The sequence below is a fragment of the Dipodomys merriami genome, unplaced genomic scaffold, assembly GCF_024711535.1.
Source record: "Dipodomys merriami isolate MVZ:Mamm:240054 unplaced genomic scaffold, mDipMer1.0.p SCAF_2, whole genome shotgun sequence".
NCBI classification, from domain to species: Eukaryota; Metazoa; Chordata; class Mammalia; order Rodentia; family Heteromyidae; genus Dipodomys; species Dipodomys merriami.
In genome coordinates, this window is record NW_027203381.1 from 5,074,979 (window position 1) to 5,363,336 (window position 288,358).

General features: G+C 38.3%; 2 protein-coding genes across 6 annotated transcripts; one reads left to right on the forward strand and one right to left on the reverse strand.

The window, feature by feature from the left end:
- Positions 1-6,966: 6,966 nt before the first annotated feature.
- On the reverse strand, positions 6,967-136,903 carry Ccdc102b (coiled-coil domain containing 102B). 4 transcript variants are annotated; one of them, XM_070028979.1, is made up of 6 exons: positions 136,820-136,903; positions 104,332-104,944; positions 102,422-102,615; positions 91,498-91,606; positions 61,851-62,065; positions 6,967-7,150 (listed from the first exon to the last, which is right to left on the reverse strand). In XM_070028979.1, exons 2-6 carry the CDS (start codon positions 104,932-104,934, stop codon positions 7,138-7,140), a joined length of 1,134 nt encoding a protein of 377 aa, XP_069885080.1. In that variant the 5' UTR covers positions 104,935-104,944; positions 136,820-136,903; the 3' UTR covers positions 6,967-7,137. The 4 variants fall into 4 exon arrangements, with proteins under 4 accessions (XP_069885080.1, XP_069885079.1, XP_069885081.1 ...); XM_070028978.1 differs by lacking the exon at positions 136,820-136,903 and adding an exon at positions 136,535-136,680; XM_070028980.1 differs by lacking the exons at positions 6,967-7,150; positions 136,820-136,903 and adding exons at positions 38,132-41,204; positions 136,535-136,680 and having other exon boundaries at positions 61,856-62,065.
- Positions 136,904-169,200: 32,297 nt separating this feature from the next.
- Positions 169,201-201,468, forward strand: Tmx3 (thioredoxin related transmembrane protein 3). 2 transcript variants are annotated; one of them, XM_070028983.1, is made up of 16 exons: positions 169,201-169,388; positions 170,025-170,079; positions 172,198-172,237; positions 174,198-174,321; positions 180,505-180,550; positions 181,802-181,882; positions 183,163-183,262; positions 183,852-183,929; positions 187,035-187,101; positions 190,047-190,145; positions 192,690-192,747; positions 192,940-192,993; positions 193,934-193,990; positions 194,832-194,961; positions 196,362-196,430; positions 198,139-201,468. In XM_070028983.1, the coding sequence occupies exons 1-16, from the start codon at positions 169,334-169,336 to the stop codon at positions 198,397-198,399; spliced, it is 1,374 nt and encodes a 457-aa protein (XP_069885084.1). In that variant the 5' UTR covers positions 169,201-169,333; the 3' UTR covers positions 198,400-201,468. The 2 variants fall into 2 exon arrangements, with proteins under 2 accessions (XP_069885084.1, XP_069885083.1); XM_070028982.1 differs by lacking the exons at positions 169,201-169,388; positions 170,025-170,079; positions 172,198-172,237; positions 180,505-180,550 and having other exon boundaries at positions 174,237-174,321.
- Positions 201,469-288,358: the final 86,890 nt, after the last annotated feature.

Genomic DNA, 288,358 nt, shown 5'->3' on the forward strand with positions numbered 1-288,358 from the left:
CTTTAATAAGTGTTAACATGCATTATTGATTATTATTTGATTATTATTTGTTTTATTTAACCATCATAGTGAACAAGTAAGATGTTTCTTTCTTGACTCTTTCATCTAGAATTGTACTGATTGCCTTGGTTAATAAATGATAGCTCAGTGAAGAAAATGGTGAACGTTGTAACGAAGTGCTAATATTAGAAATGTGTTATTGAAACTCAATAGCTAAAAAAACCCTTGCTTTGCCAAAAGCACAAAATTAAAGGGCAAATAACCTGAAGATGAACTTTTCCAACAACAAAATACAAATGTCTCACTGTGTATGAAAAGGTGCTCAACATGACTAATCATCAGATAAAAGCAAGTAAAACCTACAATGAACTGTCATCTAACACCAGTCACGAGTTAAAATAAAAAAGACCAGTTAATGTGTATTGGTGAGGATGCATTATTGTACCACTAATGGTACACTCTTGGAGCAATGTAAAAGAAAGGGTATACCAGTTACAAAAAATGCTATGGGGCACCTTGGACAATTTAAGGTAGAACCATCACATGACCTCACAACCCCCCTACTGGATAAACGTGGACCTCTGGAGCATTTGCAGTCTCTTCACAGTGCTATAGTATGTCCATTGTTGAATAAATGGATAGATAAATCAGACATCTACTATGACAATATATTACATGACAAATGAATGTTCAGAATATATTTACTAATGTGAAGGAGCATTATATATTTAATATTCGTAAGGGGCTAATATCCATCCTTTCAAAACAGGCCATCTGCCATCTGCAACACACGGGTGCACACAAAGAACACGCATTGTGTGACATCTGTCAGGAATATGACATGACCCCATTACGTGGGATCTCCAGCAGTCAATACCATAAAAGCAAAGATCTGTGGAGGGTAGGCAATAACAGGAAGGCAGTAGGAGATGTCACAGGTTTATTCATGTAGTGTGATGAGGATTCATACTTGGAATTTTATGGACTGAGTTTGCCATACTTTTGCATTGGTTTAGATCATTACTGATTTCTATCAGAGAGCGGTCCTCATTGCAACCATGTGATCTCTCACTGAGAATCAATAAGTTTGGTTAGATGGTATGTATTAAGAACACTAATTTTTCATATCCCTTAAATAACTCAACTTGAGAAATTTTTTAATGGAAGAAATCTATGTACTAATAGGACATTAAATAGACATGATAGTTTGTTAGTGAAAAGATCCAAATACTGTTCAATAAAAAGAAAATTTGGTTAAATAAATTTATATCCAAAGAAATGTCTATCTATCTACCTGTCTATCAATCTATCTATCTATCTATCTCTATCTATCTATCTATCTATCTATCTATCTATCTATCTATCTATCTATCTATCTATCTAGAGAAATACCAATTATGAGGACAAGAAAATAACATGAAAACTGTAGCAATCGTTATGGGAGATACAGGACTATTTCCAGAAATATTTACACTTGTATGTACAATTGGCTTAGCATTTGAAGTCCATACACCAAAAAATCTTAAGAGCAGTAGAGTGTTACTTGCTTTTATTTTCCCTTCTTCATGTAATATAATGTTGGCTTACAAAATTTAAAATATTGTTTGGTAAACGCTATCTCATTATTTTCTTTATTTTTTCTGACCTCACTTTTGTGTCTTGCTAATAATTAGGTAAGTTCATTGTTTCTTAGATACTAGAGATACACCAATGATTTCAGCTCATATTTAGTTTTCTATCTAGCAATTTTGTTTATTACATTATTATTTTTCCATTTACTAAAATGATAAGTTATTTGGAGACTTTAATGTTGGTATCAAAGTTAAATTTCATCATTATATAATGTAATATAAAGACCCCCCCAAACTTAAATTAAATGGTGACTAATGAACGTTTACTTTTAATAAGTATACATGAAGTTTGACTTTTTGTGTAAATTTACTTACAAAAAGCAATTAGCCCAAAAAGGAATTTTTAAATTTATTACTCCTTTAATCAGATCCTGAGTTTTCTCCTAAGGCACAAGGATGTTTATTCTTGCCAAAGTACAGAGGATTAATATTTCATTTGCACTTATTTAAAATCTGTTGACTTGTGGGAGTTGAAAACTCTGCATTTGGCAGTTCCAATTAAACACTAATTGCAATTTGAAGAATTTGCTACTATGAAGTTGAAAAGCTTGCAATGAAACAGAAATAATTATCTTTGCTTCTCAATGATAAGTTAAAGTATGGAATTGTTGACTGCTATGTAAAGAAAAAATTGTATTTCCTTTCTGAAATACAATTTTGGCTCTCAGTCATCTAAAACAGTGATGGTCTTTAATGGGAAAAAAATCCTGAAGACCCAAAAACTGCAATTAGATAATCCAGATTACACAACCAAGAACTGAGAGTGCTTTGGGAAAATCCTCTCTGATAATCAATTAACTGGGTCGGAAGCGCAAAGCTTTGAGATAGTTTGTGTGTTGAATATGTATTTCTAAGCATCTATTTAAAGGCTTTAAATGCGCAATACCCAAATGTTTCTTCTTAGGGAATTGTCAGCACTTAATAATTGTATTAGAAAGATGCACATATTTCAACTATCAAGTAGGTCATGAGATCAAGCTACTCATGGCAAGATGCATTTTCTTCTTGTAGTGAAGGGCAACAGCATTAGTGTGTGTAGGTGTGTGTACAACACACACACACACACACACACACATGCTCACATTCACATACACACCCCACCCTCTTGTTGACTGCCTATTTTCTTTTGTTCTTCACTAGAAATATTTACTCTTAAGAAGATATTTACTCTTAAATATTGCTCTTTTTTTGGGGGGGTCTTGGTCGTGGGGTCTGAACTCTGGGCCTGGGCGCTGTCCCTCAGCTCTTCAGCTCAAGGCTAGTGCTCTACCACTTGAGCCACAGCACCACTTCCAGCTTTTTCCTTTTTGCTTATGTGGTGCTGAAGAATCGAACCCAGGGCCTCAGGCATGCAAGGCAAGTGCTCTACCACTGAGCCACCTTCCCAGCCCCACTATTGCTCTTATATATAGGATTAAATAGTCCAAGCTGCAGGGCTGTTAATAGAGCATTGGTTGTAAATATGGAAGAACATGTGATCATGTCTGCATCACACATGTCTTCTCTTCCTCCAGAGATATGTGTAGTAAAAAGATAGGTCATTTACCAGAGTTACCTACAACCAAATAATACCACAATAAATATAGGCAAGAGATTCCAAATGATGTTTGTCCATAAGAAAGGGAAACAGGAAACCTCTGTGAAATCTAACTTGGCAGATGTTGCACTGCTCCTCGGGGGTGTCCTTGTATTTAGTAGTGCTTGCTGCATATAGCTGCCTAGAAAGCAGAATGTAATTTCCTTTTCTGTCTGTTTGGGATGCTGTTGATCTATGACAGCTATCCCAATGTATGGTATTTTCTATGGTCCTTAGTTTGGCCACTTATGAAGTCAATCACCATCATCATAATTATATCATCTTCATCATCCTCATCATTTATTATATAATGTACCCATACTTTAAGATGCCAATGGCATTATTCCCTTTCAGGTGTTAAAAGAATGTTGAACTAGCTCCGTTTTCATGGAAATCTAAAGAAGTAAAGAATTATTTTAAATTGTTAAGAAACAAATTTGCTTGGCCTGGCCTGAGTGTGCATTTGTCAGTATGATTTTCATCAAGAAGAAGTCTACTTCTGTTTAATTCCAGTAACTTCCACAGGTCGATATTCCATAGCACAATTCTTCTGGAGACATTTCACTGTCTCTAAGCTACTTGCAGTTACTTTGAATTATGAGATGTTCTGGTAGCAGCACAATCTTATTCTTCTCTTCCAGCAATATTTTGTTCAGCTTTTAGGATTTATAGGGAATGACCTTAATGGAGTCAGCAGCGCCTTACTTCTACTCAATGGCCATAGCACTGACTTGCAAGGACTTGCTACTGAGGTTCAACTTTTATTGGCCTTTGTTGTTCATATCTCTAGTATTATATTTTCTCATCTGAAAATGAAAACCAAATGTTTCTAATAGTCCTGAAAGTCACACAACTTGTTAAATGACTACATGATCTTATATATCTCTTTGAAAACTTTACAATGTTTTTTTTAAGTTCACCTTCCCGTGAGGTATTTGCTAGGTGCACCTGAAACAAACAAGAAATATTACTTCACATCTTTTCACCCAACATCCGAAGCTCTTTCTGTTTATCATCTGTCTTCCAGGATATTACAGGAAACAAATTAACCAAATGTTTCACCTTTCTATAAAGGAAGCTTCCAGCATTCCAGTCTCCAAAGCCCATTTAGAGACAGTCTCCTGTTTTCCTATATTATCTTAATGACCGTGTTATTCAGGTCCAACTAGGTTTTATTTTCCTTGGCAGTAATAAATACTTCCAATGTGTGAGCACCCTTCAACAACAAATACTGATCATTACCCACGTAGATTCCATCCTAAATCAGAAGTCTGCTCTCTGCCCTTCTCCTTCAGAGCTGTATTATAAAGCCACAACTGTCTGTTGGCTTCATTGGGAGAAGAGATGGACAGGGGCCTGCGGAAGCTCTATAGGCTCTAAAAGGCAGCTGATGTGCAAGGCCTCTCCTCAGCAGGGTGTGGTGACACACCGCTGGGCAAACAACACTGATATGTGAGGACTGCAGTCTTGAATAGACGACAAAGGAGTGTGACCGTCTTTGAGACCATAGCTCACCGGAAATCACTCAACCAGATTGTTGAGGCAGATCTTTGAGGATGAATAATTCATGAAACCACCTAGAAGATATCACCATTGCTTTGCCAAGGATGTAATTGTCAGCAATTTCTTAAGTCAATATAGGCAAACCAAGAAGTTTATTTGCACCCCACCTTGCCCTGCCAACTTCATAATGCCCCCATGATAAATTACAGGAATAATGGTGATGATTAAACCAACAAACAAAAATCCCTATAAACATGCTGGGGAACCTGCCGACCACATTCCTCTTCTGACTTGTTCTTCTATGCATGAATTTAATTCACTATACATATATCTTTAGAAATATTTCATAGTGAAAATACTGTGTGTGGGTTGTTTTTCTTTTTGTCTTAATTTCTTTCTTTCTTTCTTTCTTTCTTTCTTTCTTTCTTTCTTTCTTTCTTTCTTTCTTTTTTTCTTTCTTTTTCTTTCTTTTTTTTGTCGGTTGTGGGGCTTGAACTCTGGGCCTGGGTGCTGTCCCTCAGCTCTTCAGTTCAAGGCAAGCGGTCTACCGCTTGAGCCACAGCGCCATTGCCAGTTTTCTGGTGGCTTATTGGAGTTAAGAGTCTCATAGACTTTCTTGCCCAGGCTGGTTTTGAATCATGGTCCTCAGATCTCAGCCTCCTGAGTAGTTAGGATTACAGGCGTGAGCCACCAGCGCCAGGCTATTGTCTTATAACTGTTTGGCACTGACTGGCGACAGTCTTTCTGGTGGAGGATCTAGGACTGATGTCTCTAAGTCATGAGCAGAGGCCAGTGCAGGGACTGACACTATGAGGTTGTGGCTGGGTGAGGAGGGCCACGCAGTCAGGCTGATTTGGAAGACTATTCTGCAAAGGAAAATCTCTCCAGTGCTTGTGCATCTGAAATCCCACCACAGTTGCAAGTGCTCTGTCAGGAATCTGCATTGAGGTGTCTACCTGGAATATGTGGTAATCAGTTAAGAGATGACTTTACACAACAAAATGAGTGACCTACTGCCAAGTGTACTAGAAAGTATGGATCATAATATATAATCACAATGTATATCGTATTTCTCTGACACATGCTTAAATCTTGAAATTTAAGTAAAGTTTAATTGACAACAACCTGTACTGAAGCATGGAACCTATTACATATTACCTCTCACCTGCATGTTGTCTATGTAATCTGTTCAGGTTTGTATTGCAATTTTAAGGCTGATTTTAGTGATTCATTATACAGATCTGTGTGTGTGTGTGTGTGTGTGTGTGTATGTGTGTGTGTGTGCATGCATGCCAGTCCTGGGCTTGAACTCAAGGCCTGAGCACTATCCCTGAGCCTTTCCTTGCTCTAGGCTAACACTCCACCACTTGAGCCACAGCACCACTTCCAGCTTTTTCTGTGTATGTGGTATTGAGGAGTTGAACCCAGGGCTTCATGCATGCTGGGCAAGCGCTCTACCACTAAGCCACCTTCCCAGCCCCCAGTCCCCCTGTGCCCAGCTTAATAGAGGCTTTTATTTGATTACTTCCATGTACACTGTAAAGCGTTACTTGGCATGAGATCACTTGAGAGTCCCTCATCCTCCTTTTGTTCAAGCCCCAGTTCGAGTTCTTCCACGCGAAGTCTCAGTCCTTTCACTTTTGCTTCATTGTGATCTGCTCGGTTGTTTGCATGAGTCACTTCGGCTGCCTTTGCCTCCTATTGTCTGCTGAGTTTCTGGAAGGTGTGCTGAAGCTCTACCATTTCCTTCCAAAGGAAAACAAGAATCCCATTATTTATCATCTGCTCTGAGACAGTCAAGACAATGACAAGTTCTTTTTAAAAGGAGACAAGACTTTAGGAGGAAGGTAGCTGAATCACTCTTCATCTGGTAACCCATGGTTCTGTAATTAAATATTATGATTAGCTTTCCACTGCAAATGGAAGCTATATTCCTTTGTAGCTAAAATGGCAAAAATATAGTAAATTTTTAACGTTAGTTTTGTTCAGTCCATAACCCCACAGACATTCAGCACAACTCTAGTCCTTCAGTTTTGAGTTTAGTTTTTGAAGTTGGGTCTCCCTCAGTTACCCTGGCTGGCCCTGAGTGCATGACACTTCTGCCCTGATTCTCTGGAGTTACAGGCACGGCCATCAGGCCTCTCACAGTTCTTCTTGTTGTTGAATACAATTATCCAGTTTCAGCTCTGTAAAGAGGTATTTTTACAACTATTTTTACAAGTGAAGAATAAAATTTAATACAATAAGTGCCAGAGATCTTTCATCCACAGGGTCAGTAGAAGTACTCGGAGTTAGTAAGTTGGTAATGTCAATGCAACGCTGTGGTCCAAGGGCTCCCTGCTGGGTTTTCCTCAATTGCATAACCAGTCACATTGGAAATTCAAACCAACTTCTCAGTTCTTCTTCTCAGAAGACAATTTTCACGTGTCAAGTTCTAGGCCTTACCTTGTGACAAGGAAACACACAATAAGGAACACAATTCTATTATTTGCAATGATAATAGAAAATTTTGCAAAGATCTTTCTAGGTCTGTCAAGCAGAAGGGAATGAGTTTAGTGTACAAAATAAACTAGAGCTTAATGGAAGGCTTATAACAAGTCTACAAAGCCATGGTTGTTGCTCAGAATTACATATTTATAACAACTTAAATGTTTTGGGATTTCTAACAAAATTCTTCCTCAGTGCTTTGCTATTAGGCTTACAGAATGGAATTTAAATTGCTTTAGAACAAATCATATAAATAAAAACTGTGAGATGTAAAATAAAGAAGAGAAAGATGGAGGGATATAAGGCAGATAGGGAGATGAGAAAAGAAAAGGCATAAATTTGAATTATCATTTCTCAAATTGTGTCAATTTTAGAATTTATCTAAAAACACTTTGATGTGCAAGACAATTACTGAAAGAACTTTTTTTTCCAATATTCAGAATACTCAATATAACATTTTAAGTATTGAGGATGTAGCTCAGAGGTAGGAAGTTTGCCTCATACACATCAAGACCCATTGCTAGCAAAGAACAAACAAATCAATTAACTATTTATTAAAGCAACATTTAAATTTTTGCAGAGGGGAAATAGAAGGTTGAACTAGAATTTTTCAAATAATAAAAATAAAAATGCAGCATTAACATTGTATTTTATATGTCTATCATATAAATGGTTACAATTTATGAAATGACTCTTGAATGATAAAACCATTATATTATTCATTACCTATTAAAATCAACTGTACTTATTTTTTCAAGTTACAGAGTTAATTTGATAGACTAAAAATAGGATCTTTGAGGAAAATATTGAGAGACAGATGTCTGGGGGAGTATATTCTTTCTTACACATTTTTTATGGACAGGCTTCACTTGAAAGCAAAAGAGAGAAAGACTAGAAGACATTGGATGCAACAGAATCGAGAGCAGATGCATGGAGGAGGAGAGAGAGACACACAAACTCATAGAGGAACTCTTGGTAATTCTTGATGCATTGAGTATAGATGAAAAAGAGGAGAGCCAGTTAATGTAGTTTTGCCTAGACTGTGTACAGATCTCACATCTTAGTATAAAGAAAATTTGATTTTGGTAGGAAGGGAGCATGGGAATATCAACAAAACTTTTTGCAGGAGTGTGAAAGCCATAGTTTCTAAGAAACGTGACTCTCATTTTACTCAGATGGCAGAAACAGAGATGCTAGTGAAGAAGAGGAAATTACGACAGGGTTGATTCAGTTAATAGATTTCAGTTTGCAGCTAATATAGAAAGCATACAAAATATTTATCATACATAATAAAGAGTAGACTCGGAAGGCTGGTTTTCCTGGCAACTCAGTAATGTCATTGAACACTAGGATTACATTTCTCTACTGAGAACTCGAGTAGCCCAGGTTGTTATTTACAGATGTTTACTGTTGCTCCTTTAGAAGGTGATGATACACAAATATCACACACACACGCGCAATCCCTCCAGACCAAGTGAGCTCAGCTGATATCTAACATTTGAATGTTAATGAAAAGCTACTAAAGGAGGAGGAAAGTTTTAGAGGAAATTGCTTTAAGAATGAACAGCAGAATACAGGAATGCAAAGTGCATTGTAGAGGTTCTGGCACTTCAAGGGTATGTGTGTGTGTGTGTGTGTGTGTGTGTGTGTGTGTGTGTGTGTGTGTGTGTGTGTGTGTGTATGTGTGTGTGTGTGTGTGTATTATGAGAATATGTATGTATGTGTTATGTGTGCTGTGTGTGTGTTCACTTGTGTGTTGGCATGCTGGCTATATAATAAAAGAGGTTAACTCATGTCCAAATAAAATACTGTGTATGTATAGCGCTATATTCTGTAGCAATACATACCAGTACCTGGGCAGACATTGGCTAAGCAGCTGCTTTAAATATGAACATACTCAATAGTCATATGGATAAGCACTGTGCTTCAGTTATGAATAATCACTTACAAGTTTCCATTTTGACCTTTCAGATTTGATATTACAGGTTCTCAGTCTCTGCAAGTCGGCTCAGATATTAAATAGTACATGAGAGCAATCCAGTTCTCTTATTTATATCTCGATGTAATGGCTTTCTGACGTAATTGTCATGTTGTCTATAAAACAGCATTTTCCCAGTTATCATGAATAAGTGCTTCTGATATTACCAAATGGAATAGGGAAAAACAGAAAACTGCATTGAAAATGGCTCTGCCTTTGTTCAAGAGAAAGAGAGAGAGAGAGAAAGAGAAGATGGTGGAGGGAAGAAGACAAAGAAGCTTAGGCATTTGTTTACAATGTTCTGTGCCTAGTGGAATACTTATTAAGAATATATAACCTAAGTTCCCTATCAGAAGTGAAAATAAATGCAGTTCTAATCCCACAGTACACATTTAATCATTTCTTACCAGTACAACTCAAGCTATCTGTGATTGTAAAGATTTTTTTCTACTGTATGAAAGGTACAGATAGTAATATCTATCTCAAAGGGATATTGTGCTATTCTGCATGGTATGTATACATATATATACCATGTATGTATACATGGTATGTATGTATATATATATATGTATATGTATATATACATATGTATATGTATATACATATGTATATGTATATATACATATATATATATATATACATACCATGCAGAATAGCACACATTATGTGTGAGTGTGTGTGTGTTCAATATGTATACTATTTTCTTTTTTTAAATAAGCTTTTTATTGTGAGAATACTGTATAGAGGAGGGGTTACAGTTACATGAGCAAGGTAATGAGTACATTTCTTATCAAGCATTGTTGTCTCCTCCTTTGTTTTTCCCCTACCATCCCTTCCCTCCCACCTCCACAAATACACTCCCCCCACCCCACTCCCTGTCTAAACTGTGAAGTTTGTTTCTGACATAGCGTCTTGTACAACTCATTGTTGCAATGGGTGAACCTGCATTTTCAAATGTTTAGAGAATACCTATTACATAATAGCAATAACATAATGCTTTCTACAGACACATAGCTAATTACTATTATCATCCAAAGAATAAAACATCTAACTATGCTTTCATCATTGGATGCGAAGTCCCTTTGGTGGGGCTGAAAAGGAAGCATAATAAATAGAAATTCAATAGTAGTATATTCTTTGCTGAGTGAATAGGATTTCATTGCAAGCATTTCCCAGAGATCATGTACTATATCAAAAGAGCAAAACAAATGTTTCTAACCAATATAAGTCAGTCTGCTTGCTAAAGCCATTCAGAAAACCCATCTGAGAGCTAGGCACCAGTGGCCCATACCTGTAATCACAGCTACTACTCAGAGGCTTCAATCTGGAGGACTGCAGTCTGAGGCTAGCCTAGGTAAAGTAACTTCACTCAACTCCATCTCCAAAGTAACCAGAAAAAGCAGAGCTGGTGGCGTGGTTCATGTGGTAAAGCATCCATGTAGCAAGTAGAAGGGCTTGAGTTCAATGCTCAATAACATCAGAAAAAGACATTCAAAACCATCTGAATGTATACCTCATTCTCAGACACTGGGAGATGGCAAGTGAGAACCATCTGCTCTCTGCTTCGATGTTCCAGGCGTTATGGAGAGAGGCATGTGCATAAGTAGGTGTTCCAGGCATTATGGATGTGCATAAGTAGAAGGAACAGACTTTGACGGGCAGTGCTATATGAAATAGCTGAGCATTTGGAGGTAACACAAGATAGACATGAAAGACTGCAGAAGTCTGAGACTGTCCTTAACCATAAAATGTTTCCCAGAACCTGGCATCTTAAGTCAAAAGAATCTTTCCATCCCGCATCCCAAATATGGCCACAATATAGCCAAAATATCTTTAATGACCATGAAAAAGTTAGAGAAACAAGACTCAGAAAAAAGTTCAGGTTAATTTTTACAAATCTTAGAGAATAGCTCCATTTTACACAAATTATTTCAGGCAATACCCAAATAGCTACAAGCTATATTTAACATTTAACATATGTGTTTTATGTTATATGTCACATCTATACCAAACCTCTGTGTGTGTGTGTGTGTGTGTGTGTGTGTGAGCGTGCACTCAGGGAAAGCAGAGTGAATGCATGTGACAGCCATTTGATATTGGCCATCCAGTATGTTTTGGGACATGAACACAAACTCTATTTGCATGAGGTATACCTGGACATCACCATTGAACTCCTTATACATACATACATAATACATAATACATATATACATACATACATACCTCTACATACTATAATACAGCACAGGTCAATATATGCATATTTCTATATAGCACAGTTTATAAATAGGAAGTACAAGTATGCATCAATAAAGAATTGATAAAAACCACAAAGTCCTGGAATAGTTTGAATAAATGAATTTATATTTATATTCATATTTATCAGCATTCATACTTTAAAAAATCATTTTAGCATTAAAAGCAACTTGGAGAATTATATAAGTTCAGTCCTTTAAAATTTGCATAAAGTATTATACTGTTGTGAGTGCAAAGAGTTAAAAATATGGAAATGATATTCTCTTACCATATCTCTCCTTACAGGAACAAGAGAGAAGAATGAAATGAAAAAAGTTAGATATTTAGTTCTAATTAATGTGTCTTTCTTTAAAACATCAAGATCTCTGGGTTTAGTCTGGACATTGGATACTTAAAAGGTCTGTGTTATAATTTTATATGTTTCTAAGTTGTTGCAAAACTAAATACAACCCAAACAGGTAAATCAAAATTCTCTGCAAAGCTGTCTTCAACCTATTGCTCACAGGAAGCAGAGTCTGATCCAGGGCTGATTCTTGCCGATGTCTATTTCTATACACAAAAGGAAAAAAATCACCCTGGACTCTATTTCCAATGAAGTTTCAGAGAGGAAGAAAAGATGAATTTTCAGAGTCTAATCTTTCCATGGTCTCCTATTCCCAAGGCCCTATGATTGGTTCAAGCTAAGAGATTCTCATTTCTACCTCGCACCCTTTTCCCTTCAGCCCATCCTTCTTCACAATTCCTTCCCCCCACTCCTTCCTTCAGGAAGCAGCCAAAGTTTAAAACACAAACAGATACGCTTCCCCCATTTAAGGCCATCTAATAATTAAGGGCAAGTGCAGTGGTATGTGAACTTCTGATGGGTCTACAAAGTTTGCTAGGTCTGGTCCCTGACTCTGTCCTGTTTTCTTCATGGTCCCACTACTGGACTTCAGTCCAGGTGTAGACACAGCCTTGGCCTCTGGCAACTATACTTCCTTTACTTTGAGGTCAACCTCTGGCCTCTTTTCTTCCTGATTTTCTGTTTCTATTAGGACTTTTTCTCAAAGGCCTTTCCTTATTGAACAACCAATAAATGGATAAACAAGCAAAGAGCTAAGACACCATTAGATAATGTGTTATTTATCATCCATCAGTTGTATCATATAATGTATCTAGATCTTTAATATTATTGGCTGTGTTTATTACTTTTTTTAATTCTGCCACCTGTACTCCACAACCTAACAATATCCCTATTTTAAGTCAAAGAGATGCTGTCTGGTTGCTTGTTAGTGATGCAGTGTAAACTGACCAAACAAACACCAGAATAGGACCATGAGAGAATGGATAAGCCATAGGTCATGAGCCGGTTACAGGAGATGGTACAGCCATTCCTCACGGGCGGTTATGAGCTCGCCAGCCTGTGGATGTCAGCGCGCTCCTTCTGCTACATATAAACTCACGCCAGGCACCGATGCCTTGTGCCTGTAATCCTAGCTACTCAGGAGGTTCACATCTGAGGACTGTAGTTCGAAGCCAGTCTAGAAAGAAACGTGTGAGAGACTCTCATCTCCATTTAACAAGAAAAGGTTGGAACTGGAGGCAAGGTTCAAATGTTAGAGTGCCGGCTTTGAGCAAAAAAGCCGAGTAAGAGCAGGAGGATATGAGTTCAAGATAAAACCACGGGGAACCTGCACATGGCATAGTCTTTGTTTGTACAGAGAGCCAGGATAAAATTGGACGATGGGGTGCTAAAATGTGGTCTGGATGTGGAAGCCTCAGCCAGATGAAGCATGGATTACTTACATGTTTCAGAGACTATTCAGGAGTGACGTGAAGGACAAAAATCAACAAAGGCTGTCACTCTGGAAGGCCTCCAACGATACCCAAGCTCTAGGATGTCCACTGGACCAGAGACTGCTGGGCTGGTATGGAAGGTGACGCAGGAGTCATTGAACAAGTGCATCAGCAGGGCACATTCCCCAGCAGGAGAAGCAGAAATGGCCATCCTGGACAGAGGCTACCAAGAAAATCCTGCAGGTGACTGTGGCCTTCCCTAAACGCTCTATGTACACACTTGTCATTTGGATGGACAGAGAGATCTTGGCTAATGAACATTCATTGTCTGTCTGAATGAACCAATGAATGAGGCAGAGGAAGGTTTCATACCCTACTCGACTCGAAAAGTCTAAGCTCCTTCCCTACATGTTTAGTTTTGGGTGCTTAAATACATATCCACGGTCCTTACTGGTTATTTCCCTTACCAAATGAAGCAGGACAGAGAAAGAAAAAATAACAAGATATTGTATCTGGCCAACAGCAGCAACAACAACAAACCAAACTCCCAAAGAAAGAAAGAAAGAAAGAAAGAAAGAAAGAAAGAAAGAAAGAAAGAAAGAAAGAAAGAAAGAAAGAAAGAAAGACCTATACTCCAGTGTTAAATGCAGTTTAAACTGTGCAAAGAATAATTGTGCATCATATCCAGCCACGTGATACACACATATACATATTATATAATTACACATGCATTTCTATCAGTTGGCTTCTCATAGGTATATATGCATAGTAGGTTATGAGACACCTTTTCCTGATGTACACTATATAAAAATGCTTTTCAGTTTGTTCTCCATTAAACACATGATTTAATCTCAATGACATCTACTCTGTAACAGTAAGCAGTGCATTTTGATCAATTCTAAAATGTACTTACTTTGTGATTTGTAGAGATTTCTAAAGAGTTACAAATGACTTAATCATCCAGCTAAAATATAGCTACGCAACAAATACAAATTAGTGTTCATTAAGTATTTTACATCTCTTGACTACATACAAAAAGTGAGTTAAACCATTCATGTTTACTGCGGCCAATTGTGAACTGAGTCACAAGTCCCCCACGTCTCAGGCTGCAGGGGCAAAGGAAGTGAGCCAGTGCCTCACACATGATTTTCCTTGCCCTGTGTGCTTACATAAATAATACTGCACAACAAAGTCTCCAGCTTGTTCTCTGCCCACACTCAGTGCCCTGTAATTTAACACTGCCAAAAATCTTCAGAGAAAATCTTTCCTTGTTGTTGCTGAAAATGCTTAATTTTATTTTATAAATCAGGCTTTCATAAATTTCTAATGTATCTCTTTCCAGAAGAAAGTTGGCCCTGCACAGAGTAAACTCTCCTGATAAATGAAGCTACTGGTTTTGCTCATAATTCGCCAGCAATGAATACTTTACATAAAATAAGTGGACTTGTATGCTGAGTTTTACAGTACTAATGGCCACGCATCCCTACTTGCTTCTGGCATAAGAGAAAGAAGGGCCATCTGAGGAGACCATCAGAAGTTGTTAAAAAGACTGACACAGATAATAACATCTGAAGCAATCACAATGCTTAGTAGGAAGTAATCCAGAGGTCAAAACCAAGATAGAAAAAGAAAACTCACAAAAGAAAGAATACAGTATTCTATAAGCAAATACAGAACTAAACATATTGATGGGAAATATAATTTCATCTCATTTTTAGTGGAAAGGATAATTTACCAAGGCACCAACAGTTTTGAAATCTTTCTTTTATTAGGTAAAGTTATTCTAGGAAAATATCTATATAAGTACAAAAGGTGCCTGCTTAAAATGTTCACTTAACTTCATTTTTAATCGTAAAAATGTGGTCTTGTGATGATTGGGACCTTATTGAATAAACACAATTGAACTGACAACAACTATTTCCACGTGGAATAGTTTAAAGCCTTCTTGGATGTGTAAAGAACACACCCTAGTGTGAAAACTTTCCCTTCTGATTTCCTGTCTTCTAGCCAATATGCCAACTCTGAAAAAGTGTGGGGAAGCCCCATGGGAAGGGAGAGGAGGTCAGAGATGGGGAAAGAAAGGAAGGAAGCCATTGTGCCCTTCCTCCCTCCCAAGACAGACCGAAATGAAGAGCCACAGAAGCTTTGAACCAGAGGAGAGAGATTAGTGTCCAGTAATAACAGAAAGCAGCTCTGTGATTACTGTGCCTGGGTTTTAATCGGGGAAGGAGAACAGAAGTAGTTCACCGAATTGGTGTGGAAAAGATGTTTCCTGCTTCCCGCCCCATTTATGGCTTGTGTAACCAACCAAGCACTCTAAAATCAGACAATTTCTTCCCTCTGGGTTTTAGAATAAAGCCATTTATATTTCACTTAGTAGTTAATCTTCAGTGTGAAAGCATTATTAAGAGGGCAAAGAAAGCCCGAGATCTTTTTAGTCAAGAGCATCAGTCTTTTCCAAAGGCACTGTTAACCCCAATACGAGAAGCATCGAGAAGTGGAAAAGCTGGTAAACATAGGATGCTTTCACTAGAGAATTAGAGGAATGGAATAAAACAGATTGGTTTCCAAGAATGAGACCATGTCATGAGGTGAACATCCAGAGACCACTGCAGATAGTGAAGACCGGGTATGAGAGCAGGGAGGAGGGATCACCAACCGAGCAGAGGTGAGACCATGTCAGGATCTGAACCCAGAACTTGGTCACACATTGAGTCCTGCGGGAGGAAGCAAGCTTAACAAGTGCTATTAGTCATCATTTGTTGTTTTTGTTTCCCAGAAAACAATGGCCTCCGATGACTCCCAATTCAAGCTGCTTTTGATCTCTCCTTCCTTCCTGTTCCCCAAAGTAAAAAGTATGTTGACCCTTATGTAAGGCAAGAACTCATTGCTGTGGATATTTACAATAGAGCCCAAACTTATTTTCAATGATAGGATCATGAAGGTTTTGCTCATAATCTGATCGCTGATCCTGTATAGTCTTGTGCGTGTATTGTTTTCAGGTCCATGCATGCTTAGAATGCTTGTAAACAATGCCCCCTTCCTTGTTTAGAACTTCATTGGGTTAGATGGTAAGGAATACACCACTTTAATCAAGAACCTTGTCCACTTCTGCCCACTCTACTAGCTCTGGGCTTCCCTCCACTCTCTCACTCAGTTCTATACAATGTTCTCACAACTTGCTATGCTTCACTAAACAGGTGATTTGAATGGTTATCTTTATCCTTGTGCTCATTGGCTATCTGATTATTTTCTCTTAGCTCTATCCCCACCTGCATGTAATACGCATACACTGGGATACGTTGCAGGGAAGTCATTTCCCAGGGCTCCCTGCCAGTCAGCTTCTGAGAATCTACAGCATGTATGATTTACGAGATGAGTCATATTTGTAACATTTTTTGTCTGTGGTATTTCAAAAGCCTATAAAATGAGAATATGAATTGATGTGGAAATATTTGGAAATGATTTCATTCTGTCCCTTTGAATTCAAGATTTTCTATAACATTGTTTGATCAGCTAGTAAATATAGATTTCAAGAACCTCCAAAGCAGTCTCTCTCAAAATACCAAGAGGAACCATCATTTTTTATCTGAGCTCTTGCTTTGGGAACTAAATGTGAGAAGACCAGTGCACTATTACAGTCATCTTCTCAGCCTTCTTTGAATGATGAAACAATTTAGATATAAATGAGAAGGCTTACTCATTGTTTTAACCTTATTTGTTCTTCACAAATTCAGCTTATCTCTAGTACTTCCTAATTACATACTCAGTCATAGCATTAACTATAATTTCATTATCTGGATGGCTTCCCTATCAAAACTCAGTATCTATTATCTAATACAATCACTAAAAATATCTTACATGTTAATAGAATGGGTACATCCAGGTGACAGCATGGGAGTCAGGAAACATTTTTTACTGTAAAATAAGGAAATGAAAATAAGTATTTTAATGGGGAATATTTGAGTTGAAATTTTGTCTGTGCTGCTAATTCTAGAAGAGTAACATTGGAGGCTAAAGTTAGAAAGTTGAAATGAAACCAGAAATCCAAGTAGCTTAATTTACATAAAATTAACCACACCTCTATGCTATCAATCAACTAATCATATATATATATATATATGATTTTATATATATATATATATAATCACTTAGTTATTCATGACTACTTGTGCAACTACTATGTGGGTATTTACATGAATAACTAGTTATTCATGACTAGTTGCTCCACCGTCATTCATGACTAGCTATATATGTAATTAGTTATTCATCGCTAGTGGTACTGTATCGGAGAGTTCAGATCTCTGAATCAGCTATTTACACAAATAACCTTTAAGTCAGAATCCAGAAAGTGGGTGGTTTACTTAGGCTTTTGGAAGACTGTCATATGCTTGAGATACAATCCTTGTTAATGGTAGATCTAAATATCCTCCAGAGTCTGTAATCAAAAACAAAGGCACAGATTCTTTTTCTTATATTCTTAAGAAAATATTTTGATGCTACAGCCAATTAGTAATATACTTCATACAAATTACATGTTGCATATTTTGTTCTAAAATTTCCTGCATTATTTTCAATATGTCTTTAAATTTTCTGTTGCAGTAATTCACAACAATTAAAATATGGCAGGACTTTGGACACTGATTATAAGGAAAATGGTAGAGACAATTATTGAATATAAATATATAAAATGGACCATCATCCAGCATTTAAAAAGGAGAGAATCCTGTTATTCATTGAAATATATAAGCTTGCAAGATATATTAACATGAAATAAAGCAGGCACGTTAAGACAAATATAACCACAATTTAAAAATCTCAAACTCATAAAAGATGCAGTAAAATAAGTTTAGAGTGCATTGTAGTATGGTTAATAAGTTTCATACTATGCATCACACAAAATCTTCTAAGCTGAAAATATTTATTGCTGTTTTCTGTTTAGATGGTATGTTAACTATATAAGTACTTACAATTCTTATTCTAGAGCTACTGGCAGTCAAAATGATATTTGTGATTTGTTTACTGAGGATTGAATAAACATTTATTTTGTAATTTTAATGGCTTTTTGACCATTTTTGCTTTTACTTTCAAATAACTGAATCATTAGTGCTGTTTAGTTTGATTAAGGCCTCATGATATTTATACCGGTGATGACAAATACAAACACAAGAAAGAGTTCCTTCCGTTATGCAAACATACAGAGACACATGGGAGTGCAGGAACAGGTGTAAGTAAACGTAACTGATTTGCTAGAAGTCAACTTCTTCCTAAATTTCTTTTTTCAGACAACTGTCTTGAGTTGCTAAACTTACTCCTATTGCAATTTATTTTGTTATTCTTTGATTTAGGGATTATTTCCTAGTATCATGGATTTATTCCTTAACCAACCATATTCAAATCAGCTTCCTATCACCTCCCAAACAGATAAAACAAAATAACATATTATTGAACTTCAACCTTGCCAGTGTGAGGTGAATTTAACCTTAAAGCTAAAACTGTTCACTGACAAATTATCCTTGAAATGTATGCATGTGCAGAAAGTGCTGTTTCCTAATAAATACCTAGCGATGAGCTCTTTCCAGGATGTTCCTTAAATGAAGCATTTTTAAAAGTTATTATTTTGATCCTAAGTATGGAGAACTGATACTGTCTTGTTACATATGTAGTTGACTTAAAAAAAAAAAAACTCCAACCCATTCCATTACAGTCTTGTAAAATAATAAAATTTTAAAACATTTTTATGTGCCAGCAGCACGCTATCTTGTGAATTTTATGGGTTGTGTTCCTGGGAGAGGAAATGGCGGTCCAAGGTGCTCTACCCGCCCCCCCACACTGAGACACCGGGGTGCCAAGACACATATCCCTGAGCAAAGCTGTCCTCTTCTCTGTTGTTCACGTTGACTTGTTACTTGCCAAGAGTTCATTTCACTTTGGCAGACAGATAACAATTATAATGTCTGGAAGAGTTCATCTCTTCACCCAAATTACATATATCATACTTGGGATAATTTAATTATTCCTCAAGATCTCTCTCCAATTACTATACTCGTCTCATTATAGACAAAACGGTAAGCTACTGAAAATGGAAATTGAATTCTTTGGACACAGTCATAAGATGAAAACATTCATTTTAAAAACCATATTTAATGATACAAATCTTTGCGGTTTATGATGCTAACTGGAAAAATACAAATGCATCTTAGTACTTATACTTACCGAAGAGTTTCATATATAACTTTGGAAGACAATGATATGTGTGTGTGTGTGTATTTTATAAGATGACAAAACATGATATTAAAATGCTGCTGGACAATTTTACTAGGCTCTAACTCACCTCACAAATATTTTTTATTGGCTATTTCTATCAATATTTCTATTTTTTATAGCTATAAATGAAATCTCAGACAGAAAGATAAACCGTGTAAAAAACTATGTCCATCATTTGGAACCCAAAGTTGGAGACTATTTTATTGTTTCCATAAAATTAAAATATGATCACCTGGGTGTTCTCTAAAAAATAAAATCACTAAATAAGTTAAAAAAGTATACTAGAAAATAAAAATTGCATGGATATATAGCAAACTGAGAATTAGGTAACATCTATTTATGCATTTATGAGGGTGGTACTGTTATGTATTGCTTTATTTTTTTCTTAGAATATACAGTGATTCCATATAAGAAATTTCAACTTCAACTGTCTTGTTCATGGATATATCCCAATACCCAAAACATGACCTACAGTGTTCTACCACGTGAGCCAGGTCTCCGGCCCACAATGGAGTCTTGTGCTCTTCTGCCTTGCTGGCTTTGAGCCATGATTCTCCAGGTCTCAGCTTCCTGAGAAGCTAGGATTCCATGTGTGGGCTTTTGCTGCTCCTGTGTAAGGATACACACACACACACACACACACACACACACACACACACACACACACACACACACACACACACACACACACACACCATTTATTTATTTATTTATTTATTTACTTACTTATTTATTTTTGTTGGTCATGGGGCTTAAACTCTGGGCTTGGGTGCTGTCCCTCAGCTTTTCAGCTCAAGGCAAGTGTTCTACCACTTGAGCCACAGTGCCACTTCTGGTTTCTGGTGGTTAATTGAAGATAAGAGTCTCACAGACTTTCGTGCCTGGGCTGGCCTTGAACCATGATGCTCAGATCTCAGCCCCTTGAGTAGCTAGGATTACAGGCATGAACCACCAGTGTCCAGCAATAAGGATATATTTTAAGCATATTTATTCCCATTCTTTCATTTCCATGTTTCTAATTTTCATAAACTGATTCTGGGATTAAAAATATGCAAAGATGTTTTATAATGTAATTTAACATTTGGCATTTATATTTGTTTCAGTGTCTGGCATATTTGATGTTGGAAATAGCATGATTATCTCCCTAGACAATACAGAAAGAGGATATTAGTAATTGCTAGGATAATGTCATATTGAACAAAATTGCAAAAAGAATTTATTAAGCACCAGAAAGTATTACTGTCTTCCTGAAAATTCATTTAGCAATATGAATTATAACAGCAACGGGATAATAACAAAAGTGTTAATACAAAGAAATACTTATTAAACAATTTTGTCTTCAAATTATATTATGTCATTTAAAGCTGGGCTTGAAGTTGTGAGCTACAAATTCAATGTTCCATTTCTAGCTGTGGGTTCAGAGTAGACTTCTCACTGTGTGTGTGATGGAGTCTGAATTCAGGGCCCTATGCTCACTAGGAATGCTCCTCACATTTGGGTGACACATCAGCTTTTCTTTTCACCACTTTTGAGTTAAGGCCCCTCTTCCTGATTGGGCCGTACTTGGTCAGTAATCTATTTTATGCTTCCTGTTGTAGCTGAGATGCAGGAACATGCCACCCAGACCCTTCCACTGAGACATTTTCTTCTGAGGCTCACCCCAAATTGCAATCCTCTTAATTTCAGCAGCAAAGACAGCAGGCAAGTGCCATGGCTTCTGACATTTTCTTTGCTTGCTTGCTTGTTTTGTACTGATTGACTAATTGCTTGATACAGGGTTTTGTTGTGTGACCCAAGAACTCTCCATCCATGTACCTAACCCTGACAAGCGCGAAGATTGCCGGCGTTCGATGAGTCTAGCTTAACACAGATTTCTAGGCATAAGGAACGTGGAGTTCTCAGGTCATGTGTGAGTATGTGTTTGCGTGCAAGGCCTTAGCTTTCAGCATTGCCATGAAAGTTAATGCAAACAAAACGACTGCAAGACAATCTGCCTTCAATAGAAGTACAAATGGTAACCATCTGTAGCTATTCATATGCTGATTATATATTTCCATATATCCTTAATTCACAAGTACTTATGTATGTACATATATGCATACATACATGTCTGGTTGTACACCTATACACATATATGTGGATATACATAAAGTCAAATGGCAATTCTTTTCCAAAAGCAACTCAGTACATTAAAGACCATGCCCACATCCAGAGCAAATCTGGTGCTTAATGTGATGACAAAATAGCTATCAAATGTAATATAATTTGAAGTGAAAAAGAAGCATTTTAGCTGCATATGAAACCAAATTAAGAATAAAAATGATAAATCTTAAGTAAATTAGTAGGAAAGTGAATCCAGCAGTAGATTAAACGCATAACAAAACATGGCTAAGACTTGCTTTTTCTAACAGTGCGAAATGGTTTTCTATCAGCAAGTTAATCCTATAACTCAACCCAGAAATTGCCAAGGGGAAAGAGAAAAGATAATCTTAAATCATTTTAAGGTATGCTCAAGAGGTGTTCAATGAAAAAGTTTAAAATCTAAAAAGAATTCAATAAATTACCTGACACAGGACATTATATACACACCTGTGCCTAGGAGACCTATCACTGCCTTCCTTACTCACTAATTTATTTCCCGTTAAAGATATTTCTCGACAAATGATGACAGTCCCTAGTTTTTATTGTCTTTTTCCCAAATACATATTTGAGAAGTTTAAGCATTATCATGATTAAAAATATAGGAAGGAAATTATTTTTTCATGCAAAGACAAACAAGTTAACACCATTATAAACTGAAAACTTGGAAAACACATCAGATCCAATTTGGTTATTAGTTAAAAAAAATGAATACAGGGGGCTGAGAATGTGGCCTAGTGATAGAGGCTTGCCTATCCTGCATGAAGCCCTGGATTTTATTCCTCAGCACCACATAAACAGAAAAGGCCAGAAGTGGCACTGTGGCTCAAGTGGTAGAGTGATAGCCATGAGCAAATGAAGCTCAGGGACAGTGTCCAGGCCCTGAGTTTAAGTCCCAGGACTGGCAAAAAAATAAAATAAAATACAAGCAAATTAATAGCATTTAATACAGGTCAAAATTACCTAGAAGAGCTATGATACAAGGGAGGTTAATAATACTAGCTATTAATAGCAGCTAACATTCTTAACCTAATAATTATCTACCTAAGAGTAAACTGAGCAATAAATTAATAAATTTATAAATTGTACATAAGAACACATTTTTTAAAAGGGTCAGGAGATTAGAATGCTGTGTCATTACTACTTTTTTTTTTTTGGTTGGTCGTGGAGCTTGAACTCTGGGCCTGAGTGCTGTCCTTCATCTCTTCAGCTCAAGGCTAGTGCTCTACCACTTGAGCCACAGTGCCACTTCCAGTTTACTGATGGTTAATTGGAGATAAGAGTCTCACGAACTTTCCTGCCCACGCTGGCTTTGAACCATGATCCTCAGATCTCAGCCTCCTGAGTTAGCTAAGATTATAATTGTGAGCCACCTGTACCTGGCTCATTACTCCTTTTGAGAAGAGTAAACGTCAGTGATGTAAAAACCCAATCTCCAAATTAATTCACAAATCAATGTCATCTAAATCAAATGGACCATAATAGGACATTTTTAGAGCTTAAAACAATATTGTGGAAATATGAATGTAGAAAAGCACCAAGAATATTTTTAAATAATATACTACAAACCACAATTATGAATTAAAACATACTACAGCAAAAATATTTCAGCTTGTTGCAGTCATGAAAAGAATAGAGAAATAGGATTTTTCAAAAGGCAAGAATGCAGAAATATGCCTTCACAGTCACGATGATTTATGAGCTGGTTGTTTACTTATAATGACCCAAAGTAATGCAATTTTATTTGGTGACTGTTGGACAGTGCAATAAAATAAAATGTGATCAATCTTTAATCCAGTCATTGCAAAAGAAGGCCCTGGGAGATGTGAGAATTATGTGCATGTCATGTAGCCATCTCTGCTGTTGGAAATGGCCACCCAAACAAACATGAAGCAGAGACGAACTTAGTCCAAATTTGCAAGCTCTGTCCAGTAGAATAACTCACGGCACAATCCCAAGTCTAGTTTTTCTTTTGTTCTGTTGTTTTAAGAATATGCCTACTTTCCAAATTACTATCTCAATATTTCTAAGAGACCTCCTTTTGTAGTTCAAGATACTTTACACCCAGTAAAGAAAAAATAAGCAATAATACATTTTAAACCTACTTTGCAGCCTGAGTTGTGGACATTAATTTGACCACCTGTGTTTTCAGAAGACAACATAGATATTAAAGGGAAGGGATAGATGGAGGAAGAAAAAAAGACAAGGGAAAAGAAGAGAGAGACGAGGGATAAACCTACTTTTATCCATTACATGTTGACAGATCCAGCTATGTAATTAATAGGTAAGTGAGAAGAAGTGTGTACATTCAGTTTAGACATAAGACACATAAATTCATGACATGCCAAGTCATTCATAGCCACTAGGGGTAGTGCAAGAGGGCAGAGGACTGAACCTGAATAGCAAGACTATACTCATTCTTTGAGTGGCCTAGGGAGGTTTCTCTGCTCCAAAAGAAATTGACTGGTGGTATGCAAAACCTGAAGCTTAATGTTATCTTGTACTTTCTCTTACATAAGGAATCAAACTAGTTCTCAGATCATACTGCGTTCACAAAAGGTATAGCTAGGTTCAGAGGGGCATGGAACTAAGAATATGACTGATCTTGAAGTCTCATTGAAATGACTAGTCAACTAGACTAGTCAAATTTGAATCTAATGTTTTTCTAAACAAATGTGCTCATGTGAATATGTTGGGCTATTTTTGCTAGACAAATTGCTGGGACCAGGGCTAAGACTATAGACAGATTTGTGAAAGGAGACCAGTCAGAGGAGGACACATTGAGCTGAGAAGGAATCTGCAGTTTTTGTGCACAATAACAATTGCAGAAAAGACTGTGTGTGGAGAACAATTATACTTAATTTGACATATTTGTGGCACTCTTAGACATGCATACCCAGAAGCAAATGAGATACACAGACATTGGAACTGATCAAAATGAATCTGGTGGAAACTCTTTAAATGCAAATGTTGGTGAAAGGCAATTTCATATGACACATTATGATTTTAAAGGTTGTGCCTCACTAAAATTGATGTCTGATATTCAAAAATATGTGGCATTGTTTGTCTTTTGTATCTCTACGTTGACTGCAATCAGGTATTATATTTGACGTATTTTACATGCCCATGTGCTACACAAAATCACATTTCATTTCTTATTCCTTGGCCTCAAGTGTGAAGCTCACATTCTTTGTAAAACAACTTTCAATACAGCACCGCATTGTAGGAAGCAAGTATTAGCCTGGACACCTAATGCCAAGACTTTTTCTGGATGCCCATATACTTAATTTCTTACAATATCTTGTATTACATTCAGTAGTGTTCAAAAGGATCTAATATGCATGTAAAAATATGTTGATAAACTTATGAATTGTTAATTATCTGTAAAACAGTCTAGGCTATTAACTAATATAAAATCATTTGATTCTCCAAATAATCCTTATACTGTTGTATCATTATTTTACAGCTATGAAAGTCAGTGGTGACATTTGGAATAAGCAATTAGATAAAGTAGATTTTACATGGGTATCATTGAAGAATCAGATGAGACTATGTAAAGCTCTAAAGCATATCATTTTTCTAAACCTGCCATGAAATAGGAGAATCTGTTTCTTTCCTAACAAGGTATGGGCAAATCATTTTTAAAAGAATTATCTAAGTTAAATGTATGCAGATTTACACTGCCTCTAATTTATAAAAGTTCTTGCTCCTTGTATAATGAGTTATTTTATCTCAAAGAACTCTCTTGGTTATATGCTTTTTGTAACAAATAAGTGATATGTAGAGAACTTAAATGATAAATAAATAATTGCCCTTTACAGACGTTACTAATATCTGATTACTATGGAAATAGGCAGTCTATGATTTTCACAGAAAAAAATATGCTAAATACTTCTCATTTGCTGATATTGTTATAAAGCTCTCTCATAATGACAGCTTAAAAAGAAGCTGAACTTCTAATTCTCAAATTGCATATAAAAATAGCCATGGCTGATGGAATTTCATGATGTAGAAAATAATGCATATTATATATCATTTGCTCTTCCCACAAAAAATGCACACACATGTACATACATAAATATGTGTATGCATATAGTGTATATGTATACACACATATACAAAAATGTATTTACTTTTGGGCAACTAAATGATTTTGAAACCATGAATGCTTTCATCTCTAAAATTTTTATGATTACATAATTCTGAAGTTATTTTTTAAAACAATGGGATGGCCACTCAACAATAAGTGTGTTGTGACACAAATGAATCTCTCAACAAAAATATAGTCAGAGCTTAAAAATACTAAGAACAATTTTTGTCAACCTGTGAAGCTGGAGGAAAACGAAAACCTTGGAAATAGCACCAAAACAGAGAATTTTGTACTATACATTTTACTACTGATACTTTTGATGAATTGTTTCATAAGAACTATCTGGAAAACTATTTACTAGGCAAATAATAGGGGGAGATGCAGGCATTTAAATCAAGAACCAATGTTTCTATATTTAGAAAGTAAGATAGAAAAGGCAAACGAGATATAGAATACATAACGCCAGAGAGTAATGTTCCTTTGTAAAACTGGATTTCACAAAGTAACATTGATATCAATGCAGCTGTTATTGGTAGACATGAAAGAATTAAGTAACTTTTTCAGGTATGATACATTGGTGAGAATAAGCAGGGAAAGGGTGTGAACCTACACTGGATGAAGCTGGGCTTCAAAGTGAACCTTAAAGGTGTCCCCATGACCTGGCAGCGGGTGTATTTTGAGAGTGCAAGTGAAGATGACTGAGATGACAGTTGGCATTGTCCATTACACTAGAACAGTGTGCATATGCATAGTCTTTAAAGATGCATTAAAATATGCATAGTCTTTAAAGATGAATGCTGAAAATTTAGGTCTATAGGTTTTCCATTAATTATGATGAACTACAAGGAATGCAGAAACTGAGACCTTTGGGAGCTGGAACAATGGCTGTAGTTGTAAAGTACCAGATGCAGGACTAGAGAACACTTCCTGTCCCCGTGCAGAGTGAATTGCGATAGGTGGAATGCAGTGCAGGGAACGAATGCAAGGATCCATGACTAAAGGGTGGAATAACCAAGCAGTGCCTTAACAAATGAGGAGAATATTTTGATTCTTTATGTACTAGCAAATAGGGAATCATAAACTGACTCTGAGTAAAAGAAAATGATTGAAAACCTCCAGATTCAAATGCTAATGTGTAGTGCTCATTGGAAGCTCATAAATGACTGTATTACATATGCCTGAAGTATTGTTAAGAATACTTACAAGTTGTTTAGGGGATAATACAATCCACAGGGAAGTCAGAGAAATTTGACTTTTTTAAAAATCAATTTACTTGACTGTAAACTCCATGGAGCTAATGGCTTCTGATTTACTACTACAGCAACCCAGGCCCTAAATGCAAGTGCTCAATATGAAATGATTGGACCCTGGGTGGAGGAATACATGAATGAAAACCCAATCAAAATAAAACACATCAGAATTTCAATGTTGAATATAAGAAACACTGTAAAAATATATGAAATATTACTTTGTGTGTAAAGATTTCATTGTGTAATGACTGCGTTGAAAGCATGATCTAAGTGGTGCTGTGGCTCACAGTTAGTAGAGTGCTAGCTTTAAATAAAAGAAGTCAGGTACAGTGCCCAGGCCCTGAATTCAAGGCCCATCATCAACAAAAAAAAATTAAGGCAAAGAAAAGAAAAGAAGTCATAATCTATCTGGATATGAAAATAAAGAGTGAATGTTAACACATTAGTGAGGTGAAAACTCATTTCTTGGACAGCTAGAATCAGAGGGAGGGTTGTAGCAAGTAGGAGAGAGAAGACCCAGCATACACACTCATAAACTATCCACATAATGTATGGAGCTAAATCTAAAAAGGACCCCAGGGAATAAATGAAATGATGCATTATTTGCTTTGCAAATCTAAGGAAACTTTGCCTGTGACCTTCCAAAAAGAGATTAAGCTAAAAGCAAGTCTAACAACAGGATATGTGCTAAAACATATTAGAAAATATGACAAGTCTCAGAATGACATTTCTTAATAAGAATTTGGCTTCTTGTTGGCAAAGCGAGAGGTAATCTTCCAGAATGTTAACCATAAACATCTATTGAAATAAATGTTCAGTGCCTGGGATGTATCCTGCAAAAATAAAAATGATATCTGCAGTAAAATATTCAGACAGCCTATGCCTCATGAAATGTAAAGACAAAATAAACATAAAACTTATAGAGGGTAAGTACATTAAGGAGGTTAATTCTATGAAAATCTTTATAGTAGTTGAAGGTTAGCTATAACATTGAAAAACTCACGGTACAATAATATTTCTACCGAATTGCTAACTTCTGTGAACACTATAGGCAAGAACACTTTTATGAAAAATCTACAATGCAATTGATGAAGAAAATGTAAGAATGCAGAACACAGAAGATAAATTCTAAAGCCTCCTTATTCTTTTCAAATAACAATTTTGTTGGCAAAAGACCACGACTGTTTTATAGCTGCATTCTAATACTTTACACTAAGTGGGTTGCTGAATACTTCCTGTAAATTAAACCATATACTAAGAAAGTAATTTACACAGGAATATTCATAAAACAATTTACTGTAAACCCATTAAAGAAATTTAATGCTTTGTCTCATAATTAAAGAACTATGTGAACCATTTTTTAATATCTAAGTAAAAAAATAATTCATAGAATGCTATATCTTGTTTTGCTTGAAAATATAAGCTCAAATCTCCTAAATACATTTTCCCACCACTTTTGCAACAGTACTCTGGCATTTACATAAACAAAACAGTCTTCTGTGGGAAAAAAATCATTTCTTTCACACCTTAACATGTTCTTCTGAGAAAACAGAAATTTATTTTTGTCATGCTTGGCTACAAATACCAATTATTTTAACCTATAAATTACAAGTTATTTTATTCTAAGTTAAAATCTTAAAATAGTCTTGGTTTTGTAACCTGAATAAAACATGTATTTGTATAATACTTAATTCTATTTACAACTTTTCTGATAGAGCAATGACATGTTCACACTGCCATGGCTCCTCTCCGTGGGATAAACTTAGGGAAGGAATGGCGTATCACACCACCTGCTTCCGCTGCTGGAGAGCTCCACCACCCAGGCACAGGGTTAGAGGTGGCCAGGGTCAGGGCTGAGCTGAAAACCCAAAGTGAGAATAATTCCACCAGGGTCTTTGGCAGCAACTCAGAAATCTAATGCACATTTTACCCTGAAGATGTCTGAAATATTAAATGAGACTTATGAAAACATTTTATCCCCACTGAATAGAACCTTAAAATTAGAAAACACAATAATTAAATGTAATATCTATGATCTAGCATATTCAACTCTAGGTAAATGTGGGGAAGGAAGGATAGGAGTTTTCTACATAATTAGCCTATCAGAATCTGTATAGCCAATACAGGAAACAGAGAGCTAGAGCCATCACAAAAAATGGATTGAAGTTAATAATAAATAATAAAACAATAAAATTGGTAAAAACAAGTGCTTTAATAACTTTTAGTAATATGCAGATGGATTACATCAATTCCAGCTCTAAAATATTTCTCATTAAATTTAGACATTTGCATTCCGTTATTGTTGGCAGCACAAAACTTCTCAGTTTAGGAAAAACTTGCATATGCAGAATTCATCATTTTTTGCAATAACAGGATACTGTGAGTAATGTTACAGGCATCTAACTCCATTGTATGAGACGTAGAATTCACTTAGTATTATTTTTCCTATTTTCAAGTAAGAGATTAAGTGTAACTTACCAATAGAAGGAGAATATAAAATGGTTAGGTGTAATGTGTTAACAGAAAATAGAATAGATCTATCCAAGGATCAAAAATATATTAAGGGTCTCTACAATAAGAAAAATAATCCTGGGCTGGGAAGGCTCAGTGGTAGAGTGCCTGACTTGCATGCACGAGGCCCCGGGTTTGATTCCTCAGCACCACATAAAGCAGAAAAAGCTGGAAGTGGTGCTGTGGCTCTAGTGGTAGAGTGCTAGCCTTGAGCTGAAAGAGCTGAAGGACAGAGCCCAGGTCCAGAGTTCAGGCTCCACACAGGCAAAGAAGAAGGAGGAGGAGGAGGGTGGGGGAGGAGGAGGAGGAGGGGAAGAAAAGAAGAATGAAGATGATGAAAAAGAAGAAGATGAAGAAGAAGAAGAAGAAGAGGAGGAGAAGGAGGAGGAGGAGGAGGAGGAGGAGGAGGAGGAGGAGGAGGAGGAGGAGGAGGAGGAGGAGGAGGAGGAGGAGGAGGAGGAGGAGGAAGGAGAAGGGAGAAGAAGAAGAAGAAGAAGAAGAAGAAGAAGAAGAAGAAGAAGAAGAAGAAGAAGAAGAAGAAGAAGAAGAAGAAGAAGAAGAAGAGTCATCATCATCCTTCTCAGTGGAATTTAGTGATTTACCTTTGGTGTGATCAAAGACATTGACACTGAGTCCTATTGACAAATCTAAATTTTCATAGGAAAGAAGGAAGAGAGCGAGGGAGAGAGAATGGAAGGAAGGTTAGAAGGAAGGGAGGAAGGACGGAAGGAAATAAATATATTTTTCTCCTAGTGTATGTCAGCATTTATTTACCTCAGGTAGAGATACTGGAGTTTTCTATTATACAATAAGATGTCCTTAATATTTTGAAGAATATAGAATCTTTGATCAGTAATATTAAAATTTCTATAGATAAATTATAAAGCCTTTTTCTATTAGTGACATTTAGAAGTGCTGAGATTTTAAAATGTTTATCATAGTAGGTGGGATGGTACTAAATAATCAAAAACTGGTGAAGAAATTACATTTCTGGATTCGTTAATATATGTGAACTGCAATACCTCTGTATCATGTTTATGGGGACAAGCCAGTATTGTTATCTGTGTCCATTCTTCTCTCATCATGGCTTGGCTAAGAATGATTGGTTTTACTTAGAACCAAGTTAATTCAAGTTATTTTATTGTATTTAAGTATTTATTGTACTGTTGGGGCTCAAACTGTTTCCATGACTTTGCATCACAAGTCTTTATTTTATAAATAGGACTGTTAATATTAGCTCTATACGTTTATTGCAGATTCATATACACTAAAGTATATAATGTAAACAAAGTGCCTTACATAGAATATAGAAAACTAAGAGCTGCTATGCCTGGTTTTCCTGCTTCTTTGCCTTCCTTCCACCAAAATATTATGTTGCATCAGAATGTAAATTAGACTTTGAATGTAGCCCTTCTGACTACACAAATAATATGATTTGTATTTTCACTATTTTAAGCCAAAAATAAATATGAATGTTCCCTCTACTTGAAAGCAAAGCAGTCATACTCAATCATGTATGTTGTTGTGATTAACATAGTCACTGGATGGCTTTCAGTCTGAAATGGAGAAATGATAGCAGTCATATCTAGGTTTTAACAGGTGGTGAGATAAAACCACAGATCAATATTTCCTGTGTACTTCCTTATGTACTTTATAGTATAGAAACATAATGGGATTGCCAATGATGCAGCAATATAATTTTAAGTGACATATTAAAGAACTAAGTAATTCAATGAAAATCACTTGGACATTTTAATATCATGTAAATGGATTCAAATAAAGCCCCGAATTTATGATTTAATTTTAAAAAATCAGGTGTGTTTTTAAAGCACTGTAAAATCCCAAGGTTAATAATGAGAGCTATTCCCTGGAGAGAGATTTCTTTGGGTGTCATTAGTCCCCTTTCCTTCCACCTGGAATCATTAATCTCCTGAGGTAGCATTCATCAAAATCCTTCTGTTGGTTAATAGGGGATATGCCCATCCCCCTCCCCCACCCCCGTGTCTCTCTCCCACTAATCTTGGTGAAAGTAGATGCTAGATTCACTAAAGTGTGTGATGGAAAATGTCTGTTGCTGGATGATTGTGGGGATACAGCACTTTATGAAGCCAGAAATGATTTCTAGCAGCAAGTAGCTATGGTTGCAATGTTGCTTCCTCAAGGTATACATGGAGTTAAAAAGCAGCCAGGCTGCCACGAAGGCAGTGTGGGGAGCTACTTAGTGAATGTGCTCAAGGCATCAAGTCACCAGTGAAGGAGCTAAGAACCATCAATTAGGGAGTCAAATATCCTGACATTCCTCAATATCTTAGGTTATTTAAAGGAGAAGACTGACATGAAGGCTTATCATTAAGATTGACAATGCTTAACTCTAACCTAAATAGCCTTTGAGAGTTTTGGGATATTTTATCTATATAAAGGTAAACACAGCCTTGAATTTTATTTTCCCAATCCTTAAGAATTTTTTTTTTACACTCAGCTTTGTTTTCAGAATCATACTGAACATGAGATTCTCTTAATGAAATTTTAGGTGTACAGTGTCATTTTATTAACTAGAGGCAATGTTTACAGGATATCTTTAGAACTTCCATTAGTGAAACTTCATATCCACTAGCTACTAGCTTCCAATTTCCTCCACCCATTCCCCTTGATAACCACCATTAGTGGAATCATACAGCATTTGTATTTCTGTAACTGGATTACTTTGTATCTGTCCTCAAAGTTCGGTGATGATGTCACATGTTACAGACTTTACTTCTTTTAAAAAGACATATCCTAGTCCATTGTGTCCATAGCCCTTATTTTCATAATCCATACATGTATCAACAGATGTTGAAGTTGTTTCTACATCTTGACCTTTGTGAATGGTGCTGAAATAAACATGGCACTGCCAATGTTTTGGCATGATTTTGATTTTATTTCTTGATTATAAGTGAGTGTCATAAAATGAAGTTTCTTTCTCTTTAATTTTATTTTATTGTAAAGATGCTGTACAGAGGGGTTACAGTTACATGAGTAAGGCAATGCATATATTTCTTGTGGAGCATTGTTACCCCCTCCCTTGTTGTTCCCACTATCCCTTCCCTCCCCCACCTCCCTTACTCAGGGCTAGTCACATCCCGATTAAAAAGCTACAACGATTTGTACAATATGATACTGGCACAAAAACAGATTATTGAGCAATATAATGGAACAAAGAAGCCTGAAATAAATCTCATCAGCCCATCTTTTAAAGGAGAAAGGATGGTCTCTTCAGTAAGTGATATTGGAAAAACTGAATGTCCCCCAAAATAAGAAAGAAACCAAACCTTATCTCATACCACACACAAAACACAGCTTCATATGAACTTAATGCTTAAATTTACAACTCGAAACCATAAAACTCCTAGAAGACATTGCAGAGGTAAAGCTTTAAAACAGTCTTGGCAATGATTTCAGAATATGACACAAAACACAAAAGTAAAGCAAAAATAGATGAGTGAGACTACCATAAACTAAACCGTGCTGGCAAAGCAAAGAAAATAGACACCAGAGCAAAGAGATGACCTATAGAACTGGTGAAAATTTACAAATCATATACTTGATAAAGGATTAGTTTAAAAAATCATACTATAAGCATCAGTGACAATGCATTTTATCCACAAACTGCTTTGTTAAATAGCAACTCCTTTGTATATACTTAAAGATACAAAAAGAGAAGGGGAAGGAATGTCAGTATACAGAAGGGAAACGAGGGTTGGCTTGGGAAGGAGGGGGAGATGGTGAAAGGGGTAACGTTGATCAAGACACATTGTGCTTCCAAAGTGATTTGTTGACAGGTAACCCCTCTGTGCAGCTACTTAGAGGTAATAAAAATACAATTTCAAAAAGGAATTGGTAAAAGCCTAATAGATGTTCTCCAACAAACACAAAAATTGTCAACTATATATGGAAAAAACGATCAGAAAACACAGCAGTCACCATGCGGAGAAGTTACCCTACCGATATTAGCATTGCTATTCTCAAAAGAAGAACCACCAAGGTGACTGGTGTTGGAAAGATCTGAAATTGCAAGTACTGTCAAGAATCCCTCAACCACATGAGCAGCTTGAAGATTTGTAAGTTTTTATTTATCCCCTATGAGTGAAGTATGAATTGCTCTTATAACACATTCTTAATATCATGTAGTTTTATTTTTATTTTGTCACTGCCATAAAAATATGATCGGCTGAGGTTTAGTTTTCTGATACTTGTTTATTCACAAGTACTATGCTCCTGAGATTCCTCCATGCTGTATGACAATCTAGTTTCTGTCTACCGCTGAAAACTATTCCACTGTCTGTGTCACAAGTCTTTTATCATATTTTAGTTTCTATATTTTGCAATATCAAGTTCTTCTTAAAGTATAGCAAAGCATGAATTCGTGTTTTTCACATGTATTAGGAAAGCTTGTTGTCTAGAATTAGAACTGTTGCATCATAAGCAGAGAAAATTCAAACAAGTGAGAACAACAGTGCCTCCAAAGTATACCCACAACGTAACTCTTCAGCATTAATTAAAAATAAAATAGAACAGTTTCTGCTGGTACTCCTCTCGAAAGCAGATTTTAATTATGAAGCTTTGTGTTTTTGACACTTAATGAGAAAACCACTACTCACCTATTTGAGTGGGACATGAGGTCTCTTCTAACCCACTGTTACATTAACCGAACCTCACTTCAGCCACTCTCTTTACCACAGGCCCCCAGTTTTGGGTTATCTTCAGTTTGAGCAAACACTAAAGCATTGGGCAGGAGAAAGAGGGCAGATCCTTTCCCATTATTTGCTATTTTATCACAAGAATGCATCTACCCTACCGTCCATTTCTGCCATTGTTATCAATGATTTATTCAGAATTGTGAGGCACATGATTCCAAGTAATTTCTCTAAAACCTAAATCAAGCTATGAAGTATAGATTTTCAGTATACTGCAACTCATTTATATGATTGGTACCATTTTGGGAAGCCCAGATTTGTTGTGACTGACCTCATTTTAAAGGAAGGCATACAATTTACCATGCTTACTGTGACACAGTTTGCAAAAAATCACTTTGATTTGTCACTAAAGAAGCAGACATAAAAGTTAAGCTGTCTGCCTCCTAATCCACTTGGTATATATTACAGTAGCTTAACATAAAAGAATTTATTCTGTATAGGTTGGTGGTGCATGTAGTCCTTCAATTTCATGTAGATGAGAAACAAGATTGTTCCCATTCTGAACCTTGAAATGCACTTATCAGTGAAATTTAATTTCATCTGTGGTCTTTATAATTTATGTTTAAAGATTATATATGTCTATGGGTACTAATGGAAATAAAGTCAATAACAAGAATCAGTATCTTTCTTTGACTAGCAAACAATTCCAGTAAATTTTTTTTCTATTCATTTTGCATGAATAGAAAAAAATATGTGACAATTTTATATAGTAGAACCAAAAAGAAACCCAGATTTTGTTTTAAAGTATGTAATCTTCCCCAAATTGCTGACTAGAGTTAAAATCATCTTTGTTCCAAAACCATTTTATCCTTTATAAGCAAAAATACGCCATAAGTGAGGCATTCTTCTGAACAATAGATGAATAAAAACCACAGGCCTTCTTCCTATTCTAATTTCATGTCCCCAAATGGACTATGGATCCTGAGATAGCACCAAATTGTAGATCAACTGTCTTCCCTAACCATTTGTGTCAATTTGGCTTCTCATGTTTGTTTTTGTTGTTGTTCCTCTCTTTTCGTTTACCATTAAGCTATTTAATTTCTGCCCACCTCTTTTCCTTGCTCTAAGCACAACAGAACTTGCCTCTGCCTCAAAATCGTGGAGCTAACTTCTGTTTTTCCATCCCCACCTTACCAAATTAAACCCTTGTACCATGTTGCTTTCCATATGAAATGTTCCTGATACATTCACACTTCAGTAATACTTTAGTACTATTTTAATTAAAAAAAAATAGCTGCCCAAAGCAAGTTAAATCATGTCAGATTTCCTTTCTTGCAGAATGAGCAAAGTGAATTATGTTCAGACCTGAAGGAGGGCTCTTGCAGAGAAATGTCTGGAAACAAGAATCTGCCCACTGCTGGAGAGGAAATCACCCCCACAAACAGATCACAGTCAATGTCCTGAATTTTTAATAAGCAACAGGTACTGGTGGAAGGAACATAGAAGGGACCTGAAGATAGAGTTAGTCGTTCAGAGCCCATCCAAGCAAAGGAAAGTAACGGCTGCTCCTCCATTTCTTTCTTGTCAGCCAGCCAGCTCACACTGTGGACCCTGTGCGGGAGGAGTGGGAGTATTGCAAATGTAAGTTTCACCCCAAATACTACTTCAGCAATTCTAACACTCCACCACCTGCATCAGGAAATGCGTGTAATGGTTAAGGAGGTGAGTACGGGAGACCCATGGCGCATAAACTCCGTCTTTGCAGCCCACTTTCTCCAAAATTGTGGAAACGAGATTTTCCTAAGGTCACGGCAAAATCCATACTTGCTTCCACAAAGAAATTTTCTCCACTTCCTCACCCTCCTCATAGATATTTTTCTACAGGCATACAATGTACTCTGATCCAATTAACTCCTTTGATTGCTCTTTTTATGTGACCTTAATTTAAGATAAAGGTTCAGAATCAATTTGTCTTAACTTTACTTGAAGAGTGATGAAAATATAAGTCATCGCTCTCAACTCTTGTGTTAAGTATACTTTGTGCTACAGAATTTAGCACAATTGTATATTTTTTTGTAGCAAGTTGTGTGTATATGCATATTTAGGATGGAGAAGTGTTTCTATGTAAAGTCAGAGAATACATTCTGAAGACCTTTCACACTGTATGTGATTAGATGTGAATGTCAGAATTCACATGCATAAACAGAAAAAAACATGGTTCTATTTGCCTATTGAACCACAAATGAGCTTCAGCTTTATTTAAATATAGTCTCTTTTTTTTCTATTATTAAAGCTTGGAGATATGAAAAAATAATTCTCCTCCTCAAAAGGTACAGGATGATTAATAAGTAACCAAGAAACTTAAAATCAACTATGCCCCTGAGTCACAAATAAAGACTAACATGCTGAAAAAGAACAAAAGAGGAAAACAAATATGCTCACTCAATGTCTCAGAAGCAGAAAATGAAGTGAATCATTCAAGAAGACTAACAATTTGAAATGCCTTTACCCTGATGAGCAGTGCCCGTGGTTGTTTTAATATCTGTAAATTATGTTAAAGGTCTAGTGGCATCAGCTACAAACAGCAACTAAGTGCACCACTCCTCCGGGAGGAGCCTGACATAGAAGCCAGGGCCTGGGCCTGCTCTTCCGGGCATTAACGAGGACAGACTCCAGGCTCATGTTCCACAACATTGATGACAAATACCTTAAGGTTACATTGTAATCGCATGCTTCAGTAACCCAGGCTATTAAAATGGTTTCAATCCATTATCTACTGGAAACCAACAAGCTATAAAACCTTATGCTAACCTGCAAAGCAAAAGCAGATCAAATACAGCAGGTAGACAACTTTTACCTGTGGATGTTTTGATGTTGAAATTGAGATTGCTGGTCAGAAATGCCTTCTCTCTGTCAGAAATGAGGGTAGGGAAGTGGGTTTGTTTGAAAAGTTTCTGTTTGCTTGTAGTTAAGCAATCACGTCTTTCCCTTTGCATTTTATTTCACTGGCATATTTGAAATGGAATCTAAAAGGCAGACAAGCCATTGCCAGGTTTTAGATCAGTGGCTGCTGCATAGTTTTGTCTGAGAGGGAAGGAATCTTTACCACATTTCTCCATAGTGGATAGAAAATGGGTGACAATAAATCAATCATGGGTTTATCAGAATCATATAAACAAGGTGAAGGTGGTGTGTGTGTGTGTGTGTGTGTGTGTGTGTGTGTGTGTGTGTGTGTGTGTGTGCATGTGTGCATGTGTGCATTAAGGAGAGTGCACAACCATGACTAGAGGGACTCTGGGTATTTATAAATCTGAAGCTGGTGTAGGCAAAACTTTGTCCTTGGCCGTGCTGGTGACCTTCCTATGGCTTCTCTGAGGCAGAAGGGAGGAGCGAGGGAGCCACAGCGACCATGGGTGCCACTGGAGGATGATAGTCCTGGGACCATGGCCGTCACCTGGGAAGGACCTCAACTCAACCTCTCAATGCCCGAGAACATGCTGGTGCTGAGCCCACCGCCAAGGATTTCATTTTTCTTTTTACTATGATCTGAATGATTATGTTCCCTCCCCCAAATCTGCATGTCAAAGCCCAGTCACCCATGAAAAGGTGAGGCACTGGGGGTGGGGGAGCTGGACTGGCACTGTGCTGAGTGGTCAGTGAAGAAGTATGCCAGGAGTGACCGCCTATCTCCATGAAAACGAAGGTAAAACGACGGCTTCATCATGCCAAACTGGCCTCCACTGAACTCAAAGCATTACCGTTAGCAGTGAGCTGTGGCTCCTTGTCACTCACACACCCAAACCAAGAGCACACAGGAAACCATATTCGATCTAATAGATACATTTTAAAGAGGTACTTTTGAAATATTTTGATTATTTTACAAAACCATGTCTGAAAATAATTAGAATTACAAAATGAATATTTAAAGATGAATGTGTTCAAAAATAAAATTTAAAAATTAAAATGTTTAAGTTATTGATCCTTTGACCTTCGCGTTTTCTTCTCCCTATAACAATTATAATTGAATCCTTTCACTTTCCTTCCCTTTGTTGTCTAGTTTAAAGGGCATCTAATCCTAAGTAGAGGTTAACTTATGCTGTGTATATGTGTGATTACGTGTGTGTGCACATATGCATGTATATGTGCATGTGTGTGTAGAAAGAGAAACAGAGAGATGCTAGTTTCTAAGCACCATCCTCTCTGGTAAAGTTTGATTCAGTCTCATGCAGAAAAGCAAATGGCCTCTCCATGTGTCTAGCTTCCTTGGAAGGGACTTTCTTAAATGATCATCTAACCCAGTCAAATCAACAGTGTCTTGAAAGAAGTTTTATGGTGGGGAATTACATAATTCAGTAATTTGAGCTTTCTATTTCCTCATAAAATTTGTCCACTATATATTATATGCCAAAACATTATCTGAGTTGTAAAAATGTAATAAAATTACACACTGTGCTTTAATTCTAGCCCTTTACTTTTAAAAAGGTGAGACTATATAGTTAGTCACTGTTATAGAGGTTGTAAACACAGACCTCCTACAAAACTCCATATCCTAAATGAAATAACATTTAAGATGTTTCCTTGGTTTTTGAAAATAAAGAAAATCCAATGTAATGAGAAATGTGACAACTCTTAATGAGATCTCATTAACTTGTACATCACAGCGTCTTTTTTTGAGATTTTCCAAAGCAAATTTATATGTAATCAAAGAATTAGTAAGCGTTTCACATAATGGCCCATGAAATAACACTGGCTGTTTAAAACATGATTCCCCTACATGCAATACTAGTCATTAATGTACAGACACAGCCCATGCATAAATAATAGTTATCTGTGGGATACTTTTTTACTGCAGCAAACAAATAAAATACAAAATTGTATGCTTCCTATTATACTTGCAATGCAGAAAAAATAAAAACTAATTTCAAGTAAACTCCAAGTGACAGATGTTTCTGCTTATAGTTATTTAATAAATATTTTTTGAGGGAATGAGCAAAAATCTAAGACATGCTTATATCTTTACAGGAAAATCAAAATATTGTAAAATATGCTGCTTGGATATAGAACTTGCTGAAAAGTATAAAAGGTATCATCATTGCATTTCTTTAATTGTTATGTGACATCCATTTCTGACTATTTTATGTATTTTTCATTAATATATAAAGGATTATTTCCTGGGCCAGGCTGGGGTTAATATTTACCATCAGCTAAATAATTGGTTCAAACTTAGCTTGTTCTTTTTGTTTTAGTAGGTTACAGAGTTAAATCATTATTGCCATGATTTGCATGTGTTTGACTGTGTGTCCCAAAGTTTCATGCACTGGAAACTTATCACGACCAGTGTAATGGTGTTAAGATAGGATGGACCTATAAGAGGTGGAGTTTAGTGGAAGGTGATTGACAAGAGGTCAAGGAGGGTCACCCTTGGGAGGGATCAGGAGCTTTCCTCCAGGCTTGGGCTAGTTCTCTTGAGAGCAGGTAGGGACAGAAAGTGAAAACATTGTATGGGCTCAGCGCCCTCTGGATGAAGCCATTTCCCATGGGCTCTCACTACACTTGGTGGGGCATCGAGGCCTCCCAACATGTTAGGACTTCTCTTTGCAAAGTACTCAGCCTCAGGGGCTTGCTTGCACAGAAACTCAAAATCAGCTGAGACAATTAGCTTTAGGGGGAAGAAAAACCACAAAAGCCATGATTAGCGACTGGCCCTTATTGAAAAAAGATACTTGGTTTACCACAGAAATCCACAAACTGAATTTTTACACAATTTTCTGTGGTTGAAAAAAATGACTTCTTTAAAAAGTTTTCCAACAACTACCTTAAACAGAATACATTTTTTATTTTAAATGCACAAGAATATCCAAGTGATTTCCTACTACACTAAAATATTTAATCAAATTACTTCTTAGAGGATAAAGTCATGGTTGCCTGGTTACCCATTGAGGAAGTCGGTAGGTACAGAAGAAATCCGTTCCTTTGGTGACATAATATTTCTTCAATACTAAGAAGTCATAGGTGAAAAGACATTTATCTAGTAGCATATAAAGCATTCAATGCCTTGCTTTAAATAAATCCTAATTTCAGTGGTTAAACATATACATAGTTGTTCCAACAAACAATTCTTTCTTCAAAATATTTAGAAATAACATTCTTAAGAACTTCTGCTTGAATTGTTTTTGCATCTTCTGTTCTTTACCAAATTTTCCAATGAGAAATTAAGGGGTTTATAAAAGCTTCAATGGCTAGCCATGGTCCTCGTATTTATACAGCCATAGTGCAGAAATTCTGTTATAATTTGCACCTGACGTGCTTGTAATAAAGCCTGACACTATAAAATATAGCAAGGAAGTTTTCCAGTTGGCATTTATTTCCACTATTTCTTCATAGAATGTACTTAACCAATCTAAAGATTCTCCATTTTGAAAGTTATGCCTAGTACATATACTTATTGGCTAATCTGCCCAGTCTTTTTCAAGTTGACAAATGACTGTCCAGTGTCAACAGCCAGTAAAGTCCATTACTACCAGTTCAAATGATGTGAAGCTATTTCAATGTGCTTCTCAGAAAAAAATATAAATTTTACATTATTATGTTTAAAAGTAAGAATATTTTCTCAGGGGCTGGGAAGGTGGCTCATTGGTGGAGTGCTTGCCTTGCATGCATAAGGCCCTGGGTTCAATTTCTCAACACCACATAAACAGAAAAAGCCAGAAGTGGCACTGTGGCTCAAGTGGTAGAGTGCTAGCCTTGAGCTGAAGAGCTGGGGGACAGTGCCCCGGCCCAGAGTGCAGGCCCCACAACCAACAACAACAACAACAAAAATTCAACTGCTTAAGATAAAGATTCTAAATAGCAGATCAAATTAATTGATCTCTTTAAAATCTAATTTTAAATTGTGAACAAAGAATCCCAGAAGAAACATAAGAGCTTCTTTTTGTTAAATGCTTATGGGCAGATAACGTGAGGATGATTCAGATCGGTGTGGAGACTGGCCTTCCATCAGTGGGGTGAGAAGCCTGCATCTTCACCAACAGTGTTCGGTTCTTCTCCTTGCATCAGTTGTACAATTCCTTAGAAAAAAATTACAGACCAACAAAATGAGTAGCAGGAAGCTGTTATCTGAGGTGTGAAGGGGGAAGTCCGGAGGAAGGAGACAGACAAATTAAGAGAGGAAGTGGGAAGAAGGCAGTCATAATACTCAATGCATTTCCTATAAAACTAGGAAAGTTGCAGGGAGAGTTTGGGTTGGGAGGGATGGGGAAGAGGATGGATAGGTGACATCAATCAAGATATACTGTACTTAGAAACGGACATGTTCAATACTAAACCCTTTGTACCACTACTTAAAGAGAATAAAAGATCAGAAAGGGGGACTGAGAAAAACAAAAGCCTTTCCAGATAGGTTGTTAATAATGTGGAAAGACTATAAAGTTTCTCCAAGGGAGCTTCTCAATTTACTTCTGAGGAAATTAAAACCCAGAGTGGTTTAATGATCTGTATATTTCACAGTAAGGACAGGCCTACAAGCTAAGTTTTTTCCACTCATATATTGTATTTTACTTTCTTTTTCTTCTCAAATCTTATTACCTACAATCGATTCCCAAGCTAAGCACTTTTTGAATTGGATAGAAGAATACGATTCTAGGAATTTTTCCAGAAGATTGTGTTGTATAAAATGGAATAAAGCACAAATAAATGTTATCCTGAGGACCATACCAGAAGTAATTGAATGTATCAGGTTTCCATTTCAAGGTAGGTTGAACATTTTTATCCATAATCTGCTGCAACATAAGTCATCCAAACGCAAGATATTCTGAAAGTTCTGTCAGCTGCTAATTTCATTATCATAAAGTACGTTTCTTCATTCAAAATAGCATTGCTTGTCTACACAAATGTAGTTTAAAGAGCAACTTAAATAAGTTCAAAATGGTTAAGTTTAGTAATAAAAAATAGTATATAGGATAATTTATATTTAAATGTCAAAATAAGATAGTGTAAAAGAAAAGGCATAGCCCAGACTAAACTCACAGTAATACTGGTAGATTATCTAATGTGAGTGCTTATTAACAAAGAAATGCTTAAAAATTAAATGGACTCACAAATCTCCACAATTGGTCAAAAATCTGATGACTAGATCTGTGGAGCTGGGATGTGAGCTATCCTGGCAGTTTATTCAGCGATCCGTTCTTCAGCTTGGCAACTTGTTTAAAAAACACTTAGTAAATACAGAGGATAACTAAAGGGCAGAAGAATCATGGGGAGCAAGTCACAAAACCTGTGTGGTTTGTGTTCTACAGCACTGATCAGTGATTATAGTGTAGAGCAGCTAATTACGTAAGCTTACAGAACAACAGAGACAAGTGGCAAGACTTCAGCACAATAACAAATGTTCAAGGAAGCAAAAACACCCCTTCCTATGAATGACCATTACATATAGGATAACATGTATTGTATAATATGTACTGGCTGACAACGTTACTTTTCAAAAATATCCATGGTTATCTGTAAAAATAAACTGAGAAGAAGATGCCACTTGATGGCCACCTCTCCTTGCTAGATACAGAATGGGGATAAACTTTCCAGGCTCCCTTGTAGTTAGTATGGCCACATGGTCAGTGGTCCCAGTGGAAGTGTTTGCTGCCAGTTCTGTGCTTGTTCTTACAACCCTTCTTCGGGTGTCAGGAACAAGCAAAATCAAGTATTTCTAGTGCTGCCATCATTGCCTTCTCTAAGTACTTATTCAAAATTTTGTTTTAGAAATAGTTTTCATTAATACATATTACTCATAACAATGTGAGAGGTTTCATTGTGATATTTCTATACAAGCTTATAATGTAGCACTCTTAAGGTATTTTTAATCATATTTTAGACATTTTTTTCCAATCCTCCCTTGCCATTTTATTTTTAAACCATGGTTATAGAGAATATGCTATTTATGTCCTGTAATGATTTGGAGAATGACAGGCCATAATCATATCTACAATTGCCTTACTTGGTCTCCACCCTCAGTAAATAGTTTTCCCCTCTCAGATAATGCAGCCCGTGTGAGATTTTTGTGCCCTAGGAAATCACCCATGACAAAATAGGTTATATATATATATATATATATATATATATATATGTATACATATGTATAATGTATATATATACATATATATATATATATGTTTCCTGCAGACAAGCAGTGATTTATAGATGGTATTTGCCATGAAAAAATAGTGTTGACCACAAGGTCATCATGCTATAAGTTTATCCCCACAATCACAGAACTCTGCCCAAAATACAAATAAGCTTGAAGTGAAGAGAGACGGTAATGCATGGTATAACTATCTCCCCTTTTCTAAGACACGTTGTCTCATGATCCTCAGAGTTATCTCTATAACAAACCATGCTGCATTTTTTCACATTTTCAAAGGCCCACTCCTTCTTAAACTAAACACAAGTAAACACAGCAGTAAATATGCTCCACAGCCCAGTCTATTTTCCCCCAAACATCTCCAGATATTTACAAAAATGAAATAAAGATTAAATTCCTTATAATTCTCATCCAGTAGTTGGGAATATAAAAGGAGAAGAATTGTTTTTATTTTTGGCTAATCTGATGTAAAATAACATAATCAATTTACAATTTTAAATTAAACTATATCATAAAAAACCATATTGTAAGCCGGGCGCTGGTGGCTCACGCCTGTAATCCTAGCTACTCAGGAGGCTGAGATCTGAGGATCGCGGTTCAAAGCCAGCCCGGGCAAGAAAGACCATGAGACTCCTATCTCCAATAAACCACCAGAAAAACCGGAAGTGGCGCTGTAGCTCAAGTGGTAGAGCGCTCGCCTTGAGCTGAGGAGCTGAGGGACAGCGCCCAGGCCCAGAGTTCAAGCCCCACGACCGACAAAAAAAAAAACAAAACAAAAAAAAAAACCATATTGTACTTGACTGCAAATCCCACATTGATACATTTAATTATGTAATGAAATGGTGTCTATTATGTCTCTTTCATTTGACAACCAAATTAAATTAAAACTCTGTAACTATTTTTCCAAATATATGAGCAATTGATGAGTCAGATGAAATTTGTCAAATAGTAACCTCAATTTTTTTAATGAAAGAGAGGTATGGTGTATTTCTCCATTCATGTATTCTGTCTTCCTGGGTCGAGGAACACATGTTACACTTAATAGCCTATGCCAATTAAGGGACCAAAAAGTTGGAAAATGATTCTTTGACTTCTCAAAGAAGCAAACTTGATGAAAAATCTTTACAAGTACTCCATTATGATGAGGAGCACTATACCTCTCCAATCAATAAAATGTAAAATCTACCTTACAGTGTCTACACTATTGAAATGTGAAAAACTAAATGTGATGACCCCATTTTGAAGCAAGAGACGCAATGTAAAAGTCAAATAAAAGTAATTGGCGGTTCTCTAGTAGTTTAAATGGAAGATATTTTCTATCTACAAGTAAATAGTTTTCTTCTGTGAAGAAAATACAAGTGTGCATATATGTAGTAGCCATTGTGGTTTTACTGTTTCTGTTGGCATGGTTCCGCTCCTCTCTACTCGCTTTCCACTTCCTTCTTCCTCTCCTCCCTCCCTCCCCTCCTCTCTTCTCTTCCTCCCCCTGTCTTTTCTTACTGTCTTCCTGAAACAGGGATCCTTCTCTCCTGAGCACTGTCAGTGAGGGATTACAGGCATGCCTCAGAGTTCCCACATGGTGTAGTTTTCCCTACATCATATCTTATTCCTCTTTATTTTTAACCTTTCTTTTCGGATAACATTTCCTTAAATAGCTACAGGATCACTTATGGTTTTTTTAAACATTTAAAACACTTTTTAAAATGATGATTGCTGGTAACTTTTGAAGTAAACTTTTCAGTCAGTGTGATTATTTTTGATCTTCCTATCGACAGTCTTCTAACTGTAGCAAGAAGCTCACTTGCTAACATCATATAAACTAAAACAGGCATTTCCATAGAGCATAAAACCAATGCACGGCCTGAGACTCAAGCACGCTGGCCTCAACCCCATCTTTCCCCATCTTTCCATCTTAGTGCACACTGCACAGCCTTTGCCCATCCCCTTCCTATCATGGTGCTATTCACTGGATTAGCTGCCCTGTAATAATAGTTTTTAATAATTTAGCACATATTAATTATGAGCAGAATAAGTCAACAATTTTTGCCTGCAATAGTATACTTAAAACCAGAATTAAAGAATGGCTCATGTTCCACACTTGAATCATACGGTTGGTTTAGATTACAGATTTGCTCAGAAAGGTCTGCTTGATAAGCAAAGTTTAGTGCTAGGAATTTTCTGATGCTAGAGTAGGCATAGAAACAAAAATCCCAAATGAACACCTGATAGTGGAATGCCAGCTATTCAATTACACCTTTTATTTTTAGGATTATGTGGCAACTACCTCATTTCTTCTTAGACTAACAACTTTTATCCTTGAAGTGTTAAAGGCTAGACTCGGGGTGTGGCTTCATGGAACAGTGCTTGCTTCATGTGAACAAAGCATTGATTCAATACCCAACAATTTTCACATACATACACACACAAACACTTGTGGTGGTAGTGCTGGCCATTCCAAATATTACCTATTGCATATATGTATAATTAGATTCAATATGCATATGTGTGTACATATTTTATCTCAGTGAGTAGCCAAACCTTCATCTACTCCTCCTCTATTGATCTAACAAAGGCAGGACTCAAGAGAACTTTACCAAAGAAAAACCATTCTCTAAGAAACATTTGGAAGATGATACTGAGACACTTGACTTTTGAAATTTTCATTTGAAATGCCTAGACACTTGTTGAAAGTTTTAAAAATGGTGGGAGAGAGAGGACTGAAACAGCAACTTGAATGTGTTTCCCATTTTCCACTCAGCCCCCTGCTCTTGTGCCCTGCTCAGCAGGAAGCTAGCCCCGAGGCCAGCAGCAGCGGCCTCCAGAAAGCTCTTTTCTCTCAGTCAAGCGATGCAAGGGCAATCTGTTGGAAAACCCATGCTATTTATTGTTAAATGGAAAAAACTCCGTAGAAGGATGAAATTGTTCCATTTCAGGCAGAAATCTCTTTAGATCCCTTTTTCCATTCACTTGGTCAAAATCGAAGTTTTCAGTCTTCTGAGACACTGAAGGGTGAAATTAAGGCTTTGCTAGCTCTGATACCACACTGTGTGGAATGTCCCAGCCACAGGTTCTATGCACATGATGAAAACCTCTGCTCCAAGCCAATAGGACACCTACTGCAGTTTCAACATTCTATCAATGTCCTTTTAGTTATAAAGAATGTGTAGTAACAAGTAACATTTAATCCTGACAGTCTACTCACTGCGTGTTAATTAGTCATCTTACAGCTGTCTGATCTATTTCCCCACGCCACTGTCTAATCACATTTCTGTTCTGCCACATTGAAAAGAACATAGGGAAACCCACTAAAAACTTTAAAAGGAAGGAAGGAAATAGAGGAGGATTGAGAACGAGCATTGTAGAGGGGTGAATTTGATCAATGTGTGTTATTATGTGCATTTCACAAAGAGAATTTTATAGAATTAATATTTGCTAATAAACAAGACAATGATGGCTGAATCACATTGTAATAACTGGCCTTACTACACAATTACTTACCTTATTATTGTGTTACTTAAGTTTTAGAAATACCAAAAGTATCTAGAAGTAATATTCTGTAATAATATCTTCCATTTCTTGCCTTACATTGCAATCTGCCCTATTTCTTTCATATGTATTTAAATGTATATATATGTATAGATGTAACTATATATGTGTGTATATATACAGACACACACAAACTACTTCTTTTTTATTTTATTTTATTTTTTAATTTTTAATTTTTTTTTTGTCAGTCGTGGTGCCTGAACTCTGGGCCTGGGCGCTGTCCCTCAGCTCTTCAGCTCAAGGCTAGCACTCTACCACTTCAGCCACAGCGCCACTTCCAGCTTTTTTCTTTTTGCTTATGGGGTGCTGAGGAATCAAACCCAGGGCCTCATGCATGCAAGGCAAGCACTCTACCACTGAGCCACCTCCTCAGACCTTCTTTTTTATTTTTTAAAATTTTATTTTATTGTAAAGATGCTATACAGATGGGTTATAGTTACATGCATAAGGTAATGTGTACATTTCTTGTGGAACATTGTTACCTCCTCCTTTGTTATAGACACACAAACTACTTCTTAGTGTGATTGTGGAGAATTACTTCGCTATTTCCCAGGTAAGGAAAAGTCTTCCCATGATGACATCACACAGTCACAGGACAGGAAGTAAGAGAGGACACCACCATTCAGGATTCACTGTAAACTATACTTGGCAATTTCTGAGTGTTAATGATTAATGTGGTAATGAGTGATCTTACTTTATTTCATAAGATTTTATGAAACATTTCAATCAAGGATCTAGGACTCGATGTGGTTTAAGTGGGTAAAAAACCACACCTGTCTTAGCACAAATACACATCTAAAGATGAAGACCACTATCTTACACCACACAGAGTTAATTACACTTGACTCCGTTTACCTTAGAAGCCAGAATTTCTGAGTACTATAATAACCTATGTTTCAAAGCAAGTATAAAACCAGAAATTTTTACCGTATGAGTTTTATATGAACCATGCTATTGTGTGACATGCACAAATCTTTTAAGAATAAGCTAAAATTTTTATTTTCCCCATTCATTTGTACCTAATTTTTCCAAAAGATATACCAATTTTTTGACAAGATAGTCACTTATAAAATTTTACTTTGAGATAAATGCAGCCATGAATTTTCCTTGATGAAGATGTTTCAAGGAAAATAATAAACACAATAAATTTGAGCAATTTTGAAATGAACATGATTTCACAAATGAAATCCATCTTTAAATTGTACTCTTTATCAAAACCCATGAAAGTATTCATTATGTAACTAATTCTAGTAGCAATAAAAGCCATTTATGGAAGCAATGGCAGTAATAGTCACTGTAGGAATACTTAATAACAGCATTGGTACTCGTGCCTTTTGGTGCATGTGAAATAATACTCAAGACATCTTCTGATTTCAAATAAATTGAATAATTATATCTATTATAGTTGTTTCTGAAAGAGATTTTATATTCTATTTATCCCTTTTGTTGTCTCGGTGCTATGTGGTTACATAAGTAAGGTTATGAGTACATTTCTTGTCAAACTTGTTACCCCCACCCTCATTTTTCTCCTACTTTCCCTCTCCCCCAACCCTCCCAAGTTGTACAGATCATTTCCAACATTTTGTCTTATGAGTATCGCTGTGGCCTTGGTTCCCCCTTGTCCTTTGTCTCACTATTCTGTTGTTCCCCTTCCCCTCCGTAAGTATCCTGATACTGTACAGACCTTATAGGCTTTTGATCTCCTAAGCTCACTCATCTCTTCTGACACAAAGATGCAAGAGACACTATTAATGGCAGATGTGGTGACTAATATAAGACTGTAAATACTGAGATGATTCATGATTAAACAGTTTAAAATGCTTATATTTTATCCATGCAAATTATCTTACCAGTTCAAACTATAAGCCTTTTCTATACCTAGAATGTTTTAAATAATCTGAATTGACAAAGACATGGCGTGAAATTTTGCTCCACTATCTTTTTCACAGCCATCAGCTCCCCATCTGGATTTTCTTTTTATTCTGATTATAATTTTAACACTATTGTGTTGATTTACTTTATCTATTAGAAAAGACTGTACAATAGATTTATAAATTCAGTGTAGATCAACATATTTTTTCTTAAAAATATGTTTGTAAAAATAAGGAAATATCAAATAAGTCCTTGGCATTTTAATGTTCTTTAGAAATGTGTCAGGGCTCTTTTTATCAGGCTCTAGATAATATGCCACCAAAGATAACATAGGTGTGAGAACAGACCTGTATCTATATTCCAGATTTGATGTTCATCAGCAAGCTTTCTGTCAGGCAGAATGACCAGTGGTGTGTATGATTTTAAACAAGAGTATGTTCCCAGTTATGAGCTGCCTTTGAGTAATATCACATGAAATAGAAACAGGAAAAATACACCTTGTTATAACTTGGGAAAACACTGACACACAGTACATACTTATAAGAATAAGTATGAAGAGGGAACATGTTTTGTGGTAAAAGAAAAAAATCATATAGAAACTAAGATGAAGAAAGCTAAATCCAGGCTGGGAAGGTGGCTCAGTGGTAGATTGCTTGCCTAGCATGCATGAGGCACTGGGTTTGATTCCTCAGCACCACATAAACAGAAAAAGCTGGAAGTGGCGCTTTGGCTCAAGTGGTAAAGCACTAGCCTTGAGCTGAAGAGCTGAGAGACAGTGCCCAGGCCCAGAGTTCAAGCCCCATGACAAAAGAAAGAAAGGAAGAAAGAAAGGAAGGAAGGAAGGAAGGAAGGAAGGAAGGAAGGAAGGAAGGAAGGAAGAAAGAAAGAAAAAAAGAAAGAAAGAAAGAAAGAAAGAAAGAAAGAAATCCTACCAGTGTTTCATTTTCTCCTGTGGGCAAGGCCCCTCTCTCAGGAAGAGTGTGACAAAGGAAAGAAAATCAAGACGGCATGTCCTCTTTGGGGGTATGGGGTTTCCTAGCCCAGTTTATATTAGAATAATTTGGAAGAGGTTATTAAAAATGCTGCTCCCACCCCCACTGGCCAGACTGCTTTTCTCAGAAAGTCTGGGGAGATGCTTAGGAATATCTATGTATTTCTTAATAATCTCTTCAAGTAGTTTGAATGTGAAACAGGGGCCCAAAGCTAGTGGAGTGAAATATACTTTTTTCAGGAAAGCTGTGTATCCGGATAGGATTGGATGGCACAATGAAATCTTTACTTGTAGGATGACCAGAGAAATACAGGTGTGTGTGTGTGTGTGTGTGTGTGTGTGTGTGTGTGTGTGTGTGTGTATTTGTGTGTGTGTGTGAGTGTGTGTGTGTGTGTGTGGTTCAGAATAATGTGTGTTTTGATGAATCTTCTATGCTTCCTTTCTGTTTGTTTCCAAAAATCATGTCTGCAACCCAGCTGCAGCAGGCTCGGCTGGGAACCTATAGGGAATACACACCTTTGGGTGTGAGCATAGATGGTGCTGGTGTGAGTAGTGTTCTTCCCTTTAATATGTCCTAGATGAGTCTGCGACTCCAATACAGCTGGAAGGAGTCAAGTATTCAAGCAATGGTGCATGTAGGTGAAGTGGGTCATCTCAGTAAGGGTCCAACGTGAGCCTTCACCCACTAACTGGCCCAGCTCACATGGAGATGACCTGCGAATAAAGCACAGGGCCTGGCCACAGCCTCTCTAGGGAAGTTTTACTTCCAGCTGGAAAACCTGTGTGTCCTGGGTATCTCATGCTGCGTGTTTGCTGACATCAAGTGTGATGCTGTATAAGGAGGAGTGAGGGAAATGGAGAGCCCTGTTGCAGTGAAGAGAAAGAGTGGAAGCAGAGGCAGAAATGACGCTGTAGAAGAAGTTTTAAGACAAGTGTTAGTAAAATAGGCATAACGTCATCCTAGGAGAGCCTCTCGGATGGTGTTGGTATCAACTATGGCAACACCCATGGAACAAAGAAGTGAATCGGGGAGGTAGTTCTGCCATAAGCAGTAAGTTTTGCTTACTAAGGGGCCCACGCCTCTTGTGTAGTTGGTCAAGGAGAAGTGTTCTTTGGGGATCTGTGTATTCACGATCACGAATCCATCTACTGCCAATTCAGACTGGCCACAAGCGGGGTGCAAGCCGCCTGCGGTGGTAGGTACTCGTGTGGGACATTGTTTTCCAGGCGATGAAGGACAAGCTCGAGGAAATTCTGTTACCAAGGTCTCCTCTCACTTTAATTTCTGGCTTGCAGAAAGGCAATGGGATTCAAGGAATACTCCTCTACACTGTTCAATACAAACCTGTGTCTGCACCCAGCCTACCTATTGGATGGTATTCATTTATAGAAAGGAGAAGATTAAATTTCTTATCTTAGATGTTCCTGTTATTATGATTTCTTGTCTGCACTAACAGAAGGCTTGCCTATAAGATGCTGGCAGCTGTTTTCTTAGTAAATAACACTATTCGTATCATTCATAAAGTGTACTATAAAACAAAACAATAAAATTAGCTTATAGTCATGGACACTGTATCCTTTGAATATGTATTTTGTTAGAGATAATAAATATATTCACATGTATGTGTACCTTGCTTGTTGTATTCCACAAAAACTACACATTTTCAATGCATTTAGTGTACATATAAATAAACATTTTTTGGTCTGGAAAATTATTTTGGAGCTCTATAGAATATCAAGTAATTTCCTAGCTGATTGTTAAAATAGTATAGAATGGGAAGAAAAAATAGTGAGAGTGGTTTTCTGTGTATGGCTTTTAACTTAACAGGCTCCACTTTCCTTTTGGGGTAGAAAGCAGTATGGCCCAGACATGGAACACAGGGTTTTAAATCTTTTTGATCATTAACCTAACATATTGAGGACTTCTTTGTTACAAGCCATCTGCCTGGATAACAGAAATTGGAAGCCTCTGTCATGTCAGGTTTGAGCAAATCACAAAACCTCAATCACCGCTCTCATTCCTAACACTTGGGATAGGATCTCTCTTTCCCAGATACCAGTTTCCTCCATCTGAACTGCCATTTCCAGGAAGGAATCCGTGCCATGGTTTGTTAAGGATTAAACTCTAACCACACTATGTGGGGGCATGTCATTATGGATTTCCCTGCCTGCATATCCTCTACCTATACTGCACTCAGAACACACAGTAACTTGGCCATCTCAACATCTGTTCCAACTTCCTTTTGGGTGTTCCTCTGAGAAGGCTAAGTTTCATGTTCCCCTGAATCTCCTAGGGTAACAGCTCTAGAAATGATTGGCTCCTGAGAAGAGCAACACACTCAAGCAACATCTGGATGTGGAACTGCCTGAGGGGCGGTAAGGGAGGCAAAGATGGGTGAGGGAGCTAGCAAGACAGATTTACAGGTATCTCCTCACCCTTGTCATAGCTAGGGAGTAGTGACTGTGCAGCGAGCCCATGGAAGGAGGCTGTCTGGTCCTGGTAGCTTCCTGATTCCTGATTGGCATCAGTTGCTACTGGAAGTCGGGCTAGTTCTCACAGTGTGGTCCTGACTCATTTCTCCCAAATCATCCAATCCTTCACTTTATAGACTTCATATCTATGTTCCATGATCAACAGCAAAATTCTGAGGACTATCAAGTACATTTAAATGGTGTGTTATCCCTTGTTATTAATCCATTTTGCTTAAAGCAATAGGAAACTGATACATCCAAACTGCACAAATTCATTGGAAGCCAGCCTGGGCAGAGAAGTCTGTGAGACTCTTTTCTCCAATTAGCCAGCAAAAAAGCTAGAAGTGGAGGTGTGGCTCAAGTCATGAAATACCAGCCTTGAGTGGAAAAAAAGCCAAGCAAGCCTGAGCTCAAAGCCCTGAGTTCAAGTCCCAGTAATGTCAAAAAAATCCTCAAATAATTTTGTGGAGTAAAGGATTCTTTGAAAATTGTAAATCCAGAATTAATTTTCCCTCTGCTGTATATAGAGGCAAAGGTCATATACCATTTATGAAATTCTCATTAATACAGGTAAAAATCACACCAGGGAGCTGGGAATGTAGCTTAGTGGTGGAGTGCTTGTCTAGCATGCATGAAGCTCTGGGTTCCATTCCTCAGTACCACATACACAGAAAAAGCCAGAAGTGCTGCTGTGGCTAAAGTGGTAAAGTGCTAGCCTTGAAAAAACAGAAGCTCAGGGACAGTGCCCAGGCCCTGAGTTCAAGTTCCAAAACTGGCCAAAAAAAAATCACTCCAGGTATATCCACCTCAAACATGCCAATATACCATTTGTTTGGGAGTTACTGAATTCATTCTATCTGGCCTAAGGTATGATAACTAATTTTAACTGGCTTAAGTTGGTTTTGTAATACAGACTCAGTCCGTTCATTATTTGTTCACTTGCTGCTGAGCCCAATACCTGCCCCACCATGCTGTGGCCGAATTCTGACTCCTCCCTGCTCCCTCCAGACCCTAACAAGGACAATTCCATAAGGCCATCCCCAGCTTGGTGGCTCCCGTGCCAGACCTAAAATTCCAAGCGAAGGGTAGCAGATGGCCCATTTACTTTGTTTGTGATATCTAGTTATGTGTATGCAGAGGCTGTATAAAATGTCCTTGAAAATTTTTATTTGAAATTACCAATAACAAAAGTTATTCATCTCAATCACTGCCCCTTCCTAATGGCAGCCTCCTTTCTCTTTTTCTCTCTCTCTCCATCTCACACACACACACACACACACACACACACACACACACACACACACACACACAAACACTTTTATACGACAAAATAGAAATAACATGGTCATTTATGTTTATCACAAAGATCATTAGCATTAGAGTATATTTTAAGAACCCTGAAATTAACTTATTTTTAATCCAAATTTTGGTATGCACAAAACTCACCCAGGTGTATGTTTTTAAATGCATATTCCCTGGATCCCACATTACATGCCAAGTAATCCAAAACATTTACCTTATAAAGCACCCTCTCTGACACAAATAGAGCCAAATTCAAATTGAGTGATGTTATTGCAGGAGATAAGAACATCTAATGAAAGGTCAGACTCTGAGTTCAATTTTGTTTTCTCTACCATTTTGTTTTCTCTGTCATTCCATATGCACACAATGATAATTCCTGAATGATGGAAATGAACTGACTGTAAAACATGAATGTGATTTATAATTATTCTTTCTTCAACTTTTTTGACATCCTATTTGGTCTGCATAAGTGTTGATCCATTCTCATAATTGCCAAAAAGGGAACTATGTAATGAAAAATTAAATCAAAGTCAGTTAAAAGGCAAAGAAATGGTTTTTGCTCATTACTGATATATGGATGTTTTTTCTCCTTCTCCCATCCATAATTTAAAGAGAAACAGAGAGCCTTCCAAGTGCTAAATGGATTTAAACACCATTAAATTAAGCATAATGAAACAAGAGGGAAACAGAAAGTGATGGCCAGGAGCACAAAAATATGAAGTGAAAAATCTCTTAATTCTGTCAACAACCATATTAAAATTAACTGTGGGAATTAAAAAGAAATAAATCCAGCAAATGAAAAGAGTACATTTAGCAATATCAGAAGCCAGGAGCCATTTTCATGCAAAGAAACCAAAATTTCAAGGAAATATTACACTATCCCCATGAACCTAAATTAGTGCTATTTCTTTTAACTCAGTAGTTAAATTTGGAGAACATAAGAGGATTGGAAAACTTGGCAGCGGGAAGATATCTCAGCTTTTTATTTCATACTATTCTTTTAAAGGCATAGGAATCTAACATATATTTATTATAAAGAGTATTACTTTGCCAGAATGGCTCTAATATTAAACATAGACTCAGAATGGAAGCTTTTTTGTTTCATTTATTTATTACATATTATGTAAATGGCAAGTTCCACAGTTACCAGTTTCATTGCATAATAAAATAAACATAAAAAACAATAGATGAAATTAATATATATTGAAAGCATAACCAAGAGATTAGCAACACCTAGAGATGTTGAGTGAAAATAGTTACTCTGCATCGATTCTCTATCTTTAGATGGAGTCAGGTTTCTCCTTAGGGCTTCTTAAGGAAGATCTCTAGTCCTACACATACAGTGTTTGATTAACTAAGTCTGCAGTCAAAAAATATAATGAAGGGAAGTAATTATTTACTTCTCTTTTCTTGTGTATGATTACCCTCAGGCTCTGTGTTGAATACTTGCCAGCTCATGAGACTCTCCAGACTTTGGAAGGAACTCTAGGAAGAAAGAAGCAGCTCCTTCTCTATATTAACACGAGCTCCTCGCTGCCCTCTTTCTGCTTCCTGTCTACCATTAAGGAATGGTTCTCCTCTCCCACACACTCCTATCCTCTTGATGTTCATCATGGTTCTGAATTGGCTGAGCCAAAGACTGCACAGAAATTTCTGGAATCATGAGCCCCAAATCCATTCTTGTTTAAGTTGCTCTGTCTGGGATTTTGGTAGCAGCTGTATCAAATTAACTAATACAGAAATTTGATACCAATAATTGAGGTCAATGGTGTGACTAAACTGGACTGTGTGGTTTTGAGGCGTTTCAATTGGTTTGTGGGAGAAAATAAAAATTTTTGGAGATACAGGCTAAGGAAGCATTAGAATGCTATCAGCAGAGTTTAATGGTCATTTCTGGCAGTAGTTTAAAAGACCAGAATGGCTACAGGAATGTGAAGAGTGAAGGGCAAACTCTTGAAGATCAACAATGAACAAGGAAAATATTGGGAATTGAATTAGCAGCTTGTCATTTACTTCCTACCAAAGAACTTGCCTACATTTTGTCCATGCCCTGAGACTTTGTAGGAGGTTAAGTTTAAAGGAGATAGACTAATTTCATGGAGGGAATTTGAATTCAGGCTGTGGAGTTGATATTCATAGCTGCTTGTATCCAGGTTGTGAGAACCAGGAGGGAAAAAAAGAGAACAAAAATATTGAAAAGCTTGCAATTCAATTAGAAAAGACCATACAAACCTGCACAACCGAAGCCTGGCTTCTTTAGAAATTAATGCTATCAAAAAGAAACCAACAACTTTTTATCACAGTAATAGGAAAGATAGGGCATTTCAGTAATTGGCCCACTTATTACCAGCTCAGGGGAATGAAAACTAAACTGATTTGACTTTTCTTTGAGATGAGTGCTTCTGAAAAAATCTGCTTTCAAAAGGCAGCCTAGAAAAGTGTTTCTCCAAATTTCCTTTCACCTTGCTCAGCTATCCAGGCACTCAGAGACACTGCAGGAATGATCCAAATGACTTATCCTATGACGTATGGAGCTGACAGTAGACACTGCCATTGTCCATCTAATGTGAATTTTTCATGGAGAATCCCAGAATTTCCAGTCAAGGTACCAGCCACACAGATTTTAAAGGAAAGCCTGGGAGACAAGGCAATATGTGGCAGAGTGAGACAGAATCCCTGCAGGAAAGCTCTGAAGAGAAACCTAAATGTCACCCAAGGTGGCACCTCCAGCCTAGGAGAAAGGGAGTAGGCTGAAATGGTATGGACAAAGAAAGACCTATATTTGAGGTCATATTATGAATCCAGATTCCCCTGCTTCTAGCCATGGAACTACAGTATTTAATGTTTACCCAGCTTGGTTTCAGTCTAATTTGATCCAATCCTTACTTTCCATTCCCATGTTCTTCTTTTTTGGAATGAGAACGTTTATTCTGTGGCATTAAATCTTGGAAGAACATAGGCTGTTTTCTGACTTTTATGTGGACTCACTGTCAAGAGCTTTCCTTGAATATCAGAAGACATTGATTTAGATACTGGTGCAATATTGGCACTTTGGAGGCTCTTAGAGATGAACTAAATATATGTTGTGTCATCAGATCCTGTGAGCATTTGGGGGTCATTTGTAGGTTATGTCTCAAATGTTCAATATCCCCACAGATTCCTGTATGTAATACAGCTGGTGGCTTTATTTTAGGAGGTTCTGGAAACTTTGGGAGGTTGGGCAGGAGTGGAGCAGGTCCACAGATGCTGAGTAACTGTCTAAATCCAAGGAGTAACTTGCTTGCCCTGGATCTCTTTCTCTTTTTCTCTGTCTCTTTCTCTTTCTGTTCTGTCTCTGTCTCTTTGTCTTTCCTTCCTGTCTATCATTAAGTCAACCACAGATCAAGAAATGCATTGAAGAGTAAGTCCTACCTATTGAGCTTCAGGATTTTATGTTGTTTTCTACACTTATTTCAGGAGAGAAACTGGCTTTATCACCAGGTTCTTTTGTAAACATATTTTAATTCCCATGTGAGCATACTGCCTAACTTGTATTTTTCGTAAAATAAAACTTTTCTTAAGGTCAATTTTGTCTTGCAGTGATGTGGTAAGCTGCCAAATAATCAAGATTATTTTAAAATGATTTGTTCATACTTTTGTTTTATAATTAAAATTTACCTTCAGTGTGTGTAGAGTTGTTTTTGGTTTTTTGGAGGGGTGTATTTTCTTTGTTTTCTTTGGCTTTTAATGCAAGGCAGACATTCCTGTCATTTTACATGATTTCATACTGAGATTTTATATATAATTTATAAAATGTTTCCAAATAAAGAAAAAGAATCGATGGAGTATAGGACTTTAGATTTCTTTAAATTTCTATCACTACCACCCCCCATACACATTTCTTCTTAAGGTTCTTCTCTCTGATTTGTTTTTTAGTCACAGGAAAAAGTAAATAATGCGTTACATCTTTCATTATTGTTTTAAATCAACTCAAATAAATCAGTTGATAATCTTATGTCAATCCGATTCTAATAGGTATCAATAGGTATTAGTCCTGATATATACTAAATAATAAAATTTAACACATTAAAATAATAATTATATCATTAAATTTCATGGAATTCTAATGTTATCAAATTATTTGAAATATCTAAATTTTATCTTTGTTTTAATTGGATATGGTGTGCATGCCATTTTGTCTGATACATGGAGATGGCAAAGGGTAATATAAACCCTTAAGATCCCACAAACCTCTAACATTGCCTTGTTGACAGAGAAAAAGTGAAATATAAAAATGAAAGTCAAGAAATACCAAATTTAAAGCATTAAAATGGAAATAAAAATGCATAAATTTATTTATATATTTGACACATTTATGATGGTATGCCATATACTGCCACAGGGCCTAAGATTTAATACTGAAAGTTTTCTAAACAAAAACCAACATATTGAAGCCAACAGTACTAAATGCAATAAATATAATGGCATTTGTTGAATCTAGACCACTGTCAGTAACATAAATCGATTAAGAATTGACTTTGATGGCCTTTCAACTTTCAAATTAATTCATCATTTCCCTTAGACACAGCAATTACAGCCCTGTCACATTAACTTTCTGAAAGTGACCCACTGTGCGACCCGAATGAAAGGATGTGGTGGCCAATATGATTTAAGAAACAATCTTCTAAAGCACTTGCATCATGAGATGCATGTTGATTGGCTTATGGAACTTTACCAAAAAGAACTCTGACTACTGTTCCCACTAACTTTTATTTGAAACAAAAATTTGCAATGGAAAGAACAAAGACTATATATCAATAACAGAATTAAGGCATTATAAATGCCAGAAAATGTGTGCTACATTGAATAAAGCAAATCTGCATCTGCTCCATAGATCTCATATAAAATGATAACAGGAATTACTATTCTACTCTTCTGTATTATATTATAAAGCTTAGTATTTAGTCAATATTAGGTGTTTGTTCCCTCTTCGGTTGCAATGTTTCTCCCTTAGAGCAGACTCACTTCTCATTTTGTTCCTGCAATTGTCTCACTTCTTATTCTGTGTCCTTAAATCTCAGTGATGTGAACAGAGAAATGATCAGGAGGGTAAGAACGTTGAAGGATGTGGGACTGAGTCACTGCAAGACCTGAGGTTCTTTTATCTTTCCCTGAGCCTTGGGAAGATGACAGTTTCTTTAACTCCAGAATTAACCTTTCTTGAAACCCCCTTCGCCCTGTGTCCTCCCCTGTGGGTTGTATCTGTTCACACTGAGTTTCTAGAGTTTAGCTTCCTCTTCGAGGCATTTAGAGAAAAGCCATTCACCCTTCATCTTCCAATACTGTGACTCACACAGTGATTCATCAGTGTGGGCTTATTGCTTTCCACCCATCTCTTCACTTTTTTCTTTAAAATCCATTCCTTTCAGCGTGTGAAAGGAAGTGTGGGGTAAAAGTGCTGGGGCAGTGGACATCTGGCCATGTCACAGCTTTCCCTTCTCAATTGTTCTTGTGAAATGAAGCTTTTGGAATGGCTATACTGGAATGTGGTCAACAAATTGTGATTCGTTTTCCAAATTGAATTCCAGGCCTTTGTGCCTCTCATGGAGGGAGAATACTTTTATAGCATCAGCATTTTCAAAACTCAAGACAGACTTATATGGCCTAGGATATTCACAGTCTTAACATTTACAGAGAATGTTTGCTCATCTTTAGTCCAGAGTAGCATTCCCTGTAGGCGTATTTCTAACCTCATACGTGAGGGGTTATTATGAATGTGCATGAAGTAACTTACACGGTCACAGGAGATTGTGAAAAACTTTGAGATGCTTAAGAAAGATTCTTGGTGCTTGGATCTAACATATTCACTCGGGTAGAATTGTCTGAAAGTCCTATGACTTTCAGAATCTTTAAGCTATTTTGTATATCATTTGTATTTAACCTGTAGCAAAATGAGACTTGTTACCATAACCACAGGACAATTTCATCTGAAGGTAGTACAATTCAGTTTATGTGAATGACTAAAAAGCCAACTCTGCATTTACTAAGCACTTATATTACATCATTCCTTGGTCTTAGCTTCTAATACATACATCTCTATCTCCTTTGAACTGGCTGTAATGTTCTATGTAATGTTCTTCAATGAGGTATGAATTAAATAAAATACTTGGCATATTCATTTCATGTTTAGTGTCTTGATTTGCTATTTTAAAGTTTGCCTTTAAGGTATGTTAAATTAATTATGTTACATATGTTAATATGCGAGTGATATATATAAGTCATGAAATGAATATTCAAAATCAAGTCCGAAGTAGTATCTTTCATATCACTGTAATTTTAAGGTACTTAAATATATCCAGTTACCTAGATCTTATAAAAATGCTACAAATATTTCTTAATAAGAAGTACATAATTTTCTGGATATACTGAATGTTTGTAAAACATTCACACATATTAATTAAACCAATGTGAGTGTTCCTGTGCATTCATAAATACAAATAGATTCTAAAAAATGGTGGAAGATATATAAATTCATCAACAGAATATACTAATGGCTATGAAGTCAGAGTTTTAGACAGCTTCACTGTCTTCTTAAATCATATATTTTGATTTGCTGTTTTTATGAAGTGAATTCTAAAACATCTTTGCCATCATTTAAAATAAGGGTTCTATTCTGTCAAGATCTTCCATATTACCAGCAAAATTCTCCCATCCAGTCTCAGAATATGCTGAAATCATGGAATAGTTACACTCTTTCTACATACCATATTAAAATATCAACATTCTGATGTTGTGCAATGAAAACCAATGACAATAGTTTATGTTTTAACAATAGCACTGGTAGCTGTGCAACAGTAGCTCACACCTGTAATCACAGTTACACAAGAAGCTGAGAAATGAGGATCATGGTTTGAAGTCAGTCCAGGCAAGAACAACAACAACAAAAACAGTACTGCTGATAACTTTCAAATATAGACAATAAAAGGTTCTTGTTTTTTATCACTCATTCCAGAAGGACTAGGGTTGGATCTCAGGACCTCATATTTCCTCTGTTTGCTTACTGCTGATGCTCTACCACTTGAGTTATGCTGCTAGCCCTTCTCATGGACTTTTTCTGCTCTGGCTGGCTTCAAATTGTATCTTAGCCTCCTAAATTAGTAGTCTGGATTCAGGGGTGAACCACTTGGGGCCTGGCTGGTTATTTAATTTTTTTAATTATAAAGACTGATATACAAATACACATACTAATATGCATTGATATACAAATGTTGTTTAAAAAACCAACTACCAGGAAGACATTACTGGGAAAAAGATTACTCTTATAAATCATATTTTTGTTTTTATATTAATAATGTAATTTCAAATGGAGAATCACTTAATGTCATTAAAAGCAAATTTTTTATAACACTGTTGAAAAAAAATGCAAAACTCTATGAACTATCCTGTCTTGGTGTACTGGTAATTTAAAGAAGAAATGTATTGGTTTTGTGTGACAATGGAATCATTGCTGTCTATTATTATTTAGATGACATAAGTATCCCTTACACTTTGATACAACTCTGATTGACATGGTATGCTAATATAGGCATTCAAATTATCAGGACTTTTGAATCTTGATATTTTATGAGGTACCAAAGATTCTGACTTGCAACTACAGGAAAGTAATCATAAGATTTACAGAAATCACAAGATTGACAAAAATTTACAAAAAATCACAAGAGTTTGTCCAACCAACCAACCCCCCAAGAAGAAAACAAGCAATAACGGTTTTGAGATTGACACTAAAGGAACCAATGACTGGCCCACCTCTGGTCAATTTGTTTATGCAGAAAACACAAGTCCTTATTGTATTTTTTTCCAAATTACTGGAGAAACATATGTACTGAAATGAAAATCAATACCTTAGGAAATACTAAAAAAAAAACCACAATGGGAAACACTACACACACACACACACACACACACACACACACACACACACACACACACAAACACACACACACACACACACACACACACACACACACACTTCTTTCCTCCAATTTAGTTCAATTTAGTTTTTCTTCCTTGAAAGAAGACTTATCAGGTAAATTTGTTGGGGATGAGATTGGGAATGGGGAGATGAGGGAGGGCAGAGGTGTGAGTTGGACAAAGGATGTTGCATGATATGTGGACATGTCAGAATGAAGGACCCTTGTACAATTCATCGAACCTAACACAAAAAGATGGGGAAAATATGTGTCATGTTCCAATATTTCCACCCCAAGGATTTATCACACTGTTCTAGATGCGTGAACAACATTGACACTGAACAGAATGAGACAAAGAATACCCCAAAGGGAAATGCCCAGAGGTGGAGGCAGGCAGGCGAAGCAGCCAGCAGCATCTCATGTCCGGGACTAGGGGTGTGGGGAGCACCTTACCTTGGGCTGTCCTTGCAGGTCCATTTGTGATATCTTCGTAGCAGGGCCTTGGGTGTCTGTGCTCAGTCTGTTTTTCCTTTCGAGGAGCTCTTTCATTTCTTCCACCTGGATCTTCAACTTTCTGTTTTCTCTCTCCAGTCTTTGTTTTTCTGATTCAAGTATTTCTCTCTTGTCCCATTCCAAGGTGGTGTCAGCCTGCAGTCTCTCTAGCTAAATACCCAAAACACAAACGAACCATATGTAGCATTTGTAATTGCCGAAAGCCAGTAGGCCCCATGAAGAAATGCTGTCAGGGGACATTCCATACAGCTCTGGGCTCCAATGTATGCACCCTGCCAGCAAGCAATGACCGGGGTCATGAACCAGTGAATGAAAATAGGAAGGCCCTCTTACCATCACTGCCAGTCTTTTATTTAGAATAAGACATATTTTGTTCTAAATGAACCATGCTTCCCTCTGTACATTTTAAATATATGAACTTTTTGGGTGTTTCTAGGTTTTAATTCACCAGCGAGATTAAAAAATTTAAGATGCATGAGAAAAATCAATTTTGTTTTCATAGCAACATTAAAGCTGCATTTCAAGGTGTCTTTCCATCTGTAATTTACCTTCTTTTCAGAAGTAGGATATTTCCTTAAGTATAAGTCAGTCAAAGAGATCAATTGCTCAAATATGTCTGGAAACCAACATCCAACATGAACATTTGTCCAAATTCAAAAACAAATGTCAATGGCTATGGATCGATTATATAAGAGCTTTCAACTCACCTGACCTTTTACAGAAACTTCTTAGACATTTATGGAAGAGGAAAGAACTTCCCCAAGAGATCTGATAAAGGTCAAAAGATAAACTTAAGTGCGATTTGAAATTTAGTTTCCGATAATTACTTATGACCAGAATTCAAAATGACTTATAAGGAAAACTTTAAGTGGACCTCACCTCGAACCCTGTCTTTCCGGTTTCTCATGGATGTGGTCTTACCCCAGCTTTCCACCCCACCTGCATGTCCCCATCTCCCAACTCACAAAGTACACAAGGGGGGGGAGAAGGAAGGGGCTTTTGTCTTCTCGATTCTTCTCTGCCTTTGGGAGTTGTGAGATTGTCATAAAGGGCAAAGTTAGAATGACATCTAGGGTCTATGGATGTACTGTACATAAGGAAAAGTCTCTGTAAAAGCCAAGATATTAGACTGAGAAGAGGAAGAACAGAGCAACTACAGAAAAATGTAAGCATAGAATGTAAGCCCCAAGTATTCAGTACTACAGAGCAACATAAAAGACACTAGTAACCAAATGATGATGATGATGATGATGTTTGATGATGATGATGAGGGTGGTGGTGGTGATGATGATGGTGATAATGACAATGAATGTTTTGCCCTACTTGTCAAAAATGTAGGCTCTATGAAGCACACTATTTGAATATAAAAATCAAAATTGTTGCAGTCCTGTGGGATGAATAGACAGGTGTATCAATAAACAGTGCAATAGAACATGCATGCTACAGAATTCCTCTGACCAAGTAACACAGTTAGAACATACAGTGTGGCAGGTTTCAAACGCCATCCTTGGAGACACCATAAGCTATGTGAAATGCTCTGGAGTCTGAGAGGCTTTGTGGACGAGGCAAAACAAGGATGGATGCCTTCAGTTAGCGGAAGAGAAGCGTTGAGCATCTAAAACGACTCAAATATCTTAAGGTAGAAACATGCATTTTTTAAACGATTAAGAAATTTAAATCTCCTATCAGTAAGATTCAAATCAAGGTTTTTGGTTTCTGCTTCGTTTCTCTTTGTTTTTCTTTTCTTTTTTGTGTTGTGCTGGGGTTTGAACGCAGTCCCCTTGATTGCTAGGTAAGCCCTCTGTGCATTGATTATTTTTCGGAACGGGCTTTGTTTCCTGCCTGAGCATGAGCCTGGCACTGGCTACCTATTTTAGCTCCCAGTGTAGATGGGACAAGAATCAGCTACCTCTCACACAACCACTTAAGATGCTGTCTCTATTAAAGTTATTCTCTAAGGACTAAAGTTAAGGTAATAATGAAAACATAAAGAAAGAGAGAAGGAAGGCGATTGCTCCAAGTACTTATTTCCTATTAGCAATCAGAGCCCCAAATGACACTCAATGAGCCAAGCTTTCTTAAGTATTTATTTGCAAATTTGTGCTCATTGAATGAGATTTCCCAAGTGATCATCTTCAATAACAAGGAACCTGAAAACCATCAAACCTGTTATGTGTCACGGAATATTTCTGGGTAACAACTTTTTAGCATTCTTCTCTGTAAAATATGACTTGGATAACTGAAATTTTGAATCTAGTGTTTACTTATCTTATAATTCCCTTCTAATGTTTTCTTTAAAAAAATAAAGTGAGAGGTGAATACTCATGCCATTGAAAGTCAAGACATTACAGTTATGATAAATCAAATATTTATAATTTAATATACACAGAATGTAGTCTCAGCTGCTTATTATCACTAATATGCATTCTCTAGATTTAACCAATTTAAATTTCTGTGATTAGTTTTTTCTGGCATAAGGGATAGTACGGGGAAACAAAGGAGGAGGTAACAATGCTTGAAAAGTAATGTACTCATTTCCTTGCTCATGTAATTGTAATCCCTGTGTACGGTATTTTCACAATAAAAAAGTTATTAATATAAAAAACACTGCAGTTTTAAATTCTAGATACTGGTAATAAAACTAGACAGTGAACAGTTTACATTTTCTTCTTTCCAAATCTCTCACATGGGCTAAGTCCTTTGCTTTTCCACAGAGAATATTTTACATATTCTTTCTAACATGTTTTTCTAGTATGATGCATGCGAGTTCAAAGAGACAGAAAAGAAGTGTTCAATGCTATTACAAATAATTTATTAATGGGAGAAGTGAGGACAACCCTGCTTACTCTCAGCTCTTAGGATTTGGGGATTACTTTGAGAACCGGTAAGAAGGCACACAGTTAACACTGTTCAGAGACTTTGTGTGTCTTGAAATACTTATATTGTTACTTGCAATTGGATATGAGTTGAAATCTAAGACATATCACTTTCCTTCAAAATTTTGCTTGTCTACCTTCTTGCCAGCTACTCAAATAACACTCTTCCACCTTTTCCCACCTCCCATGTTCCACAGCTACCTTTTAGTTCTCATTCCAAACCCTCTGCAGATTTTGAAGTAGAGTGGAGGAAAATGTTGATGCTGAATTTCCCAAAGGTAAAGGGTTAATTTTCCATTGTGGTCTCTATTGAATATATGGAAATGCCATTTTGTTTGGAGTTTATCACATTAATAAGTGAGCTTTTTGACTGTATAGGGATGAAAAATCTAAAGACAAACATATACTTGAAATAATGGTTATATGTTAAATTTATTGAAGAGCTGAGTGGAATAAATTGATTGAACACATCATTCATTCATATAATTTCCTAAGTGTTACCATGGACCACTCTAGACACTACGGATGGAGCAGAAAGCAATCAATCATGCTCAATGCCATATTTCATGTGAAAAGAATAACAGGAGTTATTTTATCATCCGTTGTCACATGTCTCTGTCAGCCTTTGGGACTTAAAGAAAAAAGCAAATGAGAGAAATTAGACTTGCTTGGGAGAAAACTCACGTGGCTCAAGTCCCGGCAATAAAGACCGCTGAGTTCTCACCCTCTCCTCTCCCGTTGTCTGTCTCTGAGCTGCAGGGGCTGGATCTGGAGAATCTATGCGACAATCATTATCCTTCCTTCTTTACACAGCTACCCAAATGGCTTTAGGTCAACTGCCTAAAGCACCGCGTGCCACATCTGCCCTTGTAATGCAAATCACCATTGCTCTTTAGGATATCGTGATTATTTTAAAGCAGTAATATTTTCATTAGCAGACTTGGCACTGCAAGGGTATTTCAGTGGGCTCATGGCATGATCAAACTCACCCCTTGTAACGCTTCCCCGAATTCTCCCTGACCTCCCTTTGAAGGCAACTTCCGCGTTCTGTTCTCACATGAACATGACGCACTTGGACAAACTATTTGCCTGCGCCCTCACTGTTGGCATGTCCCTCCCATGCCTGACTGCCGCACCCAAAGGAATGGGTCTCCCTGTCTATTGTGTATTTACAGTGCATATTAATTGCACAGAAGGATTTTACCATGTGCTTCACACATACGCCTGCCCTCCTTTCCTTAGGTTGAGCCCCTCCATCTGTCCTGTTCCCTGTCTCCTCATCTCTTATTAGCAACAGCTTTGGTGAGCTTCCTCATGACATCTTCATAGAGATGAATTGTATTTTGATATGATTCATTTACCCTCCATCATTTCCTTTACCTCTCTGCTTCCTTCCTTCCTTCTCCAGGTCCCATACTTACCATACAGTATATAATATATAATATGTATGCATATATCTATATACATATAATACCTATTACTACATAAATATATAGGTGTATAAATGCACATATAGTAATATTGTTGGCTATGAAGTAACTTTTATTCCCTAATCTTTTTTTTTTTTGGTCAGTCCTAGACTGAAACTCAGGGCCTGGGCCTGAGCCTCTTTGTGCTCAAGGCTCACACTCTACCACATAAGCCACGGTGCCACTTCCAGCTTTTTCTGAATAGTTTGTTGGAAATGAGAGTCTCACGGACGTTTTGCCTGGGCTGGCTTCAAACCACAAAGCTCAGATCTGAGCCTCTTGAGTAGCTAGGATTACAGGCATGAGCCAGAGCTGCCTGGTTTATTCCTTTACTTTTTGACCTATATCTTTTGACCTACTTTTTTGCTTCTGTCTCTGCTCATCTCCAAGTGATTTAGCCCTCTCATTGATTGATAAAATTACTGGAAATAATAATTTATCACGTTTCTGATTGATTTCTACAGTAACTTGTAAAACAACTAGAATCACAGATTGAAATATGAACTCCAGAGAGTTTATGTTGCAAAACCACAACATAGGACAGAACTCTAGAACCTAAAATTATTGTTTTGAAGAAGAACAGATCAATACTGAAAATAAAAACCATTGCAGTGCATCACTGCTGAAAGACCCATGCTCCAATAGCACTGTGCTTATGAGGACAAAAACCAAATTCACCCAGTTTGTAAATTCATAAATGCAAAGAAGCAACTTAGTTAACAAAAGGTTTCACTGTTTAGACATTTAAAATACAGAATCATGCCTAACAGTAGTTGAAAGAAACATCGTACTCCATTGAAGAAACAATCCACTTCAATGGGAGTTGAGAGGACATGGAATTTCTTCACGTCATCCTAAAAAGGACTAATTATCTGAAAACAGCCCTTATCCTAATGATGTAATGGTCCAGTATTGCATTTGATATTTTTGTTTATTAACACATCACACTCACTTAGGCATCAGTGGCTCATGCCTATACTCCTAGCTACTCAAGAGATCTAAGGCCGGAGAGTTCAAAGCAAGGCCTGGCAGGAAAGTACATACTACTCTTACATCAACAAACCATCAAATAGCCTTGTGGAGCTCTAGCCTTTTGCCAAAAAGCAGCCACAGACCAGACATAACTACACACACACACACACACACACACACACACACACACACACACACACACACACACACACACACACTATCACATTTACCACTATGTATTACTGACTCTTTTCATCAGTTTGGTTGCTATAGCAGGACAGTATGGACTCAATAGCTTATAAGCAATGGGAACTTATTTTTTCCATGTCTGGAGAATCAGAAGACCAAGATGAATATTCTGGTAGATACTGTGTCTACTATTTTCCCAGGATTCTTAGCTGGTGGAGGAGATGAGCTGGCTCTTCAGGGCCTTCTACACAAGTATCCTAATCTCACCCAGCAAGGCTCTTCTCTTATGACCTATTCACTTCCCAAAGGCCCTGCCTCTTAACAACCTTCTGTTTGGGATCAGCATAACTGCATATGAATTCGGGAGGTGAAGGAACATGACTATTCAGATCATAGAGATGACTGGTGTGTTTTGAACACAGAAAACGTGGGAAAACAGTTAGCATATTTCACATTCCAAATTAGTATAGAAAGCTATGTCCTCTCATCATTTTCATTTTATTTCTCTTTCCACCTCATCAAGGATTAAGTAGAAGACTTGGATTTTACATTTCCCTCATATTCTAAATCAGTGTCAAGTTTTGAACATCAACTGTCTAACACATCTCATATAGAAAGTTTTTCTGCTCATATGAAATGGAGTAACTTCTTCAGTCGGATATCTGAGAAAATGAGTGTCACCCATTTTATTTCAATGCAGAACTATTTTGAAAGAAGTATGTTTCTCAAGGTAACTGATGTTTTCTGGGTTCATGATCATAGACTTTGACCTGCCCCTAATAAATGTAAATTTGAATTTATATTCATCCGATTTCAGTAAATGCAGCAGAAATGATAGACCTAGTCCTGGGTGAGTAGAATATTCAGACTTGCATTTGTCTAAATTGATAGGCTATGTATCTATCTGTGGTTTTGATTTGCAGTTTTTCCAGACTGTTGTTTTTCTCTAAAGATCAATCACACCAAATATACTTTTAAAGATTCTATTTCCTGAGTTTTGCCAATAAGTATTCAGAATGTTCAAATCCACACCACTTAAAGACTTCTGAAGCAACCTGCTCACAGTCCCCAACATCAGGCTTCAGAATCACACAACCATTTCTTACACATTCATAAACTTCTTGGTAATATGAATCTTGTTGCCACACTATGTAATATCAATACCAGTTAAAGGACACAGAGATTTAAATCAATTCAGATAAATATATCAACATCTAGAATGACTGTCTTAAAAAATAAAATTACAAATGACTCTGGATTTCTAATGGGCAAGATCCTTCCAATCAGAAATTAAAACTCTGCAGCAGGTCTCAGGTGTCTGATTGGATCAGCTCTCCTGACCTCATGTCATCAGTCATTTTGCTTCCACCACGAGATGAACTCTGTGTGACTACTGGGGATGAGAACTCAAGGCTCAGTGTGCTGAGGACACTCTCTCCACCATGGGGTGACGTCCACAGCCCGATGGTGTGTCCTGCTGAGTGCTGAGTGCCGAGAGGTCAGTTCTCTGGGCCATCTCAGCTCCTTACACCCTTGGATTGCTAGGCCCAGCCCTGAAAGTGCTACATAATAGTTCACCCTCCTCATCTGTCTTTCCCAGTACACACCCCTCACCTAGAGACTGTTTACCTGACTTCGCGAGTGCCCCGGAAGTGCAGGAAGGCCAGCAGAGAGGCTGCAGTTCCTCACACAAGAGCACTCCGTCTCAAGCGAGGTATCCTGGCAGTATGTAATTTTTCCAAAATCCTATATAATGGCCATTATTGCTCTCATTATTATGATTTTAGCCTGTTATCTCACACCGAGAAAGACATAAAAAGCTACCCAGAATAATCAGTAAGCAATGAAGCAGGTCCAGGCTCCACAATCTTATGCACCTCCAACCGCACTGGACATCAGATACAAAATACAGCCTAGTAGGAAGGAGCTCAGCCTTGTACAAATTTTCTTTTTTTTTTTTTTTTTTTTTGTCGGTCGTGGGGCTTGAACTCTGGGCCTGGGCGCTGTCCCTCAGCTCTTCAGCTCAAGGCGAGCGCTCTACCACTTGAGCTACAGCGCCACTTCCCTTGTACAAATTTTCTAAGAAAGAGAATGCTGGACAGAAATCCCCTCCTAACCAGCCTTTATTTTTTTCACTACGTTCAATCACTTTCCTAATTTGGGGATACATGTGCATCCAAAATCCATCCATAATCGCCTGTTACAACAAAAATTTGGGATTTTCCATTTTTAATGCACTACTACAATTTTCAGTGAAGTGTAAATAACTCAGCTCCTCCTATTATCTCTGAAAACAATAATTCCTCCTTTTTCTCTAAGACAGGGAAATCACTTTGAGTTTATAAGTCAGTGAAAATGTATTTGCTGGTAGTGAAAAGAGTAGAAAACAGGTGTTTCTAGAAATACCACCTGGCACACCTAAGAAATCCATTAAGTACAATAAAAATGGACTGTGTGGCAAGTCTGTGTTGCTTGGTGTCAGTGGCGGCTAATCCTTCCAGAACCTGGTCCTCAGGTCCCTGAAATGTCAGTGCTTCTTCTAAAACTGAACATATGAATCAGAAAGCCAATTAACTTTTAATAAGTGGTATTTACACACACTAAGTCTCGTATTCACTCCCAGGAGTGGTTGGGAGCCACACATTCCATCCTTATGGTGTTGAGATAGCTCAGCTCCATGATCAGCCAACTTAACATCATCCATAGCATTTTAAGTCACATGCCATTGCATCAGAAGCAGCACTCCCCTCCAGCAAAGCCTCTTAGAGAACTGGTCGACTATGTTTCCATGTGTACCATTCCCCTCATCTAATAGCTTACCAGCTCTTAACTCACAGATGACACTGTCTCTGCTATACTGAGATTCTCACTCTTGTTTTCCTCAACAGCTCTTCCATTGCATTTTCTTGTTTATCATGAAGAATATGCAACTAAATAAAAGCTTAAATTGTAATCTCATGATTTTTTTTTCTGTTCCAGAAAAATTCACATTACTCTCATTTTGCTTTAGGTCTAGGTTAAATCAAGTACTATGATACTATAGAGGAGAAAATACTGGTTGTCAGCAAATCTCCATGAATCCCAATTTATTGATTGCATTCAATGACTTTTTAAACAATGTATCAACTGACTTTTAAGCTAATCCAATTATTACCAATTTTTTAATCCTGGACTTAGAACCTTGGTATTTTTTATAATCCTATGTACATTTATTTGTCATAAAAGATAAATTGTAAGTTCCTAGTTTGTAAGAGAGACAGACCTGGGCAATAGAAAGTAATACACAATATTCAGCCTGCTAAAGTATGTGAAGAACATCTACAAAATATGTGCCAATAAATGGTTAAATTACTATATAAAGATTTATGAAAGTGGAAAAGTTCTCTACATATAAACAGTGATTATTTCCTCAAAGCTAATTTTGTAACTGGAAGTTCTCAGAAAAATCATAGAATTTGATCTATATAATATATGTATGACAAGTATGCAAAGTTACATAGCAACATTATATTTTAGTGGCTTACATTTCCTTACATTAGGTGGGCAAATGTTTTCATCATTATATTTATCATATATGATTTTAGGTAATCTTATGATACATCAGGATATAAAAGGCTAAGCTCATAATGTCTACTTAAAAAGCAAAGCGATATTATTTGTAAGATTATTGACATTAATTGTAATAACATTAAGCATGCTCCCATATCTTAATTTGAAGAAAATTCTTACTGAACTCACTCCTTAAGCACAAAACCAATACAAAATCTAGAGTTATGAAGGCAAAAGTCAGTAAGTGCTGGGTACTAGTGGCTCCAGCCTTTTTCCTCCTGATCTTTGAAAGCACTTGCTTCCTCCTTCATTCCGCATAGACAACAATATTGGATTTGTTAACTTCACTCTAGTATGCTATTCAGACAAATAACAAATAAACGCACCTTCTCCTTTACAACATATAATAAATCTATTAGATCTCTCCACTGTGGTTCCTAGCTCAAGGATTTTAACAGCTCTCAATCTCTTTGTTTCTACCTGTCACCCCATATCTTTGTCAAAACAGCATCCAAAAACAAGTGTTTTGACAATAAATTTGGGTCTTGTAATCTCTTAGCTCAAGTTCCTTTGGCTGCTTCCCAATCCACTCAGAACGTGAGTTCAAGTTCTTCTATCTGCTTGGTCCTGGGCCCTCTCTCCTACTCTGGGCCTTACTGCACTCCAGCTCCTCTTTCTTGGTCTCCTCTGAACCCTCCAGGTGCAGAAGAGAAAACCAGTTAAAAATAATACAATAGAGCCCAGCTAAAGCTGTGACAAGTATGTCAGAAAAAACTGATTAACAATGAGCCAACCACTCTTTCCTTTAAAAACTCAGTTATTTTTATTTTTGTAAAATTTTGACTCAGACTGAACTTTGATTTTGTCTCTTCTTTATATTTCGCTTTAGTTTAATGGTGCTATCACAATATATATTAGCAGCTGAAAATTGTAAAGTGGTATAATTACAGATGCTAAAGAGGATTAATCCTATAGAAGTTTGAATACCATCCTCCAGCGATATACCATATTAATTAAACTGAAAGAAGAGGAGGTACCTGAGGGTCAGTACTAGGACTCATGTTCTAACTTCACATCCTTTTACTTCATATTTCTTTAGTATATTCTCTAATAAGATGTTTTTCTGAGGTTACACTATAAAGTAATTTCAAAATTACTCTATAAACATCTTCTTTCTTGCTACAGTGTAAATGAGAAATTAAACTGGGCAACTTGCCCTTTTCTGTAACTTCAGAAATGTCTGGCATAATTTGCTTATAGATCATTAGCAACGTGATATGTAACAATATATTCTGCATTCAGATACGTTTGGCAAGGGAAAACATGAAATGTCTAAAACAAAATATATTATATAACATATAAATAAAAAGATTTCCTTATTTACTCAGGAAGAAAATTCACATCAAAGGGACACAAAAATATAACCTAATAGATCTTGTTTGCATTTTGCCTCTCAGTTCATCTGCCAATATGAAGTAAGAGGATTAGGTAATTAATGCAGACACTAAAGTTCTGTTCTCTGTGGAATAACGCGTGGAATATCTATGCCAATATTATTAACAAATACATACCATTATCCAATCTCCACTGAACACTAAATCCACCATTTCTTCCCTCTCAGTGATGCAGATTCCTTCATAGAAAAGTCAAAGCTAGGCATCCCAAACCTCTCCAATAGCTTATAACAAAGCTAACAGGTCTGCCTTTCATCTTGTTAAAGAGTTCAAATAACTCTCCTAACCATGAAAGGTTTTCCATTCCACTTGCTCTCGCTGAGATCCCAGTCATTCTAAGAATCATTCCTCTGTCTGAGTCAAGATGTGTGTGTGTGTGCGTGTGCGTGCACACACGTGTGTGTGGCTTGTAATTGTCAAAATTTGACTGCTCAATACTTTCCATTTATGTTGGTGCAGGGACTGTGAAAGGTACAAAGTAAGACCTCCTCTGCTCCAGTCCTCACTCTTCCTCCCTGGGGCCCCCAAAGCTCCCACACTGGCGTCTTTGCCAAGCCTCCTTCTCACTAGCCCTGGCATCTGCCTATCTGCTCTTCCACTGCACATTATTCTGCCTTCCTTATTCAAGTGCTTAGCAGAATTGTATGAGGTTCGGAGGATGCCCTTGGTATGAGATTGACGCATCTGAAGAAAGCTTTTCCTGCACCTTTCTTAGCTTTCTGTGCAGGGTCTACTGTTCTGTCTTCCTGATGCCAAGCCCTCTTAACCCTTAGTTACCCTAATCAGCGTCAACATAGCAACCAGACTGATGATCATTTTTCTTCAATCATTCAAAAATCATTTTCAATTGTGGTAAACCCCATTACATTTAGAACAAATTAGTCTAATACCCTACTAAAAATACCTTTCAAAATGACCAAGACAGAATCATAATAGTGCCTTTATGAACCCTGCTCCCAAGTTTCTCTTTCACGCCCAAGTGGAGCCATTTCTGAAACTGCAATCAAATTGACCCTGGCCAACACATCACCCAGACTTTGCTCTTTGACTTGGCATTGATGCACACTATTTTTTCTCTTGGTGTAAGAAGTGAGTATCAATGACAGCAGGATGGAAGAACTTTCTGAGCTCTAGTAGTAGTGCCTTATTCCCAAAGAAGACGAAAAATGACAGAAGTAAATGTGCATAAGAAAATGAGTGTTCAGGATTGGGAGAAGATCTTCACTAGCCATAAAACAGATGAGGGTCTCATATCTAAAATATACTTATAACTCAAAAAATTAAATCCCCAACAACAAATCCTCCAAGAAACAACCGCCTGATAAATAAGTGGGCTAAAGACTTAAAGAGAGACTTCTCTGAAGAGGAAATAAGAATGGCCAATAGACACATGAAGAAATGTTCAACTTCTCTAGCCATAAAATAAATGCAAGTCAAAACAACATTGAGATTCCACCTCACCCCATTTGGAATGGCTATAATCAAGAGATCAAATAACAACAGATGCTAGAGGGGATGTGACCAGAAGGGAACCCTACTGCATTTTTGGTGGGAGTGTAAACTTGCTCAACCACTTTGGAAAGCAGTATGGAGGTTTCTCAAAAGACTCCACATAGAGCTCCCCTATAACCCAGCAATCCCACTTTTGGGCATTTATCCCAATAATCACAAACAAGGCCATGCTAAAGCTACCAGAACAACTATGTTTATTGCAGCATTATTTACCAAAGCTAAGATATGGAACCAATCTAGATGCCCCTCAGTAGATGAATGAATCAAGAAAATGTGGTATATATACACAATGAATTCTATGCCTCCATCAGAAAGAATGACATTGCCCCATTTGTTAGGGAATGGAAAGACTTGGAAAAAATTATATTAAGTGAAGTAAGCCAGGCTCAAAGAAACAGGTTCCAGGGTTTCCCTTATCTTCAATAACTAGTATATCTCTAGGACAAGCAGAAAAGGCCAAAAGATATGTACATATGACCATTTAAGCTGTTGCTAAGTGAAATGAACTCCAAGATAGGGACACAAGAGGTTTTATCTTTGTTGCTGTTGTTTTTAATGCATTTATAATGTACTGTGTGATTTTTTTGTTTCTTTTGTATGTTCTTCCCCTATAGTATAATTCTTGTCATCACTGTATTTGAGGTTGGTGCCCTGCATCTTGTATATACATTTTTCTAATTTGGGGAGGGGAAGAAAACTAACAAAATGCTAATATAAATTGACAAGATGACCCATTGTATCAATGAGATGTACAAGACACTATGTTGAAAATGAAGTTTTCAACTCTGTGGTGGGGGAGGGAGGAGTTGGGGAGGTAATGAGGAAAATGATGGTAGGGAAAAAACCAAGGAGGGGGTAACAATGCTTGATAGGAAATTGACTCATTACCTTGCTCATGTAACTGGAACCCCTTTGTACAGTATCTTTACAATAAAAAAGATATAAAAAGAAATGAATGTTAACAGACATGAATGTATAACAAAAAGGTTAGTCCAAGTAATCTGAGTTAATGAGAAATGCACAGGCATTTGAGACTAGTATTTCACAGTGTAAATCATCACTCCAAATTTTAGACAAAGCTCTCGTAAATATCTTATCTAATTTCACCCTTTAACCTTAAATAGTCAGAAATACATATTCAGTAGATTGGGATCTTATTTCAGTCATCAGGAAAAAATACAACTGAAAAACATCTCAATTCTTTGTTCTTATATATGGTTTGTAGTTTTAAAATTTGTCTCAAAATATTTAATTTTGAAATAAAAATATCAGAAATGTACTCATTACCTTACTTATGTAACTGTAACTCCTTAGTACAGCACCTTTACTGTAAAATAAAATATAACAAAAAAATTTTTAAGTGAGAAAAAGAACACACTAATAGTTCCCTTGTTTAGAGCTGGAGAACTTGCTATACCTTTTCCTTGCTGTGTAAAATAAATAAATAAGTAAATTTGAAATACTGAGCTACTGAAGTCATTTTTTTATTTGTTTGTTTTGTGCTAGTAGTGCAGCTTAAACTTAGAGCCTGAGCAATATCTCCAGGCTTCTTTGCTCAAGACTGATGCTCTCCCACTTGAGCCACAGCTCCACTTCTGGCTTTTGTTTTTATTTATATTTTTCAGTCATTAAACAGAGATAATCCTAGGTTGTTTTTGAATTGTGATGCTCAGATCTCAGCCTTCTGAGTAGCTGGGATTATAGGCATGTTTGAGTTCGGGTGTTTGAGTTTAAACAGTAATAATTTTCTTGTTTCTTGATATTTAATTCTATATTATCCCTCTCAGATGATCATATTGTAGCATATTTTCTATTTGAAGTAGTTTTATTCTATTAAATGTAATGAACATTTATATAACATATATGCCTTAAGAGGCTCCAATATTAAGGTTTTTTAATTAATAGTTTTAATTATCATGGATTCATATTCACTTAAAAATAAGATGAACTTGTGCATATTTTGGTAGGTAATTATTAAATATAAATTAATTATTTATTGAAAATTCATTTTGTAATAAGATGGATGAATAGATATTTTTCAATTAATTTGTGTATCCATGGATGAAATTACTTATTGATAGAATGAGATAAGAAGTTTCTTCAGTTTTATTTATTCTTTAATTAATGTAAGCTCTGAAAAAGCTAACTTCATATGTTAAGTAGCTATGGAAACTCTTTTGTAATAGAGTCACTGAGTTATATTAATATACTTCTAACTACAAGGAAAAATGAGCTGAAATGCCAAAGATTTTTGTGACTCTTCAATTTTTTTAGCATCAAAATTTCTAATTATCTCTTCTCCTACTCTGGTAAAGTGCTTCTAAATAAACTCAGGGGCTGGAGATTCACATAATCTTAATTTGAAAAGTATATGAAAGGTCATATGGAAAAGATAAACTAATTTGCAATTTTCTGCCACAGGAAGAATCCTCTACAAGAGACAATATATGGAAGGTGAAATTCTGAAAATAGACAGCTATGTCATTATGCCTGTAGAGGATTGTAGAAAAACAGGGATGGTACTATGGTGACAATTATCCCATGTTGTTCCTAAAACCCCATTAAGAGCAGAATAACAAGATTAACAAAATGAAAATTCTATAGATGTCTATAAAAATCATGGACAGGCTTGACCTATGAATCTTAAGAGAAAAGTAAGTTAAGGTAATCTCTTACACTGGTAAAAATTGTAGAATATCAACACCTGTTGAAAGTGAAGGGAAACAAGGGGAGACCTGAAAACTGGACCTAAAACTTCCCTGACCCAGGGGTCAGGCCCAGGTGAGAAGAGCCGGAGATACTGGGAGAGGTCCGGGTGGGAAGCTGGAGAACCGTGTGACTCCTGCATACTCTCAGAAGCAAAATATCAAAAAACAAAAAAAGAACCCACAAAGCTTCCTTCAAAATCCTCCCTTACACTGACAGCAAAACGCTGACACTAGATGTCTCTCCAGAGGAGCCCAGCAAATCAGGCAGAGAAAGGGCGATCATGCAGACAGCGCCGAGGTGCGCTTCACAGGCTGGGCTTTGGGAAAGGGCAAGGCCATAATTTTGGAGACATAATATTAAGTATAGTGAACTCTAGAGGTGTGCAGCTATAAAATGTTTCTTGATCCTTTTTTATGATAAGTATAAAGGTTTATGGAACAAAGAAAATAAAAAAAGGATCACAGTTGAATCATATATTAGGCAAGTGTATAGAGAAGTAATAAATAATGTTGTTACCTGCAATAAAAACATGGTATTGAAAATGAAACATTCTAGAAATGCATTCTACCAGAGGAAAAGAGAAGAGCAAAAGTTTACGGTGTAATCTAAGAAAGATTGATAACATAATAATTAGTGTGAAAGCAGTAAGATGAAAACTAAGAAACATAGTAGTATGAGGGAAGAATCAGAAGTAACAGAAAAACAATTTTACCTTGCCACGTTTTATTTCTATGAAACCTAAAAAAACATGCAGGCAACATTAGAACCTCTAAATATATCTGTCAACTATTCAGAATCTTAGAGTAGTTTTCCTCAGCTGCCTTCCCTGTATTTTTTTTTTGTAATTTTTGGTACTCCTTATTTTGAAAATTAGAAAACTCCAAAAAAAAAAAAAAAAAAAAAGCAAAGGGAAAAAGAAAGTACAAATCACTCTAGGATAAACTAGGAGGAACCGAAAAAGAAAATAAATCTGACAGGGAATTCCTTAGAAGAACAGAAACAAAAACAAAACGTGAAAATCCAAAAGGTAACCAAGATAAAAAATTAAAATTGAGTTCAGAAAGGAGAAATCCAAGGATTCTAAGAGTCCTCTATTTCCGAGGTCTTTCCCCTGACACAGTAAAAAGAGCAATCATCTCGCCGGCCAAGGGCATGTGTGCACACAATGTATGGGATGTGGAAGCTTCCTCTCAGAATGTGGAACCCTTGAACAAATGTCCATGCCCGTTATAAAACAGAACACTCCCAGTGAATTTTGCCACACTGTAGAGTACACAAAGCATTAAAGATGACTGGGATTTTGTCTATTGTACTCGGTAGACAAGATGGACAGGCTTTTGTTCTCTAAAAATGGTTAACTTTTCTATTATACTAGGTAGACAAGATGGACAGGCTTTTGTTCTCTATGGTAACTTTTGAAAATTAGAAAGAATATTAATTATAACAGATTGAATCTCTTCCAGTAAGTTTACATCTATGGTGCAGCAAATGATTAAAAATATCAAAAATTTCCAGCTATAGAGAATGCATGACAGTGTTCGAGTTCATTCGTTTGTTACATGAGGAAGAAGGGGGGGGAAACTATTGAAAATCCTGAGCCTTGCAAATGAACTGAATAAAACACAGGAAGGTTTTTTTATTAAGTATTACAGTTGATAATAATTAGAAATAATTGAAATATTATACTGTTGCTACTCCTAATCAGTTATGATTCTAGGCAGTAAGTATCAGTCTGTTGATACCACACTTCTTCCCACTGGAATGAATACACAGGCATATAGAAGATTTGGTTCTCCCAATTTAATGATTCTAGGATATCAATGAACAGCAGGCCAGTGAAATATGAAGGCTGTAGCAATAGACAGGAAAAGTTAAATTCCTTAAAACAAATGATAAAAAAGAAAACTTTAAAGGCAGCCAGCACTGTAAGAAAGCCTCTCTCAATAGTCATGGTGGGTTAAGGGTTGTAGACAAAAATCTAGCGCAAACTGTGAGATTTCACATATACACCCTCGTGTGCAAACACATCCACAGTGACAGAAGGCAGTACATACCAGAGGACCCATTACAGGCAATGCAATGCGGATTCCATGTCTTCACAAGTATCATAAAACGTAATTTTCCAAAATCTTTCTGGAGGAGGAGGAGACTCTTAAAACCTGGTTAGATTTTTCTGCACTAGATGAGAGTGTTAATCAGACCATAAGCTGAGATATAAAAAAATAACAGACTAAGCATAAAAACATCAGTGGATAATGATATAGGTGCAAAGTTGTGTGTGTGTGTGTGTGTGTGTGTGTGTTTATTGCAGTGTTGCTCAGAGGGGCAAAAGGCTGAGGAGAGATAATGTGTATCATTAAGGAGATAATGAAACTGTGAGCCATCACACTGTGAAGCATTCAGTGGCCGTTAGAGACTTGCATCTGCACTGCACCAGTTGATTTAGTGTTTTGTCCATAAGGTGTTGGGAAAGCAACAAAAGTTATGGAAAAGCATGCATAATGTGCTCCAGGATATGAACATTACAACACTAGAGATGAATGTGTACACTGTAGTTGTCATTATTTATATGTACACAGGATCTCTATGCATATATGTACATAGTCATGCATATATATATATATATGGATTTGTATTTGAGCATAGAGGAAGATAATAAAGAACCTTGGAATAGAGATGAAGGAAGGATAAATAGAACATGGGGAGAATACAAATTAAATACCACATTAATATGTATAGCAATGTAGGTTAAATGCACACATTCATAGAAATTTTCTATGTTTATATGTGCATATAAAAAGAAAGATTTGCGCATTTTTGGAACATAAATGGAACAAAAGTAAAGAATAAGTTGTTTTTTAAATAAAGATATGAGGAGTCACCTCATGGCCAAGGTCAGATAGTTTTGCTCCCATCCTCGATACCTTGCTCGTGGCTCAGTGGACCTAGAAGTAAGCTGTTCTGTTTGCATACAAGAAAACTTTCCCCTTGTGCAGTGGGAAACTATTTACCTTGAATAAGAAAGATCCCAGTTTCTTAGTTTCTCAAGCCATCAACAGTAATATAGTACTTAAAAACTCAGAACGCATCTCCCACGTATTCACTCTTCAAAGTGAAACATGTCTCAAATATTCACATTAAACAGCGTTCCCCGAAAGGGCTCTTTATCTCCATAGTAAATATTTTCCTCAACTGTAGCTCCTGCAAACAAATCAATCATTATTGTAATCTTATGAAAATATCCCCAGGAAGGCACTTTCAAGTTTGTTTTGAAAGTGAGCGCACTTTACTGCGTACAGACTTTGAGACTTACAGAATATTATCTCTAAACACCCTCCTCTTCCCCCCCCCTCCAAAGCCTGGGGTATTTTCAGCTCATTAAAAATCTCATATCACCATATATCAAAGTTATTTGATAACAATAAGTTTCAGATTTTTGTTTGTAGATAAATAGATTTTTAAAGGATTAGCATTAAATTTAACTCATGATGCTGAAATTACACATAATTATGACAGTTTAAAACTAGGACAAGTCAAGCAGTCACATTTGAATATGTTTTATTGAAGTCAATGAGAGCGCCTAATTCCAACTTTTTCCAAATGGAAAAGACAGGGATACAATAGTCATAGTAAAAAGAATATCCTTCACCTCTTGGCATGGATTTAGATATCGAAATGTTTTCCTTTATTTCAGACTCCATTTCTCCCCAGCAAGATGCCACTGTGCTATAAATGTTACATCTAGTCCACGGTTTATCATGTAAGGAAAGTAATTTCAAAATATCTTCTTCTGGGCCAGGTGAGGTGTATCATAGCTGTCAGTCCCATCCTCAAGGGAGGTAGAAGTATGAGAATTATGATCTGAATGCAGCAAGACAAAAGCTAGACTCTGAACAAAGGGCTAAGGGTTTGGTGACTCAAAGGGTAGAGATCTTGCCTAGTGCTTGTGAGACCCTAAGTTCAAAACCAGCACCAAGATGTTCTGTCTTGCCCAAGACATGCATAACACACCTGAATATTAGTCTTTTTTTCTTGTAGGAGAATATTACCAAAACAAAGCTTTCAATTTAAGAATCAGCAGATTTAGATCCTTTATTAGGTCATGGAAGAAAAAGAGTCTAATATAGTAAATTGTAGGAACTTTAATGAAAACCTACAAAAAGAAGCCAGTCTATTATTTCATCATAGAATATGCCCAGAGCAGGCAAATCTCTAGCACAGAATTACTTAGTAGTCATCTAAAGCTATCGGTTGGAGAGAAATGATGAATGACTGGTAATGGATACCAGGTTTCTTTGGAACTATTGGAAATACTCTAAAGTTGATTATGCTCAAAGTTACACAACTCATAATATATATTAAAAAAACATTGAATTGTATAACTCAAATGAAGTAAATGGTATGCACTTCAATAAATCTGCTCAAATGGATAAAGAGCTGAGACTGTTTATTTTTTGTCAATGGGATTACTGCGGTTATCTTTTAATTACCAAACATCGCAAGGAGCTTGTTTGAAGTAGTCTCAGTCTGAAAGTGAATATCACTTTAACCTGTTAATCAAGCTTAAGGTACAAAAATATTTGGAAAGACTGAAAACCCAGTCATTTCTCCATGCATTTCCTAACACTGAAAAGGAGGTGACTGGGGGTTGGTATTTCCTATCACATATTTCTCAATATTTTGGTGCCTTAAAATTTGGTAATGTATTCTTGAACTCTCCAGAAGCACAGAACACCCTTAGAAGCTCAGGGACTAGACACTGGCCTGTGCCAATCTCTCCCAGAAATGAATAGCTGACTAAGTCACTTTTCCTCTTTGGGACTTGGTCTGTTTGAGTAAAGTATGCAGACATCCAGAATCAGCAAAAATAATAAAAAATGAAATAAATAACCTGTGTGTAGTGGGGACAGTCAAAATGATGATGAACATACATAGTTCAAAAATCAGCAATCCTGCTTTCTCCTCAACCTCTTGTCTTCCTGAACCTTCCAGACTTCGTTTCTCTTCCTGCTGAGCGCCTCCCCTGCAAACAGCTACTGTGTGGGCAGCCAGAGCCCTGGGTAGCAGAGGAGGCCGCTGGGTGAACAGTTGGTTGTTTCTACTTCAAGGGGGTGGCATTGTGCCACCTGTTGGCACGCGGAGAGGACAGCAAGGGACTGAGAGGGAACCACAGGCTATAGATTCTGTACATCCTGGTTTCCTTCCAATTAAGGACCAAGAAAAGTTTGAAAACCAAATATTTTCTTAGAATCAGACCAATAACAATTCAAAAGTGTTGGAAGCCTGACAAATACATAAAAACAAAAATCCCAGAAAAATAAAAATTTCAGAGTAAAACACCTCCTGGTATTTTTTTTCCCTTCCTGCTATTTTTAACTGCATGACATTCTGATCAACTTTTAGTTTAACAGTGGCTTTGTCATAACAGTTTCCACAGAGAAGTTTTAGTGTTTCTTCTAGAAAAGTTGGTCATTATTTTACAGACACAAAGGCTGATTTGTTACGTGGAGTAGTCACTCTACAGTGCACGCCTCATAAACACAGAGATCCAAAAGTTGTATTTGATGTAATATTTGCTTAAATGTGTGGCGCATTATAAAATACGGTGGAGAAAAGAGAATTCCCATATTGACTACAAACCAATGAGAAAGAAATACAACTCTGTACTACAGGAGATATAGTTATCTTCTACTCAAGTTTGACTTGGAAACATCACCTATCTCCACGAATCCTTCATGTGCAGAAGAAAAGGGTGTTGTAGGAACAGTCAGAGTGTCAGAACTAGAAAGTTAAACAATTATTGTCTCAAATATCTTATTCTGAAAACCGCACTAAAACATGAGACCTTCTTACCACATTTTCTAGGACTTATATCCAGGTCCCAGAAGGTCTTCAAGAAAGGATCCCCAAATATGAACTCTGCTTTCGCTTCACTGTAAATCTATCTCTACAGAGATTTGTAAATCAGATTAGTTCATTTCAAAGTAAAGAAATAATTCAACTATCCAATAACTTTATATTAATACAAACTCATTCTTTTACGGTGCAAATGAAATGATTTTTAAGTCAACCTATAAACATTATCTTAAGCAAATAATTGTATTTCAGAGTTGAAGTTACTAACCAGGTATGCAGCATTCCTTTCAGTGCCAATAATATCATAGACTAAAGAAAAAATACTAAAAAGAAGAAGAATTGTGTTAAGTAATGACTGTTTTCCTAAGTTTAGCATTTTAGACAGGGCTCTCCTGAGAAATAGAACCAATAGGATAGTATGTGTTTTGCTCTCTCTCTCTCTCTCTCTCTCTCTCTCTCTCTCTCTCTCTCTCTCTCTCTCTCTCTCTCTCTCTCTCTCTCTCTCTGTGTGTGTGTGTGTGTGTACATATAAAGCATTTACCAGCACACTTTGTGTTTGGGTTGTCTGTGATCCTGTCCATCTTTGTGATAGGGTCATTCATGGCAAAAGATCTCATTTGGGCATGCATAATAATGAGTTGCTTAATACAGATATCTGAGAAGCACCAGTAACCAATGAAATCAAAACCTCCAAGAGGGATGGGCGATGATGATAGAAATACATTTATATCTATCTGTATTTCTATTTATAATATTAAATGCTTTCATGATGAGTTTAGTCAGTTTTCCTAACAGTGTAACCTAGCAAGTATAACAGTGTAACTGAATGCAAGTATTTTACTGTTTTCCTAATATTCTGGTTATTCATATGGGAATCAGCCTACATGATTCCACCAGCATCTCATTTTGAACACTCTAAAAAATATTTGTCTAAACAATGGTTTATATCTTTCATTGGCTTTAATCACAACTTCAGTGTCATATTACAAAGGAAAATTACCTCATGTGACAATTATACTTTCTGAATGCGTTTCAAAGTGTGTCCTCTGTTTAAGACTATCAGCAATGTGTCTTCAAACCACTCAGAGATCCCGAGAGGAAAAAAAACATAATGCCTACTGAAAGAACTCCCCCTATGATTTTCCTAACTTCCATCGAAATTACAGATGCTACTTAGGATGCAGAGTGTCCAAAAGGTCTCATGGTACCTTCTCATCAGAGAAGGGACTTCCATATAATTTGCAACAATTTGGCCTGCTCTCCAGGGTGCAATCTAACATCCAAATGCTGCTCTGTAGGGGACAGCCAGGGATCAATGAAAGAATCTGAAGCAAAAACTCTACTCAGAAGGGTGTAAAAATGGAGGCCACACCCAGACAGACATAAAGGACTTGTGTCTCAAAATGCTGTTAACTGGAATGCTGAAACCACAAGTACATTCAAATGATCTAAGAAAAAAAGATTTTGTGCAAAAGGGGTGAATGCATTTTTGTGCCTATCTGATCATGTGGTTTCATATTATTTGTTGTCATCTGTTTTTCATTTCAATTTTGGGAGTATTTTTACTATTATCTCTTCTTACCTAAAGGAACCAAGATTTCTGTTAGTCACTGCCTGGATCATTTTCCTGACTCTTTGTGTGTCATTTAAATGACATTACTTAAGCACACACTAGTGAAATGGTAACTAGAAATGTTTTTTGTATTTTAGCTTTTACCAGTCCTCTGCAAAAATGCTTACTTCTGGTAACTTCCTAAGTGAATATTTTGCAAGTGATTATTATTTTCCAAAGGATGTATATGATTATAAAATGATTATAAAATAAACAAGCTTCGAGATTAAGATCACATAAGTTGAGTAAAAGGACATCTGTGTACATTAATTTCCATTTACAATTCTGCCTTCCTATGTACAACTTGTTTCCTCCAAGCTCCACACATTATTTACGCTCTATCTTAGAATACTTGCTGATCATTTAAAAAGTGAAAGAAGATGAAGATGAAATGAAAATTAGTATATGATTATATGAAAAGACTGGTCAATTTTAAGTTTGTAGTTTCTAATATTTCTACATCATGAAGAGAGAATTTCAAAACTGGGAAATATATGCTGCTACTTTCAATCTGATCTTCCACTTCGGTGTATATTAATAGCTTTGGTGACAGTATTTGGGGGAGAAGAGGAGAGATGGATAAGCCCTTGGGTTAAAGAAAGGAAAGCAGATGATCTGGCTAAGATTCCTTTCTGGTGGAACAACTAGTCCTGGAGCTCAAAAAACCAATACTAGTTATTAAAAGTTAGATTCTTCCCTATGAAATAATCTAAACAGAAAGAGCAGATACAGAAAAAGATAACAACCCCCCCCAAAAAAAACCCTCAGAAATTAGATGTATGAGTCAGGAACCAGTAATACAACCCACCACCTAGGATTAAAACAGAAGTATTTCATATATTATGAGCTCTCGTGGTGACAGGCAATTTAATTCCCTATAAAACTTGCTTAGAGACTTTTTCCTCCCTTTTTTGTTTAATTTATCTTACCATTATTTTCAAATTGCCAATTTATGTAGATTAAACATCAACTGCTTTTTAAAAATTTACTTTAAAGGTGATGTATGGAAGGGTTACAGTTATGTAAGTCAGGTGATGAGTACATTTCTTTTTGAGCAGTGCCACCCCTTCCCTTATTTTCTCCCAGTTTTTTCCCTCTGCCCCAAGTTTTATAGTTCATTTTCTACATAGTGTCTACTGAGTATCACTGGCTGCCTTTGTTCACCCTTTGTCCCACCATTTCTGTGCTTCCCCTTCCCCTTCCCAAATCAAGTAAACTCACATATAAGACAAATGATACAGAAATCAAAAACAATGACAACAGGAAAAAAAAGATTAAAGAAAAACCCTCTTGGGTTCATTTCTTGGAGTTCATTTCGATAAGCATCATTTTATATGATCCTATGCACATAGCTATTGAGCCCTCGTGATCCTCTCCTAAGAATATCCCTTTGGCCTCACTGTGCGAATGTGTAGAGTCCTGTTTCATTTCTCATGTCCAAGTGTATCTTTTTGCCTTTTACTACCTATTGGCTTTGCGTGTAGACTTATGGGCCCATTCTAATGATTACGGATGAGGGAAAGCAGGGGGCCTGTTTCTTTGGGTCTGGCTTACTTCCTTTAATATAACGTCGGCGGTTGGTTTCTGTCTTCTTACACAATTGGTTTATAATCTCCTTTGGTGTCTCTCTCTGTAACTAGAGCTTCCTGAGAGAGCCTGGGGTGTCCCGCTTCCATTCCCGCTGCCTTCCTCCTGAGCCTCGGTTTCTTTCTATTGCATGAAGGAACAATGTGTGAGTAGTCTTCCTAAACACATACCGGGATGTGTCCTTATAGCCCATCTTTCTCTTCCTCTTTTTGGTTCCAGGAATGAAATGGCGTCTGGCAGCCTGCGTTTCCTGGTGTTCTGGGGTTACCTGGCGGGGAGTGTGAGGGACCCACAAGCCGCTTAATTAATTCTGACTTAGGTGACCCCTCATTGCATTGTGTAAGAAGCTCTTAACACGCTTCACTTTGTTGCTCCCCAGTTCTGCGCTCTGATAGGGTGTTACCCGTGTTACTGCTTCTTCTAGGCCCTGCAGCAGCTTCTGTATCCGGGGAGGGAGCTGAACCGACCCGACCAGAGCCCGGCCGCTCATCCTGCTGCCCCAAACCCGGCCGGCTGAGCAGGGCCATGGGTTCAAAACCTGCCACACCCCGGCGCCAGCCCATGCTCAGGAAAGAGGCCCTGAGCCTGAGAGAGAAGTGCCGCGGGCTGGACACCAGCTGCCCATGGAGGGGGAGGAGGAGGAGGGTGGGGAAGAGGAGGAGGAGGAGGTGAGGAGGAGGAGGAGGTCGGGGAAGAGGAGGGTGGTGACGAAGAGGAAGACAAGGAAGAGGGAGGAGGGTGGGAAAGAGGAGGAGGAGGAGGTGAGGAGGAGGAGGAGGTCGGGGAGGAGGAGGAGGGTGGTGAGGAAGAGGAAGACAAGGAAGAGGGAGGAGGGAGGAGGAGGAGGAGGGTGGGAAGAGGAGGAGGAGGAGGTGAGGAGGAGGAGGAGGTCGGAGAGGAGGAGGAGGGTGGTGAGGAAGAGGAAGACAAGGAAGAGGGAGGAGGGAGGAGGAGGAGGAGGGTGGGAAGAGGAGGAGGAGGTGAGGAGGAGGAGGAGGTCGGGGAGGAGGAGGAGGGTGGTGAGGAAGAGGAAGACAAGGAAGAGGGAGGAGGGAGGAGGAGGAGGAGGGTGGTGAAGAAGAGGAAGAGAAGGATGAGGGAGGAGGAGGGAGGAGGAGGAGAAGGAGGAGGGTCGCTGCTGCAGTGAGCTTCCTGGGAGAAGGGGGCCTGGGGAACCCCAGCCATCCCTCCACAAACCTCCAGCCCGGTTCCTTCTCGGCTCCCCTCCCAGCGCCCACATGGTGTCTGGGCGAAGCTCCCATAGCAGGCAGTGGTGGGGAGGGAAGCCCCCCCAAGCCGCTGCCCCTCCCTGTCCCTGTCCCTCCCCCCCAGCCCCCACAGGGGCCGGCCCGCGTGGCTGCGCCCTGCTCACACTCAAGCTCCCCACGCGAGCAGCAGCGGAGGCCTCGTTTCTTGAAATCTTGAATGGCGATATTAACGAACACTGATGGATCGAGTATCACGCTCACTCCCACACAAACAACCTAGCTAAATGGTCATCGAGCATGCACTGGAGTGTGTTTCCCAGCATCTGTCACAATCAGCATCGCCACACTGATGAGCACTCTCCACGAGAGGGCCAAAGGGGAAAATAACGCACTCCACTGCAGAGCGTGGCCTTCACAATCCTACCCATAACTGGTGATCGTGTGTGTGTGTGTGTGTGTGTGTGTGTGTGTGTGCCCTGAGGCTTGAACACAGGACCAGGAAGCTAACTCTGAGCTTCTGTGCTCAAGGCTAGTGCTCTATCACTTGAGCCAAAAAGCTCTACTTCTGACTTTTGGGGGTAGATCAATGGAGTTTCATGGAGTTTCCTGCCCACACAGGATTTGAACTGCAATCCTCACATCCTCCTGTCTCCTGAGTAGCTAGGATTACAGGCATCAGCCACCAATCACCAGCTAGTAATCCTAATTTTTTCCCCAAATAAGAAAGGTATTTTTAATTGCATTTTTTAAATTGTGAAAATACCATACAGAAGGGTTACAATTACATGGGCAAGATAATGAGTACATTTCTTATCAAGCATTGTAGCCTCCTCCTCTGTTTCCCCTTCCCATCCCTTCCCTACTGTAATGGTATATGTGCGCATAAATATTCATAACTGAACATTATAAATTATTAACTATTAGATGTACTTTATGATCACAAAAAGAGGAGATTCCTTAATAAAAGGGTATTAGGTTAAAGCACAGAATTTTCAAGAAAAATAAAACTTGTTTTTAATTTTTCACCTTGAGATTAATTTTAAAATGTTTACAGCATTCTTGTCTATCTTAAAGAATCACTTCATTATGGAATAAAGCCATTTTTAAATGAGGAATTTTAGTTATTTGCAATCAATGATTCTTGCATGAATATTTGATTATTACCCTGAACTATGAGATTTCAGAGAAATAATCATTTCAGGTTAGCTGGAATTCACGGTCTAATTCTAAATCAATATGTACGGATTTATAAGACAAGAGCTGAATCAGTTCGAAATTCAATACAGAAGCAAGGTTTTGGATACAATCGCTTTTGCTCCTCACAGTCTTGGTCGGATTTTAGATACTTGTTTAGAGGATATAATTAAATTCTCACCTTTTTCTATTATTTAAAAGTCAGTGATTAAAAACCATTTCCCTCTCAAGTACTCTTGACTTTTCAATACATTTTTAAAATCTAGTCTAACGTGTGCATCTGTTTCCAGCTCTAACAAATATCAGTCTTTTCATCAGCAGTTCTGAATTCGCCACATATTTGCTGTTAATAACTTCAGGCACCTATCAAAGAATTCTCGTATTCAAATATTTATACGTGTAAATTGCTGCAGTAGAAGTGAGAGCTGTTGTCAGACGTTTCAGGAAGGGAGAGAGAAACACTAATATAAAGTTTTAATGATGCGAGAGACATTTTACGGGGTGTCAGTTAATTGTATTTCAGCTTTGAATATTTTACACTCTACAATGGCGTCTCTATATTCTTCTCTTGTAATCGACCATGAAAATAATCTATATGTGTATATGTGTATATGTGTATAAATGATTGCATGTGACTAAGTATTATTTAGTTATGAAAAATGTTAAAACTTTTGTCATATTTTATACGTTTTTAAGGATATAGGCATACATTTTGTTCAAAAAGATTGAAAATATTTTTTAACAATCCCTGTTAGGAAATGGAGAGGTATGTTTTGAACTCCACCTAAATAGTACAAATCATGTTTTTATAATTTTGTTTATAACTTTTCATCCATAAAATAAAAATTATGTGTTCATTTATCGTCATTCTTCAGTGTTGGAATTTATTTTGCTGAAACATACCATCAAAACCTTAAGTAGTTAAGCCAGGCACCAGTGGTTCATCCTTGTAATCCTAGCTACACAGGAGGCTGAGATCTGAGGATCACAGTTTGAAGCCAGCCAGCCTAAGCAGAAAAGTCCATGAGGCTCTTATATTAATTAAGCATGCACACACACACACACACACACACACACACACACACACACACACACACACACACACTAGAAGTGGAGCCATGGCTCAAGTAGTAGAATGCTAGCTTTGACAAAAATACCCAGGACAGCCCCTGAGTTCATGCCTTAGGATAGACACAAAAGAAAAAAAAAAAGCTTAAGCAATTGGAAACATTTGTGAACAATTTTAGATTTCTTCTATTCTGAAGTCTCTATCAACATCACATCTAGTGGAAACATCACACCTGAATTACTTTATAATATGTAGGGTCACCAGAGAGACCAACATTTTTCTGCCTTTATATGTTTATGTTCATCCGTTTAAATGTTTTCAGACTGTGACTAGTAAATCATAGTTCAACAGATACAGCACAGATTTTAATATATACTGTTGTGTAAACCAAGTGAAAACAGTAACTCTCTCTCAAGATGACTGTAAACTGTGGGGGAGGGCCATACAAAGCAACAAGAAATCATCTTATAAGTATGTTAGAAACAATCGCAAGAAAAACCATTTGAGTCCTTATCTTGGGGTTCATTTTGCCTTACATCAACTTATCTGACCGTTTCTGCTTGTCTCAGACATACACTAATGTTTTCACTGTATTTGATGTTGGTATAATTTGTGGAGGGGAAGGGATAAAACAAATTGTTTAAATAGGGATACATGTGGACCCATTGCAACAAGAGATGTACAAGATGTTATGTCGAAAAATGAACTTTACAACTTTGCAGCTTTGGCGGGGAGATGGGATAGTAAGGGGAAACAAAGGAGGAGGCAACAATGGTAATGTACGTATCTCCTTGCTCATGTAATTGTCACCTCTCTGTATGGTATTTTCACAATTAAAAAAATAATAACTGTAAAGTGCTTGAATAGAAAGGGTTCTGAAGCTCTGAATGCTATTATCAAGTCTGCACTGCCCACTAGTGGCTAGAGACAGGATGTGCAAGTTCATCTCTTTTTAAGTTAAATTAAAATATTAGCTTAAATATTAGCTCTGTTAGTTATATTTACAACACCCCACTATACAGAAACACACACACACACATTTGGAACATAACCTGGTTTGTAAAGAGAAAACTATCCTTACAATAAATGTTATCAGTGTTCATAGCAATTCTTCATGTTCAGTTAGATACCTATGCAATAATAAATGCTCTAAGTTCATTTGTGTGTTTTGCACACACATCTGCCAAGAATTCATCTAATGTATATAGCTTGTCATTATTTTTCTCTTTAAGTTATTTCCTATGCCTTGCGCATTCTCTGCTAAAATGCTTTACTACACAGAATAAGTACAGTTAATATGTCCTTAGTATTTAATTTTATTGCTACAGAAAACACGAATGTGGTACTTGTGTAAGTATACGTATCTTGCAGGGCTTCAATATATGCATCCATTGCACAGTGCTTAAATCATGTGACACCCATCTATAGCCTCCATTGATTGTTTCCTTCTGGTTAAACGGTCAAAATTGTGTCCTCTAGGTTTTAGAAATATGAAATAAATTACTGCAGTCACACTACTGTGGAAGAAATCGTCAGAACTTCCTGGTCCCGAGCAGCTGCGGGCTGAAACCCATCCATGCACCTGTCCTCCCCCTGCGTCCGTAGCCTAATATTCTCCACGTTCACCAGACCCACTTCTACATTCTCCATTTATGAATGGAGCTGGGGTGGGTGATATTTATCAGTGTATTTTGTACAATACTTGATCTTCCAGCCATGCTGTCACATGCCACAGTGTGTTTATTTTTATAATATTTAAATAAGTCACATCTGTAAATCCATGAAATCTGCCATATAGGAGAAATGACAACAGCATGTGCTTGATACGAACGAACCAAAATGCGAATATAGTAAGAATCCCAATGAACTTGATATACAGTAGTATTTTCAGACTGCTTCTTCAAAAATCAGGAAAGATATGTCCATAGATAGATGGACATATCAAGTAAAAGGAAATCAATCCATCCATCTCTTCCTAAGTGCCACGGATGGTTGACTAATGATGTCACACATTAACTGCGAATGGCTCTACGTACGCCAAACAGCATGTTGAGCACCACAGAAACACAGGATAGAATTTTTTTAAATTATAATTAACAAAACTACCTGCAAAAGACGGTGTCATCGGCAATAATATTTCTTATGGCCTAAAAATGACGCAATTAACTATTGACATAGGAGTTCCAAGATTTCTAAAGAGAATTCAGTTTTTTAAAGCTAGTCTTCATCTTACGTTTCCCTCACTCTGCCTCTTGCCTACGAGGCTAGCTGTCCATGAGAGATAGCCCTGGCTCTACTTTCTTTTGTAAGTCACATGTTCCCGTACCTCTTTCCCATGCGGCGCCTTTGATGTTTTCAGGTCTTCGTACCTCCGTTTCCATAGAGACAGGGCCGACTCCAGTCTTTCTATCTCCTTTTCCAAAGCTACACGCATTCTAAATCATTTAAAGTAGAAATATTAATTTTAATTTAGAAATACATCATATTTTCAATTTTTCTTATATTTGTGTATGATCATCATGAGACAAAACATTTCCCAGTCATTAAAATTATAAATATTGAATAAAACTTGCTTCAATCTGTTGTTCTGTTGATTAGCTGTATGGTAGATTAGACATGTTCAACTTAGCCTTGCAAATGTAGGTTTTCTGCCAGTTTCCTCCTGCTTATTCTGCACATTTTTTAACTTCCTCTCCTTGGTATTATTTCTATACAAAGAAGAATTTATGTTTTTAATTTCACATAGTATTTATCTGTCTTCATACTTTGGCTCTATGTGAATTAAGAATGCATTTATCCAAACGATCACAAAAAAATCTATACTAAAGCTACCAGCAGAACCATGTCTATTGCAGCATTATTCACCATAGCTAAGACATGAACAAACCCAGATGTCCCTCAGTAGATGACTAGATCAAGAAAATGTGATGTATATGTATATGTATATATGCATATATATAATGAAATGCTATGCCTCCATCAGAAAAAATGACACCACCCTATTTGTTAGAAAATGGAAAGACTTGGGAGTGAAGTGAAGTATTAAGTGAAGTAATCCAAGCTCAAAGAAACATAGGCTCCATGGTTTCCCTTATCTGCAAAAACTAGCATATATCTAGGACAAGCAGAAAAGCTCAAAAGCTATGTACATATGACCATATAAGATGACGCTAAGTGAAATGAATCCCAAGATAGGGACACAAGAGGTTTTATCTTTGTTGCTGTTGTTTTTAATGTATTTATAATGTACTATGTGATTTTTTGTTTCATTTGTACGTTCGTGCCCCATGGTACAACCCCTGTTTACATGTATTTGATTCCAGTGCTCTGCATCTTGAATATACATTTTTTCTAATTTGGGGAGGGGATGGGAAATAACAAAATGATGAAATAAGGTACAGGTTGACCCATTATAACAACGAGATGTACAAGACACTATGTTGAAAATGAACTTTACAACTTGGGAGGGGGAGGAAGAAGCTGGGGAGGTGGGAAGGGAAGGCATAGTAGGGGAAAAACAAAGGAGGGGGTAACAATGCTCGATAGGAAATGTACTCATTACCTTACTCATGTAACTGTAAGTGCTCTCTACAGTATCTTTACAATGAAACAATTAAAAAAAAGAATGATTCAATATGACACCGAATGTCAAGAAGCCCTTCTTGGTTTAAAGACATCAGTCACTTGAGCTGGGTGTGCTGGTTACATCGGTAATGCCAGTACTGAGAAGGCTGGGCAGGAGGACTCCGAGTGTGAGGTCAACACGGGCCACGTGGGGAGACCAGGCCTCAAAAACATCACTCATTTATGAGAGATGAAAATACATCTTTAAAAGTTATGTTAATAAACCAATTTCACTGGTTAAAATAATTTAATTTCCCACTTGTAAAAATAGGAGAAGAACTAGGAATAAAATATGTCCTTGAATAAATAAGCCATTGACTTTTCTTTATTTGCCCACATTATCTATTAAAGGGAGACACTGGAAATAACTGATTTATTAGTGATTGTCAAATACACTGACCTTGGCAATTGACATCTCCTTATCTATGCTGCAGATTCAATCATTGATTAAAAACTACTCGCTCTTTTCCCAGTTGAAACATAGACAGAGTGAGCTCCTTGTCCCTCAAGTCTAGTCTTGGACAAAGATTGTCAACAGATCTGATAAAAATGGAATTGTGAATGAATTGAACTCTTGGGCTCTGATTCTGTCTTCTAGGTAACTGTGACTTTTGTGGTTGTCAGCTTTGTAATTCCTAAAAGCCTGAGATGTATTGCAGTGATACTAAATGTCACTCAAATAAATCCTAAAATGGATTCATAGAGCTAGAACATGTAACCAGTATCAAAACTGAATGTCATCTCCATATTTATAAGAAATATGACTAATCCTAGTAGCAGAACTTTGAAGGAAACTCAGAATACTGTTAGGTTGTAAATATCAGCTTAATCTAATCATATAGATGAAGGACCTATTAAAGGGTCCTATGTTTGCATTTGCATGAATCACACCATGAAAAGGAAAGAAGATAGCTCTTACTAAATCATTAAATATATTAAACAAAATCAACAAACCTAACATTTCAATACAGACATTTAGATCTTACTGACAATGTTTACAAAAGCCAAGACTCCAAGTTGGCTACATGAGCCTAAGTTACTGGGATAAGCATAGCTATCCTGTTGATTCCTAAGCTATTAACAATGTTATAATTATTGTCTTCAGGAGCTGTGCTAAAATGCCAAGGAAAGGAAAGTACAGCAGGTACTCATCAAAGAAAGAGAACTATAGACCCATTTCTTTGATGAGCATTGATGCAAAACTTCTCAACAATATTTTGGCCAATTGACTCAACAATTCACCCAAAAACTCATACACCACGATCAAACAGGATTCATTTCAGGGATGCAAAGCTGGTTCAATATATGCAAATCAATTAATATAATTCATCACATCAACAACAGCAAGGATAAGAACCACATGGTTATCTGAATAGATGCAGAAAAAGCATTTGACAAGATCCAACACCCCTTTATGATGAAGGTTCTGGAAAAATTAGGAATTCAGGGAACATTCCTCAATACAATAAAAGGTGTATATGACAAACCTACAGCCAGCATAATACTTAATGGTGAAAAGCTAAAGCCATTTCCTCTAAACTCAGGAACGAGACAAGGATGTCCACTCTCTCCACTTCTCTTCAATCTAGTATTAGAATGCCTAGCTACAGTAATAAGACAAGATGCAAACATAAAGGGGATCCAAATAGGGAAAGATGAAGTAAAACTCTTCCTCTTTGCAGATGACATGATCTTGTATTTAAAGAATACCACGGACTCCACTCCCAAATTACTCAAACTGATTCAAAACTTTGGCAAAGTAGCAGAGTAAAAAATTAACCCTCAAAAATCAATGGCTTTTCTGTATGACAACAATGAGAAAAGCATGGCTGAAATAAGGAAAGCAACTCCATTTGTAATAGCCCCACAAAAAATAAAATACCTAGGAATTAACTTAACCAAAGAAGTGAAGGACCTCTATGATGAAAACTTTAAAAACCTGAAAAAGGAAATCAAAACAGAACTTAGAAAGTAGAAAAACCTCCCATGCTCCTGGATTGGAAGGATCAACATCATGAAAATGGCAATACTTCCCAAGGCTACCTACAAATTCAATGCGATACCTATCAATATTCCAACCTCATTCTTCAAGAAAATAGAAGAGGTGATCCAAAAATTCAAATGGAACAATAAAAGACCCTGACTAGCAAAAACGATCCTTAACAGAAAGAACACTGCTGGAGGAATATTAATACCAAATTTCAAACTCTACTACAAAGCCATAATAATCAAAACATCTTGGTACTGGCAGAAGAACAGACCTCAGGATCAATGGAATAGAATTGAAAATCCAGAAATGAACCTACAGACCTATAGCCATCTAATCTTCAATAAGGGAGCTAAAAAAATAGAATGGAAGGAAGACAGCCTCTTCAGTAAATGGTGCTGGCAAAATTGGTTAACTACTTGTAGAAAACTAAAGCTAGATCCTTATATATCACCCTGCACCAGAATCAACTCCAAATGGATCAAAGACCTCAGAGTCAAAGCAGACACTCTGAAAACATTACAGGATGGAATAGGAGAAACCCTAGGTCTCCTTGGCACAGGCCGAAATTTTCTTAATGGAGACCCAGAAACACAACAAATCAAAGAAAGGTTGGACAAATGGGATTGCATGAAGTTGCAGAGCTTCTGCATGGCAAAGGACATAGCTAGCAAGATCAATAGAAAGTCCACGGATTGGGAGAAGATCTTCTACAATGGTCAACGGTCTCCTATCTAAAATATACCTGGAACTCAAAAATTAAATCCCCCAACAACAAATTCTCAAAGAAACAACTGCCCGATAAATAAGTGGGCTGAAGACTTAAAGAGAAACTTCTCTGAAGAGGAAAGAAAGATGGCAAATAGACACATGAGGAAATGCTCAACCTATCTAGTTATAAAAGAAATGCAAATCAAAACAACATTGAGATACCACCTCACCCCAGTTAGAATGGCTATAATCAAGAACTCTAATAACAACAGATGCTGGAGGGGATGTGGACAGAAGGGAACCTTACTGCATTGTTGGTGGGAGTGTAAACTTGTTCAACCACTTTGGAAAGTAGTATGGAGGTTCCTCAAAAGACTCCACATAGAGCTCCCCTATGACCTAGCAATCCCACTTTTGGGCATTTACCCAAATGATCACAAACAAGACCATAAAGCTACCAGCACACCTATGTTTATTGCAGCATCAAGAAAATGTGGTATATATACACAATGGAATTCTATGCCTCAGAAAGAATGACATTGCCCCATTTGTTAGGAAATGGAAAGACTTAGAAATAAGCCAAGCCCAAAGAAACATAGATCCCATGGTTTCCCTTATTTGCAATAACTAGTATATGTATGAGGCAAGCAGAAATGGTCAGATAAGTTGAGGTTAGGTGAAATGAACCCCAAGATAAATATTTAAATGTTTTTTTCTTCCTTGCGATTGTTTCTAACATATTTATAAGATGATTTCTTTGTTGCTTTGTATGTCCCTCCCCCACGGTATAACCCCTGTTTTCACTGTATTTGAGTTGGTATAATTTGTGGAGGGAAGGGAAAAAACAAATCATTTAAATAGGGATTCAGGTGGACCCATTGCAACAATGAGATGTAGAAGACGTTATGTCGAAAACGAACTTTACAACTTTGGCAGGGGTTGGGGGGGGAGGGGAAGGGGATAGTGGGGAGGGGAGGGGGAGATGGGCAGGGATAGGAAGGGGAAACAAAGGAGGAGGCAACAATGCTTGATAAGAAATGTACTCATTACCTTGCTCATGTAATTGTAACCCCGCTGTATGGTATTTTCACAATTAAAAGAAAAGAAATAAATAGCAAACCACCAATAATAACAATTTTGTTAAATTAAGTTGTATATAATCTTGCATGTTGAATTTGCTGCAGGTTGGACATGTGAGTGCTTTTTATGTGTTGGAAGATAATGCAGATTAGAATATGCAAAAGACATAGCAAAGGTTACAATTAAGGTGAAATTAAGGTGAAAACATTAAAAATTACAATTGCCAATTGTAACTTGGCTAGAACACTTAAGGTAAATATTCTCACATTTGTGCTTTTCATTTTATTAAACTTATAAAAGCAGAATTTTGAAATATTTTGTCAGTAATGGACAAACTTTAAAAGCAAATGACATCTTAAATGAAGTAGACAAAGGGTTGAATTAACTACATTCATACAATAGATTGCACAAAGATGTATTTTTTCCTGAAGTTAATCTTGGAAATTACTTTATTCACAAATAGTATGATAGGAATATAATTGGAAATTATTTTACTCACCTATAGTGTAGTAGAAAAATTGTAATTGAATATTTCAAGATGTTTAATTTACAAATTCAAACTCACATTCACTGAGAAAAATGTATTTTGACATTTCACTTTAAGTCATCAAATGATAATGCAAGATTTTATATTAACTCCAACTTTTCAGAGTATGGTAGTTCACTTTAATAATCAACGGTTCACAGTTACTAAAGAATAATGTTTATCTTCAACAATGTTATAAAAATGACTGGAATAGCTATTCTTTGAGAGTTTATAACATTGTCATATAAAAATTTACTTCAGTGATACATTAATTGTAATCTAAATATATATCATAGTTAATTCATACCTAGCCCTAGAATCAAAAGCTAGCCCATGTCATAAGAATAATCTAATTTTATCAAAAAAATTAATCAAATAATGGTTATTTTTTCCTTTTTAAGGGAAATTAGTAACATTTCAAATCTAGTAGTCTTAAATATATATATATATATATACATCTTAAATAAAATATACATCTTAAATAAAAATAGCGGATGTATTGGTTCTTTAAAAATAATGCATTTTTCCCAGGGGTGGTGGCATATGACTACAGTCCCAGTACTCTTGTCGCTGAGGTTGCAGGATTTCAAGTCTGTGGCCAGATGGGGCTCCATAGGAAACCTTATCATCCTCACCCTAAATGTGAACATTTATTGGGTGAAAACTTTCTATGTGGTCATGAGTTTTTGGAGGCAGGAAATTCATAAGAATGTGTTCATGACATGAAGTGTACCCATTCTTCTTAGCATGGCCCAACTTTGTTTTAGCTGTGTATTTGTGTAAATAAATACCACAGACATTGCACATCTAACTTTATGCACCAGAGGGCACTCAATGAACCCATAAATTTCTACTTTAGTCAACTTACTCTTTTTCAGAGAGATTCTTCACAATTTTGTGTTTAAATTAATAATTAAAATACGTACTATGATGGTGCTATTTGAAGTAAAGGAGTACAAAGGAATACATCTTCTGAAAGATAGGACAGATGTCATGTACACCTTCTCTAAATGATCAAAATTAAGAAGAGGAAGTTGTGTGGAAATATGTCCTCAATTTGATGATTCAGTCTTTAAAAATTACATGACTAAAATATAGAAGTTTTCAGACTGTCCACATTCATTGAAAGATGTAATTATAATTCTGTTCAATATTTGATCCTTTTTTCTATTATGATCCTATGTTGCTTGGGAATAAAATTAATGTATCAAAAGATGACTATTCAAAATATTTCTTCAGGTGAAAGATCTTATAGCTGAGAATAGGTGCCAATCATTTTGAATTCTGTAAAATGTCTTTGAAAAATGTCTAACGAACATTTTCTGTAAGATGAATTGGTGTTAAAAAGGGCATCTCAACATTATAACTCACCATACATCTACACTTTATCTAAAGAATAAGCCATAAATCATCTAAATAATAAAGACAATGTATAACTAGTAGTTAAATGCTAACTATAAAAGGTTTTACAGATATCCATTTAGCAGGAAGCATACAGGTGCTGTTGTGATTGCATGCTTAAGTCTTCATAATCACATAGGTTCCTCATGGGAACCAAAGACATATATAACTAATTTAATTAGAAAAAAAAGATTTTTAAAGGTACTTTTAATCTTAAGGCTGAGAAGAGATGCAGCCATAGACAAGCCTACTGTCACAGGGAGCATTCTGCTCACTATCAGTCCTGTGGACAGCCAGCACATACGTTCAAATTAGAGGCCAGAGGAACTCTGGGAGCATGAGAGAAGGGAAGAGGGGACCCCGGCATGCAGAAATTCCAGTGTGAAGCCTAGGGGTCTTCCTGCGAGCATGGGGCCTGGCGGGGAGACAGCAGGCATCTTCGCTAGGAGGCAGAGAGGCAAGGGCTCCTGTGAATACAAGACACAGCCCTGCAGCGCCTACCCCAACTCCCCGGATGGCTGTCCCTTCTCTCCCCGCCACCCCCTTGGAGCAGCAGCTGGTATTGGTCAGGTGGCTACCTCTGAAGAGCCCTTTCCAGGCTGCCTGTCTGTGTACTCAGGAGAGCTGTGGTGGAGACTTGTGCTTATTTTTTTGTGTCCAGGGAATTGGCTCTCTCTCGAGGATGGTTCCATCTCACAGTATATAGTGGGCAGTGGAAAAGCAACCAAAGGTTTACTAAATACCCCATGAGTGACAGCAAATAAGTAAACTAGGCCTGACTGTCTATATTTAACCAGTTAAAACAGGAAAACACTTGGGTGGCTTTGCATACCTTATGCTTTATAATAGCTGATATATATATATATATATATATATATATATATATATGTAGGATATATATTTTTTCTTAAAAATCTATGTGTGTTAATCTTTGAGGTACTTTGGTTTGTCAGCTGTGTGTGTGTGTGTGTGTGTGTGTGTGTGTGTGTGTGTGTGTGTTGGGTTTTAAGGGTTGTAGTTGTTTGGAGATAGAGTCTCATCATACAGCCTAAGCTGTCCTTGAACTCACTATGTAGCCTGTGCTGGGTTCACATTAGCTATTGATTCTCCTCTCTCTGCCTTCCGAATGCCGAATAGGTGTGTTCAGCTAGCCTGGCTCATTTTTTTATTTGCTTTGCCTTCTCATGTTTGCCTTTAAATCTCATTAAACAAAATATTTAATCAAGCAGATCAGCATAATAAGCAAAGTATTTTATGTAGAAAGTAAATTAATCAAGTCGCACAGAAATGCAGCTTACATGACATACCATTGCATAAAGGATGTGAGTGTTCTCTGTACTGAATTGAAAACAAGTGCACATGTACCTACCTTGGTGAAATCAAGTCCATTGTTTCCTGACTTCAATCTAGATAGAGTGTCTGGGAAGGCTTGCATCCATTCAGGAGAAATATGCAAATTTTCAGGTCTACACAATACTGTAGTGTAGTAGTTGAGGAACTACTCAATGCTGGGCAATCACTCATGAAATCAAAAAAGCATTATGTGTAATAGAATAATTTTAGTTTACTTAATAAGGTAGTTCACATTAAATGTTGAAATCAATTTTCTGAGTTTTCTCAGCTGGTTCTTGGGAGCTAGTCAAGAGAATTTTTCCCACTGGATGGAAACACATAAAAACTTATATTCACATAATCTAGATGCAAGCCACCCACACTCTGAAATCCTAGAGGACAACTTGGAAAGATTCGACAGATTTATGGTACTGAACACTAGGTCCTAGGAGAACATTGTCTTGTGATAGTGAAGAAAGAAAATACTTCTTGGATGGAAGGAAAGACGGGAAGGGAAGACCTTGCTTGAGATTCATTGTACTCATAAACTTACTTGTGGAACTGTAACCCCTTTGTACAACCACTTACTCATAAAATTCATTGACATTTCTGGTGCCCTTCTAAGACAAGACGTTTAGATGACGAAGGCTTGGCTTTGCAGTATTCTTTTACCTGTTCATGGTATGTCTACTAAAATTTATGACATGCACAATTTATTACACTTGGGTTGAGTTGGGTCACTTATTACAAGAAGTAAACATATTGCGTGTAGATTTGTGCGTGCGTTATGGATGCAGAACATATGAATGTCATTAACACAGACAGGCGTCCAAAGAGGAACACTGAGCACACTGCTTCCACGACATCGTGAGTGGGTGTGAGAAAAGCTCATAAGCACTGAAAGTTAAAACCTTCAAACAAGAAAAATCCAGAGGTTCCAATTTCACTGAGGCTTCTACCTTGGTATGAAATTAACACCGGCCCAGCCCCAGAGCTAGCACTGGCCTCTTTGTCTGCTAATCCCTGTCTCCATCGGGAATGTCTGCTCCATGATGGAATAATTAAAATTCATTCTGTACAGAGTTGCTGGCATTGTCACCGGCTATTGTGAATAACGGCCGTGAAATCTGAAAAGGAGGTGCAGTGAGACCGAACACTTGCAGACAGAACTGCTTCAGTGTCAGATAAGAGCACTACAGAGAAAGGCTGGTTTGCTCATTTACGGCTCAGCCCGTTTAAGCAAGGGGCAGCTTGTCTTCTTTTCCTTGGATCCTTGCATGAGTGTGTTTTTCTCATTCTTTTCCTGGTCCCATTGGCTCTGGACAAAATATTTATTTTGAGATTGGACCGCATTTTACAGTGTGCCAATTGTTTCATACGATGCTCATGAGAAAAACAAAAGACAAAAAAAAAAACCCAAAACAAAAACAAAAACAGCCCAGCACTTAATTAACACCACCTAGCATGGAGAACCTCCCTCTCCCGGAGATGGAGCCAGGCTCTGAGAGACTGCCTCCTCAGACGGGGCCATGCTGTGACGGGGTCATTAAATAGCCACACGCTACCCTGTGGCACCTCTGGGGCTCCCACACACCCTTCTAGAAGGTTCTATCAGGAGGGGCCTCACAGTGAGCCATCAGCCCTGTGCGGGAGCAAGGCTTCAGATCTCCAGCTCCAAGCCTCCCATGCTAGTCCAGCCTCTGAGCCGACACCTGAGGCCACCCGCGAGGGGAGGGCTGCACTTCACACTCCGGAAAAGAGCACGGTGGCTGGCGGGTAAGGAAACGACGTATTACTAAATGCATTACTAAAAAAAAATCCTATCTCATATGTCCACAACCTTACTGTTTGTGCTGTAGAGATGTGTAGCTAATTTCTCCAGATTTATGAGCTTTGAACAAAATCAAATTAAATGTAAACTTCTAGCACACTTCAGTTTGTAAGTACCACTGGAGGCCAAGTTATTGCATTATGGCATTATTAGTCCCAATTCTCTCCAGAATTTAATACTGTAAGTACTGATACTTCATTTAAAATAATAAGGCATCTATCTTTCCTTTAAAGACTAAGAAAAAAATCACAGGAAATTCCTTGTTCAGATAAGCTATGAAATGCAAACATATTTTTCCTTCAGCCCAGAATTGTCATGAAAATTGTTCAAATATCAGTTCACACACACACACACACACACACACACACACACACACACACACACACACACACACACACACACACACACACACACACACACACACAAGCAGCATCCACATACCCGGGCTTCCACACAGGCAAAAACAGTCTGGTGTCATACAGCGATGTCACCACTAAGACAGACATTCATGTTTAATAATCACTTCGTCACAAGCATAGCACGTTCCCTTGCGACAGAAATAGGCAATGGGTAGCACGTCATTATCTTTGCTCAATACCTCACCTAACTGATTTATTCCTTGGTGTTATCATCCTGTTGGTTTCTATTTGTTGACTCATAGGATTCCAGTAATACTCTGAACGTTAGATAAGACACTGCACATCTTAGGGCTTTGAATTCCAGATGTGGACCTGGGAGAGAGAGTGACTGTCACTTACTCTCGCTCCTTCTGGAAGGCGTGTTGGAACGCAGCCAGGTGCCCCGGCAAAGCTGACACGTCAGTTCCTTTGGTCTCTGGAGGCGGATACTTTGCTGGCAGCGTGAGCCCAGGTGCCCTTCTAAATCTACCACTGCAATCTGGATCGGGGTTTGTCTCTTCATTTAACCTTAATGGATCATTAACAACAGCTTCCTGTAAAAAGAAACACACACACAAGAATTACTATTGTTTAACATTTAAGTCTCTTCTCAAAAGTCAAGGACAAAGCCTATGTTCAAAAGGAAGGAGATGCTGTCATTGCGCTGAATCTATATGGCAACAGCCCTGCTGTTCCCTAAGAGACGGAGAGATAGAATATGACCAAGCAGAACTGTATCTGTCAGATCTGTTCTGCAGTGTTCTGCTGTTATAATGAGCATATTGGCTTAATGATTTGCCTTAAATTCTGCCTCCCTCTTCTAATCACAGCAAAAAACAAAACAAAGTAAACCTTTGTGTAAACTTCAATATATTTAAAGTGATTAAAAATAAACTTATGAATCTTTACTACAGCTGATTTTGACACAAAAACTCCCTGGAGAGTTTCAAGTAAAGCAAAATGATTTTTATAAACATGTTTTTGTGGCAACAGGTAGAGAGAATTTTCAGGGTCTTGAACAGACCCATAGACTTGGTTATTGGATTTTTAGTTTATTAGTTCAATCTCAAGTAGAATCGAATGTGATATCTTAATAAATACAGATAGCAATTACTGCAATGTGTTACTAAAAAACAATCCTATGTCATATGTCCACAACTTTACTAAGTTTGTGCTGTAGAGATGTGTAGCTAATTTCTCCAGATTTATGAGCTTTGAACAAAATCAAATTAAATGTAAACTTCTAGCACACTTCAGTTTGTAAGTACCATTGGAGGCCAAGTTATTGCATTATTGCATTATTAGTCCCAATTCTCTCCAGAATTTAATACTGTAAGTACTGATACTTCATTTAAAATAATAAGGCATCTATCTTTCCTTTAAAGACTGAGAAAAAAATCACAGAAAATTCCATGTTCAGATAAGCTATGAAATGCAAACATATTTTTCCTTCAGCCCAGAGTTGTCATGAAAATTGTTCAAAATAAACAGCTGATTCAATTTTTTTCAACAGCCTATACTGATTTCCCTACAATCACAAAGAATTGTATTTATTCCCCCCTCCCAAACTTTAATTATTACCTACAATATGTGATTTATTCTTGATTTTATATATTCCAAATGAAACTTGAAGATTTTCCCAGAATGACACCTGCATAAATGTCTTAACTTCTACAGTATGGAGCTTACTGACATCAATAGAAAGAAATATTTTGTGAATTCCAGGCCTGTTGATTGTATCAGCTAGGCTTTCTCATCCCCAACACTGCGCTTGTATTTGCCTGTTGGCATAAAATGAATTTTGGTAATATAAACATTTCTCCGAATACATATACAGAGGTACTAGCAGCCTGAACTGTGAGCACAAAAAAAGTAAAAGGCCCAGTAAGTCAAAGTGATGTCACTATTATCTTTTCAGAGGTTCATTTAGAATAGAATTTCAATTTCATACATTTTGGAAAAGATTAAGAATTTCTATTGAGTTAAAAGCTGCAAGATATTAACTGATACTTTTAGAGAGGCAATTTCCCAGACAGGTAAAAACAGTGCCATACTGAGAGGTGGTATGTGCTTCCCAACTGTCCGGCTGGTCCACGGATGCTATGAGGGCTTGCCCAGCCAAGGTAAGGAGGTCGATACATGACAATTCATTGCTGGATTAGATATCAGAGTAAGATACTCAATACTGTGTCAGTTTTCCTTCTTCTTCATGGATACTCAATATATGCGCGCAGCACGTAATCTTCCAACTCAATGAGCATTTTTCTTACCTTACGATCTGTGTTTCTCTCTGCAGGAAACTGTCTTTTCTCCAAACATTGTCTCATAGATCCGCAGAGTTGTGAACTCCTTGGCGATGGCTCTCTATAGTCAGAAGACAGTTCTACAAAGCCAGCTGCATCCTGGTTCACTTTGGTGCCAGTGGCTTCCCTGGGAAGTGACAGGCTTTGCTTCTTTTTCAGGACACTCAATTCCTTCATTACCATGTCTAGTTTTAGTCTTAGTTGCCTTCCTTCCTCTTTGGCAAGGTTCCTTTCAACTCGAACTTTGCTCCATTTCTCTCTCCAATTGGCAGTGCAGTCTGACCACCAGCGCATGGTCTTTTCCATCTGGGCAGCTCTGGCCTTGACTTCTTCGAGTTCCCGCAGGCGAAGCTCTTCACAAATGTCCCACTTGGGGGAGGCCTGCGAGGGGCCACCGTGGGTTGGGGCAGCGTGGGGCTGTAGTTCGGAAAGAGGAAAGCAAGAACCTCCGGGGTTCTTGGGGGGCGATGCAGAAGCTTCCACATCGCAGCAGCGAGCTTTAGCTGAAGCCTGCTGCATCTGGAAGTCGTGTGCTTCCTCGATCAACCGATGAATGGCTTCTAAGTTCATCGTGATCTGCCTGAAGAAAGAACAGCAGCACACACTTGAATTTCCAAGAACAACAGGGCAAGATGTATACGCTGCAAGAACGGAGTTGTAAACAAGGCAACGTTTCAAGAGTGCCCATTCTCCTTCCCAATATAATTAAAAACACAAACGATCTTGTGCATTTGTAATTGTCCTCAAATAAACAAACCACTCGTGTCAAGTTCTGCCAGATACAAAAGAAAATATAACTCTTGGGGGTAGCATATGTAATGATTATTCATTTCAACAACTCCAATTCCACTCATAATATTTATTGTTATAGTTCATCACCAAATGCAAGGGCAGCTCAGTGTTCTTGCTACTCTCAAGCCAAAGTTTATGGAGGTTGAATGCACACTCTATGAATACAGGCAGATAGGACATTTCCTGTGCCAAAGGCTGAATTGAGAGATGCTCTACATCTCAAGGACGATTGACCCATTTCAAGGTGAGCAGATGACTTGGTTCTGACTGATGTGAGTGAAAACCTACTGTAAAAGAGGCCATTGAGATCAAAACTCTTTAACGTGCTTTCTTGCTGCATGAACAAGGAAAGGGTCTGGAAGGAACAAGTGTGACCCCCATTTTGTGCCGTCTGAAGTGAAGGAAAGGGTCTGGAAGGAACAGGTGTGATCCCCATCTTGTGCCGTCTGAAGTGGGGGACACAAAGGATGGATTTTGTGATTGCTTCACTGGAAGGCTACAATACAGACCTCTGGTTGCTTTGCTCTGTGTGAAGGGTTACCTGAATTTATATTAGCAATGATGGCTGAATTTTCTGTTCCTTGCAGAAGAAAAACCACAACTAATTAACTAATTGATGTATGAATTAATTACCATATTTAATATTATGATAAGCTTAGAAATGAAAAGATTAATCATAAGATGACTTATGATGAACTCTCAGCTAGATAAGAGGTTTATAGCAATATGAGGTTTATATAATCTTGGCCATTACAAAAATTTGCAAAGGAATTCATACTAATTTTTATATAAATTCCAAAACAAATAAATGTGTAAATGTATATGATTTCACACAGTATTTTATTCAATGTAGCTATGCAGCTACATTAAGAATACGGTATGTAGGAGAGTAGTCAAAAGGGTAGCATTAATCAAGGTATATTGTACTCACAAACTGACATGTTGAATTGAAACGCCTTTGTACAACTACCTAGGATAATAATCAAGACTATGACAAATTATACATTTTCTAGAAAAAAATTGCTCAAAACATGCAGGTTAGATTTCAAATTGATAAATTTCCATGTTTGTGTGAAATTAACCTAACTTTATTTTCAGGTACAGTTTCTGATATAAATAATCTTAGATATTTTATGTGCCTGACATTAATTCTCCTACCTTTCTACACTTGCTTTTATGTAGTTCCAGATTGTAAACTATGTCTTTATGATCCGTTGACTTAATCAACTGACTGGCTCTCATTATACCAACTAACTCACAAAACGTGTCTTTGCCATTAGGAAAAATAGTATATGGCATTTCTTAAAGACTATAATAGTAATGATACATAACTAAAAGAATTTATAATATACAAGTTGATTTGTATTAACTTTTAGTTATAGAGCTAAGACAGCTTAACAAGTGCTCTGAATGTCAAGATCATCCTTCTTTAGGCTCATGGCTGTCATTTTATTTGTTAATATTAGTATATGCCAACAACATTTGAATTAATGATATATAGGTCTAATTGTTCATTTCATTATCTGTAATTCAGAGGACACAGGTAATACCACTTGCCAATTTCTAAATAGTACTAAACCAAAACCAATATGAAGAAAACAAAAAATAAAGACACTTAATTCTATATTTTTTGGTTGGGATTCCAAAGTAAAGACAAAGAATTTTCAACATATTAAACTTACAATTATCTGTGCCATTTTTCAAATTAAATCAGTATCATAAAATTCCACTGTCTTTAAAATGTCTCATTAACTTTTCTAACACCAGTATTTTGAAGACTCTATAATTGGATTCAGGTGCATTGAGATCTTCCTACCAATTAAGGATATATTTTTTTTTCCCGCATCTGACTAAATAAAAATGAGCTAGGTTCAATTATTTAGTCCTTGAACTTGAATAGCATTTTCTGTTCTAAAGAGCTTTTTTTCCCCTAGCAAGGATACCGTGCTTGAAATGGTGGCACTTAGTATATGCACAGGTATTGTTAAAGCATTCCCTTTCTCCACGCAGGGAGCAGGCCTCCAGGATTGCAACGCCAGGCTTTCCATGCTAAGGAAGTACTTCAGCACAGTTGACTCTCTACATCCTCCTACTGTTTTCAGAATTACAAAGATGCTCATGATGGAAAGCCTTTGTGAATACTGTGGATTTGTTTTTAGCCAAATAGATAGAATTGTAAATATTCTGCAGTGAATATTTACTATTAATAAATTATAACTGATGCCAAACAAGAGCTTAGTTTATAAATCCCAAACTTTATCGTTTCTGATTTCAACTTGGTTTCTTTGTGCACAATCTTAGACAAATTATTGAACTATCTATGATTACTATAAAAACTGACAGAAATAGAATGGACTCCATAGCACTGAGTTCTTGTGACTATTATTTGGAAAATTTGTCACAGAAGTAACTCATATATGTATCACCTTGGACTACTGTTCCATTTAATTTTTGAAAAAGAAATGTGTTCTTAAAATTCCAGGAGGAAGGAGGTAGAGATAGGAATATTGTGATTTCAGACCAGATCAAGCAAAAGTAGTGAAATCCTATGGCAAAAGCAAACCAGATGTGCAGGTACACGCCTGCAGTTCCAGTTAGTCTGAAGGGACAGATAGGAAGATCTTGTTCAGGGGCTAGGCAGGGACAAGACTGTGAGACCCTACCTGAAAAACAAACAAAAAGCCAATTTAGGAGCCTGGTTCAAATGGTAGAGTGTATGACTACCAAGTGTGCAATGGTGAGTGCAATCAAATAGAAAAACAAGAACCAAAACAACAGAACACACCTGAAAAATGAGATCCACTATGCTCCGGAACTCATGTAAGATATTTTAAGGAAGTCAATAGCACCAAAATAACATTTTTAATTTTTAATACAGAAAGATATACTCTAGATTACTTTGAAATATATTTCCATTTTGGACATTTTAATGTAAAAACTGACATATACTACACAAAAATTAGACTGTTTAGGAGAGGAGGGAAGGGGAGGGGAGAGGAAGGGAGGGGAGGGGAGGGGAGGAGGAGGGTGGGGAGGGGAGGGGGAGGGTGGGGAGGGGCGGGGAGGTCACAGCAGGCTTTGATGTGATAGCAGGCTTTGGACATCTCTGCTGTTCTGGGACATTGCATAATACTCAACATGTATAACAAACAAACAATGACGATTTTTAACTAAGTATTTAAAAGAAACAATGCATTCTGATCCCCAACCTCTGTACTGTGAATTCTTTCCCAAGTGATGCTTTCTGTCACTTTCTGGAGAATGAAGTGAAGCAGAAAGAAGTATTTTGAGCAGGCACAGTATGATGGCAGAATAAAATAACCTGTAGGAGACACTCTAAAAGAAACTTTCGGATTTGCTTTTCTTAAGTCCAGGAGCATAAATACATACACAGGAATGATGACTAAAAATCATAAGCAATTACAGACTAGATGAATACAGACTTAAAATTAAATGCTAAGTAAATCATTGTAATGGCAGAAATGAGGCCACATGCTCACTAAGAACATAAGAGTAAGAACCTGTTTCTAATATTTACAAAAGGAAAACCTCATAATGTATTTTAAGATGACTAATGTGAAAGCACATATTATTTGAGTATAAAGGAAGAAAATCAGGCATTTGGGGGACTGTTTCGAAGAGAACAGGGACAGTAATGTGAATAGGGCAAGCGAAATCGCTTCACTGAGTGAGAAGGTACTTAACTGGGCTGAGGTTGAATGCTGTATTTCAAAAATAACTAAACTGTGTCAAATTATGTATAGAATCACAATTTATGCTTGTTCCTCCAAATGCAAGATTTTGTCATTACGTAGAAACAAAAAAAGGTTGCAAGAAACCGGTAGCTAGGCAAAACACAATAAGCTACACAGGGTCGTTTGCAATCCCGTTCTCTGCAGATAGAAGCAGAGAGCTCAAGATCCAGAGTCTGGAATAAATGGTAAGACCCTGTGTCGCAAACAAATTAGCATGATAATGAGGATAGTCACTAGAAGAAAAATAAAATAAATTTGAGTACGTTGTCCATTGTTTAAAGCTTATTTACTTCCCCAAATCACTGTAGTTTCAAACAATGATAAAAATAAATTGTTTAAAACATATGTACATGCATGCACACGTGCACACATACATATGTATATTTATATTGGCAAAAATTCAGGGTGATTTTATGGCTGGCATGATCTGATCAAGGAAAAGCTACCTTTATTTGAGGACGTGGCATGGATTGGTAAGAGCAGCAGCTCTGTCTTTCATTATTTTCCTGGTCTGTAATCTCCAGGAACCACCCGCAACGGGGGAGGCAATGTATCACTGCTCTAAATCAACAGGACAGCTGACCTTGAGCTGAGGGCTACAGTAAGAGCTCAGAAAATTTCTAAGAATGTTTCTTGAAAAGGCATAATTGTAAATATAGATTTATTTTTCAAAAATAAACTGCTCCTGAACAATTCTTCCATGTAGCACTATGATGCTACTGCCATTGTTGTTGATTTAAGGGAAAAAAACTGAATTTAAAAAAATATCACCTTAGAGGTCAGAGACCTATACCTCACCTCTTCGGAGCACGAATAATGCAGGAAAAGGGATCTAGGATGTAGAGCCCATTGTGTAACGTGCCCATGCACCATTTGTAATGAGTCCTACAGAAGTTAAATTCCTGTTTTCTGGAAGGCTGATCATCTTAGACTCTTTATAGTGCTTTGCCCACCAACCAAAATTAGGCTGAGATAATTTAAGATTTCTTGGTAGACATAGTTTGCAACCACTCTTATTTAGTATTTGAGATACCAAAAATGGTCAAGAACAATCTGATTTCTTTTTTTTATTTCAAGCCCCAAACCATACTTTTTTTTTATTGTGAAGAACAATCTAATTTCTGAAGGCATTCCTCATATTTCTCACCAGTGGACAAACACTGAAGCCTAAAAATATTTTATGAAAGTGTAGACACTTAAGTATATTTTTCCTAGTAATATATTTAAAATCTAGACCACTTATTACTCATTCGTATGGAAGTTTGACATTTATTGAATCTACATCATTTTTAAAATATTTATATTCACTTCAAGTTTCAGTGGACCAAACCACAAACAAAGCTTTCATATGTAATACAATACAAGTTAACAGCTCCACATAATAAGTTAAAAGGTTCCTTAAGACCATAAGCCAAAAATTGAAGTTAGAATTGACTGTACAGGAACTCCAAAGGCTCACAGTATCTTATTTTTCTTAAGCATAGCTTAGGCCTTGTTTGCAGGTGGCTGAAAGAAAGAGTGCTCATTATAATGGAAAAATACTGTCTAGGCCTAATAATATCAAATACTGCACCCCTTCCCAAAGTTGGACAGACAGTTCTGATTCTGGAATTTACCTCACTTCCTAAGCACTATCTTGTATGACCTGGTGAAGACTAATCAACAAAGATGAGAATAGAATTGTTTCCATAAATCCTACTTGACAAGAACTTAAGCGTAGAAACAAATGACTTGAATAACTGTTATTAATACATGACATGAGAATAGAGTCACTGTGAAATAATTAGTGTTGAAAGAGAAATTATGCTGCTCTCCAAAATTGGTCTTTTATTTTTTACTTGAAAGCTATACATTACAGATTTTTAAAACACTGAATTCATCAGTATTATCCAATATTTATGAGCATTTCAAGGTTCCAGTGATTAAATAGGCAACTTTCCTATACACTTATTAAACAGAATTCTTAAGCCATTTATCCTGTTCACACTTAGAGAACACACCCCACTAAGTCTGGACTTCTGCAGAGCCTCGCGCTGTGGAGAGGTGCTGCTCCTTGGTGCAGCACCGTTCAGTTCCATTTTCTCAAGCCATGCGATGGAATGCACACCGCTGCCAGCTCCTCCCTCAGCAAAGTCCTCCCAGGTTGAGCCGCGACGTTTGAAGGGTGCGGCCCAATGATCCTCATCGTTATCTTGTCATAAAAGTTTCCCCTTATAACAAAATCTATTCCTTATGCTTTTTCTCCAACAGAATATTCTTTGCCTTGATAATCCAAACTGGCTAATTATCCCAGATTAAAACACTAAGAGAAAGACATAGATTCAGAATCAAACATTTTGTGATATGTTGAAACATTTGTGCGCCACATCTGTGCATAGTTCATATTGGGTGTTCATCTGGAATTCCATTTTTCTATGTAAACAGTGATGACCACGTTGTTATCGCAGAGTAAAAATGGCCATTCAAAGCAGAGTAAAGGAATTATTTTAATACTCACCTTGCCAAAATTGTACCAAATGTAAATAGAGCATCTGAGAAAAGATAACTCTTTTTTTCTGAACAAATAAAAGGCCTGAAGGATGCTACATGCATCCTCCAAAGCTCCAGGATAAGGAACCCCAAACCAATTTTTCTAAAATTCCCTAAGGAGTTGTACAAAACAGTTACCCCTTGTAAAAAGATTGAGTAAACAAAAAGTTGAAAATTAGGGGCTGGGAAGATGGCTCAGTGGTAGAGCGCTTGCCTTGCATGCCTGAGGCCCTGGGTTCGATTCCTCAGCACCACATAAGCAAAAAGAAAAAAGCCGGAAGTGGCGCTGTGGCTCAAGTGGTAGAGTGCTAGCCTTGAGCTGAAGAGCTGAGGGACAGCGCCCAGGCCCAGACTTCAGGCCCCACGACCGGACCCCCCCCCCAAAAAAAAAACTTGAAAATAATATCTGACTTGTTTCTTCAATATCTTCTCTGAACCTTGTCTGTACAGAACCTATTTAACTTAAGAAGTAATAGTCCTGTCGGTAATTAAACACACTACGCGAGAGTCCAAAGTTTGTAGTAGCAAATTGCCACTAACTAATATCTTAGGCTGATACAAAGTTATCAACGCATAGCTCTGAAAGACCAGAAGTGTGCAGGAAGTATTACTAGGCTAAAATCACTAGGCTAAAAGCACAAGCCGACTTAGCTTGTCAAGCGTTTTGGGGGGAGTTTCCGTCTCCACCCGTTTCTGCTGTTCCAGGACCCCCCTCACGTTCTTCCACCCTCACCATTTAACCCAGCAATAGCAACACACTAAGAAGGTCTAAGAAGGATCTCTGCCAGGATAATCATCCCTTCTCAAAATGATTAACGTAATTACCTGTTACCCTACAATGTGATATATTCCAGTTTCTGCAGATGAGGGTGTGAACATATTTGAGGATCTTTATTCAGCTTCTTATGTAGGGGGAGCCAAAAGCTATTGGACTTTGAAAGCACATAACTATTAGTGCACACTCTAGTTTTGCTACCTGTCCAATCTTTGATCTCTAAAAAAAAAACCTTTATTAAAAGTTTCCCTGGATATAAAATGAAGACCCTAATGAATGTGTTTCTTTCAAGAACTTTGTGTGCAATGTTCATCTCCTTTAGAGAAAGGAGAGCTTCCACAGCAAAATCACTGCGCTAGCCGTTGGTTCTGCTTTTACTTCTCCTCATCATCCCCTCTTACCCCCCACCCCCCAGTTTCGCTGGAAGTCTGAGCACTTCTTTCCTGGGAAATTTTAGGTGTCAGAATTACAAATGAGCTCAGTACTATCCAACCAAATGTTCCTTTCATTCTCGCCAAACTTGACCTGGGTAATAGTCAGAATAATTGAAAATTCTTTCTTTCACACAGTTGTCTCAATGTCTCTTTTTGCCAGTCTGTTGATTGCTCCTTCCCTGTTCCTTCTTGGATTCCTTTGCTTCTCCTGCTCCTTATCCTCCACATGTCCACAGCGACTCCCAGTAGAATGATCTTTGACAACTCCTGCCAAGTTCATGCATTCAGAACACTGACTCACACACTGTTAGTGTGTTTTGGCCCGTTCCCTATCTGATGTGCTCCACAGAAATCTCTATGGCGCTGCTGGACACAAGCCTCTGAAAACTTATTTCTGTCCATGGTAAACATCAGGGACACCCACGGTGCCTCTGTCCATCCAACAGTTCAAGCCAAACCGCTAGCTTCGCGCTTCCTAAACCTCTTATTTCTCCCAATCACCTCCTACTCCTGCTGCACTGCCTCTATCCTGCGGAGAACTCCTCCAGCTCTCAACTACTGTTGAAATGCCTGCTAACACCACTCACCCATTCATATGGTACCTGAAGTAGCTTTTACAAAAATTAAATAAGCATGCACGCACACGCACACGCACACGCACACACACACACACACACACACACACACACACACACCACCACCACCACCACCACCATAATGGTAGCTATATAAAGCTGATAAATATGGTATCATATCTATCAGCTGAAAAGAAATGAACATTGTACAATTTGTGTATATGTTGAAGCATCAGGTTGTACGTTTTAAATATATACCACTATAGGCCAATGATACCTCAATAACAGTACTTTTAAAATGTAAATACATTGAAAGGAGAGATGAAAAATAATTATTTCCCTAATTTCTGTATGTCTAGTGTTGCAGAGGTTAAGAGCCAAAGAAGTATTTGTTAAATGCATAAACTAAATTTTATGAACAACTAATAAAAGTTCTAGGAAAAATATAAATACTTGCTGATCAGCTGCTATTTTTCATGTATTAGTTCCATAATAGCATAAACTATAAGTTAATACCATAAAGTATTAAGTGGTTTGATTATTGTATTAATATTCACAAAATATTTTAGATAGATTTTATTGCCCCATTAAATGAATAAAATCTCAGAGAAATAATTAACGTGTTCAAATCTCATAGCTAATAACAGGTGAGAGAGAATTAGGTAGGCTCTAACATTTAATCCACATATTTAACCCTATGAGGAAGAAAGATTTAAATCAAGCTTATATAGCCACAATCGTTGTGTTCTGTGATTTTACAAACCAAGAGTACATGCATAAGCATCATTTATGAAATGCTAAGTAAAGGTTCAGTTAATCTAAGTAAGGTGCAAGCAAAGGGAAACCAATAATTATTTCAGGCCCCTGAGATAGAATGCGGAGGTCCAGTCTTCATGGATGAGAAGGACTTCAGCATGTCAAACACTGAAACCGAGAAAGACTGAGACCATATAAACAAAGAACCACAGAAATAAAACGTTCAGCGATAATGACATTTTTCTATTGTTTTTCACTTTGTGGCGATGAGAATGAATATCGTGGTGGGGTTGGGGCAGGAACACATTCCTGCCTTCTCATATTATTGGTTTACTATTGCTATTGTAATAAACTTCTACTACCCCAGTGTCTAACAACAACATAAACTCATCATTTAGAATTTTGGACATCCAAAGTCTAAAATGGGACTGTAGGGTAGTCCAGAGGCTCCAGCACAAAATTTGTTTTCTTTCCCTTTTGCAACGTTTCCTGCAATGGCTTCCTGCAATGGCTTCTTGGCTAATGCTTTAAGTCAGTGCTTTACATCTTTGCTCCTCTCCAAGGTCACCTTGAAGGAAGTTTGGTGATTAGATCAGACCATCCCAGACAGCCTAAGAATCCAACACGATTCCCTGTACTGAGTAGTTACTTCTTCTTGATTTTAAAGTATAAACAAATATTATAATTTATTTGATAATCATTCACTATCCATTGCTTTGAAAAGAGTACCGTTGTCTGGAGGATATGCCAAATACAAGACTCGTTTGGCAAAGATTCATTCTCATTGCACTATCTGACCAGCTTCACAAGGATTTGATGTGGGGTGCGTCTTGCAGCTTTGGGCAAGATGTTTTGTTGAGCTTAGTATTACAGTGTTATTATCTGGTGTCCCTGCCTCCTACTCAGAAAATGTCCACACGTGTTTGAGTGTTGAGAGGCATGTTTTTGTTTGTTAGTTTGTTTGTTGTGTTTTGGTTGCAGGGGATGGGAGTCACCACCTGAGATAGAACTCAGGGCCTTCTTCTTGCTAATCTGATTATCTACCCTGGAGCTACAGTGGAGTCTGAAAGGAATGTTTCTTCTAGCCCACGCATTAGATACAGCTGTGAATGGCAGTGGTGTTTTCTTGAGTCAACAACTTTATTCATGGTAGAACAGCCCTTCTCTCCACTGATCCTCCCTGGCACCATTTTGAAAAGTCTTGGTTAGAAAGAAAAAGCCCAAGAGATGATGGAGGCAAGAAAGGTGGCCCCAGAGTATTTTAATTTTAGGAGGCATTGAAAGTTTGATGTAGAAAAAGAGAAAATACTAACAGAGTTTCAAGCATCAACCTAGAGATGTAAAAACCTTTCCTACTTACAAAGTACATTGATTTTAAAGCACTTGTGTATGTGTTGCATGATGCTTTTAACACTTCCACTAAGCAAGTGTGGTTTCCTCACAAATTTTTAGACCTTGATAAGTGGGATATATTCAGTGGATAGACATCTTCTAATGTTTAGAGCTATTGTTAGTGGCTAAACTGCTTCCACAGCAAATGTTCAGATTGAGTTTCAGTATCTAGACCAAGCACCACACACAATGTGAGGTCTTATTGACCTTCAAATTAGAGGGAGTGAGGGCCAAGGAGAGAAACTTAATTTCAACCACAAAACCATCCAGAAGGACACATAATTTTGCAATTTCCTTTATATCTTACAGAAAAGCCAGGTGAGTCAGGCAAAGAAGAAACAGAGAACCCATACAAATGGCAAGTGAGAGTCAATCTTGATATTCTCGAACTTCTTGAGTTCAGATCTCCATAAGCAAATCATTGCATTGCTTTTCAGAGAAACTGAGAATTGCAAAGAAACTGAGCAATTGAGTAATCATACTTTAAATTGCTGAACCAGCGACATAAAAAAGTACCATGCAAGCAAGTACTTAAATGTGTGTATGCATGTATGTATATATTTAAACACACATACATCCTATATGTAGAGAGATATTTTAATTGGATAGAGTATGATTTTATAATATTACCATTTAAGCACATTGAACTGCATGTTTTAGATAAGGATGAATGTGATTAGTATTTGGAGAAATAGTTCCACCACGTAAGTTACTTTAAATTCTGTGTTTATTATGACTATACAGGAGAAAATACCTTTAATATATTTGGATATAAATTTTAGTGTCTCATCAATGCTCAAAAAGTGTAATGTCACATACAGGGCTTGTATTTAAAAATATGTAGTAACTCAGAGATGATCAAGTTATCAATGATTTTATTTCATTACAAATTATGAACTAATAATTATTGAAATACCTTAAATTACTTTTACTTTCAAAGCATGTGTTTTAGTTAGCATGTTCCGTTATGATAGAAAATAATAAAACCAAGTTTGATGACACAGATATTTAGAAATGGTCAAATTGGTAAAGTAGATGAAAACACTGTGTTGGGAAGAGCCATTGGACATTTCCTCTTATTAAAAAGTAACTAGGGCTGGGAAGGTGGCTCAGTAGTAGAGCGCTTGCCTTGCATGCATGAGGCCCTGGGTTCGATTTCTCAGCACCACATAAGCAGAAAAAGCCAGAAGTGGCGCTGTGGCTCAAGTGGTAGAGCGCTAGCCTTGAGCTGAAGAGCTGAGGGACAGCGCCCAGGCCCAGAGCTCAGGCCCCATGACTGGCAAAAATAAATAAATAAATAAATAAATAAATAAATAAATAAATAAATAAATAAATAAATAATAACAAAAAATTTAAAAAAGTAACTAGAAGGAAGAAATGTCAATTAATTCCTGAGAATACCAACACTTTTTCTGTAAGAAAAATGTGTATACACCTAAAGAAGAAGGAAACGTATTGTTTCTAAGTTAACATAAACCTGAGCATCTTCAGGATTTACTTTGCTTTCACGGAGTAGTCTCCTATCTGGCATTAAGTTCAGAAAGTGAGGGAGTACTGATAAAGTTCAGTGTCTGCGCAATCTTGATGAATGTTGAAATCCAAACTGCAACATTTGGCTTGTGCCTTTCACTATCTTGCCAAAAGAGCCCATAAAGAAGAGGCCCAGGGAGAGTTCTTGGACATCAGCTACGAACGTGGATAGGAAACCCAAACACATTAAATTATGACCATGTAGATAGAATTTCCTTTAAATTACTTTTTATTTTAAACCTTAGGGGTAAAGATGGCAACAAACTGCACTTGAGGTTTATGTAACAAAATCTATTTAAAGAGTTCCATGGGAAATGTATCTACCCTGAAGGGAGATGAGATTTCCACTCTAATACTGAATACACTGCAGCCTCTGTCCTGTAATTTTTAAACACTTGTACATCCGATTAACATGCCAATCTTCACCATGTACACTTGAAATAATCATGAATGCAAATAATAGAGAATTGAGGTTTTCTCTGTTTTTGTTTGTTTTATTCTAGAGCAGGGAAAATTGAGTAATCAGAATAGCCAAAATAGGTAAGATATACATATATATATTTAAAAACAATTCTAGCACATTTTCACCAATTCTTTCATTATTATAACGCCACAATATTTTCCAAATAATGCTTTTGATTAGTAGTTAATCTTATAATGTATGGTTAGCAAGAATAAAATAAATTAGTAGATTTTTTGTTTGTTTCTTTTTGTTGGTCATGGGGCTTGAACTCTGGTCCTGGGCGCTATCCTACATCTCTTCAACTCAAGGCTAGAGTTCTACCACTTGAGCCACAGCCCCACTTCGGTTTTTTTGGTGGTTAATTGGAGATAAGAGTCTCATGGACTTTCCTGCCCAGGCTGGCTTTGAACCAAGATCCTCAGATCTCAGCCTCCTGAGTAGCTAGGATTACAGGCGTGAGTCATAGGCAGGATTATAGGCAGCAAATTAGTAGGTTTTTATGCTAAGGGCCTTATCAATCATTTTATTATTGCCCCCCAAAATCTTAGTTTTCATAATAAGACCAGGTATGGTGACACACAACACTAATTCTAGCATTGAATAGACTGAGGCAGGAAGATGGAGAGTTTCCGTCTACCTCTGACTATGTAGGAAGACCCTGTCTCAAAATGAATCAATAAATGAATCAATAAATACATATGGAATAAGCTTGCCAACTTATATTCAATAGCAATTTAACTAAGATATTGATGTAGCAAAAAAAATTTCATAGAGCATTTTCATGTGGCTAAGTTTCGTTTTGGTTTGGCTTATGACACAGGATCTTTCTATGTAGCCCAGGATGGCCTAGAACTATGTAGCCTCACCTGACTTCAATTCAATATCCTCCTACCTCAGCCTCCCTAGTGCTGAGCATACAAGCATGCATGACTATTCCCTGCTATAATGAGCTACTTTTTAAAATAGTTATAGTTTTACAAGATTTGCTTATTGAAGAGTAATCCTATTATAGTGTGTTTGACTTTAAATCCTTCAGTATACTCCTATCTGATATATGTAGTATAATTGTGAATGCATGGAAGTACATAAAATGTATATTCCTATGTGTCATGAACATTCAGAAGACAAAACATTAATACACAGCATAAAGACTTTAGTTAAATTTTAAATTGGGATATATTTGCATGCAAAAACACCCAGTAAATCCTGAACTATGGGGAAAATAAGTGAGAACAATCACAAAGACTCAAGATTTGGATAGCCATATTTTAAATACTACAAAGTAGTGATTTATAGCAGGTAAATAGAATGATACTATGCAAGATAAAATATAAATATGTTCTAATTCTTAAATTCCCATTCACACTAGGATATTTTACTGGGATAACTATGATGCAGTATGATTTGTGTACAGCTAGTGCTGTGGGTGTACATTTATGTACGTGCTTCCCATACAAGGTATGGAATTAAAGATCTGTCACGGGACTGAAATATGCTGCCTTCCCATCTTGGTCTGTGTAATAACATCTTGCTTCTTGGTCAGTACTCAGCTATGCTGGATTTGCTTCTGTTGTACTCTTGGTACAATTACATTGCAAGTCATAATTTATGCTAGAATAAGACTTAGGTTTGTCTGAATCAGAGTCTTGACTACGGCTGATTTATTACTGGTCATAAACCGTTGACATTCTTTTGGTTTCCTCTACTGTTTATTTATTTTGCATTTCATTTAGTTCTATTCTTATTGGTATTATTTCTTTCTGCTTTCCTGGGGTCTCTTTTACCATTCTTTTTTCTAGTTTCCAACCTAGCCTGGCCTCAAACTCACAAGACTCATGCCCTCGCCTCCTGAGTACTGTCGCTGCAGCCACGTTCCATTACCCAATTTTACTTCAACAATCACATATGGATTATAGAACCAAAGAGGAGAAATGTATTCAATCATATGTATATATTGTTGCCATATTGTTTTTCTTCACTGGTTTCCGATGCTGAGATGTTCTACAATTTTCTTTCTCCTGAAAGGACTTTCTCTGGCTAATTGTCAAGAAGAAATGATAGTACCTTTTCATTTTCTTCCCTCTGATATTTTATCTACCTTTCATTCCTGAAAGGTAGTTTTCCCAGCCATATAGTATTACATGATGTATATTTTCTTTCTCAAGGCCGGCGTTCTACCACTGGAGCCACACCTCCATTTCCTCCTTTTATTTTTTCATTCAGCTTTTAGCTTTCATGGCCCTAGGTGAAAATTTCACTATTGACAAAGTATGTCTATAATCCACATAGGTCTACCAAGAATCAAGAAACGTCAAGAAAAATCTTTAAACAGAAAAAAGTTAGAAGATGTCAAAAACAATATAAAGTTACAGAAATTGAGATAGAAATTTATAGGAACACAAAGAGGCATTAAACAGACTAATGGAGATCTATATATAGAGATCTCAGTGAAACTGACTAATGACAGTAGGAGATTTTTTATTTTTTTTCAATACTAATACCAGCTCGACTAGACCATTATAACCCTTCAGAACTAACTGCTACCTCACTACATGCAACAATAATCATCTCCAAATACAACAGTCCCCCCAAATAGATGAGAAAACAATAAAATGTTTTGAAGTTAAGGAAGTAAGCCCACTCCTAACATTGTAAAAGGCAGATTTTCCAAACAGGATAGCAAACATTAGCCACAAAATAAAGTATTTACAAATTAAACCATGTTTAACCCAGAATTTCCTATCCTTCATAAAATACCATCAACATAATTAAAATGCAGACAATAGCATGAAGGAGGTATCAGCCATGCGTATTTGTCAATGTGTATAAAAGTGTACACACAGGAGCACATTGAGGACTCAGAAAGTCACGAATCAACAAGAAGAGTTAGCAACACGATTTTTAAATAACATGCTACAGGCTTGAAAACGTATCTTGTAGAAGACAATACTCACAGTCAGTAACTCAACATGGAATTTTTATCATTAATTACTAATAAAAATGCAACAGAAAACTCTTGCTCACAGGACGATTATGGTAAGGTTTGTTGCATCTATGAATGAAGATAGTGAAACAATACTCACTGACAGTTGCTGAACAATGCGGGGTGGGGGGTTGGGTCCGGGAAAGGGTAAAGAGCATCAGTTTGATGAAGTCCCACATAAGCATGCGTGAAATGCCATGTGAACTCTGACAGAAATGTAAAACATTTGTCCTAATAGCGTGATGTCAACATATACACTGTCTATGAAGTAAAAAATAGGCCTATAAATTTTGCCATAGCCATGCAATAACAAGAACTGATCAACATTTGCTATAGACAAATTATTATCACAAACACAACACTAAATTTAAAACCAACTGCCACTGATAGTCAACATGCTCTCACTTATACTAAACCAAAAAAAGAAGGACAGAGCTAAATGCAGCGATCAGAAGTGTTTTCTTGGGAGAGTGTAGTCAGGTTGAGAAAGCTTGGAGGGGGTCTCTCAAACACTGGCAAGGGGCTAGTATTTGTATGAGTGACAGTTACATGCCTGTACACACAAAGAAGGTTCCCTGAGCTGTGCGTTGTTCACTTTATTTACAGTACAGGACACTAACAGCATTGTTCTCATCTTCAGATACCTAGAAAGCAGCCAATTGCCAGGTGTTGCTTTGGTAATTAACGTTGATGCATCTGTCCATAAGCTTCGGATTTCATCTTAACTAAGCTGTGGCCCCATCAAAACAGACATCAAGCTGGCAAGGGAGAGAAGATTCATTCTTGTGTGTGGGGATGGATGAAAAACTAGTCATTATTACTATTGGTATTCTAGCTGATTCCAATTTTAATTAAACCACTACTCACGTGCAAATTTCTAGATACTGCCAGGTACAATGGGACACACCTATAGATCCAACACTTGGGAAGCTGAGTCAGAAAGACTGAGAAATTGAGGCCAAGCCAAGGCTGTGCAGTGAATTTGAAACCAGACTGGGTTACATAGCTAGATCTGTCTTAATAAAACCAAAGAAAACAAAATATCTAGACATTTGTGCTTTATGAAATTGGTGATCATTGAAACAGTTACATTCATATTATCCAAATTTCACTAATGAACACATCCTCTTAAGGAAGATAAAAATGAATATGAGTACACAGATTACAGGTTTTCTCAGTTTCAAGACAGAATTTTTATCCAAATGTACACAATGTGATAACTTTTCCACAACAGCTCCATTCCCAGTTTTCATTCTCCTAAAGATTTATACAAATCTTTAAATAGATAAGCCCTAATATTTTCTGCTTCAAAATAATGGGAAACAAAAAGACAGAGATTCCTCAAATTGGGGAGGGAAAGAAACAAAGTATTATCACTTTTATCTTCTTTAAACAGGACACAGGAAGACATACTCAGTGTGGTCATTGTGCTACATCAATGACAAAATTTAAAATGGAAAAGGAAAAGCTGATACTTCAGGCAAAGGTTTAATTCCAATATTAAGTTCTTATTCATTGTATTTATGAAAGCCAAAATTACTTTTCAATTTCTAACCATTTTGGGGAACATTACATCCTCACTCCTCAGCCCCAAGTTTCCCACGGAGTTCCACTGTACAGAACCTACAAAACAAACCCATATTCAATTTTATTTTATGCTGTAAGATTATCTATACTATCTCCAGCCAAAATTGTTCTGATATAAATATAATTATGTGAATCAAGCTACTCATAAAAGTAACAATAAACTGAAATGGAAATATAAAAACATTTGCAATATTTTATATAGCATTTTTATTTTGTCTAAAATGCAACATATGATACCTAGTCTGACCATTTAGGACTCTTCTGGCTTTACACACTACCTACTTTCTCCCTGAATGCTAAGTAATAAAGCAGACTGTATTACTTTTATTGCTTCTTGTTTATCATAGCAAAAGTTAACTTGAACTTAATGTTTTGTGTCCTATTTTATTATACATTAAAACAGCCAAATATCTATTTTTTCACATTTTATGCTGCTTGTAGTCACTATGACTGCTTTTACAATAGTCAATAACCCTTCCAGAGAAATTGTCTACAACTTCTTTCATTTTCCCAAGATATGACAAGCAGATAGGAAGAAGGCCATAGTGAAAGGGAATCTGTGCCTTTTGAGCAGACATGAGGCCCGGAAGAAAGACCATTTTGCCCAGATTCTGCTTTAGCTACAAGACCAGTTCAGCTGTCGCATCAGGTTGCAGTGAGAATACAGAGTGTAAGGTGCGCTGACACCCAGGCAAAAGGCAGGCATTCGATAAAGAGCAGCTCGCACCACTCAGCTTCCCTTTATGGACATGACGAATTTGCAATTGAAACAAAAATGCAGAATATAAAGCTAACTTGCTCATTCATGAATACTAGTAGCCAAACTTCCACAAGAATAAAGCACTTTTGAGCGACTGTTTTATTTTCAACCCTTTTTGAGAAGAAAAAAAGGTTCTGATAAAATAGAACTAGGGGGAATGAGATCAGTTAAAATTTGAAAACAAAACATTTTAAAGATAAGACAAAGAACAGGATGTAGGAATGTAAACAATCCCACTCCCAATTATCTAAAGTTATGGAAATGATAAACTGAATGCAACAACTTGAACTGTTTTTCTTTGGCTCCTGTCCAAATAGAATGAACACTGCTCAAGGCAGCAGGGGCTGGCGCTTTCAGCATAGGATTCAAGCTCTGTCATAAACTCTTAAGTTACACCTGGATTTCATGAAGCAAAGAGCCTAGATTAAAATGGAGACCCATGCCTATTAATAATAATAATAAAAACCTTGTGAAAAGGAAGTTAGTGCTCAAGTTTAAAGACCAGACATATTCAATTTGTGTACAGGTGTGTGCAAAACTGTGCCTAACCATGGGGGAAAATGGCTTACCCCTAGTTTGTGTTTCCTGAGAACTTTGTTCCTATTTTCTCTGAGGTCCTATGTCCTGTTTCTTTATTTTATTCTGTACACTGCATAATGGTTTTAATGATCTGTTTTGATGACAGTAGAAACTGAAGTGATAAAGTTCTTAGGGATAGAAGTTGCATCTCACAGTTACTAGAACATAGAACATATTTGATTAATGGAGCCAGAGAAAACTAAAAACACAACGCAGTGGAAAAGGAGAAGATTTGCATAATCATGTAGTTAGGATTATGCATGCCCATTGAGAAAAACAAGTTAATCACATCCATTTCTAGTCCCTAGGCTAGCTGGGGATGAATATATTTCTGGCATGTGTATTTTGGAGGAAGTTATTGAAAGGACAAAATGAGAAGAGTAAATAGGAACTATTTAGTTACATCTGATACCTTAAGATGGGCATTCCAAAGGTTCCACTATAAATGAGGTATAAAGCTCAGAATTCGCCAAGTGCTTGTAGGCTGAGCCTGTCATTCTATCTTCTCAGCCATCTGAGATACCAAGGATCCCACGTAAAGATGATCAAGGAAGAAAAGTTGTCTATTCTCTCCAAAAGCAAAAGACAGGGGCTGGGAGCTTGGCTGGTGCCATGTAAAATATGGCTTTTGTTAAAGTACTGATGTAAACAAGTCAGCAAATAAACATCGCAGAGTCAAATATATCCCACATAAAATATCAGCATCCCCTGATTTAATCGTGCTTCAAAATACCACCACTACATTTCCTCTCACTGCCCAGGAGAAAGAAATCGTACTAGCAAATATGCCAGCCCATCAGAACTTCAGCACCAATGTAAACGTTTATCAGCAGCACAAAGGCAATTACCTAAATGTTTCTGAAGTATTAGCTTTCCTCATTGAAGTTAGTTTGTGACCTTTAAAATTACAAACACATTGCAGATTTATTTTTCTTTCCCAGATCCCTTTTATTTCAAATGAAGTATTTTGGGAAATATGTATTGTAGCTGTTGCTGTACAGTAAAATAATCCTGGGGCCATTTGTATTGTTTAAAATGCAAACTCACATTTATAGAATTTCTAAGCATTAAAAATCTGACCCTGTGATATACTCTTTGTTCCATTATTTGTTACTATGTCTTCCTTTAATTATTTTGGCAGATCATAAAGACAAAAAAGTCTATATCTAATCTTTGATCCGATTGTGTTTGAGCACAATACAATTATACATAATAACCTTAAAGCATGAGTATAGAAGACTAATGAGTCAAGAAGTGGCTTACCTTTCCTGCCAAAGTTCCATGGAGGAAGAATTATGTATCCAAATCCTCGCCTATTGTGTCTTAATGAATCCGGTCTATTCTACTTCAGATGGCTGATTCATTGATATGATCAAATAATAAAACCCATTAAAACTGTCAAAAGTTGTGGAGGGGCATAAGAGAGAGCAGTTGAGGGTGAATTTCATAAAGACACATTAGACGTATATGTGTGTGTATATGTACATGATATATACATCACTATTAAGTGCCTTTGTATCATTAATATGCATCAAAGAAAATGAAGTTCTGTAAATGGAATAAATATGTTTAATGATTATTTCTATCTAACAATGGCAAATGACTGTCTCTAAGAGAAACCCCCCCCCAAAAAAAGTGACTCATTTCATACTGGGTGTGATTGCACACACCTGTAATTCCAGAACTCAGGAGACTGAGGAACAAGGTTCTTAGTGATTCCCTGGACTTGATCACAGGTATGGAAAATATTCTGTTTCCTAGAAATAAAATGTATGTTCTGCTGTTTCAGGGAGTTTGGGGAACGATCTTCACATTTCTCAACCTATAGAAAATTAACTCTCTCAACCTCCACTGTTCCTACTAATAACATATATCCCGGTCCTATGCATTTGGAAAGGCAGATGTGAAACAGCATCCATTTTTATTCTGCTAGGTTTCACCCTGTAACAGCTAAGTCATTCCTAACTCCTTTCTATTGGAGCAGGACATGCTAATATAACATGTGGATGTCTAGGATTGTGGCACAATTAAAATGATATAATACTTTTACTGTACTGTCATACCCTTTTTCTGAGGTTTTTGACTCATTGAACACCAAATGCTTTTGATTACCAGTTCAATCTTTTGTTATTGTTGTTGTTGGTGGTCATGGGGCTTGAACTCAAGGCCTGGGCACTGGTTCTGAGCTCTTGTACTTAGGCTAGCACTCTACCACTTTGATAGCTACACCCAGTAATCACACAGAGCCACAATTTCTGAAAGACAGCATTTAGAAGTCATCAAAAGAAATCAATGAATAACTTGGTTAAAAAGTAAATTTAGTCACAAAATGTAACTTTTATCATTTGACATCCAACCTAGTGCTGGTGGCTCATGCCTGTGGACCTAAGCAGAAAAGTTCTCAGGTCTCTTTCCCCAAAACAACTAGCAAAAAGCTGAGTTGTGGGAGCCTGGCTCAAGTGGTAGAGCACCAGTCCAAACAAGGTAAGTATGAGACCCTGAGTTCAAACTCCAGTAGTGGTAGAAGTCATACATCCATCCATTCATTCATTCACAGCATGGAGGCTCAGTCCACCACAGAAGTGTGGGGAGAAGAGAGAAGGGAAAGTTGGGGATCATGAGGATTACGGTTCAAGGCTAGCATTGGCAAAAAGGTAGCAGGACCCCCTTTCAATCCTTAATCCAGCGTGGTGGCATGTACCTGTGATTCAACATATAGATATGGGAGGAGAGGATAAAGGTAGGGAAATCATAGTCCAGAATCCAAGAAAAAAAATCCAAGCTCTTTTTAATTCTTTGGCCCACTTATGAATGGGGTGGTTGTTTCTTTGGGTCTTTTTTTGGTTGTTGACCTTGTTGTTGCTAATGTACTGTATCTCGTTCTTTCCTTTAATTTCCTTTTTCTTTTTCCATTGGTTTATTCCTGGAAATCGCTGTCTTTGATTCCGGTGCCCTGCGCCTTGTATATACATTTAACTAATTTGGGGAAGGGGAGGGGAATAACAAAATGCGGAAACAAGGACACAGGATGACCCATTGCAACAACTCTACTCACAAGACACTATGCCGGAAATGAACTTTACTACTTGGGGCAGGGTGGATGGGGAGGGGAGTGGAGGAGGGAAGGGATAGTGGGAGGTAAACAAAGGAGTGGGTAACTATGTCCAACAAAAAATGTACTCATTACCTTACTCATGTAACTGTAACCCCTCTGTACAGCATCTTTACAATAAAATACATAAATCAATAAAAATCCAAGCTCCTACCTAGAAAATAATTGTAGCACAAACTAGATGAGGTATGTCTCAGGCGGTAGAATGTCTGTCTAGCAAACAAGAAGTCCTGAATTCAGTCACCAAAACCACAAAAATGACACTTCATAAAGTTGAATAAATGGTATTTGATATATTAATTTGGTTTGATTTTTAATCTGTTTTTAAATAAAATTATTTGAATATATTTCCCCTTAAAACAGATGCATTTTCCTAACAGAAGAGAGAAAAGCTTTTTTTCCTTCCTGTAAACTCGACCATAACTTACAACTCTCTGCTTCAACAATAAAAGATTAAACACTGGTCTGGGATGATAAAAATCCAACACTGAAGTATCGTTATTCCTATAAAGTTATAATCTCGTTCAGTGTTACTTGAAATTTGTATTTACTTTCAAAAAGGATGACTGGAAAAATACCCACAGTGGTGATAGAACTATGTCTCAACATGCTGAGTGCAATGACTCCAAACTCAGCCGGACATTCATCTCTTCTAGCGCAGGCTTTGTCCTCAGACTCGCTTCCTAATGCCACGGTGAATCAGATTGCTGTCCATGCTTCACGCATGTCAGAACTCATAAGCTGGGTCTCTGCTGTCTGACCATTGCTCACAATGTCTGGAAATCCTTCCACATTCTGGGCTCATAACCACCTTGCCTCTCCCTTTCCAACTCCCTTCTTGAAGATTCCTCTATCTTTCTAAGTCACTCCCTTCCTTACACTTTGTACTTTGTGAACATAAAAAATAAACTTCCCTTGTGTATATATATATATATATATATATATATATATATATATATATATATCCCTTGTGTAAAATAAATTCTATTCAAGAACATTAGAACTCTGAGGTTCCAGATATAACTGAGAAATGATTATATAAACTAAATTACACAGTATATAAAGGGAAAGCAATAAAACATATACTTTTAAGATTTTTTTTGTCTTTAACTCCATTGTCATCCAGGTTTCCATTGTAAAAGTATTTCTACAACTCCTACACAACAGTTAAAAGACTGCTCTGAGACCCACAGACCAGCAAGGGAATGTAACGGATTTTGATGATTGTTTTGCTAAAAATGTACATATACATAAACTATAATGCCTATCAATCCCTGCTGCCATTAAAGAAGAATCACAGTCAATGGTTATTCATATTTGAGCCTTTCATATATTCATGTACTTATTCACTGCCAGGCACCCCATTTCACGGGCTGAGGAGCTATTGGAGGATGAGAAGGTTTGAATGTCTATGTTCACATTTTGGTGACTTGTGAAATCCTATTCCTGACAATTCCAATGTGTCTGTAAAAAGAAAATGTAGCCAGGCATGAAGGCACTCATCTGTAATCCCACAGAGGAGGAACAGGCAGGAGGATTTTTGAGTTTGAGGCCAGCCAAGGTGAATTAGCAAGACTCCGTCAAAAAGAAGTGGCTGGGAAGGTGGCTCAGTGGTAGAATGCTCGCCTAGCATGCATGAAGCCCTGGGCTCCACTCCTCAGCACCACATACACAGAAAAAGCCGGAAGGGGCGCTGTGGCCCAAGTGGTAAAGTGCTAGCTTTGAGCAAAAGCAGCTCAAGGACAGTGCCCAGGCCCTGAGTTCAAGCCCCAGGACTGGCAAAAAAAAAAAAAAAAAAAAAAAAAAAAAAAAAGAAAGAAAAAAAAGAAAAGAAAGAAAGAAAAGGAAAATATAGAAGAAAAAAAAGTTGAGTTTTCTAATGCATGTATTTGGATGTTTTTTTTTAGAGAAATACAAATTATATTAAGAATGGATCAAAACATTTTGAGCATTTTGGAAAAACTGGATAAAATGAAATTGCTTAAACTGCAATGTAAACATAGCAATTTTTGGATTTTTATCTCATATTCCTGAATTGTCTCCCATAGATGGATATTTATACATCTGTCTCACGAAGGGATTGGGGGCTGAGAGTGAAATGAACTTCCTGAGTTTCTAAAAGTTGTCAAAGTATTTTATTTAGACAGAGCAATGTGTTCAAAGTATGATACTCATTTAAATTCTTGAATTCTCCAAACCACTCCATGTCAGATTTAGTCCTTGAAAATTATATGCCTGCATTAGTGCAGTTGCAGGAGGTATTAAGGAAACAAAATTGTTAGTGAGCAGAGGAGTTGTCCAAGTTTCATAATTATGTTTTCTTGAAATGCTTGATTAATTTAATATGAACTCACAAGGCTATCCACCTTTGAAATAGTAAATGTTTCAGAAGGTGTAGCACATTTCTTGTGACATGAAAGAAAATAGTATAAGTAGAAAATAGTTCAGTGTTCTTTGTACATAGAATAGGATTCATTTATATACTATATTATGATACTAACCCAATGACTTTCTTTCAATATTGGAAACTGAAATAGAAAGTTACAAAAATCAACAAAACTACTACAGAATTATTAAAATCAAATGTGTGATAATTATGTAACAAAAATTAAAGAGTATACCCATAAAGCACTAAGAGCTATAAGAACAAAGGTTAATAACCACGTATCATTGCTCAGATAACATGGTAGTTACCATGTCCCCATCATGGCACATTATAATTTCCATCTACTCTTCTAGGATGAAAGTACTATTAATCAAAAGTTGCTCTAATTCCCTCAGTTTTAAAGTAATAGAGGCAAACAATCCACTTTGAGATCTGTCTTTTGGGAAAACATGACACAAGAGTGGTGTAATACACAAGCTACATCCTAAAACAGTGAGACCCAAATCCTGAATTCATGAAAAGTTTCATTTAGAGGATTTTATAGCTTCTAGGAAAGAACATGAATTATTTTTTAATATGTTAGACAACTACTTGGAGATTAGTTGCTATAAACACTCATAAATCTTTCCCCTAGTTTTAATCCCTGTCCATATCTTCTCCACGTTAGAGGAAAATGAATTAGTAATGTGTCTAGTCTTTCTAATCCTCTCATCTCCCAATCATCTTTTCAAGTGTTGATGTTTCTGTTTTCTGACCTGGAACACAAAGAGTGATAGCACAAAAAAGGAAACCAGTTTAAAGATAAAGCAGAATTTTTAAAAATCTTACTTGCTAATTGATCTGGAATCCATTTTTATTTGTTTGCTTTTATTGAGCCTGGATGTTTATTTCCTTAATAATGAAAACTAAAAGCTTTTGATTAAAAATGTCCAAGTAACAGGAAATGAACAGTTAGTTAGTGTTTATCTTTTTCAAGAGATCTGGAATAGAAAATGTAAATCACATACAAAGAAAGCCAGAGCCAAATCCCAGACTAAGTTCCTATGGTTTGGGTTTGTTTTTCATTGTATCCAGTTCTGTGAATACATTTTCTCAAATCATCCTTCCAATACTGTAAAGTTTTTCAATAGCTGTTTTGATTTCTATCTCAGATCTCACTTCTTGTCAGATTTACGTGTTCTGTTTAATTTGCAAATAACAACACAAATTGTGTTTATAGAACTGGACTCACCACTTTAATTACCTACTTTGTACCATTAGGCATTCTTTTTTTTTTTTTTCTGGTCCTGGGGCTTGAACTCAGGGCTTGAGAGCTGTCCCTGAGCTTCTTTGTGCTCAAGGTTAGTGCTTTTACCACTTGAGCCACAGAATCACTTCCAACTTTTTTGAGTAGTTTACTGGAGGTAAGAGTCTCACAGAGACTTTTCTGCCTGGGCTGGCTTCAAACCACAATCCTTAGATCTCAGCCTCCTGAGTAGCTAGGATTACAGGTGTGAGCCACCAGGGCCTGACTAGGCATTCTTAAATTACTAAGTTTTCATCTATTTTGCTCTTAGTGTCAAGACAACATAACTGTATAAATACGACAATAGTTGGATTAGATGGTAGAACTCAGAGAACAGTGGCTTGTTTTCAGAAACTCCAAGGCAAAGACTTTTCTCAATAAGGTCATTTGAATTTGTGTGTACTCATGGGAAATAAATGCCTTAGATATGACCTATGGTTGCTAAGAGAATATTCTGCAACTATTTATAGTCTGGATTACAGCTCTGCATGCCATAAAATGCAGCAGTTGCCTGCCAGTGAATAACGAAGAATTGTATGACTGAAATGGTTCCATGTGTTAAAAATAAGAGTACAAAAGTAAGGATTGAAAATCTCAATAATTTGGTATGTATTACATTTTGAAGTAATATTTTGACACAAATGGATTACACATAGTAAGAATAAGTATACATATATTTACTTATTTGTATTTGTTTTTCTTCAGTAATAGGGATTGAATTCATAGACTACTATTTGAGTCATATCCTTGCCCTCTAACTATCTCTCTATTTCTTTCTTTCTTACTTTGATTCTATTTATTCATTTATTAATTATCTATTTAAGTCCATAATTTATACAATTTTATTTTTCCATGAGTGATTATACAGAAATCTATAGCCATATTTTGATATTTAACGTATATTTCATATGTGGAGGCACCATGTCTGTCCCCATTAGATAGAAATGTCATGCAAGAACTTCAACTTACGGTTTTCACTCATATCCATATAAATATTTATAAGCATATACTTGAAAAGTACATTCTATTGATAAGGACACTAAACACAGAAGCAATCACAGCTGTCATTCAATTATAATTTTGCAGGAATTTTAATTCTCTACCACATGCTCACAGAACGAAGCTGAAAGGTCAGTTGCAACAGTCCTGTCAAAACAAAGTGCTCGCCACTCAAAGAGTTGGCTGTATCTGCTCGACATTCGTCTCTAAGCTTCAAACAATCCCACGGATATATATTTCAAGCTGTTTAGACAGCATAGAGAAAAAGTCATTGAATTTTAAAAATACATGAACTTATCAAAATATCAGTTTTATAAATCAGTGACCAAGAGCAATATTACCAATGCATGTTTCCTGAGCATTATTCACAAATATTTCACTTCATTTTTTTCCAAAATGTGGGCAAAAGGAGAAATATCAAGAAATAACACATTCTGGCCATTTGTTACATGCAAAAAACTCGATTTTATCACTGTCTAAAGGATGTTTATTCTCTTCTCCAGTTTTCAGGACCAATCAGAGCTAGAGCATAAACAAAGACACACTCAGGGATGATATCCCCAACAAGGTAACACAGCATGGCGTGGGAAGAGCTAGGAAAGCTTATCTAGTGATAGCAGATTTGGTTACACAGGGGAGGGGTTGAATGTTTGCAGAGACAAAAATCTTAACATCTTCAGTGTCTTCACATGGATAATACATGGGAACTATAATATTCTCATCTGTAAAAATAACCTCATCTCGTTTACTCATTGGCTTTCTATGTAGTCTGGAATGGGAGCATTTGCTCCCATTAAGTGTGGAGTTCTTTTGCAGCATTTTCCTAATGCACTAAAACTTTCCTCTACCCACCTTGGGTTTCCCGTCAATGGACTGTCTTCTTCTCAGGCTTTCCTATTCACTTAATGTTTCCTTCCCGTTATATTCTGTATTACAAAATTCACAAATCATTCTCAGCATTGTATTTGATCTATCTTACTTCTTTAGAAAACCCTGATTCAGACTAATTACTACCATCTGTCTGTCTATATCTACAGTTGACCCAACAATCACACTTTACAGGCACTCTGGTTTTGCTTCACATTCTTCATTCAAAACCAGAACAGGCCCTAAAACCATCCAAGAAACTCTCCCCTATGTCCAGGATGGACTCATCACCCATTCTACTAAGATTCTCTACTCATTCCCATTGATGAGTGTTCTGTTGTATTCTACTTCATGGAGAAAAAGAGAGGTTAACTGAAGACCACTGTCACCCAGGCATTCTCCTCTGCCTGTTTCTCATGCATGCCTGTGTATTCTACCTGTTTCTTTGGAGGCATTGTCCATAGCTATGTAGCCAAAATGTTCATCTGAAAGCCCCATCAACTGTCCTGTAACTTACACAATGGCCTGGCTGCTCTTAGTATAAACCTGTTGTCCTACAAGAAAGAGTAATCAGTTTTTCTCTCTCCTAGGTCATTCACATCAGCAAATGAGCATTCTGGTAAACTTTCAACTTCAAAAATACGATCTTGGGCTGGGAAGGTGGCTCAGTGGTAGAGTGCTTGTCTTGCATGCATGAGGCCCTGGGTTCGATTCCTCAGGACCACATAAGCAGAAAAAGCCAGAAATGGTGCTGTGGCTCAAGTGGTAGAGCGCTAGCCTTGAGCTGAGGAGCTGAGGGACACTGCCCAGGCCCAGAGTTCAGGCCCCATGACCAGCAAAAAAAAAAAAAGAAAAAGAACAATGATCTTGATCATCATCCATGTGTCATCTCATTTCTGTGATATTTTTAATAACAATCTTTAAAAGTATTTTTCCATCATATTGTCTATTAAAGTCCTATATCTAAATAGACACAGGAAATCAATGGCATCTATATCAGCAAATATAGTTAATGGTTTCTCAGGCTTGAATTTCCTGCTTTATTTGGCTGGTTTGTAGCTTTTGTATATGAATGCCTATTTCGTATTTCTGGTTTCACTCACTCATTTATCTTAAATAAAATTTAAATCAATCCAGACAAAGTATACGTATAAAGTGATATGAATAATCCTTTTCAGTGCTATGATATCTAAATGGCTAATTAGCTTCCTCTAATACAGTGTTTTTCCTTTTGGTTTCCATTTCTCAACTTAGCATCTGTAGTTGGTCAGAGCATTGAAACCCGGACACTGGGTGTAAAAAATGCCTTCAGTAGAATATGGTCTTGAAATACAGTCCAGTACTAATTAATTAAAATATATGATCAGAGAACAAACATTTTCATTTCAAATATCCTTATCCATTTTAGTATATAGCCAAAAGATATTTCTGCAATACAGCTTCTAAATTGAAGATAGTATTTTTAGTATTATAGTATAAAAACCATCATCTATGTATGTATGTATATATCACATGTATAATTATTATATATAAGCTAGAATTTTTACTTCACTTAAGTATTAAAATGCAAAATGGAAGGCTTAGAGGCTTAGCTTAGTAATAGTACCTGCTTTGCAAGTGCAGGGCTCTGAATCCCAGCCCAGCACCAGAAAAGGAAAACAGAACAGAAAAGGGGAAAAAATGATATCCCAGATAACAGTCCAATTTTATTTCAAAAAGAAAATAACCTATTTAAACTTAATATCTATGTTTGGAAAAACTTCTGAATAAATAAGTTCTAATCCTCTTACTATGGATATACTGTATTCTGCTAGGAACAATATAAATTTTGTATATGGTATTCACTGATTGAAACAGACCTTACACATGATGGTTTTCTTCAGTAACAATTGAGGCTTTATATAGATATGAGTCTGTGATCACTACATAGTCACAGACACCAGACATGGAAATGAAACTAAGGAAGCCAATGTCTTCCTAATATAACTTCTAGTCATCTCATATATTCTTTCATGAATAATAATATTCAATTTGAATTCATTAAGAAAGTTTCTCTGTGGAATCCAAACACCTTCTCTGAATATAGCATTCAAAAAAGTGAACAAGGAAAAGACTAAGTAATGAGTATGAAGACAGATTATTTAAAAGTAAATGCCCAGCCTGGCACCAGTGACTCGGGGCTGTACTCCTAGCTACTCAGGAGGCTGAGATCTAAGGATCACAGTTCAAAGCCAGCCTTGTCAGGAAAGCCCGTGAGACTCTTATCTCCAATTAATCATCAATAAACCGGAAGTAGAACTGTAGCTCAAAGTGGTAGAGCACGAGCCTTGAGTGCAAAAGCTCAGGGATAGCACCCAGGCTCTGAGTTCAAGCCACAAGATAGACAAAAATAAAATAAAAGTAAAAGCCCCTCTTTATAGACAGTATTCGTTTCTTCTGTACATGTCAGGAAGAGATTGAGGTACCTTATAGAAGTGTGTTGGGTTTAGAGTTATCAGACACTGAATTGCTCTTCAGCTTGATGGCTCACACCTACTCTCTACCCCCGATTAAATCAAGGTCCATTTCTAATCATTCTACTTCAATACTGCCAGTCACATTCTTAAAATACCCCTGCAGCATAATGGAAATAGAGCCAGGATCCTGAAATGCTAGAATCCTGGGTCCAGTGCTAACTTTATCTGTGGCGTTATGTAAATCATTAACATTTCTGAGCACCATGATTCTTCCTGTACAGAATCAAGTTTATTTGTTGAATAAGTATGAAAATCGTAGACCTCTAGGCACGTCATACTGCACATGGGAAGTGCCATTTTGTTTTTTCAGGATGACGGTGATGGTGGTGTGGTGGGGTGAGACTAATAAGAGGCATGCACATTCCATCACTGCTAAGAAACTTGCAGGAGCCCTCATTTTATCATATGGACAAAATTAATTTATGGGGATTTTAAGGTGAATCATACATTTCCCCCCTCTTTTACCTACTGAACACATTGTCTGCTATTCACAACAATACATCTTTATGCTTCGATCATGTGGATTCTTCGTCCCTGTTTTCCCAGGCTTACTGCTAACTCATGCTTCAAAACTTTTATGCCAACTGTGTCTACAAAGTCATAATGTTCTTTTTGTCTCAACAACTAATCTATTATGCACTGAGTTTAAAACACTCATCCCAGAAAGTCCATCTTGCTTCTAAGCCTTTCAAGAGCTGGCAATCAGCCTAGGGATGTCTGCCCTGCCTTGCAGGTATGGATCCTGGTTTCAGTCCTCAGCACTGCTGCAGGAGGTCATTTCTCAAATCCTCCTACTGCTAACATCCATGGAAGTAAGAATCTTTTAGATTATTTTGGTTACGTTTCATTGACATTATCCACATAAAAACCCGGATACTTCTTCAAATAGAGGTAATCTAAGATGTTTTTTTAATATATTAAGCATCATAGATATCATATTTGTGGCTCTAATTACTAGATACAAGTCACAATTAGAAGCCACACCAACGGTGAAGAAGAGGAAGCTATATCCCCAGAGCTAGATAAGAACCGAGTCCAATGAAAACAGATGAAGGATGTAAAATAGACAATGACACGCTCCATTATCTTGTAGGAAAACATCTGTGAAGATTTGAAAAATAAAGTAGTTCGTGGAAGCCGTTGTTTCTATGTATTTTAAAGTGCACTTATTGATGCTAGTATTCTCAACTGATTTAAGAAGATTCCTTTCCAAATAATACTTGCTTAAAATTTTTAGAATTTAAGAATTGTTCATATGCACATAAGTATATTTGTGAATAAGAAGGTAGATTCCTTACTTCAAAACATGTAGTCATGGGGGAAGGAGAAGGATTGGGATTGGGGGGGAGTGGGGAGGCTGGGAAGGGATGTGAAGGGTGAACCAAAGGAGGAGGCTGCAATGCTCGGTAAGAAATGTACGCATTATCCTGCCCATGTGATTGTAACTCCTCTGTACAGTATGTTCACAAATAAAATAAAATTAAATAAAAAAAAACATGTAGTCATTACTGTCATACTGTCTCCCATGAAAGAATCATCCAACATATTAACGTGATTCAGAAAAATGGCACTGTTATAAATGCAATTACAGAGAAATAAACTATATGGTTGGATATATACTTATATTAATATTTCTGATTGCAAATAAGACTATCTTCCTTATACTTAACAGATTTACCTGTTTATGCTCTTTTGATAATTCAGCTTTACACAAAACGGAAGCAAATGCTATGTGCTTGCAGAGGCATTTCACTAGTCTTGGAATGTACTTCTCTATATACTTAATCAATACTTTATTACCAAGTGCAAGATTTCATTTTGTTCTGTATCCCTATCTCCTCCACACTATGTGAATAAGGCATAAGAACGTAATATTGGTCTAAGTTGAAAGTATGCTTTTCAGTTTCCATGGCAGGAATGCAGTATGAAGTCTCACAAAAGGAAATATGTATAGAGTTTACATGACAATCCTTATTTATTATTGTAGAAATATATATTATAAACGCATGAATTCCTGTTCACATAGAAATAAAATATAAAGTTTCAGTATCAACATATTCTATTAAAGACTAAACTTACCAGTTGAAATTCTTACCTGAGTTTTGTTTAGTAAACAGCTCTTTTTATGTTAAGGGAGAAAAATGAATGGCAGGCTGTCAGCACAAATACCACTCAGAGTGGACAAACAGGAGGAGAGGGAAGAAATCAAGCCCACTTCCGAAAGAACTACCAACTCCTTCTCCCCAGTTCCACAGGAGCTGTGCTGCACATCTTGTAAGCAATCCCTTTTTCTCTGCTCTGAGAATCACATACCAGCTCTGCGCCGGCACAGAAATAAAAGCCTGAAGTAGGAAACCACGGGGTTATGAAACACTCTTACCCTGTGGGGCGTGGGGCTGCTCGGGTCTCAGCTGCAGACGTGTAAACAACAGAATTTCCTGTATCCTCTTCTCATCTGTGTAGCTCCGGGGCCTGGCCAACCAACAGGATTATTCCAGCATTAAGGACAATCCACACTAACTCAATAAGGATCCCCATCGGTCATGAAGTTTTATCAAAACCAATACCACAACACTCTCTCTGGATCACAACTGAGCTAATCAGTTTAAAACCACTTCTTAACATATTTCCTAGGTATTTAAACATGATTATCCAAAGCCTCCTAGAACAACCAACTTGAAACTAAATAGAAAAGAGAAAAAAAAAGCACCCACCTCTTCATGTGTGCATAGAGTTAATATTTTAAAACACTTAGAATAACAGAGAACACTAAACCCAAGATGCCAAAACAAAGGCTGTCCAAGGTCTCTCTGCAAAATATTTAAAGGGAAATTGCACTGTGGGTCACAGAAACAACGGGAGATATCCTGTGGTAAAGATTTGATTTGTAGTCGATGTCCAAAGAAAGAAAAACAAATCATTTAATGAAAAGTCAAATATACAAATCATGACACGAGACTGGATGTCAACCTTCTGATCTCAGTCACGTTGGCAGGGATTGTGAGCTGCTCCCTTCAGGGCCTGTCCCCTGGGGGAGGGAGGGGAAGAGCTTTCCATCGCCAGGACTCAGCTGTCCCAAATGCTCTCATGAAGAATAGGGGTGGACCACATAAAAGGGTGTTAGTGTTGGAATCCAGCACACTGGAGTGTCCAGCGGAAGAGAAGAGCACAGGAAACAAGACATGTGTACTTTCTCATGAGTGATATTACATTGGAAGTTAGGAAGTCAATGACTGCAAATGATGTCAGTCTTCCCCGTTCTTGATGTGCAGGAATATTCTAGTGGAATAAAAGTTTTATGACCTGTTTCTATTTAACATCCCTTCCTAATGGACTGGGAAAAGCGCCCGTTCTACTAGGAAGCCAGCTAAGACTTGTGAGCTCACCTTTCTCAGCTGTGATTCGCTTGCCTTTGAACTCCCCTTCTTGTGAGGATTTTTCCCTGTGACATGTGCAAACACCATTATTCTTTGATCCATTTTCATTCAGTCGTTTTCTCTCCGAGACACCGTCTTTCTCTCCCTCATGATTGAATGATTAGAAGAACCTTCTTCAGTGGGGAAGCCCCTCCAATCCTGCAGCCCCTCCCCGAAGCACATCAAAGTGAACAAATGTACACATGTGAAAAAAATCCAGGTTGATGAACGTTTACAAACTTCTCTCTGTCCTCCTGCTATTGGCATCTCTGGTGCCTTGCAGAAGCCTGCCCACAGGTAAGACTCTCTTGACACAACTTTATTCTGGTCTTTTCCTCTAGCTGTGTCTCTTCTCATTCTCCTGATGCCACCCCTCCCCCCATTCCCTGTCCATCCTTTGGTGCACCACAGACACCTTTCAAAAAACACGTATAATCTCTTTCTGTGTAGTGTCATGACGCTCATGTTTTTAAATGCCCTGTCTTCTTCCAGATAACACCCAGTCCTCTCCTGAATCCCCAGTACTCGCAGTCATTAGCTCTAGAACATGCCACAGCCAGGGCCTCGGCTTCTTTAAAACTGGACTCATCATCATTGCGGGGAGATGCAACCACTCCTTCCTTCATTCAAAGAAAATCCTGCAAGTCACCCTGAAGTCCCTTTATTCTTGATTCAACCCTGCACCAGTTCCTTTCGGTGGTTGGCCAATAACCTGCTCCATTCTCCTCTTTCCGTGCCACTCCTCTGGTTCAGGCAGCCATCAAAGTATTGTAAACCATTTTTCCGTTATCCTCCTGGTCCCTCACTGGCCTAAACTTCTTCCTCCCCATGTTTAGAAAGAGGCATGGCGGTCTTTGTTCACTGCTCCTACTACATGAACTCTCAAGATTTTTAGCCCTCTCCTTGTGTACTCTATGAAGGTCTGATGAAAAACAAAAAAACCTCAGTCCCTGTACGCCCCTTCAGAGGAGTGTTATTTAGATGTCTCCGCAAAGCTGATCAAGCTGAGGCCACGCTGGATGGGGACAGGCTCCTCAGGAAGAGGGGAGGTGGGACAGACACACAGGAGGACATTCCACAGGCCCAGCAGCAGCAGAGATTGCAGTGATTTTTCGACCACTAAGGATTTTCAGCAGCCAGCAGAAGCTAGGAGAAGGCAAGGCAAGTCTCTCTCCTAGGCCTTCAGGTTGGATTTCTGCCCAGCTGACGCATCAAGAGCATGGGACCTACCAGAATCATGGAGATGGCGATCCATGGTCTCCACCCTGCGTTGACAGTGACAGACACCATGGTTTCCACATAGTGTGTGCACATCACACACCTCCATCTTCTAAATGCTACATCCCATGATCATCACTGGAGACAAAGGGAAAAGGCACAGGAAAAGTCAATTGTGGCTCTTCATAATTTGCCGGCAAGTTCACAATGTCTTCAGACACAGTCCATAGCATTAGGAATAGACTTTTCTCCTGGAGTACATTCAAGTTTTATTCTCAATGTCAGATCCTCCCCCTTAGATTCTATTCTCTCTTCCATATCACTTCTCCCCTTGTGCTCCTCCAGAAATAGTTATTTCTGTTGAAGGCCACGATGTACGTTTCTTCTCCATATCCCATGTACCTGTGCCTCCTGTACCAGCGTCCCTGTTCAGGTGGCACAGGTCTGCCAACAAATTGCAAATGGAAATCCCATGCGAATTTTCAGAAAGGTAATTGTCTCCCTGATAGAGAAGCTGATTCGTTTCTATTCTTTTTTTTTTCTGAAAGGATACCCGATGGAGCTAGAAAGGTGCTGCTGAAAGATGGGGAGCTCTAAAGCAGTGATTGGAATGAAAGACCCTGGAGAACAGAGGAAAAAATCCAGGGTGCTGTTGGCTTTGCATGGTCTTCTGGTGATGTGGGAGGAAGAGCGAGCGAGGTGTGGTTAATTCACTGTCATCGGGGCTTTCCTGTACGTTCTTGTGAGACTGGGAGCCTCAGGCCAAGGGAACGTTGTAACAGAATTTAACTAAAGAAAGACTGAAGAACAAACATTAGTCAAAACAGCTTTTAGCCAGCAGAAGAAATAAAGCTGTGCCTTCTGGGCTCATCTGTCTCTTGCTCTCCCTTGTGAGTCGTCTGAGGATTCCTTCCGACAGTTAACTCCTACATTCTTGTGCTTAGCTCCTGGTGTTTCCTCAAAAAGCCATGGATTTCTTAAGGAGAAAACACTGCATTTGTTCACCTTTGAATAATTAGGGTAAGGAAGTACATAGATTAATAGACAAATGAACGCGTCAGTGGGTGAAAATATAAATTCATCAATATAAATTATCCATTTTGAAGAGGATAAAAATTGATAATATTTCCGAACTGGTCAAGGTGAAGAGAACATAAATTGGGAAGCCATAGCATTTAAATAGTGAAAAGCTGTATAGTGATTCTCCAAGAAGTTTTACTTACTTTTATACACTAAAATAATCAGTAGTGCCACAATCATACATTCCCTGACAAATTAAATAAAGTAGTAATACTAACAAAGTAAGACAAGCAGAATTTCCAGTGAGGCTTGAATTCAGTTGCGCCTTTACATTTTAATGGCTACAATTTTAATGGTTTTACCAATAGTTTGAATATTACTTGAAAATAACATGTAACCATGTCAGTAACTGAAAGTTTTTTTTCCTAAGGAGGCCAATTTGGTTTTCACTGAAAGATTTTAGATGGATCAAAATCACAGCTCAGAAAAGTGCCTCATAGCTCTGATGTTGTAAAACCACCCTCCCTTATTCAAGAGAGACCAGCTGAAAAGCCGCTCTTATGAAACCGACTTGTGTCTATCTGACTTCATTGGTCACAGAAGTCCAAGTGGCAATATGTAAGACTTATTGCAGTATTACACAAAACAGTGTTTTCTTCCTCCTATCTTAAAACTACAATGTATTTCTCTCAATGTCAAGAATTTGAACTGGAGGAAAAGTTAAGAAAAACTTTAAGAAAAATGTATCTGAGTTGCAATATCCAACATATTAACAAAAGAAGAGATCATGAAGTCAGTAAAGCCTGCAATTGGGTTTTGGTTGAGTGTGCCCAGAATGACATTTTTGAGCCTCGCTTCCTGCATTTATGAGTTGGTTGTTATAATCTATAAGGTAAGGTTTAAGAGACAAAGGGGATGAGGTGATTAACAAGGCACCCGCCACCCGAACGAATGAAAGCTATCATTTTAAATGATGTTGCCCTATGTATATATCTACAAAGGAGTTTTAAAGTAATTTTAACTTTCTGAATATAAGTATTCGATAAGTGCAGGCATAAATAATTTCAGTGATATAACTTACTTTGTTACCTCTCAAAGGATAATTTCGGATATGATCTTCTAGTATCCAAGCTTAAGACTTAGAAAAAAATTAGATGTATTACTTATAATGATTACATTATAATAATTACATAATATACATTATTTATAATAAATCCTCTCGACTTCTCCTTTGTAAGACTTCAGAGATTTTAGGAACATCAGGGCTACCTAATCATGAAAGAGAGACTCAAAGATAAGTACTTGGTTTTTACATCCTCAGATTATTTGGGTGATAACTGTAGGATATAACCCAGTTTTGGGAAGAGTGTCTTATACTTACGTTGTTCATATTTGGACATCACAAGGCTTTGTTAGGTGGGGCTGCCTTGTACACTGTCCAGTGTTTGGCAGGATCTCTGGCTCCTAGCCACCAGTTCTCAGGAGCAGATTCAGTTGTGACAACTGCAAATGATTCCAGGCACTGCTAAATGTCCCCTGAGGAGCCAAGTCATCATCCATCGAAATCTACTATTCAGAGATCCGGCTCTAGAAAGATGAGACTAAGGGATAACTCGGCTCTGCTACTAACCAGCTGTCAGCTTTGGGGCCTCGGAAAGCACGCCTAGACGATACTTGAAATTCCAGTTTCTCTCTCTGTCTCTGTCTCTGTCTCTTCTGTGTCTTTCTCAGCCTCTCTCTGCCTCTCTCTCTCACACACACATGCACATACACGAACAGTATCTATAACACATTTCCAACATGCATATAGAGCATTGAAATAACAAATGTACAAATAAATAAAAACAAACATTATAAAACCCAATTCTAATAAAAGACTCCAGTGTGACAACCTTAACCTTTCTACATACTTTCACTCAAGGGGTCCCATACACAAAATAAACAACTAAACATTCTCTATACTGCTACACACATAACTTTCAGCACAGTTTTATTCTCAGAAGAACAGAACTCACCATTCAATATGCAGATGGAACAGGAATTACATTAAATTTAATATAACTTGATGCTATTATGAAAAGTTGTTATCTATTTAGAAATACAGAATTCAAATGAAAGGAAAATTAATTTTACTAAGTTCATTTACAAAGAATTTCTCCACACTAAAACCATCTTGTTTAACCATCTTGACAGCCCTTGCTAAATAATCCTTCCCATGGCATAAATACTCTTCCATGGTCCATATGTGTCCTGAATTAGACTAATAAGTATTCTAGACATCCCTCTGTTTCACTAATCACTAAGGCGTAATATAGGGTTTCTTCACATACCATAGCTTATTTCACTCTCAGAATTTTTATTTTTGCCCTTGTCTTTTTGGTCCTTTTTTATTTGGAAGGCCCCGAGTTTGAACTCAGGAGCTGAAGCTACACCCCTCACCATTTTTTGCAGTGATTCTTTTTTTTTTAAATAAAATTTTTATTGTGAAAATGCTGTAAAGAGGAGTTACAGTTACATGAGCAAGGTAATGAGTACATCTTATCAAGCATTGTTGCCTCCTCCTTTGTTTTTCCCCTACCTTCCCTTCCCTCCCACCTCCACAACTACTCCCTTCCCCTGCCATCCCCCTAATCCCACCTAAATTGTAAAGTTCGTTTTTCAACATAGTGTCATGTACATCTCATTGTTGCAATGGGTCCACCTGTATCCCTATTAAATTTTGTTTTTTCCCTTCCCCTCCCAAAATTATACCAACATCAAATACAGTGAAGCTATGCCATATGACCATATGATAAGAAGAAGTTAACCAAAATGAATCCCAAGATAGGGACAGTTTCTAACATATTTATAAGGTACCACGTGATTCCTTTGTTGCTCTGTATGTCCCTTCCCCACGGTATAAGGCCTGTTGTCAGTGCAGTGATTCTTTTGAAGTAGTGTCTTGCTTAGGGCCCTAGGCTCCGCTGTAGCTGAGCTGACCAGGGCACACTACCATTCCCAGCTTCTGTGACGCAGAATTTCCCAGACTTTGCTGCCTGTGATGGCCTGGAACTGAGATTCTCCCAATCTTCAGCCTCCCAAGAGCCTAGGTGAGACCCAGAGTTCAAGCTCAGGAGCCTGAGCTCAAGAGCCAGGACCAGGAAAAGGATTCTTTAAAAAAGAGAACAAAATATGGTATTCCGTAGCTAAAAAAAGAAAAATATCTTGAATTAAAGAAACCTTATTAAAATTTTTTCCCAAAAAAAGTAAAAGAAGAGAAGACATTTTCAGGATTTTCTTTTTCTTTTCTTTCTTTTTTTGTAGGTCGTGGGTTCTGAACTCTGGGCCTGGGCGCTGTCCTTCAGCTCAAGGCTAGCGCTCTACCACTTGAGCCTCAGCCCCACTTCCGGCTTTTTCTGCTTATGTGGTGCTGAGGAATCGAACCTAGGGCCTCATGCATGCAAGACAAGTGCTCTACCACTGAGCCACCTTCCCAGCCCCTATTTTCAGGATTTTCTAAACATTCGAAGTGCATGAGATTTGATGAAAGAAAATAATCAAAACAAGAGAAAACATCTCAAAGAGAATTCTGTGGCAAAAGTAAAAGTCATTCTTCTCACTGATTCTGGGAGAAAAATCCAAGTGCTGCATAGTCCAAAAGCAGTGAGGAATTCACCCCAGGCTTCTTGCTGTATGGCTTGCCTGAAAGAAGGTCCTGGTGTCCAGCCTGCCCATTCTCCCCAAAGCAGCTCAGCCACTTGGAAGACAACTTGGTGCCTGGAGATCTTTCTTCTAAATAAAGATGGTCACTTCTGTGATATGGGTTCCTGACCTGAGTACCATGGACAAGCACATAGATAGATAGATAGATAGATAGATAGATAGATAGATAGATAGATAGATAGATAGATAGATAGATAGATATAGATATAACATCTATATATTGCATGAGTATTTATGCAGATACATAGGTACAACAAAGCTTCCAGAAATTTCAGGAACCACTGAAGAACAAAAGAAGGCACACGTTACCAAAATGAAAAATGCTAAAAGATTCCAATCAGAAATCAAAGTGGCTCTTCTTTGACTACCTAGAACCTGCATACACGCTCCCATCCTCTCCTCCCACTCACCACAAAGGGAACACCTACTCAAACTTCTATTTATTCTCCACTCGTCATATAAGCAAAATGCAACTCCTAGACGATAATCATATTTAAATGTTTTGAAAGCATAAACTCAGAATTAACCTATCTCCATCTTTATACAAGAAATGTATTTCAAAATGCTCTTGAAGTAATGGAGAGCTTTCTCTGAGAATTAAAAAGGGCTTGTGTTACACAGAAGTCACTAGGCTGAGTGAAACTGCTCCCAGTGATGCCCGAAGGAGAGCTTGGAGAGCTGCCCACTGCGGATTTCCTCACATCCACTTCCCTCCAGCAACGACCCTGGGAACTCATCCACACGTCTCCAAACTCAAAGGAGAATTTATGAAAACAACCAGTATAGTAAAAGCATTATTTTACAGATGAAGAATCTTTACCTGCAAGGCAAAATTGTACATTCAGACTTTTATCAGTCTAACTACTCATTTTTCCTTTTATCAGTTTTCTGGAATCTTAAAGGTGCTTTGTAATTCTTATCACATATATATATACATACTATATAATAATCATAACATATAATGTATTGTATCATACAACATATTTTGATATATATATCTATTAGGTATAAATCAGAGATGTTTATTTTGAAGATATCAGAAAACAAAAATGAGCACAAAGTAAACCCCCATCCATTCTCTCTAGCATCAGCTGAGTAATGAAGACATTTTGTTTTGTAACTTCCACGATGCTGTCAGCTAATTACTGCACATGATATATAATCTGAGAGATTAATTACATGTATCTATGCTTATTAGTTCCAAGTAGCACTAATCTGATTTGCTATACTCTTTCCTAAACTTTGGGCTGATGTGGTAGAGTTTTCCCTTCAGCCTGAATAGATGTGTCTGAACAGGCCTTTGTGCGCTAACCCTTCTTGCTCACAGCAAGTGTTATTGTTACTTCACTGATGGCAATCCAAGTTTCTTCATGTCATATGACAGATCAAGAAAGATGAACAGATTTGTGGCAAGACTGTCCATTGCAAATGAATGCAAAGTATTTCTGCACCAAGTATCAAGACCAAATGGTGGAGTAAACAATGCTGGTGCCTGGACACACTGAAGTACTTGTAAAGTCTGTTAAAATGTTCTGTAAAAGATACCTCAGTAGCTAACATGAATGTGAAATAATATGCAACAACATTGGTGATAAGGAAATATAAATCGAAGCAAAAATTGGTTGCTCCATTGCACCCATTAGGATGGCTGCAATCAAAAAGACAAAATAATAAGTGTTGGCAGGGATGTGAAAGAAATGAAACTTTTATATATTAGCAAAAGGCTACAGCTCCTTTGGAAAACAGGCAGTTCCTTGAAATAGCAAGCATACATGCATTGAAATTTCACTTAAATAAAAGAAGATATTCACATGAAATATGTAAACACATGCTTATAGCAACATTCATCATAGCCACAAAATGGAAACTGGGTATGAACCAATGAATGAATTTTTTAAAAATGTGATTTATCCATATGATGGAATATACTCCACAATAAAAATGAGCCAGACACGGTGACACACACCTGCAGTCCAGCACTCAGGAGGCTGAAGCCGGAGATCATAAGTTCATGAACCTGTCTCAAAGCCGACAATAATTAAAAAAAACTCAAGTCCTGTGACATTCTGCATTGAGAAAATATGAAAACTTAAAATAAGTGAAAAAAGCGCTGAAAATAAAATATCCCATGGTTCCATTTACATAGTTATGATGTAAAACATAAAAAGGTTAAATCACACAGACACGGGGTAGATCCCTGTTTGCCTACAGTTTACGTGAAGGGAAATGGAGATTGGCTGTGGGTGGGTTCAGAGCTAGATTTCTTGTATATATTTTTTTCACAGAAAAAATTATTCTAAAAATTGTTGCTGGGGCTGGCACCGTGACTACATTGGTGTGGCGCCTTCCCTGACTTCAAACTCCAGCACTGTGTGAACTGATCGAGAAGGCCAATACACACCTCTGTGAATATACTAAAACCATTCATGGGTACATTTCGAGTAAAGGAATACATGGCCGGTCAATTTTCTCTATATAAAACGATCTTATCTTTTGAAAACTCAATCCATGTGTGAGGCAGATTTTGCCTATCCAAACTCTTTACAATCAATAGCAAGACCCTGGAGAGTATCTTGTCTCAATAAGAGAACGCTCCTATTTTACCACATTTTCTTCCATCACTTCCTAATTGTGTACAATTATGGCTCATAAGCATTTCTTATGATACATTCATCAGGAACTTAACATTCATTTGAAGCGATCATATGTATAAATGATTTAATAAAATATAAACAATATAAATATAATAAACAATATAAATAGAATGGAAACACAAACTTAAGGAAGATAAAGGATTGTAATACAAATTTGTGTTTTCTGATTGCTTTAAGTAATCCAGCCAAACAGCATATGAAAAATGTTTGATTCAAGCTCAAGCTGGTGTTTGCTCTCCTATTGTCATGCTTTCTGTAATTCTTTCCGTGTGAGGGCTGCATGTCTGCTAATTCATTGCTCCACAGTCAGCTCACACAACTGTGAAAAGATGTAAACACATGTGTGTGCACCAGACTTCCTGTTAGAGTCCATTTGGAGAATTTTTATTCTTTGTTTACTAAAAGTATTGGGGCATAAAGACAGTGGACTTGGGATCCTTCAAACCTATCCCAGCATTCCAGCTGAGAGTGGCTCTCTGGGTGGTATACCATATTCAATGAGAGCATGTTAAAAATCTGTTACTCTTAAGGGGGCTCCAGTGGCTCACGCCTGTAATCCTAGCTACTCAGGAGGCTGAGATCTGGGGATCGCGGTTCAAAGCCAGCCTGGGCAGGAAAGTCTGTGAGACTCTTCTCTCCAATAAACTGCTCAGAAACCTGGAAGTGGTACTGTGGCTCAACAGGTAGAGCACTAGCCTTGAGCTGAAGAGCTGAGGGATAGCACCCAGGCCCAGAGTTCAAGCCCCACAACCTACAAAACAAATAAACAAACAAAAATCTATTACTCTGAATAACTTCTCCCCAAACTTGTGCCCAAATTTGCTTCTTTATAATGTCTTCTTTACGTCTTCAAATCCTGGCACTGGTGTATTACCAGTTTTATTTTTGGTATTTCCTTGACTTTGCTCCTTCACCATTCACAGTAAGAAAATGGAGAGGAAGAAGCGTTGAAGACCATACCTAGCAATTGCTTTGAGCAGGTGATGAGTAATGCTTTGCGGTTATGTTTCCCCAAATTGTGAATTTATTCAGAGCAGTTCCCATGCGTTGTCCACATTTTATCCCCAGCTGCTAGCAGATTGGCTTGACAAGTACTTGGTTTTCCATTAAAAAACAAAACAAAACAGCTTTAAATCAGCATGTAATTTACTAAATCAGTCATGCATTGGGGACAAATTTGGTTATTTTTAGTATGCGCATGTTCCAATTATTAGGGTTTCTATATGGAATTTCTCTCAAATCACTGTGGCTTGTCTTTGTTTATTTGCCTCTGACTTATATTTACAGGAACATTTTAAACTGATAGCTGAAATCCTGTTCATCTTGAATTGATAGCATCTATGAAGATGATAAACTAAAGCTGACTCTTCTCACACTACCAGTTTTCACTGATCAGTTACAAATGGAAGATTGGTAGAGCTGAAAGAAACTATTCTGGGCATATCCTGGAAAAGTGACACGGAAAAATCCAATACAATACTATTAACCCAATATATAATTCACAAAATGGGAAAATTGATTAATGGAAAGGAAATGACAAAACTTTTATAAAGCTGGATGATAATATATTTAAAGAATTAAAACAAAACAGGAAACTTCCTTGGCTGGAAAATGGAGACTCTGGACTTAATTGGTAGTTTTGCCATTCATTACAAAAGCATTCTCTAGGAGACGGATGTGGAGGTCTGCTGGCAATCCCGGTACTCAAGAGCACTCAGAACTGAAAAAGGAGGAGTTAGGAGTTCAAGTCCACCCTAGGATACACAGCAAGATTCTAACATAAAAGTAAACAAATGAATGTTCAGGCCTGTGGTGGTGTAACCACAAGATGATCAACGATTACATTTTATTTACATCATGAAATTTGGGCAAAAAGAACTGCAAAAATTACGCCATATCAGTATTCACATGCTTAGTATTCACAGCATTACTTTGAGAGTACTGTGAGGATATTACAGTAGAAAAAGTAAATAAAATCATGGGACCGGTGAGAGCAAATACTGCAATTCCTAGCATCATTGATGAGGGATTTGGAACATGGAAAAAAAGAGATACTGAAAAGACTCAAGGGGCTAGTAAAATGGCTAAATCTGTTTGTTTTCCTGAATTTTTTTGGGGGGGTGGGAGAGTTCTGGTCATGGGGCCTGAACTCTGGGCCTGGGCACTGTCCCTCAGCTCTTCAGCTCAAGGCTAGTTCTCTACCACTTGAGCCACAGCGCCACTTCTGGCTTTCTTCTTTTTGCTTATGTGGTGCTGAGGAATCGAACCCAGGGCCTCATGCATGCAAGGCAAGCGCTCTACCACTGAGCCACCTCCCCAGTCCGTTTCCCTGCATTTCTATTAGCATAAATTAATTGCATAAGACGGCGCCATTATATTTCCATACCTGCATAACATGTATCCTGATCAAATGAATACCTATCGACCATTCACTATCTCTCATTCTCTCTCCTCTACCTCTTCAAATGCTTTCAGTGGGGCTCTGCCTTCTTTTGTCATGCTTGAGGCACAAGGGGCTTGGGTCATATTCTCTTCTCTCTACCCATCCTGCTCCCACTGGTACCCAGAACATGGTTTGCTTTCTGTCATTCCTTTTCAAGATCTGATCCTGAGTTTGAATGAAAGCATCAATGAAAATCCATTCTACATTTCATATAAATGTATCATTATATAACTATATAATATACAAATATATCCATATATGCACACGTATGTATATGACGGACACTTATTCTAAGCTTTTTGAAATGGCCTAGGAATGATGATGAGCAACATGCTACTCCAACACCAAAAAATAGGGTCTCCACATACAATATAATCCCTAAAGTTACTAAACTTAAAGCAATGGGACAATCCCAGGGTAAGTAAAAATAATTTCAATGGTATCTATGGAGGCTGTTAGTGAACTGTTAGGTTTTAATGTTTCCTCTTAATCAGATTTAATGATATCAGGGTCACTTTTATATGACCATTTAAACAAACAATAAAAAGTGAACGTATTAGAATTATTTCTTTCCTCTTAAACACAATTTGAGGCAAAATGGATGTCAGAATTGGTAAAAGTGGTAGCTGACTAAGAACTATGTTACTATTATTGTTTGTATTGTTCAAATAAGTAAATGTTTAAACAAGTGACCAGAAGAAGTAAATGTCACCCTATTCCAAACTTGTCAATTCAAATACTCAAATATTTTAAACCAGTCCCAACACACATATTTATATTTTAAAATAAGTACCCTGTAAATTACATGTCACCCTTAATAATAGTAATAGGCAACACAGTATGTTTTTCATTTACAAACTTGTAAACACAACTTTTTAGTAGAGATAAAATGCACTCTGTGTTAAAAGTAAACTCATTTTTAACATAGTGGCTAAAAGACCATATTTAAAAATTAATCTACAACTAAGGCAAAATTATATTAGGATGCGACATCAAAAGAGATTTTAGTCATTTATTTTTAGCAGTTCCAATAGGCACATTAAATCAAAGTGTCATGGGAAAATTAAATATAGAAGATTAACTTTAAAAATCTTTATTCTGAATAAATTTTCTTTTCTTTTCTTTACCACATATCCAATAATCTGACTTCTTGGGTTCTCAGAACATATCAAATTAACCTTCCCTTTTTCCCGGGCCTCCTCTGTGTTACTAGTGTTTCACTCAGTCTCATGCGTGTAAATTGTGTAGCTCAAATTGTTTACAGCTGTAGACAACCCCTAACACTGGCAATAGCCAGGTTTCAAATTTGAGAGAGAAACTCAATCCAGTTCCTCGGCATTGGCCATTGTATTCTAGTTTCAAAAAAGTTGCTTCCAAGAATCAAAGTAATTCTTAGTCCTTGTGATATATTTTCAATAGAGTCTGGTATTGAAACCACACTTTGCTTTCATGGTCCACTTTTCATGGTCATACACTGGGAATGAAAACTTGACTTGGTAACATTTATTTGCCCTTTTCAACCTACCTCGTTGCACTTTGATTCATTTCCAGACTTTGTTCTCTCTGAAAAAATACTTTTTAATCTGTTATATTTTTTCTTTCCAATTATTTTCCGTTAAACTATAATGATCCTAGAAATGTGTACCAGTTAGGTCTCCAAAGAAAACATTAAATAATCATTTAATTACTCTGTTTACAACGATCAAGAAAAATCTGGCCATTCTGAATGATTAAACATTCCTTCTTTCCCCTGGCTAGACAAATTAACTCTTCATATCGATTTTCAAATAAGCAGAAAATCAATATATTCAATATTTAAAACAATTATCAAGTGATGTACATATGAAAATGAATAGTACAAGGCTTGTTAAATTAAGAAATCAAACTATTGGGTTTCTTAACAGTCTAGATTTACCCAACCTGTAGGGCACAAAGCAAAATGGAAAGTTGGCATCAAGCTCATGGAAAGAGCCAAAACAGATAGTTTAGGTTAAAAATCAAAATGTCACCATTGGTTAAATATTACAAGTTACTCACAGCTGCAGATAATTTGTATGCCACAAGTTCTGAGAATGTGGGGCTGTGTCTGGTTTTGTGCTAATTATCTGCTTTGGCCATTACGCCAACCAGCCTTTCAGCATTTTCTCCAAATTTTCATTTCACCTCCTTCGGGAAACCTGAAATCTTTCACTAAATAAATGCATTTGTGTGAATAAAATCCTCCATTTTAATGAATGGTACCAGGCTGCCTAGAAGTCTTTCTCAGGTTCCACTTTTGTGCAAGGCTGGAGTTGGGAACACTGGGTCAAAAATGACAGATTTGGATTCTGCCACTCAGGACATTTGCCCTTTGTTACACGTATCATTCACGGACTCCTTGGCAATGAATAAAACTGAAGTAACGGAGATCCAAACAATTGCATAGTGAAGCAGTAATTCTCAAATGTTGAGAAATAGGAAATATCCATCTGCTTGAAAACACTCAGGTGGACATTCAAGAGCCAAGCGTCTTGAAAATTCTCATTCCTAAAGGACATGTGTGTGTACATGCTTGTATTTGTAGTTTCAATTCACAACTGGTAAATGCAGAAATGAGAATTCTCTGCCTTTGAGAAAACTCCAATATCCACCTGGAAGACCAGTTTATGAGGAATAGAATTGAGTATGTTATGAAAGAGAATTACTCTTTCATTTCTCAACACTACAGTTTCGGTTCAATTTCAACAGCTGTTTTAGATTGACTTCATTTGAAATAATTTTACCCAAAAGAAAGAGTCATTTCATCTCCTAAGGATCCCTAAGAGAGGCAAAAATGTCAACAGTCATAGCAAAAAAATCATGACTCTCCCTGGAAACTACAATTCTACTGAAGACAATGAGGTCATTCTCTTCGTGCAAGCTGATACTAGATTCTTGTTATGTAAGCTAACATAGTATATTCCTTTAAATGTCAGGGATAAAGAGAGAAATGTGTCATGGCATGGTGCAACTACCATGCAGGAGAAATCATTGCGATGAGGGTCATAAGCAGCCTTTGGTAATCATTAAGGCTTTGTAATGGGGAGAGATGCAACTGTAGGTAAGAGATAGAAAAACCACTTCCAAGGGTTTGGAACAGGGATGCAACCATTCATTTTCCTTAGCACTCAGAATGATCTATAGATTATACTCACCTGCACAGACCCGCATGGGCACACGTGCACACACACATACACACACACACACACACACACACACACACATCAGATGCAACTTTCTAAGCCGTATGCTATTCAAGGCTACATTAATGTGACATAAACAAAATGGCACATAACTTACCCCCTAACATATGGAAGATGTCTGTGTTGTTCTCAGTGAGTGCGATGATTACTTGGCTTATGAACATTTCTTAGAAGTAATGGTGATACAGCCTTCTGCATTTTCATAAGTTTTCTACCATATTGCAAAACTTCAGACAGTCATTTATATACATAGCCCATACTTAGAGGAGCACATTTGCTTTTAGTAGGTCAGGTAATTAGTATGACATTTTATTTACATTAATATGATTATGTTATCATTAACATTCATAATTTTATTAAATCTATTAGGGACCAATTACATGCATAGGCTGCACCCCCCATTGCCATTAGTTTTCTGACAATCAGAAGTCCTTTAGTAGCTACTCTGGGCCATGATAGCAGAAAACCATTGACAAGGCGGCTTATCAACAGAAATCTGAATCTCACACTTCCAGTGGCAGGGATTTCGAGAAAGGAACGTGTTCTGGGCTATGCGTTCCCATGCTCACCCTAAGTCTTCACACGGTGCAAAGCATGTCCAGAGTTTTCTTGGGGGTCTTTTCTGAGAGCATTAATCTCTGTTATTAGGGCTCTTCCATGATGAACTAATCACACATTAAAAACTTCATATCCCGAATATTGTCATGGTAGAGGTTACATTTTCACAGTCAGATCACAACAGTCTCCCAGCCCACTTGTGGTCCCAACCCTCTTAGCAATTTCTTGATTTTTCACAACCTCTAACCACAGAATTTGCATGCGTTTTCTTTAGCTCAGAAGGGATTTTTTTTTAGAAGCTATATTCATCCATGTATTCTGTCACTCATTTAGCAGTTCAACTCATTCCTAAAATGCTGAAAACACCAAGTTGGATTTTTTTCTCATTTGTTTCTCACTTAACTTTTCCCCCCCCTTTTTTTCAATCTTCCAGATATAGGAATGGGACCTTTCTCATCCCATTTTGCCTTATAGTCATTATAGGTTTGGATATAGGTTCCCTCAAATCTTTTGTGGAATAAATAACCTATATAAAATTATATAGTATCTCATAAAATTATAATATAAATATTTTATTTTTCAAATGAGAAGACTGACTTAATGGTACACATTAACTAGCTTGTCTACCATACAAATGATGTAAGTGAGAGAGAGCATTGTGTTTTAAGTGAGTTTTTCATTAAAATCTATTTAATGTGTAGTAATAAATCCCCTTTTCATATACAGATTCTGTATTTTCTGTAATGAAACCCTATCTGATAAATCACCTGAGTACAAACAGTACAACAGCATGACCAACAAGAATAAATTCCAAATTCAGAATAATGTGTTATTATTGCAGGGAGAAAAAACATACAGGAAGGGTGAGTAAATAGGAACAACATTATAGATAACGTCACTAATTCTTCTTTCACGTCCTTCTGTTTTGCTTTTACTCGGGGTTTGAACTCAAGGCCTTGCCCTTACTCAGGTCTCTTAAGTGACTGCTGCTCTACCACCTGAGCTATGCTGTCTCCACACTCCAGCCCTCTGCTAGCGCCCGGGGACTTTCTGCCTGGGGTTAGCTAATTTAGGGACACATGTTTTCAGCAATCGAGTATAAAGCTAAACAACAAAAGGATAATTTCACAGGTTATTTTCCCAGGAAGACAAGGCTATAAGTTTGCATAAATATTTTCTATTTTTTTCAAGATCGAAGGAGATACTAGGTTGTTGTTGGTTTAAGAATATATGACTGTTCATCTGGAATCCATGACTGGGGATTTTTTTTTTATCATTCCCTTATGCAATTTTGTCATGGATTTGAGTATGAAAAAGGCCTATCACATTGGGTAACCTCTCTGAGAAAAGGTTAATAAATCTTCCAACAACTCTTTGAAATTTCTTTTTCTTTTTCAATAGAAAAAGACTCCCATCTGAAAACAACTGAACTTTTTAAAAAAAGAAATCTGCAACTGCTTTCTTACCTTTTGGGGTGGGATGGAATATATTCAGAAATTGCTAAAGTAAGAGTAACTTTAAGACCAAGAAAACGTACACAGTGCAATTCTTTCTTAAGGTGGCAATGAGAAGCTGACAGGGTGGGTTCCACACACACACACACACACACACACACACACACACACACACACACACACACACACACACACACACTCACACACACACACACAGCTGCAGAGTGTCAGGCAGAACATTTGTTTTTAATGTGCTACACATTAGTAATAACATTAAAGGCCCATTCTGTCCTGTGATTAGATATTTCACATGGAAATGTAAATAAAAAATCCAATTCAGTGTCTAATATAAAGACATATGTTTCTGTTATTCTAAGGAATACCAATATCTTAGTCTGTTTGTACTCTTTTCACAGAAGAACAGAGATGGGTAAATATAATTTATAATAACAGACTGGGTAATAAAGTAGTAAGAGTATTAATTCTTATAGTTCTAGAAGCCTAAAAGCAAGGGGTTAGGCAAGTGAGGATGTTCTTGTAGCAGAATGCCACAAGAGAAGGTGGAAGGATAGGAGAGGATAAGAAGGATTTAAACTTGCATTTATAACAATGCTATCTTTCTAATGACAACTAGCTCACTCCTGTGTTAAAGACATTGATTATTTCATAAATCCCATGCATAATGAGGACTTTGGGGACCAGCTTACATCTAACCAATGCAATTTTCCATCTTCACCTGAGTTCTGCACATGATGAGGGTGTGGAGGAACAAAACATGTGAATATAGTTTGCATTTTTGGGGGGAAGCCCGGCCCTACGCTAGAAGACCTCACCTATGCTGTGCCTGTGACGTAGGGCTCCTCAGAACAAGACCCAGTCTACTGAGGCTGAAGAGTTCCCAGAGCTCCTGGCATTTCTCAACAAGGAAAACACAAGAATGCGAACTAGAGCAAGCATGCTTTCTTTATTCTAACCTTTCTAACAAGTACATACACTTCCACTTCTTTCTCTCCCATCTGTGTGGAGCATGCCTGAGCGATTAGACCTGTAGTGCTTATAGAAAGTCTCTCCTGACATCACAGCTAGGGATTTATATGTCTGCCCCCAGCATTTCTCAGCTTTTCATTCCCTTTTCTGGCTAAGAATCTCAGGACTGATCAAACGCATAGGGATTTTCCCAGAGAAAGGAAGCCTAGGGTCAGTCTCCAGCCCTGAGTGGGTTGCATCTCCTGTATCAGCTGCTTGGCATAAACAGATTTTTAGAACCCTGACCTGTTTACAATTACTACCCACTCCAACGCAGTAGCATGCCATGGTCTCAGAACTCTCAGGATGAATTCCTGTGAGTATCTTTTCTCTGCTTCAACCCTCTCTGGGGACTTGGGCAGGGTCACTCAATATCTGCGGGTAACCTGATAGTGATAGTGGAGCACCATCTGGAAGTCTTCACGCTCATATCTGGAGATAGATTCCAGGTGGCTGAATCTATTGAGTGACACTTCAATTAGTGCTTCGGGCCAGAACACCTACACATTGCCTCTCTGTGAGGTCTGAGTGGCTTCACTTCCAAAGATCCTCACTGTCGTAGCAAAACAAGGATCTCAAGAGAACAAGGAGGAAGCTAGATTGCCTTTTTGGACCCAGTCCCAGGAATCAGGCATTTTATTTCTGATGTGTTCAGTTCTTAATAAGCAAGTCCCTCCTAGGGCACAGAATCAAGTGAAAAAGACAAAAGCCTCAAAGTCATAACAAGACTATGACCCAGGCATGTTTTAAAACTGTCGCAAGGGCAGCAGACACATGAGCATCTGAAATTACCTGACAATATATCAAAAAGCCCTAAGAACTTGGCCACCCAAGTTAAAATTACTTCATTGGCCTATCCTATATCTGAATTGAGTCCGGTTAAGAATTTTCAGAGAGGAGCTGAGGCTGGTGGTTTATACCTACATAATCGCAGCACTTAGAGAGGCAAAGGCTGAAGCATAGTGAGTTCCAGGCCAACACTGGCTGTATACCAAGACCCTGTCTCAAAAAACAAACACACAAGACCATATCAGAAGACCCTCAGCGAGATGAAATAAAATGGCATTTGCATACTGACTTTGTTATGGATATTCCAATAAAAATTACAACAGTTTATAGAAAGATCCCATACATTAACTATACTTTCTCACTGATGATAATGCCTGTAAGAAATTCAATTTAATCACTATATGTGTTGAAGTCCAAAGACTTAGAATTCCAAAGGAATTAAGTCAAAAATAAAACCTTTTGCAAATTAAAAATGCAAAGAAAATAATTCTCCCAGTTTTCTGACTTCTTAATCTATTCAATATCAGATTAAAAAAAAAAAACAAACCCAACAGTTAATGTTTTCTGGATGGATTTGAAGTTTGTATAGCGGCTACCAGCTCAGAATCTCTCACTGAAGTAACTAATGTTCTTCTGGGCATCATAGGCTGAGTTAATTTGGTGCCAGCTCTTCCATTAACCTCCCCAGGAGTATGAGAGGATAAGACTTCACAGGATTTATGCAAAGATCCTGTTTGAGGGCAATAGACACAATCTCTTCAGAGAAAGACAGCAGAATTGAACAGGCACCAGGGTTTGGGAGAACCCCAGCATCCTTCTTCCCCATACTAACATACTTGCTATCTAGACTGAACCACGAGGCATGTACGACGAATCTAGTCTCCAGAGAACTCAACATAGAAGTCCCAAGACAAGTTTTTATGTCACTCTGATCAAGCCAGGTTGTCTAATCCAGCATGTCAGTTAAAAATCATGTATTGTTGGACTCTGATGGCTCTCACCTGTAATCTTAGCTACTTAGGAGGCTGAAATCTGAGGATCATTGTTCAAAGGCAGTCCAGACAAGAAAGTCCATGAAGGTTTTATCTTCAATTAACTACCAGAGAACTGGAAGTTCAGCTGTGGCTCAAAGTGGTACAGTGACTAGCCTTGAGCACAAAAGAGCTCAGGGAACAATGCTCAGGCCTTGAGTTCAAGCTGCATGACAGGGGGAAAAAAGTTAAAAACGAGCCCCAAGAATCAAAAGTTAAGTACAAAATTATAATTACTCTTATCTTACCCAAGAGTCAAAATCAGATATCAAGGCATGCAAAAAGAAAGCCAGAGCTCTGACAAGCCAGCTCTAAATTGCCTTTACTACTGTATTTCTGTTAAGGCAATGATCTAGCAAATTAAGAAAGCAAAGCAATCTCTATCTCTAAGCAGGAAATGAGTCAAACTCTTTTTTTTTTTTTATTGCTTATTACTTACAGACAGCCCAATCCACAGCAGAAACTTAGTGAGAAGAAAGTAAATGCAGAAAACCAGCATGGACAACAATGGACAGGTATTGGTCAGTGACTAATTAATATGGAAAAGTTATTTCTGCCATTAAGTTTAACTTATATAACCACACACTACAGCTACCAGAGTTACATTTGGAATTAAGTTGTCCTTTGTGGGTTACATTGTGTCCTTCAGGAAGACATGAAGCCCTAGTACTGGATCTTACTTGAAAATAAAGTCTGTACAGAAGTAATTAATATGCATCAAGATAAGGTCGTTGTGAAACCATGAAGTGACTAGTATCTTCACCAGAGGAATGCCATGCAAACAGGAGCAAGGGGAATGCAGCTTGAAGACTGAGTCACAAAGGAAATGGGCACATCTGCAAGCCAAATAACGTCAGGGGCAGCCATACCCAGGAGCTGAGAAGCCTCAGGGAACAGATTTCTTCAAAGCCCTCTTATTTCCCTTCTTCTGCTTATCTACTTAAGTCAGTATTGTTGTGCAGATGCTCCCTCTGGTGTCAGATGGAACACTCTGTGTAAATTCCTTGAAATCTTAGTTCTTGCTATTTGATTTGAGCTCCTTGTGTTAATAGACCAGCTAGCAAAGAAAGGTATGGCTATGCTATGTAGCAAACTACCTATATCTAACTAGAGGTCATGCATGATGCCAGAACTCTCTAGGAGGACTGAGCTAGAGCACATGCTGTCCTGATCTCCTAGGACTCTTCCCCTAAAACTGAGCTGCACTGTGTTACTGAAACAAGAATCAAGCTTGGCCAGGAGCAAACCTGGAGGTTTTGTTTGTGAGTATAATATTTAATACTCAATAACAACCATGGTCTAAGTCACCAGAATAAAAACATATCAGGAACAGAGCACAAGTATGGTTAGAACTGTAATTCCTTAGAAAGGCAAAATCAAAGTTTAGCAGAAATAAAACACTAGGAAGAGGGTAGGATAAGGTCAAGGGGAAAGGGTAGATGAATGAAGAGGAGAAGTGGGGGAGAATACAGGCAAGAATCCAATGTACATCCTACACAATTAAGAAGAGTGAGGGAAGGGATAGGTATGGGAGGAATGGCTGAGAATGTAAAAGTGGTGACACTGATGAAGATATATTGTATTCATAAACTGCTGTTTTGTACAACTATTTATAGATAATAATAAAAATTAAAGGATAGATTTGTAAGATATATTCTTAACTCACAACCAGATACATTAAGGAATTTGCTACAAAAACACATTTTAAAGCATAATAGCCAGCATTAATTCACTGTCATATTGGAAAAAGATTTCTATCTTTCAAAGAGCTCCTCTTGAGCTCAATATTTGGGATTATCATAACCACTTTAAAAAAAAAACAAATAAAGGGGTTGGGAAGTTGGCTCAGTGGTAGAGCGCTTGCCTTGCATGCCTGAGGCCCTGGGTTCGATTCCTCAGCACCACATAAGCAAAAAGAAAAAAGCCAGAAGTGGCGCTGTGGCTCAAGTGTTAGAACACTAGCCTTGAGCTGAAGAGCTGAGGGACAGCGCCCAGGCCCAGAGTTCAGGCCCCTTGACCAGACCCAAAAATAAATAAACAAATAAAATAAAATAAAATTCACACTTTCAAGAAACATATGGAAACACATGGAGTAAGATGTGATAATGATTCAAATGTCAAATGACTTAAAAGTTGAAGGAATTGTCACAAATGACACCCACTAGGCAATTTTGCATTCATGGTTAGTGAAGGTCTGACAGTCTTTAGAAGTGTTGCTCTTTTTATTTATTTGGAAAGAATGTTCTCAAAAATCTTAAAACTTCCTCTTAATCTAAATAATCTATGATATTATCCTATGAAAGATCTTATTGTTGGCATACAATGTTTGGCATTGTAACGTAAGGAGGGAACTGATTCAAGGAAGGAAAGGGGAGGTCTGCCTGCATTGCCTTCCAGCACCACAGGGTGTCCCCCCCGAGGAACCCACTGAGGCTGGAGAGAGCCTACAGAAGGAGAAAGGCAAATGTAGCATAAAATATTGGATTGGAAAGCAGGGGTTATACCGTGGGGGAGGGACATACAAAGCCACAAAGAAATCATCTTATAAACGTGTTAGAAACAATCGCATGAAAGAAAAAAAACATTTGAATACATCTCTTAGGGTTTGTTTCCCTAACATCAACTGATCTGACCTTTTCTGTTTGACTCAGACATTTACTAGATATTTCAAATAAGGGAAACCATGGGACCTATGTTTCTTTGGGCCTGGCTTACTTCACTTAATATAATTTTTTCCAAGCCTTTCCATTTCCTAACCAATGGGGCAATGTCATTCTTTCTGATGGAGGCATAGAATTCCATTGTGTATATATACCACATTTTCTTGATCCATTCATCTACTGAGGGGCATCTGTGTTGGTTCCATATCTTAGCTATGGTAAATAATGCTGCAATAAATTTGATGTTGGTATAATTTGTGGAGGGGAAGGGGAAAAACAAATCGTTTAAATAGGGATACAGGTGGAGCCATTGCAACAATGAGATGTACAAGTCGTTATGTCGAAAACGAACTTTACAACTTTGGTGTGGGGGAGGAGGATGGGGGGGTGGATAGGAAGGGATGGGAAGGGGAAACAAAGGAGGAGGCCGCAATGCTTGATAAGAAATGTACTCATTACCTTGTCCATGTAATTGTAAACCCTCTGTACAGTATTTTCACAATAAAGTCCTATGTCTACATATATATATATATATATATATATATATATATATATATATGTTGCATTGGAACCACAGAACAGCACAGATCTTACAACATAAAGCATTTTAATTACAACATAAATCATTTATACTGGATCTCACAAGTCACTTATCAAGAAATTTTTTTTTCGGGCAAGTTCTGGACAGTTTGGTGAGGAACTGGCAGAAAGTATGAGCAGCTGAGGAAAACCACGGTTTCGGGTACACCTGAGCTTCCTTGCCAAATTTGCCTTCTCAACGAACAAGATGTCCAACAAAGATCCATGCCTTACACACAAACGAAACAGTGAAAGTTAAGAACTTCAAAGACCCAGACACTTGTAGAGCTTCAAATAAGTAAGACTCCTGATATTTTGGGTTTTGCGTTGTTTTGAATTACAAAGAAGAAAGGACCAGAAGGACACCAGTTACACAATAAGAATTTATTCAAGGAAAGAAAGAGTATGACTTTAAGAATTTTAGAAAAAAAACTGTTACATACCAAATGGCATCCACAAACACAATAGTGTGTGTGTATTAATTATAGGGCTTTATGAAATGTTTCTGCATGCAGAATTATTTTATCATAATTTGGGAAGCAAATATTAGATGCTGGAAGAGGTGGGAAGTATTTTGTGGCCTCAAATGCCAAATGTTAAAGAGATACTATAAAAATTCTCTCTAAATTTTAGAAATATCAGCAGGTTGAGAAGGGAGAAGACAAAAGAACAATCATACCATTCACCACGCTTTGTCTTCTTCCTACAAAGTTGTAGAAAATAAACTAGGGAATGCCTACTGAATAGTGACTAAAATTATCAAGTATTTCTTACAAGAAATGTACTGAAATGGTTGTGACCTTTAGCCTGAAAAGATTCTGAAAAGGTTGACATTTACAAGAGCATGAAAGGAATAAATAAGGCTACTCATTTCAGAATATTGAATGAAGAAGTGTTGCTTTAAGTCTGAAATAGATTTAAAATTGTGACATTTAAATCACTACGCATAAACCCTTGGCATTTATGGATTTCTATTTGTGGTTTAAATATATGAGATGCATCAAGCTTCTCCCTAGGCAGGGTTAGGACAAGAATTTCTTGCTTTTGTCATTCTGTGGCATTCAAAATACTCTGCATCATGTTGAGTGTAGGATGTAACTTAGGTTTCAAAATGACAAAATCACACATACACACACACACACACACACACAGATATCCTTCTGTTGAGGTTAATCACTATATACTGATGATAATTAGGCTATTTACAGAAAGGTACTTCTCCAGCCCCCCATTTGTGTTTTCAACACTAGATATCTCCCATTACCTGTGTGTTTCTTCAGGACAAAAATCAAATTCCCTGGAGTTCAGCCAGCTCTTCTCTTCTGTGGTTCCCAGAAGACAGGCTTATATTCGCTTCTATAGCAACCACTGCTCTTTCCTCTGACATTTTAAACTTAGCAGTGTAGGTTTCTTTGAAAAAATATTATGCTACAAGATTCAGATCTCAAAAATCTTAGGGAGCTTGACTTTGTCCATTCTGAATCTTTGAAAGTGAAGACCTCATTTCTCCATTTGCATGTTTATCTGTCACCCTTCCAGGTGTGATTGGAGAAAGCAAGTGGTCCAAATCTTAGTCTTTAATAAAAGCAGAAAGTCAAGGTTCCAGCAGATGACGCCATTCTGATCACTCACTCCAAGCTGGAATCCAGAGCGACTTCCTGACTGATACAAGCAATCTTACTTTTTCCCAGCAAAATGGACCAGAAAGTGAAAGTATGATTCCCATGCAATCAAGTGTAATATTTCATTTTTAAAATGAATAAACAGACTGAGTTGATCAGAAGGCCTCTTTGGTGAATTCTCAGTTTGGGAACATTTTTGGTGAGCTTCTAAATTCCAGTTTATTCATCCATTAGGCAGGGCTCCTGATTCAAAATACTGGAGGAGTGTATGCGGCCGGCCACACACCGTGTCCACAATGCAGATATGCATTAAGAGACTGACCATTCAAGCCAGATGAGGGAGAATGCAGACTCCACGTGTTAAGGCAGCCAGGTTTTAAACAGGAGCCTCAACTATACATCACAAATACATAAATAGTAGACCTTCCCCCTAGTGAAATCTGTATTTTCAGTGTCTCTTTATAACAGCTTCCTACAGTTTTCTAAATTCTGACTTTCCTTTGCTGACAGTCACAGTACCATTTCCTTCCTGTCCGCTATTCTGTCAACTGCAAGAAAATAGCCACAAGGGCTTAAAGAAAAATGGCAGTTATGAGATATTAAAGAGAGTTGTGATTCACAGTCCCCCTCGGATGGGAAACAACTGGAACTAGAAGCACACAGCTTTCCTCCTGACAACTTACAACGGTCCTGGCAATCAACCGGCCAAATCATCTGCCTCCTCTTCCCCCTGAACAAATACAGGCAGTGGTCTTGGAAGAGAGCCTGAGACCAAGGCCACAACTTAAGTCTGATGTCCCTGGTGGTTACAGATGCTGCTGAAACAGTGAAAGCCTTTGCTCAAGGTAAGATGGCCTCCCGTACACCCTCCCTCCATCTCACCCCATTTCCCCCTGCTCCACCTAACTTCACTTTCTCTGGTAGTAAGGGGGTGGCACCACTTTTTCTTCAGCTGAGCTGAAGCAGACTTGGTTGCCCTTCTCAAGTTTTTCTCCCAAATATAACCTGTTGGTCTGTAGAGTTAGCCTTTAAGCTCTTTTCTTTATCCATACCCTTGGTACTTGGGATACTTCCTTACCTTTCCTTATACCCTTCCCCCCCCTTTCCTTCTCCTCTTACACTGTTCTTAGTAAACCATTATTTTAATTGCTGTTCTGCCACTGTGGTCTTATTTTCTGGCCCTTTGAGTGCTTATGAGGGTTCTTTACAGAGCTTTACTTTCCGACTCACCTTCCTTTCTCTCCTTTCTCTCCTTCACTGCCTGAGGCTAGCTGGCTAGCTGGATCCCTTGCTGATCTGGTTTTAGTTCAGTTACTCTAGGGGATTCACCTAGGAAGCTCAAGCTGAGTCTGTTCAGCCTGTGACTCCCTAGCCTGGGGAAAAGGCTCCCTTGGCACTGACAGCTTTTGGCATGGTTTTCCTTGAGAATTGGGTTTCTTCGTTTTGTCAGTCTATGAGAGGTTTCTGGTCTGAGAAGCAGGAAGGGGGCCTTACTCCTGAACAGTTGGTATTTAAGTCAGTATTGTCTCTGGTCAGTAGACTGCAATTGGCATGATAAGGGTAACTCAAAATTTCAGATTTGTACACAGTTATGCCAACCATGACATCCTGAAATAGTTAAAAGAACTCAAAAATGAAAGAGGAGAGAAGCTGTTGTGTTAGCTGTTGTCAGGTGAAGAAGATTACAAAAGAAAGATCTAGTTTTACAAAAATATTTTGAAAAATTCCAAGCAGCCATTCAGAAGAATTAGATTTTAAGATACAATGATCATTTCCAGAGTCAAAATACACATATATTTAAAACATGCAAGTACCATACTCAGTCCTGTCTGGGCATTTTTCTCTAGCTCTAGGAGTTTATGGCCTATCAATTTTACATCACAGTGAAGGCTTATCAGTAATTTCACAGCCTGTTGTACTTCAAACCAAGCACAGCTTAGCAAATATCTCTGAATTAAGAGTTAATGTTTACTGAGTAGATCCCTTCATATTTTTCTTTTAAAAATACTTTGCCCTGGTTTTTACTTAGCTGGTTTGTTTTGTAGTACTAGGGGTCAAACCCAGGGCTTTGCATGTGCTGTTCAAACACACTTAATCTTCATATTCTTTTTCTAATACCTAGAACATACTTTTAGAAAGGAATTGGTCAGGAATCTTTGTAAGTGATTTGACTTCTCATATCAACTGTAGAAAATGTTTCCTTAAAACCAGTCACAGTGGGGGGGGGCATTGTGGAGGGAGGGAAAGTGGGAGTAAAACAGAGGATGGGGTAACAAGGCTTTGACTAGAAATGTACTCACTACCTTATACCTTAGTTATGTAACTGTAACCCCTCTGTATATCACCTTGATGCTAAAATTAAATTAAAAAATAAAATGTCATAAAGCCCACACTTCTATACAATTATTATAGTCTAATAAAAACCAATGATGCTTTGAAAAAACAAACAAACAAAAAACAGTTACAAGAGAAGGACACTGGTGGCTCATGCCTGTAATCCTAGTTACTCAAAAGGCTGAGATGTAACAATTATGGTTCAAAGCCAACCCAGGCAGGAAAGTCCATCAGACTCTTATTTTCAATAAACTACCCAGCAAAGCTGGACCTAGCACTGTAGCTAAAGTGGTAGAGCTCTAGCATTGAGCACAAAGAGGCTCAGGGACAGACCCCAGACCTTGAGTTTGAGCCCCAGGACCACAAAAGGGAAAAAATCCCCAAATCCCAAATAATAATGTTGACAGATGAATAATTTACTGCAGGAGCAGGGTATAATATTACAACAGTGCTCTAGAAACAATTATATGGGTGAAAAAAATGTGTCTCAATGCCAGGGGTCTGAGCAAACGGCTTTTATTATCTTTCTGTAGTGTCAAAGAATATGCACTTTCTTTCTTCCTTTACAAACACCAACCTGTGCATAGATCCCTATGGAACTAAGAAGCCTTAGGCAGAGTCTCAGCAGGGACTTCATATTTTGCTGTCACTTACATACATTCCCTCTGTAAAATCAGCCTCAAAAGAACTCTACGGGCTCTCAGCTTACCGAGATCAAATATAAATTAACCTCTTATTAATTAACAAGGCTGGCAAGCTGGGAAAGAGAAAAAGTGTTCTGGGTCCACAATTCCAGAAATATTACTGTTTTCGCAGGTTTTAGCTTTGGACTAGAGATTCATTTGATCTAGGAAATCATCTCAGGATAGTCCCAGAACTGCTACAAATTAGCCTTCCTAGCACATGTTATTATTCTACTATTCTTAGTTTACTGTTAGGATTGGGGGTTTAGTCATAAAATTCTGTTGCTATATTTCAATGATGACATAGTTTAATTATATTAAAATTTCTCCCTTTGGTCATAGCATAGCTGTATTTCTGGGGGCAGGGGGAGGAAGGATGGGTCATGATGGTTTTCGTTTGTTTTTGTCCCTCATGAGCTTGAACTCTGTGCCTGGGTGCTGTCCCTGAGCTCTTTGGCTCAAAGATAGTGCTCTATCACTTTTAGCCACAGCTCTACTTCTGGTTTTCTTTCGGCTAATTGGAGATAAGAGTTTCACAGACTTTCTTGCCTGGGCTGGCATTGAACCACAATCCTCAGGTCTCAGTAGCTAGGATTACAGGTGCGAGCTACCAGCACCTGGCTTGTTATTATTTTGGGATGGCATTTCATTAAACTTTTTTGCCTTTCTGTTTGGGAATGCAGTTGGCCTAATTTCCTTCCTCAACAGGCTTCTTCTGGTTTGTGCATGTTCACACTAGCTTCATTGAATAAACAGGTGAACGTTCTTTTTGTCTCTGTTCTTGGGAACTCCGTATCAGCAATGTGATCGTTAATTTTATGTGTCACCCTGACTAGATTGAAGAATTCTCAGATAGGGGATAGAACTTTAGTTCTGTGTATCTGTGAAGACATTTCCAGGAGCGGGTTATCATTTGAGTCAGAAACTGAGCAAAGCAGATGGCCTTCCCAATGTGGCGAGGCCATACTTCTTTGGCAGGAAAAAAAAAAGGGGGGGGGGGATTGTGGAGGGAAGGCTAGTTTGCTGTTTACTCCCTCAGCTTGGGCTAAAATAACCATCTTCTCCTGTTCCCACTTCTTGTTCCTAGTCTCTAGGCCCTGGAATTCAGGGTGAAGTTGCATCATGACACCCAGTCCTCAGGCTTACACTGAATTACACAACCCCAGCATTCTTGGTTCTCTAATTTGGAGAGGTGGTGGAACTTCCTGGTTAGCACATCCTGTGAATTATTAAAAGAGTAGCTTTCTTCCTAGTAGCTTGTATTTATCTGGTGAATCATGATCAATGTGAACTTCAACACAAATGAGAATGGGAGGGGGAAAATAAGAAAGTGATCTGCACTATATAAATCTGCTGCACTGCTTTTTCTGTTTGTTTGTTTGTGAAAATACCATACAGAGGGGTTAACATAGGCAAGGTAATGAGTATATTTCTTATCAAGCATTGTTGCCTCCTTCTGTTTCCCCTTCCGGTCTCCCCCTACCCTCCAGCCAAAGTTGTAAAGTTCGTTTTTCGACATAAGGACTTGTACATCTCATTGTTGCAATGGGTCCATCTGTATCCCTATTTAAACGATTTGTTTTTGCCTTTCCCCTCCACAAATTATACCAACATCAAATACAGTGAAAGCAGGGGTTATACCGTAGGGGAGGGGCATACAAAGCAACAAAGAAATTATCTTATAATTATGTTAGAAACAATTGCATGAAAGCAAAAACATTTGAAAAAACATTTGAAAAAAAAATTTGAAAAAACATTTGAAAAAAAAATTTGGGGTTTATTTCACCTAACATCAACTTATCTGACCTTTTCTGTTTGTCTGAGACATATACTAGTTATTGCAAATAAGGGAAACCATGGGGCCTATGTTTCTTTGGACCTGGCTTACTTAATATAATTTTTACACTGCTTTTTTAACATTGTCTTCACAATAGTCCTCTTATTTTTTTAAGTCTATATTTTATTTAAAAAATATCTGAATCTGCAGAGTGCCTGCACAGAAGGGAAATCTAGAGCCTGCTTTCAATCCTATTGTAATTCACCATGTTCTTGTCACTAGGAATAGCATTGATAAGGACATTTCTGTCCAGCAGAATTTTGAACTTAAACAGAACAGGCCAACATCATATCCCTCTGTTGTGCCCCTAGCATACCCTTTCAAGAGCTGGTTTAACCAAAATCTCTGGTACCTTACTTCTAGTAAAAACCTTCTCTAAATTAGATACAGTGACTAGATGCAAAAGTGTTACCAGTTTACAGCAATAAATCCTATAGGAATGTCTTCATTTTCTGCATAATCAGAAAGCAACAGAAAGGGATTGCCCGGCGCTGGTGGCTCATAACTGTAAATCCTTGCTTCCTGAGGAAGAGACTGTGATCTCAGGTGCAGAGTTCAAAGCCAGCCAGGGCAGGACAGTTGTAAAGACTCTCCTCCAATTAACCATCAAAACAAGCCAAGTGAAGGTGAGGCTCAAGAGGTCCAGTGCTAGCCTTGAGGGGAACAAAAAGCTCAAATCAGTGCCCACGCCTTGAATGCAAGCCTGGGACTGGGCACACAGTGTGTGTGTACACACACAGTGTACCTATATTTATATATACTTATTTATATAGTTATATATATAGTTACATAGTTATAGTTAGTTATATATAGTTATAGATACATATAGCTATAATTATATATAGTATATAATTATGTATACTATATATACTATATATATAGTATATGTATAGTTATATATAGTTATATATAGTTAGTTATATAGTTATAATTATATATAGTTATAGTTATAGTTACATAGTTATATATATAGTTGTAGTTACATATAGTTATAATTATGTTTAGTATATAATTATATATAGTTACATAGTTATAATTATATATAGTTATATAGTTACATATAGTTGATAGTTATATATAGTTATAGTTATAGTTACATATAGTTATAATTATATATAGTGTATATATATAATTATAGTTATATATAGTTACATATAGTTATAGTTATATATTGTTATATATAGTTATAGTTACATAGTTATAGTTACAGTTATATATAGTATATATGCAATTATATATAGTTATATATAGTTACATATGGTTATAATTATATATAGTTATATATAGTGCTGGTTACATATAGTTATAATTATATATAGTAGGGCTGGGAAGGTGGCTCAGTGGCAGAGCGTCTGCCTTGCATGCCTGAGGCCCTGGGTTTGATTCCTCAGCACCACATAAGCAAAAAGAAAAAAGGCGGAAGTGGTGCTGTGGCTCAAGTGGTAGAGTGCTAGCCTTGAGCTGAAGAGCTGAGGGGCAGCACCCAGGCCCAAAGTTCAGGCCCCACGACTGGACCCCCCCCAAAAAAAATTACATATAGTATATATAATTACATATAGTTATATATAGTTAGTTACATATAGTTATATATAGTTATAGTTATATATAGTTACATATAGTTATAATTATATATAGTTATATATAGTTCTGGTTACATATGGTTATAATTATATATAGCATATATATAATTATATATAGTTGTAGTTACATATAGTTATAATTATATATAGTTATATATAGTTACATACAGTTATAATTATATATAATTATATATAGTATAGTTACATAGTTATAATTATATATAGTATATATATAATTAATTATACATAGTTGTAGTTACATATAATTATGATTATATATAGTTATATATAGTTCTGGTTACATACAGTTATAATTATAGTTATATATAGTTATAGTTACATATAGTTATAATTATATATAGTATATAATTATATAGTTATATATAGATACTTACATATAGTTCTGGTTACATATAGTTATATACAGTTATAGTTACATAGTTATGTAGTTATACAGTTTTATATGCATATACACAGTTAAGCCCCATCGCCTTTGCTGGGGTTGTAGAGCGTCCGGTGCACGGGTCCGAAGCTGACCGCGGCAGAGCTTTGCACTCCGGTCGGGGCTGCAGAAGCGGCTCGGGCTGGGCACCGGGGCACAGGGGCTGGGCACCGGGGCTGGGCACCCGGGCCCGCGCGCGAGCTCCCACGATTCCCACCCGTCACTACGCGGCCCCGGAGCCGGAGCAGCACACGCGGGAGGACGCCGGATCCGCCCCGGCCCGGCGAGTCGCCCGCCCCCTTCCACGCCCCCTCCCCTGCCGCGGGACACAACCCCACGCCCCGCTTCCCCGCGCCGCCCCCCCCCCCACTGCCTGAGGCGCACACGCGACCGCGCCTGCGCCCCGCGCATGCGCTCTGCTCCCCTGCGCGGACGCCGCGCCCCCGCGCATGCTCAGAGGCAGAGCCGGCCGGGCCCGCGAGGGTAGCGGAGGCCGCCAGCCCCGCCCCCGCTCCGCGCGGAGCTTCCCCGGCGCCGGCCCGGCCCCGCTTCCCTTTCCGGACCGGCAGGCGGGGTCGCGGGCGCTTCCTTCTCACCTCCACCGGGTCGGCGGCGGCAGCTGTCCATGGCGAGCGCGCCGGGCCGCAAGGGCCGGGCCGGCCTCCGGCTCTGCGCCACAGGTAACCCGGCGGCGAGGCGGCGCGCGCGCGTGGGGGCGCGGCCGGGGTCGGGGTCGAGCCGGGGTCGCGGCGGGAGCCGGGGTCGCGGTGGGGCCCCTCGGGGCTCCTCCTGCCCGGCGCCGGAAGTTCCCGCCGCGCTGGCTCCCTGGGTGGGGGCAGGCCGACCCCCGACCTCTCCCCTTTCACCCCCCGAGTGGAGGGCCTGCGAGCAGTCGGGTGCGGAGGCCCACGCTTGCTCCTGGGGCCGAGGGCCGGGATGGTGCGGGGACCCGCGGTGGCCGGCCTGGGTCTGCGGGGGAGGGGGCTCATCCGGGTCACCGCGCGGGTCAGGAGCGTGAGAGGTGCGCTCCGATCCGGGGCTCCCCGTGGCTAGCTTTCGGGGACACCCGCTGCCCCCCCGAGGACCCTGTGACCCTGTGCCGCTGGCTGGGAACGTCCCCCGCACCTCCCCGCCAGCGACGGCTGCACACGCCTCGGCCTCACGCACCACGTCCCAGATCCGTGGTGAACGTTTGGTAGATGACCAAGAAAACAGAAATCAAAACGCCTTAACCGTGACTAAGCGTGCATCAAAAGCCAGGTGATAAATCACCTCTGTGGGGTCTTTACATTTTCTCTTCTTTTTTTCCCCCCTAGTGATATTATTTAATGTGGCTTTCTGTAAAGGCTTTGTGGAAGACTTAGATGAATCGTGAGTATATCCATTTAAATATCATTTTGACTTCGTTCCATGTAGATGTTACCTACACGTTGGCATCTAATGTTAAATAATAGGGAGAGCTCAGCGACAGATTGCTCAAATGTCCAATGTTTACATACTGCTAGCTTGATTCCAGGAGTAATTCTGCCTGCTGTGTATGTCCAAAGGAGAGAGTGCCCCCAAGGAGCTTGGTTAAGGGTTTAAACACTAGCATTCTGTTTTGTTACTTACCTAGTTGTTGCGGTTTTATCATATGGAGTGGGCCTGGAATTCATACCTTAGTATCACTGCGTTCATCTCACAGGTTTGGCTTATAGTAGGTAAAAGGTTTTAGCTTCATCCTACAGGCCTTTGTGTAGTCTTTCAGGTATGACTGTAGGCAATAATGCCGCTTTTCCCAGCAGGTCACATGAGGGAAGCTGACTTCTCTACCCCAGAGTGGGTGTACAACCAGTGCTTTGCAGTCTCTGGAATTTTGCCTACTAGCCAAGGATTCATGCTTCCCAGGCCAACCAAGTTCATATAGGTATTGGCACTCTCGACCAGTTGCTTCTGGCTGGAGGCCTGATTATTGGGGTGCCTTATCTTTGCCAGGACTGCCTTGTGGAAGGCTGTAAGCATAAAGAGACAGCAGCTTGCCTTTATTCAGAGCTGCTCAGCCCCAGCAGGCATATCCAACTGGCTTACCTGGTGCTCTTTCATGGGAGAAAATGGATCACAGCTGGCACGTTTTTTGTAGACTCTTGGTTGCACTGTGACCATTGAATGAAGATTTGTTTCCTCCAATTTAGCTTATTGTCCACCTTGAAGACACCTGATTGGGTGGCAGAATCTGTGTGGTAACAGTACAGTACAGTTCTGGAAAAGCCCTGAGGAAGGTCCCAGGGGCCCCAAACATGTTCACCTGTTTTACAAAGTACCTGTGGTCTGATTAAAGAAATTTTCTGATTGTGAAGAAAACTGGAGTCAACAAGTGGTAACCTTGTTGAGCTCAGTGGTGGAAGGGTCTATCCCTTTTTGAATGTGTGGTATCAGTAGTGAATGCCTGAGGAGCTGTGCTTTTAAGAATCATTTGGTTAGGCATGTGGATGCTCACTGCCAATGGCATACCATGCTTATCATGTAAATATAGAAACTGAGTAGCAGCAGAATTAGCAGTTGAACTAGCGTCTCCAGGATTCATAAGTTGCATGGAATTTACGACATGACCCTAGACTGAGCAGGGCATCAAAACAGAGAGAAATAGATGTCCTTCTGATCATACCCTGGCTTAATGCACAGCTCAGGGTCAGATTCCTCAAGCCAGAAAGCCAGGGTATTCTTCACCACATACAACCTTTGGCCCTTGGTGCCATTCATTATGTTCCCAGGGAGCCTAACTTCCTAACTTGGCTGTCCCTATGCTGTCTGATGATTTGAACCACATTGCTCTAGGCTCCGCAGCTCCGTGTTTGCTTTTAAGGACACAATTTTAAATGCTGATTACAGTTTTGACTTGGTTTACACATACTGGGCCCAATCATGGGCATACAGCGTATGCACATAGCCTCCTAATCCACAGGGCCAAGTGTTTTAATGGACAGGTAAATGGATAGGGTGGTGAAGGCCTGAGGTAGATAGAGTCATCTCACAGTGTCCCAGGGGATCGCTTCCAGGACTTAAAGTTGACAAAATCTGGATGCTAAGTCACCTGAGGTAAATGATGTGATCACACATACTACATCTCTGCACTTAAGTCCTATTTAAGTCATGTTACAGTCCATGCCTGTTACCCTGTAAATGTTGTGTAAATAGTTGTCATGATTTATCGCTTAGGGAATAGTGACAAAAAAAGAACATCTAAACCTGTTTAGAGCACAGGCAATTCTTGCCTCCCAGAGTATTTTCAAGTCTTTGTTGAAGTAGGACAAAATTTAGAGGTGATAGAGTAAACCATTGTTGAAAGAATTTGTTCCATTTCCTGTAGTCATCAACTTATTCTTGCCTGTACTAGAAATTTGTAACTGTGTGGTGTTCACATCTGTAATGTGTTGTGTGCTATATAAGTGGAGATGTTTGTGGTGAGTGCCAGTGTCAAATTACAGATTTGTCTTTTTTTGTTGCCTTTAGGTTTAAAGAAAATCGAAAAGATGATATTTGGCTTGTAGATGTAAGTATATAAATTTAATTACCCTCCTCTACTATGTTATGTAGCATTTTCTAAAAGAAGAGAACATGCATTTGGATCTACTGTTTGCTTTCTCAGGTTTTACTTTAAGGGTTTTGTATTTTGAAATTTGTATTAGCGTTATTAGTTATTTGTTAATTGATTAGTATATTATTACTTTATCAGTTAGCATAGTTTATTATTTATTAGTTGTTTTGTTAGTTTGTTATTAGGTAGTAGGGATTTCACTGTGACATCTCTGTACATTCACCATTTTCCCTCTGTCACTTTCATTGCCTCCCTCAAAAAAAACAAAAATCCTCAGCAGGCTTCTTTGTTCCATCTTCATAGTTGCAGATAGCTTTTACGATTTATTCTCTAGGTTTTAAGTTGAATTTATTCATTTCATAGTAAGAATTAGTCTCCACATTTAAAGTTCCTGGCAAAGGAACTTACCTATTTTTGATGAAATTCAGAGGTATGTGGGACATTGAGGACAGAAGTTGGAACCCACTCCTTTAGTGAAGTACATCTGAACTACAGTACGCTCTTCCTATGAAATCTACTGTTTCTCCATGTTTTCCAAGAGATTGAGTATGTTCATATCTCTTAGTAGTCACAGCATACATTCATCTTGATAATGAGAAAAATTCAATTTTCATTTTCATTTCCTCACTTTCAAGTTTGGAAGATACTTATACTTCATAGTTTTTGGAGCTTGTTTTACATGCCTGAGCGCAACATAAAGTGGCCACAAATGAAAGGGACAGAATAGCAGATGTGACAATTACAAGGCCATTCAGTGGGGCACCAAACCTCCATCTCATTCTCTCTCTTAGGTGACTTCACATTTCCATAGTTGGAAGTTTAAGAATAATTTTCATTTCATGAGCAGTTGGTTATGTAGTATGACTAGGGAACCCAAGTATCACCTCACAGTTTCATAAGTCTGAATGAAGTATCTGCGATTGTGGTTTTATTTTAACTATTCTGTCTTATCTCTTAGCTAAAGCAGTCATCTTAATGATAGCCCACATTTCACTAGTAGAAGTAATGAAAGTCAGCAAAGGCAACTACTGTGCTTAAATTTCTGTAACGAAAAATAGCCCAGTGTTTGTCATTAATAGGGGATAGATGTGGTAATAGTATTCACATGGTTTTGTGGTGTTTCATTTTTTATAGAATGTGGACATATTCACGTGAAGCAAAATCATTTCTTATTTATTTATTTTTTGGGTCTGGTCGTGGGGCCTGAACTCTGGGCCTGGGCGCTGTCCCTCAGCTCTTCAGCTCAAGGCTAGCACTCTACCACTTGAGCCACAGCGCCACTTCCGGCTTTTTTTCTTTTTGCATATGTGGTGCTGAGGAATCGAACCCAGGGCCTCATGCATGTAAGGCAAGCGCTCTACCACTGAGCCACCTTCCCAGCCCCAGCAAAATAATTTCTATGTTAGCTTATGTATGTTTTAAAAATATCAGTAGTCATTTTAAATGAACTGAAATAGTATTTGTACTAGAAGTTAACCTATCTAGATTTATACATATTTTTAATTAATATTTTTATTATCTTTAAGTAGTTGTATAGACTATATAACTTAACATTTTTTTAGTATATGTGGTGTGTGTGTGTGTATGTATGTATGTATTTATATTTCATCATCACGTAACTACCAGTGAGGTTTAAACTCAGTGGGCACTGGGTACTGTCCCTTAGCTCTTTTGCTAGTTACTTGGAGATAAGAATCTCACAAACTTTTCTGCCCAGGCTGGCTTCCAGCTACAATCCTCAAATTTCAACTACCTGGTTAGCTAGGATTATAAGTGTGAGCCACACAAGCCTTCCATCAGACTGAAGTTATTGTCAAATACAAATTATTAACATATTAATAGTCAAAGACATTCTTTAAATATTTAGGCCTATATAGTAGCACTTTTTGAAGTTTCTTTCTTTTGATTTGGATAGTTCTATGCACCATGGTGTGGCCATTGTAAAAAATTGGAACCAATTTGGAATGAAGTTGGTCTTGAGATGAAAAGCATTGGCTCTCCAGTGAAAGTTGGAAAGATGGATGCCACTTCCTATTCTAGTAAGCCTTTTCTTAAAGTTTATTGTTTCACTGTTCTTAAATTGAAAATGTTTTAATTATAGGCAGTAGTGTTTAAATCTTGCAGATTGCTTTTTTGATCCTGTAAAATTATCTTGATAATCTCAAAGACATTATGAGCTAAGTGAATTGGTCATTACATATTTAATGTGGAGTGAGGCCCTAGGGGAGACCTGTAAACCATCATTTGTTACCAGTCAAGTCCATTTACAGGAGGCAACTACAGGTGTCAACATGTTACTTTGATGTTGTTATTGTATGAATAGCCTTGGTGGAGCACATGGGAATGTGTAGGTAAGTGTATTTAGCATAGATACACAGTAAAAATCAGAAGATATTCAGAGTTGAAAATGAGTTTATTGAGTCCATATCGAGAATAGAACAGAATGAAACATACACAGAGAAACTAGGAGATACGTCATGTTTGTTCTGCCTATTTTTGGAACCTGCCCAAAGTTTTGGAACCTGTTTGCTGTTGTCCTGGCGGTTTCTGTGCCTGTTAGCAAAATTGAACAATTGTGACAAAAATTAACTCCTAAAAATACTCTTGAAAGCCTGAAATAAATATTATCTGACTTATTCACTGACAACTGTCTTAAGAGATTTTGGAAAAAAGGAATTAAATCTAAAGAATTATAAGTTATCATAGAAATTTGGAAAGGTCATAGCTTCAGAAAGCAAGGCCTGCCTTTGTTTCCTGTGTTTGCTCTGTAACGCTGGGACTGTTTCTGAGGGCCTTAAACTTTGGTCTCCATATTGAAAAATACCTCATTGTAATGCTTTTCATTGCATATTTTGAAGTTGTAATGACGTAGCCCATAATATCCCTTGTATCTTTTAGCTAATAGAGAAAGTAGAAGGATGCAAGCTACATTTCTTTTTAGGTAGTCAACTGTCTTCTCTAGGTTACACCTTTAGCATGAGCTAGAATTAGGTTTTAATCTTGGCTGCTTTATAGTTTGGCAAAAATACTTACTCCCTCTGAAATTTAGTTTCCTTGCATTCAGGGAGTGTGATATTTTCAGGATTGTGAAGACTATAAATGTTCTATATTCAGAGCCTCTTGGCATAAAGCCTAGCACATATATGATACTAAAAGATACTCTTGATTGTTAAAGCCTCCCAGCTCAGGTAATGTATTTTGCATTTGATCAGTTATCCATGGGAAAGTAATACACAATTTTGAGACGGCAAATACTAGAGAAAAATGTTGATGGCACAGCTTATAGGATGCAAGAGGAGAACTGGTAGACCCAGAGGTCATTAAGGGAAACTTTAGAGTGGAAAATGGTAGGGATTGACCCAGTAGTGCAGAGGAGCATTAGAAGAAGCGACAGTGTACACATCTCAGTGAAGTACCACTCTTAGTGGAAAGGAATGCTAGTCGTATGTACATTTTCAATTATTTAATTGAATTGATATTGTTATTATTTAGAATCAGGTGCATGTTAGAGCTGGAATTAATGAGCAACGCAAATACGTCTGTGTGTGTGTGTGTGTGTAATTCGTTAGAGTTGGAGTGTGAACTGAGGGTCCTGGTGCTTGCAGAATGGATGTTTTTATTGCTAAGCACCATCTCCAGTCCTGCAAATGAATTTTTGAAACTTTGAAAGGTCAAGAAACATAACCAGTGTATTATTGTAGAAAGGGAGAGAATAATGAATGAGTTTATATTTCTTGAAATGAACATTTAATGATATTGAAGTTATTGATTTATTGTTCGGTAGTTACTCATGAAAGTAAGTTTTTATGTCTAGATACGTTGGTTAAACAAATACACTTTATATATCTATTTATTTGGCAGTACTGGAGATTGGAAATTAAGACCTCACACTTATTGGGCAGGTACTCTACTGCTTGATCCATGCCTCTAGCCCTTTTTGCCCTGACGTGTGTGTGTGTGTGTGTGTGTGTGTGTGTGTGTGTGTGTGTGTGTGTGTGTGTGTGTGTGTGTGTGTGTGTGTGTGTGTGTGTGTGTGTGTGTGTGCACGCCTGTGTGTGCCTGTGTGTGCACATGACAATATGGGGCTTTGAACTTGAGCCTTAGCTTTATTACTCAAGTCGGGCCATCCACCATTGACCCATACTTCCATTTCTGGATTTTTGGTGGTTAATTGGGGATGAGTCCTACAGACTTTTCTATGAGGACTGGCTTTGAACAGTGATTTTCAGATCTCAGCCTCCTTTAGGTAGGATTATAGGTTGAGCCACCTGAGTGCCCAGCTTGCTCTGGTTAGGTTTTGATAAGACTCTTGCTTAATTTGTTTTTTTTCAAGCCATCTCTCAATGTTGTGTGTCTTAACTATGGAATACTGAAAATTTCTTCTGTCCTCTTGACCCTTCTTTTTCTGCTTATAATCTGTTGATTGTCTATCTGCAATAGGTTTGCAGGTGCTTCTTGTCAGCTCTTGATCCAAAGGCCCAAGCCAACTTCCAAATCTTTTAGATTGGGTCGAGTGGGCATATTTTAAAATGCATTTTACATGATTTTGCTACATACTTAAGTTGGACAGTCAAAAAGTAAGATGCTATGATACACCATTTTTGTGGGTATATAGGTATAGGATTTTGGTTGGAACAAGATAGGATTATTCAGAGTGATAAAGTATAGAAAATGTCTCTTGACATTCTTTGATAGTAGATTATTTTTCCTTACGAAACTGCAGTAGTTGAAAGAAAAAGCCATCAATTTTCTTGCTGAAATCTACAGACTTGTATAGATAGATCTGATGGCTTGAACAATTACAAATTTGACCTATTATGATCTATTCTGCTCTATGTATTTGAAATTGTAGCAAAACTTAATGATACCCAGGTTTAATAATAGTATAAGATGTTAAATAGTGTTCAGTGTAAATTCAGATTAGACTCTCAATAGGTCTTTTCAAAAATGAGTACTAAAATTGTTTTACATTGAAAAGTTGAATGATGATATAAGCTCTCTCTTCAGCCTGTATGTGGTAACTTTTATGGTAAAACTATTTTACTTCTGTTGCATAAATTTACAGTTATATTTGGACAATTCATATTCTGACTTTTTACTTATAGGTTGCATTTATAAGCTCATTTTGGTCAATAATTGTGTTGCAGTTTTTCAACCTTGTGTTAATATTTGGGTGGCCAATTCTGGGATCATTTTGGGGGCCATGGTTTTAGTGTATAGTAGGATATTTTACTTCCATCTCTGTCCTCTATTCACCAGATTCAGATAGTACCTCCTTAGTTCCCCTGTTCTCACATTGTATCCCAAACCATCTTGATTTAACTGACAATCACAACTGTGGCTTTTCTTATTAGATGTGTGGTGACAGTAAATACTTAGAAAATAGGAATTTGGGGCTAAATAGGTTTCAAAGCCTTTCTAGTTTATCAGTCAAATAATAGAAGAAAAAAAAAGGTGAAATTTGTATGTACTTCACACACTGAGTTAGACTATTGGGCCTAGGGTCAAAGATTGCCATGACTTATATTCTTAGTTGTCTTTATGGCAAGCTGTTATCATTTCAAGGAGAATGCAGGAATGAAGTAGAGAATGCTATGTTTATCTTTATTTTGTGCACATTAAAAATTACCAGTCTTCAGAGGAAGTCACGCATGATTCTGATTCTTAACCCAATGAAAAATAGCCTCAATTCTTTGTATAAATTATTATATAAAATGAAAAGTGAAAGTCATTTCGTATTACCTGAATTTGCACACATTTTTCCTGCTGCATCGAAATTGTTGTGAGGAGCAGTTTAAAGATATTAAACCTCATTATAAAATGCTCTACAAGTTAGTATTTAGGGTTATCTGTACATTGATGTGTCAGTAATTAATGTTAAGAGTGACTTACATCTAGTTTTTAAAGATCTAATTATTTTCTGTATATTTTCCTATTTAAAAAGTCTCACAATCCTGCAAGATGAGTTGTATTCTCACAAGGGAGAGCAGACTCAGAGTCATGAAACACATCAGGTTACATTGGTAGGTGTATATGTATGTGTGCATGTATAGAAAGGCATTGCCTAGTTGTTACCTGTCTGTAGACCCAACCTTCCTTTGCTTCTATCCTTTTTATTGTACCTTTCAACTTCTCTACAGAAAGCTTAAAGCTGATGAAGCTTTAGGACTCAATGACAAAAGATTCTATCAAAAGACAGGGGGATTGACTTAAGTGGTTAAGCCGTTAGTTCAATCCCCAGTACTATCCAGAAAATTAGGTAAGAAATGAAGGTTAGTGGTCCAGTAGACAAGGCATTTAGGTAGGTGGTATGTGGTATCCCCATCTTCTAGATGTAAAAATGCAGGGCATGCAAGTTAATTGATAGGATAGGGATCTGTGGGGAGCTAGTATTTTTCTGATGAAGCCTGTTTGGAGATTCATAGCATCACTCTCTGTAAGACCACCACTTTTTCCAATTGATTGCATACTTTCTTTATTTGATATTTGGCATTATAGAGTTTGCATTCAAGGCATTGTGCTTTGCTATAAAGAAGTACTTTTATCATTTGAGTGACACCCCAGTACTCTTTTTGCATAGGGGCCTCCATTTTTGCCATGGGCTTGTTTCAGACCTTGATCCTTTTACTTACAGCTAAAATTGTGGGCATGAATCATGCATGAATCACCACATCTGGTTTAATGGTTGAGATGGAGGTCTCCGTAATTTTTGTCCTAGGATAGCCTCAGACTACAGTCCTCCCAATCTTTGTCTCTCAAGCTTCTGGGATTATACCACACTTGGCCTTAAATTTTTAAAAATAAATTATGTGGTGATATTACTAGTGGAACATAACCCTCTTCCCTAATCAGTTATTCTTTATGTTTGTATTTTATATTTATGGTTTTGCTATTTTTAATGAGTTTTAGTAGAATATAATAAGAACTTGTGTTTGCTGGCCTCCAGCAGTTGGGAAGGGAGACGTTTAAAATAATTTACTCTGATTTCCCAAGTCATTTGGCTTTGGACAGTACAGTCCCAACAGCTGCACTCATACTCTGTTAGAATGTACAGAATTAAGTCATAAATGATAAATGACACAAGTAATAGAAGCAGTTGCATTGAATTCACATGAATATTCACAGGCAGGCCTGACTCAGTCGTGGTTACCCTTGCTCTTTGAAGTGACTTTTATAGATTGACCATTAAGGAGACCTTTCCAAACAAATTCTCCCACACATCTAAGGGAGGGTTGACAAACGAAGATGGAGAGCTTTGTGATATTATCTTGCCACAGATTTACTTTGTCATTCTTTTGACTTGGGGAGGAATAAGAAACAACATTTATGAAGATCACTAAAGTATTTCAGAGAACTGAGCCCAAGTCTGGAAGTATTTTCTCCATCAATGATGAACAAGTACCCTGGAAGTAAAATAGTTGTAAAGGGAAAAATGATGTGCATTAATATTAATTCTGCATACTTTGCATAATTTTATAAGTGTTTTTGTATAAGATCAAATAACTGAGACTCTACCTTTCTGTTCTTGACTAGTCTCTCAGGTAGTATGGTAATTAATTTGGTAAACAGTTGCTATACTCTTAAAAGTTTTGATTTTCTATTTATGTTTGCTCTTTTGTTTTCAAATGATCCTATTATAGCAAATATTTCTCATTGTAATGTTTTTCAGAATAATCCCGAAAATTATTAGGATTGTCCTAGGTTATTAGAAAAGCAGAAAATTAAAAATTGATTTTTTATCATATGTTGACAGCAGTATGAGATTTTTGCAGTTATAGTGTGTATTTTACAATTAAATATACTGGCATTCTTTGAAGACTCAGGGAACAATAAGGGAAGAGTAGAGGTTCTTTTAATTTTTTTATTAATTTTTGTAGAAGAATAATGAGATCTATAATAAATTCTTGTTCTAGAATCAAATGAGACACTTTTTGTACTGTATATGTTTTTTCTTTTACCAAAATATCTTTTATTCTGAGTTCTTGAAATTTAGTCTTTTGATATTTATTTTTTTTGTCATTATATTTTGTGTAATACCATAGATTAGATTAAGACATTATTTTATATGAAAAATTGTCATTTTTTTTCTTTTTTTAATGCTTCAAAACATATATACATGGGTTTGTGTACATAGACCTATATCCCTTAAGTAAAAGGCTCATTTGTTACCTAGTTTCTCATTTAAAACAAATTTAGAATTATTTATTCTTTTTCTTATCAAGGCATTGCTTCAGAGTTTGGAGTTCGAGGTTATCCAACAATTAAGCTGTAAGTTGAGTGTTGTATGTTTATATGTATATTTTTAATAGTTCACTCTGCTTACGTTTTATGTTTATTTCTAGTATTTCCATGGCGAATTGAAAGATCTGGGGTTAGTCATGTTTTCTTTTTAGGTAAAGTGTGTTCAAAGAGGACTTTGTATCTGCCTTTCTTCTGCTTGAGTAGTTTTGCTGCTTATGGCTAATGTGTTGTGCTGGCTGTGTGGGGTGACCATATGAATAGTCTCGTTTGGGAGAGAGGGCTCTGCTTTGTCATTGTTGATCACAATTTCTCACAGATCATGCATGTATATAATTGACATGGAAGCAAAAAGAAACTAATCATAATTGATGGATGCTAATTCTAAGTTTGGGTGTTGAGGTAGTGTTAATAAAGCATCTAGGTTAGAAGAAATAGTGTGGTGATTTTAAAGGACTTAGTTAATAATCATGACTTCTAGATGTTTCCAGGACTTCCATTACCCTTACAGGGGTAATGTGGAGAGCAAGTGAATTGGTTTGAAAGTTATTTTATGATAAAATAAGGAATTTTTTCAATATTTTAGAATCTCACACTTCAAAATTTGAGTATTTTAAGCTTCTTTCCTGTTGTGTGTGTTGAACGTCCTTCCTGCACTTTGAAAAAAACTTTATTATGTTTCTTTTACTTTGTTTTAAGCAAATCATTCTTTTTTTTTCTGTTTAACTGTAGTGTTGTGTTACGCTTCTTCATTTTTCCTTTTTGTACTTTCAGTTAATTAGATAAAGTCACTGGCAGGCTTTTTTGAAGAATTATTTAAATTTGTAGAAGAGTTTTATATTATGGACATTGGTTCATCTATTAAGTAACTATGATATTATATTGTTTAAAATCTGTTAGTTCTTTTTTTCCCCTTTAGATAGAGAAGAGAGTGAGAGTGTTTCAAGTTCTTGTTCGTGAGTGTGTTCATTACTCATTTTTCTGAAGGCTTGAATACAGTGTGCCTATCAAATACAGAGAAAAATGTTTTCATATAATTCTAGCAAAGTGCAAGCTTTTTCCTTCAGTTTTGAGTTGCTGGTGGTCTGAAGTCAATTACTCATTGTGTTTTACAGACTGTGCCACTTAGAAAACTCCTCTATACCTCCCCTTTTGCATACTATTAGTTTATGCTGCAACAGAGGATGATTCTTAAATGTTAAAAGAGTTAAGATAACAAGTACTTATCCTTTTTCCTTTTCCTTTTTCTTTCTTTTCTTTTTTCTTTTTTTTTCTTTTAAGATTAAAAGGAGACTTGGCATATAATTACAGAGGACCACGAACTAAAGATGATATTATTGAATTTGCTCATAGAGTGTCTGGGTAAGTTCTTATTATAAAAATAATTTAGCATACCATACTAATACTTGAAAATGCAATATATTATAATAAAACTGAACCTCACACTCATATTTTAGGGACTTACCTAAATTAAAATGAATTTATTCCATTTGTCTATGTACATGATAGCTTTAAACCATTATATGATAAGTTAAAACAGCAAAGATTCATTGTGTTGGGCTGATAGTCCATCAGAGCATTTGAGGAAATAGAAATAGTAATGATCTGTATACATTAAAGTTTGTAATTATTGTTAATAAAACTTCTGTTATTTTCTTATTGTAATTGTGGGTTTCATTTTCGTGTCCTTTGTGAATAAAAACATTTTGCAGGAACTGTGATATATGAGTTGCTAGTATGTGTTTTATTCCTAAGTGACTTCTACTGTTCGTATTTATGTTATTAATAAGCTTGGTTCCAGCATAAGAAGAGACCCCTGAGGTAAATGGCTGAGACTATTGCAAATGCAGTTTCAGGAGCCAGTCCTGGAGTTGCATCACTTCTAGTTAATTACTAAGTATTAAAATAGAAGAGGGAAAATGATGCAATTAGCTATGTGTGCACTTTGAGAAACTTTGCCTTTAGCCTGTTTTGTGATCTTTTTAATAATGCCTTGCAGTACAAATCTAATATTGTATACCATATTTACAAGATTGTGTCTTTTATTTTTTCCATGATATATTTTCTAATAATCTTCGCCTTCACTCATTTCCCAGTGCCGGCTTTTGTCAAATGCTTATATAATGAAACTATTGTAGAGTCCTGATTTCTCTTTATGAGCTGAGCTTCTTATGCATAAACCATACTATTCTTTCTTCATTTTTCTGAAACTAATATATTTTTAAAGCTTTTGGGACTTTAACTTTCATTGAATACTTAAATACATTTAAATGACATTGTGTTTCCCTGAGTGTTTTTTTGGAAGGGAAATAAGATCTCATGTGAATTGTTTGTTTTTAGCTGAAGACTTTAAATAGATGACAGTTCTGTTTTTTATCTGTCAAAATATTTTCAGTGATGATGCTCTGAAGCTATGTATTTATTCACAACTTAACCTAATTGATTGAATTGTGATACTTCATAGATATATGGGTATAATAGTTGTTTCCTGGGAATTTGTTAGGTTATATTGATTTGCCAAAGCATCTGAAATGCAGTTGACATTTCTAAGACCTTACAATTTAGAATATGATTGACCATCATATAGCTGTGATTATATCATCTATTTTTAGTTCATATTTGTTCATTTTGCTTTCTAACAGGGCTCTAATCCGACCACTTCCAAGTCAGCAAATGTTTGAACATGTGCAGAAGCGACATCCTGTGTTCTTTGTTTACATAGGTGGTGAATCACCACTGAAAGTAAGAAATTACTTTCTTACCTACAGAAAATTCACATGACAGTTTAACTTGGTTTCAGATGTCACTCAAAATTTACTCCACTCTTACTGGAAATATTTTGTTGCCTAAGTAATTTTTGTAACCAGAACACTGGTTGTATACTTGCTGTTTGTGTTGTTAGCTGTGTATGTACATAGTGCCTGCCTCGGTGTTTCTCCTGTTACTGACCCCCAAGGCCATCCAGAGTTTGCATTGCTTTTAACAGTCTTTGTCCAAGATGGTACTGCTGTGGGTGTCACAACTCACCATTGTGGACATGAGACATGCACATCTTCCTTGGCCGCTGTGCACCAGGATTCACCTCACTTTCTGTTTATAACTAAGCCACCTCAGCCTTACTTGGAAACAGACTTTTACACGCAGTTGCAGTGTCTTTGGCCTTAATGATGTATTTGACTTGCTTTATTTTATGTTCGTTAACTCAGTGTATAGTAGGATAGTGTTAACCTGATGATGTTTACTACGTAAAATTTCTTTGACATTTTATGAGTGACAGTTTTAATCTTTAGTCTTGTAAAGTGGTCTTTATTTTCTGCTTGTGTTGTCACAGGAGAAATACATAGATGCTGCTTCAGAACTCATTGTGTATACCTACTTCTTTTCTGCCTCAGAAGAAGTGGTTCCTGAGGTAATATTTAAAATTGAATTCTGATAATAAAATCTCTTCTTTTAGATTTTATTGCTTGATTTTTTTCATATTTATTGTGACATATGGAAAGAGTAAACCTGTTAGCTCTTTCTTTACTGCTCAAACCAAACTACTTATAAAATCGACTATCAACAGATTCTTGACATTTACTGAAGAATTCATTACATTTGTGGTTTTGTCTTTATGTAATAACCTGTGTGACAGATGGTATCTGCAACCCTTGACTTGTTTATAAGTAGTATGTGTTGCAGATGAACTCTTCTGTTGGGTTGGCAGAATTCACTAGTGATGCTCAGAAAAAGTTTTATAAACAGGACAAGTGCAGTGAAAAAAATCAAAAGGCATTGTGATAATAGGGACATACAGGATTGGCATAACTATTCTTTATGAGTCAGCCAAGAAATATCAGTGTGAGAAGAAAACAATATAAACTGGGATTAAACCTGATTTTAAAAAGAGCACGTGAAGGTCTGTAGGCAGGCTGTCAGTAACAGTTTCAGGATAAAAGATAACAGAAAAGGAACTACAGTAGCCATTGTGCTTGTTCAGTGAGACAGGAGGTAGCGGAGACAGTTCCATATCATGTATGTTGTGGCAGTGCAGATGATGGGGTTGTAGTTAAAGAATATGGACTGAATATTACTCTGTGTTACCCAGGATGTTCTGCTCTGTGCAGAAAGAATTGGATAGGTGTAAAGAGACAAGTTAAAGTTCTGCAGTACACAGGGTGTTAGGTCTTAGGAGCTAGTAAGAGAACTGGGGAGACTTGAAAGGCTTGTTGTGTTTAAGTGAGAATTGTCATAACCCCATGATACAGAAGGAAAGGTTGCACTGAGGATGATGTAATTCTTGGGTGGAATATCTGGGTGGATGGTGGCATTTTTTATGACTAGCGGGGAGGGGGGGAATACTGGGGAACAAGTTAGGAGGGGGTGGGGTAATCTATAGAGCTTTCAGTGATTTAATTTGACTCAGTATGGCTTGCTTGATATCCAAAGGCAAACTTCAAATAAATGTTAGTGTAAATGATTATCAGTAGTTACATAGGGTGTGTGTGTGTGTGTGTGAGAGAGAGAGAGAGAGAGAGAGAGTGTGAGAGAGAGAGAGAGAGTGTGTGTGTGTGTGTGTGTGTGTGTGTGTGTGTGTGTGTGTGTGTGTGTGTGTGTGTGTGTGATCCTCAAGATCCTCAAGATTTCAGGGAGGTAAAGATAGAATGTCAGGTCAAGACCATTCCAGACAAAGTTTACAAGACTCTTATCTCAAAAACAAAATACAAAATACATGGTTAGTTGCATGGTTCAGGTAGTAGAGCTCTGACTTAACATGTACAAGGACTTGGGTTCAATCCCTGGTAATACAGAAAGTTGAGTGAACTGCCTACTCCTGTCAAGTTTTCTAGTAGTTCTGGGTGTTGGTACTATCCAAGACCTAATATAAAAATAAAATAGGATGTATTAGTTAAGGCCCTCAGATGCCAAATCTTGGGGGACAGAGTACATATGACATCTACTACATGGGCTTACTTTATTATTAGTTATTCCAGCTAATTTCTTTAAGCATTTTTAAGTCAATTTTCAAAATGTCAATATGTGTCATTTCTCTTTATTAGATCTTAAATACGTTATTGTAAAAAGTTGACTGGAAAAAATAGTAATTTCAAAATAATATGAAGCGTTTTATTGTAGGAGATTCTCAAGAAAATATAAAGTTTGTAATTTTGTGGTCTCTGTATTCAGAATTTTTCTAGCTTTTTTTTTTTTTTTTTGGTCGGCTGTGGGGGCTTGAACTCTGGGCCTGAGTGCTGTCCCTCAGCTCTTCAGCTCAAGGCGAGCGCTCTACCACTTGAGCTACAGCGCCACTTCCGGTTTTCTGGTGGTTTATTGGAGATAGGAGTCTCACGGTCTTTCCTGCCCGGGCTGGCTTTGAACCGAGATCCTCAGATCTCAGCCTCCTGAGTAGCTAGGATTACAGGTGTGAGCCACCAGCACCCGGCTCAGAATTTTTCTAGCTTTAATCTCGGTTTTATGAAAACTTGAGTAAGTACAGTGAACAGACATAAGAATGAATTGAAACTGTTTTTAACATGAGAATACTTAGATGCACAGAGAACAGTGAATAGACAGTTATAAGATGGTGCGATCACAGGAATACAGAGAGAAGGGTAGACCAGGAGTATGTGGCATTAGATGACAACTGCAAGTCTTCAGACTAGTTCAGTGCTCTTCTAGAAAGTGCCACTCAGGTTTCTTTGAAAGGAGGAGATATTGAATGTGAAAAACCCTTCCCAAACATCTTTGTGAATTAGTTCTCAGAAACAGATAATAACCTGTGCTTGATCACTGAGCCTAACAAGTGCTTTACCACTTCTGCGATGAAGTAGTTCTTTTCACAGTCTACATCATTTTTGATTAGTAATGTAACTAAATCATTCCTGTCTTCTCGTACTGAGATATGCCTGCCTTCTGTTCCCCTTATTCATAGTTACTTTCGTTTTTCATGTTCATGTAATAACATCACTGATTCTCTACTGCAGTTTGACTCTTTAGAAGTACTTGTATAGAAACAAATGTTTTCCTAATGACCTTATGAATGACGATTGCAAGCTGGTTTTAAAATCAGTTGACTGTTTACACTGTGCTCTTACTTGTTCTCTAATGCAATTCACAGCTACTGTGTGAGGTAGGCAGCCTCGGTGTCTTTATGTTTGTGGGGGAAGGCAACAGACCCTCCCCTCAGTGAAGTGTTGGGCCCACATCACACATCTGGTGTGATGCCTGTCTTGCTGCTTCACTGCTCCTAAGGGCTTCCTTCCTTACTTCCTAGATGATACTCCAGCTGTTAGCAGCTTTAAGAGTAATCCATGGTCTCCCATGGCAAACAGAACACTGTCCAAAGTATGTATATGGTATTTATAAACATTTAAATCCAACCTTTGGAAGAGCTTTGAATTCTACTGGTTTATTATTGTTATTGGTAGCATTATTTTACTAACTTTCATTGACTGTGTTTATATTTTTGTACTTTTTGAGTCCTAGCTGCCAATTAAAATTTGATAAAGCTTGTTTAAATTTCTAATTTTTACAGTATGTGACGCTAAAAGAGATGCCAGCTGTGCTTGTTTTCAAAGATAAAACATACTTCGTTTATGATGGTGAGTTTCACAGATTTTACTCATAGAAAATGTGCAATGTTGTATGCATGATAGGAATTGTTGCTAAAAGATTTAGTAAATACCAAAAGTACTTACAGTCCCTGTTAATGTGCAGTGTTGTATGTATGATAGGATGTGTTGCTAAAAGATTTAGTAAATGCCAAAGTACTTACAATCCCTGTTAGCTGAATGATTGATGTGAATTTTTTCTTCGATTCTTAAGTGGCACGTTTTCAATTTAGTATACTTTTACTGACTTCTGTTTTCAGTGTATTTTATCAAATGACCTGGCGTTTTGAGAAACTTTTATACTACTTCATTATGCTCAGAAATTACAAGAAGACAACAAACATTACTCACATAAACATGAACAAATAAAACAGTGTTAGTTCCTATTACACACACCCAGAAATTTCTCCTACTTCTCTCACTCCCTTTCAGATATACTGCTTCTTTGAAGCATATACTTTCTTTTGAAGTAATTTTTTTATACTAAGCATCATAAACAGATACAATCAAAGTCCTGCATACTATTACCAAGTTCTAACACATACCTAAATACCATTTTTTTGGATCATTTTAAAGTAAATCCCAGAGGCATCTCATGATCTTGTGTTTTGTTATACCTCTTAAATAGCGCAGAACCTTTCATTTTTGATGACTGCATACTATTTATACACATAAGGTGATCACTTGTTCCTCCCTGCCATCAATTATCTACTCACATGATTTCCAAATGGGATAGAGCAGCCAAAGCATGGGAAACTGGGAAATAGAGAATGACAGCTGCTGGTAACCACACAGCGCTGTCTCACAGGGCACGCAGAGTTACTCATGGCCATCACTGCAACATTGTAAATCACAATTTAATAAATTCAAAGTGCGATTTGTTATTCCAATCACTGTGAGTGACCTGATGTGGCCTGAGTACTGTGTTGAAGACCACAGATGTAGAGCTATGGCATTGACTTCTAGTAAAATGAGAATTCAAGTGGACAGAAAAATGTCCAATAGAACAATTTTGATGCAGTTTAGTAAAAGGAAAGTTTTATTTATTTTGACAGTTATGAAAACTAAACAATTTCTAATCTTTGTTGTATTTAAATGAAGTAGAAAGTGAAAATAATATCTAGCTATAGAATCATTGTGATTTATGGTGTCAAGACAGTAAGTAGGTATACCATCTTACTGACATTGTCATTTTCCTCCAAAGAAATTACATAGCAAATAGCTTATGTCCTATGTATGACGGTGGTAACTGAGAGTGAGGACCAAGGCGGCATGTGCAGCTATTTGGCTATTCATTTATGTGCTCCTGCAATCATTCTTCTACTGCATGTTCCTTGAATGTTTGCATAGACAGCAGTCCAAAAGGAATCTTAAGCATAATTTGCATATGTAAAAAAGAGAAGAAAAATTTGTATCTAAATCTGTCCTTCCTACTTGCTGTTTGATTACAGCATTACTTGCATGATACTCAGTTTGGTTTTGTTTGTTAAAATGACCCTTTAAGGGTCTGGCTTGGAGGGATGGGGGAGAATGATGAAAGAGGTGACATCACTCAAGATGTGTTGTCTTCATAAACTCACTTTTCAGTGGTAACCCCCTTTGAAGATAATAAAAATATAATTTAACTACGTAAAAGTATAATTAAAAATCCTTGAAGACCTATATTCTTACTATTTACAGATAAAACTTCTTTGCAGAAGCAGCTAAGTCTCTGGTATTAAGGTCCAGCTTTCGGATGTTTTTTTGTTTTTTTTCTCTTGTCAGAGAGCCACTCTGAGGCTTTTGGGAAACACATGGTCATGACTGTGTGGATGTAAATGTGTTCTTTGAGCCTGCCTGAGAAAGGACATCTTCTCATCCTCCCATGTTTCAGGTGTGGCTGCAGGACATGAGGATTATGTGGAGATCCTACTGGTGTCACCAGAGCCAAAATTTGCTCCTACACACTAGACAGTATTTAGAGCCTGTTCACTTTGGCATTTATTCCAAGCATTAACTACTGCTAGTCAGTGTGGAAGCATTAGATCAGGAGGATAGTTCATTTTCCAAAGATGTTTTTTTCACCGACAGAAGATTGTAGCCCAGTAATAGGCTAGTTGTTTTTATGTCGGTATCCCTAAATACTTTCAAATTTGCATTATATTATTTTATCGATTTGATACCTTGAAAATGAAAATGTTTTGTTAGCAATGTAAGTGACAGAAAAAGCACATTTTCCAAGAAATCAGTATAATCCAGATGACAGCCTTGGCAGGTGTTTAAAGATGTGTGCTTTACATGGGCTTTTTCATGCAGTTGCAATCATTTTTCAAAATCACTTCAGAATTATTTCTAATTGGGATATAAATTTTTGAACAGTATATTACCTAGCTGTTTAGTAGAGGAATTATTTGATATTGGGGGGAAAAAAAACTTAACGTACTGCTATGATCTTACATGTGTGTTTAAGTTATAATTGTAAGAAAGAGCTGTGAACTAAGAAAAATGTCAAAACAGAGAAGAGCAAAAAGCTGTGATAAAAATTGCTGCAGTGCCATCACTGAGGGAAAACCATCAATCCGGAGCGGCCGTTTTTTGGGTGTACACCTTTGCTTAGCATTCTGTCAGCATCTGTTGCACTTTATTTTCTGTAGTGTTACAGCACTATTCTCTTTAAATTTATAAATAGTCTTTTTCAACATACCAGAATCTGCTCAATTTTGTTTAGGGAATCTTATTTCCTGTATTTTAAATTAATTGTTGCTATTTTTAATGAAGAATTTTTGAAGAATTAATTTGTACACTAATCTTTTCTGTGCATCTGACTGTTTGCCTAGAGTGCATTCCTAAATATAGAATTTTCAGTTTTAAAATTAAGACCCTCTGCCAAGTATAAACATTGTCATGCTAAAAACATGGTCATTATCACATTGTCTTTCACTTTATTTTTTTTTAAGAATATGAAGATGGTGATCTGTCCTCATGGATAAGCAGGGAGAGGTTTCAGAACTACCTCACTATGGATGGCTTCCTCCTGTATGAACTGGGAGATACAGGTAGCAAGCACATGACTGACAGCTTAAATACGGTTCTGTAGAAAATGGATGTGGTGCTCTGTTTCCCAATCAAAGTAGACCTGAATGTTGTTAGTTCTGGCTCTGTAGACTGGTATTCCCAAATAAAACACCATGTGTATTGCTTAAAGATTAGAAAGAGGATTTGCTTATCAGAATTGAAGTTGAAGACACTGGATGATCAGGGAATGGGAGAAATTCTGCCAAGAAGCTAGAGGCAACAGGCTGTTTTTCTTCTTTTTTTTTTTTTTAGTATATATTTTTTATTGTAAAAATACTTTTATTTTTATTGTAAAAATACAGAGAGGTTACAGTGACATTAGGAAGGTAATGAGTGCATTTCCTATCAAGCATTGTTACCCCTCCTTTGTTTTTCCCCTACCATCCCTTCCCTCACCACCTCCTCAAGTCCTTCCACCCCCCACAAAGTTGTAAAGTTTGTTTTGAACATAGTGACTTGTACATCTCATTGTTACAATGGGTCAGCCTGTATTCTTATTTCAGCATTTTAATATTTCCCTTTCCCTCCCCAAATCAGAAAAATGTATAAACAAGATGCAAGGCACCAGAATCAAATACAGTGGAAACGGGTTATACCATGGGGGAAGAACATACAAAAAAAACAAAAACACAGTACATTATAAATACATTAAAAACAGCAAGAAACATAAAAGCTCTTGTGTCCCTATCTTGGGGTTCATTTCACTTAGTATCATCTTATATGGTCATATGTACATAGCTTTTTTTTTGGGGGGGGGTCCTGTCGTGTCAGCCTTCTTGTGGAATGTGCCTGCTCACTGCCCCACCTGTAGCCTCCTGGCCTGCAGTGGCTAACTTCTGCATAATGACTGAGTCATTTGTGGTCACATTGCCACATTCACTGACTAGGCTAAAACATCTTCCCCTCCCTTCCCCGCTCACACCTCACATTGGCCTTCCAAATGGTTAAGAGAGCTGTATCACTTGCACCAAAGCACTTTCTATGTTCTTTCTTAGAATGTTTTCTGAGCATGGATATAATGTCATTTCATTTTCATCTGTCTACACTCAGGCCAAATATTACTTCCTTAGGAAAATCTTCATTGACACCTTGAACTCTATTAATTACTCATATGTTCTTTTATAGCAGTGTGCTTCTTCCCTCACAACTCATCTTAGTCTTCATTGAAGCTGTATGTTATGGGAATATCTCTGCCCCTGCTAGCCTGTGCTTTCCTGGGCAGAGCTCTGTCTGCATGAGCTCATCATGATGTCTTTGTAGCTAGCCCAGTGTCTGCCACTTTCATTATGGAGCACTCGTGTGAGAAACTGTTGCTGTGTTTCTGTGGACCTGGCGGGTCCGTGGGATTGTTGTTATCCACATATAATTAAAATATTAAAAAAAATTACAAATCATGAGGCTTTTGAAAATTGAACACATTATAAAAACAAGTACTGTTGGCTACCAGTGCCTCTGCCTACAGTCCTAGCTACTCAGGTGGCTGGTGTCTCACAATCTCTCCAGTTAATCAACAAAAAGCCAGGAAAGGAACCATGGATCAACTGGCAGAGTGCCAGACAGAGCTGAGTGAGAGCTACAGTTCACACCCTACTGCCCACAGAAAAAAGAAAGCCACAAGAACAAACAAAAAACAGGTATTGAATATTAAATTGAAAAGATTCAGTGTTGGAAGCTAGTGTTTTCCTCAGGAGGTAAAAAATGGCCACGTATATCATGTAGATGTCTAGATCAAACTAACAGGATTAGGTTAGGGAAACTATTTTAGTGACAGATTATAATGATATATTGCTGATTTAATCCTACATTTTTGTACCTGCCCTGAGTCAGAAAAGATTGAGTATCATGCATGTCATCTCGTTTAACTCTCCCAATAACTGCAATAGTTATTAGTGTCCTAAAACAAATGGAGACTTCCTGAGGTAAAGTCACGCAGACAGGTTGTTCTGCCTGGTCCTGAACACGGTGTCTGGCAGCCGCTTTCTAATTCCTTGTCACTGTTCTGCTTACTATGGCAGCTGCCTTTCTGTTAGGTGTGAGGATGTGTGAGATTATGTTCTATTTTGAGGTGAGCAAATAGAGCTCATTTTCATTCTGTTCAGTTGTATTGGCAGTTAATGAATCCTGGTATCAAAGGGAATGGTCTTCAAAGACCCACCTTACAGCCATGTCCAGCAGGTCTTTGTACACCTCGCAGGGTTTTAGCCTTGAACACACTACGTAGTCACGGGGTGGCATTGAAAACAAACACGATTGGAGTCTATAAATTGTTACAGATATTCACATTTTAGAAGGTGTAAGAAATTTATCCTTGTTAATTTACTCCTTCATTTCACAAATACAAATTTTAGCATAATGTCTTGATTTATTTAAGTATTAGCACATAAAATATAATAATTGGAATAAAGTTCTAGAGACATTTTGTGCTGATTCCTTATCAAAAGAAAAATGACCATTGTAAAGTTTGTTTTGTGAGGGTTATATCATTCTGTCTTAAGAAATGAAGTATATGTCACTCTTAATTTCAGGAAAGCTGGTGGCAATTGCAGTTATTGATGAGAAAAATACATCACTTGAACATACCAGGTATGGTTGCCTTGAAATTTATTGAAGCCTTAAATATCATCTAACTCGCCCCTTGCATGGCTGAAGTGGAACTTTGTGTGGGAATTCCCTTTTTCTACAACCACTTAATAATGCAGCAGATGTTACCTTTTAATTATCTCTAATACCCTTTTCAAGTGAGGAGTTGAAATTTTTATGTCTATTTCTCTACAGATTAAAGTCAATTATTCAGGAAGTGGCTAGAGATTACAGAGACCATTTCCATAGGTATGTGTGTACTTCCATTCTAGAAGATTCCTTTATTTTTGCTTGTGTTTTGTAATGTATTAAAGCAAAACAAGCATTGAGCAGCTCCAAAAATCTGAAATTCAGAATATTCTCAGACTTCAAACTCAGCCCTGGTGTGACAGTATGAATGGAGAAGTCCACACCCAAGCACCCAAGCCAATGGGCAGCAGGCTGACGTCAGCCTCATTAACAGTAGCACACTGTTTCCTTTCTGCTTTGTCTTGGGTCCCTTTCTCAATATTTCTCATTCCATAGATACAGATATTCCTCCTAACTTTTTAAAAATCTAAAAGTTCTGTGTCTATATCTTCTAGATAAGAGATCTTCATTTGTATTTCATACTTTGAAAGATAAATCAGATGCTGCTGAAGTGTCTGGTGGTGAAATTCATTGATGTCATATCAATTACTGATTTCTTGCTAGTATTTGAGGCGAGTTTTATGAAAAGAAAACATGCACAGATTTTCATAACTTTGAGATTAAATGAACAGTGATTTAACAAAAATTTAAATGACTGAGTTAAAAATGAAAGGAGAAGCACTTTTTGCTATTTTCCAAACCATTCTATTTGTTGCTGCCATGAAAGATAGGACTGTAAACTAGTATTATTTTCTTACTCCAAACCTGATTAGATGTCTGTGTGTGATGTTCATGGTTCACAGTAAATGGCTTCATGAGTAGTCCTTTTGGATAGTTTTTCTTAAATATATTTTGCTTATTTCCATGCATTTAAAACTTAGAAGTGAATTTAGAGACTATTAATACCACTTATGTGCTTTGTATCTCAAAAGCAAGCAAAATGTACAGTTGCCCTGTTGTAGGGTTACGTACTTACTAGGTTATAAAGTTTATAGTATTTCTGTTTTAAAAGAAATATTGTTCTCTCTCTCTAATCTCTCTCTCTTCTTTGTCTGTTAAGAGATTTTCAGTTTGGCCATATGGATGGAAACGACTATATAAATACCTTGCTGATGGAGTAAGTCAAGTGCTGATAGTTTCTGAGTTCTATAGTTGGACCTTACTGACTGGAACATTTCTCCCAATTCCCAGTAACACCATAAGCTGGGACCAAGCCTTCTACACAGTAACCTGTCAGTGACATTTCATGTTCAAAACTTAGCCAGGAGATTTACTCCCCAGGACACTGTTGCCTTAGATCTCTCTTAACAGATGTTCTATATGTACTTGAAAAGATACACATTTACTGTGTATTTATTCTGCTGTTGTTAAGCAGCATGTCTGTATAGTGTCTGTATAGTGGGAACCCAGAATCAGAATTTGTCGCAGAGAATTTGTAGTAGTATGCACTAAACATTTATACTATCCAAAATACTGTTCTGGATGTCTGACTTATTTCTCATGTAATTTTTGTAGCAAGATAGGTACATTGCTCTTCTCTTTATAAATGAAAAAAAATGTATATGAAAGAAGCTAATTTACTTCCTAACCTCGTGCAGCTTTAGGAGAAACTGCACAGTTTCCACGCAGGCAGCATGATATGGCCCTAGAGGCAGTGCCCTTGTCTGCGTCTCCTGTGTGCAGCTGTGATGGGACCGCTCAAGAATGGGTGCTTCACACATGATCAGATTATTCTTACTTTACTTGGAATTACTCAGCTGACTAACACTGTATTGTATAAGGATGTTTTCCATACAGTCGTCCTTTGTTTAAAATTGATACAAAATTGTAAACAAAGAGGGGGAAGCCATTTAAAACAGCTCCCTTCTTCAGGTAGAGTTATTGAGATAAAAGTAAGTGCCACAATAGTTGCTATTCTCCGTTAATGTGATTTTGATTGGTTTGTTTTATATTTTCAGTGAATTAACAGTCCCAACTGTAGTTGTACTGAATACTTCAAACCAACAATACTTTTTGCTAGATAGACAAATTAAGGATGCCGAAGACATGGTCCAGTTCATTACTAACATCTTGGATGGCACAGTAGAAGTAAGTTTTCAGAATGAGGAAGGGAGGAAGTAGAATGGGAGCTAGGGGTGGCTGACAGGGAATACTTTGTATGTTCTGTTTCTCTCCTAGTGCAGGCAGTCCTGTTCTCCCAGACCCAGAAGGTTCTGTGGTAGCATTCATGGTGTTGCATGCATGGTATGGGATAAATGTTACAGAGCACTTGTCTTGTACTTAATACATTTCTGGGTCAGAAGGACAATCGGATTAAGTGATATTGAAGAAAACCTACAAGGAAGACCACTATTTCTTAAAATATATTGAAAACCAGAGCCCCAGAGAATTCAAAACATAATCCTATGGAATGTTTTTCAGAAATAAGTGAACAGATAATTTTAACTTTGTATTTATTTTCGCTAAGTCTCACCACAGGGTTTTCCAAACTAGATTGCAACCCATGTTGAAAATTCATGTAGGCTGGGCAGTGGTGGCTCACTTCTGTGATCCTAGCTACTCAGAAGGTTGAGATCTAAGGATCGCAGTTCAAAGCCAGGCATGAAATTCTGTGAGATTCTTTATGTCCAGTTAACCACCAGAATACTAGAAGTAGTGCTGTTGTTCAAGTGGTAGAGCACTTGCCTTGAGCTGAAGAGCTCAGGGACTGCCTAGGCCCTGAGTTCAAGCCCCACCACCAATCAAAAAAAAAAGGAGAAAAATTCATCTAATCTCAGGTCACAATAGGTGCAACAGCACATTTGCTACATACATACTAACATAAAATGAGAAAATAACAGTCTTCAGGACTATTTTGAGACTTTGTTTCACTTTATAAAAACTTTATTTGAAAGATTCACTTGCATAGCTACCGTTGGGTTAAAATCGAGTTTGAAAAGCATTCTTAATCCGTGGAAGGATTTTGGTAGTTCTTTGAATGGTATCTTGGTTGAAGTGAAACTCATTTAGATGTGTGAAAACTTTTCTATGTGCAACTTAGTGAAAGCTGACTTAAAATGTGGGAGGACAGAAATTTGTCAGTCCTACAGTTTAGCAATTCAAGCAATGAACCAGACTTGGGAGATGGCTCATTCAGGGATCTGAGTAATGTTATTAGAATTCCTTGTGGAGCTGCATCCCCAGAAGGACTTCTGCATGGTAGCAAAGGTCTCCTTCAGCAGGTCTGTTTTACCAGGCCAGGCCAGGCCAAATTCAAAACGTGTGCACCTGTGCAGGCGTGGACCCAGGTGGGCGTGCTTCAGCAGAGCTGAGTGGGTTGTGAGCAAGAGGAGCCAGTGTGTTGACTCAAGGACAGGAAACATGCTGAACATTTAACACATGATTTGGGGGTTATTGATGTAAGACTTTTAAGTCAACTTTTTGATCTGCAATTGCGTAACAGAAAAAATAAATAAAGTATTAATACATGTTTTCTTATTAAATTAAAGGCCCAAGGAGGTGATAGCATTTTTCAGAGAGTGAAAAGAATAATATTTGATGCCAAATCTACTGTTGTGGTGAGTTCCAGCTTTGTGGTATCATTGGTAATTTAAGAAGTATGGGTTCTTTATGTCTGGCAATGGTAAAACCTACAATGCATAGCATTAGGTCAATATATTTCTTTTTTCTTTTGCAAGATCTGAACTACTCTATATTAAACATTCAGCAGATAGACATTGCTCTTTGAATGATTAATGAGTTACAGAACTTCAGAATTAACTAAGCTGATGATAGAACTTATGCAGTTCAATTTTCTCAACCATACCCTGTAAAGATTTTACTTAATTTCTGTAATTTGATAAAAACAGAGATATAGGAGATTTTTAGCCTGTCTTCCAAGAGCTAGCCACTCTTTTTGAAGAAAATATTTTGTCTTGGGGTATTATTCCTCTTTTGTAATAAAAGAGAAATTTTCAGTGTTAAAGCTTTAACACCTTTGTGAATTCTATGCCTTTCTCATTTGCTAAGTAGTGAGGTTCCTACAGGTGTCTTCAGTGCCTTTTCTCCTCTGCTCTGCTCTGCTTCCTTTTTTTCCCTTGTTTTTCTGATTTTTTATTTAAAAAGCAGACCTTAAGGTATGAGTGGGTCAAGTGCTTTTCATCAATATTTTCAACCATTGGTTCATCTAATATTTATACTCATAAATGTAAAAAATAGCCTTAATGAACTAATTTGCTCGAGTATATTGTCATCTTCCCTCTAGAAGTAAATATATTCCCTCCATTCTCTTCACTCTCTCTGCCTGGTTATCTGTGCTGTTCTAACTCCCCTTCATCCTCCTGTGTGGCACTCCTACCCATCCTCTGATTGCCTGTTGATCAGATCTGTGTGATCTTTCCTCTGCCCATCACAGCAGTTTCTCCTTGGCATTCTCCTTTCCCTTTCTGCTGTGGCAGGTCCTCCTCTTCAGGCCCTGAACTGATGCTGACTCTCCCAGAGTCAGCTCTTTGTCAGCTTCATAGCAGAGACATTCTTTTCATTTGTTTGAGCCCTAATGTTAGTTCTATGAGCTACTACATGGACATTTTCACTTATTACGGGCCAAAGCACTCATGAAAATATAGTTTGCATACAGGGTCCTAGTGAGGTAAGCCAAGCTCAGACAGTACTTGTTTTTTCTTATGTGCAGAAGCTAGCTCTGTCATATGCTGGATATTCCTGGGAATACTACAAGTTGCAACTAGGAAATCTATTCAACAACATAATTTTTATTTTTTTGAGCTGTGATTAGATAGCATATAAAATGATGGTAATTAGGAAATGATTAAGGCTTTACTACCAACTAGATACAAAACAAGTGTTACCAATACCATGAGAAGAGGGGAAAAATTTATGCTCTCTTCTTAGCGAAGATCCCAGCCTTCTTGTGAGCAGATTTCCTGTAGTTCAGCAAATACCTAATGGTGCATAGTAACCATCTTAAAGAGTCCTTTGTAGATAATGTGAAAAGAATACTTCTGGAAAGTAATTATGCTATTTGATCTCTTTTTCTGTTGCTCATACTGGTTATATAAGTGCACATGAACACACACACTTGTATACTTGGATCTAAAATTAGTATTTCTTATAGAATGTGAATCAGGTAATTATTGCTAGTTATTCACTGGAACTAAAAGTAGTTGGATAGCAGCATGAAATCTGTAGTGGTTTTATGTGCATGTACTTTGTGTTTTTTATATCACAATTATACCTTATGAGAACTCAGTTTTAAATATCTCTCCACAGTCCATATTCAAGAGCTCACCACTTATGGGCTGCTTTCTCTTCGGTCTGCCACTGGGTGTCATCAGTATCATGTGCTATGGAATCTACACAGCTGACACTGATGGAGGCTACCTAGAAGAGAGATATGAAGTTTCTAAGAGTGAAATGGAAAGCCAGGCACAGATAGAAGAGAGCAAAGAGCAACAGGAGCCAAGTGGTAGAGAATCACTAGTACCGGCCATGCAAGAGCCTAAGGATGTCTTAGAAAAGAAGAAAGATTGAGACTTTGCAGCTATGGAAATTACAAGAGTCTATTTATTAAATTTAGATATTTAATCATGGTCTTTACAGGAAAGTATTTGTATTTTGCTAATACCAATTGCATGGGTTAAAGTAGTTCTTCTACAAATGGGGAGACATTTGTAGCAAAGAGAAGAATGGCTTATCTAAAAATCCAGATCATACCATCAGAATTTACCTTGTGGATATTATTATACACATCAGTTCTATTTGCATGTTGCTCTATCTGAATATTCTGCAACAAAGTTAAAATTGGGCAGAATATTTAAGTTGGTCTATCAGATAGAAAATACATGTTGGATAAAGAAAATAATACCTCCCCCCTTCTGCTATCCATTCTCATATATTTTGTATAAGATTTATATAGGCAAATTTAAATCTTTAAAGTTTAGACACTAAGGAAAGCCAGTAACTTTTTCCATGTATCAAATTAATAAAATTCTGAGGTTAATGTGGTTTTATATAGCATAGTGATTTTATTTAATTACTTTTAAAGGAGAGGAAATGTTACTTTTTAATTTTATACTCCGTTATGTTGTTAAAAAAATTTTATATGGGTCTGTAGAATAGAGAAGGAAATTTTTGTGACTGACCTGTGCAGAAAGGCAGGGTGTACTGTGGGCAGCGGCCACAGGCCCCACCCTGCAGCACTCCAGCCCAGACACTCACTGGTCAGAAGGAGAGCATGTCTCTTATTTCTACTTTGCTCTAGCCTAAGTAGCTAAGGGTTTTAATATTGTTTCATTTTGTGTGTGTGTGTGTGTGTTTTGGTGTTTCTTCTAAAATTACCTATGATTTAAAAAAAAACTATTGAAAAGTAATATATAAATTTTGTTTAATGTATTTAAGTTTTTATAGTGGCTATGGTCCAAAACATGCATGTGTGTTGTTCTGCATACATGTATACAAGTTACTGTCACACACGCACTGTGGTATTTATTCTGTGGCACGTCTGTCACAGAAAGTGACGTCCTGGGCAGTCTAGGTGGGATGTTGTATCCAGTGAGCAGGAGGCGGCTGGTTTCCTTTGTGTTCTCCGCTCTGGCTGCCCAGGGAATTGTGCCCATCTTTCCTCCTAAGTGGAATCATGCAGGAATTCTGGCCCAACTGATGTCGAAATATTGGTATTCTGTAGTAATAGTTTGGAAAGTTTATCATACATTAAATTTTAACGCCTTCAGTTCATCTATTTTTAGAATTTTTAATTGGGTTAACTTATTTAGGTAGTTATCAGTTCCTTAGAACTTGTTCATTATAAAGGTTTTATTAACATTAAAAGTGTTTAATCATTTTTAAAGTATGGTCCTAACACTGAAGTTTTTATGTACAGCATATTGATCATGTGGGCTGCCTTTTGGCTGTTTCCAATGCCATGTTAATCAGGAGTGAACTGAGACTCTGGTGTCTTAAGTGCTAGCCAGGTAGAGGTCATCGTTGTGTGCATGTGTGTCCATTGTGCTCTTCTAGTATTCAATTATTAAATACCATTCTTGATTTTAATTGCTAAGTGAAATAAATATGCAGTCACAAAGAATTTCAGGTAATACTAGTGGGAAATAGTCTCATGGAAACTGGAGGTGAATACTGTTAATCTAACATGCAGTTTTCTCTCAAAGTCATAAGGCGGCATTTTGTGAGAATGTACGTGTGAGGTTTGTTCGCAGGGGTCATTGCAGGCCTAAGCGGGTACAGATGCCTCCCTCCGCACTCAGGTGATAAGGAAGTCGCCCGGTGACACAGTCACGGAGGATGTAATGGATTATTCTAAGTGTACTGTACATGTAGATCTGCAGCTTTTGCCTCATCACTTTGCATCATCACCTGTAAAGTAGACCTCAGTAGGAAAAATAGCGACTCAGTAAACCCACAAGTATCCTCTGTATTCGCACCTTTATAAAGGAGCCTTTCACACAGCTTTTTACTCTTCTTCTCTTCTTCTGTCTGTACTTAGAAAATGTGCTTATTGGGAAACAAAGGGGTAGGTGGTTTGTAATTTTATTTTTGTATTAAAACGTTGCTTTTCACGTGTTTCTCTTTGGGGATCATTTCGTTTACCTTCTCAGCGCCTCACAAAACAGACCTTAGCATCTGTTCACTAGTGTGCTTTTCCACCACCTTGATTTTAGAACTTTACTCTGAGCACTGCTTTCCTTTCAGGATAAATTATGTCAAGATGAAAGCAGCTCTCAAGATCTGGTTAGAAGGTTACTGGTAGCCTCCTAACTTCGTGATAAATCAGTCACACGATTGTATGCCAATCCTAGGATCCTTCAGGAAATTGGAAGTTCATCTTCTCTTTCAGTCACAAGAGTTCTCTTCCTGGTTTCTGTAGTTTAGAATTGTAGCTCCTTCTAATCTGATGCTCAGCCAGCATGTAAGGATAGCTAGCCCAGAGAAGGTGGGGGCTTTCAAGTACTTTGTGCCCCCCTTGGAGCCTGCTGTCTTGTATGCACCAATGCTTTTTCTACTGCCCCAAACCATGCAATGACTGTTAGACCTGGAGTTTTCATTTCTTCCCCTGACACAGTGCTTCTCAGTATCTAGTTTAGAAATAGCCTTAACATGCCACAAGTTTGGAGGCTGGGGAAGGGTCTGAACAGTAAAAACAATTTGCTCTTTGTTTTTTGTTCAGTGGGTTACATTGCTAATGATGTTCTTTGTGTTTCCATTTGGGTGCTTTTCTGACTTCAGTCATGCAGAAAGTTGCTTAAATATCTTTATTATAGCCCTCGCTTCTTGGGACATGGAAATAGGGCAGGGAAAACGATTGCTCAATATATTATTATTGTGTAGAAATTGCTCAAACCAGTGTGTGATGTTGACTTACAATGAATTGGAGAGATTAGAGCTGCCATTTTATTTTTTACATATATATATATTATTTTTCTGAATGTGAGTGTCAGAGTGAGCAAAAAATAATTTTCTACTTTAGACTAATAATGTATAAAAGGTTTTGGAAGTCTGTAATACAACTAACTTGTTGAATTCATGATACCCTGCCTCATGGCAGTTGTAAACCTTTTTTGTAAAATAAATTAACTAAAAACATAATTGTTACTTTCACTGTGTATATTTCCTTTTGCTCCTTTGAAGGGCTTGCATGTTGAGGTACTCGTGAATTTAAATAACTTTATATCCTGAAATTGAGGCTGCAACCCGAATGTTCTAGTAAGCCTGACACTGGTAGCTCACGCCTGTAATCCTAGGTACCCAGGAGGCTGAGATCTGAGGATTGTGGTTCAAAGTCCCCCCAGGCAGGAAAGTCCGGGAGACCCTTACCTCCAGTTAACAACCAGGAAACCAGAAGTGGCACTGTGGCTCAAATGTTGGCAGTGCTAGCCTTGAAAAGAATAACTTAGGGACACAGCCTAGGTCCCAAGTTCAAGCCCCATGACCTACAACAACAAAATAGTCTTATAAAATTGGTGGAATTCTATTGTTTCAAAATGTTTTGGCATTCAAAATGTTCCCATCCACCAGTGGACAGCTGAGAAACATGCACGACTTAACATCTGTTTAAGAGGTGGTAACCACTAGATTTTGTTCCCTTACCTCCTTCACTGGAGGGAATTAGTTGTATTCATTTGCTTCTACCTCCATGGTGAATACATGCTCATTGACCTGCATACCACCATGCACTGATTACTTCAAGACAGTGGCCCTGATGTGTGAAGCAACTTATTTTGAACAAAATCTAGGAAAGTATCTTTATGACATTTAGTTAGGAACAACAACTTGAAAATACACATGGTATAAACTACTCAGAGAAGAAGTAGCTATTGGATCTCATTAAAACAAATTCTGTTTTAAAAAGACCATTAAGAAAGTTAAATTGGAAAAGAGACTAGGAGAATATATTCACAAAATTCACTGTTAGAGAGCTGCTATGTACAATAGATACTAGATACCTTCAAACCACTCTAGGGAAGGACAATACAATAAAAACAAATGACACAAATAGAAGTCTTAAATATAGCAAGGTCTCAAATTTACCATCATTCAGTCTCAGCTTTAAAGTCATGCGTTAGTTCAAAGGTCATGGCCACTTATTTCTGATTTCTCAACAACTGCCTCTTCCTCAGTTTTCTCATTTCACTAGGTGATGCTGACATTTTACTCGTGCCCATAACTCTATATATGCTTGAAACAGACCATAATTTGTGAACCAAGTTTCTCATAGCTTTGATATAGACTCCAAATCCAATTTTGTACCATATTCAAGATTTACCTGCTGGTTCAGTGTGGAAGATTTACATTTCATTAGCTTGGGCTCTGAAATCTTACAATTATTGAAAATATGAACAAATTTGATGTCAAACAGAAAATTCACATAAATCCCCATTGCTCATATTAAAAATGAAGTACCTTTTTATCTTAACAGCTGCCAGTCTAGAATTGTTAGCCTTTATCCAAATAATTAGTAAATCCTAAGCCAGGGTTTAGAAAAACAAATGTTTTTCAGCACTGCATGAGCATCAGCTTTGATAAGTTATCAGTACACATGTGTATATCCTGGTTGTTAATTGGAGGTAAGGGTCTCATGGACTTTCTGCCTGGGGGGGACTTTGAGCCACAATCCTCAGAAACCTTAGAACCATCTATTTGGTCAGTCCTAGCTGACCTGCTTGAAGCCTGAACACAGAAAAGCAACAACAACAAAAAGAAATCTTTCCTACATTGATTTTTGATGTGTGCCCGCAGATTAAATAATCATGATCCTGTGTGTGTGTGCACACGTGAGTGTAAGTCTGTTCCCCCGAGAGGCTGTGTTTTTGTGATTTCTGGGCATTCCAAGGTCAAATGCAGCACAAGCAGAGATCCATTTCAACAGCTGCACCAGACACCTCGGCCCAGCCCTGTGAGTAAGCCTGCCAGCAACACAGCACCCTGTCTGGAGACTGATTTTCATCCCTGTAAACAAGAAGTAGATGATGTCCAGCTGGGATTATTTACCTCCCTTTACTCTCCCATCCTGCTTGTAGAAGAGAGCACAGGCTCACTGCCTGGGATCAGAAGGACTGCTGGAGACATGGGGGAGGGGCAGATGGATGGTGCGGGAGGGGGGTGGGGGGAGTGCATGGAATCCCTCCCGAGGGGTCACACTCTTTCCCTTCATCTGTACAAATCATTGGTATACAAAATGATACTGAATTATATCTTCACAGTCTCTTTCTTATACAATAGCTAATGCAAAGCTACTTTTTAAAATAATTAGTGCTGGACCTGAGTATGAGCTGGACTTTTGTGAATAAAAATATTTCTTCCTGAGGAAATTGTAATGAGTAACTTTAGATTATAGAATAAAAATGAAATAAAGCAAGAGATGAATAAATTCTAAAAAGTGCTATGGCTTTTGCTACAATCATCTTTCAACATTTTTGGAGTCTGGACCAAGGACAATTTCAGGCATCACCATACACAGATAAAATCAAACCTGTGATATAAAATGGTATGGTACATGCATGCATACAATGTAGCTACATCCTTCCTATACTCTGAAATGTCTCTGGTTTTTTTTTTGTAAATGCTACATATACTATTGTAAAACTATTCACACTACTGTATTTATCTTTATACAGCTATATACTACTGTAAAATTGTTTGGGGAATAAATAATAGAAAAAATTCTGTACATGTAGTATAGGCAAAGGTTATTTTTCCAGTTTTTAATTTTAATAGGCTGAGCATTGAATGTAGGGCTTTATGCCTGCTATACAAGTGTTCTAGTACTGATCTGCAACTCAAGTTCCTCACATTTTTTTTTCTGAGTGATCTGTGTTTGATTGAATGCACAGATCTGGAGTCTATGGGTACAGCGGGCTGACTCTTCTGGTTGGAAAAGGTCAGCAAGTTTTCTGAGAGCTTCCTGCCGCTCATAAGTAGAGAACCAACATGCAAAGCCATAGTGACCAACTATTAAAGCCCCGTAGGGGCATTTCTGCTACAAAACCTTGTACTTCTCCACCCGAGTCAGCACTCATTCTTTATGCAACTTTTTCTTTCTTTTTCTTTCTTTCTCTTTCTTTCTTTCTTTCTTTCTTTCTTTCTTTCTTTCTTTCTTTCTTTCTTTCTTTCTTTCTTTCTTTCTTTCTTTCTTTCTTTCTTTCTTTTTCTCTTTCTTTCTCTCTCTTTCTTTCTTTCTTTTTTTCCTTTCCCTTCCTTCCTTCCTTGCTTCCTTGCTTGCTTGCTTGCTTGCTTGCTTGCTTGCTTCCTTCCTTCCTTCCTTTCTTTCTTTTTGTTGGTCATGGGGCTTGAACTCTGGGCCTGGGCACCGTCCCTGATCTTTAGCTCAAGGCAAGAGCTATACCAATTGAGCCACAGTGCCACTTCCAGTTTTCTGGTAGTTAATTGGAGATAAGAGTCTCACAAACTTTCATGCCCAAGCTGGCTTTGAACCAAGATCCTCAGATCTCATCCTCCTGAGTAGCTAGGATTATAGGCATGAGCCACCAGCACCTTGTGACTTCATGCAACTTTTGTGTAGCTTCTAAAAACTTAAAAATAAATATTCAGGAAAAATGAACACAATGAACAATTTAAAAATATTTTATTGTGGTTATCTTGAATATACACCCAGAAATACTTTTACTATTAAATGAGATAGATAAAATATAGTTTAGCAGCACTGTGTGTGGATATGTAAAAGTACTTTATCTCAAATAACTTAGGGGGAAAATGACTTTCTGTGACATAAAAATCCATACTGTCAAAGACACATAGGAAAAATGTGTACGAAATTGGCTTTCAGAGACCTAAAAAAACCATTTTATTGTGAATAAGACATAGATAATTATATTCATCAGACTACACTAAAAATGTCATCCTTTTCATTCAACTCTGAAAATAATATGTAAATCTATAGTTTGTTATAATTTTTCAGGAAAGTATAATTGTCTCACTTATTACTCAGTATATATCAAAGTTATCATTAGCAAACATATCCTGCTTAATCTATAAATTAACACCTCTTTGATGACCAATGAAGTGTTAAGTTTCTCTCTTCATGTTGGCCTTATTATGACTGCTATTTAATGTGTAGAATTCACTGATGAATTAAATGGGTATATCTATGCCTTTGTTGAAATTTGAATGCCATTTTAGGGCATTTTAGCTACATTGTGTAGCTTCAGACACATACATGCAATTTAAAAAGTCTGACTTTTCCACCTGTCAGTTATGAGTAGGTGATTATTTCCACTATGTGTTTCCATGAAAACAGAAGACAAAAATGCCCGAGAGCCTGAAAATCAGAGGCCTAAGCTCTCAGAAAGGAAAGCTGAATGGTGAGCTGTTAGAGGGGCAGTTGATGAAGGATGGGCCGAAGCCCATCTCAGTTCTCGTTGTCGGAGCTTGGTGATATGGATGTCCTTTCAAAGGCCTCTCATGGCTCAGGAGACGGCACCAAAAGCAAAGGCTGAGGGGAAAGGAAGCATGTTTAGGTCCAGCCACTGCTCCATCCAATGACATAAACCAGAGATGAAGGGTTTGTATGAACTACAGACATCAGAGACTCTATGTCTGCCTCCATATCTCACTCCATTCCTCTTGTGTCTCTTGTTCTGAGGAGAATTCTGGAAGTTTTCTGCTACCCAAGGTAACTTGTTACAGAGCCATAACTACCCACTTGCTGTCTCTGACACACTTTCAAAGTTCCTTAATCCTAAGCCATGCTTAACCACCCAGGAAGGACAGAATCTGAAGCATTCTTTTATTTAATCCAGTACTATAATTTTTTGTACTATTTTGTATAGCCAATAACACATTATCTTTGCCTTGTATTTGGGAGATTGTTTTCTTTTGCTTCTGGTTCATGTATATCATTTTTTAATTCTCTAATTTTTATATCACTTTTACTACTGGAGGTGTGCACCTACCATGCAGTTTCTTTTAATTTCATTTACTTAATTTTTCATTAAAGGTGATGTACAGAGGGGTTACAGTTACATAAGGCAGGTCATGAGTACATTTCCTTTTGAATAATGTCACCCCTCCCTCATTTTCTTTAATTCTCTAATATAAATATTGTAAAGTTAAATTCAAACAATGCAATTTATGACCTATGACAAGAGGCTGAGGAAGGGTAGATAGCCAAAAATTAATAATAGTCATCATAAACATGATATACATCTACATACCTATTCATTGTGATTGTGACTGGCACAACCACTTCCTTTCACCTCCAATTCGACATTTAGCCTCTCCCCCTCCCCTTCCCCCCTGCAATATCCCCATTCTTTGCCTAATGGAGAGATGTCCATGTTTCCAGAAAGGTTCTGCTTGAAATGGGTTGTGTAGTTTTCCACTGATGTTAATTGTAGGGTATGGAGTGCTCAGCAGCACCCTCGGGAACTTCCTGTGCCCCAGATACACCCTCACCCCCTTCTATCCCAGCATCCATTTCTTTTTGATTGTCAGTATCAAACACCATAGCCAATATAGTATTTCTCTTCTGCGCTTGTTGATTCTGTTGAATGGGGAGGGAAAGCACAGTGACCCGCAGCCTCTGGTGCTTGCATTTCTCTCTTCATAATAGCTCCCTAGATCAGCAGAGTGAGGAAGAAAGAACTTTGTGTAGGGATGGATTAGGGACCATCATGAAAGAAGGCTTCCCTCCTATGACTGTTTTTCAGGATCATGAACCCTTGCTATTGAAGAAATTGTTGTTGGGAGTATAAACTGGTTCAATCACTTTGGAAAGCAGTATAAAAGTTCCTCAAAAGACTCAACATAGAGCTCCACTATGACCCAGCAATCCCACTTTGGGGCATTTACTCAAATGATCACAAACAAGGCTATATACTAAAGCTACCAGCACAACCATGTTTATCGCAGCATTATTTACCATAGCTAAGATATGGAACCAACCCAGATGCCCCTCAGTAGATGAATGGATCAAGAAAATGTGGTATATATACACAATGGAATTTTATACCTCCATCAGAAAGAATGACGTTGCCCCATTTGTTAGGAAATGGAAAGGCTTGGAAAAAATTATATTAAGTGAAGTAAGCCAGGCCTAAAGAAACATAGGTCCCATGGTTTCCCTTATTTGCAATAACTAGTATATGTCTGGGACAAGAAGAAAAACAGCATTTTATACAGTGTCCTCAAGCCTGGAGTTCTGGTAACAGAGGAGTTGCCATCCGAGCTTAGAGGATTTCAGGTGGTCTCTTCAAGTCAGCAGCATGGGGATGAAGTTCATCACGATGCTGGTGGTGAATTGCATGGGGGGGGAGGGAAGGGGGAGGGCTCCAATCCAATCTCATTTGACATGACATGAATTCCATGGTCAGGAACAGTGTGTGATAACACCATCCACGAACAGAATGATAGTTTTGAGAGTCAGGAAAGGTGATCCTGTATTCAAAGCTTCCATTCCAGCCTCTTGTTTTGATTTTTTTCCCCTTCTTTTTTAGTGTTTTTAGAAATGGTTCAGTTATCTGGCTTCAGACAATTAGCAGATTGCCCCAGTGAATGGTGTTAAACCGTGATCTCCATATTTGCTCATTTTATTCTGAACGTATCCACACTGTGTGTGAAGCAGAGAGGATCGGTTGTTATTTACTTTACAAAGTTTCCCTAGGATGAATTCTTACTCTGCAGCAATGTAATCAAAGTCCTAGTCTACCCTGTAGGTGCATCCGTATACAGCCAGAGAGCTGTAGTACTTATACACTTGAGTCTAGCTTCCTTCTAGAAGGGGGATGGCCTCTACTTCTTCAGAAGATCCAGAGTTCCTTATTCTCATCCCTTGCTGGCAAACACATCTGTCCAGAGAACAATAACCCAGCCTTCTTTTCTGAGTAGCATCCAGAGGAGTCCTAGTTCAGGCCCAGTACATTTTGAAATAAAGGTCTGCAGAAGATAGAGAACTCTCAAGTCCTATGTAACCAGAAAAATGACTCTAAGGTTCAATATTCATTCAGAGGCCAAATTTCAATCCAGTTTGCTCAGAAATCCATGCAGGACAGCAAAGCACCAAAGAATTTTCTCTAAAAGTTCCACAAGGGGTCAGCAAGTTTTTTTTTTTTTCTATAAAGGACAGAACAATATGTAACACGTGTGGAGACCACTATGATTTCCTCCTTACTCTTTACTTGTTCATTTGTTTAACTCTTTACACAGATAAAACCCTGTCTTAGACCAAGGGCTGTTTGAAAAAAAAATTCTACTGGCTGGATTCTGCCTCCGTCTCCCTGAATCAGACATGAAAAGCACTCACCAGCTCATAGCTCTATTCCAGACACGAGGGGGCCTGTCAGTTTGCCCCAGTAAAGACACTACATCTGGAATCGCAGCTGCAAACGAGTCACCTCTTTATTAAATGCCCAATACTCTTGTTTTAATCTCCTGCGTCCATCTGTTCTCCAGGCAGGCAAAATAAGTGAGTGGGAGAGAATCCTCACCCTTGGGATTTCAGATTGCTGTTGGTGGCAACAATCTCCCCTTTTATTTAGAAATGTGGTATTGATTTGGCTCTCTGTTGTCTTAGGTATAGGCAGATCCCATGATTTCCATCTTGCTCCTTGTCATAGCTTGCAATGCCTGGTCAGATAGAATGAGAACGCTGCATGTGGCTGTACGTATATATCCATGTTATATATTCTGGCACTAGGCCAGTCCCCTTTAAGGAGGACATGAGCTGGGTCTTCAAAGACCTCACAGATTCTTTCTCTGGTGACTCCAGTCATTGTCAGCAGCTGTTCCTGTTGGTTGACACTTGTATCTTAGCTATCCTAGGGAGTATGATGTAGTGTCTTCTTTCCTTGGTGAAAAAAATATATGGAATATCTTTTCACATGTCTACTTTTTATATTCTTTTTATAAATATTCAGATCCTTTGTTCACTTAAAAATTTGAGTTATGTGTCTTTTAATTATTGGGTTTTCACTGTAACTCACATATTCTGATACAAGTTCCTTGTTATAGTCAATATATTTGTTCATAGGTTACAGGCCTCAGGAATCGGATCCATTTATGATCAGACAGAGAATAGTGATCACACAGGAGTTTTGTGGCCAATAATCTTCAAGTCCATTCCACTCCCTAAGGGAAGAGAAAGAACTCTATCTCAGTATATTTAACTATGTTCCTTTTTAACTCTTTACCTTCCTATTATTGAAGCAATAGGCGTTTGGAGGAACTTCTTCAAAACAATTCTAAACTGAAGCTTTCTGACCATCACCACATTTGGTTCAAAGTGCTGACATTGTCTCTTGGCAGAGTGGATGGCGGAGTTGACCATCACATTCTGGCTTTATTGCCAACTAGCTGTGTGAGCCTTTATGAATTTCTTAACCTTTCTGCTGCTGCCATTTTCTTCATCAGTAAATTGGATACAATCATATTATCTGAAAGACATAGGCATTGTGGGAACAAGTGAAATAATATCAGTTATGCATTATTTCACACATTTTCTATTCTATGCAATATAGTTTGGGAAGCCGCTGTCAGTGAAAATATCAACTCAAGAATTGTATGCATATAATTCTTCCGTTCTTCATTATTCATGAGAATGATCCTTGTTCAGTTATTTCCGACGTTGTTTGGTGACTTTGGGGAATAATTAACTGCTCTAGCTCTTTGTTTTCTTGTCTGTAAAATGAAAGCCCATGGTTGCATTGATTAGATGACACAAAGAATTGTTTAGTATTTAGTGGGCACATAGAAAAATATTACTATGTATAAGCAGTAAGTATCAACATTGTTGTTAAATTTTCTACAACTATTGCTTGGTAGTCTTAATCACTTTCAACCACACATGTGATATATTTTGAAATTTTCCTGGAGATTTCAATGAAAAAAAATTAAATGGCAATTTTACATAATGTACTTTCATATTGCTTGTCTTGGATATTTAATGTGAACCTTTAATGTGCTTTAGAGTTTTATGTAATAGTTCACCTTGTCTTCCTGTCTTTTAATCAGTATACCTCATCTGACTTGATTTGTTTTATAACTAACATGTCTAAAAATAGAATCTGCAAACTTGCAATAGAACTGTTTTCATTTTTGTGTGTCAACTTTCCATGTTTATTTTGCTTGTGTTTTGTCAGGGAAGAACTAGAGACTAAGGATGTACTACTTGATTTTTTTCCTAAATGATAGAGACCTGCCATGTAATAATGCTTCATGTAATCTTCAATTTGATGGATTTTATTCCTAAACCCAGTATTGCGATAGTTCTATCGTAAGCAAATTTTGTGGATGACGTTTCTCTGTGCCTCTTGGGAAGTAGATGTCAGATTTTATGCATTTATGTTTGGAAAGAGATTGAATTTAAATAATGTTCATATTTCATTGCTTAATCCAGCTATTATCTTTGTAGAGATGAGTGAAAGAGAGCAAAAGGACACATTGACCCAAGGATCAAATTATTCTAAAATCCACGTTGCTTGCATTATAATTGTGTTTAATTTGTACAAGCAACTTAATCATCTCTCACTTGTGCAAACGTGGAGACATAAAAGGAAGTACACACCTACCTGATTTTCCTTCAGACCAAACACGTTAGACTCAGATGAAACACGGTACTGCAGGCCCACTGCTAAGGTTTCAAGATTGGGGGAAATAAAACACAATGCAAAGTAAATTTAATTTCTGCCTTAGTTCGCTTTTATTTCAGTGACTCTTCAGAGAAAGCCTCAGAGTTTGTTTGTTTTTTTGGCCTGGTTGGCCTGGACTTCAATACTCCTATTTATACCTCTCCTGTGGATGGGATAACTGCACAGCCCTCCACCCTCAGATCTTCATTGCTGTTGAGATGGAGTCCCAGTAACCTTTTCCCTGGGCTAACATCCATAAAACATTCCCAGTCTCTACCTTCTGAGTAGTTAGGTGTCCATGTATCAGCCATCCTGATGGGCTAGAGATTTGATTTTCCACATCATCAACAAATAATATTTTAGTGAATGTCCCATACAGGACCTGAACACATTAAGTAAGAACATAAATTCATTATTTTTCACTGGACTCTAAAGGTACATAAAATGGACTCCATCAGACTTAAATGAAGAGACATACCTAGACTGCAACATTATGATGAAGAGTTAATTGGCCACCTTGCAGGTCCTCCGATGGCTGTAGTCAGATTCACCCCGGCATGGATGTTCTGATGAGTGCACTTCTAAGTGGTAAGGTCACAGAGGCAGCGCAAATGCCACTCAGTCCCCCATGGCATGTAGGACTAGCTGATTCCTCTTCTATTTGTTTCTTTCATCAAGCCCAAGGAGACATTTTGTATGCTTTCTTCCAAGTATTTATTTTTCTGTCTCTTAGCTTTATAGTTGATAAATGTTATCATTTAACTGAGACCAAAGCTATTAGATCTGATACCTTGAAGAGTACCCTGTGAAGTTTCACAATGTATGAATACATATTTCATTACATTTAAAATACCTTGTATAATGTTGAAATATGGTTGCACATATCTGTCTCTTTTATGGGGAAATAATCAAACTTCTTTCCTCTAACTTTTTGAAATACACAGCACATCATTACCTATATCTATTAAGCTGTGTAATCACACACCACAACTCCTCACTTTACCTAACTGTAACTTAGACCCCACTGCCTCAACCTGTTCTCTTTCCTTCCTCCCTGTCTCCCTTCGCCCTCTCCGTGAGTGACTTTGAAATGGTATATTATTCATCCACGTGAATGAATATGTGCTTCTTCGCCCTGGATTGTAGTGCACATGACAAAGAGGTGCCCTTGGCTCTCTACCTATGAAGAACTTGGACTTTGCTGGTAGTGGGAGTCACTTGTCCTCCTTGAAGGAGGGCACGGTCATCAAATCTCCTTCAGGCCTTCTTATCGTGAACATCCACTCTTCTGAGCGATATTCATTAGCTTCACATGCATCTAAAGATTATGCTTTTGAGAATAATCGTCTTTGTTTTGGCTCTTTTTAAAGGAGACCCTGTGGTAGGAATTTGGAGACCATGGTGAGTGGAGAGTTCTGGGAATCCCAGTGGTGGAGCTGGGGCAGGGGGCAGGGGGGTGGGGGGGTGAGAGGGAAGGCAGAAGCAGGCAGGAGGTGGGGGTGTCACATGGAGGCACTGAGCATCATGGGTGGTGGGGGCTGGCTCTGCAGGGGATTCTGGGAAATGCTGTGATGCCCACGTCTGGAAAGTTCCCCAGAGGCCTGCCCAGCCAGGAGCAGCGGGACTGGACAACTGAAGTTCCTGCGCATGTCCAGCCCCACAGGGCTTCCTGTGGCCGTGGGAGGAGGACAAAGCCCTTCCGGCCTCTGGAATTGGCAGGAGCTCAGCGCCCTGGGGCGTTGGGAGAAGTTCTTCTAAAGGGTCTTGAGGGAAGGAGGCACATGTATTTCTCCTCAGAGAACAACACGGTGCCACAGGGAAGCAAAGGATGAAACTCAAGAACGCTGAGTCCAGGTTCCACTGAGTTCCCTGCTGAGCTCTGTCTCTGATGAAGGAGGCAGTGTTAACCAGGCCTAGATGTGGAGTTAATGTGAGTTAAACCCAGTGAGGGAACACACTTTCCACACGTCCTGCTAATGCCAGTTCCCCCGTTAGTCCTTCAACACCGTTAGCAGCTTTGTGGCTGCTGCGAGCCCATGGTGAGTTTCTGGCTGAGGGGACAGGAGGGAAGCACTGGGGCCCTGTCCTAGCCAGGTTCAGACTCTCACACACTGCCGTGTGTCCACTTCACTCCAGAAGAGACTTCCTTTGGGAGAACTGAGACATGGAAGACAGAATATTTTGTCCTGGGCTCAGGAAATACTGCAGGACAGTGGGCCACATGGCTTACTGTACAGGAGGAAGATGTCTAAACAAATGAGAATTAAACCACTGTTGTTTGTAGCAGTATGCATGGGGGAAATAATTGTCACAGTAGCTTGCAGTGACTTAAAAACTGTTTGTTATTTTCAGTTTTATTACTAGAAGCAATGTTCTTGTGCCAAACCCCAAAGTTTTATCATACTGGTTTGCTTTACTGAATTATTGCATAATGCGTTACAAAAATGGTTTATTGCCTATCTGCTTTGAGTATATTTAAAATTTGTGAACAGATTTCTAAATAAACAATGACAGATTGCAATATGCCAAATCAAATACAAAAGAATACATAAAATTAAGTGGCGTGCTCAAGTAATAGGTCTCAACTGTTCATTATAATTTGCTTCTCAGTTCCAGAGCTACAGAATATATTCCTAGAAAAATACTTTGCTTTATTCTGAAAGCCACCTTCTCTGTATCTCTAAGTCAGTGATGGAAATTTCACCTCCCTTGCCAGTGATTGATTTACAAATTGAATCTGAACATGTTTCTCATCAAATGTTCCTGAAGGCATTTACCCTACCCTCAGAATGAATGCCACACAGAAATGTATTACGTTATTTGTGGCTAACTGTTGTGAGCCAGGTATGTGAGGAGTGGAACCATGGCATCCATCTTGTAACCATGAGACACAAAGCCCAGGGCCATTTAGGAAGAATACATAGTAGAGGACCAACAAGAGTACTGATGATGGATTTAAGCAAAAGCTGTTGTCTCATCAAGCCTGAAAATGTTCCTCTCAGGATTTCTTGTAATACAATGGAGCTCATTTTTCCCAGTTTAAAGCAGCTTTTACTAGTTGCTGCATGGGATATAAATCCTTCAGTAACATCAACAGGTTTGTAGAGAGCATCCAAGAGCAAACAAAATCCACTCGGCTTTTCTTAACACTTTCCAAGTTGCTTCTCTGGAAGCTCAGTCTGCAAAGTACTGTATTTAAACATTCAGAGGAGGGAAATCTCCCTGAGCATGGCACGTGTAAGTCAACGCACTTTAAAACGGTTATTCTGTACAGGGAGGAGGATGAAGGGTAGAGGAGTTTTCTTGCAAGATGAAGTAAAACGTCCAGTACATATTTATTGAATGTCTAACATTATTATTTTTTGTGATAGATCTGCTTTAAATTAGATCAGCTCCTGTTTTGGGCTCAGTGGAAGGCAGAGTCTGAAGTGTGTGTGTGTGCATGTGTGTGTGTGTGTGTGTGTGTGTGTGTGTGTGTGTGTTGATCTCATTGCTGCTCTTATTTCTATTCAATAGTTATAATTATTTTGTACATAAAGATAGATAAACCTAAGCTATTTCCCAAAAAGTGATCTCCTATTGAATACGCAGAGAGTTGTAAGTTTTGATCGTTTAAGTTGCCCCTGGATTGAATGTAGACCCTTAGGGAAGCCAGGCCAGCAGCGTCTGCGCCCCCTGGACGGCTGCAGAGGGACGGCGGGGTTGGTCCGCTGGGTTCCTGGCTTCCTGCGCGCCGGGCGCACACGATGCATCGGGACCCGCAGCCCAGCCATCAGCGCATGAGCGCTGGGGACTGACGTCCTTGTCCAGCTTAGGACGGGTGCGGGCGTGCACAACTCCAGCACTGCGTTCCAAAGCCTGCGACAGGAACAGGGGCAGGGTCCCGGGGGCCTGCTCACAGCGGGGCGGACCCCGCCTCCTGTCCCCGGCCCACGGGAGCGGGGCTGTGGAGCCCAGGGCTCTGACAGCGCGAGGCCTTGTTGCCGTCGGTGGACTCAGCCACTGTCTTAGAGACCGCTGGCCACCTGGACTTCATCTGTGCGTCTCTGCAGGCCCTGAGAGAAGTGTGCACACATGTCCTCGCTTCCGTGGATCCGCCCTGCGCACTGGGCCGGATATTTTACTGTCGCCATAGTGTTGCCCTGTACAGAGTGTCGTGGAGTTGCAGCCATAAAGCACATGCCCTTTGCCAATTGGCTTCTTCGTCATTTGCATTGCAATTCTCCTCAGGTCATTTATACCTGGGTTGATCTTTTATAGATATGCTGAATAGCATTTCATTGATGTATCTCAGTTTACCGATATGCCCACTGAGGGTCATTTTGTGTGTCTCCAAGGTTAGGAATAAAGCTGTTATAAACGTGGTCTAGCCTAGACAGGAAGCAGCAAGGTATAACATGGTATTGAATGACTAAGCCGTATTTCTAGACTCTGAGTGTGCGAGGAAAGCCGGAGGCTTAGGAACAATCTGCATGTGGTAATTTTTGGTGATTAATCTTCCTCTTATTGTGGGATAATTATAAACTTAAACCTAAGTGTAGTTATCATACAGTTTACAAATATATTGGCTCATGTTATGTGAAACAAGCATTCTGTGGTATTATAAGAATGGTAGAGAGGAAGGCAGGGCACAAACACAAGCTTTCTTTCTCCTCTCGTCTTCACACTCCTCGATGTGGTGGATTTTTTTTTTTTTTGGATTTCAATACTTCAGGTAGGCTGATAAAAGCAAATGTTTCTTATGTTAAATATGAAAAGGGAAATAAACTCAAGATAAGAACAGAATTAAGACAGATGATGGCTGTCTGTGTCATCAATAGTAAGCGAGTTAGCATACCAGCTGAGGAGCTCGTGATAGAGATGGATGGAGAATAATATTAGGTTGTGCGAACAGCGATCAATATTGTAGTTGGTTTGCATTTTCAGTGGGGAATTGGCTGCCCTTATTGTTTCAGGAGACATTTTTGATCTGTAAATGATGTAAATTTATCATGAGGTATACTGATATCAGGATGGATTCATAAGCAAATGATGCTAAAAATGGCTAAAGACATCGTAACTTTTAATGGATGCGATATTGAACTCACATACTTCTGAGGCCCTGTGATGTCTGAACATACACTCTGTATGTTTAGGTTTCTATCTTTTCTTTAGTTGAAGTTGAAATATGATTATCTCAAGAGAGCTGAAGTCCATGATGTGATATAAAGGAAGAAATAACGTGGCAGAGAACCAGAAAAACCATCGGGTCAGTGATTTGCTGACAAATCTGATTCAGCAAAATTTGGCTTTAGAACTCCAGCACCCTGGAGACACAGCACCAGTTCCACATGAAGAATAATAAATCTAAATTATAGGAAAGTAATAGTGGTTTAATTCATGGGATGCTGCTTGTTCCAAGGTTTTTCTCTGGTTGAATGAGTAAAACTCTGAATAAAATTCTCTAACTAACTGTGCAAGGACAGCCCACCTTGTTCCAGGTCCTCCTCCCCCGTGACACATTGCAGAGTGCAGAACGAACAGGAAATACAGCTCATCATCGGAAATACCACGCCCAACACAGGGGCAGTTACTACAAATCGCTTAGCAATCCCAGCTGCGCTAAGAATGCTAAGTAACAGGTTCAACGTGGCATAAAGATGACGAATAATCTGGGAAATGCTCAGGATATTTTTTCATTCTTTAAGATAAGGTCACCTGGCTTTCAAGAGTAGAATTCATAGGAACCAGCATGATGAAGAGCAGGTGCATGTGGTGTGTGTGCACACGCACGTATGTGTGTATGTTCATATATGTTTGTGTGTCCAGGTAGCCAGAAGAGGCAGAGTGACCTACTATTTTAATCACATTACATGATACCATATGGCGTGAGTAGTTTCTATTAGCTTCAATTTGACTAGAGTCTATCTATCATCTGTTTTATGATAAATACTGTGTAAAGAAAGTAGAATGAAAAATATGTAGGCAATAGGCACCTCTCTCAGTTTTGAGGGAGAAGACATACAAAAATTGGAAAACTATATATAGCAACACACAGTGTGTGTCTTAGTCCCTTTTGTGCTGCTATGATAAAAAAAATACAGGAGGCAAAGTTCCTATCATACAGTTCTGGAGGCTGAGAAGTTTAGAGTCTAGAGGTTAGCCTCGACTTTCTTCTTATTATTTTGAGCTTTGGGCGAAAGGCAAAGGGGGGTGGTGAGAGAGAGTGTAAGAAAGGGAGTAGGAGAGTGAGAGCGAGAGCGAGGGCGAGCGAGCGAGCGAGCGAGAGAGAGAGAGAGAGAGAGAGAGAGAGAGAGAGAGAGAGAGAGAGAGAGAGAGAGAAGGCCCCTTCTGAGGAAGCCAGTTGCTTGACAATGGGAATCAATCCATCAATACGCCGTGTCACAGGCGGCCTTACCTCCAGTGGGCCCCAACTGTGCACACTGTGGCACTGGTGTTGTGCCCCCAGTGCATGCTTTGGGAGCACCACAGTGAAGCCAGAGCAGATTGGAAGGCTTTTTTTTTTTAAGCTATGGAAGCTCAGAAACCAGGAAAATGACCCATGCCTGCCTTTGGTCCATGAGCTGCTGTGAATAATGCCTTTGGTTCCCTATTTCTGTCCACGTGCCTCTTTAAATATATCATCTCTAGTCGAGAAGGCTGACATTGTGCCTGAGTGGTAATATAGTGCCTTGTCAGAAATCCTGGGACAATTGTTGAGAAATATCCGTTTGCAAACCATGTACCTCCCCTCAGATAATCAAGAATTAAAAACAATGTTTCATCTTCGGATAGCGTATTAGCAAAGATATAAGCATTTTAAAACCCAGTACTCTTTATGTGCTAGTTTGTATATATTTTAGAGGACTTTTTTTGGTCATATTTTGCAATTCTGTTTTTCAGTTAAATGTTGATTTGATTGGCACATTTACATGTTGGGTAGCTTATTACATTTCTAGCCATTAAAATAACATAAAGCTCCTCTGACTTCTAAACAGGGAAAGAGAATGACTCAAGATAATTCCTTAATATTTAACTAATAATCTGCTAATTGCTAATAAATGATTTTTACGGCATGTCATATTTGTCTTCACGTATCTCTGAGCCCGACCCTATAATTACAAAGATCATTGTCAGCTTGTCGTCTGGTGAATACATGTCATTTATTCTTTGTAAATTTTAATAAGAATGCTCACAATTTGATTATTCTGGCTGAGTTTTGAATCGTGCTGAAATCATCCTAATAATCTTCTTTCCTTACTGTACATAATTATTTCAGTCTTATCACTTGCCACTCATTTGATCCCACTTGAAAATTTAGGATTAACACTCAGCATCTGATTAATTAAAAACCAGAGCTGCAGCTTATGTGATTTTTTTTCAAGAGGAAAGAAACTCTGTGGTAGGCTAAGTAGAAAAAAAAAACCAACCAGTTCTCCTGTTGTTTATACTTATGGTTAAAAATGGAACTCTGGCAGCAAGTCATACCACAAATCTGTAAGTAATACCCTGTTGGGGATGGCTGTAGGAGCAGCAGATTGACGACAAAGCACTGTAATCAATAGTGGGGGAGTGAGTAATGTTACATGAATTATTTAGTTTTCTAGTTCTTCCTCAAGGAACAACAACAAAAATAAATAAATAAATAAATAGTCCAGTGGATCAGCAAACCACTGTTCTCATTGCCTCCCGTCACTCAGCCCTAACCGCGCTGGGCGGGTGGTTATTTAGAGATTCTATGGGGAGGAGCCAGCGAGCACGCCAGGCTCTTGGTGGAAAGAGCAGGTTTCGTCCTTGGCTCCCCACAGGTCTGATCCACGGTCCCTGAGCCAGGTGAGCCGGCTCTCTGCAGTAAAATGGCAGCCTGGGAACGAAGAGGGGGCGGCCTGGGGCGCAATGAGGCGCACGGGGTGCTGGCTGGTGGAAGAGGGGCTCCACCCGCGCAGAGTTCCCGGGGAAGGAACACCAGCCCGGCCCGCGCAGAGAATGAAGACACTGCACCTGGGAAGGACAGAAGGATGGAAGGATGGACAGGACACAAGAACCTCCGGAGCGAAACTCCCGCCTGGCCGGGCACTGCGCACTGAAGAAGACAAAGTGGAAAAGGATCTGGCCATCCTTGCCCCCGCTTCCCCCCCAGAATAAGATGGTTGTGATGAAAGGGAAAAAAAGTAGAGGGAATGTATAGGTGTTGAATGTTTCTGCTTAGCTGATGCTTTCCTCTCACCAAATCAGGCCCTCTAATCCCTCCCATAAAGGAACTCCAAGGAGACACGGTTCTCCAACGTGAAGGAAAGAAGGAAAGAAGGCTCGGACATGAGGCTCAAGAGTCCAGTGTGTCTTAGCATCGTGAGAGCTCACGGGTTGCAGAGATCCTCTCCTTCCTCTACCTGTTATGTGAAATGTAAAACAAGGGCAGATGCAAGGACACAGACTGCCCCAGACCCGCCTGGGGCTTGTCCCCGGGTCCGGGGCTGTGGTTGTGAATGCGGTGGGGAAGAACACCACACATACCTTGGAAGGCTCCGCAGTTCCCTTGCTGAATTCTCACCACCCACTGAGGAGGGCAGGTGCACCTGGTTCTGCTCAGTTGGACTGGCACGTCTGGAGAATTGAGACACACTGGCTAAGAGGAAAGGCAAAAGCACTGGCCTGCAAAGGAGGGCTTACTGCAGCGGGGTGAGATCAGCGCTCCGGAAACATTGGTACTGAGAAAGTCTCTTTGGTGTCCAGCCTACCCATGAGCATGAGGAGTTTCACTGTCACCAGAGTGTTCAGTCTGTGGCACATTGGTGTTTAAACAGCAGGTGAGGTTCCTAGTCCATAAATGGTGCAGTATCTGAGTCTATATGGCTAGATAATCAGGTTGATTTTTATTTCTGCCTCTTGTTGTGTGTGTAACGCAGAAGGAAGTGTAATGTTACAAACTGACATCGCATTATTAACTAACGTTACTGAGCTTAGAGATACTACAATATTCCCATTTATTGTTGCTTTTAAAAAATCTCTTATAATTCACTCTTCGTAAAAGGCTAATGTAAGTGAATACTTTGGGTATAGAGGTTAATTTCTCTATCTCAGCCTCATCCTGTAAATATACAATCAGCTCCATATCCATCTGCCCCTCACTCACCTTCATTTCCTCCCCATTCCAATATTTCCTTCGTCCCAGTTTAAAAGGATTAAATAAAAAAGGGACAAATAACAATAATTGTAATAATAATAATAATAAACCAAATAGTTTAAAAAGAGCTATACAAGTACTGAGATAATTGCCTTAATACATTAAATATTTACTCAATCGTCATGAGGTTAATGCTTTTAATATAAATATGTAATATTGGATAATTTAAAAAGAATTAAATATCCATGAAAAAGTTAACCAACTTTTTCACCCTCTTCACGCACAGTTTTTGTCTTAGATTATCATGCATTTCATTATGGCATTTCGTTATGAATATGTACAACGTGGAGCAGCCCATCTTCCTGCCTCTCACTCTTCCTTCTCCACGATTCCTACGACCTTTCGACAGATTTCCTGGTTTACTTTCACAATGCGGCTCCTCGTAGCTTTGGCTGACAGTGCAGCCCAGCCGGGGCTCTGTTCAGAACAACCACACATTGTTCCGGACTGTTGCAAACAGTCTACCATCTCGAGCTCCACGGGCTCCTCTCAGGCTGCTATGGACGCTTATATAGACCCACTCTATTTAGGGGCAGAGAAAAATAATCAAAGTGCATAACCGAAGTGAGCTGACCGCTGGTGTGTAGGACTGCTGGCGGTCTCCATATACTCCAGTGACCAGTGCAGAAAGGAGTTAGTGGAATTAATTTTCCAGCATTTTTTTTTTTTTTTTTTTACTTTGAAGCACTGGGATTTACGCACGAATCACCTGAATGTAAGGTATGAATACAGAATAAGGTTTGGGGATGTTGTAGGAGAATATTCTAAAATGCGATTTCTGCTGAGGCATGTAAGATAGGCACACGCACTATTTTGCATGTATGAGCCGGAGAAGTGGCAACAGCCGTGATCATCCGCAGTGATGCTGCCAAACCCACGCGGCGCCTTTCCAAGGTGGGGGAGTGGAGCTGCGCACCTGACCGTCTCCTGCGCGCCTGCGCACCGGACGGGTAGGGTCCCACGGGAACATCTGGGGCTAGCCATCCAGGTTCTCTCGCTGAATCATTTCAGGAGGGTCACTAGGCTGGGTACTAGTTAAAATAATACTGACGACTGAAAGAGAACTTGGTTCATTTGTATCACCTTAAGGAGAGCACAAGTGGTTATACTGTAGAGGAATTCTCACCCAGTGGCCACTCACAGCGCAGCATCCTTCTACCTGCCGCTCCCCTGCCCACCACACCTTCCAGAATGTAGGCATCAAACTAGCAGAGGTAGAATCAGGCAGAAGGGCTTTCTTGGCGAATGCACTTTCTAGAGCCACATACATATAGATACCCATTTATATGCACACATACATATGTGTACAGATAGAGAGCGAGCCAGCGAGTGAGTCATTTACCTGCACTCCTGAATTTGTTTGCTAAGAACTAAAGAGGAACCAGATATTTTTCCGTGATCATATTTGTGCCCTGCTGCTTGGATAAATGAGCTCTACCGGTGTTGGTGGAATCCTCGTGTGTATACCACACTTGCAAATGCAAGTCTGTGCGCATTTGCATCTGACCTGCATTTGCTTCCGACCTCAGGGGTTTGAAGATGGATTCAGACACAGCGCTCAGTGTGTGCCAGAGCGAGCCCGCCCTTTTCCCACGGAGGAGTGCTGTCCTGCACGTTTGCCTGGCTTTGTCGCCTCCAGTCTAGCTTGGCAGACCCTGGGGGGCGGCTGGTGTGAGTGGGGAGCGGGGTGGGTGAATGGGGAGCGCCCGGATGGCACACCGGAGCCCCCTTCCTGTCCCCTTCCTCCCCAGGGCCGGGGCCGGGGCTCCGCACAGTCCCACGACCTCCTCCACAAAGGCTGTTTTATACAACACATAAATTGTCCTTTGAGACACTTTACACTTGAGATCTTTCAGCTTGGCTTTAATGCCTGCTTTTCACTTTCCTCTTTGATCTTAGGCGCAGGCCCACAGAGGAGCCCGCCTAGCGGCTGGGGTCCAGGGCAGACTGGGGCTCTCCCTTCCTCTCTTCCCCACTACTTTCTGGCATTTTCCTTCTGTGTGGCTGGAACGAGGTTGGAATTCAGACCTGGTTGTCCTCGCTCCTGTTACCCAGCATTCCCATCAGGTCTTCTGGGCTGGGAGTCTCCTCCCTGGCTTCTAAGGAGCCAGCCGGCAAACGTGCAGCTGGAAATTTCCCATCAGGATAGGACAAGTTCAAGAAAACGGTCCACACATTTCCCTTTATTTGGAAAAGGTATTTGAGTCAGGTTGTTCCTCGAATGCAATGATTAGATAGATACCATAGGTTCCCGGTAGGCACTCCTAGAATAATTAAATGCATATAAAGACTGAAAAGGAGCTTGATTAATTATAAAGGAAACTGATTTATCTTGTAGTTTCCGGGTAGCTTCATTTTTGTCCTAAGTTTCATTATTTTATGAAAAGGGGAAAGAGAGGCATAACAGAGAGAAAGAGAAAGAAACAAGCAAAATAATCTCTGTCAATTACTTACAAAGGAGCAGATTTGGCAATAATCTTTCAGAGCCTAGCATTTGATATTAAAATATGTTAAGGGAATTCAGAGAGCTATCTCATATTGATAGGATATGAAATCCAGTAATAAAACGTGCGTCTCCGGAATGCTCATGCATATTACAAGACTGAAATATCTGAAATAGAAATTGGTGAAAGAAAATGGAAACAAAATAAAGTCAGAAACTAAAACTTCTGAGGCAGTCTACAGAGTAAATGCCGATGCCTGGGGCTCAAGTCTTGCAATCGTGGTAACAAACGCCCCAGAGGTGGGCCATATTGTTTTTAAACAAGGATGAGCAATCACAGAAGCAGACTACCCTGCTTTAAGCCACGGACTCTTCTGTCATTAAGTATTCCAGAGGGCTAAGTGCACAATCACTGCCCTCTGACTGTGGTGAAATCCATTTATCTATCACCAATAGAAAAAAAAAGGTAATAAAATAAAGCTTATGCTCTACCTTGAAAATACATTTCTGAAAAATTGTGGAGCTTAGTAACTGACACTGACAAGATATTCTACAGCTGTAAATATTTTTTAAAGGAGAAACAGTGAGATATTCAATTCAAGTAAAAAGACAGAATATAAATATAAATCTAGACAATATAGGGAGAAAAGCCATAGGGAGAAAAGCAGAAATGAATGAAGCAGATAGAACATAGAAGATAGATAGAACATTGTAAAAATGTTAATTGACAACAAACCAAATTAAATCGAGTTCTAGTTTGCTACAATATGTATTGGTAAAAAGCAATAGGAGTGAGAGGAGAGAGAGAATAAGTGTAAAGACTAGGAAGACAAGGTTAAAATGGGATTGGTAAGATTAGACTGTTATTTCAATACTACTTAGAATTCTAGAACCTGAGTTGGATTGGATAGTTTATAAGAAAATATAAGGTATCAACATAGAAGAAAAAGATGTGAAGTTTAATGAGCCCCAGTCATCATTTCTAAATTCTCCAAATTTGCTGCTGCTATGTTATTACAGAAGTAACTTGACTTAAAGGAAAAGTTATAATAAGCTTTCAAGTAAATTTAATCCCAATATTATTTAGTCTTATAGACAATAGAGAATAGTGAGACTTTGTTCTCCCTCTGATAGCTACCATATTCTTAGCAGTCAAACTCAATAAAAACAGTTCAAAATTCAACCCATACTATCCTCTAAGAAAGAAAGAAATTCACTTATGTGTTTATACAATTACATAGTAAAATATTAACTATTAACTAAAATAGTAACTATTAGCTAAAATATTAACTATTTACTTCTTAATTTCTGAACTTCATGACTCCTTTTAACCTCCTTAAATTAAAAACTTTAGCACAATTTGTACAACGCTTGCTCAGTGAGTCTTGTCACTTTTTATTTATATTTTATGCAATATTGCATATTGAACTTGGGCCCTTGTGCATTCTAGGTAACTAGTCTACTATTTAGGCTATATCCCCAGTCCTTTTTTCTCTTAAGATAGCCTTCAGTCTTTGGCATGCTGGGCTTCAAGCAAGATCCTTCTGTCTCTGTCTCTCAAGTCACTCAATTCTCATATTCTCTCTCTCTCTCTCCCTCCCTCCCTCCCTCCCCCCTCCCTCCCTCCCCCCCCCTTTCCGTCATGGGGCTTGAACTCTGGGCCTGATTGCTGTCCCTCAGCTCTTCAGCTCAAGGCAAGCTCTCTACCACTTAAGCCACAGCGCAGCTTCTGGTTTTGTGAGTGGTTAATTGGAGATAAGACTCTTATGGACTTTTCCTGCCCGGGCTGGCTTTGAACCCTGATCCTCAGATTTTAGCCTCCTGAGAATCCAGGATTACAGGCACGAGCCACTGCGCCCGGCACCTCAAGTCACTCTATTCCTATCTGCTTGCTTTTGTATCATTTTGTTTCATTTATCAATAATAAATCAGATAATTTATGTGTTAGACATATAACTTTTATAGTCTAAATCTATTTATTTGATTTCAGATGACACATAAGAGTGTACTTGTCTTCCTGAAAAGATGCATGATCATGAGACGATCATAAAGACTTTCATGTTTGCTTTCCCCTCACTTCCAATACTCTGTCTGGCGACTTGTACTTAATGCTCGGGGTTATTTTGGGGATGTCTTACTTTCTGTCAAGCTCGTGGCTACAAGACAGTTTTCCTCTTTGAGGCTTCCTATCCTAGCCAGAACCACAGGCATGTACCACCATCACAACTTTTTCTGTTGAGATGGAATCTCATGAGCTTTTCTGCTTGAGCTGGTCTAGAACCAGAATCCTCCCAAGCTCAGCCTCCAGAATGACAGATGTGAGGACGCCTGTCCAAAAACTACATGCATTGTTGGCCACCAAAATTAAATGGTGAGAATTTATATCTACTACAAAGCTGTGCAGTTTTGTTTTCAAGATTAACATACTTTATTTGAACAATTTCTCCCCCCCCTCCCCACTGCCCCTACCTGGTTCTGGGGCTTAAGCTTTGGGCCTGGTTACTATCCCTGAGCTTCTTTTGCTTAAGGATAGAGCTCTACCATTTGAGCCACAGTGCCACTTCCAGGGTTTTCTGAGTAATGTATTGGAGATAAGAGGCTCATAGACTTTCCTGCCCAGGCTAGCTGCTCATGATGATCAGATCTCAGCCTTCTGAGTAGCTAGAATTACAGGTGTAAGCCACTGGCACCTGGCTTGAGCAGTTTTATCTTCATAGGACACTCATTCAAAATAGGGAGTGTTAACATGCTAAAATCATGTAGTGTAACAGTTATGATTCAGGAGCAAATGGTGATGCATTGTGACTTAGACTAGCGCATAGCACGCACCCATCCTGGCCCCCTCCAGGCCCACCGCTGGTCCTGCCTCTTGTCACAGAGCACTGCTGTTTTCATTTGCAGTTTTCTAATGATATATTATGCTGACGATGTTCTTAAAATGCTTGTTTATCATCTACATACTTCCTGTGGTGAAGTATCTGTTTAGATTTTTAGGTGTGTTTGCATTTTTTCAGATATATTTTTTTATTGTAAAAACACTATACCGAGGGGTTACAGTTACATAAGTAATGTAATGAGTGCACTTCTTATCAAGTATTGTTACCTCCTCCTTTGTTTTTCCCCTACTATCCCTTCCCTCCCCACCTCCCCAAATCCTCCCTCCCCCCATTCCAAATTGAAAAGTTTGCTTTCAACATAGTGTCTTGTATATCTCATTGTTAAAAATGGGTCAACCTGTATCCTTATTTAAGCATTTTGTTATATTCCTTTCCTTCCACAAATTATAAAAATGTGTATACAAGATTCAGGGCACCAACATCACATACAGTGAAAACAGGGGTTATACTGTGGGGGAAGAGCATACAAAAGAAAAAAAAAGAATAACATAGTCCATTATAAGTACGTTAAAAACAATAGCAAGAAAGGAAAAAAAACCACTTGTGTCCTTGTCTTGGGGTTCATTTCACTTATCTTATATGGTCATATGTACATAGCTTTTGACCTTTTTTGCTTGTCTAAGACATGTACTAATTATTTCAAATAAGGGAAACCATGAGACCTATGTTTCTTTGGGCCTGGCTTACTTTACTTAATAAAACTTTTTCTGTCTTTCCATTTCCTAACAAATGGGATGATATCATTTTTTTCGATGGAGGCATAGAATTCCATTATACACATACACACACACACACACACACACACACACACACACACACACACACACACACACCACATTTTCTGATCCATTCATTTACTGAGGGACATCTGGGTTGGTTCCATATCTTAGCTATGGTGAATAATGCTGCGATAAACATGGTTGTGCTGGTAGCTTTAGTATACCCTTGCTTGTGATCGTTTGGGCAAATGCCCAGAAGTGGGATTGCTGGGTCATAGGGAGCTCTATGTGGAGACTTTTGAGGAACCTTCATACTGCTTTCCAAAGTGGTTGAACAGGAAGTGGCGCTGTAGCTCAAGTGGTAGAGCTCTCGCCTTGAGCTGAAGAGCTGAGGGACAAGCGCCCAGGCCCAGAGTTCAAGCCCCACAACCACCAAAAAAAAAAAAATATGCAGATTTGCCAAAGTGGTTGAACAAGTTTACACTCCCACCAACAATGCAGTAGGGTTCCCTTTTGGCCATATCCCCTCCAGCATCTGTTGTTACTAGATTTCTTGATTATAGCCATTCTAACTGGGGTGAGGTGGAATATCAATGTTGTCTTGATTTGCATTTCTTTTATGGCTAGAGAAGATGAGCATTTCTTCATGTGTCTAATGGCCATTCTGATTTCCTCTTCAGAGAAGTCTCTCTTTAAGTGTGTTTGCATTTTATGTGGGGTTTTGATATTTGCCCTTCTTTGTATATTATCCTACTTTTCCATTACCTGATATTTATTCTGCAGACATTTGTTTTCAGTGTGGCATGTGAGTTTTCATTCCCTCAACACTATGGTCTATTGTGAAATGCAGTAATTTACGGGAGAGTGAGGTTCAGCCACTGGGTCACGTGACTGGGAAGCAACTTGATGAGGCAGCTGCTGAGGCCTGGACCTATGGCTCAGCCTGTCTGTCTGTCTGTCTGTTTTTCTCTTGGTTGGAATTTTTCTTGTCAGCAACATGAGCTAATTAGAAATGGCTTCCAGCCCAAATTTGGCTTATGCTTTTTACCTGCCCCTTTTCCTTTCTGGATCAATTCTTAGTGAACTATTCTGTGCCTTAACTCCAAGAATGGTGGAAAAATGGAAAACAAACAAACAAAAATGTAGGCAAAAGACTCATACAATTTTCTTACAATTCTGCCATTAAGCAGAAACTATCGTGTCATGGTGCAACGTCAAAAACTCGCGTTAAGTTAAAGGAGAATACTTACCGAAGTGTGTCAATGAAATTGCACCTGTATCTTGTCAAAGAAACCGAAGATTAAGCCATGGAACTCTTAAGTACTAAAAACATGCAAGACAGAGCCAGCAACATAAGCTAGTCCCTTCCAGCCGAATGCATTTGATTTGCAAAGTGTATAAAATGTTTTCACACTCTGAAATCATTTTCAGATATTATATTCAACAATCTCCCGAAATGGTTAGCAGTTCCTTTAAATGAGATAATCACCAGCTCTTGAGCTCTAAGGCATGAAAAATATGTATATACAAGGCCTGTATTCAAAGGGGAGAATACAAATACATCTGCCTGTGCCCACACGTCATCAAACAACTGCCTTTTCCTAATGCTTGTTCTTTCACTGGGGAAAGTCATCGAACTCTCATCTGTTCCATTATATAGTTCACAAGATTCACTCCAGTCGCAACTTACGGCTTCTAAAATGAATAATTCATTTAAAGGCGTATACAGAAGGGAATATAAATCTGGACTACTTAATTCGAGTTACTGATAATACATTGAAATATAAATCTGTGCCAGTTAATTTGAGTTACTGATAGTACACTGTTGAAGAGTGTCATGACATAGATTTCTCGCAATGCTGGTACTCATAACCATCATATTTGCTTTCTAATAGACTGGTGACCAAGGAAAACGCTTCTCTAGATATGTCATGACCTATGAACATTTGATCTCACCACTCAGTGGCTTCTCTTCTTGCTTTCTGCACTCAGTAATCAGTACTCAGATGTAATCAGTGCGGGTTATACCTGTGATCAGATGCACTTGGCATGGTAGCAAGGTTTTTGTCTTGGCTGTGGCTGCTGTACCCATTCATTCATTCCCATCCATTCAGCATGGCTTAGCTTTGGGCTAACGTCGGCTCAGTATTGGACTGTGAGAGCTGCTGTGAGAGCAGAGCGAGCAGTTTAAAGAACAAGAAGTTACTGTCTTGCAGTTAGGGAGACTGAACATCAGAAGCAGAGAGCTGTCAGCTAGTTTCTTCCAGGGCTGTGGTGTATGGATCACATCCACTCTCTTTGCAGCCTGATGACGGCCATCTTCTCATGCATCTTCTGCTCGCCCTGGGATTCACAGACCATCAGCCTCTGTGTCCAGTTCCTTCTGTTCTACGGACTATGGACTTCACTTGCACTTGACGAGACTCTGCCTAAGTGACATCTAGATATCTCTAGAACAGTCTGTCTCCTAACTCTGCCAGATTCTGAGATAAGGAAGGGTTAGAACATCAATGTATGCATCGTCACTGGGCGCACTTCAGGGAAAACTACCTGAACACGGGCATTTTTCAAACACTTTAGAGAAAATGATGTGACCGGGGCAATGACTTTTTCATGGTTCTACTCTGCACTCAATTTTCAGAGCCAGTTTTGAACATTCTAAAATGTGAAACAATGCAATGTCAGAAGCTGCACCATGCTGAGGAGCAGGCCTGCTTTGCTTTCTGTAGTTTCCTGCGGTAATCCATATTACTGACGTAGCAGCCTTTCCTCCCCAGATCTCAGCTTTTGTTTGTTTGTTTGTTTGTTTTTGTAATGAAGGTGAAATGCTTCTATCTCGTTATTCTGATATGTAATCATTTAGTTTTGCAAAAGCAAATTTAGACTTTGTGCCAGCTCCTTCCCCAAAAGTTTGAACTGCTGTGAGTTGTCTCACGCGTGGACTTCCTTAGGGACCTTGGGAGACTTTGGGGCGTTCCCCTTTCTGTCTTCTCCGTTCCTCCCGCAGAGTAAAGGTCTTCCAGTTTGCTCACAGCTTCTTAGTCAAAATCAAAATCAGGGCTTTGGAAAGATGTGATGAATTTCTTCACACAGAAGAGTAGCACCAGGGTTCACTAATGCCATTTCTCCAGGAGCGTTTCAATTTTAATTTGAAGTCACTTCAGTCAAGGGTTGAAGCATTTGGTTCCACCTGTGGAATTAGAAACTTGAAGAGCTCTGTGGGGCGTCCCTCCCCAAACTGAAGAATCCTTAGGTGATTCTGTGAAGGTGAAACCAATGCCTACAGCCATGGCTCTTATCATCAGGCTGTGCACCCTGTGAACGTTCATCATTATAGCCAAACATCCCATTAGATCCATGATGAAAGTGCATTTATTGAAGTATCTAGTTAAAATCCTTCCCATGGAATTGAGAAAGTATTTTATCAGATACATCCTTGTGATATTTTATTTGATTTTTATCTTTTATTATGTTTTGTTCTCTTTTTTGATATTGGCAAGAGTTCTTTTTCCTTTGTTGCACTTTTAAATTTTAGGGTTTTGAGCCAGGCGCCGGTGGTTCATGCCTGTAATCCTAGCTACTCAGGGGGCTGAGATCTGAGGACTGCTGTTCAAAGCCAGCCTGGCCAGGAAAAGTCCGTGATCCTCTTATCTCTAATAAACCACTCAGAAGACCAGAAGTGGCGCTGTGGGTCCAGTGGTAGAGCGTTAGCCTTGAGCTGAAGAGCTGAGGGACAGCACCCAGGCCCAGAGTTCAAGCCCCACAACCAAAAAAAAAAATAGGGTTTTTTTCTTTTTATTTTGTTTTATTATTATCTTTAAGTAGGTGTACGAAGGAGTTGTCATTTAACAAAGCAGTTTACGAATACAATATACCTTGATTAGTGTCGTCTTTTTTCAATATTCTCATCCCTTTCCTCCACACCCCTTCACTCACTCCTTTTAATTTTGTAGGATATGCATTGCATTCTTGATTCAATTTCCCCCTCTTTTCCTCTTCATTTGTCCACTCTTTCCCCTTGGTCCCACTCCACCCCTTTTGACTACCTGCTTCCTGGTGTTTTATTTTGCTGAACTTTAATTTTTCCTTTCTAAAGAGTCTCACTATTTGATATTTCCTTTGAATCAACCGTATTTCAGTTAATACATGTGTATATACTTGCATGGTATGCAGCATATTGTTCACTTATAAGTGGATAAGCTTTGTTCTCTAACTTTTAACTGGACCACATCTTCAGAGAGTCCTCTTTTTGCTGTTTTCACAGGATAACACTGCAATGTACATACTCCAGATGGACCACATCTGCTTTTGTTGCCTGTCTGTTTCTTAGTTTGCTAATTTGCGCTGCCTGGCCTTAAGGCAGACACACATAAGGAAGTGCTCTTGCTCAAGGCTGGGTGACTTGGTGAAGGCTGCAGAGTTTCCCCACACCCCCATTTCACACATCAGCTGTAGAAGGAAAATGTGATTGCCAGTAGCTGTAATGTACAAAAGCCATTTTTATTAGAAAACAATAAAAAAAAAACCCAGTAACAACATTCTGTCTTCGTCAAACTGCTTTTTTGTGTTTTTTTTTTTAAATTGTGAAAATACTGAGGGGTTACAATTGCATGGGCAAGATAATGAGTGCATTTTTTATCAAGCATTGTTGCCTCCTCCTTTGTTTAGTGACCAGAGAAGGAAATTCAGAGACTATTTGTTTAAATGGTGTTAGCCTAAAGGTGCTAGAAATTTGTGGAATAAATAATCATGAGAGAGCATGCAGCTGCGGGGTAAGAACTATCTCTCTGTCCAAAGTGGCTGTGAGAGTGTATGCATTTAACAAAATATCTCCCCGGCACTTCGCAGCTTCTGTATTTTCTCTATTCTACTTATTACAAGAACCATTGATCAAACGCTTATAACTGCCCATGTGTTCCCTTCTGCTCTGCTTGGTCAGGCTTCTCCTCTTCAATATAAGCAAGCCCCCAAAGGAAGAAGATGGCTCCCACCCAGTTTCTCTTGAGAATCAGCTGACGGGAGTGACATATCCTGTCCACTCTCCCCCTCCTGCCATGCCTGGCTTTCCCTTAAAATTTTCTGAAAATATCTCCTCCATGTCCTTATGAATGAAGAGGCTTTTGAAACGATTTGAATATGAAACACCTGGTTTCTGAGTTTCTGTCCAGTGCACTAGTTCTTCTGCATAGAGCCTCTCCTCTTCTAAGCCTGGATTGTGATGATGATGATGATGATGATGATGATGATGATGATGATGATGATGATGATGATGGAGAGAAAGGCAGTGACAGTTCACAATCTTAGGGTAAATACGAAGAAACCAAGGTGTTAAATTCTCCCTTTGAACTGACCTCTAACCATCTCTTCTCTGACAATATTTATTTTAGAAAATATGTAATTAAATTTTTTCTCTTTCCAGCTCAATCTTTTACAAAGATAAACAAGCCTCTTTATAATATTTTACTCTTTAGGACTCCTGATTATCCTACTCAAGTATTTGGGACAGAGCCTCTCTCTCCCAATTTCTCCAGAGAGAAGTAGAAGCTTCAGGAGCACTTCGCTCTGACACTGCTCTGGTTACAAAGACGCAGGAAATGTATGTGTCCTTGGTGCAAAGCAATTAGCAAACACAAACGGTCACTCCATTTCCGAGCGCATTTAGCTTGAACTGTGAGTGAGAAATGGTGCTGTCAACTCCTCTAATTTGAGACTAGCTGTGGCCAGCCCTGAGGCGTGTCGTGTGAGTTCTGGCTGCTTTGCTATGCACATAGTAAGATTTATTTTAGTCTCCGTAGTCTGTTAGTGAGATGCCTGGGATAGCACACCGCCTTCTGACCCCGTGCCTGTTCAGTAATGAAATGGTTTTCCTTCTCTGATACTTTTGTGGGGAGGTTTTCTGGGCTGGGAAAAGTTCTTTTTTTTTCCTTGTTGTTGTTTGCTCATTTGTTTTCTTAAAAAAAAAACTATTATTGCCCAACACTGGGACTCATTGGTATGTGTACTATCATCTGTGTAAGATCATCTTCCTCAGAGTTTGTTGAGCTTGGTACTATGTGGTCTTAGGTTCTTCACAGGTAGATCATCTATGAGATTTTTTTTCCAGTGCTGCTGTTTTCAATTGTGTCCTGTGGTTAAGGGGTATAAAAGATAAGAGACATGAATCTGTCTGGTCATCTCTGGCTCAACTCTATCTGTCCTTATTTCACTGCATAACTAACTGACACATGTCCAAGCTTTTCTGGAATATTCCCAGGTGTCTGGAATACATGTCTATTAAAAACATGGCTCTGAGGATCCTTTCTTAGGACCCATCACCCCCTCTTTTGCCAATGTGCTCTTGTAGCTGCCTTTTAACCTCCTGGTTGGAGCTGGAGATTGCCCTCCAAGAGAAGTGTTTCCCGGGCACCCTTCTCTAGTACATTCCACACAGGCCACCTCCCAGACCTACGGGGAAGTCTTGTGAGAATTTAAACATTGTTTCCTGACTTACAAATGACATCTTATTTTTCCCTACTACTGTTAACTTACGAAAGTCTACATTACCTTTTTAGTTGACAATCCAGGCTTGGATTTCCTAGCTTCACTACCATAATCGTTATAATCACACAGCACCCTGACTTTCTGGCTGTGTGGGGCCTAGCCCTGATTTTTCTCTTCTCTATTGATATCCTCATCCTGTTGTCTCCCTGCTTTAAAAAGATAGAGTTTTCTGAGCTCCTAACTCACGTGTTTACATGCCTGCTTAACAAGCTCTGCTTGGATGACTCACACAGGCCAAATTTAATTTGTCAAATGAATAAAACTGTTTTATCTGAATCATCCTCAGTATTGTATGTATGATCAGTAGCACCACTCTCTATGAGAGCACTAAAATAATAATCTTGAGCATTCTGCATGATTGTCCTTTGCCCTCAATCCTCCACACTTGATTTAGTAAGCTTTCCAACTCTACTTTCAAAACACACCTTCCTTCTGTCTTCCTAGGCTGGGAGTCTGCCTCTCTGCCAGGCTGCTCAATGCCCTCAGCCTAATCTTGCCCTCCATCCACTATAAGCTGTCTGTCCATTCTTGGCCCCTTTTGACAGTGTCCTAGTGGATCCTCCATCACCTAAAACTCCTCCATCTGTGTCCATTTGTGCTCACCATGAAACATAGTCTTCAGCTTATGTCTCTGTGGGTTATGAGCAACAAAATTCTACTCCAATGATATCAGCTTCAAGAACGATTAATTTTTATGTCATCAGGATTTTTTCCAAATGTCCTTAAGGAAGTGTGGGCCAGCACACTCTACGGATGCTGAGATGTATGGAGATCCAGGGGCTGGCCATCGTTTTGTGCTCCTCCGTCTTATTTTTGGCTTTTTTCTTTATGCATTTATGCTCCGCCCCGTCTACCTTCCAGCTGACTGGCAGGGCTGAGCCATCATCTTCCTTCATCCAGCACTTCAGCCCAAACACCCACCGTGCAATTAAAATTCCCCTTCCTGGGGCTGGGAAGGTGGCTCAGTGGTAGAGCGCTTGCCTTGCATGCATGAGGCCCTGGGTTCGATTCCTCAGCACCACATAAGCAGGGGGAAAAAAAAGCCGGAAGTGGCGCTGTGGCTCAAGTGGTAGAGTGCTAGCCTTGAGCTGAAGAGCTGAGGGACAGTGCCCAGGCCCAGAGTTCAGGCTCCACAACCAGATGCCCCATCCCCCAAAAAAATCTCCTTTTTGAATCTCAAATCATTTTACTGAGTGAAGAATTGACTAGGACAGAGTATCACCTCCAGCCCAGCTATTCTTATAAGAAACTTGTAGAATAATCTCTGAAAAAGGCCCAGAACTTCTGAGCCAGTATGCTGTTACTTTTCTTTTTGTTGGAGCACAGCAGAAATAGTTAATATCCAAGGCTCTTATGTAAGCTTGAAACACAACTGTGTATAGATGCAGACAATGAACAAGAGCTGCAAGTTGCTTTTTAAACTCTCCTTTGTTTAGCAATCAGTTTAATCCTGCTTTTTATTTGTACATCTTTAATAAATGATGCTTTCTGTTTCATTTTCCAAAGAAAACAGAAAGGGAACTCATAATTGGATTTCATTATGGGTCTTTAGTCTTTTTCTTTAGCCTCAAGTAAAGAATATAAATAAACTCCATGTCTTAATAATACTTATATAGCTAAAGGAATTTGTTATATTGAATTCATTTATCAATTATCAGAGGCCTAAAGTAGGACCCTAGCAACCTCCAGTAGATTCTTTAGTTTATTATTTTCATCATTAGTAATAAGCCAGTATTTAATATCTTTGGTTTTTTTTTCTGTTGTTTTTGTTTTTGTCAGTCGTGGGGCCTGAACTCTGGGCCTGAGCACTGTCCCTCAGCTCTTCAGTTCAAGGCTAGCGCTCTACCACTTGAGCCACAGCGCCACTTCTGGCTTTTTTTTCCTGCTTATTTGGTGCTGAGGAATTGAACCCAGGGCCTCATGCATGCAAGGCAAGCGCTCTACCACTGAGCCACCTTCCCAGCCCAACGTCTTGGTTTTATCTCTACAATTATCAATTTTTCTGATATTGGAATGTATAGCTCTCATGGTTGTTTCCTGTGTTCACTCAACATAATTCCATTCTCTATTCAATGGGTAACTTACTAACTCTCTGGGAAAAGAACATGTCTCGAATTTATTTTGTACATATTTTTCCTGTAAAACCTATTATCAACCATTTCTGTAAGGCATGATTTTTTATTTATTTATTTTTTGTCAGTCATGGGACTTGAACTCTGGGCCTGGGAGCTGTCTCTCAGCTCTTTAGCCAAGGCGAGCGCTCTATCACTTGAGCCACAGCTCCACTTCCAGTTTTCTGGTGGTTTATTTGAGATAAGAGGTTCACAGCTTTTCCTGCCTGGGCTGGCTTTGAACGGCGATCCTCAGATCTCAGCCTCCTGAGTAGCTAGGATTGCAGGTGTGAGTCACCAGCACCCAGCAGGCATGATCTTTTCTTAAAAATTATTTTTCTGGCTGGGAAGGTGGCTCAGTGGTAGAGTGCTTGCCTTGCATGCATGAGGCCCTGGGTTCGATTCCTTAGCACATAAGCAAAAAATGCCAAAGTGGCGCTGTGGCTCAAGTGGTAGAGCACTAGCCTTGAGCTGAAGAGCTGAGGGACAGTGCCCAGGCCCAGAGTACAAGCCCCATGACTGACAAAAAAAAATGTTTTTTCTTTCTTTCTTCTTTCTTTTTATATTTTTATTGTTATCATAAGGGTAATGTACAGAGGGTGCAGTCAAGTAATGAATACATTTTTTTGAACAGTGCCACCTCTTCCTTCATTTTCTCCTAGTTTTTACCACCTTGTCCCACCCCAACATATTATATAGCTCATTTTTAACATGTCTAATGAGTATCACTGCTGCATTTGCTCACCCATTGTCCCTCCATTACTATGTTCCCTCCCCCATATCCTCCCTCAAATAGATAAACTCACATATAAGACAAAAGGTTTTTTAATTATTGAAACTAATTTAGATAATGAAATTCTAAGATACGGTGGTATTAACTGGTCCTAATTGGTCTTGCACCTGGGCTTTTGTAAAACAATTAGTAGAGTTAAGGAACAGTAATTTTTCCTAAAGAATAGTGTAGGTGTACCAAGTTTATTTAATGCTAATAAGTATCAGGGTGCTTTTAATCTTGCTAATAATCCTGAGAGGAATACCTTTATACATTTCATCATTTGAAATAATTGAAGATATATAGAAGGTATGTTTTCCAGAGTTGGGACTTCTAGATCAGAGGATAAATGAATATGCAATTTTGAAACATGCTGCCAACTTTTCTCCTGTGGAATTTTGTGCCATCTGCTTTTGCAGTAGCAATATGCTAGGGTGTCTGTGCCTCTCCTGCTTTACCAAGGAAGTCTGTTATCAAAATTGCATATTTTCGCTACTCTGCTAGGTAAGAAATGGACCACAGTGTGGTTTTAATTTGTGTGTCTCTATCGTGTGTGTGATGTCGAGCATCCTTTGATATGTTTCAGAGTTCTGTTCCCCTGTGATCTGCCCTTATCTTTAGCTCATCTGTCTGCTGAGTTTCTGGCCTTCTTCTCCCTCTTTTTCTGCGTGTGATTTAACATTCCTCATCCTACCAGACATTCTGCTGTGTGGCTTCTACCTTGCTGCTTTGAGGTCCCAGAGCCTGACTGCTAGATAGATTACCAGCGGTGGTATGCTGCCAAGATTGTGGAAGAATATTTGTGCCTAGCGTGGCTGGATGGACACATACTGAGCATACCTAAGGTAGGGAAGGGCTTGTGACTCTTACAGTAGAGATGAACTTTATCTAGAAGCTTATATATCATCTTGTTCTGTTAAAACCAATTTCGCCTTGCAAATGCAAATGTTCAATCTTTCAATGTCCTGTAATGTTTTTAAAATTTTATCAGTGATATTTATTTCTATGTAAAGAATTTTAAGTTTAGAACTGACTAATCATTTGTCTGGTTTTTCCCCCTTGTTTCTTCTGGTTACTGTCTTATGAGGTGTCCTTGAGTTTATATGCAAAAAGGCTTTTTCAACCTAGGTGATAGTCTAATGTTTAATATATGGAGTCAAGTGAAAATAATGCCTACATAATGATGGGATAAAAGTGAGTAGAGGTGTGAAAATGAGAATGTGCCTCTAAATCTGCAAGTAAACACACTGGATGGTAAAAGGCAAAACAGATACACTTGTACATGATAAATTGTTCAGGACTCTAGACATTCATACAGTGAGAATAAAGGAGGATATTCTTTTGAGAGGAGCACAAAGGCTAAATAACTGTGCTAAATAACTGTGCATATGCTCAAATGAAATAATAGTTATTGAAATGAACTCTAAGAAATGGAAACAAGAGTGTTCTTTTGTTATTTTGTGCCCTCCTCCCTTTGTAGCTGATTTTGTTCTCTGTGCTTTTGGTCTTGTAAGTCAGTTTCTCTGTTTAAGGAGAGTACAGAAATGGTGGGACAAAGGGTGAACAAATGCAGCAGTGACACTATGTTGAAAATGAACTTTAGAACTTATGGGGAAGGTCCCAGGAGAAAAATTGGGGGAAAGGGCGACACTGTTCAAAAAGAAGTGTTCTCTTCACCTGATTATGTAACTGTAACCCCTCTGTACATCACCTCTACAATAACGATTAAAAAGGAAAAAAATGTATAACATAAAAACACAAAATAATTACTTTCTAATATTAGGTTATGGGGTAGACTTGATATGCTAATGAGACATCCTTCCACATAGGAGGAAAAACTTGAAATAAAATATATTGACAGTCAAACCAGAGGCTGTGTGACCTTAACTGTAAGTGAGTGCAGAGTTTGTTGCAACAAGCAATTAGTCTACCGATAGAGAATGGAACCAATTATACATTTTCTCCAAAGGGATAGAAAACAAAGATGGTGGTAAATGGTATTATTTCTGATGTGCTCTTTATACTGAATACATAGATCAGATAATTTAGTAACATCAGCTGGATTTACCTGAGACTGTCATATCGAAGGATCCAACAAACCACAGATCAAAAGGATTTGAAAACATTATACCCACTGACTGGATACAGACTATTTTTCTTGTTGCTATGCCATCAAAAGTAGAGTCTGACGGGTATTTGCATGTCACGTATGTTGTACTACTTATTATAAATAATGTAAAGCTGGCGTAGAGAATACAGGAAGAGGTGAATAGCTTCTGTGAAAATACTATACCATTTTAGATGGAGGATTTGAGTATCCTAAGACTGTTGTACCTGTAGAAGTCCTGGAAATAATCACCATAGGTACTGAGAGACGACTCTACAGTATGAGGTAGTAATGTGCTCAGTGCAACAAGCATTTGTCATGGCCCCTTTCTGCACCTTGTGTAGCTCCCTAACAAGGCCACAATTTTCAGGCTCATTTTCCTTGTTCTTCTGCACTGGCCTTCAATGGGTTTTGACCATTTTCAAAATCACATCAACATTTAGATGAGAATTTGATGATTTTACAAATGAAAAATAAAAAGGTAGCCAAATTATAAAGAAACTATCCGGTAGCCAAATTATAAAGAAACTACACACTGTGACTTTAACAAATATGAAGTTTTGGGATCTTGGAAGTGCCTAAAACAACAGAAAGTTCCTTTTTTTTTTTTTTTTTTTTGGGTCCGGTCATGGGGCCTGAACTCTGGAACTGCGCGCTGTCCCTCAGCTCTTCAGCTCAAGGCTAGTGCTCTACCACTTGAGCCACAGTGCCACTTGCGGCTTCTTTCTTTTTGCTTATGTGGTGCTGAGGAATCAAACCCAGTGCCTCTGGCATGCAAGGCATGCGCTCTACCACTGAGCCACCTTCCCAGCCCCAGAAAGCTACTTTAAATTTAATATTTGTTTGTAGCCAAACTTTGCTCAGTTATTTCCTAAATTCTGCTATGGAAGTGTTGTTAGCCTATCTGAGCTCCCAATGAGTGTCAATAAAACATCCAAACAGAGAAAGAGTGAACACTTAATAATTTAAAATTTAATCTTGGTATAGCTATTCATACTTCTTTCTGAGATTTTCTTTGGCATGACACTTCATATTGCTATTATTTTAGGTTTATTTCTTCCATATTTTTAAATTAAACTTCATTGTATTGTAAAGGTGATGTACAGAGGGCCACAGCTACATCAGTAAGGTAATGAGTACATTTCTTGTTGGACATTGCTCCCTCCCCTCATTTTCTCCCACTTTCTCTCCCACCCGACTACCCTGCCACCAAGTTGAAAAGTTCATTTCTAGCATAGGTCTTGAGAGTATCTGTTGCATTGGTTCACCCTCTTCCATTTGTTTCTCCTGTTTTTGAAAGCAAAACTATTTAATTTCTTTTCACTCTTAAAAATTACCTTCTTAAAAATTACCACATTTATGATATCACAGAGACCTAAAGGTTTATGACTCATATGTACTCTGTGCTGAAAAATGTAAATGAGTCGCATTATCCATGCTTCCTTAAAACTTATGAAAGGGTGGCAATGCACACATGTGAGAAACAGGCACAGAGAAGTCATTGGCTTATAAAGATTACACGGGGCTGAATCTTGCATAGGATTTGCTCAGTTCCAAAGTCTGTGCCTTGTGTGTGACAGAGACCTGTGTTTAACTGAACACTCAAATCATCAGCATTTCAATTGTGATGACATACTTCTTTTATATAACTTACTATTTTTGTTCTAAGAAGTTAAGAATATTTCATTGTTGACTAGTTTGGGCAGCGCTGGGGTTGGAACTTTGTGTCTGTACTGCTAGACATCTGCGCTACCGCTTCACTCACGTCCCAAGCACTTTATGTGTTAGTTATTTTTCAAATAGAGTCTCATGGCTTATGTCCAGGTCATCCTGGGATGAGATTTTTCCTAATAAACTTCCTGCAAAGCTGGGATGATAGGCATGTGCCATGATACCCATCTTATATTTGCTGAGGTGGGCTGTCCTGAACTTGTTGCCTGAAGTTACCTTTAAACCACAGTCCTCTCTACTGAGGAGCTGTGACTGTAGGCATGAACCTCTGCACTCAGCCGGTATCAACTTTTACTGTGCATCATGTGGCACCTGCGAACTCTAAGCTATGCATTTGCTGAATTAGTCAATAAAATGGCAAGATATCCATGAGCCCTTTATATGCTGATATTCAAGCCTGTACTGTTATAAGGTGTAAGAGAAGGTGAGGAGAATTACCCCTGGTAGAGTGTTCAGAAAATGCATTATGCAATCAATTGCTGAGAAGTAATGAATGGGGCAGAGAACAGAGGTCTTTTCAATCCGGTTGACAGTGTGTCAAAGGCTGGGAGCGCCAACGTTAGAGCCAGTTATTTTTCCTTTTATTAGTATCAGAAAACTTCAAAATCTCCTCTTTGCTTCAGGATAGAGTCCAAACTCCTTAAAATCCTTTTCTGTGCTTCACTTCACCCTTGTGATCGCGCAGTTTCACTCAGCCCATACTCAACTTCTTTTAACTTTGCTGCGTGCTGTGCTGCATCACGTACCTCTGCCTGCCTTCACAGCCCTTTCAGGTTTGATCTGCAGCCCGAGGTAGAGAGCACAGCACCCTCCTTTTTAAAATACCCCCCAATTTCCTCTAACACCCTGCTTCTTGGGGAATAGTGCGTAGGTCTGTGGGGGTAAGCGCTGATAGATGCTACCTATTGCAGCTTCCCCTAAAGCTAGTGCTTCATTGATGGGGCCTAAAACTAATTTAGTTTGTTGTAACCAGAGTATTTTTTAAACAAGACAGCCTGGAGCAAACCAGGTCACATTGCCTATAATTATAAGTAGTGTTTTTTGAAAATCTTGTTGAAATCATTGATGTTCATATGCCTCTTCCTAGAGATGTTTTATCTGCTTCTTTAGCCATCATTATTTTTGACATATTAATGAGAAGAGTATCTTCAATGAACAGTGTGGTGGAAATTAAATATCTACATCAAAAAAGTAAAGGTGAGCCATATACAAGGAAGAAAAACCCCTCAGAACTGATGAAAAATCCCCAATATAAAAGATCTATAAAAGATCTATGAAATTATAGAAGACAGCATGGCAATGATTTTCTGACACTAACTTCACAGAGCACAGCCACAAAGAGGATAAATGAGAGTACATCAACTGGAGACTTATGCTAATCCAAGGGTAGAGCGGGAGACTCAACCTATGAATGAGAGGAAATATTTGCATTGCAAATCATGTATTTGAGAAGGGCTTAGCATCCAGAGATGTGAAGAATTTCCACAACTCAACAACAATCAAAGAACTTCAAGAAAATCAGAATAAAATATGAATAAAGATGAGAATAGCCACTTCCCCTAAGACAGGCAAAAGCCAAACCAGGCTATGCCAATGTGCTCACTGGGACAAAATCAGAGAAACACAAATCAAACCAGGAAGAGCTACTGAACCACACCTACTAGGATGGTCAAAAACTGACAACTCCAGAAAATGACAAATAATAACAAAATAACAAGTATATGAGAAGAAGCTCAGCACAATGCTTAGCACACTGTAAAGTGACAAATCCACTATTAAATGGTATGGCATTTCCTCAAAAATTAAAAGTAGAATTATCATATGTTTCTGCACTTCTCAATTTGAGTGTATAGACATATATATATAGTAATTGAGATTTTATTTTACATATATATTTCATATATATAAGTACATATATAAGCATATATACTTATAAGTAAGTATATATAAAACAAATAAATATAATTATGTAATCATATAAATAATACAAATATAATGATAAATTATATGATTTATAGGTATACATATATGTACATGTAAGCATAAATACATATAATAAAATCTCAATGTAAAAGACATGTCTATATCTCCATGCTCATTGTAGCACTATTTACAATATCCAGGATATGGGCTCCACTAACATCTGTCTGAGTTTTCAGCTGACATAAATATTACTGGGGGGGAGGAGATGAAGCTTTTCCTTCCCAACTTTCCAGTGTCTTTCTTATCAGGCTATTAACAAAGCCTCTATAATGCTTTGAGAAAATTCCCATTTTCACACAAAACTATAATCCCAAGATGGATAATGATTTAATGTTTCATTTCTAAAATTCTCTACATATCTGGAGTTTTTGAACAGTAGCTTCCAGTCCATTTAGAATCTTGAAAAATTCATTTCACACGTGTTTTACATATCCCACTCACTTCTCCACAAATAATGGCAATAACTTTGTAACTTTCCTGCAACCAGGTAAACTGAGCAACAGCTATTAAGGATTTCGGTGGCTGGAACAGTTTGTGCAGATACCTTTGTTGGGCTGTTCTTGCTTTATCTACAGCTCATAAATCTTGTCATGCAGAATATCTTCTCAGCAGAAAGCCTGCAGCCTTTGAGACATTTCTATTGATTTCTAAAAATATGCCTTCCCTGGCATTTTCCTGCTCTATACTGTGTGAACCAGAGCCATGTGCAGTCTTTGTCTCCGCTGTTATTTTTACTTCTCTAAATGGAGGGATCTCCATTCTGCGCGTGTCCCCTGTAGCTGCAGAATGCAGACAGAGATGGTGCGAACCAGACGCGTACCAGGACCTGGGGCTCAGCCGCCCAGAGGCCGCAAAGCCAAGAAGGGAGCCTGCATAGCATCCAGGGACGAGCTTTCTGCATGCAGGTGTGCGCCCCTGTTGAATGCAGGAAGGAGCGCCCTGCCCGCGTGTGCACACAGTCTGTGTAAAGGCCCACAGTGTCAGCAGCCCCCTCCACCCACGGAAACAACCCAGTCTTCCTTTGAAGCTCCTCTCTCTAAGCTAAATGGCAGAGCCAGTGTGAAGTTTCGGGGGCCATCGAACTCTCTAACTGTGCCTTTGAATAGGGCTCTGCAGCTGCACATTTAAAATAACTAATCCCTCTCTGTAAGGCTCCCGTGTCTTTGTGTACCCAATTTTTCTGTTGCCCCCTTAACAGTGTTCAATGTGCAGATGAGTGGATTCTCGTTGTTGCCAAATAGATTTACATAATGGTTTTCATCTTTCAGATCTGAAATCTTTTACACGTGAAGTAGCGATCTCCCTTCCTGCCCACCAGCCAGCCTCTTTCTTGGAAGCACTGGCTGCGTTCTAGTCGTAGGAATTTGGCTACTTTAGCTACATCTCGTGAAGTGGGTTCATATCATTGATTTTACAGAAACATAATGTCCTCTAGGTTCAGCTATGCGGCTGCGATGGCAAGGATCGTTTTTATTCAGGCTGAACTGTATGTTATTAATGCACCCCACCCAGGCTTTGGGCATCCACTTACCAACATAAACGCTATGATCCTTAACTTGGCCGTTTGCCCTTGGGTGAAACCTACTCTCAATTGGAGACTGAACAATTAATTTTACCCCAAGTCAACAGCTTTAACTGTAACTCTCATCCAAGCCAGCCTCACCGAAACATTCAGAATAGCATGTGAGCAAACACCAGGGCACTGCAGCCCACTCAACCCCCCTCTCCCCCATCTCGGCCCTGGGGATGAAGTACAACCATAGCTCAGAGGTGTTGAGGATGGGCTGTGGGTTTCTCTGGCTAGGGGTCTGGAGTGAAGGCAGCTGCAGGGTGGCCAGGTGACTTGTGTTCATGGGGACAGGTTTGTGGAACAGATAGGTCATCCTTAGGAATGGTTGACCTTCCCAGGAGGGGAGTACTGGACAGCAATTAACTTTCCAACATGACAACATTTGTAGATGACACATATTGCCTTCCCAATTATCCAGGTTGAAAGAAGCTATCAATTTAGATTGTTTATGAATTATTTTTAATAAGCTTTAGCTTACAGAACAGTGACAAAGATGGAATAGATAACTCCCATCCTCTGAGCTGATTTCAGTCAGCATCATTATGATGAAGGTTTGTCACACGTGCCTTAGTCACAGCTTCTAGTGCTGCGCATGGGAACCCTGGGATTCAGGGGGTCCTTCTACACCCCCTTGCTGGTTGTTACTGCCCAGCACGTGGCACTGCCTGGAGCTTTGCATCTTCTCACTAAGACTACTGGGGCAACTTCCTGAATGAAAAGCTTCCATGTCAGAGGTGAAGTATGGAAAACTTCAACAGCAAAGGCAGCTGCAGAATTTTCTTTATGTAAATCGCTGTACACTTGCGCATTTTAATCTAAACTAACAGAAGGGCACAGGGAAATTGGGCATTTCATAAAGGACGTCGAGGTGTAGGTGAGACATGCATTCAGTTTATGTAAATAAAGAAATAATATCAAGGAGAGGAATAATTATCGGACAATAGAAAAACACTTCTGAACTTCTGTGCATGCTTGATTTCTGGCATGCTAATGAAGATGTGGACTGGTAAGTTCTCTTTTTGTATACTCTGCTGCTATATACCTTCTTGCATCCTTTCATAAATGTGATTGATGTGTTTAAAAACCTGACCATTTGTATCTGAAAATTTGCATAAAACAATAATTTTCAATTGATAAAGGAAAGGAATCAATGAAGAGCTATTTTTAGGAGCTATCTTCAGTCTTCTCTGGAAAGCAAAATTGTTAGAAAGCTTCACACATTAAAAGTGTTTCTTGGTTCATAATTAAACTATTAGTGAAGTATTATTTAATAAATTATCAGATATAGTATGGATCCACAATATTTGAGCATTGTCTCATTTATCTTCCTGGCCTGCTAACGAAAAATCTCTTACCAGAAATCTAGCTGATAAGTACTTTATGAAAATAATTTTCCAAGTATCTTACTGTTAATACTTCTTAAATAAGCTATCCTCCTTAAACGATACACAATTTTCACAGGTAGAGATTTGAGTATCTCAAGTTTCTGTAGTAGAAATCCACACTGATTTAAAATGTGGAAGACATTGTATATGCTGTTTTTGGCTTTGTGGAAAATATCATGCTTAAAAGTCAAATTAATTCATATTTAGATGTATCCTGTATAAAACTATAATCCCCCATGTGTTAGTTCACACATACAAACATATATATAAACACACTCACTGTGTATTCAACATGCTTTCACATCTGCCCACACTAAACACAGTGAATATCATATTCAAAATGCTTGGGATAGGAAGAGTTGCAGACACAGATTTGGAGGTAATTGAATAGACAGATGTCTATTATATATAATTCAGCTAGCTAGATAAATAGAAAAATGAGAGAGAGAGAGACAGAGAGAGAGAGGAGAGAGAGAGAGGGCACAGAGCACTATTATGAGAATTGGACCTCATTCGAAATGCTGAATTCATGTACATTTCACATATACTTTGTAAAGTATGCATTGTTTGAAGGTTAAGTTTAAACACATTTTTAACAATTTTACCTTCTGTAGTGTCACATGCCCCTAATTCTAGATAGTCAAGAAGCGAAAATCCGGGTTATTGTGATTTGATGGCAAAATCCATTCCATACCCTATCTTAACAAATCAAAAAGACGCCTATGATTTAATATACAGGACCTCTCAACCAGCAATGCAGGAAGAATAATAGAAGAATCACTGTTCAGGGAGTAAATATGAGATGCAGTTTGACAAACACAAAAGCAAAAAGGTCTGTAGTCACAGATCAAATAGAACACCTCCTTAGCCAGCAACTGTCCCTGAGTTCAAACCCCAGTCCCACCAAAAAGTAACAAGGAAACAAAAACAAGTACTTTCATCTATGAAACAGTTTGTATACAATGAACCATCAGAAAGCAAAGGTGTTACTGTGCCAGACATACAGTGGATGCCCACGAACAAGACAAGTCTGGTCTGGGGTGGGGTCAGAGGCCAGGGACCTCGAGGGACCATGCATTAGCTGTGGAACTTTCCACCTGTGACATCCTGTCCGCGGCCAGCACATTCTGCATTTTGGAATGTTTTGCCTTTCACAGTTGTAAATTAGGGAGTGTTCGATCATTTTCTTCAATTGAATATATATATTTAATCTTACACAATTTTATCATCAGGTAAGAAGAGCTATAAGATGTTTGGAATTCATGGATTTTTCTCCAGGATTTATGTTTTCTTTAATAGTTTGTAATTAATCTCAGTTGAATGCAGGTTGAGAGAGGGTAATTCAAAGTTAAATGAGCCATTGGAGTGCAGATAATATATATAAGACTTATTCTTCTCTATTAGTCAGTAAAGTTTCAACAATCTTCCTTCCCTGAGTTCCTGTTTAATTACGTGTCTGAGTAGCAAATGTAATGAAAACTATGGGCAGTGTGATTATTCTTCAGATTTAGTTGCTTGAAGCAAAAATGTTTGCAGACTCATCATTGCTTTTTAAACATGACTGCTGTTACATTAACTTACAGGTGGAATGCGTAATTGTGTTGCTGACATGCCAGTTTCTATGGTGATGACACAAGTAGATGCAAATACCCTGCCCTCCTGGAAGGCAGCAGGGCTCAGGCAGCCTCAGCCGTGTTCTTGCAAAACCTACTGGACACTTACAAGTTGCCTGGGGAAACTGTCATCTTCCATCAAGTTATTACATAGGTACCCTGCACTGAGCACTGGGACAGGTGTTCTTTAACTAAATAAAACCTTAATGACATATTGTGGAATGTGCCTTAAGTGACACTTATTAGATGTGATCACTTTTTTTATCTTTAAGTAGTTGTACAAAGGAGTTGCCATTTAACAAAGCAGTTTGTGATTACAACACAGCTTGATTAATATCAAAATTCTTTCAAAATTCCCACCCATCCCTCCCTGACCCCCCCTTCCCGCACTCTTTTAAATTTTGCAGGATATAAATTGAATTATTGATTGCATTCTGTCCCTTTGCTTCTCTTCATTTGCTTACCTCTTTCCCCTCGTCCCCACCCCACCCCATATAACAATATTTGTTTTGTGGGGATTTTCTTTTTGGATACTGGTTCAGTGCTCTAAAATAATGCCCCATTTTCTGTTGCTTAAAATTAGTTTTGAGTTATTTCTTGTGTTTCTTATTTAGACTATATGCTCCTAGAGAAACAAGACATATTATCTCTTCTTCAACTCAAGAGTATTAAACACTTGTTTAATGTTTAAAAATTGAAAAAATAAATCAAAGTCAGGATAACTAAAATTTGAAAAGTCACTTATATGCTCTGTACCCATCAATGCCTATGCCAGTGTAATGTCTTTTCCCTTTAAGCAGTAGCACATTAAAAGCGTGGGCTGTCATATTTTTCCACGTATTACTCTTCAATGCTGTAATAGAGCCCTCTCATTCCTCTGTGGGGTTGGGTTGGTGGTGTGCAACTTCAAAGCCCTGAGGTCTCATAGCAGAGGCAGCCAGGTCTTCATCACCAGCAATAAAGCAGCCAGTGCAATTTCATAAGCAAGAGCTAACTGCTAGAATGTTACATCTGCTTTAACAATTTGCCCCAGGTCACAAAGTCAGTGAATAAAATTAAATGATTGGTGGTTCTTCTCCCAAAAATCTTTCCCTCTACAGGGTTGGGCCAGAAATTTTACCTTTGATTAAAAAAATGAAAGGAATAAGGAAAGACCCTCAGATTAATTATGTGAAATCTCTCTGGGAATTTTCTTTTCCATCTTTACACATAGAACTTTAAAACATAGTACTCTAATAGTATAGTAAGAGTATAGTATAGTAATCTTTCTTGCTTAGTTACTTGTTGTAGGGATAATACAGAAAACATGCATTCAAAGTATGTTTTCTTGCTGAAGTGCTGGTGATTTATGCCTGTAATCCTAGCTACTCAGGAGGCTGAGGTCAGAAGATCGAGATTCAAAGCCAGCCCAGGCAGGAAAGTTCAGGAGATGCTTATCTCCAATTTATCACCAAAAAAGCTGAAAGTGGAGATGTGGCTGAAGTGTTAGAGCCTTAGCCTTGAGCAAAAGAACTCAGGGACAATGCACAGACCCTGACTGAGTTCAGGCCCCACGAGTGCCAAACCAAAAAAGTTTTCTTAATTTACGCCTTCACAAAATTTTGAACATATAGAAGAGATTGTTTTAGATGATTCAGTAGATATGGTGAATGGGTATAGTAAGTGCCTGATGGAAAAAGAGCGGCTTTGTCTCTTTTGTCCTGGAGTTTTTGTTGTTATTGTTGTTGCGGCTGCTGTAGTGATTTATTGGCAGCCCTGTGAATTGAACTCAGGTCTTTGTACTTGCTACACAGCCCTGTACACTTGAGTCAAACATCCATCCCTTTGTGCTTTAGTTTCTTTTTATCAGAACACTTCTAATACCCATGGCTGGCTTCAGACCAGAATCTTCCAACTTCTGTCTCCCAAGTAGCTGGGATTAAAGATATGTACCACTGTAAGTGGCTGCGGCTTTTGAATTTTGTCCAGACCTTTTCTTTTTATAGAATTAAAAAATCACAAAGATGCATAGATATATAGATAATGCATTATAATAAAAGACTTGCAATATTACTCTCACAGTGGAGGACTTCTTTGTTCCTGGTATCAGTAGCAACACCTTCCAGTCCTTGCAAAGGTAATCAGTCTTATTTATTGCAACAAATTTTTATTTTTTCTTTATAAGTTTACCATATAATTTCTATTCACAAGGACTCCAGATTGGTGTTTTCTGACATACATTCATACTGTATTTTGCTTGATCTTGTCCTTTAATGCACAATGAATTCATTGATGTATGTGTTCACTTTCCTAACCATATAATATTTCTTTATACCAGTCTCGGGTTTCCAGAATTATTTTTCTGTCCTTTTCTTTTCTTTTATAATATTCTGGATCCAAAAGAGACTCAAGACAGCCAGTTAAAAGGAGCTAGGAACTTGATTACAGCCGCATGGGGTCCGCTTCCCACTACTGGGGAAATAGGAGAACAGCCCTGTGCTCAAGGTAGGCTGGGTTTTGTAGGGGTAGGTTACATCGAGTTCCATACACGAGCCATGCCAGACAGGCTTAGCACATTTTCACTGGTTAAGGGCATATGACCTTTAAATTCATTTGTTCTTTATGGTAAATATCATACATCATAATTTTCAATAGGCCACCCATAGTGGGACCACTTGGTGGTGGTCTTCACTTGGCGGACGGTAGTGTCACCTGTGGGCGTAAGGCCTTGCTACTGAGGCAAGCCAACAAGTTACAGAAGCAAAGCCACAGCCTTGAGTCACAGGAGCACAGGGAAGTCATGATCTTGACTGGGTCAGTAGAGCCAATACTATCAGTGCTATTGACACTATTACAGAAATGGTTGTTATTATAAGCTTCTGGCTAAAACGGCAGCTCAGTGCAGGTGATAAGCCTCAAGGTTGTCAGTAGCCTTCTGCAAAGCTGCCAGGTTGGTAAACTTGAGTGAGGGAGAGATGTGCTTTTGCTTTTTAGCAAGGATGGAAAAAAGGCTAAGGCTGACTACTGACTACAGCCTCCCTCCCACCTGCCTTCCTTCCTTCCTTCCTTCCTTCCTTCCTTCCTTCCTTCCTTCCTTCCTTCCTTCCTTCCTTCCTTCCTTTCCTTCCTTCCTTCCTTCCTTCCTTCCTTCCCTACTTCCTTCCTCCCTCCCTCCCTCCCTCCCTACTTCCTTCCTCCCTCTCTCCCTCCCTCCCTACTTCCTTCCTTCCTTCCTTCCTTCCTTTCTTCCTTCCTTCCTTCCTCCCTCCCTTCCTTCCTTCCTTCCTTCCTTCCTTCCTTCCTTCCTTCCTTCCTTCCTTCCTTCCTTCCTTCCTTCCTTCCTTCCTTCCTTCTTTCCTTCCTTCCTTCTTTGTAGGTAGGGAGGACCTCAGAAGTTGAGGGGACAGGTCTGCCGGGTCCGTACTCTGTCCCTGCATGGTTCTCTCCAGGTCTATCTTTATCCTGATGGTCATCTTCACCTGACTATTCCACTGGCATATGAAGCTTGCTGTTTCCTCCAATATGCCTCTATTCTGCATCTCCCATCTCAGAAGAAAAAAAAGTGGAAAAAACCCTCACAGTGGCAATTTTTCATATCTTTAAGTAATTGTACAAAGTAGTTGCCACTTAACAGAGTGGTTTATGACTATAAGGCATCTTGATCAATACCACCCCTGTCAACAATCTTACCCCTCCCAAACCCACCTTTCCCCTCACTTTTCTTAATTTTTTGGTTACGTACTGATTACTGTTTTGCCATTTAGCAATGCACTTTATGTATATAACACATGTTGATGTGTGTCATTCCTTTTATATTTTTCATCTCTGTTCAGCTCACCCCTTCCCTTATGAAGAAGTAAAACTGACCAATAGACACATGAAGAAATGTTCAATGCAAATCCAAACAGTTCTGAGATTCTCCCTCACCCAATTCAGAATGGCCATCATCAAGAAAATAAACAACAAATGCTGGGGAGGAAGCGGCCAAAAGGGAACTCTATTACACCACTGGTGGGAATGTAAGCTTCTTTAGCCACTCTAGAAGGCAGTATGAAAAAATAAACATAGAATTACCTGTGACCCAGCAATTCCACACCAGGGCATTATCCAATAGACCACATACAAGGCCACAATAGGTTACTTTGATTTTGTGTTTCTAAAGAGTTACACTATTTAAATTCTCCCTTCAGTTTACCATGGTCCAGTTAATATATTAGTATACACTTGTATATCATCCAGCATATTTATTAATAACTTTTATCAGCTAATTCTAGCTTCCTATATGAAAGCAAAGTGCATTCTTATCGTGATGGTACTGGCTTCAATTAAGATTTTTTTTTCTAACTTTTCATTTCTTAACAAGTGGTATGGTGTCATTCCTTCTAATGAATAAAATTCCTTTGTGTGTGTGTGTGTGTGTGTGTGTGTGTGTGTGTGTGTGTGTGTGTGTGTGTGTGTGTGTGTGTTTGTGTGTGTGTATCACATTTTCTTGATCCTTTTGTCCATTGAGGGGCATCTGGACTGGTTCCATATGTTGACTATGATGAATAGTGCTGTAATTAATTAAACCCTCAAGAAGCCAACAACTCAATTAATAAATGGGCTAATGAGCTAAAGAGATACCTCTCAGAAGAAGTGAAAATGGCCAATAGCCACATGAAGAAATGCTCAACATCTCTGGTCAGAAAAGAAATGCCAATCAAAACACCGAGTTTCCACCTCACCCCAATTAGAAAAGCTGTTATCAAGAAAACAAACGATAATAGATGTCAGTCAGATGCAGCCAAAGGGGAACCCTAATATACTGTTGGTGGGAATGTAAACAGCTACACGGTTTAATAGAAAATCCTTTGCTTATTGCATAAGGGTTCAGTAACTGGTATCTATTTGTGGAAGATTCTATGTGGAGGTAGAATGTAGAGTGGGAATTCAGGTCCCATCAGCTATCCGTTGCTTGGTTGTCTGCAAGTTAACACAAATCTTCCTTCTCTATGTTTAATTAATGTAGTATGTTTAATATTTTAAAGTGTTAGTGAAATAGAGTTGAAAGCTCCAGGGGTCTTTTGTTAATAAAGTCTTTGCTTCCAGGAGCAGCATTTATTTTATCTAATGAAATCAAACGTGTGAAGCCTCAGAATACTGTGAGAATTCTATTAATCCTGGAAGAAGCATTTTGCTGATTTGTGTTGAGCTGTTGTTCATGGTTGTGGCATTTTACCCAGGTTCCCTCAGTATTTATGGCTATTATCAGTTGTGTTTTCAGTTGAACAAAACTTCTTATAGCCCTAATATAGAAACTGAGGAATGGATTTTTGTATCTTCTTGGATGTTTCTGTTAATATTTCTTTGTTATGTCTGCATATGCATTCTGAAGTCACAATGGTATTTGAGATTGCATTTATTTGGTTTTTGCTTGTATTCTAGTGAAATATTTAGGAGATTTTCTCTTTTGTTCTATGGCTTGAACTACTGTGAACAGTACTGGATTTTCTCTTAAGAGAAAATTTATTTATGAATACATTCTTAGTTGGTGACCTTTTCAAGAGTAAAGATCTAGAAAAGTTGACAACTTTGTCTATGGTAAACAATTTACTCGTCTGAATTTCTTAGTTTAGTAACTTCTGTTTTTCTAAGAAAATACTATGTTATCTAAAGTTTTAACTGTATGATTACATACACTAACACCCCTCACTTTCTTCTGCATCTTTTCTTCAGGTTCCTATTTTTCCTTCTCATCCTGTCATTCCTTCTCACTCTATCTCTTTGCTTGGCAAAGCTTGCATCCACTTGCTCCTTTTCACTAAACTTTTGGAAGTACGAGTTTTCAGACACATTTCTTCCACTCGCTCTTTTTGTTTGTTTGTTTTACATTTACATGGGTATTAGTTTTATATTTATTGGTTTCCTAATCCCCATTTTCCTTGAGTTTTAAAGTAATTATTTGCATTTGCACAAAGAAAAATACAATTGTGCTTTATTATTTACTAATTAATATAGTTAGTTATTTAAATTACAGCTTTTCCTGGGCATCTTAGGTTACAAAATTAAATGTTCTCTTTTGACTTTTGCTCAGTGTTTGAAAGTTCTGTCAGCTCTCAGCATTGAGGAATAAGCTTTAATTTTGTGGTAAATATTAAGTAAAGGAAGCAGAAATGATTAGATATTAACTAATAACATACAATCTTTAAAAAAATTAATTTGAGAAACATTTTAATTTTCTCACTTTCTTTCATGTCAATAGGTATATGTATAGTTTTTTTCTTTAAAAATAAGTATTATCTTTCTGTGATATTACTGTGTTCTCTTTGTCTTTGTGTTCTCTTCACTTCCCTCCAGCCTATCTAAACTTTGATATCAATACTTGCTTTACATTCCTACTTTATTCTAATGATCTATTCATATAAAATAATCAATGTAGCCCAGCAAAATTTTCTATTGTTAGGTCATATTTTAGCTCAAGTGATTTTATATTCAAATTCTTACCCAGCAACAATCTCGGTGTGATATATATTTCAACTTAGGCCCAGAAACAGTTTGTTCAAGTTTCCATCACTGGCCAGAAGTGGAGCTCAGGCTACAACCCGTCAGCCTGGCTGCAAAGGACCAAGAATTTTTGCCTTTGCAAAAACCAAATCTTTTTAAGTAAAAATCTACTCATGCATTTATAGAAATGGTAGGAATCCTATTGCTTTACCTGTCTGTTTTGTGACTTCAAGCTTTGTTTTTTATTCTACAAGAGTGACATGGACACCTTTCTTTCCTGTCACCTCAGCTAGGGTTTTTCCTAGATGGCCTTTGCCCTTTTCCTATGAATTCAACACTACAGATGCATTTGCAGTTTATACAACAATTGTGTAGAACTACACTTGTAGTATCTAGAAGGGTTAGCACTTAGTGTAAGTGCTCTCTGGCTAAGATAAGTAGGTGAGTCTTTAGTGTAGAACTTAGTAAATGGCTCTTCCTCTCCTTACTTCACACTCCTCAGCTCCAGCTGCAGGCCTGCTGCTCTGTGTGTATAAAGCCCTTCGTTCCCACCGACTTGTCTTCCTGGCTCTTGAAATAACTTCAAGCACTTCTTGGTCATTTCCCTGTCTTATGAATTCACCAGAACATTGCTTACGCTGAAAAACCCATTTCTAAATTCTTTTGCCTCAAAAAGTACACTAATCTTGAACATGCAAACAGGTCTTACATATAATTTTATGCTCCTTAAGTATTTAGAAAGCTACTTCTTATTGTGAGGATTTTTCTTTAAACAGAAACTCCTGGATCCAAGAGTCGTTTCAAAGCAAGTGACACTTTGATCCACTTACTGGATCCACGAGTTATGAGTGTATTGTGTGCTCAGTGACCTGAAATTACATTGGAAGGAGACACTTCAGCCCTTTGTTATGTGAACTTGAAGTTCTGATGGAGACAGCACTTGTTCCTGAAGGTTTAGTTGCTCTGCCTTGTCCAATTTGCTGTGTGATTCACAAAATGAAATTCGCATGTTGCATGGAGTTGATGCCCTTGACCTGGGCTTTTAGAATTTGGGAGACTTGGGTAATAGATTGGTGGCCAGTGGGAAAGAAGTATAAGGATTCTTATCTTACAACTAGCCCTGTGCCAATCACATTTTATAGCTTCTGCCAGAAGCTGGATAGCCCACCGGAATTTAATTGAAGTCACAGTAATTGTAGCTCTGTAAATTCAAATGTGGAGGAGAACTTAGAGATGGGGCTTGGGTCTTCACCTTAGGTTTCCTTATAAACTGCTTCTCCAGTTTTGTGTTGACACACATGGGACTTCCTGAGACAACCAGAGGATAAAATGATGGGTAGTAAGAATAGCCCTAATTGGTTGGGGGCCGGAATCCCAATATGGGATTTAGGAATTTGTCTGAACAAATTATGGTGAGCATTAGCAGGGACTTAGCTTCTTCATCAAGAAAAATGAGGCGTTATTGTTAAATGTGGCATGGTAATATTACAATTACTCCCTTGTCCAGTTGGTTGATGGCCTGCCACAGAGGGCAAGCTTGGGTGGGAGGCTGTGGCTGTGGAGCTTATCTGTGATGGTAATGATGATAAGTGCCTGGTGGCTTCTAATGGCTCTACAAAGAACATATGGTGAAAAGGGCAACCGAGATTTCAGCTCTTCCCAAATCACCTAATAAGAGGACAATCACAAATCCTTCCTGCAGCTTCATAACAACCCCTTCACTCATGTAACCGAGAGGAAGTTATATTTGACTCCCAGGCTCCAGGATTGAAGGAATTCACTGTCATTAAGTACCAACTTCCAAACTGAAGACATTCGTTAGAGATAAGGACCAAGCTAAAGGTAAATGAATTCCAGACCTCGATGGGCCAAGAGTGATGATTTCACTCAGTACATGAGGAAAGGGAGCGGATGCAAATGCAGCATAGCTGGGAACTGTCAGGTGCCATCTTCCTTGCTAGAGAAACAGACCTGCCTGTGCCTGGCGACCCTGCCCTCTACTGCCTGTTGCTGAAGAAGAATTTGCCTTTGAAGGACGGTCAATGATTCGGCGTGGACAGTGGTTTCCTGACAGAACAGAAACCGTCTCAGAGCTGGCCTCCTTGCCCACGATGACACGTGATCCTGATCAACCACATTGACCCGGACTGTCACTAGTGCAGGCTGCGCTGTGGAAGGAGGTGAGCCGCCAGCAGGCCCTGGCCTAGGGGCAAGACCCGTGGGCGTGTCTATTCGAGCGGATTGGGCCATATTAAGTAATATTAAATAAAATGAAATCCAAGAGTAAAGCAGCCAACTTTATTAATGTGCATGTATTCTCCTGGCATTTAGGAATAATTCTTTTTCTCTGTCTTGCAGTTGATATGGTTGGCTCTTGGAAGACATGTCTCAGAAGGATTTCTATTTTCTTTCTCTTTCATGTTCCTGACACCTTACATCTCAAGGAAACATCCATCACGATTCAATACCAGCATGTATACTAAAGGTTAAAGTAAAATGCAAGGCACAGTATTAATTTTCTCTACACAGCATCTATTAAGTGGTACTCTCTAAAGCATTATTGATACTCACGTGTATTCCTGAAAATGCTTTGTGATCCCCTGGAGAATAAGAGGAAGGGCTCTTTCCTATTCATTTTTAAAATCTTTGACATAAATGGCTTTTTATAAATGAAGTACTTCTTGAATAAATATTGTCTTTTGATTGATCATTTAGAATTGAATTCTCAGTTACCTTAATTTTTATATATTGGCCACATTACCTTCATCTTCTCCATCACAATTGACATTTATTAAATATGATCTCTATGCTCAATAACCTTACCGTTAGTATGAGAATAATACACATTTAAAGCCTCCATGATAAAGTAGACAATAAAGATGTAGGAGTTCAATAGGACAGACATCACCAAAAGTGTGATCATGATCTTCATGGCCACTGTGGGATTGCTTTGAGCTTCGAAACACTGGTAAGGAGACGTAAGCAGAATGATTATTTAAGGCAGTCAAGTGGGAGGCTATAGAGAAAATGCCTAACCCCTTTTTAATGTTTGCTAAAAGACCTGTTCAGAAGTACGAAGCTGAAGAAGTAGAAACAGATTTTAGCAAATAACGCGGGAGCCAGTCATGACAGAACCTTGGCCATGAGGCGATGAGAAAGGATGGAGTTCCAAAGCAGGAGGTGAATATTTGCCGAGGTAGTTGAGGAGGGAGGCTGTGGAGGTCTTACTAGAACGAACTGAAGGAAGGTTGGCTTAGAGGGGAAGGTGAGCAAATCATAGAAATATGAGCAGGAAGGCCTGAAAAGGCCAGTAGAGTGGGTTTCTTTCTAGCACGTTGGAGGGTGACAGACAGTAAAAACTCTCTGCTTGTCCTCAGAATGACACTCTTTTGCATAACTCTGAGCTTCCAGGGTTTAAAACTGTGAAATGAAATAACTTAGGCTGGCAACTTTCACATTTATGGAATGTTAGCTTTGTAAGAGTGCCCAAAGACCTATTTGAGTTTGTGGCTGGAGACAGATGTGGCCTGAATTGTGGGCAGGATCACTTTCTCATCTACATCCAGCTGGCTGTCAAACAGTGATGGGCAGAATGGAATAACTGATTAAAGGAAAGGCAGGTTGCAGTGAGCAATTTAGAGATGAGGTTCTAGCATGGTAAGTAGGAAAGCGTGGGAAGCTGTAGAGGAGTTAAGACTGAGAAATCACAGCATGATGGGAGTGGAGAGAGGCGGGAGGTGAGGACTGACAGGTTTCTCTCACAGCTTTCTGCTCTGAGCTAATTACATCTCAACTTTTGCCATTAAATTTAATGTAATAAATTTTAATTGCTAGGCAAACCATCAGTCCCTTTCCCCCAATGTTGCCTTTTAGCTATACTAAATGTCTAAAATATGAAATGCTTATCATCTTAAAATAGTTAATGGGTGAGCATAAACTTAAGCAATTTTCTTAGTTGAGTGAAAAAAATACCTTGGAGTTACTGAGATGAAACAGTGGGCTTACTTAAAAACCTATAATGCTTTGGATTTTATACTGCTTTCTCCAATAGCTGGGCACTCTACCAGATGCTATCGAATGGGTCCAAATCTCAATTTTGTTAAAATTCTCTGTTGCTGGGAGGAGAAAAAAGATTGAAGTTCATGTTTTAATCAATAATGCCCATACGACAGTACTTAGAAGCAAACAAAATTAACATAATATGTTAGGCGTCAAGATTAAAAATACTTGGAGGTAATCCTAACTAGTTGGAGATGGGAAGGGGAAGGATCAAAGTGTGTGGCAAGCCCAGGCAAAGAAGAAAATTTCAAGACTTCATCACACAATACAGTGGTGCATGCCTGTAATTCTACTTCCAGGTTAAACACAGTAGGAAGACTGCAGCCCAGGTTAGTCTGTGTGTAAAGTGGGCTACTACCTCCAAAATAACCAATGACACCTGAGACCAGAATCAGGTGGAAGAACACTTGCCTAGAAAGTAATGTAGTTGAGGAGGTGGGAGGGAAGGGATGGTAGGGGGAAAACAAAGGAGGAGGCAACAATGCTTGGTAAGAAATGTACTCATTACCTTGCTCATGGAATTGTAACCCCTCTGTACAGTATTTTCACAATAGAAAACTTATTTAAAAAAAAAGAAAAAAAAAGTGAGAGGCCCAGAGCTCAATTCCCCACAACTCCATGGCATCCGGTCTATTCCAGGTGTGGAAAATACTTATAAGTACCAACATATGGGCAAAATAAAATGTAAAATAAGATACTGTTGTGCCCAAGTCGCAGGACCCCACCAAGAAGACCACAAAGAGTCAGACATTCCGAGTTAGATGGGCTGCAGCTGGGGCCTCGTCCTACACTCCAACACAGCGGAGCCTAGGAGGAGAGCCCTGAACTAAACATTTGCAGGGCTTATAAAGGCATACAACCAACCAGGTGTTTGGATTACCACCACGTGTTGCTCTGCTAGCTGAGATAAACAAGCAACAAATGGTCACTACCTCAAGAATGCAATTACTTTAACCCTTCATTACAATCCATGGGCTACCAGAGACACTACTTATTTATTTTCCATTAAACTTCTATTGCAGATTTACATAAGAACTTATAGCAGATTGGAGATGTTTAAGTGGGAGAGCAGCAGTGAAGCCCTGAGTTGAAGCTATAGTACTTGAACAAAAATAAATAAACAACTTACAGTAACTCATATTTACAGTCATATTTTTTCTCCAACTTGTATTTTAAACTATTATTGACTGCCTATGTGTTTGACTCTCTTATTAAGTATTAGATGGGTCTAGTTCTCTGGGTTCATTTTTGGGTCTTCTGTTCCACTAGTCCTCAGACTTATGAGCCAGTACCAGGCAGTTTTCATTATGACAGCATTGTAATCGAGTTTGAAGTTTAGTATTGTTATTCCTCCAACATAGTTCTCCTTGCTAAGGGTTGCTTTTATTCTGAAAGAATTTTTGGATTACTTTCTGTCTCACTGAAGGACGTTGTTGGGATTTTGATGGATGTTGCATTGAATTTGTAAATTGCTTGGGCAATATTGCCATTTTCACACTGTGAATTCTTCCAATTAATGAGCATGGAAAGGTTTTTCATTTTCTTAAATATTCTTCAATTTTCTTTTTCAGATTTTTCAATTTTACTGTAGACATCCTTCACATTGTTGGCTAATTCCTAGGTTTTTTGTTGTTGTTTTTGTTTTGGCTATTGCAAATGGGGTTGCTTTTCCTTGTTGAGGGCTTACAGAAAAGCTCTCTACTGATTTGTTGCTGTTGTTGTTGTTGTGGGGCTTGAACTCAGGGCGTAGGAGTTGTCCCTGAGCCTCTTTGTCCTCAGCCCTCTGCTACTTGAGCCACAGCATCACTTCCGGGTTTTGAGTGGTTAATTAGAGATATGAGTCTCACAGGGACTTTTCTTTTCTTTTTTTCTTTTTTTTCTTTCTGAATCTGATTTACTTCACTCAATATATTTTCCAGGTCCATTCATTTCCCTGTGAATTGCACAATATACTTCTTTTTTATTATGAAAATACTGTACAGAGGGGTTACAATTACATGGGCAAGATAATGAGTATATTTCTTATCAAGCATTGTAGCCTACTCCTTTGTTTCCCCTTCCCATCCCTTCCCAACTTTCCCCCGCCCCTCCATCCAATCCTCCACCCCCCTACCAAAGTTGTAAAGTTCGTTTTCTACATAACAACTTGTACATCTTGTTGGTGGGAGTGTAAACTTGTTCAACTACTTTGGAAAGTATGGAGGTTCCTCAAAAGACTCCACATAGAGCGCCCCTATGACCCAGCAATCCCACTTTTGGGCATTTACCCAAATGTTCACAAACAAGACCACACTAAAGCTACCAGCACGACTATGTTTATTGCAGCATTATTTATTATAGCTAAGATATGGATCCAACCCGGATGCCCCTCAGTAGATGAATGGATCAAGAAAATGTGGTATATATACACAATGGAATTCTATGCCTCCATCAGAAAGAATGACATTGCTCCATTTGTCACAGGGACTTTTCTGCATGGGCTGGGTAAGCCACTGATTTTTGTGGGTTGATTTTATACTGTGCTAACTTGCTGAAGTTTGAATCAGCTCTAGAAGCTTGAGGTAGGAGTCTATAGTGTCCTTTAAGTACAGGATCATGTCATCTGGAAAAAGGGGTAGTTTTCTTTTTCCTTCTTATTTGGGTTCCCTTTATATATTTCTCCTGCCTAATTACTCTTGATAGAAATTCCAGAACTATATTAAAGAGGTGTTCTTTACAGTTTTAAACAGTTTTTTGACACAGGTAATTTTTTTTTCTCCATTAAGCCTAGTGATAGGTTCCTGTGTATTTGTCTGAATTGAGACACTAATTTTCTCTCCAAGAAGTTTTGATTAAATGCTCAAGGCTCTCTTTTAAAAGTATCATGCTTTAACTTATGAATTGGATACAGGTATAACTAAAAATCGATATGGCATGAAACTAGGTCACTCTTCTATATCTCCAATACTCCTGCTGAGTCTTATTCACTTTCCAAGTATTCATTGACAGTGGAGCTCTTACATTACTCATTTTGGTTTGCATGATTTTTTTCTTGTTGATATATCATTGTTTTTATTAATGCTTTTCCAGCATTAATTCCTTGGCTTTTGCTCATGACTGGCATCTTTGTCCTCCATAACCCCAGACCCGAAGCCAGTTTGCTGCCTGCGTCTCTACAACATAGTTTACTATCCTGTGATTAATTTTGGGGGTTTTGTTTGCTTGCTTGTTATCTTTTCTTTTTGCTCTTCTTCAAACTATTTGACTAAAGTCAATTTGTCCACCTGTGAAAAATTACCAAGTGAATGAAAGGAAGGAATAACAACAGAATAAAGATAAAAATATTGATTTCTTTAAAAATTTCTTTGAAATACCACTTAAGTAGGAACTCATTTAATCCTCACAATTTAAACAGCTATTCTTTCACTGGAAGTAGGAGACATGTTTTTATTTTTAAGGGCCTCTGTATAACTTGTACAGTATTTATCCCAGTAAAATTTAGCATAGTACCTTAGTGTTCAAAATATCAGCCTATACCTGCTGACATCGATGTAAACATCAATTGGCAAATGTGGTGAAGGACAATTAATAAAAATTAATAAAAATTGTTATTATTGTGGACTATCTTGGTTTTTTTTAGCTGTTTTTTTTTATTGTGAAAATACCGTACAGAGGGGTTACAATTACATGGGCAAGGTAATGAGTACATTTCTTATCAAGCATTGTTGCCTCCTCCTTTGTTTCTCCTTCCCATCCCTTCCTATCTCCCCCCCCCCCCCACCCCAACGCTCCCCTCCCCGGCCAAAGTTGTAAAGTTTGTTTTCCGACATAAAGCCTTGTACATCTTATTGTTGCAATGGATCCACCTGTATCCCTATTTAAACAATTTGTTTTTTCCCTTCCCCTTCACAAATTATACCAACATCAAATACAGTGAAAGCAGGGGTTATACAGTGGGGAAGGGACATACAAAGAAACAAAGAAATCATCTTGTAAATATGTTAGAAACAATCGCAAGAAAGAAAAACCATTTGAATCCTTATCTTGGGGTTCATTTCACCTAACATCAACTTATCTGACTATCTTGGTTTTGAGGGCAAAGGCACAAAAGTGGTTCAAGTTTTGAGGTGCTAAGATGTGATACAATTTCAACATTGTCTTTAAGAGAATGTTACACCGTTTTATAAAGTAAAAGCATATGTAATGGATTTTGAAAACATGCATGTGACTGAGAGTTGCCTTAAAACTGAACTTCTTTGGCCATGGCCAACTGATTTTGAAAACTATGGCTTGACCTATGTTCAAACAATCGTGAGTGGTTGCTGTTGATGCTCTATAGGCAGCTTCAGAACACCTCTCTCCTATCAGAGCCTCTTCAAGCACAAAGCGGCCTTTCTTGTTTGAGTGCTGGAAACCAAACTAGGCATCTAGGACAAGAGGAAGATGTATTTCTAAACTCAATCTATGGGTGCTTACTGAATTAGAACCTTAGTTTCCTTGTTTTGTCTTTTAGGATATTTCCCAAATTGTATAATCCTACAACTGTAAAAAAAATCCAATGTAATCATCAGCGGAGTATCCATGTCCCAGACATATGGCCTTAAAATCAATTCACATATGCAGGCATTTTTAATTTAAGTTTTTATCATTCTTAGGTTTTACATAAAAAAGGAAAACAGAGATTCTATTGAGATGTAAATTTCAAAGACCTAATTTATAATATATTTCTAGAAATTCTCTTATTATTGATGTCTAGACTTCCTGCTGATGTTCTTCTTTCTTTGATCCTCTGGTATCATTTAATTTTGTGAGGGTTTTTTTTTTGGTTGTTGTTTTTTGGTTTCCTATTTGGAGCAGGCTAAGCAGTCAAAATACAATTAAGTAAATTTTCTTCATATGCAAATATTTGTATGATTGCAACATCTACCTATTATATTTATTCTGCAACGAAGTATGTCACTTGGAAAGCTGGAGATGGAGAGAAAAGTTTTGAAATGTCTCAGTAAATATGGGTTTAGAAAATATTATAAAATACCAATCGATAATGATCCTTCTTTCTTCAAATCATTCCAGGTTTTATTTCCTTGCTGAAACTCAGCATTGTCATTCATGCATGTGTGAATGCAGGAGCCCTTCACTCTGTCATTGTGTGCCAGAACACACCCTTATTACGTGTGGTTAACACACAAACATAGCATTCTGTCATAATGTGTGCCTCAAAATTTGTCTCTTTTTGAGTTAGATAAAAGGTCAAAGAAGTAGATGCATACACACACACACACACACACACACACACACACACACACATTTTAGGGACTTGGTTGAACTTGAAATACTCTTCTTTATTTTTATTTAGTTTTATTCCTCTTCTGCCATAACATAGTATCTTCATATGCTATTGTCATTTCTAATTATCGTGAAATGTGATCTTTTGTGCCTATTTCATTAATTTATTCTCTTTTATCCTGTCTCCCTACTCCTGTATCTCTTCTGTGTTCAAAGCAATTATTATAAAGTATTTGATCTGTTCCTTATATATTTGCAGCTGTTCTTGAAAATATATGGCACGTTTGGCATATATATATGACCTGGGTGCTGTCCCTGAGTCTCTTTGTGCTCAAGGTTAGTGCTCTACCACTAGAGCCACGGAGCCACTTCTGGCTTTTTCTATGATTAATTGGAGATAAGAGTTTCACAAACTTTCCTGCCTGGTCTAGGGTGGAACCGAGATCCTCAGATTTCAGCTTTCTGAATAGCTAGGATTACAGGCGAGAGGCATTGGCACCTTGCTGGGCTTATATATTTTCATTTGTAAAACTTACAAAGCTACAAAAGTGTTAAAAGAGCAGTTGTTAGATTTTTAGTTATTAAAAGTTTGCCTCTTTTCTGTGTCCTAGTCTCTGAATCTTTCTAGTATTTAGAGCCTTTCCCTGTCTATATACCCACTTTTCATTTTTCAAGCTAACCATTCTAAATACAGGTCACACCAGGTACCATCTTCATGGTCTAGGGTAAGTGAGCTCATCTCTCTATTCTTCTGAATCTTTACCTAAAGAGGGGACTGATGATTGAATTTCATGCGGAAGTTGTAACATAGTCCATTAAGGTACCAAGAACAGTATCTACTACAGATACAACCAAACATTGGATGTGTGTATTTCATTCAATAACTATTGGGTTTATAGTAGATTATTTTGTTTTAGACAATATTTTTTTAATGGAAGGTAGCAAAAACACACTTAGTAGAAGCTGAGATACAATAAATAGGATTCAGGAATTGTTTTTCATTTATTATTTTCAAGAACTCTAAATGCTGCACAGTTGCTCCTTTATGGAGTGTTGGGAAACCAATTGAGAGTAACTCAGACAGTGCCGCGAATGGGAGGAACTGGAATAAGGAATAAGGCGTGGGCTGAGACGCTGGTTCAAACCAAATCACAATGGGGGAGTCCCAACCTACAGGCTGTGAGAAAGGTGTTAAGATTTTCTTTCTGAACTGCAGTCTCAATGATTCCAAGGTCAGCTCTGAGATCCCACGGGAGACGAGGCTCTCTAGTGGAAATAAACTGCGAGCAGTTCTAATTACAAGGCTGCTTGATGTGCTCCCGCGGAAGGCAGCCAGCTGTCCTTGAAGAGACGGGAAGTCGCGTTCTGCTTGTGTGCATTGCCTGGTGCTTCACAGATTCACGCTTCTAAAATAGAAACGCCAACGGGGAACCCAGGGGCAGGATGCGCGTCCTGCGAGCTCGGCGGGGAAAGACCAGCGCCCCATGCACTTGAACAAGCAGCTCACACTACGCTTCAAGGAGGACTTTCTTTTCTTTTCCTTCCTTCCTTCCTTCCTTCCTTCCTTCCTTCCTTCCTTCCTTCCTTCCTTCCTTCCTTCCTTCCTTCCTTCCTTCCTTCCTTCCTTCCCTCCTTCCTTCTTCCCCCCCTCCTCCTCTTTAGAGTATGAAAATAATTTTTATTATATCTTTACTGTAAAGGTGATGAAGGGGGGGTAACAGTTACATAAGTAAGGTAATGAGTACATTTCTTTTTAAACACTCTTTCAATCTCGTCCATTTTCTTCCTCTTACCCTTCCCTATTCCCCCCCCCCCCCAGGGATCACAATAGCCCAATCGCTAAGCACATATGACCACATACAATGAAGCTATCAACATGAATCCCAAGAATTGGAAACGAGGGGTTCTTATTATGTCCTGTATGCAGCTATTTCCATTTTTTTCTGTTTCAGTTTTCTCTACCCTTTGTCTTGTATATAAGTTTTTCTGATCCATGGAATGGAAAGGGAAACACAGAAACATCAGGAAAAAGGATCAACTAATGCAACAATGATACTCACTAGACACTATACTGGAAATGGAAATGAACTTTTCATTACTTTCTTTGGGCTAAAGAGCCTTTCCTTTAATTAAGGAGAAATTGCAGTTTTCGAAACCAGCACAGGAATACAATTCTATGTTTCTACATTTTCTTGTCTTACCTATCTTTCTTGACTTTCTTTATTCAGGCACTATTTGCTGCTATAATCGTTTTTAAACTAGGTGCAATGTGCTACTTCGACTGGGTCTCAGAGTGTATAGATATTTGGCAAAATACCATTTTGGGTGCTGTGGAATGAGATAAACACTTGAATTCACAGACTGAGGATTCTGTTTTCTCCAGCATAGGCGAGCCTTATTCTATCAGATAAAATGCACATAGAACAAAAATCTGACCTCCGCAAAGAAGAAGAAATTCCTCCTGTCTGACAGCCTTGTTCTGCTTTTGGACTTTAATGGGACCACCTGCCCTTCTCAGGTCTCAGGTGTGCTGGCTTTTGAATCAGATCTGCTCGATTGGCTCTCCTGGTTCTCAGGCCTTGGGACTCAGTTGTAAACTATGTCTGTGTCTGTCCTGGGCCCCCAGACTGTAACTCATTAGCTTCGGGATCACGTGAATTCCTTGTAACAAGCCTTACCATATCCTCCCTATATGTCATGGTGCTATTCCTTTATAGAACCTTGGTTAAAATACAAATGTTTTGGTAGATGTTAGGAACTGGGAAGTTGGAAAAGTAGACAAGCCCCAAGTGCTTTCAAAGTAGTGAGCCCTTTCAAATAATTACATGAATTGCAGAAAATTTAAAATTTGTTGTGTCTAAAGGAAATTCAGATTTGTAGTGATTTCACCTCTGTTTGGGTGTGTGTTCTTTGGGGAAGGTAATGGTTCAGAATAATGGGATTTTCTGATGGATGTCAGTATTTCAATATGCCTGAGATAACAAATATTCTCTGTAAGTCACTAAATATGCTCCACATTTGATATTTAATTCTGCTAGGATAGCTTGAATTTCTCTAAGGTTGAATTTGATAGGGACAAACTAATTTTTGGAAATTTAATGAAAATTCAGATCTGCTGCTAATTTTTAACATGGGGATAATTTCAATTCGCATGTTGAAAAATGTGGCACTAGAAAGAACAAAACTATGAAAGTGTGGAAAGTATCTTCAGACTCTCGGTAAAACAGACAAGAATTCTGCCGTTTAGATCTCCTGGTGTTGGTAGTCAGTGGGGCAACTTGGGCAATTTTCTTCTGTTCTTTTGAACTTCTGTGAAAAGCTTTTACCCTTTGAAGTTGCAGAGCACTTCTTTTGTGTATTTTTTTCCCAGCCTATTTACTTTCATCATTAGGCACTCTCCTTTCCCACAGGGCTGCTGTGTTGTGATTTGCACTCAGGAGAGCTGAGGTTGCTCAGGGTAGCCTCCTCCTTTCTGTCCCCAGAGACAGAGTGTGGCTACATTACAAGTGCTGGATGAGCTGGCTGAACTATACTGCTGAGGTCCCTGAAGCCCACATGCTCCATGCTGCCATGACTGAATGCCCAATGCTGTTTGCTCACTCCCCTTCTTCCCATGTTCATCCCCCAACTGCCCGTGCTGTTGTATGTTCTTCCTGACCCTGTTTTGCTTTGATTATCTTTGTGGGACAGGTGGATCACTCAGAATATGATTAGAGGCTTTTCATATGTAAATAGCACGGTGATTACAATACCAGACATCACTGGGTATCACAAAGACTTGATCAGACAAAATGACAATGACTTTCAGATTTCTTTAATTCCTTAGAGTGGACAATCCTATCTCATCCTTTGTCTTTCAAGGAGCCATTCTGCTCAGGAAGAACATGCTCTTTCCAGGATTTCCCTCTGCTGCCATCTCAGATACCATCCATCTTCCAAGCCTGATGGAGATGCTGGGAAGAGGCGCCCTTGGTCCCGCTATGTGATTCTTTGCTCTTGTCGGGTCGCATATGCAGAATAAATATACAGGTGCAAAGGAACACCAAAGGGACGTTTGGGACTAAAAATATGCCCCCAAACAACATTGTAGTAGAGGCTGCAGGCACTGTATGACCAAATCAGCTTTCGTAGCATACTGTGCACTGATTTCCACCAGTCAGCTGCACCCTGAGAGTAGCTTGGACTGCCAAGCACGAAGTGTTGTTTTGTATATTCAGCAGGCATTAACTCACTCACTAGAAAAACATAACCCAAAATCTTTATTTTGAAAAGTGCTCTCAGTGTCCACATTCTCTAAATTAGGAAACCAAAATAGAGGTTTTAGTGATTTCTCCAGAGGTATCTTCATCATAAAGCTCCTGAATGGATGTTCAGAACTGTCCAAATGGTGACAATTATACAACTACTCCAAAACCATCAGAAGTCTTATTTTTTTGCTCAGATCTCAAACTAATTTTCATGCATTTTATTTATTTTTATCACAGTCCTTGTGTCCCACAGAAGCTGTAGAAAACTCTGCTTCTTAGGAATTGTTAGTTTTGTGGCAGACAGAAAGAGAATCACAAATGGGAGCTGGTAAAGCTTACATTCTGAAGTGATTTGTAACACTCTTGTCTGCATTTTAGTATCCTAAGAATTCAAGTGAATGTTCCTGAGTCAGATACGGTGGTTCATACCTGTACTCCCAGCTAACTGGAAGCAGGGGAGGAGGAGCCACAGTCCTTAGCAAACCTGGCAAAAGCATGAAATGATCTGAAAGAAAAAGAAATAAAAAAGCAAAAGAACTGGGAGTGTGGCTGAAGTCATAGAGCAGCTACCTAGAAAGCAGGAGGCTTCCAGCTCCTTCCTCCCAAAGAGAAACAAATTGCATAACTTGAATTCTAAGGGTTGGTTATATACACCTGCAGCTTTAACTTAAAAGTAAGTCTGACATCCGTGGAATAGAGGAGTTTGGTTTCCTTCTAGGGGTGAAATAGAGCATAGTTTGACAGTCATGATAGCATGATTCTGTGTTTCTCTGGGAAGCTGGTGTCGCTGGCATTCTTCATTGCTCTGAAATGGAGAGAGTCCAGTAGATAGAGAGTCCAGCTGGTAGGCATCTTAGTCGCAGATAGCACAATTGATTTAGCAAGCCAAGTTACAGAGTTTGCCACTGTAATTCGGCTAATCCAACATTTATTGTGAACCTTCGCTTTTTGAAGATTTGGTATCATCCAGGTGTAATATTCGAATCCTCACTATCCATCTCTACAGGGTGATGAAGATCCTATGGCTTTGCAGCATTTCTATGATACAAACTTTCCTTCTACATCTTTATATTCTTCTTCCTTCAATCCACCTCCCCACATGAGACCTAGGAATTCCATTACCAATTACTGATTTTTGCCCAGAAAAGGGTGAAAATGGGGTGTCTGGTAAAATACAATTAAGAATAATATTGCTTTCTAACAAATAAAACATGTTCAAAATGATGAAAGAGATAGAACTGCTTTGTTAATGAGAAAGTGTAAAACCAATAGTTGGTTTAAAAACCTTTTTATAACTGTTTGAACTTTTTGATTTTTAAGTGCCTCTTTACAATGATTTCATCTGTTTAAGCTAGGTGACCGCTACTATATAATTTTTAGCAAAAAACTGTGACATCTTAAACCATGCTTTATTGAATATCTGTAATCAAACTACCAAAAGACATGAATAAGCACAGACATTTGAGTAGTGTATTTTATTAATGTTGTTTTAAACTCTGAAAATGCATCCAGTTTTTTTCTACTGAATAATACTATGATAGACCTGAAAAAATGCTCAATATTTCCATATGACTTAAATACTATTCCCAGATCAATTCATAACAAGAGCACTTTCTGAATACTGTTATACCTTTGCTTAATAAAATAATGTGTTCTAAGAAAGATCTTCACATTTTCTGAAATGTTATCTCATTTATCCTCCTATCATCCTGAGAAGGTAGAGCCCATTTCACAGTGTGGAAGGTGAATTTCTGGAGCCACAGACCACCAACATTCAGAGCAGAGCAGATTAATAATTCAAATTGACAACTTCTCTTCAGTTCAGGGTGAATGATGTGTTTCAGTTCCAGTTTTCTCTGTGGATGCTGGGATAGCTCCACCAAGTACAAGGCGAAATAGGTTGGACATCTGGGTTTTAGGGAAACAAAAATGATCAAGGCATTGGAAATGTGCTATCCTAGCCTCCAAATCCTAGGTTTTTCTGTACAAACAAAACCAGCCTCAATGACAACTACTTCATTCTTTATGGACTTCTGGGTTTTCTCTTTGAATTTCCCACATGGTACCCACCTAGCTAGTATGGAGATGCTCAGATGTTAATGACCTCTTATGGGAGGAAGTCAGGGCCCATCTTTAACTGTCTTGAGGAGTGCGAAGGGAACATTTAGCTGCATAAACTTCTTAAGACTGGCAGGAAAGTGGAAGCGGAGTTAGAAGAAGATAACTGAGGACTCCACAAGGTTTAGGAACTCTTTTTTTTTTTTTTGCGTGTGTATTTAACATGGAAATAACTACAGGTTGTTCAAGTAAAAATGAAAATAAAAGCAGTTCTAGACAAAATGTGGATATTCTTGACATTAAATTCCCATTGTTTGACTTGGAGCTGTGTCTTCAGTGGTACAGTACCAGCCTTAACCAAAAAAACTCAGGCCCTGAGTTCAAGCGTTAGTACCAGTATACACACACACACACACACACACACACACACACACACACACACACACACACAAATGCATGCAGGCACATACACACAATTCTTGTTGCTCACATGGGAAAGGAAGTTTGATATTCTAAACAACTTTGAAATGAATCAGTGTTTGGTTTATTATATGTGAACTGACAATGTTGTTGGCTTCTAGAATACTTACACAAGAAGATCAGATTCAGAATTTGAAATATAATAATCCTGGGAATTATCCAGTTTATAGACAATCCTGCATGTGATGCACCTTAGCTTTCTCTTCTCATGTCCCACACACCCTTAGAGAAATACTGATGTGTGCAGATTTGAAAACCTGACACTTGCTAAGCATGGCAGTAATAAAATAGAAAGAACAAAAAATGAAAATGATATGAAAATGAGTATGGAGAAATTTCAGAAAATAAAATATCTGAAGTTGGCCACAGAATGTATTTGCAGACTGCAGATCACAGTTGTTTTGCTTTGGTACAGCAAACACCATGCCTTGATTAATTTTCTGTGGTTGTATTTGACCTGAATGTAGCTATTGGCTGGTTCTCTTTTGAGAGCTTTGATGTCTCAAAGAAAAAAGCATCTGGGATTATAAACAGTTTTTTACTTATAAGGACTTTGTACTGATGAAACTAATTTGCTTTGCAGCAAAGTTAATTAGCATCTTTCTTACCAGAAAGATCAATTATGCATTTTTCTTGGCTTAAGTCTTTTTGGCCTAAGAGGAAAAGGTTAGCAGACTACTGTTACTCCCCCTACAGGTTGCAGGGTGAGTCGCTCCTACTCTGTTGGTCTATTCATGCACTGTGTACCTCCAGTGTTTAAATACATGCCATTCTGGTCAAAGCAATTTTTAAAAATTCCAGTCCTGAGTCTTGGACTGTGGGTGTGGGTGCTGTCCCTAAGCATTTTTGCTAAAAGGTGGCTCTTTGCCACTTGAGCTACTGCTCCACTTCTGACAGTTTTTGGTAGCTAATTGGAAATAAGAGTCTCATGGACATGCCTGCCTAGGTTGGCTTCGAACCACAATCCTCAGATTGCATATTCCTTAGTAAATAGAATTATAGAGATGAGGCATGGTTGTCTGGCTCAAAGTGATTTTTTTAAAGAGAATAATGATAATATTATGAATAATTACTGCGCCATTGGAGAAAGGAAGTAGACTAAATCTTAGGAGAAAAAATTTACAAGTTGAAGGAAATGTGCTATAAAACCCAAGCTTCTTAGACAACCAGAGAATATTATCCTCATTCAATTTGTTCTATTTTCTATATTTTACTTGTATAACAAATGTAATTCTCTAATGATGTTATAGTAAAGAACAAAGCATATCAATATATGCACATTTTTGATTTATTTATTTTTGATATAGAGTCTTACTATGTTGCCCAGGCTGACCACATATTGGTGATTCCATTGTCTCAGCCTCTCAAATATTTGACCACATATATATATATGTATGTATATATATATATAGTTAACCATACATGTATATATTGATCTTATATATGTTTCTTACATGATTTTATGAAATGATTCAAATGCATGCATACATTTTTGTATAACAGAAAATATGAAATCACTGACAATGACTCTGAAAACGGATTATGATGGAGGAAGTTTTTACCATCTTAATTTTTGAGTTTTAATCACAAAAAATAATTTGAAATTATGAAAGTTGAATAGAGCAAAATCATGGTAAGCTTGGATAGTGTAGAGAAAGGTGCATGGGCATCAGTCTCAGCTTGCGTGTGACTCAGATGCCATTGACAGACAGTCAGACACAAGGAGCCTAAGATCCTCAACCCCTCCTCTGCTCCTCCTCCTGTACAACCCTCTGCATTCACCAGAATCCGTGTGTGTGTGTGTGTGTGTGTGTGTGTGTGTGTGTGTGTGTGTGTGTGTGAGACCAATGAAATGATTATATAATGTGTGATGACCAATGAGCTAAAGTATGTATAAATGTATCTTACTTCCAGGTTTAGGTTATTAGAGGCACTGCAGCTCCCTACCTCCCTTTCTCTCCTCTTATTCCACCTTCTTTCTTTCTCTTCTCTTGCTTGCGTTCTCTTTCTCTGACTCAAACATTTATTTTGGGGAAAACTATCCAGGCAAAACATGAGAATCGGAGGTCACTGGCCGGCGGTCACTTGCTGATCACGAAGGCTGATACCATGCTGTGTCGATTTTTCACATGACAGAAGTCACAAACAACACATTGAGTGGAACATAAGAAGGAGACCCTGAAGCAGAGAAAACAAAGCTAATCCAAGATGCCTGACTGGGAATTTTTTCAGCTAATAAACACTGTTTTTTTTTTTTTTTTTACTTTAAGAGTCTTGTGCTTTACTATGCAGTGATAGATTATCAATGTAGCTAGTAATTAAGTATGGGTTTTGGGAAAGTCAATTAGCATTGGTGAGCCCTTATTCTCTCATTTGCAATGTGAAACTCTTGATGTCTTCAGTCTGGTCCTCTCAGCCATAGGACATTTCTCCTGTTAAATTACTGCCATGGGGGGAAACATTTCATATATACACACAGACACAGACACTCACAGACACAGACACACTCACACAGAACTTTAGCTGTTGTGCAGTAGTGAGGCAAGGAGGGAGAAGAGTGGGTGTTCCGGAGACACCTGGGCATGGTTTGAATGGATAAAATGGTTGAGTAACGTCCAGTGTCCAAGCCAGACCTGAAGGCATCTTTTATAATACAGCGAATGGCCATAATTGGCCTTGCATACTTCCAAGTGAGCAGGAAGCAATTGCCTTTTCTACATAGAGACAGCTTAAACAAACCTAACAACTTTTTGCGGTTTTATGTAGGATTTTGACTCTGTATAATGTTCAGCATCAGATACAGTAAATGTCGGAACCTGAGGAATAATGTGTTCCTCCTCTCAGATAATGTTTCATGTTCCACAGGCATTCAATAGAAGGCAGGAGCTAAATTACTCTGAAAAATCACAGCAACTTCTCTGAAAACATGATAGCTCTGCTCCAGACGGGATGATGGTTCAATAAATATTGTCTGTGAAATTTGTTTATTTTCTAAACCGGGAATAGGCCTAAAATCAACCAAAATTGGTATTTGAGACAGGTGAGTTTTTTTTCTGTTACATTCAATTTTTGGCAAGAAATGCCTCATTTTCTATTCCGGCCATTCTTAAAATAAAATGCTTGAGAAAGCATCACATGAACTCCTAAAAAGAATGGGATCATCATCATCATCATCATCATCATCATCATCATCATCATCATCATCTTGATCATCATAATCATAGCTAATGTCTGCAATTCCTTTGATGCTTTTTTGGATGTAAAAATTCTTTTGGTAAGACCTATAACTATAATCTACCAGGCAATTTCCCCTATATCTCTTTCTCTTTATGTCTGTCCTACATGCTTGTGGAGAGATAATCTTTCCCCACTACATAAAATCCCCCATGAAAACAAGTCATCTATATCATTATCTCACACAGAAATGATCATTTCTTCCCGACCCCATCAATGCTGAGTGTTAAAACTACTTTGAGCCATGGTACTTCAAAGAGAAATATTATTTGTGTAGTTTTACATATATTTTGTTGTATTTTTCCAGAAGACTAGTCTCAGCAGATCCAGTCTGGCTTGTAAGAGCACATAGATGTTAGAACTGGTGGAATGATTTATGCAGAAGATGCCATTTTCACGCAGCCTAAATCTGCCTGTTCCCCTTGATGACATTCTCATGAGGATACAAGTCCTGTTCTTGTATATAATCCAACACTTCTGCTATTAGATATTTTCCCCAAAGGATCTGATAATTTATGTCCACAAAAAATATATGTGCATGGGGATCTGGGAAGGTGGCTCAGGGGTAGAGTGCTTGCCTTGCATGTGTTCGATTCCTCTGCACCACAAAAGCAGAAAAAGCCAGAAGTGGCACTGTGGCTCAAGTGGTAGAGCGCTAGCCTTGAGCTGAAGAGCTGAGGGACAGCACCCAGGCCCAGAGTTCAGGCCCCACTACCTCCCCCCCCCAAATGTACATAGGTATTTATACCAGCTTTATTTATAATTGTCAAATGCGCAAGGGACCAGTATGCATTAAGAGCAAATGGACAAATACATGGCAAAGGTTATGGAGCAGACTGCTATTCAACATTCAAACAATGGACTGTCAGGCTCAGAGACTTAGAGGATCCTTAAGTGTGTATCGCTAAATGCAAGAAGCCACTCTGAACTCTGATCTTGGCTCTATTTTCCTAAATATGCTCCACCGATGAATGCTTTTATTAGTTATGAATAAAAATGTTTGGTTTAGTTGATTACCTCTATCATTGCTATAAAAATAGAAAAAAAAGCCCGTTTGGAAAAAAAGCAGAAGTTATTCATCATTTTTGATTTTAAGCTATGAATAATGAACGTGCAGTGGGTTGCTAGGAAGATGAAGCACGATGGGTCTGATCGCAGATAGTAGCGGGTCAGGGGCCGGGTGAACCGGAGGGCAAAGGAGGGGGAAGACAGTGACCATGTGCAAACGACGGAACAGCAGAGTGGGGGGTGTGTGATGAGGGGTGAGTGTGAAAGTTACATTGTATTCATATACTGATGTGTCAGAAGGAAACCTCCTGGAATTACTAATTGGTAATAACAAAGATAAATAAATGAAGCATGTGTGATGCTTGCAGCAAACAGGGCTGGCCCACCCTTAGTTGGACAAGTCCTGTTACTATTCCTTGCAGTAAGAGAGATCTCATCTATGGAGAAACCACGAAGTCACGCAGTGAGAGGGTGTAGGCTTCTCTTACAGCATTGGGAGTGGAGGGGTGATGGAGGGTAGGCCACGGAAGTGGAGGCTCCTTACAGATTAAGTGTCAGGGAAGAGGGTCAAGTGTGTGGCTGGACATTCATCTCACTGCAGGAAGGCGGATGAGTGAGGACTGGCTGCAGCCAGTGAAGATATGTGTGTGTGTGTGTGTGTGTGTGTGTGTGTGTGTGTGTGTGTGTGTGTGTGTGTGTGTGTGTGTGTATCTATATCTATCTATCTATCTATCTATCTATCTATCTATCTATCTATCTATCTATCTATCTATCTATCTATCTATCTATATGAATGAATGAATTCTATGCCTCCATCAGAAAGAATGACATTGCCCCATTTGTTAGGAAATGAAAAGACCTGGAAAAATTTTTATTAAGTCAAGTAAGCCAGGCCCAAAGAAACATAGGTCCCATGGTTTCCCTTATTTGCAATAACTAGTATATGTCTAGGACAAGCAAAAAAGGTCAAAAGCTATGTACATATGACCAGATAAGATGATGTTAAGTGAAATGAACCCCAAGACAGGGACACAAGTCTTTTTTTTTCTTTCTTGCTATTGCTTTTAACATACTTATAATGTACTATGTGATTTGTTTCTCTTGTATGTTCTTCCCCATGGTATAACCCCTGTTTTCACTGTATTTGATTCCGGTGCTCTGCATCTTTTATATACACTTTTCTAATTTGGGGAGGGGAAGGGAAAATGCTTAAATAGGGATACAGGTTGCCTCATTGTAACAATGATATGTACAAAACACTATGTTGAAAATGAACTTTATGACTTGGGCGGGGGAGGGAGGGAGGAGTTGGGGAGGTGTGAAGGGAAGGGCTGGTAGGGGGAAAAACAATGCTCGATAGGAAATGTACTCATTACCGTACTTATGTAACTGTAACCCCTCTGTACAGTATTTTTACAATAAAATATATATAAAATATATATGAAAAAAATTAGAGTAGAATCCAACTGAGTCGTAAAAAAAACAACAACTGTAATCCTGTTAGCAGAGTTAGAATTCTAGGTAAACAGGACAAATAAGGCTCGTGTAACAAAATAGTCATGGTTTCTTGATCAGTTGCTTAGAGAACACTAGCAATGACAAAACAAATAATTATTAATCTCCTTTTTTAAATTATGTTTCTTCAAGTCTCTATAAGTATTTACTACTTGTGGATTAAAGCACCTTTGAGATTAGTTAGTATCTATTATCTTAAATTTATAACCAAGTTAAGTGACTCCTAGCCCCAGCTAATGGGAATATAAATCTTGAATTGTTATGTGACCTTGTCACCAAAAGCATCTAAGTAACAAATAACACATCTTAAATAGCTCTTGAGTTGTGTGTGTGTGTGCGTGTGTGTGTGTTCATTAGCTTACCTATTTTCTCAAGAACTGGGAAAATATTCACATGAATTCAATCACTCCTTCTATTTACATTGCACAAATAATTACTCACCTTTAGGAAACAGAACAATACGGTTGAATGTTCAAGCATAATTTAACCTGTCTGTGTTATGTAACAAACAAAAAGGGAGAGACTGAGAAAACTACCATTCTCTCCAAGTTTGTAGATGGTAACATGGTAATAACTGCACATTTGCCCTTGTCTTATACAGCTAAACAATTATCTGCAATTAATAGAATTTAACATATTCCATCAATCAGCAAACACTTTGTTAAATCATAAAATAAAGCACATGAGATACGGAATGCCTTTCTTTCTTTAGTTGGATACGATAATGATGTTTTGTGCAATCTAGGACATTTCTCACCATGGGTAACAAGATAATTCATTGAATCTTTGTGACAAAATCAAGAACAATGAAGAATCATGTCCAATGACAATGGCAGAAAACTTAATAAACAGCTTGCAGAATCCCTAAATTAGTAATTATCTCTCTCCAGTTACGAACCTCTCGATTTAGCATCCTTCTGTGTTTGTTTCTTGTGTCAGGTTAATGTAACATGGAAAAAGGATTGGAAGTGCATTGGTCTTTGAAATTACTAGGCACCACCAGAAATAAGAAATAAACTCTGTACCTAGTAAACTATGCCCACACAAGGACAAATATGAAATGTAAGCAAACAATACACTCTGGAAGCTACAGTAACAATCTTTTCTGATTCCAGATGGCTCAGGAGCTTCTTATATCTGCTGTGTTGCTTTTATTTGGAGTTATAGAGATATCAGAAGTGTTCACTCTGAATTAAAATTTTATTGGGTTCCAGAGACTCACACCTTGTAATCTTAGCTACTCAAGAGGTTGAGATCTGAGGATCTTGGTATAAAGTCAGCCTGGGAAGGCAAGTCCATAAAACTCTTAACTCTAGTTAATCAGCAAAAAGCCAAAGTGGAAATGTGTCTCAAGTGAGCAAAAAAGCTAAAGGACGGTGTTTAGGCCCTGAGTTAAAGTCTCAGTACCAACATTAAAAAAATTCTTTTGCTGGGTACTGGTGGCTCACTCTCATTCTCCTAGCTACTCAAGAAGCTGCGATCTGAGGATCTCAATTCAAAGCCAGCCCTGGCAAGAAAATCCCCATGAGACTCTTAAGTCCTACAAATCACCAGAAAACTGCAAGTGGAACTGTGGCTCAAATAGGTAGAGTGCTAGCCCTGAGCAAAAGAGCTCAGGGACAGAGCTCAGGTCTTTGAGTTTAAACCTCTCAACTGACAAAAAAAATCTAAAATATAAATTTCTAGGATTATTTGAAAAAAATAAAACTTTGATGTACAAAAAATTATTCAATTAAAGATGACCTTTGATGGGGCTGGGAAGGTGGCTCAGTGGTAGAGCACTTGCCTTGCATGCATGAGGCCCTGGGTTTGATTCCTCAGCACCCCATAAGCAAAAAGAAAAAAGCCAGAAGTGGCTCTGTGGTTCAAGTGGTAGAGTGCTAGCCTTGAGCTGAAGAGCTGAGGGACAGCTCAGGCCCAGAGTTCAGGCCCAACGACTGGACCTAAAAAAAAAAAAAAAGAAAAAGAACAAAAAAGATGACCTTTGAGAAAGTAGTCCTAGCTACTCAGGAGGCTGAGATCTGAGGATCTTTTCCAGTTTGGGCACGAAAGTCCGTGAGACTTTTAGCTTCAATTATCCACCAGAAAACTGGAAGTGGTACTGTGGTTCAAGTGATAAAGCACTAGCCTTGAGCTAAAGAGCTGAGGGACACCACCCAGGCCCAGAGTTCAAGCCCCATGATCCATCAGAAAGAAACAAAAAAAGATGACCATTGAGAAAGAAAGAATGTGGTTTAATTGGTTTTATGATGCTGAAACATAGCTTCCCATGATGTGTGTGTGTGTGTGTGTGTGTGTGTGTGTGTGTGTGTGTGTGTGTGTGTGTGTGTGTGTGTGTGTGTGCGCCCGCGTGTGCACGGTATAGCTCTGCTTTGGGGTTTTTGGTATTAATTAGAGATAAAAGGCTCATGGACTTTCCTGCCAGAGCTGGCTTTAAACTATGATCCTCAGATCTCCACCCCTAAATAGCTAGGATTACAGATATGAGCCACCAATGCCCAGCTTAAACACAAAGTTTTGATAGGTAACTTGTGGAGCTCTATCAAAACTGACCATCTTACCCCCATGGAGCTTATTTATTAATAAATACACAAGTTTTTAAGAAAATGGTCCAGATTATTTTCCCTTTCAGTTCATCCTACCAGAGCTGGTTTGTGAAAGGAAGAAAAAAGACTACACGCATTATTAATGGGTAAAGGAGATTAACTGTGATGGCAAGAACAGTTTCGATTTGGGAGTGCAAGGGAGAGTTAAGATAAAATATTTCTTTCACCCAAAATCAAAGTATCTCATTCGATAGAAATAGCTTTGTGTTGGACAGTAAAGGAATAAAGGATGAGAGATAGATATGTGATAGCTGGCCTGAATGATAATAAAAATCCTCAGCTGGATTCATTTTACTAGGGAAGCTGTCTTTCCGTCAAGGATCTTTCAGAGTTTGAACTTTGAAAGGACAGCAAGCATGGAAGCTTTTCTTGTTTAAAATATTCATCTTTATCTTCACAGCACACAAAAAATCCAATAATCAAGCACACAGAGGCAATACAATACAAAATTAGAGATTGCGCAGGAAATGACTGGGCAATGGAACCTTCTGCACTGTGAATTAGATCATCTTATACGGACACAGGAGGAAAGATGAGCGCCTCTTACTCTCCGTATGGAAAGGGCACAGTAGGAAGGAAAGCCCCACCGCTCTGGCTGTCTTATATGATTCCATACTTATTTTGACAATCAATTCAAATTTTGACAGGTGGCTGTTGAACTGCATTGAAACTGAATAGCCTGTGACAATGGAGCTTATTTAGTAAAGAAAAAAAACCCACAACACCTCATGACAGAAAATTCACTATTTGACATTCTTATTTTGATACTTGATTGGATAATTAGTGCTTTGGGGACACTAATTCTTCCTCAAATATAGAAATTTCATTTTTCAAATTAATATAATAGTACTAATTATTATTAAGCTGATGACAAAGACAAACTCGTCAAAAGTTTTCAAGGTGAGCAGGTACCTATTTATTAATTACCCCATTAGATTTCAAACAGAACATCTTTGGAGAGTTGCCTAATGCACTCAAGCATATCTTTTTCTTTAAATGAAGCCTGTGGCTGAACTCAACAAATTTCTCTAATGTTTAGAATGTATGCATAGAAGTAGAAACAGAGCATGTTAAATATCTGCAAATAAGACATTCTAAACCATATTGTAGCAGTGACACTTTTCACCCTTGTATTGATCTCAACAAGTCCTCAAACTTAGCTATCTGATTCCTCTGAAAGTCCAGTGATTACCTTGTGCTCGCTCAGTCAATAAAGCAATAAAACACTCTCTTGTCTCCTCAAGTTGTGCCCATTCACTAATAACCCCCCTGTGGATACATGTATTCATAGTTTATACAATACACAAAAGCCAATCTGATATAGATTTCTCACTATGGGGTAGCAAACTCTAAAGCCAAAAATGAAAGGGGCATTCTGTAATTCTATACCTCCAGTTCTCTGTCTCTCGTTTTGGAAAAACTTTTTGCATGCAAGCACACAAACCTTTTCTTCAAGATCCAAAGGAATCTCACACATCTGAAAAATAATGTTGTAAAATACAGACATGTGTTCCTTTTTACCATTCTTGAAATTTCTCCACTTGTTCTTCAGGTACGTGTGCCTGGGATTTCTCAGTCAACTGTCAATCACCCCAAACTCCAGCTATCCAGACAGTGGACTTGAGGTCTAAGTGCAAGCAGAGGACTCGTGTATGCATCTGCACACAGAAACATAATCTGCATCCTGTCCCTACTGCTGGCTGGTGATGGGGGAGGCCGGAACCCAGGAATCCTGAGCCTTGGCCAGAGCAGACATTGTCATTCCTCACATGTGTGTTCACAGAGTGACCGGTGAGCCCTCTTGTTTGCTGGTGGAGCAGGAACGCTAAGCCACTGTGCAGTAAGTCAGCGTCAGCATCCTGATGCCTACCAGCACTGATGTTCTGCAGACCTTGATGGAGGTCAGGGTGCAGACAGCCTCAGCTGCATGCCACTCAGAAGGGCCAAGGACAGGGGTAGATATTTTGGACAAAGTGAAGGTGTGTAGTGAGAAAGCCTCGCCCTGGCCAGCTTGGAGTTAGTTTGCATCCCCCAGCTTGAGTGTCATCTGTAAGTGGTATTCTTTTAACAGAAAAAAATGAGTTACAGAAGGTTTTTCTTTTTTATTCTTGGCATCAAAGTAGGAGGCTACAATGCTTGATAAGAAATATACTTATTATCTTGCCCATGTAATTGTAACCCCTCTGTACAGTATTTTCACAATAAAAAAGTCCTCACAATAAACATAGGTTGGATGTGTACCCAGAAAGCTACGCCTAAAAATATAAGCTACTCTGTCCCTTCACACCATTCACGCACTTCCAGATCTTCTTAACCTAGGTAATGCATCATCAGATACTCAATTCTGTGCAGTTTATAAATTGATATACTTCACGCCTCTGCCATTTCAGGCTCTCATATTTCCTATCATTACTTACAAGTGTAAACACTGTAAGGGAATCATTTGAGTCACATGATGAAATAGTCGTCCGCATGGTGTCCACGCCTAGAAGGCAGGTTGAGGGCCGGCCTGTAACATGCGCAGACAGCTCCTGCGAACATTGAGTGGTGGCAGAACTATTTGGGCTACAGAATAAGCGTATGGATCCCGGACAAATTCTCAGTGGGAGGAGGTCAGACAGGAATGCGGAGGCTGTCCAACTGGAGGAAGATAAAATGGGGTCAGACTGTGTTCTCCAGCATGAAGCTTCCGCGTTGTCCATACCAGTTCTCAGGCTGTCTTTGTGATTATGCTGCTAGCCTGGTGTCTCCTGAGCGTCACTGGAACCACACACGTGGGCTGGGACAGAGGTTCAACAGCACTACTGGCTACTAAGACTCACAAGTCACCGGCTGTTCCTTCACTTTCCACTGATGGAAATGCTGTGAGTTGCGTTCATTTACATTTCCCACATTTCACTCTTTTGCCTTTGTGTGAACAAACAGCCCTAAGCAGTTTTTGCAGTTATACAGTATGCCTTCTTTCCTACGTGCTCAGGGATGAAGTCAGGAGAGACTAGCAGACTACCTGGCAGATAGAGCCTGGAGACAAGAGCAGCACATGCCATGGCACAATTTTGTTGTCTGTGTACCCGAAAGTGAGGCAGTTGAAGAAGGGAGAAGCAACGTGTATTCAGCAAGAAGAGGATGTGGTGGGGCAAGCCCTGTGTTTATATTTTGTCTGACTCTAGATACAGATGCTAACTTTCCTTGTAGCACATCACTGGAACCCAGTAGACTGCTCTGTACATAGCAGCTGCTCAGTCATGTTTGTCAACTGAGTTAACATGAACTGATCAACTCCAGTTAAATGGGAAGTTGCGGCTGTCAGCGTTGAAAGAAAACAGCATATGGGGTACACAGTAAGATGATCTCCAGTTGCTCATCAGAGTGAGAAGTCAGCTGTAGCCATGTTCAGCGGGTAATCAAAGGTCCTGAGCACCATCCAGTGATTTCATTGATTAGGATTTGCATTAGGATTAGGATTGGTCCTGGTGGAGGAAATTTGTCCATCTTGTAAATCCATTTTACTGTACAACTGATGAACAGGAAAGCTCTGGCTGTGGAGAGCTGTGAGCTATTGCCTCTTTTTTTTTTTGTAGGCCAGCTGATGGAGACAAATAAGACGCCAGAATTTTAAAAGAACAACACAATCATCAAGAATAATCTGCATTCCAATCACGGAGTGCATTTGGGCCTTCAATTAGCGTTTTCTCTTTAATTATTTACTAACTGTATAAAATACTTGTCAGGATGTGGACTTGTCTTCCTAAAGTGTTTCAAGACAAATCCTCTAGGCTCTCGTTACCTCAGGAGCTTCTCCACCGAATTTGGATTCCGAATGCGAATACAGAAAATTATTATAATCCTCTAGGCATTGTGTTTTATGAATATGTCAAAACTCCGAAGCGCCATATTTCATGTCTCCAGTAGAAGATTATCTGGCATGCTATATAGGATATAGGAGATGATTTTTCAGTTTAAAAACAAAAACTGAAAAATATGAAGAAATTTTGAGATTCTGATGAAAAGTAGTACACTGGTAGCTACCAGAGTATTTTAATAGCTGGCTGCTATTGGTTCACACCTGTAATCCTAGCTACTCAGGAGGCTGAGATCTGAGGACTGTAGTTCAAAGCCTGCCTGGGGAAGGAAAGTTTGTGAGCCTCTTATCTCCAATTAATTACTACAGAACTGAATTTGGAGCTGTGGCTCAAAAGAGTAGAGTGCTAGCCTTAAGTGAAAGCGCTCAGGGATTGTGCTCAGGCCCTGACTTCAAGCCCCATGCCAAAAAAAAAATAGAGTTCATATTTTGTCGGTTTTTGGTAGGACATTCTATAATACCAGCACATTGAGGAGTCTGAAGCAAGAAGACCAAGAACTCAAGGATATCTTGAGCATAAAATTAGTAAGGACATCAACTATATGAAGGGAGTAAAGGAAAGAATAAGACAGAAAGACATAATTTTAAAAACTTAAAAAATTTCTTTAAGCTAGAGACTGGTGGCTTACATGTATAATCCTAGCTACACCAGAGATTGAGATCTTAAGGATCAAGGTTCAAAACCAGTCAAGGCAGATAAGTTTGTAAGACTCTGTCTCCAAAATTGAATAGCCAAAAACAAGGCTGGAAGCATGACTCAAGTGGTAGAGTGCCAAGCTAAGCAAACAAGCAAGCATAATATGCATGAAGCCCAGACTTCAAACCTTAGTACCTCCAAAAGGAAAAAAAATAACTTCAATAAGTATGTAATCTTAACTTTTAATATGTAATTATTGACATAATTACAAGTAGTTGTTTCTTTAGATGTGAGTCTTTGTATATTCAAGTGGGTATAACAGCATATCATAAACTAGGTAGCTTGTAAAAGCAAGAATTTACTGCTCAGAATTCTTGGAGTAAGGCTGTAGTAGATTTTGTATCTGGTAAGGTTCTTCTTGTCTCATGTGTGGGCATCTTATAATCCCTGTCAGCAGAATGAATGAGAACTTCTCTTGGTTCTCTTCTATGAAGTCACTGATCTAGTACAACTCTATTTCTACCTATTCACCACTCAAATTCCCTGTCATTTAGTGTTATCATCTTGGAAGTATATTATCATGTGAATTTTGGAAGAGATAGAGGGAGACAAACATATTCCCATTATAGTAATATAATAATGTGGTGATGTACAGAGGCGTCCATGCTTTTCTGAGAATGGACGAATACTAGTACTAAATGCCAACACTAATAAGCTAAAAACACTTTGAAATAACAAGTCTTCGTTTCTTTCTATCTATCTATCTATCTATCTATCTATCTATCTATCTATCTATCTATCTATCTATCTATCTATCTCTTTAGCTGCATAGGAGTTTGAACTCAGGGCCTCATGTTTACTGTGTGTGCTCTGCCATTTGAGCCATCCCCTTAGTCAAGTGCTACCAACTGTCTTTATAAAGCAGAGATGAAACAGATGTTCAAGTATCAATAACTGCTTTTTATTTACATTGTGTGTTTGAGAGGTTTGCCTCATTATTCCTCTCATTTTGAGATGTTTTGATGGTGTGTGTGTGTGTGTGTGTGTGTGTGTGTGTGTGTGTGTGTGTGTGTGTGTGTGTGTGTGTGTGTGTGTGTGTGTGTGCCTCTCCTGGCATTTGAACTCAGAGCTTCAACACTGTCCCTTGAGCTTTTGTGCTCAAGGCTAATACTCTGTCACTTGAGCTGCAAATCTACTTCTGGCTTTTTTGAGATAAGTATCGTAGGGCCTTCTCTGGCCAGGCTGGTTTGAACCATAATCCTCAGATCTCAACCTTGTGGGTAGCTAAGATTACAGGCATGAGCCAGCAGCGTCCAGCTATTTTAAACTTTTATGTTGAGATTTATACCATTTATTCAATATGTACTTCTGGTTTTCTAATTTGTGAATTTTGGAATTGGGCTCAGATTCAAAGCACAAGTCTGTCTCTCTCTAACTGCAAGACTTTGTTTTTCTCATGCCTGTCACCATCTATCACATTCAGTTTTGTAGAGTGAAAAATGACTTCAATAACATCTACCCAGTGGAGTGGTTGTGATTGCTTTAGTAGACAGCAAATCACTGCTTACATAGTACCTAAAACGATTTCCTGAACACTTTGCCTTGTGATGAGAAGAATTGTCTTCCATGAGGATCAAGGACAGGCCATGTCTAGGTTATACTAGGAATTGTCTCTCCATTGGCCTATTTCTTTATATTAAAATATTCTTATTAGATTACAGAAAACACACACTCTGGTGTCCTTTCCACACCGCCAAGGACCAAAGTACATTGACCCCTATGAGAGTAAGGTCAGTGATCTGAGAGAATCATGACATAAATCCACTACTTGTAAGAGAAGGAGCCGAAAGCCAGGTGGATGGGACTCCTATCTCTAATCCTAGCTGTAAACTTGGTTCAAAGCAAGTTGGAAGCAGAGGTATACCTACCAGTCTTGGGTGAGAAAATGCCAAGCAAGAGCTGAAGGCTCCAAGTTTAAGGTCAAATCCCAGCACAAAAACAAGCACAAGAGGATAAAAAGGTCAGGAGAAGAGTGGGCCTAGAGCCTTCCTCTAATTCATGGACGTTTACCTTCTTACAGAACAACCGTTACCAAAAATGTTAGAATTCTTGAAGAAATTCCAAACAACAAATGTCTGGGACAGGACACTGTCCTACCACCTTACCTACTAGGGAGTCAGAGGCAAGAGGAGCGAGAGGTTGAGTTTAGCCCTGAGAAAGCTAGGAAGCCCTTGTCTCACAATTAAACATGCGAAAAACGGAGAGTCTGGGCCTCGGACTCAACTATGCTTGTGTCATGGGTAAGGTTCACGTGTAAATTCCCAGAACTCGATAGAAACATGGAGAGAGAGAGAGAGGGCCAAAGAGAGTGTGTGCCATAGAGATGGTAACATCAGCCAAATGACATTCAAGAAAGAAGAGAGAATGAATGGAAGGGAAGTAGGGACTTCAGGAGGACCCTGGTAGGATGTGTAATGGGAGCACAATCGGGCTCTGCAGTCTCCGTCTCCCAGGACTCCTTTTTCTGCCTTCTGGCTCACAAAGGGAAAACATTTCCTCAGAGAACCTTCCTCATCCAGGCTCTGTCCGGCCAGGGCTACTGAAGCCGCTTGGAGAACTGTGGAATGAGTATACATTGTTCATCTGTTCTCTCTGACATCAGAAGAAACTAGGAAAGGGGGTGCATTTCCACCCTGGGTCCCTGAGGCCCTTTTTCTCCTGTTTCCCTAATGCCCATCGACCATGAAGAAGGCATCCTTGGCTGGTTCCCTGTCTCTTTACTGTCTCATTTCAGGGCGTTGTTCTACACATTTGGGATTGTGGCTTACGTTGGTGTACGTTCTTGGTGCCAGACCTATGAACGTTTTCCAGCCCTCCATTCCGGACCTTCCATGGGTGTTTTTTTCCAATAGCAGAAGCCAGCATCTTTGACACACAGATGGGGTTCTAGCATCCAGCTGGTGGCAGATATCTATTAGATCCCAGGATGCAAACATCTACAATCATGTATGGATCAAGTTGCCTACAGGGGCTTCTGGCTGCGTTTTTCCTGCAAACCCAAGCTTCTGGGTGCGCGGTGTAAAGGAATCTGAATCACAGCAAGCTTCCAAGTCTCAGCAGAAGCCCCTGGGTCCGGTTCCTGTCTTTCGCTTTATCCAGGGAGGCTGCCAAGGTGACCTTTTTCTATTCATTCTCCCAAAGCAGTTTTCCTAACCGTGAAAAGTCAGTGAGTCCCTCTGGTCTCCCGTGAAGTCAATGTTGCCTCTGCAATGTTTCCCTCTAAATCAATCCAAGAGTAGGAACTTCCAGTCCCCCCCCCCCCCCCCGGCCTCTCACAGTGCAGTGTTTTACAGCTCACAAAAGAGTTTCTAAAAATCTCAGTACACACAAAGAAGCCTTTTCTTCTGTCTGCTGAAAGATGATGAGAAATTTGACTTTAGCATCCTGGCAATGTCTTCTATAAATAAATGCATGTTCCAGCATTTCTAGTCCCTCACCCAAAAGGCGATGGATACTTATTCTCTCTGGCTTATCTACCTTTTTGACCAACCACACTGAAAGTCATCTGACAGAGCTGTGAGTTCAGTGTATAAATCTGCCGAATTATGCATCAGCTGTCCTGACGTTAACAGGTTGGTAGAGAAAAGCAAGGCTGTTCAGGACTACAGTCTCTGGTAAGTGGTGATATTTAGCTAAAGAACGAACCTATTTATCTGCCACAAACATTTTTGTGTTTTGAAAATTGAGATGGCTTGCTTTATCTGGGAAAAAATAATGACTCATTGTAAAAGTATTTAGGGGTAAAATGTTTCAAATTGATAAGCATGAGACAAAGATCTAGGGAATTTTCCACAGTTTTGTACCTCACAGAGATAGATATTTATAATGAAGACAAATAGAAATATAACTGTATTTTCATTTATGTTCCATTTCTATGTATCTGAGTAAGTTTTCTTTTCTCTCTGGTTCCTGCTAAATGTTACCATTTCCATACTTTGAATTTTTTGACTATTGTTCTCTTTGTGTAGTTGGACAAAGGAGGTGCCATTACCAAAGCAGTTTCTAAATCCAGTGCATCTTGATCAAAGTCTCCTCTCCATATTCTCACCTCCCTCTCCCACCTAATCCCTCCCCTCACTAGTGTTTAGGTTATATATTGAATATTTTGCCATTTAAGAAAAGTGTGTGTGTACAACGCACCTTGATCTGTGGCACTACTTCAACATCTTCCTTTGACCCCCCGCCTTATTTTTGCCAGTCACAGGGCTTGAACTCAGGGCCTGGCACAGTCCCTGAGCTTTTTTCCCCCTCAAGGCTAGCACCCTACCACATGAGTCACAGCAGCACCACTTCAGGCTTTTCCTGTGAATGTGGTACTGAGGAATCAAACCCAGGGCTTCATGATGCCAGGCAAGCGCTCTACCAGGGAGCCACCTTCCCAGCCCTGACCCACCCTTACTTTGTTTCTCAGTTCTGTGTATATGCAGTGAATTCTCGCCTGCATTCTCCCATTCCTCACTTCATTCTTCTTCCTTTCTCTTCTTGACCTCACCTTCACTTCTTACAAGTTCCCATTTCCTGGCGTTCATTTTGTGCAGCTTTGACTTAGTCTTGGAAAAGAATTATACCATTTTAGCCCTCCATAGAGTTAATTCATTCGTAACCCTTGTTTACCACCTAGTGTGTTCACTTGCAGATTTGTGGGCACATGCGAGTTACCACCAGCGAGGGAAGCCATGGAAGCTGTGTTCCTCTGGGTCTGGCTCACTTCACTTAATACAAGTTTTTCCAAGTGTTTCCTTTCCTTACAGATGGTACAGTTTCATTCTTTCTGATGGATGAGTAGGCTTCCCATACCCTTAATTTTACTGTCACTACTTCAGGAACTCATTTGATATGCTTATTTTTTTCATTTGTAGTCACAAAATTATAATTGTTGCACAAGATGATTACGATGCAAAACAATTTCTACAGTTAGCCACTATTGAAAATACATTATTTCATTTCAGGCCAATTTCCTAAATTTCATCATTTTTAGTTTATCTTAATTGTCACATTACAGATCTTAAAAACAGAACTGTTATCATCATATTCAATTTCAAACACCTAATACCTATTTACAGGGAGATGTGGGCAAAGGCACAAAGGAAGGCCCCTTGAACCTGTTGTTGCTGTTATTATTATTATTATTATTATTATTATTATTATTATTGGTAGTGATTGTGAGGATTCTTTTGCTTATCCTGAAATGTACCCCATCTTTTAAGTCTGTCATATTGAGAATGTTCATGACTGACTTTGAAATAAACAATTTGCTTTCATGAAAGTGCTCTGGGTTCCAGAAGCATTAAATATGCAAATAATAAGAAATGGACACTACTGTCAAATATAGTGAAAATATACTTGTTTTGTTTGTTTGTTTGTTTATTTACCCTTTGTGCATTTCAGAAAATATTTAAGGCCCTGGATCCAGTTGCAAGCTACTTCAGAGAGGGGCACTTGAACTTGTGCCAGATGCAATGCATTGGATCCAACTGGGGTAATGGGTCAGATGGTGCACGTACTCCACACAGGGAAGATCAGTTCACCTGACGTCTTTGCAATTGGAGCAATTTTCATTCTGGAAACAAATTGCTCTTCCTCTCAGCCTTCCTCCCTCTTTCTCTCTTTTTCCTTTCTTACTTCTTTGATTTATCTTCCCTCCCTCCCTCCCTCTCTCCCTCCCTCCCTCCCTCCCTCCTTTCCTTCCTTCCTTCCTTCCTTCCTTCCTTCCTTCCTTCCTTCCTTCCTTCCTTCCTTCCTTCCTTCCTTCCTTCCCTTCTTTCCTTCCTTTCCTAAGATCTGCGAGTAAAAGCAATATCTACATTTTCAATAAATATTCTAATAAATATTCTCCTTTCTACCCAAAACCCCTTCCGACTCCCCCTGACCGTTAGGATGTGGAAATAATGTTTGGTTTTGTTAGCAAAACTCTAAGGAGTATATTTTGCTCTTGTTCTCCCCCACCTCTTTCTCTGTATTTTTTTTTCTTGTTATCAGGGAAAGAATTTTTACTACTATGGAGAGTAAGGGAAATGAAAGTACTAAGGAACTGCCACTTGGAGGCGTTAGCAGGAGTTTTCGCTTTAAGAGCGAGTGAGAGCCTGGTACCTTGAGTGCTGCTTCGGTCCTCTGTTGCATGGATCTTCTGTTTGAAAATGTATGCTCATCCGGGCATCAGTGACAGTGAGGAGACTCCTTGGTGGCTATATTCTCTTGTCCTGGGTCATGTCGGTGAAGCCATAACTACACCTTGGATGTCCCTTCCCTTCGCCAGCCAGGTTCATTACGGGCTGTACTCCAGATGATGGAGGAGACAGTCTCCCTTTTGCACTTCTTTCCTGGTGGCAAGGTGCGGCTGGGAGCTGTCAGGAGCTCGTCACGTGACTGCCTTGGCTCCGAGGCCCTCTTCATCAGAGGCTGGTGCAGGGAGAAGGAGTCCACTCCGTTCCACCAGCAATTCAAGTTTCTATTCTAGAGCTATGCATTCAGAGAAGTACTGAAATCATCTGTATCAGAATGCCCCATCCAAGCCTACATATTCTCTGTATATGATCTCACTAATTCGTGAGTATACTTATACATGTGTACCTTAGTATAATTATACATGTGTTTGTATCCTATTCCCTTCCCTCCCCTCCCCTTCCCTCTTCTCCTGTCTCCTTCGCTTCCCTTCCCTCCCCTCCCCTTCCCTCTTCTCCTGTCTCCTTCGCTTCCCTTCCCTCCTCTCCCCTCTCAACCCTTGGCAGGATAAATGTGGACATCTGGCCTCTCACCACTAACTGGCAGCAAGTATTCATTCCTCAGTCTTCTGAGTACGCAGATCACAATGCCTTTAACAGGAAACTTCATAGGAGTCTCCCACAGAAACTTCCAGAATGATCCCATCA

What these genes read in the sequence shown, in the direction of transcription:
- Tmx3 (XM_070028983.1), top strand. Translation starts at nt 169,334, where the DNA reads ATGGCGAGCGCGCCGGGCCGCAAGGGCCGGGCCGGCCTCCGGCTCTGC. An exon ending in CCTCCGGCTCTGCGCCACAG is followed by an intron (nt 169,389 to 170,024) that starts GTAACCCGGCGG and finishes TTTCCCCCCTAG; the next exon opens with TGATATTATTTAATGTGGCT. An exon ending in ATGCCAAATCTACTGTTGTG is followed by an intron (nt 196,431 to 198,138) that starts GTGAGTTCCAGC and finishes ATCTCTCCACAG; the next exon opens with TCCATATTCAAGAGCTCACC.
- Ccdc102b (XM_070028979.1), bottom strand. Translation starts at nt 104,934, where the DNA reads ATGAACTTAGAAGCCATTCATCGGTTGATCGAGGAAGCACACGACTTC. An exon ending in AGAGAAACACAGATCGTAAG is followed by an intron (nt 102,616 to 104,331) that starts GTAAGAAAAATG and finishes TTCTTTTTACAG; the next exon opens with GAAGCTGTTGTTAATGATCC. An exon ending in GCCTTCCAGAAGGAGCGAGA is followed by an intron (nt 91,607 to 102,421) that starts GTAAGTGACAGT and finishes TAAATGATTTAG; the next exon opens with AATGCGTGTAGCTTTGGAAA.